Source organism: Acinonyx jubatus, chromosome A1, assembly GCF_027475565.1.
Source record: "Acinonyx jubatus isolate Ajub_Pintada_27869175 chromosome A1, VMU_Ajub_asm_v1.0, whole genome shotgun sequence".
NCBI classification, from domain to species: domain Eukaryota; kingdom Metazoa; phylum Chordata; class Mammalia; order Carnivora; family Felidae; genus Acinonyx; species Acinonyx jubatus.
Genome location: NC_069380.1, coordinates 81,363,310 through 81,651,667, shown reverse-complemented (window position 1 = coordinate 81,651,667; position 288,358 = coordinate 81,363,310). Strand labels below are relative to the sequence as shown.

Genomic DNA, 288,358 nt, shown 5'->3' with positions numbered 1-288,358 from the left:
CCCGACAGGGGCTCAAACCCATGAGCTGTGAGATCATGACCTGAGCCAGGGTCTAATGCGCAACTGAGCCACCCAGGTGCCCCGAATCAAGTGCTTTTTCTAAATCTATTGAGATGGTCTTATGATTTTCATCCTTCCTCTTATTGACGTGATGTATCATGTTTATGGATTTGTGAATATTGAACCATACTTGTAACTCAGGAATAAATCCCACTTGTTTGTGGTGAATGACTTTGTTTCCTTAAGTTTATTTATGTATTTTGAAAGAGAGAGAGAGTGAGTTGAGGAAAGGAAGAGGGAAAGGAGGAAAGAGAGAATCCTAAGCAGTCTCCATGCTGCCAGCATAGCGTGTCCTGTGAATGATTTTTTTATGTATTGTTGAATTTGGCTTGCTAATATTATGTTGATGTTTTATGGACCTATGTTCATCAGGTCTATTAATCTGTATTTCTCCTTTTTTGTGGTATATTTATCTGGCTTTGGTATCAGAGTGATATCTCATACAATGAATTTTTAAGATTTCTTTCTAATATTTTGTAGAATAGTTTAAGTAGAACAGCTACTAATTCTTCCTTAAATGTTTGGTGAAAATTCCCTGTGAAGATATCTGGTCGTAGGTTTTGTTTGTTGAGAATGTTTTGATTACTGATTCAATTTCAGTGCTGGTAATTTGTTCAAATTTTCTATTTATTTATACTTTCGTTGTGATAGGTTACATCCTTCTAAGAGTTTATGCATTTATTCTAATTTTTTGGCTTAGACATTTTCATAACCTCTTATCATACATTTCATTGTATTTTTGTGGTGTTGGTTATTTATGCTTTCACTGGTGATTTTTTTTCTTTAATTTCAGACTTCTCTCTATACATACATCCTTTTGATGAGTCTGGTTAGAGATTTATCAATTTTGTTCATCTTTTCAATGAACAAGATCCGGGTTTCCTTGATATGTTTTATTTTTTGTTTTATGGTTTTTGCTTTCGTTTCTATGTTATTTTCTTTTTCTGCTCTAAGCTTTAGTATTTCTGCCTTCTACTGATTTTGGACTTTGTTTATTGTTATTTTTATACCTCCTTTAGGTGTAAGTTTTGATTGCTTACTTGAGTTTTTTATTGCTTCTTGATATAGGCCTGACTTACTATAAACTTCCTTCTTAGAATGGCTTTTGCTGCATCCCAAAGCTTTTGGACCATAATGTTTTCATTTGTGTTTGTTGCTACGTACTTTTCGATTATTACAATTATTATTACAATTATTATTATTATTATTATTATTATTATTTCTTGGCTTATCTATTCATTTTTTAGTAATACATGTTATTTAACCTCCATGTTTTTGTGTTCTTTACAGATTTATCTGGTGGTTGATTTATGATTTCATACTGTTGTGTTCATAAAAATGCATGAAATTCTTCAATGTTTTTGAATTTGTTGAGACTTGTTTAGTGGCCTAATGTGCGATCTATTTTGGAGAATGTTTTATGTGCACTTGAAAGGAATGTGTATTCCAGTATTTTAGCATGGAATGTTATGAATATTTGTGTTCAATCCATTTGGTCCAGTGTGTCATTCAATCTACTGTTTCCTTCTTTTATTGTCTGTTTGGATGATCTCTCCATCAATGTAAGTAGAGTGTTAAAGTCCTCAACTATTATTGTGTTACTATCAATTAGTTCTTTTATGTTTGCTATTAACTGTTTTATGTATTTGGATGTTCCCATGTGGGTGTATATATATTTACAGTTGTTATATCATCTTGTCAAATTGTCCCTCCTATAATTATATGGTGTCCTTTGTCTTGCTGAGAACTCTGTTTTAAAGTGCATTGTTTTGTCTGATAGAGATATTATTATTTCAACTTCCTTTTGACATCCATTTATATGATAAATATTTTCTATCCCCTCACTCTCAATCTGTAGTTGTCTTTAGGTCTTAAATGAATCTCTTATAGGTAGTGTATAGATGAATATTCTATTTTTATCCACTTTATTACCTATTTCTTTTGACTATTTTGTTCATTTTCATTTAAAGCAGTTATTGATAGATATGTATTCACTGCAATGTTTTATTTGTTTTGTAAGGTTTTATTTATTTTGTTTTTCTCTGAACCTTTCTTCTTTTTCTCTCTTTCATGGTTTGCCTATTTTCTTCCATGATATACTTGGATTAATGCTCTTTATGTTTTCCATATCTATTACTATTTTTTTGGTTTATGATTACCATTCAGTTTATATATAACATCTTCTGCATAGAGTAGTCTATATGAAGCTGATGGTCCCTTATTTTTGAGCTCATTCTTTACTCTTCTCCCTTCCATGTTTCAGATATTTCGTGTCATCTTTTATATCTTTTTATTTTGTCTTTCCTATTTTTCTTATTCTTAGTTATTTTTTTCCACTCACAGATTCCTCATTAACATTTCTTATAGGGTTAGTTTAATGGTCATGAATTGTTTTAAATTGTTTGTCAGATAAATTCTTTATCTTTCCTTCTATTGTTAAATATAGCCTTGCTGTGTATATTATTTTTGATGGAGAGTTTTCCCTTTTATAACTTTGAATACACCATGCCACTCCCTTCTGACCTGAAAAGTTTCTGCTGAAAAATCAACTGATAGCCTTATGAGGTTTCCTTTGTATGTAATTTTCTTATTTTCTCTTTCAACCTTTAACATTTTTTATTACTTTTTTTGCCATTTTAATTGCTATGTGTCTTGGTGTGGACTTCATTGGATTAACTTTGTTAGAGAATCTCTGAACCTCTTGAATCTGGATATCTATTTCCTTCCCCACATTCAGGACGTTTTCATCCATTATTTCTTCAAATACATTTTGTCTTCCCCCTTTATCCCCCCCCCCAACACACACACATTTTGTCTCTCTCTTCCTTCTTGAATCCTTATAATGAAAATATTATTACACTTGATCAAATCACTGATTTCTCTGAGGTTAATCTCATTATGCAGTATTTGTTTTTCTCTCACGTATTCAGTTTGTTTTCCATTACTCTATTCTTCAGGCCCTTGATATATTCCTCTGCTTCCTATATCCTACTATTTATTCAATCTGTTGTACTTTAATATCATTTATTGAGCTCCTCATCTCAAATTTTTATTTTTTTAACTCTTTGTCAAGGTTCTCACTGCTACTTCCATCATTTTCTGAAGTCATATGAATATGTTTTATGATTATTACTTTAAATTCTGTATCAGTTATATTACTTATTTATTTTTTTCATTTCAGATCTCCTACTGTGATTTTGTTCTGTTCTTTTATTTGGGACATATTTCTCTGTCCCTTCCTTTTGTCTACCTCTGTGTGTGTGTTTCTGTGTACTAGGAAAATTAGCTGCATTATCTGCTTTTGAAAGTAATTTTTATGAAGAAGAGGTCCTGTAGTGTTCTGTAGTGCATTGTCCTGTGTTCATTAGAATCTGACACTTCAGGGGAGACTCCTATGTGTGTTTCTTATTTTTTGCTATTGTGTCTTTTATTCAGCGCAGACATCTGCAACAGAGTCTTTGCCTACTGTGGCTGTGCTTGCTCTCTGTGATCTTAATGAGATCCAGGCAGAGCAATTCTGAAGGAGTATGACTGCATAAGATGCTGTTAGTAAAATTTGCACTGTGATGTTAATCCTAAACTGGATCCCCCACAGCTGGGTGGCCAAAGGGGGCACCGAACAAAAGGGTAGTGGTGGTGGTAGGGGGTGTGAAATACTGTGGGCAGAGGCTGAACAGGGTATATGCACAGCATTACCAAACTTTGCCTTGAGCCGCTAGTCCTGGGCTGGCTCTCCTGAAATATGGTGGTGGCCTGGGGCTCTGCGTGCATCACAATCAAGGGCTAGGGGCTGTTGGCTTCTGTGCACTAGCCAGCTAGACAGGGCACACATGCACCATTAGTAATATTTGCAGAGCCACTAGTCCTAGGTTGATTCCCAGTAGTATGGTGGCCAGGGGCACATGGTGTCTGTGCATATAGTTATTGAGCAGTGCATCTGTGTGCCTGGTGGCTTGGCATGGTGACTTGTGTCTGTGTGTGCAGCAGCTGGGCAAAGAGAATGGCTGGTGGGACAGATGGCAGGTGAGTGATGTGCACACAGCATTAGCAAAATTGGCACCAACCCAGAAGTCCTAAGCAGGATCCCCAGAAACACAATGGTCATGGGGTTGCAATCCACAGAGGCAGCAGCTTGGTTCGACATGTACAAAAATAACAAAATTTTTGCTGAGTCCAGGGCGGAGGTCAGTAGTCTTGTTGTGGGTGGTCTTTAGGAGAACTCCTGGGTGGGGCACACTGCAAGAAAGCTATGTAGCAAGTGTCAGTGCAATCTTGCCTCTGAAAGTGGTTCTGTGTTTATGCTGGGGGACAAGGGAAGAAAATGGAACAGATCCTTTGTTCTCAGAGAATTACCCCAACATGCCCCAAATTCAGTATAAATATCTTTCCCTCCCATTGTAAAAAGTGTGGCTTCTGTGTTGCATCTACTCGTACTCTCTAAGGGTAGGGACCCTGTTATCACTTGCCCTGCCAGCTTTCCCAATGCTGAGTTGGTTGTTAAAGCTCCAGGCTGCAAGATCCACCAGTTATACAAACTCATGGAGCTCAGCCCTTCTGGTTTTCAAGGCCAGGCATTATGAGAATTCATTTTCCGTATGTGGGCTCCCTGGTACTTTCCCCTTTCGTCTATCCCTTCTGGGGGCCACTTCCAAGCAAGCACCTTTTCTGTCCTTCCTAACTTTTCCATACAACTTCTTCCCTATATTTAGTTGTGGACTGTTCTGCCAGTCTTCATATCACTCTCCAGTTTGTTGATTTGGATGTGAGTGATATCTAGTTGTAAACATGAGACAGGGTGAGTTTAGGGTACTCCTATGCCATCTTGCTGGCACCCCCCCCAAGATGCTAAAATTATTTAATTAAAATTTATTAACAGCCATTATAAAATTTTCACTAAAAATTATAAACACCCTTGAAACAAATGTATTAGCAACAATTTAACAAGTAAATAGAAATTATTAGCATAAGCAAGAAAATATATGAAAAAAACCCAACATGTAAATCTTATAGCCAAAAAATACACTAACCACATAAAATCTCATGGATGGACTGAACAGCAAAGTAGAAGGTACACAAAGTGTACTTTAAAAAATAGCAATGGAAATTTCCCAATTAAAAAATAAAGAAAATGAACTAAAAGTAAATGAATGTATCCTCATAAACCATGAGTTATATATTTATTTTATCAAAGTGTGGTGAGGAGAAGTACAGAGAGATGAAAAAGTAACAAAATTAATAGTGACTAAAAATTTCCCAACTTGGCAAATGACATAAGACTACAAATTAAAGCAGATTGATTAAATGTGAAACAGATTAAACTAAAATAGCTTCCAACCAACAAATATCATATACAAAATTGTGAAAACTTAAGACAAAAATTCATTTTTTAAGATTAATAATAACTTGGTCGCACTTATTGCTAAATAGTGAACTCTAAATCTGTAGATACCAAATAAGATTATAAAGTTGATTAATTCATGTGATCAATCTGAAAGTATTGAAGGATGAATGTACACTGTGTTATAAATACTGACTTGGTCTGTTGTCAGCATTCTTTTTTTTATGTTTTTATTAAAATTCCAGTTAGTTAGCATACAGTACAATATTAGTTTCAGGTGTATAATATAATGACTCATTTCCATACAATATCTGGTGCTTATCACAATTAAGACAAAAATTCATTGAAAATAGCAAGAAAGGAACAAAAATGTACCTTTTGGGTAAGATCATCTCAAATGCCTGAGTTTCTTCTCATAAATAACCTAGCTAGACAAAGAGAAAGGAAGCAAGGTATATCACTCCAAAAACAAAAATCACAAAATAAAACAGTGAGAAAAATAAAGGAAAAATGGAACTAAAAAACAGTAAAAAAATTGACAAAAAGATAATAATAATTACTTAAATATCATTAATTACTTTAAATGTAAAGACCCAGAGTAGCTGAATGGAAAAACAAAACAAAACAAAACACACAAATTCTGCATATAAGAGATTCAATGTAGCATTAAAGGTACACAGGAGTAGAAAGTTAAAGGACAGAATAAGATATTATAGGCAAATAGTAGTCAAAATAGAACAGGAGTGATTAAATTTAAATCAGATAAAATATTACAGCCCAAATCTATCATTTTGATAGACTGTCACTATATAATCACTTGACAATCATTTGACAGATTGTCACTATACAATAATAAATTTGTTAATTCATCAAGAAGATTTAACAATAATAAGTAATCTATACACTGAACATTGGTGTGCCTGAATACATGAAAAAATAGTAACAGATTTGAAGTGAGAAACATATAGCAATAATATAATTGTAAGTTACATCAATAGCCTACTTTCAATAATAAATACATTATGTAGACAAAAATATAATGATGGAACAACAGTCCAAATAGCATTATAGATCAAATGGAACTAAACAGACACATGCAAAAGACTTCATCTAATAGCAACAACATACATTTTCTTCTGAAGTGCACATAAAACATTGTCCAGGATAGATTATATGTTAAACCGCATAACAAGATTTAATTTTAAGACTTTCAAAATCATATCATGTATATTTTCTGAGCACAGTGGTATGAAACTAGAAAATAGTAACAGGAGTAAAATGGAAAATTTCACAAATATGTGTAAATAAAACCACAGTTTACTGAATAAATAAAAAAATCAAAAGGGAAATCAAAATGAATCTTAAGAGTGATGGCAGCATCATGGTATCCTAAGTCATAATACCTTTCTATCCACTTTTTTTAAAAAAAACAGCTAATTAGACATCCATATGTAAACAAGCGTACCTCAGCACCCTATTCCAAGGGATCATAAAGAACTCCTGCCCACCATTGCATCCAAAAATAAGATCTTAGTAAGGGCTGTGGACAAGATCTTAGTAACCACACACACACACACACACACACACACACACACACACACACACCTGTCACCATGGTACTGTCTCCTTCTCTGAAGGCCCATAATACTTCACCTCTTCTTCTCTTGGCAAACCTGCCCCACAGAGGTGAGTTTGGATGGAAAAGAGAGGGAAAAAATGTGCTAGAGCTACCCACTTTCCCAGGTCAAAAAATGCACAGGACTAAGTATTCCAGCACCAATAGTGATGACCTCGCTCACAGAGAAGGTTGAAAGTGGTAAGTGAATGCCTGGATACCTCAGTTGTGTAGGTTACAGCTAGAGAAACCCATTTTTATCCATCAGAACCGTTATTTCTAAGAAAGGAACTTCATAACTGTGGTGAGGGAGAAGAAAGAGATAAAAGGAGTTAAGAATATCAAAAGGCATTAAAGGAAAATATTTCCTACTGTTTGCCTCAGGACTTTAGTAGTAAGTCTGCCAATAACACTTTGAAAATACCCCACTTAAGGAGAATCTCCTTAGTAAGGGAATCTGGATGGCTCAGTCTGTTAAGCATATGACTCTTGATTTGGTTTAGGTCATGATCTTATGGTTGTGGGATCAAGACCCATTTTAAGCTTTGTTCTGATAGTGCAGAGCCTCCTTGGGATTCTCCCTTTACTTCTCCCTCTGCCCCTCCCCTGCTCATGCACATGGTTGCATGATGTATCAGACTCACTCAAATAGCCAAACACAAGAATAATTGGAATTCCAGAAGGAAAAAAGAAAGAAAAGGGGGTTGAAAATTTATTTTTAAAAAACAGCTGAAAACTTCTCTAGCATGTCTAAACACATTTATTCTAAGTCCAAGAAGCTAAAAGCTCACTTTATTATAGCAATGCCAAATCTTTCTCCAGATACATTATAGTGAAGCTATATAAAATAAAATATAAAGAATACTGAAGGCAACCAGGGAAAAACAATAGTTTAAGTTACAAGGGAAATCCATTGGGTTGTAAGTGGATTTCTCAGCAGAAACCTCACAGGCCATGATAGATGCTAAAGGTTAAAAACTTTTACCCAAGAAAGACTTCCACATATGAACAAAGGCTGATCAAGATCAGATTACTATATCTACCTTACAAAAAATGCTGAAAGGGGTTCTTCAAACCAAAGTAAAAAGATGCTAATCAGTGACATGAGAACATATGCAAATATACAACACACCAGTAAAGGTGAAAAATATAGCCAGATTTAGAAAATTAATTGTATAGGATGGTATATTAACCATTTCACAATAGTATAAAAGTTAACAAAATTTAAAAAATGTAATTTTTAACAAATAAACAGAATAAAAAATAAACAATAAATTGAGTTACTTTTTCATATCAAAAATATAAAGAGGGGAGTAAAATAATAGATCCTTAAGGATGAATTAAAATAAGTTGCTATCAGTAATAAATAAATAAATAAATAAATAAATAAATAAATAAATACAAAACAAAACACGAACTGTTATCTATGACACTTTTTAATGTAAACTGTATGGTAATCACAAAGAAAAATCTAGAGTAAATTTAAGAAAAATAAAGGGACCACAGAGAAGAACTCTATGGAAAATCACCAAGTTAAAAGGGTAAGCAGGAACAGAGAGAAAAAGAAACAGTGATATACAAAGCAATGAGTAAGTGGTCAATAAGATATTATAGTTACTCTTTACATAACTATAATCATTCCAAATGTAAATAAATTGAATTCAGTAATCAAAGGCTCTGCCAAATGCATATGTTATGACATAAAAGATCACAAAAATATAACCTAATATATACTTCAAGAAAATAGAAAATAAAGAACACTGTAAGTCCAAAGTTTTCAGAAGAAAGGAATAATAAACATTAGAGCAAAAATAAATGAAATGAGGCACATAAAACAATAGAAAGGACCAATAAAAATAAGAGCTCTTTTTTTCAAAAAAAATGAAATTGAAGAGAAAATAGATAGACTAAGAAAAAAATAAAGAAAACTGAAATAAAAAAACAAATGAAATTAGAAATGAAAGGAAAAATACAATTGATAACTAGGAAATCACTAAACTCTACACCTAAAACTAATATTACACTGTGCAGTAACTAACTGAAACTTAAAAAAAAGTATAAAAAAAGTGATAATTAGAGAAATACATAAGATCATGAGACTACTATGGACAAATATGTGCTAACAAAGTAAATAATCTAGGACAAATGAGTAAAAATCCTAGAAACAAACTCATACTAAGACCAAATCCCTAGGACACCTGATGACTTCTAAAGGATTTACTGGTGATTTCTACCAAATATTTAAGATATAATGAACACCAATTCGTTTCAAAATATTCTAAAGAGTTGAGGAAAGAGCACTTCTAAACTCTTTTTATAAGGCCAAAATTGACATAATACCAAAGCTACATGAAGACACACAAGAAAAATAAACTATAGATGAATATCCATGTTGATATTAGATGCAGAAATGCTCTATAAAACTACCTAATTAAATTCAACAGCACACAAAAATAATCATACATCATGATAAAGTAGATTTCTCTCTGAGTTGCAAGAATGATACAACATGGATAAAGCAAAAAAATGTGATATATTACAATAACGTAATAAATTACAACATTTATATAATCATCTGAATAAATTCAGAAATAACATAAGAAAACGTCAACATACTTCAATGATAAAACTCTAAAAAAGTTGGAAAAAAAGGAATATACTTCAATATAATAAAGATAATATATGGGGGTGGAGTCAACATGGCAGAGAAGTAGAGGGGACCAAAGTTCCCTCCTCCCTCAAACACAGTGGTATTGAGGCCAGAAGACTTCAAATTCCAGTAATCCAGGCTAAAATTTCACAGAAACATCTCCAGGGGCTCACAGGGACAAAATGGCAGACCATAGGTGCATGATTACAAACTAGGACACATAAAATGCGGAGTGTAGGAACAGAAGGGAGAGATCCCTTCTGTGGAAAGACAAAAGGAAGAGAAAGAAATACTGTGGAAATGTAGGATTGTATTTGGACAAGAGAAAAACCACAGGGAACAGAAAGAAAAAAAAACGAGAAAAAAACAATTTCTGACTGCAGGCCTTTCTCCACCCTGTTCCAGCTCCTGGAGAGGACAGGAGCCAGTCCTGGGCTTGGTAGCTAGCTCCCAGATGCAGTTGGAGAGAGCAATTCTCTTTCTTGAGTGCTGTAGGAAGAAATCAAATACCCATTCCAAGGACAAAAGACCCTGAAGGCTCCCCACCACCCAGAGTCCCTTTGCCAGCTGGCTGGCCAAGTGACAGAACCTTGGAACTGGGGCATATGGAGTGGGATCCTTTAAGACATCAGGGTTTGAATCCCAGCTTAGCACCAAAGAGGCATGGGAATGGTGGAGTGGGACATAGCAACCCACTAGTGCCCGCTTGGCACTGTAAGTTTCCAGAAGCCCTTTGTTGGTGGGCTGGGTGGAGTGGTGCTTCCCCCAGAATCAGGGCATGTGGAGCAGGATACTTTAAGACATAAGGGTTTGAATCCCAGTCAAGCACCTGGGAGGCATGGGAGACTGTGGAGCTTAACAGAACCAGCCTGCTCATGCCCTTGTGACACTGTAAGGATGGCCTGAATGGAGTGGTTTGGGACACCTGGTCTGGAGAGGAGAGACAGGGATATCACCATTTTTCTCCAATCGCCAACAAGATGGGGTTTCAGGGAACAGACAATGGGCACACAGTGGAAAGGGGACAGGCTTACATCAAACTACACCCATCCATACCTGGTAACTGCATACCTAACAGAACAAGACTGATGTGACAGAACCAGACAGTCCCTCCTCCAGACCAGCACAGGCACCAGTTTCAAGGCACTGTCAGATATCTGTCCAGTGGTTTTGTATTCTGACTTGATTCTTGATCAATTCTTAATGTGTGTGTGTGTGTGTGTGTGTGTGTGTGTGTGTGTGTGTGATTTTTCTTCCTCTTATTTCTTCCATTCTCTAGTCTGTTATTCTGATTGTTGGTCTGTTTAAGCAGACATTTTTAATATATTTTTTTTACACCTCTTTTGTATCTCATACTTTATTTTCCTCTCTTTCTCTGGACTAATTCATATACTTTCTCCGATTCTCTGCCTGGACAAATTAGTTTTTTTTTTTCCTTTTATCCACCCCTGTCATTTCTCTCTTTGCATGGGATAAGGTCTCTTCCACAGCCATCCCCCTCTTTTAAATTTGTTTTCCAGAAATACTTCAATGAAAAAAATCAAAGCACACCTTATGGAACATCCAAAGCAACCAGAGTCTCAACAACACAGAGCATGAAACACATTCCAAAAACACCTCCTGAAGGGCCAGGACCTGGACACCATTATAATATACTAGTGTATAGTAGTGATTGCAGGCGCAGAATTCATAAGAACCTATTAAAACACTAAAGGGGAATGCTTGGATGGCTCAGTTAGTTGAGCGTCCAACTCTTGGTTTTGGCTCAAGTTATGATGTCATTGTTTGTGAGTTTGAGTCTCACATCAGGCTCTGCACAGACATCACAGACCCTGCTTGGGATTCTCTCTCTCCCTTTCTCTATCTCTTCCACTCCCCCTCATGTGATCACTCTCTTCCTCTCTTTCTCTTGCTCTCTCTCAAAAAAAAAAAAAAAGGAAACTAGCCAATATGACTAAACTGAAGAATTATCCTCTAAGGAAATTCCAGCAAGAAATGACAGCTAGAGAATTGCTCAAAACAGATACAAACAATATAACTGAGCAAGAACGTAGAATAATTATCATAAGGTTAGTAGTTGGGCTTGAAAAAAAGCATAGATGACAGCAGAGAATCTATTGCTGCAGAGATCAAGGAACAAAGAAATAATTACAATGAATTAAGAAATGTTGTAAATGAGTTGCAAAATAAACTACATGCAGTGAAAGCAAGAATCCAGAAAGCAGAGGTGAGATTAAGTGAAATAGAAGATAAAATTATGGAAAACGATGAAGTCAAGAAAAAGAGACACGAAAATACTGGACCATGAAGGGAGAATTAGAGAACAAAGTGATTCAATGAAACATAATATCCATATAATAGGAGTTCCAGAAGAAAAAGAGAGAGAAAGGAGCAGAAGGTTTACTTGAACAAAGCACAGCTGAGAACTTCCCTAATCTGGAGAAGACAATGGATCTCCATGACATATCATAGTGAAACTGGAAAAATACAAAGATAAAGAGAGAATTCTGAAAGCAACTACGGACAAACAGGCCTTAACCTGCAAGGATAGACACATAGGGTAGTGGCAAACCTATCCACTGAAACTTGGCAGGCAAGAAGGTAGTGGCAAGAAATATTTAGTGTGCTGAATAGAAAAAAATATGCAGCCAAGAATCCTTTATCCAGCAAGGTTGTCATTCAGAATAGGAGAGATGAGGCTTTCCAAGACAAACAAAACTGAAGGAGTTCATCTCCACTAAACAATCCCTACAAGAGATCCTTGAGGGGGAATCTGAGCAGAACACTGAAAAGACTATAAAGGTCCAGTGACATTACCACAAGCATGAAACCTACAAATAACACAATGACATTAAATCCATATCTTTCAATCATAACTCGGAATGTAAATGGACTAAATACCCTAACCAAAAGACCTAAGGTATCAGAATGGATAAAACCACAAGATCCATCTATATGCTATCTAAAAGAGACTCATTTTAGACCTGAGAACACCTTAAGATTGAAAGGGAGAGGATGGAGAGCAATCTATCATGATACTGGAAGCCAAAAGAAAGCTGGAGTAGCCATACTTATATCAGACAAACTAGATTTTAAACTAAAGACTGTGTCAAGAGATGAATAAGGGGATTATATTATAATTGTTAGCTCTAGCCATCATTAAGAGCTAACAGTTGTAAATGTTTATGCTCCCAACTTGGTGGAACACAAATACATAAATAAATTAATCACAAACATAAGAAATCTTATTCATAGGAATACTGTAGTTGCAGGGGACTTTAAGACTACACTTACAACAATGGACAGAACATCTAGGCAAAAAATCAATAAAGAAAAAGTGACCTTGTATGATATACTGGACTTGACAAATATATTCAGAATTTTTCATCCAAAAGCAGCATAATACACATTCTTTTTGAGTGCAAATGGAACAGTATCCAAAATAGATCACATACTGGGTCACAAAACAGCCCTCAATAAATATAAAAGACTTCAGATCATACCATGCATATTTTCTGATCACAATGCTATGAAACATGAAATCAACCCAAATAAAAATTGGAAAGCCGCCAAATGCATGGAGGTTAGAGAGCATCCTACTAAAGAATGAATGGATCAACCAGGCAATTAGAGAAGAAATTTAAAAATATATGGACTCAAATGAATATGAACACACCAGACAGTCCAAGCCTTTTGGGATGCAGCAAAGGCAGGCCTAAGAGGAAAATACATTGCAATCCAGGCCATCTCAAGAAACAAGAAAAATGCCAAATTCAAAATCAAAAAGCACACCTAAAGCAAATAGAAGAGCAAAGAAACCCCAAACCCAGCAGAAGAAGATAAAAAATAAAGTTTAGAGTGGAAAAAATATATAGAACCCAGAAACATAGTGGAATGGATCAATGAATCTAAGAGCTGTTTTTTTTAAATAAACAAAATTGATAACCCCCTAGCCAGACATCTCAAAAAGAATAGAAGACCCATAAAATCATGAATGAAAGTGGACAGATCAGAACCAACACCACAGAAATACAAACAATTGCTAGAAAATACTATGAAAAATTACATGCCAACAAACGGGACAAGCTGGAGGAAATGGACAAATTCCTACACAATCACACACTACTAAAACTCAAACTAGAAGAAACAGAAAATTTTAACAGACCCATAACTAGCAAAGAAATTGAATCAGTTATCAAAAACCTCCCAACACATAAGAGTCCTGGACCAGATGGCTTTCCTGGGGAATTCTACCAGATATTTAAAGTAGAATTAATACATATATCCTTCTCAAGCTGTTCCAAAAAAATAGAAACGGAAGGACAAGTTCCAGACTCATTCTATAAAGCCAGCATTACCTTGATTCCCAAAGCAGAGAGATACCCCACAAAAAAGAATTACAGGCCAATAACCCAGATAAACATGAATGCCAAAATTCTCAACAGATACTAGGAAACCAAATTCAACAATATATCAAAAGAATTATTCTCCACCAAGAAGTGGGATTCATTCTTGGGTTGCAGAACTGGTTCAATATTTGCAAATAAATGTGATACATCATATTAAAAGAAAAAAAGTTAAGAACAATATGATTCTGTCAATAGATTCAGAAAAAGCATTTGACAAAAAACACCATCCTTTATTTTTTATTTACTTTTTTACATCTATTTATTTTAGAGAGACAGAGACAAAGTGTGAGTGTGGGAGAGGGCAGAGAGAGAGAAGGAGACACAGAATACCAAGCAGGCTCCAAGCTAGAAGAAAGCTTTCAGCACAGAGGCCAACATATGTCTAGAAACCACAAACTGTGTGATCATGACCTGCGCAAAACACAGATGCTCAACAAATTGAGCTGCTGTGGGTTCAGGACATACCTGAACATCATAAAAGTCATATATGTGTGAAACCCTCCACCGAAACCTAAGCCGGCCTCGAAATTTAACCCTCCACTTGAGCCGCCCCATCGCATGGACCCTCACTTCAGCCCTTGAGGGAGATCACGAGACTGGAGTCGTTTCTGCCATGGTGACGTCACTGAACCAAACCTTAACCCTAGCTAAGGCTCTCTCTCCATGGGGACCCAATCCCAACGTCTGACAACACCACGTGCCTGGGGTCCAGAAGCAGTGCAGGCTCACTCGCCATGGAACCTGGAAGGTCAGCAGTTGGTTTCCCAAACACGGCTGCAGCTGCCAAGGGGATTCCTGTGGCCTCCCTTACCAGGGACCCATCGACTCTTGTGGCATTGGCAGCCAAAGACTGATCCTGACCGGCACACTCCCTTGTTCCCTCAACTCAGCCCTTCAGGGAGACGACTGCCCTGTTGTGAGTTTGGCCCTGGAGCCTCCTGGGGCCTAACCCTAACCCTAACACTATCCCGAACCGGAACCCTCCACTGAAACCTAGGCCAGCATCGAAACCTAAACCTCCACTAGAGTCGCCCTGTCGCATGGGCCCTCACTTCAGCCCTCGAGGGAGATCACGAGACCAGAGTCACTTTGGCCCTGGTGACGTCCCTGTACTGAACCCTAACCCTCGCTAAGGCTCTCTCCCCATGGAGACCCAATCCCAAAGACTGACAACACCACGAGTCTGGGGTCCAGAAGCGGTGCAGGCGCACTCGGCACGGAACCTGGAAGCTCACCATATCGTTTACCAGTTCCGGCTGCAATTGCTCAAGAGGATTCCTGAGGTGTCCCCGACCAGGGGCCTATCGACTTGTGTGGCCTTGGCAGCCACAGACTGATCCTGACCGACACCCTCCCTTGTGCCCTCAACACAGCCCTTAAGGGATACGACTGCCCTGCTGTGGGTTCAGTGCCTGGTGCCTCCTGATACCTAACCCTAACCATAACACACCCAGAAACAGAACCCTCCACTGAAACCTAAGCCGGCCTCAAACCCTAACCCTAAGCATGAGCCGCCCCATCACATGGACCCTCACTTCAACCCTCGAGGGAGATCACGACACGGGAGTCGCATCGGCCCTGGCGACGTCCCTGAACTGAAAACTAATAGTAGCTAAGGCTCTCTACCCATGGTGACCCATCCCAAAGTCTGACGACACCACGTGCCTGTGGTCCAGAAGTGGTGCAGGGTCACTCGTCTGAACCTGGAAGCTCACCATGTCGTTTTGCCGGATCGGCTGCTGTTGCCCGAGAGGATTCCTGAGGCCTCCCCGACTAGGGGCCCATCGACTCTTGTGGCCTTGACATCCAGAGATTGATCCTGACCGGCACCCTCCCTAGTGCCCTCAACTCAGCCCTTCGTGGAGACCAAAGCCCTACAATGGGTTCGGCGCCTGGAGCCTCCTGGGACCTAACACTAACCCTAGCCCTACCATGAACTGGAACACTCCACCGAAACCTAAGCCCGCCTCAAATCCTAAACCTCCACTTGAGCTACCCCTTCGCATGGGCCCTCACTTCAGCCCTCGAGGGAGATCATGAGACCGGAGTGGATGCGACCCTGGCGACATCTCTGGACTGAACCCTAACCCTAGCTAAAGTTCTCTCCCCATGAGCACCCAATCCCAAAGTCTGACGACACCACATGCCTGGGGTCCAGAAGCACTGCAAGCTCATTCGGCATGGAACCTGGAAGCTCACCATGTCGTTTCCCAGGCCCGGTTGCAGTTGCTCGAGAGGATTCCTGAGGCCTCCATGACTAGGGGCCAATCTACTTGTGGCCTTAGCAACCAGAGACTGATCCTGACCGGCATCCTCCCTTGTGCCCACAACTCAGCCTTTCGGGGAGACCACTGCCCTGCTGTGGGTTCAGCGCCTAGAGCCTCCTGGGACCTACACTAACCCTAACCCTACCCCAAAAAGGAACCCTCCACTGAAACCTGAGCCAGCCTCCATCCCTAACCCTCCACCTGAAATGCCCCGTCACATGGGCCCTCACTTCAGCCCTTGAGGTAGATCACGAGACCAGAGTCGCTTCGGGCCTGGCGATGTCCCTGGACCGAACGCTAACCCTAGCTAAGGCTCTATCCCCATGGGGACCAATCCCAAAATCTGACAACACCACGCGCCTGCGGTCCAGAAGTGGTGCAAGTTCACTCGGCATGGAAACGGTAAGCTAACCATGTCGTTTTCCAGTCCCGGCAGCAGCTTCCCAAGAGGATTCCTGAGGCCTCCCCGAATATGGGCCTGACTCTTGTGGCCTTGGCAGCCAAAGACTGATCCTAACCGGCACCTTCCCTTGTGCCTGCAACTAAGCCCTTCGGGGAGAACACTGCCATGCTGTGGGTTTGGCGCCTGGACACTCCTGGACCTACCATAACACTAACGTTACCCCGAGCCAGAACCCTCCACCGAAAACTAAGCCGGCCTCGAAACCTAAAGCTCCACTTAAGCCGCCGTGTCACATGGGCCCTCACTTCAGCCCTTGAGGGAGATCACGAGACCGGAGTCGCTTCGGCCCTGACGACATCTCTGGACTGAACCATAACCCAACCTAAGGCTCTCTCCCCATAGGGACCCAATCGCAAAGTCTGACAACGCCACGGCCTGGGGTCCAGAAGTGGTGCAGGCTCCCTTGGCATGGAACGGGGAAGCTCAGCATGTCGTTTCCCAGGCCCAGCTGCAGCTGTCCGAGAGGATTCCTGAAGCCTCTCCGAACAGGGGCCCATCTACTTGTGTGTCCTTGGCAGAGAAAGACTGACCCTGAACAGCCCCCTCCCATGTGCCCTCAACTCAGCCCTTCAGGGAGACCACAGTGCTGCTGTGGGTTCGGGCCTGGAGCCTCCTGGGACCTAACACTAGCCCTAAACCTAAACCATGCTGAAAAACTCAACTGAAATCTAAGCCGGCCTCGAAACCTAAGCCTCCACTTGGGCCGCCCCGTTGTATGGGCCCTCACTTCAGCCCTAGAGGGAGATCACGAGACTGGAGTCGCTTCGGCCCTGGCCAAGTCCCTGGACCGAACCCTAACCCTAGCTAAGGCTCTCTCCCCATTGGGACCCAATCCCAAAGTCTGACAACACCACGCGCCTGGTGTACAGAAACAGTGCAGTCTCACTTGGCATGTAACCTGAAAGCTCACCATGTCGTTTCCCAGGCCTAACTGCAGCTGCTGAGGGGAATCCTGAGGCCTCCCTTTCCAGGGGCCCATCGAATTATGTGTCCTTGGCAGCCAAAGGCTGATCCTGACTGGCATGCTCCATTGTGCCTCAAATCAGCCCTTCGGGGAGACCACTACCATGCTGTGGGTTGGGCGCCTGGAGGCTCCTTGTACCTAACCCTAACCCTAAGCCTTCCTGAGGCAAAACCCTCCACAGAAACTTCAGCCGGTGTCGATCCCTAAACCTCCAGCTGAAATGCCCCGTCGTATGGGCCCTCACTTCATCCCTAGAGAGAGATCACGAGACCGGAGTCACGTCGGCCCTGGAGATCTCCCTGGACCTAACCCTAACCCTAGCTACAGTTCTCTCCCCATGGGGACCGAATCCCAAAGTCTAACGACACCACGCGCCTGGGGTCCAGAAACAGTGCAGGCTCACTCGCATTGAACCTGGAAGCTCACCATGTCATTTCCCAGGCCTGGCTGCAGCTTCCCGAGAGGATTCCTGAGGCCTCCCCAACCAGGGGCCCATCACTTGTGTAGCCTTGGCAGACAAAGACTGATCCTGACCAGCAATCTCCCTTCTTCCCTCAATTCAGCCCTTCGGGGAGACCACTGCGTTGCTGTCGGTTCAGCGCCTGGAACCTCTTGGTGCCTAACCCTAACCCTAACACTACCCGAAACCTGATCCCTCCGCTGAAATCTAAGGCGGCCTCGAACCCGAACCCTCGACTTGAGCTGCAAAGTCTCACGAGCTCTCACTTCAGCCCTCGAGGGAGATCACAAGACCGGAGTCGCTTCAGCCCTTGAAACGTCCCTGGAGGAACCCTAACCCTAGCTAAGGCTCTCTCCCGATTGGGACCCAATCCCAAAGTCTGACAACACCACATGCCTGGGGTCCAGAAGAAGTGCAAGCTCACTCGGCATGGAACCTGGAAGCTCACGATGTCATTTCCCCGACCCAGTTGCAGTTGCTCGAGAGGATTCCTGAGGCCTCCCCGACTAGGGGCCCATCGAGTGGTGTGGCCTTGGCAACCAGAGACTGATCCAGACCTGCAACCTCCCTTGTGACCTCAACTCAGCCCTTCGGGGAGACCACTGTCCTGCTGTGGGTTCAGCGCCTGGAGCCTCCTGGGACCTAACCCTAACCTAAACGTACCCCGAATCTGAACCCTCCACTGAAACCTAAGCCAGCCTCGAACGCTAACCCAACACTTGTGGCGCACCGTCGCATGGGCCCTCACTTCAGCTCTCGAGGGAGCTCATGAGACTGGAGTCGCATCGGCCCTGGCGATGGCCCTGGACCCAACCCTAACACTAGTTAAGGCTCTCTCCCCATGGGGACACAATTCAAAAGTCTGACACCACCACGCACCTAGGGTCCTGAAGCAGTGCAGGCTTACTCAGCATGGCACCTGGAAGGTCATTATGTCGTTTCCCAGGCCCGGCTGCAGCTGCACGAAAGGTTTCCTGAGGCCTCCCTTACAAGGGGCCCATCGAATTATATGGCCTTCGAAGCCCAAGACTGATCCTGACCGGCACCCTCCTTGTGCCCTCAACTGAGCCCTTCGTGGAGCCCACTGCCCTGCTCTGGTTTCGGCGCCTGGAGCCTCCTGGGACATAACCCTAAGGCTAACCCTGCCCCGAACTGCAACACTCCATTGAAACCTAGGCCGGCCTCGAACCCTAACCCTCCACTTGTTTCTCCTTTCGCATGGGCCCTCACTTTGGCCCCCAAGGGAGATCACGAGACCAGAGTTGCTTCGACCCAGGCGACGTCACTGGACCGAACCCTAACCCTAGTTAAGGCTCTCTCCCCATGGGGACCCAATCACAAAGTCTGACAACACCACATCTTTGGGGTCCAGAAACGGTGGAGGCTCATTCGCCATGGCACCTTGAAGCTCAGCATGTTGTTTCCCAGGGCCGGCTGCAGCTGCCGAGAGGATTCCTGAGGCCTCCCTTACCAGGGTCCCATCGAATTGTGTGGCCTTGGAAGCCAAAGACAGATCCTCACCGGCACACTCCCTTGTTCCATCAACTCAGCCCTTAGGGGAGACCACTGCCCTGCTGTGTTTTCAGCCCCAGGAGCCTCCTGGGAATTAACACTAACCCTAACCTTACCCAGAACTGGAACCCTCCACCGAAACCCAAGCCAGCCTGAAACCCGAACCCTCCAATTGAGCCGCCCCGTCGCATGGGACCTCACTTCACCTCTCGTGTGCAATCACGAAACCGGAGTCGCTTAGGCCCAGACGACGTACCTGGACCAAACACTAACCCTAGTTAAGGCTCGCTCCAAATGTAGACCCAATCCCAATGTCTGACAACACCACGCTCCTGGGGTCCAGAAGCAATACAGACTCACTAGGCATGGAACCTGGAATTTCAGCAGGTCATTTCCCAGACCCGCCTGCAGCTGCTGGAGGGGATTACTGTGGCCTCCCTTACCAGGGGCCTATCGACTCTTGTGGCCTTGGCAACCAATGACTGATCGTGATCGGCACACACCCTAGTTCCGTCAACTCAGCTCTTCGGGGAGATCACTGCCCTGCTGTGGGTTCGACGACAAGAGCCTCCTGGACCGAACCCTAACCCTAACCCTACCCTGAACCGGAACACTCCACCATAACCTAGGCTGGTAACGAACCCTAACCCTTCACTTGAGCTGCCCCGTCACATGGGCCATCACTTCAGCCCTCGAGGGAGATCACGAGACCGGAGTGGCTTCGGCACTGGTGACGTCCTTGGACCAAACCCGAACCCTAGTAAAGGCTCTCTCCCCATGGGGACCCATTCCCCACGTCTGACAGCACCACACGCCTGGGGTCCAGAAACGGTGCAGGCTCACTCGGCATGGAAATTGGAAGTTCACCATGTCATTTCCCAGACACGGCTGCAGCTGCCCGAGAGTTTGCTTGAGGCCTCCCTTACCAGGGGCCCATGGAATTATGTGACCTTGGTAGCCAAAGAATGATCCTGCCCGGCACCCTCCCTTATGTCCTCAACTCAGCCCTTCGGGGAGACCAGTGTCCTGCTGTGGGTTCAGTGCCTAGAACCTCCTTGGACCTAACCCTAACCCTAACCTTACCCCGAAAAGAAACCCTCCACTGAAACCTGAGCCAGTCTCGATCCCTAACCCTCCATCTGAAATGCCCGGTCACATGGGCCCTCACTTCAGCCCTCAAGGGAGATCACAAGACCAGAGTTGCTTCGTCCCTGGCGACGTCCTGGACCGAAACCTAACCCTAGCTAAGGCTCTCTCCCCATGGAGACCCAATCCCAAAGTCTCACAACATCACGCATCTGTGGTCCAGAAGCAGTTCAGGCTCAGTCGGCATGGAATCTGGAAGCTCAGCATGTCATTTCCCTGGCCTAGCTGCTGTTGCCCGAGAGGATTCCTGACGCCTCCCCGATTAAGTGACCAACTACCCTCATAGCCTTGGCAAACTGAGACTGATCCTGACCGGCAACCTCCCTTGTGCCCTCAACTCAACCCTTTCGTGGAGACCACAGCCCTTCTGTGTGTTTGGTGCCTGGAGCCTCCTGGCCTAACCCTAACCCTAACCCTAACACAACCCCGAACCAGAACCCACAACCAAAACCTAAGCAGGCTTTGAAGCCTAACCCTGCACTTGAGACGCCCTGTCACATGGGCGCTCACTTCAGCCCTTGAGGGAGGTCATGAGACAGCAATCTCTTTGGCCCTGGCTATGTCCCTGGATCGAACCCGAACCATAGCTAAGGCCCTCTCCCCATGGGACCCAATCCCAAAGTCTGACAACACCAGGCGCTAGGGGTACTGAAGCGGTGCAGGTTCACTCGGCATGGAAACTGGAAGCCCAGCTTGTCGTTTCACATGCCTGGCTTCTGCTACCCGAGGGGATTCCTGTGGCCCCCCTTTCAGGGGCCCATCGACTCCTGTGGAATTGGCCGCTAAAGTCTAACCCTCACCGGCACCCTCCATTGTGCGCTCAACTCAGCACATCAGGGAGAGCACTGCCCTACTGTGGGTTCGGCGACTGGTGCCTCCTGCGACCTAACACTAACCCTAACGCTACCCCAAACCGGGAACCGTCCTCTGAAACCTATGTCGGCCTCAAACCCTAACCCTCCACTTGAGCCGCCCCATCACACGGGCCGTAACTTCAGCCCTCGAGGGAGATCATGAGACCAGAGTCCTTCGACACTGGCGACGTCACTGGACTGAACCTTAACCCTAGCTAAGGCGCTCTCCCCATGGGGACCCAATTCCAAAGTCTGAAGATACCACACGCCTGGGGTCCAGAAGCGGTGCAGGCGCACTCGGCATGGAACCTGGAAACTCACCGTATGGTTTCCCAGTCCCAGCCGAAGATGCTCGAGAGGACTCCTGAGGCATCCCCGACCAGGGGCCCATCGACTTGTGTGGCCATGGCAGCCAAAGACAGATCCTGACCGACACCCTCCCATTTGCCCTCAACACAACCGTTCGGGGATACGACTACCCTGCTGTGGGTTCAGCACCTGGCACCTCCTGGGACCTAACCCTAAACATAACACACCCATAATGAGAACTCTCCACTGAAACCTAAGTCGGCCTCGAACCCTAACACTGCACTTGAGATGCACCATCACATGGGCCCTTACTTCAGCCCTCAAGGGAAATCACGAGACTGGAGTCGCTTCCGCCCTGGCGACATCCTTGGACTGAAACCTAATCATAGCTAAGGATCTCTACCCATGGGGATAAAATTCAAAGTCTGAGGACACCATGCTCCTGGGGTCCAGAAACGGTGCAGGCTCACTCTCCTGAACCTGGAAGCTCACCATGTCGTTTCCCAGGCCTGGCTGCTGTTGCCCGAGAGGATTCCTGAGGCCTACCTGACTAGGGGCCCATCGACTCTTGTAGCCTTGACAACCAGAGACTGATCCTGACCGGCACTCTCCCTAGTGCCCTCAACTCAGCCCTTCGTGGAGACCACTGCCCTATTGTGAGTTTGGCGCTTGGAGCCTCCTAGGACCTAACCCTAACCCTAACCCTACCATGAACCAGAACCCTCCACTGAAACCTCAGCCGGCCTCGAAACTTAAACCTCCACTTGAGCTACACAATCACATGGGCCCTCACTTCAGCCTTCGAAGGAGATCACGATACCGGAGTTGATTCGGCCCTGGCAACGTCCCTGGAACGAACCCTAACCCTAGTTAATGCTCTCTCCCCATGGGGACCCATCCCAAAGACTGACGACACCATGTGCCTGGGGTCCAAAAGCAGCGCAGGCTCATCGGCATGGAACCTGGAAGCTCACCGTGTCATTTCCCCGACTCAGCTGCACTTGCTCGAGAGGATTCCTGAGGCCTCCCGGACTAGGGGCCAATAGACTTGTGGCCCTGGCAACCAGAGACTGATCCTGACCTGCAACCTCCCTTGTGCCCTCAACTCAGCCTCTCGGGGAGACCACTGCCCTGCTGTGGGTTCAATGCCTGGAGCCTCTTGGGATCTAACCCTAACCCTAACCCTACCCTGAAAAGGAACCCTCCACTGAAACCTGAGCCGGCCTCGATCCCTAACCCTCCAAATGAAATGCCCCAACGCATGGGCCCTCACTTCAGCCCTCGAAGGAGATCATGAGACTGGAGTTGCTTCAGCCCTGGTGACATCCCTGGAGCGAAACCTAACCCTAGCTAAGGCTGTCTCCCCATGGAGACCCAATCCCAAAGGCTGACGACACCACGTGCCTGGGGTCCAGAAGCAGTGCAGGCTCATTCACATGGAACCTGGAAGCTCACCATGTCATTTCTCAGGCCTGGCTGCAGCTGCCCAAGAGGATTCCTGAGGCCTCCCCAGGCAGGGGCCCATCGACTTGTGTGGCCTTGGCAGACAAAGACTGATCCTGACCAGCAACCTCCCTTCTGCCCTCAACTGAGCCCTTCAGGGAGACCACTGCGTCCCTGTGGGTTGACGCCTGGAACCTCTTGGGACCCAATCCTAACCCTAACACTACCCCAAACCTGATCCCTCCACCGAAATCTAAGGCGGCCTCTAACCCTGACCCTCCACTTGAGCCGCCCCGTCTCATGGGCCCTCACTTCAGCCCTCGAGGGAGATCATGAGACCGGAGTCGCTTTGGCCCTGGTGACGTCCCTGGACGGAACCCTAAGCCAAGCTTAGGCTCTCTCCCCATGGGGACCCAATCCCAAAGTCTGACAACACCACGCACCTGGGGTCCAGAAGCAGTGCAGGCTCACTCGGCATGGAAACTGGAGGCTAACCATCTCGTTCTCCAGTCCCAGCTGCAGCTACCTGAGAGGATTCCTGAGGCCTCCCCGACTAGGGGCCCATCGAGTGGTGTGGCCTTGGCAAACAGAGAATGATCCACCTACAACCTCCGTTGTGCCCTCAACTCAGCCTTTCAGGGAGACCACTGCCCTACTGTGGTTTTGCCCCTGGAACCTCCTTGGACCTAACACTAAACATAAACCTACCCTGAACCGGAAACCTTCACCGAAACCTAAGCCAGCCTGAAACCCTAAACCTTCCCTTGAGCTGCCCTGTCGCATGTGCCCTCACTTCCGCCCACCAGAGACCACAAGACCAGAGTCGCTTCGGCCCTGGTGATGTCCCTGGACTGAACCCTAACCCTAGCTAAGGCTCTCTCCCCATGAGGACCCATTCACAAAGTCTCACAACACCATGGGCCTGGGGTCCAGAAACGGCGCAGGCTCACTCGGCATGGAACCTGGAAGCTCAATACGTCATTTTCCAGGCCCGGCTACAGATGCCCGAGAGGATTACTGAGCCCTCCCTTACCAGGGGCCCATCGAATTATGTGGCCTTGGCAACAAAAAGACTGATCAGGACCGGCACACTCCCTTGTGTCCTCAACTGATCCCTTCAGGGAGACCACTGCCCTACTGTGGTTTTGGCCACTGGAGCCTCTTGGGACCTAACCCTAAACATAAACCTACCCGAACCGGAACCCTCCACCGAAACCTAAGAGGGCATCGAAACCTAACCCTCCCCTTGAGCCACCCCGTCACATGGGACCTCACTTCAGCCCTCTAGGGAGATCACGAGACCAGAGTCTCTTCAGCCTTGGTGACATCCTTACACCAAACCGTAACCCTAGGTAAGGCTCTATCCCCATGGGGACCCAATCCCAAAATCTGACAACACCACGCGCCTGGGGTCCAGAAATGGTGCAGACTCACTGGGCATGGAACCTGGATGCTGAGCATGTCGTTTCCCAGGCCCGGCTGCAGCTGCCCCAGAGGATTCTTGAGGCTTCCCCGACCAGGGACCCATCGAGTTGTGTAGCCTAGGAGGCCAAAGAGTGATCCTAAGCGGTCCCTCCCTTGTACACTCAACTAAGCCCTTCGGGGAGACCACTGCCCTGCTCTGGGTGCATCGCCTGGAGCCTCCTGGTACCTAACCCTAACCCTAAACCTAATGCGTGCCAGAACCATCCACTGAAACCTAAGCCAGCCTTGAACCCTAGCCCTCCACTTGAACCACTTCGTCGCATGAGCCCTCATTTCACCCTCGAAGGAGATCGTGAGACGGGAGTCGCGTCGGCCCTGGCAATGTCCCTGGACCGAACCCTAACACTAGCTAAGGCTCTTTTCCCAAGGAAACCCATTCCGAAAGTCTGACAACACCATGTGCCTGGGGTCCAGAAACGGTGCAGGCTCACTCGGCATGGAACCTGGAAGCTCACCATGTCGTTTCCCAGGCCCCAATGCAGCTGGCCGAGAAGATTCCTGAAGCCTCCCTTACCAGGGGCCCATCGAATTATGTGGCCTTGGCAGCCAAAGACAGATCCTGACAGGCACCCTCCCTTGTGCCCTCAACTCACCCCCCAGGGAGACCACTGCCCTGCTCTGGGTTGCTCGCCTGGAGCCTCCTTGGACCTAACCTATCCTTAACCGTACCCGATCCAGAACCCTCCAATGAAACCTAAGCTGGCCTCAAACTGTAACCCTCCTTTTGAGCCGCCCCGTCACATGGGCACTCACTTCAGCCTTCGAAGGAGATCTCGAGAACGGAGTCACTTCAGCACTGGCATCGTCCCTGGACTGTACCTGAACCCTTCAGGAATCCTCTCGGGCAGCTGCAGCTGGGCCTGAAAACAATATGCTGAGCTTTCAGGTTACATGCCGAGTGAGCCTGCACCACTTCTGGACCCCAGGCGAGTGGTGTTGTCAGATTTTGGGATTGGGTCCCCATGGGGAGAGAGACTTAGCTAGGGTTAGGATTCAGTCCAGGGAGGTCGCCAGGGATGAAGTGACTCCGGTCAAGTGATCTCCCTACAGGGCTGAAGTGAGGACCCATGCAACAGGGCGGCCCAAGTGGAGGGTTAGGTTTTGAGGCCAGCCTAGGTTTTGGTGGAGGGTTCCAATTCCGGGTAGGTTTAGGGTTAGGGTTAGGTCCCAGGTGGCTCCAGTCCCCAAACCCACACAGTGCAGTGGTCTCCCCGAAGGGCTGAGTTGAGGGCAGAAGGGAGGTTGCTGGTCAGGATCAGTGTTTGCCTTTCAAGGTCACACAAGTCGATGGGCCTCTCGTTGGGGAGGTCTCAGTAATCCTCTCGGGCAGCTGCAGCCGCGCCTGGGAAACGACATGGTCAGCTTCCAGGTTCCATGCTGAGTGACCCTGCACCGCTTCTGGACCCCAGGCGCTTGGTGTTTTCAGACATTGGGATTGGGTCCCCATGGGGTTAGAGCCTTAGCTAGGGTTAGGGTTCAGTCTAGGTATGTTGCCAGGGCAGAAGCGACTCTGGTTTAATGTTCTCCCTTGAGAGCTGAAGTGAGTGCCCTTACGACGGAGCGGCTCAAGTGGAGGTTTAGTGTTTCAGGCAGGCTTAGGTTTTGGTGGAGGGTTCCTTTTCGTGGTAGGGTTAGGGTTAGAGTTATGTCCCAGGAGGCTCCAGGTGCCAAAACCACAGTAGGGCAGTGGTATTCCTAAAGCGCTGAATTGAGGGCACAATGGACTGTGTTGGTCAGGATCTGTCTTTGGCTGCCAAGGCCACATAATTCGATGGGCTCTCATAAGGGAGGGCTCAGGAATCCTCTCAGGCAGCTTCAGTGGGGCCTGAAAAACGATATGCTGAGCTTCCAGGTTCAATGCTGAGTGAGACTGCACCGTTTCTGGACCCCAGGCGCGTGGTGTTGTCAGATTTTTGGGAATGGGTCCCTATAGGGAAAAAGCCTTAGCTAGGGTTAGGGTTAGGTCCAGGGACGTCGCCAGGGATGAAGTGACTCCGGTTTCGTAATCTCCCTCGAGGGCTGAAGTAGCGCCCATGCGACTGGGCGGCCCAAGTGGAGGGTTGGGGATTGAGCCCAGCTTTGATTTCGGTGGAGTGATCCGGCACAGGTTAGGGTTAGGGTTAGGGTTAGGGTTTTGTCCCAGGAGACTCCAGGCGCCGAACCCACAGCAGGGCAGTGGTCTTCCCAAAGGGCTGAGTTAGGGCACATGGGAGGGGGCCAGTCAGGATCAGGCTTTGGCTGTCAAGACCACACATGTCAATGGGCCCCGGGTCGAGGACGCATCAAGAATCCTCTCAGGACACTGCAGCAGGGCCTGTTAAAGGACATGGTGAGTCCAGGTTAAATGCCGAGTGAGCCTGCACCATTTCTGGACACTAGGCATGTGGTATTTTTAGATTTCGGGAACGGGCATCCATGGGAAGAGAGCCTTAGCTAGCGTGAGGGTTCGTTCCAGGGAAATCGCCAGGGCCGAAGTGACTCAGGTCTTGTGATCTCCCTCAAGGGCTGAAGTGAGGGCCCATGCGACAGGGCGGCTCAAGTACAGGGTTACGGTTTCAGGCCGGCTTAGATTTTGGTGGAGTGTTCTGGCACAGGTTAGGGTTAGGGTTAGGGTTAGGGTTAGGGTTAGGGTTAGGACCCAGCAGGCTCCAGGGGCCGAATGCACAGCAGGGCAGTCGTCTCCCTTAAGGGCTGATTTGAGGGAACAAGGGAGTGTGCCAGTCAGGATCAGTCATTGGCTGCCAAGGCCACAAGAGTCAATGGGCTCCTCGTAAGGGAGGCCTCAGGAATCCCCTCAGGCAGCTGCAGAAGGGACTAGGAAACGACTGGCTGAGCTTCCAGGTTCCATGATGAGTGAGCCTGCACGGCTTCTGGATCCCAGGTGTGTGGTGTTGTCAGACGTTGGGATTGGGTCACCATGGGGAGAGAGCCTTAGCAAGGTTTAGGGTTTGGTTAGGGACTTCACCAGGGCTGAAGCAACTCCGCTCTCTTGATTTCCCTCGAGGGCTGAAGTAAGGGCCCATGCGACGTTTGGGTTCAAGTGGAGGTTTAGGTTTCGAGGCGGCTTAGGTTTTGGTGGAGGGTTCTGACTCGGGGTAGGGTTATGGTAAGGTTAGGTCCCAGGAGGCTCCAGGGGCCGAAACCCCAGCAGGACACTGGTCTCCCCGAAAGCCTGAGTTGAGGGCATAATGGAGAGTGCCGGTCAGGATCAGCCTATGGCTGCCAAGGACGCATAATTCGATGGTCCCCTGCTACGGAGGCCCCATGAATCCGCTTAGGCAGCTGCAGCCGGGCCTGGGAAACGACATGCTGAGCTTTCAGGTTCCATGCCGAGTGTGCCTGTACAGCTTCTGGACCCCAGGCACGTGGTGTTGTCAGACTTTGGGATTGGGTCCCAATGGGGAGAGTGCCTTAGCTAGGGATAGTGTTTGGTCAAGGGACGTTGCCACGTCCGAAGTGACTGGTCTCGCGATCTCCCTCGCGGGCTCAAGTGAGGGCTTATGCGACGGGGCGGCTCAAGTGGAGGGTTTGGGTTCTAGGCCGGCTTAGGTTTCGATGGACGTTTCCAGCCCCGGGTAAGGTTAGGGTTAAGGTTAGGTCTCAGGAGACTCCAAGGGCCGAACCCACAGCAGAGCAGTGATCTCCCCGAAGGGCTTAGTGGAGGGCACAAGGGAGGGCGCAGCTCAGGATCAGTCCTTGGCCGTAAAGAACCCACAAGTTGATGGGCCCCTGGTTGGGGAGGCGCCAGGAATCCTCTCAGGTAGATGCAGCCGGGTCTGGGAAACGACATGGTGAGATTCCAGGTTATATTCCCAGTGAGACTGCACCATGTCTGGACCCCAGGCGCGTGCTGTTGTCAGACTTTGGGATTGGGCCCCATGGGGAGAGAGGCTTAGCTACGGTTAGGGTTCGGTGAAGGGACATCAACAGGGCCGATGCAACTCAGGTCTCATGATCTACATCGAGGGCTCAAGTGAGGGCTTATGCGATGGTGCGGCTCAAGTGGAGGGTTTGGGTTCATGGCCGGCTTAGGTTTCGGTCCAGGTTTCTGGAATGGGGTAAGATTAGGGTTAGGGTTAGATCCCAGGGGACTCCAAAGGCCGAACCCACAGCACCGCAGTGGTCTCCCTGAAGGGCTTAGTTCAGGGCCCAAGGGAGGGGCATGCCCAAGATAAGACTTGGCCGCTAAGGACACAAAAGTCGATGGGTCCCTGGTTGGGGAGGCATCAGGAATCCTCTCGGGCAGCTGCAACTGGGCCTGGGAAACGACATGGTGAGCCTCCAGGTTACATGCTGAGTTAGCGTGCACCTTGTCTGGACCCCAGGCACGTGCTGTTGTCAGACTTTGGGAATGGGTCCCCATGGCAGAGAGCCATAGCTAGGTTAAGGGTTCGGTCCAAGGAAGTCGCCAGGACAGAAACGACTCTGGTTTCCTGATCTCCCTCGAGAGCTGAAGTGAGGGCCCATGCGATGGTGCACCACAATTGGAGGGTTGGGTGTCCGGTAGGCCTAGGTTTCGGAGGAGGGTTCCAGTTAGGGGTAGCTTTAGGGTTAGACTTAAGTCCCAGGAGGCTCCAGGTGCCAAACCCACAGCAGGGCAGAAGTCTCCGTGAAGGGCTGAGTTGAGGGCAAATGGGAGGGGGCCGGACAGGATCAGTCTTTGGCTGCCAAGGACAAACAAATCGATGGGTCCCTGGTCGCGGAGACCTCAGGAATCGTCCGGGCAGTTGCAGCCGGGCCTATGAAACGACATGATAACCGTCCAGGTTCCATGGTGAGTGAGCTTGCACCGCTTCTGGACCCCAGGCGCATGGTGTTGTCATACGTTGGGATTGGGTCCCCATGGAGAGAGAACCTTAGCTAGGATTGGGGTTCGGTCCAAGGACGTCGAGAGTTTGAAGCGACTCCGATCTAGTGATCTCCCTCAAGGGCTGAAGTGAGGGCTCATGCAACGGGGAGGCTCAAATGTAGGGTTGGGTTTCGAGACGGGCTTAGTTTCGGTGGAGGGTATGGTTCGGTGTAGGGTTAGGTTTAGCATGAGGTCCAAGAAGGCTACAGGCTATGAAGGCACAGCAGGAGAGCGGTCTCCCCGAAGGGCTGAGTTGAGCGCACAAGGGAGGGTACCGATCAGGATCAGTTTTGGCTGCCAAGGCCACACATGTTGATGCGCCCATGGCCAGGGTGGCATCAGGAATCTTCTCGGGCAGCTGCAGCCAGGTCTGGGAAACGACATGGTCAGCTCCATGTTCCATGCCGAGTGAGCCTGCACTACTTGTGGACCCCAAGCGCGTCGTGTAGTCCCATTTTCGTATATGGTCCCCATGGGGAGAGTGCCTTAGCTAGGGTTAGGGTTCGGTGAAGGGACGTTGCCAGGGCCGAAGCGACTCTGGGCTTGCGATCTACCTCCAGGCGTGAGGTGAGGGCTCATGCGACGGGGCGTCTCAAGTGTATATGGAGGGATCGAGGACGGCTTAGGTTTCGATGGAGGGACCTGGTTTGATATTGGGCAAGGGATAGGGTTAGGTCCCAGGAGGCTCCGGGTGCCGAACCCACAGCAGGGCAGTGGTCTGCCCGAAGGGCTGAGTTGGGGGCACAAGCGAGGTTGCCAGTCAGGAACAGTGTTTCGCTGCCAAGGCCACACACGTCGAAGGAACCCTGTCCGGGAGGCCACAATAATCCTCTCAGGCCCTTGCAGCTGCGCCTCAGAAACGACATGCTCAGCTTCCACGTTCCATGCCGCGTGAGCCTGCACCGCTTGTGAAGCCCATGCGCGTGGCGTTGTCATGTTTTGGGTATGGGTCACCATTTGAAGAGTGCCTTAGCTAGGGTTAGGGTTCGGTCCAGGAACGTCGCCAGGGTCAAAGTGACTCCGGCGTTGCTATCTACCTCGACGGATGAAATGAGGGCTCATGCGACGCGGCGGCTCAAGTGTAGGGTTAGGGTTCAAAGACCGGATTAGGTTTCGGTGGATGGTACGGTTCGCGGTAGGTTAGGGTTAGGGTTAGATCCCAGGAGGCTACAGGCTACCAACCCACAGCAGGCAGTGGTCTCCCCGAAGGGCTGAGTTGAGGGCACAAGGGAGCATGCCGATCAGGATCTGTATTTGGCTGCCACGGCCTCACACATCGATAGGCCCCTGGTCGGGTGGGCCTCAGGAATCCTCTCGGGTAGCTGCAGCCCGGCCTGGGAAACCACGTGTTGTGCTCCAGGTTGCATGCCGAAAGAGCCTACTCTGCTTGTGGACCCCAGGCTCGTTGTGTAGTCTGATTTTTGTATAGAGTCCCCATGGGGAGAGCGCCTGAGCTAGAGTTAGGGTTCGGTCCAAGGACGTCGCCAGGGACAAAGCGACTCCGGTCTCGTGATCTACCTCAAGGCGAGAAGTGAGGGCTCATGCAACGGGGCGTCTGAAGTGTACGTGGAGGGTTCGAGGCCGGCTTAGGTTTTGATGGAGGGTCCCGGTTTGACGTTGGTTAGGGTTCGGGTTAGGTCCCAGGAGGCTCCAGGCGCCGAACCCACAGCAGGGCAGAGGTCTGCCTGAAGGGCTGAGTTTAGGGCACAAGGGATGCTGCCGGTCAGGATCAGTCTTTTGCTGCCAAGGCCACACACGTCCAAGGAACCCTGTCCGGGAGGCCTCAAGAAACCTCTCGGGCACTTGCATCCGCGCCTCGGAAACAACATGCTCAGCTTCCTGGTTCCATGCCACATGAGCCTGCACCACATGGGAAAACCAGGCGCGTGGCGTTGTCATGTTTTGGGATTATGTCTCCATGTAGAGAGTGCCTTAGCTAGGGTAAGGGTTCGGTCCAGGGACGTCCCCATGGCCGAAGCGACTCCGGCCTTGCGATCTACCTCGATGGCTAAAAAGAGGGCTCATGCGACGGAGCGGCTCAAGTGTAGGATTACGTTTCGAGACTCGGTTAGGATTCGGTGGAGGGTAAGGTTGGGGTAGTGTTAGAGTTAGGGTTAAGTCACAGGAGGCTACAGGCTACGAATCCACAGCAGGGCAGTGGACCCCCCGAAGGGCTGAGTTGAGGGCACCAGGAAGCGGGCCGATCAGGATTATTCTTTGGCCACCCACGTCGATTGGCCCCTGGTCGGGGAGGCCTCAGGAATCCTCTCGGGTAGCTGCAGCCCGGCCTGGGAAACGACGTGTTGCGCTCGAGGTTCCATGCCGAGTGAGCCTGCTCAGCTTTTGGACCCCACTCCGTCCTGTAGTCGGATTTTCATATAGCGTCCCCATGGGGAGAGCGCCTTAGCTAGAGTTAGGGTTCCGTACAGAGTTGTCGCTAGGGAAGAAGCGACTCTGGTCTCGTGATGTACCTCAAGGGGTGAAGTGAGGGCTCATACGCGGGGGCGTCTCAAGTGTACGTGGAGGGATCGAGGACGGCTTAGGTTTGGATTGAGGGTCCCGGTTTGAGGTTAGGTTAGGGTTAGGGTTAGGTCCCAGGAGGTTCCAGGCGCCGAACCCACAGCAGGACAGTGGTCTGCCCGAAGGGCTGATTGAGGGCACAAGCAAGGATGCCGATCAGGATCAGTCTTTTGCAGCCAAGGCCACGCACGTCGAAGGAACCCTGTCTGGGAAGCCTCAAGAGTCCTCTCAGGCAGTTGCAGCTGCGCCTCGGAAACGACATGTTCATCTTCCACGTTCCATGCCGCGTGAGTCTGCACCGCTTGGGAAGCCCAGGCGCGTGGCGTTGTCATGTTTTGGGATTGGGTCCCCATGGGGAGAGTGCCTTAGCTAGGGTAAGGGTTTGTTCCAGGGACATCGCCAGAGCCGAGGCGACTCCGGCCTTGCGATCTACCTCGAGGCGTGAAGTGAGGGCTCATGCGATGGGGCGTCTCAAGTGTACATTGAGGGATAGAGGACGGCTTAGGTTTCGATGAAAGGTCCCGGTATGACGTTGGGTTAGGGTTAGGGTTAGGTCCCAGGAGGCTCCAGGAGCCGAACGCACAGCACGGCAATGGTCTCCCCGAAGGGCTGAGTTGACGGCCAAGGGAGGGTGCCCATCAGGATCATTCTTTGGCTTCCACGGTGACACATGTCGATTGGCCCCTGGTCGGGAGGCCTCAGGAATCCTCTCGAGTAGCTACAGCCCGGCCTGCGAAACGACGTGTTGAGCTCCAGGTTCCATGCCGAGTGAGACTGCGCTGCTTGTGGACACAAGGCGTGTCGTGTAGTCTGATTTTCGTATACGGTCCCCATGGGGAGAGCCCCTTAGCTAGGGTTAGGGTTCGGTCCAGAGACGTCGCCAGGGACGAAGCGACTCCGGTCTCGTGAACCACCTCAAGGGGTGAAGTGAGGGCTCATTCCACAAGGCGTCAAAAGTGCACGTGGAGGGATCGAGGCCCGCTTAGGTTTCGAATGAGGGTCCCGGTGTGACGTTGGGTTAGGGTTAGGGTTAGGTCCCAGGAGGCTCCAGGCGCCGAACCCACAGCAGGGTAGTGGTCTGCCCGAAGGGCTGAGTTGAGGGCACAAGCGAGGCTGCCGGTCAGGATCAGTCTTTTGCTGCCAAGGCCACACACGTCCAAGGAACCCTGTCCGGCGGGCCTCAAGAATCCTCTCGGGGAGTTTCAGCCGCGCCTCGGAAACGACATGCTCACCTTCCACGTTCCATGCAGCGTGAGTAGGCACCGCTTGGGAAGCCCAACCGCGTCGCGTTGTCATGTTTTATGATTGGGTCCCCATGGGGAGAGGGCCTTAGCTAGGGTTAGGGTTCGGTCCAGGGACGTCGCCGGGACCGAAGCGACTCCGGCCTTGCGATCTACCTCGACGGCTGACATGAGGGCTCATGCGACGGGGCGGCTCAAGTGGAGGGTAAGGGTTCGAGACCGGCTTAGGTTTCGGTGGAGGGTACGGTTGGGGTAGGGTTAGGGTTAGGGTTAGGTCCCAGGAGGCTCCAGGCTATGAACCCACAGCAGGGCAGTGGTCTCCCCGAAGGGCTGAGTTGAGGGCACAAGTGAGGGTGCCGCATGGGATCAGTCTGTGGCCGCCACGGCCACACACGTCGAATGGCCCCTGGTGGGGAGGCCTCAGGAATCCACTGGGGTAGCTGCAGCCCGGCCTGGGAAACGACGTGTTGCGCTCCACGTTCCATGCCGAGTGAGTCTGCTCTCATTGTGGACCCCAGGCGCGTCTTGTACGCCGATTGTCCTATAGGGTCCCCATGTGGAGAGCGCCTTAGCTAGGGTTAGGGTTCGGTCCAGAGACGAGGCCAGGGATGAAGCGACTCCTGTCTCGTGATCTACCTCAACGGGTGTGGTGAGGGCACATGGGACGGGGCGGGACAAGTGTACCTGGAGGGATCGAGTCCGGCCTAGTTTTCCATGGAAGGTCCCAGTTTGACGTTGGGTTACAGAGAGGGTTAGGTCCCAGGAGACTCGAGATGCCGAACCCACAGCAGGGCAGTCGTCTGCCCTAAGGACAGGGTTCAGGGCACAAGGGAGGCTGCCTGTCAGGATCTGTATTTTGCTCCCAAGGCCACCCAGGTCGAAAGAACCCTGTCCGGGAAGCCTCAAGAATTCTCTCGGGCAGTGGAAGCCGTGCCTCAGAAAACATGATCAGCTTCCAGGTTCCATGGCGAGTGACCCTGCACCCTTGGGCAGCCCACTCGCGTGGCATTGACAGGTTTTGGGATTGGGTCCCCATGGGGAGACTGCCTTAGCTAGGGTTAGGGTTCGGTCCAGGGACATCACCAGGGCCGAAGCGACTCCGGCCTTGCGATCGACCTCGACGGCTGAAATGATGGCTCATGCGAAGGGGCGGCTCAAGTGGAGGGTTACGCCTCGATACCGCCTTAGGTTTCGGTGGAGGGTTCGGTTCGGGGTCCGGGTTAGGGTTAGGGTTAGTTCCCAGGAGGCTACAGTCTACGAACCCACAAGAGGGCAGTTGTCTCCCCGAAGGGCTGAGTTGAGGGCACAAGGGAGGGTGCCGATCAGGATCAGGCTTTGGCTGCCACGGCCACACACGTCGATTGGCCCCTGGTCAGGGAGGCCTCAGGAATCCTCTCGGGTAGCTGCAGCCCGGCCAGGAAACGACGTGTTGCGCTCCAGGTTCCATGCCGAGTGAGCCTGCTCTCATTGTGGACCCCAGGCGCATCTTCTACGCCGATTGTCCTATAGGGTCCCCATGGGGAGAGCGCCTTAGCTAGGGTTAGGGTTCGGTCCAGGGACGTCGCCAGGGCCGAAGCGACTCCGGCCTTGCGATCTACCTCGACGGCTGACATGAGGGCTCATGCGACGGGGCGGCTCAAGTGGAGGGTTAGGGTTCGAGACCGGCTTAGGTTTCGGTGGAGGGTACGGTTGGGGTAGGGTTAGGGTTAGGGTTAGGTCCCAGGAGGCTCCAGGCTACGAACCCACAGCAGGGCAGTGGTCTCCCCGAAGGGCTGAGTTGAGGGCACAAGTGAGGGTGCCGCATGGGGTCAGTCTTTGGCCGCCACGGCCACACACGTCGAATGGCCCCTGGTGGGGAGGCCTCAGGAATCCACTCGGGTAGCTGCAGCCCGGCCTGGGAAACGACGTGTTGCGCTCCAGGTTCCATGCCGAGTGAGCCTGCTCTGCTTGTGGACCCCAGGCGCGTCGTGTTGTTTGATTTTCGTATAGGGTCCCCATGGGGAGAGCGCCTTAGCTAGGGTTAGGGTTCGGTCCAGAGACGTCGCCAGGGACGAAGCGACTCCGCTCTCTTGATCTGCCTCAAGGGGTGAAGTCAGGGCTCATGCGACGGGGCGTCTCAAGTGTACGTGGAGGGATCGAGGCCGGCTTAGGTTTCGATGGAGGGTCCCGGTGTGACGTTGAGTTAGGGTTAGGGTTAGGTCCCAGGAGGCTCCAGGCGCCGAACCCACAGCAGGGCAGTGGTCTGCCCGAAGGGCTGAGTTGAGGGCACAAGCGAGGCTGCCGGTCAGGATCAGTCTTTGGCTGCCAAGGCCACTCACATCGAAGGAACCCTGTCCGGGGGGCCTCAAGAATCGTCTCGGGCACTTGCAGCCGCGCCTCGGACACGGCATGCTCAGCTTCCAGGTTCCATGCCGCGTGAGCCTGCACCGCTTGGGAAGCCCAGGCGCGTGGCGTTGTCATGTTTTGGGATTGGGTCCCCATGGGGAGAGTGCCTTACCTAGGGTTAGGGTTCGGTCCAGGGACGTCGCCATGGCCGAAGCACTCCGGCCTTGCGATCTACCTCGACGGCTGACATGAGGGCTCATGCGACGGGGCGGCTCACGTGGAGGGTGACGGTTCGAGACCGGCTTAGGTTTCGGTGGAGGGTACGGTTGCGGTAGGGTTAGGGTTAGGGTTAGGTGCCAGGAGGCTCCAGGCGCCGAACCCACAGCAGGGCAGTGGTCTCCCCGAAGGGCTGAGTTGAGGGCACAAGGGAGGCTGCCGGTCAGGATCAGTCTTTGCTGCCAAGGCCACCCACGTCCAAGGGACCCTGTCCGGGAGGCCTCCAGAATCCTCTCGGGCAGTTGCAGCCGCGCCTCGGAAACGACATGCACAGCTTCCACGTTCCATGCCGCGTGAGCCTCCACTGCTTGGGAAGCCCAACCGCGTGGCGTTGTCATGTTTTGGGATTGGGTCCCCATGGGGTGAGTGCCTTAGCTAGGGTTAGATTTCGGTCGAGGGACGTCGCCAGGGCCGAAGCGACTCCGACCTTGCGATCTACCTTGACGGCTGAAACGAGGCCTCATGCGATGGGCCAGCTCAAGTGGAGGGTTAGGGTCCGAGACCGGCTTAGGTTTCGTTGGAGGGTACGGTTCGGGGTAGGGTTAGGGTTAGGGTTAGGTCCCAGGAGGCTACAGGCTACGAACCCACAACAGGGCAGTGGTCTCCCCGAAGGGCTGAGTTGAGGGCACAAGGGAGCGTGCCGATCAGGATCAGTCTTTGGCTTCCACGGCCCCACACGTCGATTGGCCCCTGGTCGGGGAGGTCTCAGGAATCCTCTCGGGTCGCGGCAGCCCGGCCTGGGAAACGACGGGTTGCGCTCTATGTTCCATGCCGAGTGAGTCTGCTCTCCTCGTGGACCCCAGGCGCGTCGTGTAGTCCGATTTTCGTAGAAGGTCCCCATGGGGAGAGCGCCTGAGCTAGGGTTAGGGTTCGTTCCAGAGACGTCGCCAGGGACGAAGAGACTCCGGTCTCGTGATCTACCTCAAGGGTTGAAGTGAGGGCTCATGGGACGGGGCGTCTCAAGTGTACGTGAGGGAACGAGGCCAGCTGAGGTTTCCATGGAGGGTCCCGGTGTGACGTTGGGTTAGGGTTAGGGTTAGGTCCCAGGAGGCTCCAGGCGCCGAACCCACAGCAGGGCAGTGGTCTGCCCGAAGGGCTGAGTTGAGGGCACAAGCGAGGCTGCCGGTCAGGATCAGTCTTTGGCTGCCAAGGCCACACACGTGCAAGGAACCCTGTCCGGCGGGCCTCAAGAATCCTCTCGGGCAGTTGCAGCCGCGCCTCGGAAACGACATGCTCACCTTCCACGTTCCATGCAGCGTGAGTATGCACCGCTTGGGAAGCCCAACCGCGTCGCGTTGTCATGTTTTGTGATTGGGTCCCCATGGGGAGAGGGCCTTAGCTAGGGTTAGGGTTCGGTCCAGGGACGTCGCCAGGGCCGAAGCGACTCCGACCTTGCGATCTACCTCGACGGCTGAAATGAGGGCTCATGCGACGGGGCGGCTCAAGTGGAGGGTTAGGGTTCGAGACCGGCTTAGGTTTCGGTGGAGGGTACGGTTGGGGTAGGGTTAGGGTTAGGGTTAGGTCCCAGGAGGCTCCAGGCGCCGAACCCACAGCAGGGCAGTGGTCTCCCCGAAGGGCTGAGTTGAGGGCACAAGGGAGGCTGCCGGTCAGGATCAGTCTTTGCTGCCAAGGCCACACACGTCCAAGGGACCCTGTCCGGGAGGCCTCCAGAATCCTCTCGGGCAGTTGCAGCCGCGCCTCGGAAACGACATGCACAGCTTCCACGTTCCATGCCGCGTGAGCCTCCACTGCTTGGGAAGCCCAACCGCGTGGCGTTGTCATGTTTTGGGATTGGGTCCCCATGGGGTGAGTGCCTTAGCTAGGGTTAGATTTCGGTCGAGGGACGTCGCCAGGGCCGAAGCGACTCCGACCTTGCGATCTACCTTGACGGCTGAAACGAGGCCTCATGCGATGGGCCAGCTCAAGTGGAGGGTTAGGGTCCGAGACCGGCTTAGGTTTCGTTGGAGGGTACGGTTCGGGGTAGGGTTAGGGTTAGGGTTAGGTCCCAGGAGGCTACAGGCTACGAACCCACAACAGGGCAGTGGTCTCCCCGAAGGGCTGAGTTGAGGGCACAAGGGAGCGTGCCGATCAGGATCAGTCTTTGGCTTCCACGGCCCCACACGTCGATTGGCCCCTGGTCGGGGAGGTCTCAGGAATCCTCTCGGGTCGCGGCAGCCCGGCCTGGGAAACGACGGGTTGCGCTCTATGTTCCATGCCGAGTGAGTCTGCTCTCCTCGTGGACCCCAGGCGCGTCGTGTAGTCCGATTTTCGTAGAAGGTCCCCATGGGGAGAGCGCCTGAGCTAGGGTTAGGGTTCGGTCCAGAGACGTCGCCAGGGACGAAGAGACTCCGGTCTCGTGATCTACCTCAAGGGTTGAAGTGAGGGCTCATGGGACGGGGCGTCTCAAGTGTACGTGAGGGAACGAGGCCAGCTGAGGTTTCCATGGAGGGTCCCGGTGTGACGTTGGGTTAGGGTTAGGGTTAGGTCCCAGGAGGCTCCAGGCGCCGAACCCACAGCAGGGCAGTGGTCTGCCCGAAGGGCTGAGTTGAGGGCACAAGCGAGGCTGCCGGTCAGGATCAGTCTTTGGCTGCCAAGGCCACACACGTGCAAGGAACCCTGTCCGGCGGGCCTCAAGAATCCTCTCGGGCAGTTGCAGCCGCGCCTCGGAAACGACATGCTCACCTTCCACGTTCCATGCAGCGTGAGTATGCACCGCTTGGGAAGCCCAACCGCGTCGCGTTGTCATGTTTTATGATTGGGTCCCCATGGGGAGAGGGCCTTAGCTAGGGTTAGGGTTCGGTCCAGGGACGTCGCCAGGGCCGAAGCGACTCCGGCCTTGCGATCTACCTCGACGGCTGAAATGAGGGCTCATGCGACGGGGCGGCTCAAGTGGAGGGTTAGGGTTCGAGACCGGCTTAGGTTTCGGTGGAGGGTACGGTTGGGGTAGGGTTAGGGTTAGGGTTAGGTCCCAGGAGGCTCCAGGCTACGAACCCACAGCAGGGCAGGGGTCTCCCCGAAGGGCTGAGTTGAGGGCACAAGTGAGGGTGCCGCATGGGATCAGTCTTTGGCCGCCACGGCCACACACGTCGAATGGCCCCTGGTGGGGAGGCCTCAGGAATCCACTCGGGTAGCTGCAGCCCGGCCTGGGAAACGACGTGTTGCGCTCCAGCGTTCCATGCCGAGTGAGCCTGCTCTGCTTTGGACCCCAGGCGCGTCGTGTTGTTTGATTTTCGTATAGGGTCCCCATGGGGAGAGCGCCTTAGCTAGGGTTAGGGTTCGGTCCAGAGACGTCGCCATGGCCGAAGCGACTCCAGTCTCGTGATCTGCCTCGAGGGCTGAAGTGAGGGCTCATGCCCGAAGGCGGCTCAAGTGCACGTGTAGGGATCGAGGCAGGCTTAGGTTTCGGTGGAGGTTCCCGGTTCGGGGTAGGGTTAGGGTTAGGGTTAGCTCCCAGGAGGCTGCAGGCGCCGAACCCACAGCAGGGCAGTGGTCTCCGCGAAGGTCTGAGTTGAGGGCACAGGCGACGGTGCCGGTCAGGATCCATCTTTGGCTGCCAAGGCCACACACGTCGATCCCCCTGGTCGAGGAGGCCTCATGAATCCTCACGGACAGCTGCAGGCTGGCCTCGGAAACGACATGGGCAGCTTCCAGCTTCCATGCCCAGTGCGCCGGCACCGCTTGGAACTCCAGGCGCGTGATGTTGTGAGACGTTGGCATTGGGTCCCCATGGGGAGAGAGCCTTAGCTAGGGTTAGGGTTCGGGCCAGGGACGTCGCCATGGCCAAAGCGACTCCGGTCTCGAGATCTCCCTCGAGGGCTGAAGTGAGGGCCCGTGCCAGAAGGCGGCCCAATTGCAGGGTTAGGGATCGAGGCAGGCTTAGGTTTCGGTGGAGGGTCCGGTTTGGGGTAGGGTTAGGGTTAGGGTTAGCACCCAGGAGGCTCCAGGCGCCGAACCCACAGCAGGGCAGTGGTCTCCGCGAAGGGCTGAGTTGAGGGCATAAGGGACGGTGCCGGTCAGGATCCGTCTTTGGCTGCCAAGGCCACACTCGTCGATCCGCCCTGGTCGAGGAGGCCTCCGGAATCCTCACGGGCAGCTGCAGCCGGGCCTGGGAAACGACATGGGGAGCTTCCAGCGTCCATGCCGTGTCCGTCTGCACCTCTTCTGGACCTCAGACGAGTGATGTTGTCAGACGTTGGAATTGAGTCCCTTGGGGAGAGAGCGTTAGCTAGGGTTAGGGTTCGGTCCAGGGACGTCGCCAGGGCCGAAGCGACTCCAGTCTCGTGATCTCCCTTGAGGGCTGAAGTGAGGGCCCGTGCCCGAAGGCGGCTCAATTGCAGGGCTAATGGTCGAGGCAGGCTTAGGTTTCGGTGGAGGGTCCCGGATCGGGTTTGGGTTAGGGACAGGGTTAGCTCCAGCAGGCTCCAGGCGCCGAAACCACAGCAGGGCAGTGGTCTCCGGGAAGGGCTGCATTGAGTGCCCAAGGAACGGTGCCGGTCGGGATCCGTATTTGGCTGCCAAGGCCGCACACGTGAATCGGCCCCTGGTCGAGGGGACCTCCGGAAACCTCTCGTGCTGCTGTAGCCGGGCCTGGGAAACGACATGGGGAGCTTCCAGCTTCCATGCCGGGTCAGTCTGCACCGCTTCTGGACCTCAGACGACTGATGTTGTGAGACGTTGGCATTGGGTCCCCATGGGGAGAGAGCCTTAGCTAGGGTTAGCGTTCGGGCCAGGGACGTCGCCAGGGCCGAAGCGACTCCAGTCTCGTGATCTCCCTTGAGGGCTGAAGTGAGGGCCCATGCCCGAAGGCGGCTCAACTGCAAGGTTAGGGATCGAGGCAGGCTTAGGTTTCGGTGGAGGTTCCCGGTTCGGGGTAGGGTTAGGGTTAGGGTTAGCTCCCAGGAGGCTGCAGGCGCCGAACCCACAGCAGGGCAGTAGTCTCCGCGAAGGTCTGAGTTGAGGGCACAGGGGACGGTGCCGGTCAGGATCCATCTTTGGCTGCCAAGGCCATACACGTCGATCCCCCTGGTCGAGGAGGCCTCTTGAATCCTCACGGACAGCTGCAGGCTGGCCTTGGAAACGACATGGGGAGATTCCAGCTTCCATGCCCAGTCCGCCGGCCCCGCATCTGGACTCCAGGCACGTGATGTGGTCAGACGTTGGCATTGGGTCCCATGGGGAGAGAGCCTTAGCTAGGGTTAGGGTTCGGGCCAGGGACGTCGCCATGGCCAAAGCGACTCCGGTCTCGAGATCTCCCTCGAGGGCTGAAGGGAGGGCCCGTGCCAGAAGGCGGCCCAATTGCAGGGTTAGGGATCGAGGCAGGCTTAGGTTTCGGTGGAGGGTCCCGGTTTGGGGTAGGGTTAGGGTTAGGGTTAGCACCCAGGAGGCTCCAGGCGCCGAACCCACAGCAGGGCAGTGGTCTCCGCGAAGGGCTGAGTTGAGGGCATAAGGGACGGTGCCGGTCAGGATCCGTCTTTGGCTGCCAAGGCCACACTCGTCGATCCGCCCTGGTCGAGGAGGCCTCCGGAATCCTCACGGGCAGCTGCAGCCGGGCCTGGGAAACGACATGGGGAGCTTCCAGCGTCCATGCCGTGTCCGTCTGCACCTCTTCTGGACCTCAGACGAGTGATGTTGTCAGACGTTGGAATTGAGTCCCTTGGGGAGAGAGCGTTAGCTAGGGTTAGGGTTCGGTCCAGGGACGTCGCCAGGGCCGAAGCGACTCCAGTCTCGTGATCTCCCTTGAGGGCTGAAGTGAGGGCCCGTGCCCGAAGGCGGCTCAATTGCAGGGCTAATGGTCGAGGCAGGCTTAGGTTTCGGTGGAGGGTCCCGGATCGGGTTTGGGTTAGGGACAGGGTTAGCTCCCAGCAGGCTCCAGGCGCCGAAACCACAGCAGGGCAGTGGTCTCCGGGAAGGGCTGCATTGAGTGCCCAAGGAACGGTGCCGGTCGGGATCCGTATTTGGCTGCCAAGGCCGCACACGTGAATCGGGCCCTGGTCGAGGGGACCTCCGGAAACCTCTCGTGCTGCTGTAGCCGGGCCTGGGAAACGACATGGGGAGCTTCCAGCTTCCATGCCGGGTCAGTCTGCACCGCTTCTGGACCTCAGACGACTGATGTTGTGAGACGTTGGCATTGGGTCCCCATGGGGAGAGAGCCTTAGCTAGGGTTAGCGTTCGGGCCAGGGACGTCGCCAGGGCCGAAGCGACTCCAGTCTCGTGATCTCCCTTGAGGGCTGAAGTGAGGGCCCATGCCCGAAGGCGGCTCAACTGCAAGGTTAGGGATCGAGGCAGGCTTAGGTTTCGGTGGAGGTTCCCGGTTCGGGGTAGGGTTAGGGTTAGGGTTAGCTCCCAGGAGGCTGCAGGCGCCGAACCCACAGCAGGGCAGTAGTCTCCGCGAAGGTCTGAGTTGAGGGCACAGGGGACGGTGCCGGTCAGGATCCATCTTTGGCTGCCAAGGCCATACACGTCGATCCCCCTGGTCGAGGAGGCCTCTTGAATCCTCACGGACAGCTGCAGGCTGGCCTTGGAAACGACATGGGGAGATTCCAGCTTCCATGCCCAGTCCGCCGGCCCCGCATCTGGACTCCAGGCACGTGATGTGGTCAGACGTTGGCATTGGGTCCCATGGGGAGAGAGCCTTAGCTAGGGTTAGGGTTCGGGCCAGGGACGTCGCCATGGCCAAAGCGACTCCGGTCTCGAGATCTCCCTCCGGCCCTCAAGGAATCTTCTCGGGCACTTCGCATAGCCGCGCGCCTCGGACCGGCAGGCTCAGCTGCCAGGTTCCATGCATGACGTGGGCCTGCCACTCGTGGGGAAGCCCCCCAGGAGCGTGGCTCTTGTCTTGTTTTGGGATTGGGGTCCACCATGGGGAGAGTGCATTACCTAGGGTTACGCGTTTCGTGTCAGAGGACGTAGCATGGGCCGAAGCACTAGGCCTTGCGATCTACCTCGACGGCTGACATGAGGGCTCATGCGACGGCGGCGGCTCAAGTGGTGGGTGTCGGTCAGAGAAAGGGCTTAGGTTTCGGTGGAGGGTACGTTGCACGGTTGGTTAGGGTTAGGGGTTAGGTGCACCAGGAAGGCTCCAGGGCGACCGCCGAACCCAACCTGCAGGGCAGTCGGTCTCCCCGAAGGGCATGAGTTGAGGGCACAAGGGAGGCATGCCGGGTCAGGATCAGTCTTTGCTGCAAAGGCCACACACGTCAAGGGACCCCTGTCCCGGAGGCCTCCAGAATCCTCTCGGGCAGTGAAGCCGCGCGTCGAAACGACATCGCAAGCTTCAGTTCCATGTCCGCGTGAGCCTCCGCTGGCTTGGGAAGCCCAACCGCGTGGCGTAGTATGTTTTGGGGTTTGGGTCCCCATGGGTGAGTGGCCTTAGCTAGGGTTAGATTTCGGTCGAGGGACGTCGCCAGGGCCGAAGCGACTCCGACCTTGCGATCTACCTTGACGGCTGAAACGAGGCCTCATGCGATGGGCCAGCTCAAGTGGAGGGTTAGGGTCCGAGACCGGCTTAGGTTTCGTTGGAGGGTACGGTTCGGGGTAGGGTTAGGGTTAGGGTTAGGTCCCAGGAGGCTACAGGCTACGAACCCACAACAGGGCAGTGGTCTCCCCGAAGGGCTGAGTTGAGGGCACACAAGTTGAGGGGTTTGCCGACACATGGGATCAGTCCTTGGCGCCACGGGCACCCGACACACGGTCTAATGCCCTGGTGGGGAGGCCTCAGGAATCCACTCGGGTAGCTGCAGCCCGGCCTGGGAAAGACGTGTTGCGCTCCCGTTCCTTGCCGAGTGAGCTGCTTGCATTGTGGACCCCAGGCGGTCGTGTTCTTTGGTTTTTCGTTATAGGGTCCCCATGGGGAGAGGCCTTAGCTAGAGGTAGGGTTCTGTCCAGAGAACGTCGCCAGGGCCGAACCGGACTCCGACTTTTTTGATCTGCCTCAAGGGGTGAAGTCAGGGCTCATGCGACGGGGCGTCTCAAGTGTACGTGGAGGGATCGAGGCCGGCTTAGGTTTCGATGGAGGGTCCCGGTGTGACGTTGAGTTAGGGTTAAGGTTAGGTCCCAGGAGGCTCCAGGCGCCGAACCCACAGCAGGGCAGTGGTCTGCCCGAAGGGCTGAGTTGAGGGCACAAGCGAGGCTGCCGGTCAGGATCTGTCGTTGGGCTGCCAAGGCCACTTCCACATCGAAGGAACCCGGTCGGGGTGCCTCACGAATCTTCTCGGGCACTTGCAGCCGCGCCTGGACACGCATGACTCGCTTCCAGGATCCTAGCTGCGGTTGGAGCCTCGCTGCTTGGAAGGCCCAACCGCGTGCATTGTCATGTTTTTGGATTGGGTCCCCATGGGGTGAGTGCCTTAGCTAGGGTTAGATTTCGGTCGAGGGACGTCGCCAGGGCCGAAGCGACTCCGACCTTGCGATCTACCTTGACGGCTGAAACGAGGGCTCATGCGATGGGCCAGCTCAAGTGGAGGGTTAGGGTCGAGACGCTTAGGTTTGTTGTGAGGGTACGGTTCGGGGTGGGGTTTAGGCTTAGGGGTTAGGTCCCAGGAGGCTACAGGCTACGAACCCACAACAGGGCAGTGGTCTCCCCGAAGGGCTGAGTTGAGGGCACAAGGGAGCGTGCCGATCAGGATCAGTCTTTGGCTTCCACGGCCCCACACGTCGATTGGCCCCTGGTCGGGGAGGTCTCAGGAATCCTCTCGGGTCGCGGCAGCCCGGCCTGGGAAACGACGGGTTGCGCTCTATGTTCCATGCCGAGTGAGCCTGCTCTCCTCGTGGACCCCAGGCGCGTCGTGTAGTCCGATTTTCGTAGAAGGTCCCCATGGGGAGAGCGCCTGAGCTAGGGTTAGGGTTCGTTCCAGAGACGTCGCCAGGGACGAAGAGACTCTGGTCTCGTGATCTACCTCAAGGGTTGAAGTGAGGGCTCATGGGACGGGGCGTCTCAAGTGTACGTGAGGGAACGAGGCCAGCTGAGGTTTCCATGGAGGGTCCCGGTGTGACGTTGGGTTAGGGTTAGGGTTAGGTCCCAGGAGGCTCCAGGCGCCGAACCCACAGCAGGGCAGTGGTCTGCCCGAAGGGCTGAGTTGAGGGCACAAGCGAGGCTGCCGGTCAGGATCAGTCTTTTGCTGCCAAGGCCACACACGTGCAAGGAACCCTGTCCGGCGGGCCTCAAGAATCCTCTCGGGCAGTTGCCGCCGCGCCTCGGAAACGACATGCTCACCTTCCACGTTCCATGCAGCGTGAGTATGCACCGCTTGGGAAGCCCAACCGCGTCGCGTTGTCATGTTTTATGATTGGGTCCCCATGGGGAGAGGGCCTTAGCTAGGGTTAGGGTTCGGTCCAGGGACGTCGCCAGGGCCGAAGCGACTCCGGCCTTGCGATCTACCTCGACGGCTGACATGAGGGCTCATGCGACGGGGCGGCTCAAGTGGAGGGTTAGGGTTCGAGACCGGCTTAGGTTTCGGTGGAGGGTACGGTTGGGGTAGGGTTAGGGTTAGGGTTAGGTCCCAGGAGGCTCCAGGCTACGAACCCACAGCAGGGCAGGGGTGTCCCCGAAGGGCTGAGTTGAGGGCACAAGTGGTGTGCCGCATGGGATCAGTCTTTGCGCCGCCACTGCCCACACACGTCGAATGGCCCTGGTGGGGAGGCCTCTCAGGATCACTCGGTAGCTGCAAGGCCCCCCACCGGCCTGGGAAAGACGTTTGTTGCGCTCCAGGTTCCATGCCGAGTGAGCTGTTGTTGTGGACCCCAGGCGCGTCGTGTTGTTTGATTTTCGTATAGGGTCCCCATGGGGAGAGCGCCTTAGCTAGGGTTAGGGTTCGGTCCAGAGACGTCGCCAGGGACGAAGCGACTCCGCTCTCTTGATCTGCCTCAAGGGGTGAAGTCAGGGCTCATGCGACGGGGCGTCTCAAGTGTACGTGGAGGGATCGAGGCCGGCTTAGGTTTCGATGGAGGGTCCCGGTGTGACGTTGAGTTAGGGTTAGGGTTAGGTCCCAGGAGGCTCCAGGCGCCGAACCCACAGCAGGGCAGTGGTCTGCCCGAAGGGCTGAGTTGAGGGCACAAGCGAGGCTGCCGGTCAGGATCAGTCTTTGTGCTGCCAAGGCCACTCAACATTCGAAGGAACCCTGTCCGGGGAGGGCTCAAGAATCGTCTCGGGCACTTGCAGCCGCGCCTCGGACAGGATGCTAGCTTCCAGGTTCATGGCCGCGTGAGCGCACCGCATTGGGATGCCCAGGCGCGTGGCGTTGTCATGTTTTGGGATTGGGTCCCCATGGGGAGAGTGCCTTACCTAGGGTTAGGGTTCGGTCCAGGGACGTCGCCATGGCCGAAGCACTCCGGCCTTGCGATCTACCTCGACGGCTGACATGAGGGCTCATGCGACGGGGCGGCTCACGTGGAGGGTGACGGTTCGAGACCGGCTTAGGTTTCGGTGGAGGGTACGGTTGCGGTAGGGTTAGGGTTAGGGTTAGGTGCCAGGAGGCTCCAGGCGCCGAACCCACAGCAGGGCAGATGGTTCTCACCCGACGGGTCTGAGTTCGAGGGCACAGGGAAGGCTGCACTGGTCAGGATCAGTCTTTGCTGCCAAGGCCACACACGTCCAAGGGACCCTGTCCGGGAGGCCTCCAGAATCCTCTCGGGCAGTTGCAGCCGCGCCTCGGAAACGACATGCACAGCTTCCACGTTCCATGCCGCGTGAGCCTCCGCTGCTTGGGAATACCAACCGTCGTTGGCTAGTTGTCATGGTTTTGGGATTGGGTTCCCCATGGGGTGAGTGCCTTAGCTAGGGTTAGATTTCGGTCGAGGGACGTCGCCAGGGCCGAAGCGACTCCGACCTTGCGATCTACCTTGACGGCTGAAACGAGGCCTCATGCGATGGGCCAGCTCAAGTGGAGGGTTAGGGTCCGAGACCGGCTTAGGTTTCGTTGGAGGGTACGGTTCGGGGTAGGGTTAGGGTTAGGGTTAGGTCCCAGGAGGCTACAGGCTACGATACCACAAACAGGGCAGTGGTTTTCCACCGACAGGGCTGAGTTGAGGGACAAGGGAGCGTGCCGATCAGGATCAGTCTTTGGCTTCCACGGTCCCACACGTCGAATTGGCCCCTTGTCTGGGATGTCTCAGGAATCTCTCGGGTCGCGGCAGCGGCTTGGGAAACGACGGGTTGCGCTCTATGATTCCATGCCGAGTGAGTCTGCTCTCAAGTGGACCCAGGCGCGTCGTGTAGTCCGATTTTCGTTTTTAGAAGGTCTCCCATGGAGAGAGCGCACTGAGCTAGGGTTAGGGTTCGTTCCTGAGACAGCGTTCGCAGGGAACAGTCGAAGAGACTCGGTCTCGTGATCTTTTTAACCTTTCAAGGGGGTTTTTGAAGTGGGGCTCTATGGGAGGGCGTCTCAAGTGTACGTGAGGGTACGAGGCCAGTGGGTTTCCATGGCAGGTCCCCGGCTTGTGACGTTGGGTTAGGGTTAAGGGTTAGGTCCCGGAGGCTAGGCGCCGAACCCACAGCAGGGCAGTGGTTGCCCGAAGGGCCCTGAGTTGAGGCTCAAGCGAGGCTGCCGGGTCAGGATCATTCTTTTGCTGCCAAGGCCACACCACGAGCAAGAGAACCCTGTCCGGCGGGCCTCAGCATCCTCACGGGCAGATGCTCGCCGCGCCTCTCGGAAACGACATTTGCTCACTTCCACGTTCCATGCAGCTGTGAGTATGAACCGGCTGGGAAGCCCATCCGCTTCGCGTTGTCATGTTTATGATTGGGTCCCATGGGGAGAGGGCCTTAGTAGGGTTAGGGTATCGGTCAGGACGTCGCCAGCCGAAGCGACCCCGGCCTTGCGATCTACCTCGGACGGCAGACATGAGGGTTCATGCGACGGGGCGGCTCATGTGGAGGGTTAGGCGGTCGAGACCGGCTTAGGTTGGTGGAGGGTACGGTTGGGTGGTTAGGGTTAGGGTTAGGGTCCGAGGCTCCAGGCTAAGAACCACAGCAGGGCAGGGGTGTCCCGAAGGGCTGAGTTGAGGGCACAAGTGCGGGTGCCGCCATGTGGATCAGTCTTTGGCCGCCAGGCCACACACGTCGATGGCCCCTGGATGGGGAGGCTCAGGGAATCCACTCGGGTAGCTGCAGCCCGGCCTGGGAAACGACGTGTTGCGCTCCAGGTTCCATGCCGAGTGAGCCTGCTCTGCTTGTGGACCCCAGGCGCGTCGTGTTGTTTGATTTTCGTTATAGGGTCCCCTGGGAGAGAGAGCCTGATCTAGGGTTAGGGTTCGGTCCCGAGACGTCGCCAGTGGTCGAAGCGACTCCGTCTCTTGGATGTAGCTCAAGGGTGTGAAGTCAGGGCTCATGCGACGGGGCGTCTCAAGTGTACGTGGAGGGATCGAGGCCGGCTTAGGTTTCGATGGAGGGTCCCGGTGTGACGTTGAGTTAGGGTTAGGGTTAGGTCCCAGGAGGCTCCAGGCGCCGAACCCACAGCAGGGCAGTGGTCTGCCCGAAGGGCTGAGTTGAGGGCACAAGCGAGGCTGCCGGTCAGGATCAGTCTTTGGCTGCCAAGGCCACTCACATCGAAGGAACCCTGTCCGGGGGGCCTCAAGAATCGTCTCGGGCACTTGCAGCCGCGCCTCGGACACGGCATGCTCAGCTTCCAGGTTCCATGCCGCGTGAGCCTGCACCGCTTGGGAAGCCCAGGCGCGTGGCGTTGTCATGTTTTGGGATTGGGTCCCCATGGGGAGAGTGCCTTACCTAGGGTTAGGGTTCGGTCCAGGGACGTCGCCATGGCCGAAGCACTCCGGCCTTGCGATCTACCTCGACGGCTGACATGAGGGCTCATGCGAAGGGACGGCTCCGTGGAGGGTGACGGGTTCGAGACACCTCAACTCAGCCCTTCGGGCAGACCACTGCCCCTGCTGTGGGTTCGGCGGCTGGGGCGTCCTGGGACATAACCCTAACCCTAAACAACGTCAAACCGGGACCCTCCATCGAAACCTAAACTGGCCTTGTTCCCTCACGTACACTTGAGACTCCCCGTCTCATGAGCCCTCACTTCACCCGTTGAGGAAGTTCACGAGACCGGAGTCTCTTCGTCCTTGGCGAAGTCTCTGGACCGAACCCTAACCCTAGCTAAGGCGCACTCACCATGGGGACCCTATACGAAAATCCGACTACACGATGCGCCTGGGGTACAAAAGCAGAGCAGGCTCACTAAACATGGAACCTGCAGCGCAACACATCGTTTCCCAGGCCGGGCTGCAGCTACCCGAGAGGATTCCTGAGGCCATCCCGACCAGGGGCTAATCGACGTGGGTGGTCGTGGAAGCCAAAGACTGATCCCATGCGGCACCCTCACTTGTGCCCTCAACTCAGCCCTTCGGGGAGACCGCTGCCCTGCTGTGGGTTCGTAGCCTGGAGCCTCCTGGGACCTAACCCTAACCCTAACCTTACCCCAACGGTACCATCCACCGAAACCTAAGCGGGTCTCGAACCCTAACCCTCCACTTGAGCCGCCCCGTCGCATGAGCCCTCATTTCAGCCGTCGAGGTAGTTCGCAAGGCCGGAGTCACTTCGGCCCTGGCGACCTCCCTGGACCGAACCCTAACCCTAGCTAAGGCCCTCTCCCCATGGGGACCCAATGATAACACATGACAACGCGATGCGGTTGGGCTTCCCAAGCGGTTTATACTCACGCTGCATGGACCGTGGAAGCTGAGCATGTCGTTTCCGAGGCGTGGCTGCAACTGCCCGAGAGGATTCTTGAGGCACGCCGGACAGGGTTCCTTGGACGTGTGTAGCCTTGGCAGCAAAAGTCTGATCCTGACCGGCAGCCTCGCTTGTGTCCTCAACTCAGCCCTTCGGGCAGACCATTGCCCTGCTGTGGGTTCGGCGCCTGGAGCCTCCTGGGACCTAACCCTATCCCTAACTCAACGTCACACCGGGACCCTCCATCGAAACCTAACCCGGCCTCGAACCCTCCACGTACACTTGAACGCCCCGTCGCATGAGCCCTGACTTCACCCCTCGAGGCAGATCAAGAGAGCGGAGTCGCTTCGTCCCTGGCGACGTCTCTGGAGCGAACCCTAACCCTAGGTCAGGTGCTCTCCCCATGGGGACCCTATACGAAAATCAAACAACACGACGCGCCTAGGGTCCACAAGCAGAGCAGGCTCATTCGGCATGGAACCTGGAGCGCAATACGTCGTTTACCAGGCCGGGCTGCCGCTACCCGAGAGGATTCCTGAGGCCTCCCTGACAAGGGGCCAATCGACGTGTGTGGCCGTGGCAGCCAATGCCTGATCCTGATCGGCACCCTCCCTTGTGCCCTCAACTCAGCCCTTCGGGGAGACCACTGCCCTCTTGTGGGTTCGTAGACTGTAGCCTCCTGGGACCTAACCCTAACACTAACGCTACCCCAAACCGAAGCCTCCATCCAAAACTAAGCCGATATCGAGCCGTAACCCTACACTTGAGCCGCCCTGTCGCATGAGCCATCATTTCAGCCATCGAGGTAGATCACAAGGCCGGAGTCGCTTCGGCCCTGGCGACGTCCCTGGACCGAACCCTAACCCTAGCTAAGGCAGTCTCCCCATGGGGATCCAATCCCAAAACCTGTCAACGCCACGCGACTGGGCTGCCCAAGGGTGCAGGGTCACTCGCCATGGAACCTGGAAGCTGATCATGTCGTTTCTGAGGCACGGCTTCCACTGCCCGAGAGAATTCTTGAGGCTTCCCGGACAGGGTCCTTCGATGTGGGTGGCCTTGTGAGCAAATCACAGATCCTGGCAGGCAGCCTCCCTTGTGCCCTGAACCCTGTCCTTAGGGCAGACGACTGCCCTGCTGTGGGTTCGGCGTCTCGACTCTTCTGGGACCTAACCCTCTCCGTAACCCAACGTCAAACTGGGACCATCCATGGAAAACTAGGCCGGACTCGATTCCTCCATGTACACTTGTCCCGCCCCGTCCCATGTGCCCTCACCACACGCGTTGAGGTAGATCACGAGACAGGAGTCGCTTCATCCCTGGCCTCGTCTCTGGACCAATCCCTAACCCTAGCTAAGGGGCTCTCCACATGGGGACCCTATAGGAAAATCGGCGTAAAAGACGCGCCTGGGGTCCAAAATGATAGCAGGCTCACTCGGCATGGAACGTGGAGCGCAACACATCGTTTCCCAGGCCGGGCTGCAGCTACCCGAGTGGATTCCTGAGGCCTCCCCACCAGGGGCCATTCGACGTGTGTGGCCGTGGCGGCCACAGACTGATCCCATGCGGCACCCTCCCTTGTGCCCTCAACTCAGGCCTTCGGGGAGACCACTGCCCTGCTGTGGGTTCGTAGCCTGGAGCCTCCTGGGACCTAACCCTAACCCTACCCCAACCGTACCCTCCACCGAAACCTAAGCCAGTCTCGAACCGAAACCCTCCACTTGAGCCGCCCCGTCGCATGACACCTCATGTCAGCCGTCGAGGTAGATCGCAAGGCCAGAGTGCTTCGGCCATGGCGACGTCCCTGGACCGAACCCTAACCCTAGGTAAGGCACTCTCCCCATGGGGACCCAATCCCAAAACATGACAACGCCACGCGCCTGGGCTTCCCCAGCGGTGCAGGCTCACGCGGCATGTAACCTGGAAGCTCAGCATGTCGTTTCCGAGGCGCGGCTGCAACTGCCGGAGAGGATTCTTGAGGCCCGCCGGACAGGGTTCCTTGCACGTGTGTGGCCTTGGCAGCAAAAGACTGATCCTGACCGGCAGCCTCGCTTGTGCCCTCAACTCAGCCCTTCGGGCAGACCACTGCCCTGCTCTGGGTTCGGCGCCTGGAGCCTCCTGGGACCTAACCCTAACCCTAACCCAACGTCACACCGGGACCCTCCATGGAAACCTCAGCTGGCCTCGTTCCCTCACGTACACTTGAGACGCCCCGTCCCATGAGCCCTCACTTCAACTCTTGAGGTAGATCACGAGACCGGAGTCTCTTCGTCCCTGGCGACGTCTCTGGAACGAACCCTAACCCTAGCTCAGGCGCTCTCCCCATGGGGACCTTCTACGAAAATCGGACTACACGACGCGCCTGGGGTCCACGAGGAGAGCAGACTCACTCGGCATGGAATATAGAGCGCAACCCGTCGTTTCCCAGGCCGGGCTGCCGCGACCCGAGAGGATTCCTGAGACCTCCCCGACCAGGGGCCAATCGACGTGTGGGGCCGTGGAAGCCAAAGACTGATCCTGATCGGCACGCTCCCTTGTGCCCTCAACTCAGCCCTTCGGGGAGACCACTGCCCTGTTGTGGGTTCGTAGCCTGTAGCCTCCTGGGACCTAACCCTAACCCTAACCCTACCTCGAACCGTACCATCCAACGAAACCTAAGCCGGTCTCGAACCCTAACCCTCCACTTGAGCTGGCCCATCGCATGAGGCCTCGTTTCAGCCGTCAAGGTAGATCGCAAGGTCGGAGTCGCTTCGGCCCTGGCGACGTCCCTCAACCGAAATCTAACCCTAGCTAAGGCACTCACCCCATGGGGACCCAATCCCAAAACATGACAACGCCACGCGGTTGGGCTTCCCAAGCAGCGGAGGCTCACGCGGCATGGAACGTGGAAGCTGTGCATGTCGTTTCCGAGGCGCGGCTGCAACTGCCCGAGAGGATTCTGGAGGCCTCCCGGACAGGGTCCCTTGGACGTGGGTGGCCTTGGCAGCAAAGACTGATCCTGACCGGCAGCCTCCCTTGTGCCCTCAACTCAGCCCTTCGGGGAGACCACTGCCCTGCTGTGGGTTCGGCGCCTGGAGCCTCCTGGCACCTAACCCTAACCCTAACCCTACCCCAACCGTACCCTCCACCGAAACCTAAGCCGGTCTCGAACCGTCACCCTCCACGTGAGCCGCCCCGTCGCATGAGCCCTCATGTCAGCCGTCGAGGTAGATCGCAAGGCCGGAGTGCTTCGGCCATGGCGACGTCCCTGGACCGAACCCTAACCCTAGGTAAGGCACTCTCCCCATGGGGACCCAATCCCAAAACATGACAACGCCACGCGCCTGGGCTTCCCAAGCGGTGCAGGCTCACGCGGCATGGAACCTGGAAGCTGAGCATGCCGTGTCCGAGGCGCGGCTGCAAGTGCCCGAGACGATTCTTGAGGCCCCCCGGACAGGGTTCCTTCGATGTGAGTGGCCTTGGCAGCAAAAGACTGATCCTGACCGGCAGCCTCGCTTGTGCCCTCAACTCAGCCCTTCGGGCAGACCACTGCCCTGCTGTGGGTTCGGCGCCTGGAGCCTCCTGGGACCTAACCCTAACCCTAACTCAACGTCACACCGGGACCCTCCATCGAAACCTAAGCCGGCCTCGATCCCTCCACGTACACTTGAGACGCCCCGTCCCATGAGCCCTCACTTCAACCCTTGAGGTAGATCAAGAGACCGGAGTCTCTTCGTCCCTGGCGACGTCTCTGGAACGAACCCTAACCCTAGCTCAGGCGCTCTCCCCATGGGGACCTTCTACGAAAATCGGACTACACGACGCGCCTGGGGTCCACGAGGAGAGCAGACTCACTCGGCATGGAACATAGAGCGCAACCCGTCGTTTCCCAGGCCGGGCTGCCGCGACCCGAGAGGATTCCTGAGACCTCCCCGACCAGGGGCCAATCGACGTGTGGGGCCGTGGAAGCCAAAGACTGATCCTGATCGGCACGCTCCCTTGTGCCCTCAACTCAGCCCTTCGGGGAGACCACTGCCCTGTTGTGGGTTCGTAGCCTGTAGCCTCCTGGGACCTAACCCTAACCCTAACCCTACCCCGAACCGTACCCTCCAACGAAACCTAAGCCGGTCTCGAACCCTAACCCTCCACTTGAGCCGGCCCATCGCATGAGCCCTCGTTTCAGCCGTCAAGGTAGATCGCAAGGTCGGAGTCGCTTCGGCCCTGGCGACGTCCCTCGACCGAAATCTAACCCTAGCTAAGGCACTCACCCCATGGGGACCCAATCCCAAAACATGACAACGCCACGCGGTTGGGCTTCCCAAGCAGTGGAGGCTCACGCGGCATGGAACGTGGAAGCTGTGCATGTCGTTTCCGAGGCGCGGCTGCAACTGCCCGAGAGGATTCTGGAGGCCTCCCGGACAGGGTCCCTTGGACGTGTGTGGCCTTGGCAGCAAAGACTGATCCTGACCGGCAGCCTCCCTTGTGCCCTCAACTCAGCCCTTCGGGGAGACCACTGCCCTGCTGTGGGTTCGGCGCCTGGAGCCTCCTGGCACCTAACCCTAACCCTAACCCTACCCCAACCGTACCCTCCACCGAAACCTAAGCCGGTCTCGAACCGTCACCCTCCACGTGAGCCGCCCCGTCGCATGAGCCCTCATGTCAGCCGTCGAGGTAGATCGCAAGGCCGGAGTGCTTCGGCCATGGCGACGTCCCTGGACCGAACCCTAACCCTAGGTAAGGCACTCTCCCCATGGGGACCCAATCCCAAAACATGACAACGCCACGCGCCTGGGCTTCCCAAGCGGTGCAGGCTCACGCGGCATGGAACCTGGAAGCTGAGCATGCCGTGTCCGAGGCGCGGCTGCAAGTGCCCGAGACGATTCTTGAGGCCCCCCGGACAGGGTTCCTTCGATGTGAGTGGCCTTGGCAGCAAAAGACTGATCCTGACCGGCAGCCTCGCTTGTGCCCTCAACTCAGCCCTTCGGGCAGACCACTGCCCTGCTGTGGGTTCGGCGCCTGGAGCCTCCTGGGACCTAACCCTAACCCTAACTCAACGTCACACCGGGACCCTCCATCGAAACCTAAGCCGGCCTCGATCCCTCCACGTACACTTGAGACGCCCCGTCGCATGAGCCCTGACTTCACCCCTTGAGGCAGATCAAGAGAGCGGAGTCGCTTCGTCCCTGGCGACGTCTCTGGACCGAACCCTAACCCTAGCTAAGGCGCTCTCCCCATGGGGACCCTATACGAAAATCAAACAACACGACGCGCCTGGGGTCCACAAGCAGAGCAGGCTCACTCGGCATGGAACCTGGAGCGCAACACGTCGTTTCCCAGGCCGGGCTGCAGCTACCCGAGTGGATTCCTGAGGCCTCCCCACCAGGGGCCATTCGACGTGTGTGGCCGTGGCGGCCAAAGACTGATCCCATGCGGCAGCCTCACTTGTGCCCTCAACTCAGCCCTTCGGGGAGACCCCTGCCCTGCTGTGGGTTCGTAGCCTGGAGCCTCCTGGGACCTAACCCTAACCCTAACCCTACCCCAACCGTACCCTCCACCGAAACCTAAGCCGGTCTCGAACCCTAACCCTCCACTTGAGCCGCCCCGTCGCATGAGCCCTCATATCAGCCGTCGAGGTAGATCGCAAGGCCGGAGTCGCTTCGGCCCTGGCGACGTCCCTGGGCCGAACCCTAACCCTAGCTAAGGCCCTCTCCCCATGGGGACCCAATCATAAAACATGACAACGCGACGCGGTTGGGCTTCCCAAGCGGTGCATACTCACGCTGCATGGAACGTGGAAGGCGAGCATGTCGTTTCCGAGGCGCGGCTGCAACTGCCCGAGAGGATTCTTGAGGCCCGCCGGACAGGGTTCCTTGCACGTGTGTGGCCTTGGCAGCAAAAGACTGATCCTGACCGGCAGCCTCGCTTGTGCCCTCAACTCAGCCCTTCGGGCAGACCACTGCCCTGCTGTGGGTTCGGCGCCTGGAGCCTCCTGGGACCTAACCCTAACCCTAACCCAACGTCACACCGGGACCCTCCATGGAAACCTCAGCTGGCCTCGTTCCCTCACGTACACTTGAGACGCCCCGTCCCATGAGCCCTCACTTCAACCCTTGAGGTAGATCACGAGACCGGAGTCTCTTCGTCCCTGGCGACGTCTCTGGAACGAACCCTAACCCTAGCTCAGGCGCTCTCCCCATGGGGACCTTCTACGAAAATCGGACTACACGGCGCGCCTGGGGTCCACGAGGAGAGCAGACTCACTCGGCGTGGAACATAGAGCGCAACCCGTCGTTTCCCAGGCCGGGCTGCCGCGACCCGAGAGGATTCCTGAGACCTCCCCGACCAGGGGCCAATCGACGTGTGGGGCCGTGGAAGCCAAAGACTGATCCTGATCGGCACGCTCCCTTGTGCCCTCAACTCAGCCCTTCGGGGAGACCACTGCCCTGTTGTGGGTTCGTAGCCTGTAGCCTCCTGGGACCTAACCCTAACCCTAACCCTACCCCGAACCGTACCCTCCAACGAAACCTAAGCCGGTCTCGAACCCTAACCCTCCACTTGAGCCGGCCCATCGCATGAGCCCTCGTTTCAGCCGTCAAGGTAGATCGCAAGGTCGGAGTCGCTTCGGCCCTGGCGACGTCCCTCGACCGAAATCTAACCCTAGCTAAGGCACTCACCCCATGGGGACCCAATCCCAAAACATGACAACGCCACGCGGTTGGGCTTCCCAAGCAGTGGAGGCTCACGCTGCATGGAACGTGGAAGGTGAGCATAGCGTTTCCGAGGTGCGGCTGCAACTGCCCGAGAGGATTCTTGAGGCCCGCCGGACAGGGTTCCTTGCACGTGTGTGGCCTTGGCAGCAAAAGACTGATCCTGACCAGCAGCCTCACTTGTGCCCTCAACTCAGCCCTTCGGGCAGACCACTGCCCTGCTGTGGGTTCGGCGCCTGGAGCCTCCTGGCACCTAACCCTAACCCTAACCCTACCCCAACCGTACCCTCCACCGAAACCTAAGCCGGTCTCGAACCGTCACCCTCCACGTGAGCCGCCCCGTCGCATGAGCCCTCATGTCAGCCGTCGAGGTAGATCGCAAGGCCGGAGTGCTTCGGCCATGGCGACGTCCCTGGACCGAACCCTAACCCGAGGTAAGGCACTCTCCCCATGGGGACCCAATCCCAAAACATGACAACGCCACGCGCCCGGGCTTCCCAAGCGGTGCAGGCTCACGCGGCATGGAACCTGGAAGCTGAGCATGCCGTGTCCGAGGCGCGGCTGCAAGTGCCCGAGACGATTCTTGAGGCCCCCCGGACAGGGTTCCTTCGATGTGAGTGGCCTTGGCAGCAAAAGACTGATCCTGACCGGCAGCCTCGCTTGTGCCCTCAACTCAGCCCTTCGGGCAGACCACTGCCCTGCTGTGGGTTCGGCGCCTGGAGCCTCCTGGGACCTAACCCTAACCCTAACTCAACGTCACACCGGGACCCTGCATCGAAACCTAAGCCGGCCTCGATCCCTCCACGTACACTTGAGACGCCCCGTCGCATGAGCCCTGACTTCACCCCTTGAGGCAGATCAAGAGAGCGGAGTCTCTTCGTCCCTGGCGACGTCTCTGGAACGAACCCTAACCCTAGCTCAGGCGCTCTCCCCATGGGGACCTTCTACGAAAATCGGACTACACGGCGCGCCTGGGGTCCACGAGGAGAGCAGACTCACTCGGCATGGAACATAGAGCGCAACCCGTCGTTTCCCAGGCCGGGCTGCCGCGACCCGAGAGGATTCCTGAGACCTCCCCGACCAGGGGCCAATCGACGTGTGGGGCCGTGGAAGCCAAAGACTGATCCTGATCGGCACGCTCCCTTGTGCCCTCAACTCAGCCCTTCGGGGAGACCACTGCCCTGTTGTGGGTTCGTAGCCTGTAGCCTCCTGGGACCTAACCCTAACCCTAACCCTACCCCGAACCGTACCCTCCAACGAAACCTAAGCCGGTCTCGAACCCTAACCCTCCACTTGAGCCGGCCCATCGCATGAGCCCTCGTTTCAGCCGTCAAGGTAGATCGCAAGGTCGGAGTCGCTTCGGCCCTGGCGACGTCCCTCGACCGAAATCTAACCCTAGCTAAGGCACTCACCCCATGGGGACCCAATCCCAAAACATGACAACGCCACGCGGTTGGGCTTCCCAAGCAGTGGAGGCTCACGCGGCATGGAACGTGGAAGCTGTGCATGTCGTTTCCGAGGCGCGGCTGCAACTGCCCGAGAGGATTCTGGAGGCCTCCCGGACAGGGTCCCTTGGACGTGTGTGGCCTTGGCAGCAAAGACTGATCCTGACCGGCAGCCTCCCTTGTGCCCTCAACTCAGCCCTTCGGGGAGACCACTGCCCTGCTGTGGGTTCGGCGCCTGGAGCCTCCTGGCACCTAACCCTAACCCTAACCCTACCCCAACCGTACCCTCCACCGAAACCTAAGCCGGTCTCGAACCGTCACCCTCCACGTGAGCCGCCCCGTCGCATGAGCCCTCATGTCAGCCGTCGAGGTAGATCGCAAGGCCGGAGTGCTTCGGCCATGGCGACGTCCCTGGACCGAACCCTAACCCTAGGTAAGGCACTCACCCCATGGGGACCCAATCCCAAAACATGACAACGCCACGCGCCTGGGCTTCCCAAGCGGTGCAGGCTCACGCGGCATGGAACCTGGAAGCTGAGCATGCCGTGTCGGAGGCGCGGCTGCAAGCGCCCGAGACGATTCTTGAGCCCCCCCGGACAGGGTTCCTTCGATGTGAGCGGCCTTGGCAGCAAAAGACTGATCCTGACCGGCAGCCTCGCTTGTGCCCTCAACTCAGCCCTTCGGGCAGACCACTGCCCTGCTGTGGGTTCGGCGCCTGGAGCCTCCTGGGACCTAACCCTAACCCTAACCCTACCCCAACTGTACCCTCCACCGAAACCTAAGCCGGTCTCGAACCCTAACCCTCCACTTGAGCCGCCCTGTCGCATGAGCCCTCATGTCAGCCGTCGAGGTAGATCGCAAGGCCGGAGTCGCTTCGGCCCTGGCGACGTCCCTGGACCGAACCCTAACCCTAGCTAAGGCCCTCTCCCCATGGGGACCCAATCATAAAACATGACAACGCGACACGGTTGGGCTTCCCAAGCGGTGCATACTCACGCTGCATGGAACGTGGAAGGTGAGCATAGCGTTTCCGAGGTGCGGCTGCAACTGCCCGAGAGGATTCTTGAGGCCCGCCGGACAGGGTTCCTTGCACGTGTGTGGCCTTGGCAGCAAAAGACTGATCCTGACCAGCAGCCTCACTTGTGCCCTCAACTCAGCCCTTCGGGCAGACCACTGCCCTGCTGTGGGTTCGGCGCCTGGAGCCTCCTGGCACCTAACCCTAACCCTAACCCTACCCCAACCGTACCCTCCACCGAAACCTAAGCCGGTCTCGAACCGTCACCCTCCACGTGAGCCGCCCCGTCGCATGAGCCCTCATGTCAGCCGTCGAGGTAGATCGCAAGGCCGGAGTGCTTCGGCCATGGCGACGTCCCTGGACCGAACCCTAACCCGAGGTAAGGCACTCTCCCCATGGGGACCCAATCCCAAAACATGACAACGCCACGCGCCCGGGCTTCCCAAGCGGTGCAGGCTCACGCGGCATGGAACCTGGAAGCTGAGCATGCCGTGTCCGAGGCGCGGCTGCAAGTGCCCGAGACGATTCTTGAGGCCCCCCGGACAGGGTTCCTTCGATGTGAGTGGCCTTGGCAGCAAAAGACTGATCCTGACCGGCAGCCTCGCTTGTGCCCTCAACTCAGCCCTTCGGGCAGACCACTGCCCTGCTGTGGGTTCGGCGCCTGGAGCCTCCTGGGACCTAACCCTAACCCTAACTCAACGTCACACCGGGACCCTCCATCGAAACCTAAGCCGGCCTCGATCCCTCCACGTACACTTGAGACGCCCCGTCGCATGAGCCCTGACTTCACCCCTTGAGGCAGATCAAGAGAGCGGAGTCGCTTCGTCCCTGGCGACGTCTCTGGACCGAACCCTAACCCTAGCTAAGGCGCTCTCCCCATGGGGACCCTATACGAAAATCAAACAACACGACGCGCCTGGGGTCCACAAGCAGAGCAGGCTCACTCGGCATGGAACCTGGAGCGCAACACGTCGTTTCCCAGGCCGGGCTGCAGCTACCCGAGTGGATTCCTGAGGCCTCCCCACCAGGGGCCATTCGACGTGTGTGCCCGTGGCGGCTAAAGACTGATCCCATGCGGCAGCCTAACTTGTGCCCTCAACTCAGCCCTTCGGGGAGACCCCTGCCCTGCTGTGGGTTCGTAGCCTGGAGCCTCCTGGGACCTAACCCTAACCCTAACCCTACCCCAACTGTACCCTCCACCGAAACCTAAGCCGGTCTCGAACCCTAACCCTCCACTTGAGCCGCCCTGTCGCATGAGCCCTCATGTCAGCCGTCGAGGTAGATCGCAAGGCCGGAGTCGCTTCGGCCCTGGCGACGTCCCTGGACCGAACCCTAACCCTAGCTAAGGCCCTCTCCCCATGGGGACCCAATCATAAAACATGACAACGCGACGCGGTTGGGCTTCCCAAGCGGTGCATACTCACGCTGCATGGAACGTGGAAGGTGAGCATGGCGTTTCCGAGGCGCGGCTGCAACTGCCCGAGAGGATTCTTGAGGCCCGCCGGACAGGGTTCCTTGCACGTGTGTGGCCTTGGCAGCAAAAGACTGATCCTGACCAGCAGCCTCACTTGTGCCCTCAACTCAGCCCTTCGGGCAGACCACTGCCCTGCTGTGGGTTCGGCGCCTGGAGCCTCCTGGGACCTAACCCTAACCCTAACCCAACGTCACACCGGGACCCTCCATGGAAACCTCAGCTGGCCTCGTTCCCTCACGTACACTTGAGACGCCCCGTCCCATGAGCCCTCACTTCAACCCTTGAGGTAGATCACGAGACCGGAGTCTCTTCGTCCCTGGCGACGTCTCTGGAACGAACCCTAACCCTAGCTCAGGCGCTCTCCCCATGGGGACCTTCTACGACAATCGGACTACACGACGCGCCTGGGGTCCACGAGGAGAGCAGACTCACTCGGCATGGAACATAGAGCGCAACCCGTCCTTTCCCAGGTCGGGCTGCCGCGACCCGAGAGGATTCCTGAGACCTCCCCGACCAGGGGCCAATCGACGTGTGGGGCCGTGGAAGCCAAAGACTGATCCTGATCGGCACGCTCCCTTGTGCCCTCAACTCAGCCCTTCGGGCAGACCACTGCCCTGCTGTGGGTTCGGCGCCTGGAGCCTCCTGGGACCTAACCCTAACCCTAACCCAACGTCACACCGGGACCCTCCATGTGAACCTCAGCTGGCCTCGTTCCCTCACGTACACTTGAGACGCCCCGTCCCATGAGCCCTCACTTCAACCCTTGAGGTAGATCACGAGACCGGAGTCTCTTCGTCCCTGGCGACGTCTCTGGAAAGAACCCTAACCCTAGCTCAGGCGCTCTCCCCATGGGGACCTTCTACGACAATCGGACTACACGACGCGCCTGGGGTCCACGAGGAGAGCAGCCTCACTCGGCATGGAACATAGAGCGCAACCCGTCGTTTCCCAGGCCGGGCTGCCGCGACCCGAGAGGATTCCTGAGACCTCCCCGACCAGGGGCCAATCGACGTGTGGGGCCGTGGAAGCCAAAGACTGATCCTGATCGGCACGCTCCCTTGTGCCCTCAACTCAGCCCTTCGGGGAGACCACTGCCCTGTTGTGGGTTCGTAGCCTGTAGCCTCCTGGGACCTAACCCTAATCCTAACCCTACCCCGAACCGTACCCTCCAACGAAACCTAAGCCGGTCTCGAACCCTAACCCTCCACTTGAGCTGGCCCATCGCATGAGGTCTCGTTTCAGCCGTCAAGGTAGATCGCAAGGTCGGAGTCGCTTCGGCCCTGGCGACGTCCCTCGACCGAAATCTAACCCTAGCTAAGGCACTCACCCCATGGGGACCCAATCCCAAAGCATGACAACGCCACGCGGTTGGGCTTCCCAAGCAGTGGAGGCTCACGCGGCATGGAACGTGGAAGCTGTGCATGTCGTTTCCGAGGCGCGGCTGCAACTGCCCGAGAGGATTCTGGAGGCCTCCCGGACAGGGTCCCTTGGACGTGTGTGGCCTTGGCAGCAAAGACTGATCCTGACCGGCAGCCTCCCTTGTGCCCTCAACTCAGCCCTTCGGGGAGACCAGTGCCCTGCTGTGGGTTCGGCGCCTGGAGCCTCCTGGCACCTAACCCTAACCCTAACCCTACCCCAACCGTACCCTCCACCGAAACCTAAGCCGGTCTCGAACCGTCACCCTCCACGTGAGCCGCCCCGTCGCATGAGCCCTCATGTCAGCCGTCGAGGTAGATCGCAAGGCCGGAGTGCTTCGGCCATGGCGACGTCCCTGGACCGAACCCTAACCCTAGGTAAGGCACTCTCCACTTGGGGACCAAATCCCAAAACATGACAACGCCACGCGCCTGGGCTTCCCAAGCGGTGCAGGCTCACGCGGCATGGAACCTGGAAGCTGAGCATGCCGTGTCGGAGGCGCGGCTGCAAGTGCCCGAGACGATTCTTGAGGCCCCCCGGACAGGGTTCCTTCCATGTGAGTGGCCTTGGCAGCCAAAGACTGATCCTGACCGGCAGCCTCGCTTGTGCCCTCAACTCAGCCCTTTAGGCAGACCACGGCCCTGCTGTGGGTTCGGCGCCTGGAGCCTCCTGGGACCTAAGCCTAACCCTAACTCAACGTCACACCGGGACCCTCCATCGAAACCTAAGCCGGCCTCGATCCCTCCACGTACACTTGAGACGCCCCGTCGCATGAGCCCTGACTTCACCCCTTGAGGCAGATCAAGAGAGCGGAGTCGCTTCGTCCCTGGCGACGTCTCTGGACCGAACCCTAACCCTAGCTAAGGCGCTCTCCCCATGGGGACCCTATACGAAAATCAAACAACACGACGCGCCTGGGGTCCACAAGCAGAGCAGGCTCACTCGGCATGGAACCTGGAGCACAACACGTCGTTTCCCAGGCCGGGCTGCAGCTACCCGAGTGGATTCCTGAGGCCTCCCCACCAGGGGCCATTCGACGTGTGTGGCCGTGGCGGCCAAAGACTGATCCCATGCGGCACCCTCACTTGTGCCCTCAACTCAGCCCTTCGGGGAGACCCCTGCCCTGCTGTGGGTTCGTAGCCTGGAGCCTCCTGGGACCTAACCCTAACCCTAACCCTACCCCAACTGTACCCTCCACCGAAACCTAAGCCGGTCTCGAACCCTAACCCTCCACTTGAGCCGCCCCGTCGCATGAGCCCTCATTTCAGCCGTCGAGGTAGATCGCAAGGCCGGAGTCGCTTCGGCCCTGGCGACGTCCCTGGACCGAACCCTAACCCTAGCTAAGGCCCTCTCCCCATGGGGACCCAATCATAAAACATGACAACGCGACGCGGTTGGGCTTCCCAAGCGGTGCATACTCACGCTGCATGGAACGTGGAAGGTGAGCATGGCGTTTCCGAGGCGCGGCTGCAACTGCCCGAGAGGATTCTTGAGGCCCGCCGGACAGGGTTCCTTGCACGTGTGTGGCCTTGGCAGCAAAAGACTGATCCTGACCGGCAGCCTCACTTGTGCCCTCAACTCAGCCCTTCGGGCAGACCACTGCCCTGCTGTGGGTTCGGCGCCTGGAGCCTCCTGGGACCTAACCCTAACCCTAACCCAACGTCACACCGGGACCCTCCATGGAAACCTCAGCTGGCCTCGTTCCCTCACGTACACTTGAGACGCCCCGTCCCATGAGCCCTCACTTCAACCCTTGAGGTAGATCACGAGACCGGAGTCTCTTCGTCCCTGGCGACGTCTCTGGAACGAACCCTAACCCTAGCTCAGGCGCTCTCCCCATGGGGACCTTCTACGAAAATCGGACTACACGACGCGCCTGGGGTCCACGAGGAGAGCAGACTCACTCGGCATGGAACATAGAGCGCAACCCATCGTTTCCCAGGCCGGGCTGCCACGACCCGAGAGGATTCCTGAGACCTCCCCGACCAGGGGCCAATCGACGTGTGGGGCCGTGGAAGCCAAAGACTGATCCTGATCGGCACGCTCCCTTGTGCCCTCAACTCAGCCCTTCGGGGAGACCACTGCCCTGTTGTGGGTTCGTAGCCTGTAGCCTCCTGGGACCTAACCCTAACCCTAACCCTACCCCGAACCGTACCCTCCAACGAAACCTAAGCCGGTCTCGAACCCTAACCCTCCACTTGAGCCGGCCCATCGCATGAGCCCTCGTTTCAGCCGCCAAGGTAGATCGCAAGGTCGGAGTCGCTTCGGCCCTGGCGACGTCCCTCGACCGAAATCTAACCCTAGCTAAGGCACTCACCCCATGGGGACCCAATCCCAAAACATGACAACGCCACGCGGTTGGGCTTCCCAAGCAGTGGAGGCTCACGCGGCATGGAACGTGGAAGCTGTGCATGTCGTTTCCGAGGCGCGGCTGCAACTGCCCGAGAGGATTCTGGAGGCCTCCCGGACAGGGTCCCTTGGACGTGTGTGGCCTTGGCAGCAAAGACTGATCCTGACCGGCAGCCTCCCTTGTGCCCTCAACTCAGCCCTTCGGGCAGACCACTGCCCTGCTGTGGGTTCGGCGCCTGGAGCCTCCTGGGACCTAAGCCTAACCCTAACACAACGTCACACCGGGACCCTCCATCGAAACCTAAGCCGGCCTCGATCCCTCCACGTACACTTGAGACGCCCCGTCGCATGAGCCCTGACCTCACCCCTTGAGGCATATCAAGAGAGCGCAGTCGCTTCGTCCCTGGCGACGTCTCTGGACCGAACCCTAACCCTAGCTAAGGCGCTCTCCCCATGGGGACCCTATACGAAAATCAAACAACACGACGCGCCTGGGGTCCACAAGCAGAGCAGGCTCACTCGGCATGGAACCTGGAGTGCAACACGTCGTTTCCTGGCCGGGCTGCAGCTACCCGAGAGGATTCCTGAGGCCTCCCTGACCAGGGGCCAATCGACGTGTGTGGCCGTGGCAGCCAATGCCTGATCCTGATCGGCACCCTCCCTTGTGCCCTCAACTCAGCCCTTCGGGGAGACCACTGCCGTCTTGTGGGTTCGTAGACTGTAGCCTCCTGGGACCTAACCCTAACCCTAACCCTACCCAGAACCGAACCCTCCACCGAAACCTAAGCCGGTCTCGAACCCTAACCCTCCACTTGAGCCGCCCCGTCGCATGCGGCCTCATTTCAGCCGTCGAGGTAGATCGCAAGGCCGGAGTCGCTTCGGCCCTGGCGACGTCCCTGGACCGAACCCTAACCCTAGCTAAGGCACTCTCCCCATGGGGACCCAATCCCAAAACATGACAACGCCACCCGCCTGGGCTTCCCAAGCGGTGCAGGCTCACGCAGAATGGAACCTGGAAGCTGAGCGTGTCGTTTCCGAAGCACTGCTGCACCTGCCCGAGAGGATTCTTGAGGCCTGCCGGACAGGGTTCCTTCGACGTGTGTGGCCTTGGCAGCAAAAGACTGATCCTGACCGCTAGCCTCCCTTGTGCCCTCAACACAGCCCTTTGGGCAGACGACTGCCCTGCTGTGCGTTCGGCGTCTGGAGCCTCGTGCAACGTAACAGTAACAGTAACCCAACGTCAAACCGGGACCCTCCACCGAAACCTAAGCCGGCCTCGATCCCTCCACATACACTTTAGACGCCCCGTCGCATGAGCCCTGACCTCACCCCTTGAGGTAGAGCACGAGACCGGAATCGATTCGTCCCTGGCGACGTCTGAACCGAACCCTGACCATAGCTAAGGCGATCTCCCCATGGGGACCCTATAGGAAAATCGGACTACACGAAGCGCCTGGGGTCCACAAGGAGAGCATGCTCTCTCGGCATGGAACCTGGAGCAAAACACGTCGTTTCCCAGGCCGGGCTGCAGCTACCCGAGAGGATTCCTGAGACCTCCCCGACCAGGGGCAATCGACGTGTGTGTCCGTGGCAGCCAAAGACTGATTCTGATCAGCACCCTCCCTTGTGCCCTCAACTCAGCCCTTCGGAGAGACCACTGCACTGCTCTGGGTTTGTAGCCTGTAGCCTCCTGGGACCTAACCCTATTCCTAACCCTACCCAGAACCATACCTTCCACCGAAACCTAAGCCGGTCTCCAACCCTAACCCTACACTTGAGCCGCCCCTTCGCATGAGACCTCATTTCCGCCATCGAGGTTGATCGCAAGGCAGGAGTCTCTTCGGCCCTGGCGACGTCCCTAGACGGAACCCTAACCCTAGCTACGGCAATCTCCCCATGGGGACCCAATCCCAAAACCTGACAACGCCACGCACCTGGGCTTCCCAAGCGGTGCAGGCTCACTCGGCATCGAACCTGCAAGCTGAGCATGTCGTTTCCGAGGCGCGGCTGCAAGTGCCCGAGTCTATTCTTGAGGCCTCCCAGACAGGGTTCCTTGGACGTGTGTGGCCTTGGTAGCAAAAACTGATGCTGACCGGCAGCCTCGCTTGTGTCCTCAACTCAGCCCTTCAGGCAGACCACTGCCCTGCTGTGTGTTCGGCGTCTGGAGACTCCTGGGACCTAACCCTAACCTTAACCCAACGTCAAACTGGGACCCTCCACCGAAACCTAACCCGCCTCGATCCCTCCACGTACACTTGAGACGCCCCGTCGCATGAGACCTCACTTCACCCCTTGAGGTGGATCACAAGAGCGGAGGCGCTTCATCCCTGGCGAAGTCTCTGGACCGAACCCTAACCCTAGCTAAGGCGCTCTCGCCATGGGGACCCTATACGAAAATCGGACTACACGACGCGCCTGGCGTCCTCAAGCAGAGCAAGCTCACTCGGCATGGAACCTGGAGCACAACACGTCGTTCCCCAGGCCGGGCTGCAGCTACCTGAGAGGATTCCTGAGGCCTCCCTGACCAGGGGCCAATCGACGTATGTGGTCGGGGCAGCCAAAGACTGATCCTGATCGGCACCCTCCCTTGTGGCCTCAACTCAGCCCTTCGGGGAGACCACTGCCCTGTTGTGGGTTCGTAGCCTGTAGCCTCCTGGGACCTAACCCTAACCCTAACCCTCCCCCGAACCATACACTCCACCGAAACCTACGCGGGTCTCGAACCATAACCCTACACATGAGCCGCCCCGTCGCATGAGCCCTCATTTCAGCCCTCGAGGTAGATGGCAAGGCCGGAGTCGCTTTGGCCCTGTCGACGTCCCTTGACAGTACCCTAACCCTAGCTAAGGCACTCTCCCAATGGGGACCCAATCCCAAAACCTGACAACGCCAAACGCCTGGGCTTCCCAAGCGGTACAGGCTCCTCGGCATGGAACCTGGAAGCTGAGCATGTGATTTCCGTGGTACGGCTGCAACTGCCCGAGAGGATTCTTGAGGCGTCCCGGAGAGGGTTCCTTCGACGTATGTGGCTTTGGTAGTATAAGAGTGATCCTCACCGGCAGCCTCCCTTGTGCCCTCAACTCAACCCTTCGGGCAGGCCACTGCCCTGCTGTGGGTTCGGCGCCTGGAGCCTCCTGGGGCCTAACCCTAACCCTAACCCTACCCCGTACCGTACCCTCCACCCAAACCTAAGCCGGTCTCGAACCCTAACCCTACACTTGAGCCACCCCTTCGCATGAGCCCTCATGTCAGCCCTCGAGGTAGATCGCAAGGTCGGAGTCGGTTCGGCCCTGGCGACTCCCCTGGATCGTACCCTAAGCCTAGCTAAGGCACTCAACCCAAGGGGACCCAATACGAAAATCTGACAACGCCACGAACCTGGGCTTCACAAGTGTTGCAGGCTCACTCAGCATGGAACCTGGAAGTGACCATGTCGTTTCCCAGGCGCGGCTGCAGCCGTCCGAGCGGTTTCCTGGGGCCTCCGCGACCAAGGTACCATCCACGTGTGTGGCCTTGGCAGCCAAAGGCTGATCCTGACCAACAACCTCCCTTGTGCCCTCAACTCAGCCCCTCAGGGAGACCAGTGTCCTGCTGTGGGTTCGGCGCCTGGGTCTTCCTGGGACCTAATCCTGACCCTAACCCAACGTCGAAAACAGGGCCCTCCACCGAACCCTAAGCTGGCCTCCATCCCTCAATGAACACTTGAGATGCCCCGTCAATGAGCCCTCACTTCTCCCCTTGAGGGAGAACACGAGACTGGAGTCGCTTTATCCCAGGTGACGTCCTGGACAGAACCGTAACCCTAGTTAAGGCACTCTCCCCTTGTGGACCCTATACCATAATCGGACAACACCACGCGCCTGGGGTCCACAAGCAGTGCAAGGTCACTTGGCATGGAACCTGGAGATCACCATCCCCCCCTAACCCTACCCCGAACCGTACCCTCCACCGAAACCTTAGTCGGTCTCTAACCCTAACCCTCCACTTGGGCCGCCCCGTCGCATCAGCCCTCACTTGAGCCCTCGAGGGAGATCACGAGACCGCAGTTGCTTCGGCCCTGGCAACGTCCCTGGACCGAACCCTAACCCTAGCTAAGTCTCTCTCCCCTTGGAGACCCAATCACAACGTCTGACAACACCACGCGCCTGGGGTCCAGAAGCGGTGCAGGCTTACTCGGCATTGAACCTGTAAGCTCAGCATGTCGTTGCCCAGACCCGGCTGTAGCTGCCGAGAGGATTCCTGAGGCCTCCCCTACCAGGGGCCCATCGAATTTTGTGTCCGTGGCAGCCATAGGCTGATCCTGACCGGCACCCTCCATTGTTCCCTCAACTCAGCCCTTCGGGGAGACCACTGCCCTGCTGTGGGTTCAGCCCATGGACCCTCCTGGGACCTAACCCTAACCCTAACCTTACCCCGAGCCAGAACCCTCCACCGAACACTAAGACAGCCTCGAAACCTAAAGCTCCACTTGAGCAGCCCCGTCGTATTGGCCCTCACTTCAGCCCTCGAGGGAGATCACGAGACTGGAGTCGCTTCTGCCCTGGCGACGTCCCTGGTCGGAACCGTAACCCTAGCTAAGGCTCTCTCCCTAGGGGGACTCAATCCCAACGTCTGACAACACCACGCGCCTGGGGTCGAGAAGTGGTGCAGGCTCACTCGCCATGGAACCTGGAAGGTCAACAGGTCGTTTCCCAAGCCCGACTGCAGCTGCCCGAAGGGATTCCTGTTGTCTCCCTTACCAGGGACCCATCGACTCTTGTGGCATTCCCAGCCAAAGACTGATCCTGACCGGCACATTCCCTTGTTCCCTCAGTCAGTGGTTTGGGGAGATCACTGCCCTGTTGTGAGTTTGGCCCCTGGAGCCTCCTGGGGCTTAACCCTATCCCTATCCCGAACCGGAACCCTCCACTGAAACCTAGGCCGGCCTCGAGCCCTAAACCTCCACTTGAACCAACCCGTCGCATGGGCCTCACTTCAGCCCTCGAGGGAGGTCACGAGACAGGAGTCGCTTCGGTCCTGGTGACTTCCCTGACCAAAACCTTACCCTAGCTAAGGGTCTCTCACCATGGGGACCCAATCCCATAGTCTGACAACACCACGCGCTAGGGTCCAGAAGCGGTTCAGGCTCACTCGGCATGGAACCTGGAAGCTCAGCATGTCATTTCCCATGCCCGGCTGCAACGAAAGGGAGGATTCCTGAGATCTCCCCGATCAAGGGCCCATTGATTTGTTTGTCCTTGGCAGTCAAAGACTGATCCTGACAGGCCCCATCCCATGTGCCCTCAACTCAGCCCTTCAGGGAGACTACTGCCCTGCTGTGGTTTCGGCACCTGGAGCCTCCTGGGACTTAACTCTGACCCTAAACCTACCCCTAACCAGAACCCTCCTCCGAAACCTAGGCCAACCTGAAACCCTAGCCCTCTACTTGTGGTGCACCTTCGCATGGGCCCTCACTTCAGCTCTCGAAGGAGATCACGATACCGGAGTTGCTTCGGCCCTGGCGACTTCCCTGTAATGACCCTAACCCTAGTTATGGCTCCCTCCCATGGGGACCCATTCCCAAAGTCTGACAACAGCACGTGCCTGGGGTCCAGACATGGTGCAGGCTCACTCGACATGTAACGTGGAAGCTCACCATGTCGTTTCCCAGGCCTGGCTGCAGCTGCCCGAGAGGATTCCTGAGGCGTCTCCGACCAGGGACCCATCGACTTGTGTGTCCTTGGCGGCCAAGGACTGATCCTGGGCGGTCCCCTCTCTTGTGCCCCCAATTAAGCCTTTTGGGGAGACCTTTGCCCTGCTGTGGGTTCGCCCTCGAGGGAGATCGTGAGACCGGAGTTGCTTCAGCCCTGGCGACGTTCCCGGACCGAACCCTAACCCTAGCTAAGGCTCTGTCCCCATGGGGACCCATCCCAATGTCTGACAACACCTCGTGCCTGCGGTCCAGAAGCGGTTCAGGCTCTCTCGGCATTGAACCTGGAAGCTCAGCATGTCGTTGCACAGGCCGGGCTGTAGCTCCCGAGAGGATGCCTGAGGCCTCCATTACCAGGGGCCCATCGAATTATGTGTCCGTGGCAGCCATAGGCTGATCCTGACCAGCACCCTCCGTTGTTCCCTCAACTAAGCCCTTCAGGGAGACCACTGCCCTGCTGTGGGTTCGGCCCATGGAGCCTCCTGGAACCTAACCGTAACCCTAACCATACCCCGAACTAGAACACTCCAACGAAAATTAAGCCGGCCTTGAAACCTAAAGCTCCACTTGAGCCACCCCATCACATGGGCCCTCACTTCAGCCCTCAAGGGAGATCACGAGACCAGAGTCGTTTCGTCCCTGGCGACGTCCCTCGACCGAACCCTAACCCTAGCTAAGGCACTCTCCCCATGGGGACCCAATACCAAAATGGGACAACACCACGCGCCTTGGGTCCAGAAGCGGTGCAGGCTCACTCGCCATGGAACCTGGAGGGTCAACAGGTCGTTTTCCAAGCCTGGCTGCAGCTTCCTGAGGGGATTCCTGTGGTCTCCCTTACCAGGGACCCATCAATTCTTGTGGCATTCGCAGCCAAAGACTGATCCTGACCGGCACATTCCCTTGTTCCCTCAGCTCAGTCCTTCAGGGAGACCACTGCCCTGTTGTGAGTTTGTCCCCTGGAGCCTCCTGGGACCTAACCCTAACCCTAACCCTACCCCGAACCAGAACCCTCCACTGAAACCCAGGCCGGCCTCGAACCCTAACCCTACACTTGAGCCGCCCCGTTGCATGGGCCCTCACTTCAGCCGTCAAGGGATCACGAGACCGGAGTCGCTTCGGCCCTGGCAACGTCCCTGGACCGAACCCTAACCCTAGCTAAGGCTCTCTCACCATGGGGACCCAATCCCAAGGTCTGACAACACCACGCGCCTGGGGTCCAGAAGTGGTGCAGGCTCACTCGGCATGGAACCTGGAAGCTCAGCATGTCGTTTTTCCGGCCCGGCTGCAGCTGCCGGGAGGTTTCCTGAGGTCTACCCGACCAGGGGCCCATGGAGTTGTTTGTTCTTGGCAGCCAAAGACTGATCCTGACTGGCCCCCTCCCATGTGCCCTCAACTCAGCCCTTTGGGGAGACCACTGCCCTGCTGTGGGTTCGGCGCCTGGAGCCTCCTGGGACCTAACCATAACCCTAACCTTACCCCATGCCGGAACCCTCCACTGAAACCTAAGCCGGCCTCGAACCCAAACCCTCAACTTGAGCCGCCCCGTCGCATAAGCCCTCACTTGAGTCCTCGAGGGAGATCACGAGACCGGAGTCGCTTCGGCCCTGGTGATGTCCCTGGACTGAACCCTAACCCTAGCTAAGCCTCCCTCCCCATGGAGACCCAATCTCAAAGCCTGACAACACCACGCACCTGGGGTCCAGAAGCAGTGTAAGCTCACTCGCCATGGAACCTGGAAGCTCAGCATGTCGTTGCACAGGCCGGGCTATAGCTGCCCGAGCGGATTCCTGAGGCCTCCTTACCAGGGGCCCATCGAATTATGTGTCCTTGGCAGCCATATTCTGATCGTGACTGGCACCCTCCATTGTGTCCTCAACTAAGCCCTTTGGGGAGACCACTGCCCTGCTGTGGGTTCGGCCCCTGGAGCCTCCTTGGACCTAACCCTAACCCTAACCTTACCCCGAACCAGATCCCTCCACCGAAAACTAAGCCGGCCTCGAAACCTAAAGCTCCACTTGAGCTGCCCTGTCGCATGGGCCCTCACTTCAGCCCTCAAGGGAGATCACGAGACTGGAGTATCTTTGGCCTTGTTCCCAGAGGATTGCTGTGGGCCGCCGACGGGGAAGAGGCCGAGGGGGCTGCTGTCTTGGGATACCAAAGAATCCCACTGTGCAAGGGCCTGGCATCTCGGCACTGAGATGCTGGAGTCACAAAGGGAACTCTTTCGGCTCTTAAGACTAATTTCCCTGGGGTGAACCCAATGGTAATCTTACATTCAACCGTGGGCTGAATTGTATCTGAGCACAGAGAGGCTCACTGTGCATAAGGGTTTATATACAGGATTTATAGCGTTTTTCAAACAGTGCTTCCACTCACTCCCAAGAGATGGGCTCCCTGGTTTTGAAAAATGCACAAGAAATCTGAGATAGGGGTCTCTTCCTTGGGACAGGCCACAGTGCTGGTTCCACTATCACATGGAATTATTCTTCTCCTAGCCAGATATGAATGATATTGAGGCACCTCATCTGATATTGCACCTTAGACTAACAGAGACCAAGTAAGTACCAAGCATGGGCAGAACAAGTCAAAATGTAGGAGACTGACTACCAGCTTCTGTATCAATCATCAGATTCATTCCCCATTGAAATATTGGTGAGAGAACTTATTTTAAGAGAGAAACTGACAAGGGGTCAAGAAAATGAGCTTATAAACAAGGAAAGAGAGGAAGGGGAAAAAGAAGAGTATAGTAAGAAAAGCTGTTCTTTGAAGCACTAAAGGGTGATTGTGCTCTAGATGTTCCCTTTCATTGCTGAGCAGGTTTTGGAAGCTTTGCCGGGATGAAGGGAGGAAGTTCATGCCTTTTCTATTATCCAAAGTAATCTGGTTTCTTCAATTCAATGTGTTTTTTCAATCCCTTCTTGCCCTCCCCCAGCACTCAGCACAGCAGCTCTCTCCCTGAATGCACGTCCCAGGCATCACGTGAACCATGATGCAGACCCAGGTGGGTGGGAGCCCCCAGCGGCAGGGCTCACGCACATAATAACCCTGCTGGTTTTTACTCCTTCATAGTGTACTTTCCAGCTCTACTCAAGGGTGCTACTGGTCTAGTTCTTCAAACCATGAAGATTTCATTCAGACTGCGTTGGTCAAAGATTACTCAAGATTTTAGAACTGGGGGGACTTTTGGAAGCATTCTCCTCCAAACCTTTGTTCTATGGTAAGGAGACAGAAGTCCTTAAAAACGAGGTGGGACCAAGGTTGGAGAGTAGCCCTTCCTTCCCTCTATGTCCAGCTCCATATTCCCATCTCCTATGCTTCCCCCGCAAACACCTGCCTCCCACATGACTCTCCTGCCATTCTCTCACCTTGTTGGTTCTTCTTACCTCCTTGTCCCATCAACATGCTGGTCCCTTTGAACAGAACACCCTCTCTGACACCCAGTCAGAAGCTTTGCAGCTTTTCCCAACTTTTCTGGGATCAGAGGCTCCATCCTGTGTTTCCAGAACACCAGTTTAAAACTCTCCCCATAGAATTACCTATTTAGACACCTGCTTCTTTTAGGAGCCTGACTACCCTAAGTGCCTCCCCATGGGGCTCTGGTGAGTACAAGACACTTCATGTTTACTGAGGGAAGGAATGCATAGGAGCTGGACCCAAGCATCCTTTGACTTTAGCTGGGGCACCTCAGACTCACATCTCCAGCTGTTCTCTGGAACCCCCACTTTAGAACCTGTTGTCAGAATCTCCTCTTCTGTCATCTGGCACTCCGTTTGATGGCACTCATAAGATGTCTCTGTGCAGGGATCCTGCTCATCCACTGCATACTGTCTTACCAATGTGTCCCAACTCTGATAAGTGACCCTGGCTGGCCTCTAAAAGGCACTTGGCTGCTGGCTCAGGTAAAGTTTCCTGGAAAAGCCAACAGAAGATGCTCTAGCTTCTAGGCCCTTATGTTTCTCCTGCACTCTCAATTTAAAAAAAAAATCACCTGATGGGGTGCCTGAGTGGCTCAGTTGGTTGAGTGTCTGACTTCGGCTCAGGTCATGATCTCACAGTTCATGGGTTCAAGCCCCACATTGGGCTCTGTGCTGACATCTCAGAGCTTCAGATCCTGTCTCCCTCTCTCTGCCCATCCCCCACTTGCATTCTGTCTCTCTTGGTCTCTCAAAAATGAATAAATGTAAAAAAAAGTTTTTTTAATCACCTGATACCTAAACCTTGACAAGTTTTTTTTTTCATTTTTAGGAACATTTCATTTTTAGGAACATCTGGTGCTTCAGGCTAACCTGGCATAACTTCCTAAGCATTTCAGGACTCTTGCCCCAGACAGTCCTGTCTCCTTCTACCACAAGGCCCCATGGAGGAAAGTTCTGAGGGAAAGCATGCATGAAACTAGGCAAAGCTCTGAAATACCAACTATCCTGGCCCTCCCAGTCTCTGCTTTGGTACTGGCCCACTTCACTTGAAGTGTACTCAGAGATGTTTACATTCAGAAGGTCTTAGGCTAAAAAAAATTTACCTTCTATTATAGAGTTTTAGGCACCAACATGGCACTTGGTTCAGAAGGGCTTGCCAGAGGTAGTGACATCAAGACAGGGGATGTCCAAGCCAACCCTAAGGGGGCCAGGCCAGGGCCTGATGTGACAGGTGAGTTGAGCCCCCAAATGGCCAATGCCCCATCAAGGAGGTGGTGATGGTGATATGGAAGCAGGCTATCTTATCAAAGACAACGTGACATGTGGAATCCCACTTACTGGCATTTTCCCTAATCAAACCTGGGAACAGTTGTCAGAAGGGAAAGACAAAACTTCACAAAAAATTTCAAGTGGCTGCTGCAACATGCTTTTTAGTAAAAGTCTTAAAGTCTTCGGAAGTCAGTGATTTCGGAATCTAAAAGTCATAGAGAAGCTTAAGTCTTAACTCTTTGTGGAGCTTGCCTGGATGACACTACCATTGCAGTGGAGCAGAGGAGAGGGTTTGTGGGTGCAGGAAATGCTCTTTTGGTTTTAGGCACATCCTCTCCCACTCACACCCTGCAGTCCCTGAGATCTGAAGCAGTGTCTCTCAACTATAGACCCAAATACATTTTTAGGCACACCCCCAAGCAGGCACCCTCTGAAGAGGGCAATCCCCTGGGGAATCCTGTTATTAATGGAAACTGCACCTCTCCCCTTCCAGGATGCTTCATCAGCGTCACTCCCTCATCCCCTCTCAAGGTAGAATTTTACAGACTTCCCTTAGGAGAGCTGGAAGAGGGAAAAGGATGCAGGCTGTCTGTCCTGAAAGTTATCTACTCAGCTGACACCATGAGTGGGAATGACTTCCAGGCAGCACAGACTTGATGACAAGTTGGCTAATTCTGAGTCTTTCGGACAGTCATCCTCAGCTCCATCTCAGAAACTGGCACAGCAGCTTCTGGAGAACAACAGTCTTCCAGCCTATCTCCCAAAGACAAACTCTTCTTTCCAGCCACCGCCTGTGAAAACGGGAACAAGCTTTCTGCAAACTTGGCGAGGTAACCTGAACATACCTGTGTGCTTGACTGAGACTGTCCCCGAGACCAAGACCTCAGGTGAAGGTGACATGACAATACTCAGGCTGGCAGAGCCTTTGTGGGGTGGGTGGTAGACCAAGGCATTTGAGACGAAGAGGGGTTGCAACCTACCAAAAATACCACAGCCTCTGTATGGAGAGGGCCCGCACACAGCACCTGGAGCCACAGCAGTCCTAGTAAGGGCGGCATCTGTAGGAGAGAGGGGGCAGAGGCCAGTCAGTGTCCTGGGTCGGAAGGAAGGCCAAACCAGTCATGAGGTCCAGGCCAATTCAGGGCAACAGGCAGAAACGCCACCACTGCACTTCACCAACCAGAACTGAGTGCTGTCTGGTGGCCCAAACAGAAGGTGCAGAGATGGATCTGGCCAGTGCAGATCAGTGTGATTCGAAGAGCCACTACCATCTCCAGATGCTGAATCACAATGGTTCCCTTCTGGCGGGGCCTGTGAACCAAGGCCAGCATGAGTCACGCCAGCGCTGCAACAGGAAGGAAGTTCAACAGACCCGTGTCTACATGCTGTAGACCCTGCTCAGCACTTGAGCCCTGATGATGGTCCAAAGCTGGGAGCACGCCACTGGCAAGTCCCCTGAGGTTCAAAGCAGAGCTTATGAAGTCAGACAGATTAGCAAGTTTAGTTCTGGTCTTGCCACTTAATGGCTATGGGACTCTGGCAAGTTACTGGACCTCTGCAAGCCTCAGTTTCCCCATAACTGAGTTTTTTTAGTTTCCCTGTGAAAGGGGTGGGAGGGCAGGACCTTTTCACAGTGCTGCATCCTTATATACTCCGCTGACGGGACTGTCCTTGTCTCACTGCCCCCCTCCCCTCCAGGGTGCCTGAGGCTTGGGGCCCTATGAGGTGTGGGTGGGGCTCAGGGGCTATTCCTCCCCTAGAAGAGCTGTCCAGTCAAGGCCCTTCAGACTCAGTTCAAGCTCCAAGGAGTCAAGCCAGCTTTCTTTAAGATGCCTGCCACCCCCTTTTTTTGGAAAAGAGAGATGACTATGAAAGCTGAAGCCCCTTGGTTCTGCACCTTGGTATGTACAGAGAAACTGTCACTGCAGTTACTTGAGTCCATGTGGCCATAGGTGGGGAAAAGGGAGAAGGTGGACTGTTTCTCAGTAATGTTGGATGATCATATAGTTGTCATCTAGGTTCCTGCCAACTTTCTTCTTTTAAAAAATGGCTGGGAGAAATACACAATTTGATCCAGGATCTTATACACTGAATCTGTAGATAATTCTGGTACAAATTGGCTTGCTTTATGAATAATTGTGTAGAAAATAGCTCCCTGGGAAGTATTAGTGAAGATTAGTTAAGACAGAGAGTTAGGAGTTATAGTGAAACTCAGCAGACCTGAGTTCCTATGCCGTTTCTCCTTGGTTGGCTCCCAGGGCTTGAGTATCTTTTTATTTTATTATTATTATTTTTGAAATGTTTATTTATTTCTGAGAGAGAGAGAGAGAGAGAGAGAGAGAGAGAGACTGTGAGCAGGGGAGGGGCAGAGAGAGAAGGCAACGGAGAATACCAAGTAGGCTCCATGCCATCAACACAGCACCCAATGCAGGGCTCAAACTCCCGAATGGACAGATCATGACCTGAGCCAAAACCCAGAGTCGGACACTTAACTGAGTGAGCCACCTAGGAGCCCTCTTGTGTTTATCTTTTTAAATACCCAGCACCCAACTGCTGCTAAATCTATCACTTCAAGGACAAAACTGATCTGAGAGACTCCTGCCCAGTCATCACCACCACCAGTACCTCATTCTCCATATGATACAGATCTTTTCACATCCAGTCCTCCCATAATCCACAAACACGGACTTCTATGTACTAGATAGAACTTGTTATGATTTCCATGAGATGCTTCCGTCAATCAGCAACATAAGGTGATCTGTTTAACTTGCCTTAATCAATCAACACATAGTAGAACACTGAAGTGTGTGCCTAAAAATGCTGCTGATTGAACGAAGGAAAAAAGAAGCAAACAAATCCACAGACTCTTAAATACAAACAATAAACTGGCGGTTCCCAGAGGGGAGGTAGGTGGGGAAGAGTGAAACAAGTGAAGGAGATTAAGAGTGCACTTACTCTCATGAGCACTGAGTAATGTATAGAATTGCTGAATCATCATATTGTACATCTGAAGCAAATGTGACACTGTATATAAATTATACTTAAATTAAAAAATAAATTTAGAGGTGCCTGGGTGGTTCCGTCAGTTAAGCATCCGACTTTGGCTCAGGTCATGGTCTGACACTTTGTGGGTTTGAGCCCCGTGTCGGGCTCTGCGCTGACGGCTCAGAGCCAGGAGTCTGCTTCTGATTCTGTGTCTCCCTCTCTCTTCCCCTCCCCCGCTCACACTCTGTCTCTCTCTCTCTCTCTCAAAAATAAATAAATATTTAAAAAATAAAAATAAAAAATAAATTTAAAAAATGCCATGGGTTCTCATAATCTATGCATCCATTAAAAAAACACACCAAAGTGCTACTAAGGAGCTTAGCTTTGCACTGGACCCTCAGATGGGGCGCAAGGGATGGAACAATGAAAAGCCAGACAGAAGTCCCTGCCAAGAAGGAGCTTTCTATCCAGAAAAGGGAGGCAAACAATAAATTAAAAAAATATATTAACTGTGTTGGATGGCATTAAGTCCCACTGTGGTGAAAAATAAAGAGCTGGCAGGCTGAGAGCAAGGGAGAGGGGGTAGTAGATAATAACACAAGTTTAAACAAGGAGTTCAGGGATGACTCACTGAGAAGGTGACATCTGAGCAGAGACCACACAGAAATGCAGCCTGGCAATGACCTGGGCCAGCACAAGGGCCTCAGTAGTGGAGGAGTGTGGCTCTGGGGTGGCTGGACCTGCTGCCCCTCCAGTCCCAGTCGCACAGAGACTGTGGTTGCATTGTGGAGAAGAGTGGTTAGGCATAGAGCATGAGAGGAGATGAACTGCCCTGTTCAGGGGGCTGGGAGTGGGGGTAGGGAATCTGGGACAGGGCTGGACCAGCAAGGACCCAGCACTGCCCAAACAGCACCCTCTGCTAATGTGATGCACAGCATCATCCACAGTCACTGTGGTGCCCTCCTCCTCAAGAATCTCCATGGTCCTGGGTAACCAATATGTGTGTGCTCATGTGCGTGTGTGTATGCGTGTGCACATCTCTGTGGAGAAAGAGGGGAGCATTCAAGGGAGAAAAAGGACTTCTTGCTTTTAGGGTAGGTGGAGTCCAAACAATTAATTGTAAATGAAAAGAGATGAAACTCTTTTCTATCATGCATCAGTAAAGAGAATCCTCAGCAATTACTCTGGATTCATGATAAATGTGATAATATGACAAGAAGGTTTCAAAGATGGCCCCAAGATTCTCACCTCTTTGTGTATGTGGTGTGCACGATCCCCTTCCCTAGCAAGGGGTCCTACGAATATGATGAAATGGCCACCCCCATGATTATAGAATACTATGTAAGGTTGTATGTTATTTAAGGCTCTCCTGCTGACTTCAAGAAGTAGCTACTGTGTTGTCAGAGGCACACATGTCTTGGACTGAGGGTGGTCTCCAGGAGCTGACTGCAGCCACCAACCAGCCAATGAGGAAACTGGCACCTCAGTCTGACAAGCACAAGGAACTGAACTCTGCCAACCTGCATGAACTTACAGAACCCCAAGCTACAGATGAGGACACAACCCAGCCAACTTCCTGATTTCAGCTTTGTGGGACCCAGAGCAGAGGACTCATAGATGCTATGCCCAGACTTGTCATCTATAAAAATTATAAGATAATAAATATACAGTAAAACCTTGGTTTGCGAGCATACTTCATTCCAGAAAACTTCTTGTAATCCAAAGCACTCGTATAATCAAAACAAATTTCAAGAACCACTGGCTCAGTTGTGATCACGTGACATTCAGCATCATGTACAACTTGTATTGCAAGACATCACTTGTTTATCAACTTAAGATTTATTAGGAATGTTTGCTTGTCTTGCAGAACACCTGCAGGATGAGTTGCTTGCAATCCAAGGTTTTACTGTAATAAGTTTGTAGTAATTTATTATGTAGCAACAGAATACTAAGACAAGTAAGGACAAAGGTCACAGGTTATGAGAACTTCGAGGTGTTTTACCACTGTCATAATACCCAAAGCTTCTATAAACAAGGTAAGTATTATTAGCTTCATGTTTGAAATAATCTCAGGAAACAAGGCATTAGGTATGTTTTGTCTCTTAACTGCAGGGCACTATCTGCTAAAGCCAAGAATTGACTTGACCAGCATTCCAGGAAAGTGTTTAGCACAGACACTGCCTCTTAGGTAATATGGAGTCTTCCATTACCGAAGGGTAACTTCTTTATCCCTACTTGGTTTGCCCATTCTTCCAGGGCCCTGCTTTTACAAGCTGCTATGGGCCGAGCCATCCCAGTGATGATGTGTGGTGACTGTACTAACAGTGAGTCCACAATCATTTAGCTCATGTGAACGAACCAACTGGAAGAGGCAGAGAGAACCAGAGCATTTGAAGAGATGCCTAAGAAAGCAAAAGAGGTTGAGAAAATATAGGAGGTGAAGGGGAAGTTTAAGGTGGCAGAAGCCATTCCCAAAGGGCAAATCAAGCCCCAAGGAAGTGACAGGGAAAAGAGAGAAACTCAGCCAGAGCACAGAAGCAGAGACCAGCAAAGAATCCCTGGGTAAATAGCAGGAAGTCCCTGGGACAGAGGCGACAGATGGAAATTCTGCGACCACAGTTTAGTAATGCTTTAACTAGGGACAGATTATTGATTCCCTCAAATGCCTATACCACTCTGTGTCAATAACTCTCCACAATTAGCAGATAATTTAATCATTACAGATAGAACTAATACAGTAAGATGTGATATTAGGTAAAAGTATGAAGTTCGTTTGGAAAGAACTCTCAATGCTGCCGTGATAAATTATACATCAGAACAGTGTTGTTTAGCTACTGTGACCGCCTAATTGATTGTGAAATCAGGTTATTAGGTTGTGATATCCATTTTATAGAGGCAAAGATCGATTTTAAAGAAATCCTAAGACATCACATGTAAGAAGTGTTTTGTGAAACTTCTCTTTTGGCTACATATATACCCATACAGACATGTGTGTACTAGGCTACAACACAAAGGCTGTTTCCTCAAAGCTCTTTTGTGTAAGCCCCAAAAGTGGACAAGCTCAAGTTGTGTTGAGTCTAGATCAGCTTCTTTACCCTCCTGGTAGGTTCTGGGCAGCATCAGGTCCAACCAGAAGGTCACTTCCTGCTGGCAGTGGTGCTGGGCTGAGTACTCTTTCACATTCCCCGCGCTTCTGCCTGGGTGATACTGGTCAAATGGCTATTGCATTTTTGTTCAAAACTCTACTAAAAGTTGCCCTGCAATGATCAAATTCTGGAAGATGCAACTCTCAGGAAGGCCCCCTCAAGTGGGAATGGCCCCTGCTCACCTGCCTGCTTATAAGCACCCCATGAAGGGAGGAGGCGGCTGAAGAGTGGTAGACAACAAAGATGGCAGATGTTTGTGGATTGGGAGAAATGAGACTGTTCTCTTCCCTGTTCAGAACACTTTCTCTCCAATGCTCTACCACCTTAGCCGCCATGAAATTTCCTGCGTATTTCTCTCCGGGTTTTACCCCTAACTATAACCAGAACAGCCTCAAGCACAATCAGAGCTGAGGGCAGACTCAGGGAGTCCATTCAACTCAGGTAAACATGAACTTGCTATAAAGAAGACTACTCCTGACCAGCACCCTCCCCTGTGCCCTCAACTCAGACCTTCGGGGAAACAAATACATTGCTGTGGATTCAACGCCTGGAGCCCCCTGGGACCTAACACTAATGCTCACCCTAACTTTAACCCTAACCAGAACCCTCAACCAAAACATAACCCTGTCTCGAACCCTAACACTACACTGGACCCGCACCGTCACATGGGCCCTCACTTCAGCCCTCAAGGGACATCAGGAGACTGGAGTCGTGTCAGCCCTGACAATGTCCCTGGACACAACCCTAACCATAGCTAAGGCTCTCTCCCCATGGGGACCCAACACCAAGGTCTGACACCACGCGCCTGGGGTCCATAAGTGGTGCAGGATCACCTGGCATATTACCTGGAACATCACCATGTCGTTTCCAAGGCCCGGCTGCAGCTGCCCGAGATGATTCCTGAGGCATACCCGTCCAGTGGCCCATAGAGCTTCTGGCCATGGAACCCAAAGACTAACCCTGACCGGCACCACCCTTGTGCCCCCAACTGAGCCCTTCGGGGAGACAACTGGACTGCTGTGGTTTCACTGCCTGAAGCATCCTGGTACCTAACCCTAACACTAAACAAAACCCTAACGAGAACCCTCAACCGAAACCTAACCCTATCTCGACCCCTAACGCTACACTGACCCTATGCCATCGCGTGGGCCCTCACTTCAGCCCTCAAGAGAGATCACAAGACTGGAGTCACTTCAGCCCTGGCAACATCCCTGGAGAGAAAGATAACCGTAGCTAAGGCTCTCTCACCTTGGGGACCCAAAACCAAAGTCTGACTACACCACGTGCCTGGGGTCCAGAAGTGGTGTAGAATCACTCAGCATAGAACCTGGTACATCACTGTTAGTTGCCAAGGCTGGGCAGAACCTGTCTGAGAGGATTCCTGAGACATATATGACCAGTGGCCCATAGAGTTGTCTGGTCATGGACCCAAAGACTAATCATGACCGACACCTGCCCTTGTGCCCTCAACTCAGCCCTTCGGGGAAACAACTGCATTGCAGTGGAATCAGTGCCTGGAGTCTCCTGGGACCTAATCCTGACCCTAACCCTAAACCTCAGCATAACCCTCAACCGAAACCTAACCCTATCTCGAACCAAAACCCTACACTTGAACCGAAACATGGCATGGCCCTAATTTCAGCCCTCTAGGGAGATCACGAGACAGGAGTCACTTCGGCCCTGGCAATGTCCCTGGACCGATCCCTATCCATAGCTAAGGCTCTCTCCCCATGGGGACCCAATACCAAAGTCTGACTACACCATGCGCCTGGGGTCCAGAAGCAGTGTAAGATCACTAGGCATAGAAGCTGGAACATCACCAGGTTGTTACCCAGGCCCAGCTGCAGCTGCCTGAGAGGATTCCTGAGGGATACCCTACCAGTGGCCCATAGAGTTGTCTGGCATTGGAACCCAAGACTAATCTGACCGGCACCCTCCCTTGTGCCCTCAGCTCAACCTTTTGGGGAGACAACTGCACTGCTGTGGGTTCAGTGCCTGGAGCTTCCTGGGACCTAACACTAACACTAAACCTAACCCTAACCAGAACCCTGAACCGAAACGTAACCCTAGCTTGATTCCTAACCCTACACTTGACCCACACCATCACTTGGGCCCTCACTTCACCCCTTGAGGGAGATCATGAGGCTGGAGTTGCTTTGGCCCTGGAGACGTCCCTGGACCTAACCTTAACCCTCCCTAAGGCTCTTTCCCCACAGGGACCCAATACCAGAGTCTGACACCACGCGCCTGGGGTCCAGAAGCGGTACAGGATCACTCGGCATAGAAGCTGGAACATAACCAGGTTGTTTCCCATGCCTGGCTGCAGCTGCCCGACAGGATTCCGGAGGCCTACCCGACCAGTGACCCATAGAATAGAATGACCTTGGAACACAAAGACTAATCCTGACCAGCACCCTCCCTTGTGCCCTAAACTCAGACCTTCAGGGACACAACTGCACTGCTGTGGGTTCAGAGCATCAAGCCTCCTGCACCTAACCCTAACACTAAACCTAACCTGAAACAGAACCCTCAACTGAAACCTAACCCTATCTCAAACCCTAACCATAAACATGACCAGCACTGCCTTCTGGGACCTTACTTCATGCCTTTAGGGAGATCCGAGCCTGGAGTGGCGTCGGCCCTGGCGATGTCCCTGGCCCAAACACTAAGCTGAGATAAGGCTCTCTCCCCAAGGGGACCCAATGTAAAAGTCTGACAACAACACGCACCTGAGTAACAGACGTGGTGAAGGATCACTTGGCATAGAACCTGGATCAACACCATGTCATTTCCAAGGCCCAGCTGCCGCTGCCCAAGAGAATGCCTGAGGTCTATGCGACCAGTGGCCCAAAGAGTTGTCTGGCCTTGTATCCCAAAGACTAATCCTGACCGGCATCCTCCCTTGTGCCCTCAACTCAGCCGTTTTGGGAGACAACGGCACTGCTATGGGTTCAGCGCTTGGAGACTCCTGGGACCTAACCTTAACCCTGACCTTAACCCGAAACCTCAACTGAAACCTAACCCTATCTCGAACCGAAACCCTACACTTGACCCACACCGTACCATGGGCCCTCACTTCAGGCTTTGAGAGAAATCATGAGACTGGAGTCGCTTTGGCCCTGGCGACGTCCCTGGACCAAACCATAATCCTAGCTAAGGCTCTCTCCCCTTGGGGACCAAATACTAAATTGTGAATACACCATGCGCCTGGGGTCCACAGCAGTACAGGATCACTAGGCAAAGAACCTGGAACACCACTATGTCGTTTCCAAGGCCCAGCTGCAGCTGCCCGTGAGGATTCCTGAGGCATACACGACCAGTGGCCCATAGAGTTGTCTGGCCTTGGAACCCAAAGACATATCCTGACTGGCATCTCCCATGTGTCCTGCACTCTGCCCTTCAGGGACACAACTGCACTGCTGTGGGATCAGTGCCTGGAGCATCCTGGGACCTAACAGTAACACTAAACCTAACCCTAACCAGAACCCTCAACCGAAACGTAACCCTATCTTGAACCCTAACCCTACACTTGACACGCAACGTCCCTTGGGTCCTCACTTCACCCCATGAGGAAGATCAGGAGGCTGGAGCTGCTTCGGCCCTGACGACGTCCCTGGACCTAACCTTAACCCTACATAAGGCTCTCTCCCCATGGGGACCCAATACCAGAGTCTGACAACACCACGCGCCTGTGGTCCAGAAGCGGTGCAGGTTCGCTCGGTATAGAACCTGGAACATCACCATGTCATTTAGAAGGCCCGACTGCAGCTGCCCGTGAGGATTCCTGAGGCCTACCCAACCAGTGACCGATAGAGTTGTCTGGCCTTGGAACCCTAGACTAATCCTGACCGGCATGCTCCCATGTGCCCACAACTCAGCCCTTCGGGGACACAACTGCACTGCTGTAGGTTCAGTGCCTGGAGCCTCCTGGGACCTAATCCTAACCCTAAACTTAACCCTAACAACAACCCTCAACCGAAACCTAACCCTATCTCTAACCCTAACCTACAGTTGACCCGCACCATCACATGGGCCCTCCCTTCAGCCCTCGAGGGAGATCATGAGACTGGAGTCACTTCTGCCCTGGTGACGTCCTGGAACTGAACCCTAAACATAGCTAAGTCTCTCACCACGGGAAACAATAACAAAGTCTGACAACAACACACCTGGGGTCCAGAAGAGGTGCAGGATCACCTGGCATACAACCTGAAACATCACCATGTCATTTCCAAGACCAGGCTACAGCTGCATGAGAGGATCCCTGAGGCCTACTGACCAGTGGCCCATAGAGTTGACTGGCCTTGGAACCCAAATACTAATCCTGACCGGCACCCCCACTTGTGCCCTCAACTCAGCACTTCGGGGACACAACTGCACTGCTGTGGGCTCAGCGCCTGGAGTATCCTGGGCCCTAACCCTAACCCTAACCCTACACTCATGAGAACCCTCAACCGGACCCTAACCCTATAGCGAGCCAAAAACTTACATGACATACACTGTCGCATAACCCTCACTTCAGCCCTCAAAGGAGATCATGAGACTGGCTCACGTTGGCCCTGGCGATGTCCCTGGACTGAACTGTAACCATATCTAAGTCTCTCTCCCCTTGGGGACCCAATACCAATGTCTGACATCACCAGGTGCCTGGGGTCGAGAAGCGGTGGATGATCACTCGGCATAACCTGGAACAGCACGCACCTGGAGTCCAAAAGAAGTACAGGATCAATCAGCATAGACCTGGAACATCACCACGTCATTTCCCAGGTCCGGCTGCAGCTGCCCGAGAGGATACATGAGGCCTACGCAAAGAGTGGCCCATAGGTTTGTGTGGCCTTGGAACGCAAAGACTAATCCAAAAAGGCAGACTCCCTTGTGCCCTCAACACAGGCCTTTGGGGAGACAACTGCAATGCTGTAGGTTCACAGCCTGGACTTCCTGGGTCCTAACCCTAATCCTAAACCTAACCCTAATGAGAACCCTCAACCAAAACCTAACCCTATCTCGAACACTAACCCTACACTTGACCTGCACCGTCGCATGGCCTTCACTTCAGCCATCGAGGGAGATCACAAGACTGGAGTCGCTTTGGCCCTGGCGACATCCCTGGACTGAACACTAACCCTAGCTAAGGCTCTCTCCCCATGGGGACCCAATACCAAAGTCTGACTACACCACGCGCCTGGGGTCCAGAAGCAGTGCAGGATTACCTGGCATAGAACCTAGAACATCAGCATGTCGTTTCCCAACCCAGCTGCAGCTGCCCAAAAGGATTCCTGAGGCCTACCTGACCAGTGGCCCAGAGAGTTGAGGGACTTTGAACCCAAAACTAATCCTGACTGGCACCCTTCCTTGTGCCCTCAACTCAAACCTTCAGGGACACAACTGCACAGCTGTGGGTTCACCACCTGGAACCTCCTGGGACCTAACCCTGTCTCTAACAATAACCTTCACCATAACCCTCAACTGAATCTTAACCCTATCTCCAACCAAAACCCTACACTGACCCGCACCGTCACATGACCCTCACGTCAGCCCTCGAGGGAGATCATGAGACTGGAGTCGCATTGGCCCTGGTGACGCCCTGGACCTAACCCTAACTTTAGCTAATGCTCTCTTCCAATGGGGACCCAATACCAAAGTCTGACAAAACCACACACCTTTGGTCCAGAAGCGGTGCAGGATCACCTGGCATATTACCTGGAACATCACCATGTCATTTCCAGGCCCAGCTACAGCTGCCCAAGATGATTCCTGCACCTACCTGAACAGTGGCCCATAGAGTTGTCTGGCCTTGGAACCCAAGACTAATCCTGACTGGTACCCTTGCTTGTGCCCTCAAATGAGCCCTTCCGGGAGATATCAAAACTGTTGTGGGGTCAGCGCATAGACCCTCCTGGGACCTAACCCTAACACTAACCCTAACCCTGACCCTAACTCTAAACCAAACCAGAAACCACAACTGAAACCTATCCCTAACTAAAACCCAAACCCCACACTTGACCTGCACTGTACCATGGGCCCTCACTTCAGCCCTCAATAGATATGAATAGACTGGAGTCGCTTCGGCCCTGGCATTGTCCTTGGCCCTGACCTTAACCACAGCTAAGGCTCTTTCCCCATGGAGACCCAATACCAAAGTCTGACAACACAACACTCCTGGGGTTAGAGGCAGTTCAGGATCACTCAGCATAGAACCTGGAACAATACCATGCCGTTTCGAAGGCCCCACTACAGCTGCCCAAGACGATTCCTGAGGCCTACCCGACCACTGGCCGATAGAGGTTTCTGGCCTTGGAACCCAAAGTCTAATCCTGCCCAGCACCATCCCTTGTGCCCTTATCTCAGCCCTTCAGGGACACAACTGCACCACTGTGGGTTCAGCACCTGGATCCTCCTCAGTCCTAACTCAAACCCTAACCTAACCAGAAACAGAACCCTAACCCTAACCAGAACCCTCAACCAAAACCTAACCCTATCTCAAACCCTAATCCTATACGTGACATGAACCATCGCATGGGCCCTCACTCCAGCCCTCAAGGGAGACCACAAAACTGGAATCTCTTTGGCCCTGGCAACATCCCTGGACCGAACCCTAACCGTAGCTAAGGCTCTCTCCCCATAGGGACCCAATACCAAAGTCTGACAACACCACACACCTGGGATCCAGAGGCAGTGCAGGATCACTCAGCATAGAACCTGGAACATCACCATGTCATTTCCCAGGCCCGGCTGCAGCTGCCCAAGAGGATTCCTGAGGCCTACCCGAATAGTGGCCCATAGAGTTGTCTGGCCTTGGAACAGAAACACTAATCCTGACGAGCACCGTCCCTTGTGACCGCAAGTCAGCCCATCAGGGAGACACCTGCACTGCTGTGGGTTCAGCACCTGGAGTCTCCTGGGACCTAACCCTAACCCTAACCCTAAGCAGAACCCTCAACCAAAACCCAACACTATCTCGACCCAAACCCTACACTTGTTTTGCACCATCGCATGGGCCTTCACTTCAGCTCTCGAGGAAGGTCACAAGACTGGAGTTGCCTAGGCCCTAGTGATGTCCCTGGACCGAACTCTAACCCTAGATAAGGCTCTCTACCCATGGGGACCCAATACCAGTATATGACAACACCACAAACTGGGGTCCAGAAGAGCTGCATGATCACTCGGCATAGAACGTGGAACATCACCATGTCATTTCCAAGGCCCAGCTGCAGCTGCCCAAGACGATTCCTGAGGCCTACCCAACCACTGGCCCATAGAGTTCTCTGGCCTTGGGACCCAAAGACTAATCGTGACCGGCACCGCCCCTTGTGCCCTCAACTCAGCCCTTCAGGGAGACCACTGCACTGCTGTGGGTTCAGTGCCTGGAGCCTCCTGGGACCTAACCCTAACCCTAAACAGAACCCTCAACCGAAACCTAACCCTATCTAGAACCCTAACACAACACTTGACCCGCACCGTCACATGGGCCTCACTTCAGCCCTCAAGGGAGGTCATGAGACTGGAGTCGCATCGTCCCTGGCGACGTCCTGGGACTGAACCCTAACCCTAGCTAAGGCCCTCTCCCCATGGGGACCCAATACCAAGGTCTGACAACACCACATGCCTCAGGATCCAGAAGCGGTGCAGGATCACTTGGAATAGAACCTGGAACATCACTATGTCGTTTCCAAGGCCCGGCTCCAGCTGCCCAAGAGAATTCCTGAGGCCTACCAGACCAGTAGCCCATAGACTTGTCTGGCCATAGGACACAAAGACTAATCCTGACCGGCACCCTCCCTTGTGCCCTCAAATGAGCCCTTCAGTAAAACAACTGCACTGCTGTGGGTTCAGCGCCTGGAGCATCCTGGGACCTCACCATAACCTTAATCCTAACCTTAAGCACAGCCCTCAATCGAAACCTTACCCTATCTCGGACCCTATCAATACATTTGACCAGCACCTTCGCATAGCCCCTCACTTCAGCCCTCAAGGGAGATCAGGAGAATAGAGTCGCTTCAGCCCTGGCAACGTCCCTCGACCGAACCCTAACCCAAGCTAGGGCTCTCTCCCCATGGGGACACAATACCAAGCTGTGAAAACACCACGTGCCTGGGGTCCAGAAGTAGTGCAGGTGCACTCAGCACAGATCATGGAATATCACTATTTCAATTCTATGGCACGGCTACAGCTGCCCGAGAGGATTCCTGAGGCTGACCAGACCAGTAGCCCATAGACTTGTCTGGCCTTGGAACACAAAGACTAATCCTAACCAGCACCCACCTTGTGCCCTCAACTCAGCCCTTAGGGGAGACAACTGCACTGCTGTGGGTTCAGTGCCTGGAGTCTCCTGGGATCACACCCTAACACTAAGCCTAAACCTAAGCAGAACTCTCAACTGAAAAATATCCCTATCTAAAACCCTAACCCTAAACTTGACCCATACCTTGGCATGGGCCCTCACTTCAGCCCTGGAGGGAAATCACTAGACTGGAGTCGATTTGGGCCTGGCGACGTCCCTGGACTCAATACTAACCCTAGCTAAAGAACTCTTCCAATGGGTACACAATACCCATGTGTACCAAAATCATGCACATGGGGTCCAGAAAAGGTACAGAATCACTCAGCAAACAAGCTGGAATATCCACGATGTCTTTTCCAAGGCCCGGGTGCAGCTTTCCAAGAGGATTGTGAGAACTACCCGACCAGTGGCCCAAAGAGATGTTTAGCCTTGGAACACAAACACTGATCCTGAAAGGCAACCTTCCCTGTGCCCTCAACTCAACCCTTTGGGGAGACAACTGCACTGCTGTGGGTTCAGCTCCTGGTGCCTCATGGAACCTAACCCTAACCCTAACCCTAACCCTAACCCTAACTCTGACCAGAACCCTCAACCGAAACCTAACCCTATCTCGAACCCTAACCCTACACTGGACTTGCACTTTCGCATGGGCCCTCACTTCGGCCCTCAAAAGAGATCAAGAGACTGGAGCCCCTTGAGCCCTCTCGATGTCCCTGAACCGGACTCTAACCCTAGCTATGGCTCTCACCCCATGGGGACCCAATACCCACATGTGACAACACCACACGCCTTGGGTCCAGAAGCAGTGCAGGATCACTCAGCATAGAACCTGGAACATCACCATGTCGTTTCCAAGGCCCGGCTACAGCTGCCCAAGACGATTCCTGAGGCCTACTCGACCAGTGGCCCAAAGAGTTGTCTGTCCTTGGATTCCAAAGACTAATCCTGACCGGCAACAACCCTTGTACACTCAACTTAGCCCTTTGGGGAGAAAGCTGCACTGCTGTGGATTCAGCACCTACAGCCTCCTGGGACCTAACCCTAACACTACTCTAACCCAAGCAGAACCCTCAACCAAAACCTAACCCTATCTCCAACCCTAAGTGTATACTGAACACGCACCGTGGCATAGGCCCTCACGTCAGCCCTCGAGGGAGATCATGAGACTGGAGTCACTTGGGCCCTGGTGACTTCCCTGGAACAAACCCTAACCCTAGCTAAGGCTCTCTACCTATGGGGACCCAATGCAAAAGTCTAATAACACCACGAAACTAGAGTCCAGAAGCAGTGCAGGATCACACGGCATAGAACCTAGAACAACACCATTTTATTTCCCAAAACCTGCCTACAGCTACCCGAGAGAATTCCTGAGTCCTACCCGACCAATGGGCCATAGAGTTGTCTGGCCTTGGAACCCAAAGACTAATCCTGACCGTCACACTCCATTGGGCCCTAAATGCAGCCCTTCGGGGAGACAATTGCACTGCTGCGGTTTCAGTGCCTTGAGCCCCCTGGGACCTAAACCAAAACCTAAACCTAACACTAAGCAGAACACTGAACCGAAACGTAACCCTATCTAGAACCCTAACCCTACACTTGTTTCACACCTTCACATGGGCCTTCACTTCAGCGCATGAGGAAAGTCACGACACTGGAGTTGCCTAGGCCGTGGCGACGTCCCTAGACCAAACAATAAACCTACATAAGGCTATCTACCCATGGGGACCCAAAACAAATATATGACAACACCACACGACTGGGGTCCAGAAGTGGTCAGGATCACTCGGCATTGAACCTAGAACATCAGCATGTTGTTTCCAAGTCACTGACAAGGCTGTCGGAGATGATTCCTGAGGCCTACCCGACCATTGGCCCATAGAGTTCTATGGCCTTGGAACCCAAATACTATCCTGAGGGGCACCCTCCCTTGGGCCCTCAACACAGCCCTTCGGGGAGACACCGGCACAGCTTTGGGTTCAGCGCCTAGACACGACTGGGACCGAACCCTAACCCTCACGCTAAACCCTAACCCTACCCTAAACCACTATCCCTAAAAATAAAAAACTTAAAACTAACCCTAAACCTAACCATAAAACTGTAACACTAACCCTAACGCTAACCCCTAATCCAAATACCGACCCATTCACCTAACCAATGTCCTAGACCTAGACCTCACCTTAACCCTAAATCTAATGAAAACCCTAACCTTAACCCTAAACCTAACCCTAACATAACCCTAACTCTCAAACCCAAGCCCTAACCCTAAACCTAAGCCTAACCCAAGACCAAACCTAACGCCTAAACCTAACTCCAAACCCTAACCCCTAACCATAACCCTAAACAGTAATCCAAACCCTAAACCCAACCCTAATGCATAAACCTAACTCTAACCCCTAACGCTAACCCCTAACAACAACCTTAACCGTAACCCTAACCCCTAACATCAAACCCAAACCCAAACCCTAACCCAATGCTCACGACACACAGGAATGGTGTCACATTGGCACTGGTGAAGTCCCTGGACAGAATATTAACCCTAGTTAAGGATCTCTCTGGTTGGGGACCCAATTCCTATCTCTGAGGACACCACGAACAAAGGGCCCAAAGTGGTGCAGGATTACTCATCATGGAACATGGAACATCATCATGATATTTCCAATGCCCACATGGAGCTGCACAAGGGGATTGATGAGGCCCAACTGAAGATGTCACACACACGAGGCTGGCCTTGGCAAAGACTAAGTCTAAACAGATCGCTCAAATGAGGCCTATACTCAATCCTCTGAGGAGACCACTAGCCTGCTGGAGTTTCAGCACTTGGAGCTTCCTGGGACCTAACCCTAACCTAAACCATGACACTCAGCACACCGCTCAAACTAAACCTCAACCCAACTCTAAACCTAACCCTACACATGACCCGCATAATCATGGACCTCATTCAGCCTTCCAGGGTGATCACGGCACTGGTGTCACTTCAGCCCTGGCAACATCGCTGGACCGAACCTTAACCTTGGCTAAAGTTTACCCCATGGGGACCCAATTCTTAAGTCTGAGGACACAATGGACATGAGGCCCATAAGCAGAGGACGATTACTCGCCATGGAACCTGGAACATCTCGGTGTCATTTCCAAACACCAGGAGGAGATCCACAGGAGATTTCTTGAGGTCTAACCGAGGAGTGACCCTGGCACCCAAAACTCAGCCTCACTGGGACGCTCCTTAGACCACCCACTCAGCCCTGCGGGGAAACAACTTCCCTACTGGGTGTATAGCACCAAAAGCCTCCTATGACCAAACCTATTCTTAACTGTTACCTTCGGTATACACGTTAAGCTAAATCTCACCTCATCGTTAACCCGCACCCTACACCTAACTCCCAACATGCGTGGGCCTTCAATTCATCGATCCAGAGAGATCACAGGACTGGTGCCACTTTGGCGCTACAGATTTCCCTGACCCAAAATCAGAGGGTAACTAAGGCTCTCTCTGGATAGGGAACCAATTCCACAGTCTGACACAACTCAAATGAGGCCGAGAAATGGAGGATAAATAGGCAACATGTAAACTGAATCACAATATCATTTCAAAACCAGGAATATAGCTAAAAAGAGAATTCCTGAGGACTACCAGACCATAGGCCCATAGAGGTCTCAAGACTGGCAAAACAAAGACTATTCCTAAATGGCATCGTCCCCTGACCACTACACTCAGACCTTCAGGGAGACAAGTGCCCTATGATGATTCCAGCACCTGGAGCCGCCTGGGACGTAACCCTAACCCTAAACTAACCCTAACCCAAACTCTAATGATAACCTAACTCCTAACCCTAACCCTAATCCTAACTGGAACACTAACCCTAACCCTAACCCTAACCCCCTAACCCTAACCCTACCATAACCATAACCACTAACCCTAACCCTCGGAAGGAGACCAGGAGTCACACCTGCCCCTGGCCACATTAATTACACAATGTCATAGAACAAATTGTCCCATCTTCGAGTCTCTTCTCTCTCCTTTACAAAGAGCAGAGACCACATGTGAGGAAGGTAAGGAAATTAGTGCTCAGTGAAGGAGTGGGAGACTCCAGGATTATTCCACAGCACAGAACCCACACTTGGCAGGCTTTCTGGAGGCCATGGAGTCATGCATGTGGCTCTCTGAGACCATGCAGCCTCAGTGAGAAACTGCCTGCTGGGAAACACAGTTGCTCCTATATTCTTGATCCTTAACAAGTATAAATGTCCAAGATTTACATTACAACAGAGAGGCCAAGGACTACAGGGCCAGTCTGCTGTGTGGCTCTTGTGGCCAAGGCCACATTCAACATTTGGAGGGTTATTATATCTCTTGGCAGGATAGGAGGCTAGGAGGGAAGAGTTATTTGTCTCAACCACACAGACGTTGGGAATGGAAACATCCTGTGGATTGGTCTACACTGCCCATAGACCTGTTAAATTGCCAAGAGCACAGTCAGCTCAGTAATTGGCTATGGGGGTTTTTAGGACCTGAGCTGGTGGACCACAGATGCCTGCCTGGATGGTCAGAGGCCAAGGGCTGTCCTGTCTGAGACCTGACTGTCTACTGCTGATGGCTCCAATGGGACCAGGGATACAGCCAGTGCCAGGAGGGCCCTCCCATTCCACAAGAAGGGCTGCACATGGGGTCTTATAGGATGCTGCACTCAGACCTATGTAAACCGACACATGTCCATTGAGTGCCCTGTGGGTCAGGGCTGTGCTGAAACCTAGGGCTGCCCAGGCAGAGTGTGGCCAGCAACACCCTCTCCAGGTGAGAGGGTGGAAGAATCCTGTGTAATCTCTGAGGCTCTCCACAATGCTGGACTGGGTCTGAGTTTGATCTGAAATAGTCAGGGACCAAGCGGACATTTGACTCTCCTTCTCTTAGTACCCAGGGATGAAGGGGCAGAAGACCGATGTTCAGATCAACCTCTGATGCATGTGTGATCCTGGGTGAGTCCTGTCCAATCTGGAGGGCCAGATGGAAAAAGGGGATGAAACACAGGCTCTGATCTAACCTTGCACTGACCCCAACGCATGGCCCTAACAATAAAATCTTAAGTCTAAACCTTAACGACATTTTGTTTATACACTCACCACTGATGGACATTTGCATAGTTTCTATATTTTGGCTATTGTTAACACTGCTAGGGGTTAGGGTTTCCAGGTTCAGGGCTTAGGTCCAGGTTTTGGGTTCAGGGTTCAGATTCAGGTTGGAGTTAGAGATCTGGGTTTGCAGTTCAAGGCTTAGGGCTAGGGTTTCAGATTGGGGTTTGGGCTCGAGGTTCAGGGTTCAGGTTAGGGGGTAGGCTAAAGGTTAGAGGTTACAAATTTTCTTCGGGTTGTCATCATAGATACAAAATTTCTCCCCAAAGGGTATAAACCTAGAATCTATTTACTCTGTGTGTCATGAACAGGTTCAGAGTTAGGGTCCCAGTAACTCCCTACTGACAGCATTCTGATGCTAGAGTTGGCCAGCTGCACAGAGGCTGCCCCTTGTCTCAAACATACCCTTTGCAGAGAACACACCCTGTGTGATTCATGGAGGTGTGAAACTAAGACCAGGACTCATGGAATATGAAACAAGATACAAACAATTCATGGACTCCTTATTCTTTCACAATAACAAATATCGAGTTTGGCTCCCAACAGAATGTTATAATGTACCCCAGGAGGGACTATGGTACTATCGACACAAAATGAAGAAACCCTTTTTTTTTTAATTTTTTTAATGTTTATTTATTTTTGAGAGAGAAAGAGAGACAGAATGAGAGTGGGTTAGGAGCAGAGAGAGGGGAGACACAGAAGCAGAAGTAGGCTCCAGGCTCTGAGCTGTCAGCACAGAGCCCGACACAGGGCTCGAATTCATGAGCTGTGAGATCATGACCTGAGCTGAAGTCTGACGCTCAACTGACTGAGCCACCCAGGCGCCCCAAGAAACCCTTTTAAAAAGAAAGGAAAAGAGTTTTATTTGAGCTCAAGTTAGGGCTGCTGCCAAGCATACACAATATTCCCAAAGAAGAGAATGCTCAGGAGAAGGAACATTTGGCACAGGGTTACATGGTTTTTCAATAGAGAGTTACAAATCTATGTGACGAAGGACATTCCAGAAAGTTACAGACTTTATCTTATCTTTTTGGTATGTGCAGGGCTATGTGACTTTAATCTTATGGGAACCAGGGATGTTTCTTTCTTTTTCTTATCTTCTGTTCAAAATGCTCCTTTGTGGTTTTTTGTCTGTTTGTTTTGTATGTTTGTTTAATGAAGCAGACATACAATGTGTGCTCAGGGAAGAAATAGAGTCCATGCTCTGAAGTTCGGCCAGGTCATTCTGACCTTGGTAAATGTTAAATTGTAGCTTCTCTGGGGAGCCCAGGAGCAAGGCTGACAAACATTAACAGCTGAAAGTTTCCCATATCATTACTCACTACTGGTACCAAACAGGGCTCCCTCCCCCTGGCTTAAGCTAAGAATCACAGGAGGACACTTATTTCATTGTCAAAAATAAAACTGTATTAATAACTAATTGGATGTTCCAGCGTACAATTTGTAGGGGAGTCATCAACATTTTCAATATGCAAATACATAAAACGCAGGCAATATTGTAACACACCGCTCATTGGAATACCAACTACAAGGAGATTGATAGAAGTAATAAAAATATATCTACTATTAAACTCAACAATCACACTTTATGAGGATACCTATCCATAAAATCTAACATCTCTCCATAAGGAATACATCCATTAAGATCATGAGTGGCTACAGCCTGCTGTCCCCTGTAACCACCCCGTCACTTACCAGATGCCTGTAATACCCACTCCAGCCGCTAGAGACATACTTCCCAGTAACAAAAGGGGACTTGTCCACTCCCCAGGCATCAACTCTTACAGGAACCTACATCTTAACAATCCTGCTCCTTGGAAATTCCAGCCCTTAGAACAAAGTCACAGAAACCACGCCCATACTTCATAAAAAAAGGCCGGTATCTCATCAGCCAGACGCTGCAAGTCCACCACCACTCTCGTGAAGTAACTCCACAGTGGACTCCAGATCCACCCTCTTCCCAAGATTACAAGGTGCATCATTCTTCCAATACCCCATCCTTAGAACAATTCTTTTTATTGTCTTAATCAGTCCTGCGTGCAGGCTCAAAGTGAGCCCTGTGAAAGCCAGGCACCTTCTTAAGAGCACTCAGGCTGTCACGTCTATTGAGATTTGCAGATCCTTTCAGACAGATGGGGTGCCCTCTCTCCGACTTCTCTACCAACTACAAAATACATCAACATCCAAAAGCCATTCTTCTGTGAAATTACTTATGGTGAAACACCACCAACCCCTCACACCTTCTGAACCTAGGTAAATTGGCCAGGGCTGTGACCCCTACCCCCTACTCTGCACAACCCCTTACCTATGTGTTCCAGACCGGTTTTCACTTTGTTCATTCTCAGCCATTGTCTCTGCAGAATAGTTCATACCAAGCCAGCACCTGGGACATACTCAATACTATAAGTTAATATTTATTTCATCAACCGCCACACATCCCCAAACCATTATCACCATGGCAACCAGAAACACCATCCACACCAGCAAAGGTTCCTCTTCTTTGAGTACTTGAGAACAGAACCTTGTGGAGGTAAGCTCTACATGGTGCAAAGAAAAAATACTGCTCCCAGATTCTCCTGCAAGCTCTCAAGAAAAGGGTTTTTAGTAATATTTCAACTCTAACTTACCTTATAATGGCACATCCACATGTCTACAACCCAATGGGAGTGGTATTAATAAAATGACCTGTAGCCCTCAGGTGATTTTATTTTATTTTTTAAAGAGAGAGAGAAGGGAGCACCTGGGTGGCTCAGTCACTTAAGCATCTAGCTCTTGGTTTCAGCTCAGGTCATGATCTCACAGTTCATGAGTTCGAGCACCTGCACTGACAGTGCAGACCCTGTTTGAGATTCCCTCTCTGTCTCTCTGCCTCTCTGTCTCTCTCCCTCTCTCTCTCTCCCTCCCCTGCTGTCTCTCTCTCTCTCTCAAAAATAAATAAACTTAAAAAAAATAAAAGAGAGAGTGAGTGCACACACAAGCGGGGGAGGGGCAGAGAGAGAGGAAGAGAGAGAATCCCAAACAGGCTCCACTCCCAGCATGGAGTCCAACATAGAACTCAACGTGAGGCTCTATCTCACGACCATGAGATCATGACCTCTGGGGCTTGATCTCACCATGATATGATGACCTGAGCAGAAATCAGGAGTCCAGATGCTTAACCAACTGAGCCACCTAGACGCCACATCCCTCAGGTGATTTTAAAAGTGCTTTCTGACTCATTAAATAACATGATCAGTTGCAGTTTGGGAATTCACTGCAGTTTATATGGCAGTGATGCTCAAAGATGGAGGTGTGAATGTGAGTGTGTGCGTTTGAGTACATGTTTAATTCTAGTCACAGTAATTCAGTAGAATAGACCTTCTTATTATTATAGAACTTTGATTTGAATGGCACCAAACAGTTCAAGATGGTTGAAAGCAGTAAATACTACAGCATTCATGCTTGGTGTTCACTCTTTGCTTTTCTTTTAAAATAAACTTAAAGCACATTAAAATGCATCATGATACCTCTTTTTCAACAAACCAAGATGCCCTGAAAAATGTGTCCAAGCTGATTTCCCCTCCTCTGCTGCCCTCTGGAAGCAAGGATAGATCCACTTCAAGCAAGAAAATATTTCCCAGAGCTTCAGCTGTGTCTTCACAGTTAGAGTTCAGCTAATTTCCAAGTTCCATGTTCCTTTCTTTCTCCATAGCATGTCAAACCTTCTGAATTATGTAAGATTCTTCAATGTAATGCTTTATTCCTGAGAAAACATCAATCATGTGGCCACCTGGGTGCATTGGACAAATCCTGTAACAGTGAGGATGGCCCTGGGGTCCTCCATCATCCATGACGTACTTCAAGGAACCCCCACAGTCAGGAAGGCTTGCTTCCTGAGGAGTAAGGAAAAAGCAGTGAGTCAACATGTCAGTCTAGGTAAAAGTTGTAAATCCAAACATTACACTACAAAGTTTTGGCCCTATAGTCTTTGGTTTTGTGGTATCTTCTGCATTTTAAATTTTGAAAAGAAGTTGGTAGCCTCAGAAAAGACAGCTATCATCTGGTTTCTGTGGCAGAACAAACATCTATCTCCCTTAGGCCTTTTTATGAACTTCTGAAATGTCTGTTTGCTTCCAACTACTCATGGGACAATAAGAACGCTACCTTTAATGTTGGCAAGGGCAGGGGCACCTGGGTGGCTCAGTGAATTAAGCAGCTGACCTCGGCTTAGGTCATGATCAGTTCGTGAGTTCTAGCCCCATGCTAGGCTCTGTGCTGACAGTGCAGAGCCTGCTTGGGATTCTCTCTTCCCCATCCCCATTCATGCTATCTCTCTCTCAAAATAAATAAATAAGTTTAAAATATATATATTGGTAAGGCCAGTGCTAACCATCACAGAGGTGGACAACAAACTGAAAACAAGGCAGGCAGTCCAAATAAATAGGCAAAGGCAAACAGGTCCACCCTTTCCACACAGAAAGCTCTCTGAAAGGCCCAGGGGCTGGCCTAAAGACAGAGAGTGGTGATCTTATAGCTACTCCAGCCACTTGTTCACCTAAAATCCACTCTCAGTGACTAGAGAGCTGCCCAGATAGTCAAAAAAGAAAGGAGCAGAAAGGCCAGAGCATCACAGTTTGCTCTATCCAAGCTGCAGGCCAGATCTTCGCAAAGTAGGAGACATAGCTTTCAATGGACCTCTATAGAAGCCCCTTCTTGTATCAAAGACAAATGTGAGAACTGTGGCTATTTGAACTTTTTGCTTTGAAATTGGACAATGTTTATCCCTAATAACTCCCAAAGAACAAGTTATCATTCTTTCATTATAATACTAACATCAGTAACTTATATATTCTATGGGAAAGACAGAAAACCAGAGACACCTAAATCTAGGCAGCCCTGTTGTTGAAATGAATTGAAGGACTAGATGTGACTTAAGAGGGCAAAACACACTAGCAGGTGAAGAGCAGCTCTTTACGATTATAAACTGAGAAACAGAATGCCACAGTTACCCCATGTAAATGTCTGTATTTATTTCTCTGTCATTTTTCTGATGTTCCTTGAGATGTACGTTAATGCTCTAGTTTGGATTGGAAATTTAAGTCTGCCTTTTTCTGACAAAAATTCTGTACGATTTTAGACCTTCAATTCACAAACTGCACTGTGTTTGCAATTATGATTCTGTGTCAGCTTTGAGTATACGCACAGGCACAGCTGTGTCCTCCTCCACCAAGGACACTGAGGTGATCACTTCTTGCTGCAACTTTAGTTCTCCTGCATCCACCTGCTCCCCACTTCAAGTTTAGACCCTAGAATCTAGCAGGAATTGAGAAAACACCCAAATAAGTTATGAAGTATGTGCTAAATAGGAGACTTAAAGTCTCCTAAGTAGGAGACTTAAAGTGGACTTTAAAAGTCTGTAAGGTCTAGTTTTAGTACAGGGTTTTATGAGGCTAATTTGTGCTTTCTTGGGTTACTTCAGGTTTAGGGCAATATACTGACAGACTCTAAAAGACTAAGGTTTCAATAATTGGGAGTTCATTTGAATTATCCATATACTCTATGATAGCTTTGCTTACATAATTTCAATTCAAAATAATGGCAGAGGGTATTTTGTTGCTATGTTACTTTGTCATTTATAGAGAAATTCTCACTAAAATGGACCGAATTACTGCCCCATCACAATCTACATTTGGCTTCCAAGAGTTGCCCTACGCTAGAGGCTTGTTTGTTCAGAGTTCTGTTAAAACAACTCATTCTAACACTTGAGGAAAAAACCAAGTACCACAGCCAAATTCTGGCCTGCAGCCACCATGAACCTTGTTTCTGAAATTGGATTTCAAAACAGAAGGTAAAAAGCTCCACAGAAGCTTCTTGGGGCACCCAGGTGGCTCAGTCAGTTGGGCGTCCAACTTTGGCTCAGGTCATGATCTTGAGGTTCATGAGTTCAAGCCCCACAGCATGCTTGCTGCTGTCAGCACAGAGCCTGCTTTGGAACCTCTGTCTCTGTCTCTGTCTGCCCCTCCTTCACACACATACACACACACTCTCTCTCAAAAATAAATAAATGTTTAAAAAAAAAAAAGCTTCTTAAATAACAGAAACTCAGAACTCCAGTGCTCCAGAGGCATCCACACACTTGGCAACCAGGTCCAGACCCTAGGGACTTCCATCTGCAGATAGCAGAGCTCAGAACAAGTCTGTGTCTGCAAACAGTTCACAAATTGACAAACCACCCCAGGAGGGCAGATCTTCAGCAACTGAAGAAATAATACACTGTTATCTTGCTATCAGTCTCTGGTCACTACCCAGTTCTTTAACTGGAAATTGTGTGATGTGAGTACAAATTACACTACCTTCCAGGGGGAGGCCTTAGGGGTAACAACAGTAATAAGAGTTGAAAGTTATTTTGGTAACACTGATACAGCAGCAACACTTGTAATTATTACAATACTTTTAAAATACAGGCCTAAAATGAGAAAAACAGCACTACATATATGCCTATACTGAATTTTACACCATAACTTCCTATTAAAGGTAACAATCTCAAAAGTTAATATGTAAAACTAAGTGGTCAGAGAAAAGATTCTCTCATTTCTACATTTAAAATTTATGGCTTAAAGAGTATGGATTGTATTTCTATTAAGGCTGAAGACTTTTTCACTATTTATTGGACATCTATGTTTCTTCTCTTGTAAATAAGCTGTTTGTCTTTTTTCTGTATATTTAATGCGGTGTTCAACTTTCCTTTTTCACAAAGAAAGTTTTGTTGTGTTAGTAGATAAAAGTTCATGTCACAGTTTGGACTTGGGAGAGTGGGAGGTGTTTTCCCAGGTAAAGAAAATTTTCAACTTTTAACATTTGGGGACCCTACTCCTGGGCTTCCGGAAACTACTTAACATTTACCAAGGTCTGTAGCACACACTATGTCTGCTTCATTAAATTAAATAACAAAAAGGAGCATTCTTAACACAAAAAGATAAGAAAAAGTAAGAAACTTCCCTGATTCCTTCAAGATTAAAGTCATACAGCGCTGCATATACTGGAAACTTAAAGTCTGCAACTCTTGGAAACGTTCTTTGCATAATAAAATGGGACTTTTAATGTAAAAAATGTATATAACTCTATACCGAAGATTGTGTATCGCAGGAAGTTGTCCTAATCTAGACCTGAATAAAACACTCTTTTTAAAAAATTTTTAATGTTTTTATTTATTTTCGAAGGAGAGAGACAGAGCATGAGTGGGGGGAGGAGCACAGAAAGAGAGCGAGACACAGAATTCAAAACAGGCTCCAGGCTCTAAGCTGTCAGCACAGAGCCCAATGCGGGGCTTGAACTCACCAACTGTGAGATTATGAAGTCGGGCGCTTAACCGACTGAGCCACCCAGGTGCCCCAAAATGCTCTTTTTTAAAGAGATTCTAAAATGTTTGTTTATTGTGCCTTACAAGATGAATGGTTCCTCCTCCCTCTCCCAGGAGTGTGTTTACAGTGTACCTTGGCAGGTACAGTCTTCAGGCCCAGGCAGTTGCCTCCCGCCCAGGCAACAATATATATGTGTGTATATATACATATACATATATATATATGTATATATATACATACACACACACACACACACACACATATATATTGTGTATACACATACATATGTGTATACACATCCATATATGTATGTGTATATATATGTATATATTGTGTGTATATATGTATATATACACACAATATGTACACAAACACACACACGTGTATTTATATATGTGTATATATATATATTTGTGTGTGTGTGTGTATATATATATATGTATATATATAGTTTTAGCCCTTTTAATTGTGCAGTTTTCTTTCGAGGCTATTAAATCTAAACACAACTAAAGGATCACTCTGCTACACAAGCAAAAACCTGCAAATGCCCTAAAATGCGCCTGTCACTATTTAAATATTAGAAGTCAGAATATTCTCAAAAATCAAAGAACGCAGGGCCCTCAGTTCCAAGTGAATGGGAGGTCAAAACAGCAGACTGGAGAAGCCTTGCACTAAGCATGAGTGGGTACCGACTGCACAACCCGGCGGGCTGCTGGTTCGACGGCGAGGTCCACAAGGCATTCGCGACAATGAATCTGCTGCGCAGCACCGTCTCGGCCGGCCACTCGAGGTCTGCGGGCGTGTTCACCTCAAGGAACCGGCAGAAGAGAGAAACAGAGCGGCCAGGCGACCTTAGGCCGGGGATCGGACCGTCGACCTGCCGGAGTCAACAAGGACTACAGCCGCTGAGACCGCTGCTCACTCGCTCAGGGTAACCAGCACTGTAGACCCAACCCCGGCCGGCGCCCGCGATCCTCCGGGGGCGGGACTGAGCGCGTAACTTCCGGAGGCAGGGCGGGCTGCTCCGCACGCCAACGTACTCCCAAAACGGCGCCCGGCGATCTGCGACCTGATTGGGCGGCGCTGGAGGGCGCGGGACGACAAACTAGCTTCCCATCAGCCCCCACTGACCCGTCCCGCGGCCGCGCGCACGCCCGCGCGCCCGCATCCCGCGCCTGCGCCGCGCAGCCGTTCGGGAGGCCGCCGCGCTGCAGGGCCTCGCGGAGCAGCCGGGTCCCGCGAGCGCGGCTTCCGAGGTCCTTCGAGTGTCTGGACGCCGCCGAGGCCCACCGGTGAGGAGCGGGGCGGGACTGTCGCCCGGGCCGGGGCCCACTCCGCCTCCGCCAAGGGCCGAGTCCGGGGAACCCCGTCCGGGGCGTGCACCGAGGAGCGGCCTGCGCCCCGTCCGCCGGCGGGGTGGGCCTCGGGGCGGGGGGCGAGCCCCGCGTTCTCTGCGGGAGGCGGGAAACGCTCTGCGCGATCCCGCGGGGAGGTCGGGAACCGGCTCGGGAAGGAAAGCGCTTCTTCCGCTACGGGCCAGTACGCAGTTTTCGCGGCACCTCGTCGGCGTGGGCTTTTGTCATTGTTGCTGCTTAAAAATGAGCTGGGCAACCCACAGTGGGAGACACGTAATCACGTAGCTGGGAAGGGGTTAGTGCCCAGAATATGTGAAGAACTTCTACGACTCAACAACAGAAACAACCTGGCTTTAAAAAACGGGCAAGGGCTGGCCAGTGAGCACGTCACAGGATGCTCCGCAGGATGCTTCCAGACATCAGAGTTAGGAAAATAAAAACCAGAATGAGGTACCACTTCACACCCACTCGGACGGCTGTCATCAAAAGAAAAATAACAGGTGTTGGGGAGGGTGTGGAGAAGGGGGCACACTCGTGCATTGCTGGCAGCCACGTAAAGGGGTGCAGCCAGGAGGTATGGAAAAAGGGTTAGTGGTTGCTCACATTTTAGCGTAGTTACTCTAACACCCAGCAATTCCGCTCCTAGGGCTAAACTCTAAAGAATTGAAAGCAGGGCCTCAAATATTTGTTCACTAGTGTTACTAGAAGCTTTATTCAAAATGAGCCAAAGGCGGAAATACTCCAGATGTCTATCAACAGATGAATGGAAAGCAAATTGTGTAATGTAATTCATCCATAAAAAGGAATAAAATTCTAATACATGCTGTAATATAGATGTGGAAAGTGAAATAAGCCAGACACAAAAGGACAAATGTATGATTCCACTCATAGGTACAGAAAATTGAGTAGAGATTACCAGGGGCTACGGAGGTGGAGGGGTGGGGGGAATGGGGAGTAACTGTTTAATGGGTACAGAGTTTCTCTTTGTCCTAATGAAGAGTCCTGGAAATGGACAATGGTGATGTTATACAACATTGCAATATACTTGATTCCACTGAATTGTGCTTTTGAAAATTGTTAAAATGGTAAATTTTGTTGTGTTTTGCCATAAGTTTTTAAAATGTACGGGAAAAGGCAAAACCAGGAAGACAGTAAAGAGATCAATGGTTAATGAGGAGCACAGGGAATTGTTATGGCTGTGACATTCTGTCCATTCTGTAATGCTCGGTATGTGACAGTGTGTGGAAAATTATAGGCTTGTACAACAGGTAGAATGACCCCTAACTACACTCTGCACTTCAGTAACAATAATATATCACTATTCATTCCTCAGTTATAACAAATACTAACAGAAGTTGTGTGCAGAGGAGGAAAGAAGGTATATGAAAGCTGAAACTTTGCATTCAATTTCTTCTTTAACCTAAAACTACAAATAAAGTTTACTACTTTTCAATTGACATTTAGGGGTGAAGAGAAATGCTAGTGGATGTATAATGGAACCCGATTGGTTTTAACCGTGCTGTACATAATTTTGTGCATTTATTTTTTAAACTATGCATCAGAATGTTTTTAAAGACAACCAGTGGTGTTAGAGTCTAATGAAGCTGTTGGATAGGAGATAAGTGTGATGTGGTGGACTGGCAAACCACTAATGACAGAACTTTTTTAGGGACTGCGTGTAGCCTGTAGAGGCAGAAAGTAGGATGAGGGAAACTTTTGTAGAGTTACCTTCATACTTAGGCTTAGGAGCTCTGAAATTTGGGTGGGAGGGCAGAGGGAATCTGTGTGTCTGGCCTGTACTCAGGAGTCCCCATGGGAAAGACCTCATGGTGTTACAGCAGAGATCCAGAATCAGGATCTTGTGTTACTTCCTCTGACCTAAGTGTTGTGATCTTGGGCGCTTGTCTCCGTCAGCATCACTTTTCTCATTTTAAAGTGAAGGGTTTAGACTCAAGTCCTCTGACGACCCTTTCAGTCCCATGCTGATCATTGACTTACGATTAGGGAGGGCTCTTAACCTGGCAGGGCCAGTCATTCTAGTCCATGACTGAGTACTTTGTAACCCTGCTGGCTTCCACTTGCTGCTTCTAGGACACCTTACCTATTAATCCATACTTCTTCCACTTTTGTAGTTAATCAGTTTCTGTAATCCCAAAATACATGTTTTTATTTATTTATTTATTTATTTGTTTGTTTGTTTATATTTTTAAATGTTTATTAAAAACATAGAAACAGAGTGTGAGCGGGGGAGGGGCAGAGAGAGAGAGAAAGACAGACCCAAAGAGGCTCCATGCTCTGAGCCGTCAGCACAGAGCCCGACGCAGGGCTCGAACTCACAAGCCATGAGATCATGACCTGAGCCGAAGTTGGACGCTCAACCGACTGAGCCACCCAGGCGCCCCCCAAAATACATGTTTTTAAAGACTGCCTGCCATCCTGGTTGCTTTCGTTTGCGTGTTCCCCTGTGTTATGAACTCAAAGTGTCCTTCCTGCTCAGAGCTAGAGACAGCGATCTACTGGGACTTTCTGTCCAGTGTAGAATATGGAATGCAGTTCTCTGTAGATTCGTCTTCCTGATTTTGTGTACTGTACTGGCTTGTCAAGATCTTACTAAATTCCAGGGTATTAGTCAAGGTGTGTTAGAAAGAACCTGAATAGATGGCAGAACTTTAATCTGGTCCTTTGTCAGATGCTCATTATTTGCTTCATCTTGAGCAAGTTACTTAATGTTTAGGATTGAATTTCCTCAGCTATAAATTGAGTTTTAAAGTAGATGCTCCCTGAGGTCTTTCTGCTCTAAATCCCAACGTTCAAAGGCTAGATGATAGCTTAGGTCTCTTCTGGTTTTAAAATCTTGTGAACCTAAGGTCAGGTCTCCAGTCTTCATGACCAGATGTTTTAGAGGTAACAAACACATACTTTCTTAGCATACACCGTGTGCCAGGGATGTGCAAGGGCTACAGGGTGAATGGGTAGACCCTGCCCTCAGAGAGCCAGACTCCTGCCAGAGGGTGAATGCTACACTGGAGGTGTGCTGACAAAGAGGATGGGGGGTGGGAGTGGCCATTATTAAGAAGTAATTCTGCGTGAGGGGTCTGATGGCTGGGTGGCAAGACAGGGAGTGTAAAGAAGGGGCGATGCCTGTGCAAAGGTCCAGACGCTTGGTTTGTGGGAGAGTTACAGATGGGTCAGTACTTAGACCTGTCGGCAGCCAGACAGATCATGAAGAGCTTTACATGCCTGGTTTTGTCTGCTGAGTGCTGTCACATCAGCTGAAGTGGGATGGTGGGCTGGAGAGTGCTGTGGTTAAACACATGAGCGTTAATTCTGTAGTGGATTTTAAAGTGGAATTAGGCATGGGTGGCATCATGGTACGGTCACCTTTGGTATTATTTCAGTAAAGCAAGTGTTCAGCTTATTGGATCGGACCCCTGTCACTGTTGCAGGGAGCAGGACAGCGAGAGAAATAGGCAGAATTCTATTACAGGGCCACAGATGACCACAGAAATGTAGTTTTGATTATACTTCCTTTATTTTTTTCAGGTCCAACTTCTCATCTCTGTATCTCTGTTCTTCATGTACTACAGGCTTTTTTCTGTAGTTAAGTCAGAAAGCCATGTAGACTTGCCTGCCCTTTGAAGACAGACTTTTAAGACTTCTAGGAAGATAGCTGGTAAGTCTACCAGGGGATAGCATGTTGGTCTCTATTTCTTCCCTGCTGTAAAAGCACTTGTCCTGGATTCATAGTGTCATTCTACCAGCTTTACTTAGCATATGTTTTTGTTTGCTTTTTAATGTTTAGGAGAATATTTTAAGATATGAACATTTTTGAAAAGTGTTTGGATTTCGTAAGGAAAAACCACTTATAAGAGCATATACACTCATGTAATGATGTGGGAATGTGTGCTAGATATGCATTTATATGACAGAGTTTGGGGTTTGAGAAGTGAATTTTTTTACCATTCTTTTTAATTTTTTAAAGAGGTTTCTAGAGTATGATAATGAGGTGTGGGAGTAGGCAGGTTTGGGTAGTAGGCACTTTGAGATTGGCCAGAAGAGTTGGTGACAGGAAGAGGAAATAGGGGCAGGTGGGAGAGCTGGGGACTTTTAAAGTGTGAGGAGCTTGAAAGAGAATGGGATGGGTGAGATACTGATTGGGTGGCACTAGATGAAGGGTGGGAGAGCTGATGATTTAGGCAACAATTAAAGACCAAAGGAGACCGTCCAGTCAGAGAAGCTGAGGTGGCTGAAGGCCGCCCGAGGCAGAAGCCAGCGGACTTAGGCCAAATGGTATTCTTCAAAGACGGACTCATTTACAGGAGCAGCTGTAAAATGTAGTGAGCGTACAATTTCCGGAGAGGCAAGAAACAGAGGTACAACTGATGGAAAATAGAAGTAAGGAGAAAGAGTGGTAGAGCTTTGCCCGTAGAAAAGATCCACAGGACTTAGGTAGTAGTTGAGACCGGGGGTGTGGCTGAAGAGGGGACCAGCTCTCTACTGTTGCACTGTGTCAGAGGTGTCTATTTATGCATTGTGCTTTTGTGTTATCCTCTTTTTCATTTGGTAAAACCTTCCTGGCAATAGAATATTGTGCTCAGTCACTTCTGTGGTAGTAGAAGGAAATGCTCTATACCCTTACAGTTCATAATCTGATCCCCGTATTGTCCACTTATTGGGTTCGTTGATAACTTCTGTTTTATGAGTTAGTATTGGTAAAAGTTGGTGAGTTAGCATATAGGAAATAAAATCATTTCATTGATGGGACTGTATTAGGGAAAGAAAGGAGAGGGGTCGCTAAGTAAGATACTTTTGCTGTATGCCAGTTTCTTGAGAAGATGGGAAAAGTCTCCATAGTTTTGTTTAATAAGCTTCTGAAGTCATGGAAGTAAAAAGCCTCTTCCTGTCACGAGTGGGACCTGAGTATATTTGGGATGAGATACTATGTGTTGGTCAGTCATAAAGTTACCAAGATCATTTGGGAATATTTATTTACCAGAAATGAAGTATTTGTTAGAGGGTACTCTTGTAGTTTCTAATATAACAAATCATAGCTGACACTGAGTGCTAACTCTGAACATGCTACGAAATATCACATCCATTTTAGGGGAACTGAAGCATAGAAAGGTTTAGCAACTTAACAGAAGCCGTATCGTGGAGCTAGGACTCCCTCGAACCCAGCAGGCCTGAGCTCTTAACCTCTGTGTCATAATACATACGACATAGGGAATATTATACTACAATGATGTGATATCCCCCATTATTTAATATGATCATCCCTTGACTGTTCATTAGGGCCGCTTATTGCCAGGTAGGATTATTAAGATAAATCTTCCCTATTCTTTTAACATTGTTCTAGTTTTATGAAACATTGGGTCTGAGGTTAGCCTGCATGTTCTTTCTACATGTTTTACTTGCTAACCACGAGATCATGACCTGAGCTGCTGACTGAGCCACCCAGGTGCCCCAGAAATGTTAAGTCTTTTATTAAAAAAATTTTTTTTTCTTACATTTATTTACTTTTGAGAGAGAGAGACAGAACACAAGTTGGGGAGGGGCAGAGAGAGTGAGACACAAAATCTGAAGCAGCTTCCAGGCTCTGAGCTGTCAGCACAAAGCCCAGTGCGGGGCTTGAACTCAACAAACTGAGATCATACCTGAGCCAAAGTCGGATGCTTAACCAGCTGAGCCACCCAGGCGTCCCTGTTAAGTCTTTTAAATGAATGTTTTTGAAATTATTAAAGGGCGATCCTGTGGACATAAGAAGTGTGTACTGTTTTCTGAGGAGCAGTAACATGGAAGGAATACATTTTGACGCTTCATTACTGTTAGCACAGAGCACATTGTGGGTCCTGGGGAGTGGCTGGTACTTTTGGTAAAGGATGGAACATAATGTAATGGGAAAAGACTTTGTGATCCATTTGGATAAACTGTATGTGTTACAGAATCTGTTTTAGCAGTTGTTGGGTTCCCATGCTGAGAAGAACACACCAGATGGAGCCGGTGGAGAATAGGATAGAGTCCAGTTGGAAGAACGTGGGACTCTTGATCTTGGGGTCATGAGTTTGAACCCCGCGTTGGGAGTAGAGATTACCTTACAAAATTAAAAAGAAAAAGGAAAAAAAGGAAAAGAGTTCAGAATGGATTCATAAACACAAAACTTAGTAAATGCTAAATGGAACATTACACATCAGTGAGGAAAAGGGTTGCAGAGACAACTGCACTGTCCGTTTGGGGTGAAAAAATAAGCTGAAAAAATAGACTATCCCACTCCTTATAAACGATGGAGTAAAAATACAAATGTTAAAAAAAAATAGAATGAAACCATCAAAATCACAAGAAAAATATGTAGACTGCTTTAAAAGTAATGGAGTGGGAAAGCATGATTTAAAACAGTCGTAAGGAAAACCTTTAAGTTTTTCATTTGTATGTGAACCAGTTGTGTGTGAAAACACGCACGCACACATACACACACACATACCGTAAGTCAAGAGATGATAAACTAGGAACATACCTTCAGTAGAAGGACTGATTTATTTTATGCAAAGACTACAGATAATTAAAAGGACAAGGCATACCCTACAAAAGAAATACACATGTGTAATAAAAAGGGAAAATGTTCACTCTTTCTCATTAAAGAACAGCTCATTAAAACGATGATGAGACTCCAGTTTTCACCCTAGAAGTAGCAAAGATTAGAAGTTAATAATAGTGTTCTTGAGGGATTGGGGAATTGCCCCTGAACTGTTGGTTGGTGTGCAATACTACTGTAACTTTCTGAGAGGTGGGTGAAATGTATCAGTTTTAAATGCAAAGAGCCTTTGAACTGGGTAATTCACTTGTAGGAATTTTCCCTTCAGCAGCACCCTCATATTCAAGATATGTACAAGGAAATATAGTGCTTCCTCTATGTAAAAATGTCCAAAAAATGATCGTCATAATTCAGCAGAACTCCTGAAACCTATGCCTTCCCTCTCCATAGAAACATGAAAACTTGGCCTAGTTCTGTTTCCAGAATCACCAAAACCTGCTCCTCTCTTCGCTTTACCTGAAGCCTCAGGAGCCTGGTCTTGGTTCTCTTGAGCCACCTGCTCTTACTTAAATGAAAGCAGGTTGTAGAATATTGTGTTTAGAATCCTATTTGTGTAGCATGTCTTTGTGAGAGATTGTGTAGTCTTAGAGCAAGTGATACTGTGTAAATATCTTGTTCTGCACGAATTAGTATATTTCTAACTCTGAGCTTCTGTTACTTTTCACCATCCTAGAAAACGTGCTTATTTAAACTTTTAAAAAGTCATAATTACTGGCAAGCCAGCTCCTGCTTCAAGGATGTCCTCTATCTGAATTGCCCTTTTGCTAAGCAAACTCCTTTACATCGTTCAGGATCTACGCTGGAGCTTCTTTCCTTGACAGCCTTTTCTGTGTTGCCCTTCACACTTACCTGTGCAACTAATGTTAGCACCATAGTACAAGACACATCTTTAAACCCAAGTGCCTAGAAAAGCAGGGGACAGAAAATAATTAATCTTAAATGAAAGAATAAAATATTAGGATGGGTAAAATATTATAGAATGTGTTGATATTTTTAAAAAGCCATCTTTTCATAATTTTAGATTAATGAGTGTTTTCTGAAATGGATCTAGTTTTCTTGCTCAGCCTTAAATTGCCTAGCTTTAATTGAGATGTTTGCTCAACTTTATGTGCTGGCAGCTTGTTGATGCAGAGTTTTAGAGTCAAGGTGTAAGGCACACGCTGGGTAATTCTGGGGTCAGGCTTGGGTCACTGGTAGTCTAGAACATGGGTAAGGTACCATTCCGAACCTGTTTCTTCATCTATAAATGAAAATACTAATACTGAGTCATAGTCTTAGGTGGATTAAATGAGATATATGTAAAAGCAGTTTTGAGGCTCAGCTAAAAACTAATTCCATCTCGGGGTTCCTGGGTGACTCAGTCATTTAAGCATCTGACTCTTGATCTCAGCTCAGGTATTGATCTCAGGGTCATGAGTTCAAGCCCTGTGTTAGGACTCCACTACTTTAAAAAAAAAAAAAATTAGTTCCATCTACCTTTTCTCTTCAAAATCTTTGTTGAGCTATTATCTGATAAATGCACATACCATTCTAGACTTAAAATTAAGCAATTATAGAATGAAAAGTTCTAGGACAGCATTTTATTTAAAATTATATTCCCTGAAAATAATTAATTTCTACTTTATTGCAGCACTATTGAAAGTTTTCAAAGAATATAATCGTGTGTGTTGTAACAGAAAGAGAAATGGAGGTATTCCAGGAACTCCGTAAGCCCTCAGCACGTTTGGAGTGTGACCACTGCAGTTTCCGAGGCACAGATTATGAAAATGTGCAAATCCACATGGGCACCATCCATCCAGAATTTTGTGATGAAATGGATGCTGGTGGGTTAGGTAAAATGATATTTTACCAGAAAAGTGCAAAGCTATTCCACTGCCATAAATGCTTCTTCACCAGCAAGATGTACTCTAATGTGTACTATCACATCACATCCAAACACGCAGGCCCAGAGAAGTGGAATGAGAAACCAAAAACTCAGCTAAGCAAAGAAGCAGATCCTGGGAAGAGCCCTCCTCTTCCTGAACACCAGAAAATACCCTCTAATTCAGCAGAACTCCCAAAACCCATACCTGCCCTTTCCATAGAAACACAGAAACTTGGCCCAGTTTTGTCTCCAGAATCCCCAAAACCTGCTCCTCTCACTTCCCTGGAGCCTCAGAAGCCTGGCCCTGTTGTTTCTCCTGAGCCACAGATACCTTCTCTTCCTTCTCCTGAGCCTGCAAAATCTGCCTCTCTTTCTTCTCCTGAACTTCCGAAGTCAGTCCCTGTTATTTCTGAATCTCAGAAACCAATCCCTATTCCTTCTCCAGAACCACAGAAACTTACTCCTTTATCTCCTGAGCCAGTAAAGGCCACTCTTCCTAATCCCAAACCCCAGAAACACTCCCATTTCCCAGAAACATTGGGGCCACCTTCAGCCTCTTCTCCAGAGTCACCAGTTTTAGCTGCTTCCCCTGAACCTTGGGGTCCTTCCCCAACTGCATCTCCGGAGTCTCGGAAGCCAGCCCGGACTGTCTCCCCTGAGCCAAGGAAGCCATCCCCATCGGAATCTCCTGAGCCTTGGAAGCCATTCCCTGCTGCCTCCCCAGAGCCCAGGAGACCAGCCCCAGCTGTGTCACCAGGTTCTTGGAAGCCAGGGCCACCTGGGTCCCCAAGGTCTTGGAAATCCAGTCCTTCAGCATCATCAGGACCTTGGAAACCAGCTAAACCTGCTCCAGCTGTGTCTCCTGGTCCTTGGAAGCCAATTCCTTCTGTTTCACCTGGACCATGGAAACCAGCTCCCTCTGTGTCCCCCGCATCTTGGAAGTCTTCATCAGTCTCACCTGGTTCCTGGAAGTCTCCCCCCGCATCTCCTGAGTCGTGGAAGTCTGGCCCACCAGAACTCCGAAAGACAACTCCCACCTTGTCACCTGAACATTGGAAGACCATTCCCTCAGTGTCCCCTGAGCTTCGTAAAGCAGGACCTCCCTTATCTCCTGAGCTTCGTAAACCAGGCCCACCATTGTCCCCAGAGATCCGCAGTCCAGCGGGATCTCCAGAGCTCAGAAAACCTTCAGGGTCTCCAGAGCTTTGGAAGCTATCTCCGGATCAGCGGAAAACTTCTCCTGCTTCACTTGATTTTCCTGAGTCCCAGAAAAGTTCCCGTGGTGGTTCCCCTGATCTCTGGAAGTCTTCCTTTTTTATTGAGCCTCAGAAACCTATCTTCCCTGAGACCCGGAAACCTGGACCATCTGAGTCCCCCAAAGCCACCTCTGACGTCTGGAAGCCTGTTCTCTCTCTTGATGCTGAACCTAGAAAACCTGCCCTGTTTTCTGAGCCCACCAAAACAGCCCCTCCTGCTTCTCCTGAACCAAGAAAACGTGCTCTTTTTCCAGAGCCCCGGAAACATGCCCTTTTCTCGGAACTTCCCAAGTCTGCTATCTTCTCAGAATCCCAGAAGGCAGTTGAGCTTGGTGATGACCTACAGACAGATGCCATAGATGATCAAAAGTGTGATATTTTGGTTCAGGAAGACCTACTAGCTACACCTAAGAAACTCTTAGAAGACACTTTATTTCCTTCCTCAAAGAAGCTCAAGAAAGACAACCAAGAGAACTCAGATGCCGAGCTTAGTAGCAGTGAGTATATAAAAGCAGATTTAGATGTGATAGACAGCAAGGGCCAAGAATCAAGCAGCGATCAAGAGCAGGTTGATGTGGAATCTATTGATTTTAGTAAAGAGAACAAAATGGACATGACCAGTCCAGAGCAGTCCAAAAACGTATTACAATTTACTGAAGAAAAAGAGGCTTTTATCTCTGAAGAAGAGATTGCAAAATATATGAAGCGTGGAAAAGGAAAGTATTATTGCAAAATTTGTTGCTGTCGAGCTATGAAAAAAGGTGCTGTTTTGCATCATTTGGTTAATAAGCATAATGTTCACAGCCCTTACAAATGTACAATCTGTGGAAAGGCTTTCCTTTTGGAATCTCTCCTTAAAAATCATGTAGCAGCCCATGGGCAAAGTTTACTTAAATGTCCACGTTGTAATTTTGAATCAAATTTCCCAAGAGGCTTTAAGAAACATTTAACTCATTGTCAAAGCCGGCATAATGAAGAGGCAAATAAAAAGCTAATGGAAGCTCTTGAACAGCCACTGGAGGAGCAGCAAATCTGATTTTTACACTTGGCGTGGATATACGATCTACAGAGTTGTTTGTTGAAACTGTAAAGCCTAGTTAAGTAGCATAGTTGGAATGGTAGATGTTGATGTGTATGATGTACCGTGTTTGTCTCGGTAGTGTTACAGAGGGTAAGCATTTGGTCCTTTTTTTCATGGCCTCTGTTTATGTGGCTGTCTTGTTAAGTTAATAAATTCGTAACTATATTCCAGGTGGATTAAGATTTCTCTAATTTCTTTAAATGTATTTGAATAATATGAAGATGTAGGCGGTCCACTTAATCCAGAGCAAGTTGTACTCGATTTAAAACATCTAATAAAGTGTATCTTTTTTTGTGAAACTGACTTCAGACAATGGAAATTATTAGTTGGAATGTTTAACAATTAGGCATGAAATTTTTTCTCTCCTTATTTTCAGATCATAAAAGTTATTTTGAAGTTCCTATTTGATCATATAAAGTTAGAATTTTGAGCAGTTCTAGATGTTTATTAGCTTTTACGTCATGGAAAATTGGAGTCTCAGGGTTGCTGATTTTCTGCTAAAAGAAGAGGGGTCAAGTAAGTTTGAAAATATTTGCAGCCTTCTCCTCTAGGAGACTGGGAAAGATGAGTGTGACTTAGACTTAGGTCTTGTCCTTAGATGTTCCCTTTGGGTTCTTCCACACTGCACTGACACCCCCCCCACCCCCCCCACCCCCACTCCATTCTGGCTCTTTTCTTACCTGTGAGTTCACACCAATAGATGATCCTTAACTGCCAAATGTGTCAGAACTACACTTCTGCCCCTGGGCCTCATGCGCCACCTATTGGGATTTCAGACCTGGTAATGAGTAGGAACTGAAGTCTTCCAGATTCACAGTAGAAAATTTTATAAGTAGACGTTTCTGTTTGAGAGTACGTCAATTGTCTGTTTTCCATGGTTGTTACTGTAAATACCTTGTACCTGTTCGTGGGTTATTTTGTTCCAAAATATTTTGTCAAATGTGTATTGACCAAATTAAAAGCAAAGGCTTTCATGTCAGCAGTATCTTCATGTGTGTGTCTTCTTTTGTGTAATTTTCATTGTATAATACCCAGATTCCATTATTCTTTCCCATACCCCCTTTTTTCAGCATGCTGATTTTCATGTCTGAATAAGCATTTTCTAAGCTGTGTTTTCTCAGCTCTGTGGTCAGGTAAGTGAGGGAGAAGCTACCCTAGGTGAGGCTCCTTGTAGAATATCCACATCCTGGCTGACTCGTGAAACATTTAGTGCCATGAGGATTGGGAGACTACTTTTAATTAAGCTGTTTCTAGACATTTTTGAACAGGGAACACTTTTTCTCATAGCATCATAGTTAGCATGCCAATCGAGAAGGTAGTGTTTACAGAATACTGGGAAGGTCTTACAGGCTCCAGGTATCTCCCCTCTTTGAGCACAGTCTGGAAGGTAAAGCACTGTGAGTAGTTGATGGTGTTTTCAGTTCACACTTGGCACCTTGAGAGCAAGCTTCTACTACTGGGTTTTCCTTCTAGGCCAACAGTAGGACAGATGGGATATCTTGGATATACAGTGGTCTTTTTCTCATCTATACTGACTTGATTAAAATTACAACTGGAAAAGAGGATGTGCAGCACCCAGAAACACTTTTGAAGCCTGCAGTCTCAGACCAATTGTGTAATGTATAACACATTTTCCTTAGGACCTTGCATACTTCTCACAGAACGCTTCCTAGACTTTTGCTCAAGGTGGAGCCAACTAGATCCCATGACTTGCCATCTTAGGTGAGTTTTTTTGTAACACAGGATGTTATGCTAAAGTAGGGGGTGACAAATAGTTTTGGCCTCTAAGCCACCATATTCTTGGCTCATCTCATTAGTGGCTTTCCACTTTTTTTTCCTTTTACCTCTTCCGGTCAAAGTAACCTAATACCCTTTTTTTCAACCTTGATAATTCTGGTTTCTATATGATAGCATCCCAACTCTAATCAATGCAGCCCTACATGTTCATTTTATTTTCCTATGTAATTACAACTATTTTAAATGAACTCGATCCAGTTATTTTATATAATACGAAAAATTGTACCATCTTTTGCTCAACATTCATGGACCTGACACCATTACATTTTAGGGTGGCCTATTTAGTTTTCATTAATTTGACCCTAAGTACATGAACTGTGATGTGTCTTTAGCAGATACTGCTTTTGTTTTAAATATTGGTGTGGATTATAGCTTTTGTCTTAGATGAAGGCCTAGAAGGGTGCTTACCATGTTGGATCTTCAGTTGGATCGTAAAGTGAAGAGGGGCATCTTTTAAGCTGAGTTACATCCCTAGATCTTAAAAACCCTGAAATTGTCCCCATTTCTCAATCTTGCAGTTTCTGTTGAGTAACTTTGAGTATGCAGTGTATTAGTTTCCCCTTCCTGTCATAACAAATGACATGAAATTTAGTTGCTTAAAACAACGCAAATTTTCCGACATTTCTGTAGTTCACAGGGCCAAAGTCAAGGTGTCAGCTGGGCTACCTTTCCTGGAGGCACCAGAAGAGCATCCGTTCCCTTCCCTTTACATTTTCTGTCGGTTCGTGGCCCGCTTGCTAGCACCTACATCTCCTGCTTCCTTCTTCCATGTAAGGGCCCTTACGTTTACATTAAGCCACCCGGATAATCTAGGATGATCTCCCTGTTTTGAAGGCAGCGGATTAGCGGCCCTAAATCTTTGCCATATAAACTTCCATAATCACAGGGTCTGGTGGTTTGGACTTGGATGTCTTTTGGGGCTACCGCCTGTTAGACCTGGGCTTGAATTTTGGGGTTTTGATTCCTCTGCTTGACCTATTGCAAGCTAGGTTTCTTCAGCAGTATATCTTCTGTGGCCACCTCACTGTGTACATGTATTAGTACAGTAGACTGCTTGTAGTCTGGGGACTCCAGTGTCAACCCCCATTCACCCTTTACACACAAATAAGGTCTCCACAAGACTGATTTTTATGTTGCACATTTAAGGTCCAGTTACTTAGGATCTTCCATTGGCAAACCATACCTTACTCAAGCAGCCTTCCAACCCTCCCCCTGCTCATTTTTTTCTTCCCCAAGAAAATGCTCCCTCTGTTTCCTGTTAAACTGCTATCCTCACCAAGCCTGGCACATTTCCCTCCACCTTCCAATGCTAGTCTTGGCCAAACTGCATTGTGTTTTAGGAATTGGAGAAAGAACAGAAAAACCCTATAAGGTTGAATTGGGCCTCATTTAGTATTGATTCAGTGCAGGAATGTAACATTTTTGTTACAAATTCTCCAGACTGGAGACGCTACACTAAATCTGAAAACTGAAAAAAGTCATTGGAATGAAATCAGATGTGTCAACACTTTTGATCCTCACCAATTAATGGCTTAGTTGGTTTGAGCATAATTTTAATTAACTTTTGCTTCCATCACCACCCAATCTATTGCGAATGCTTGTCGTGGGTCTGGTTTGTATAAATGGGAGAGTTTTAGTCATGTGAAATAAGAAGGTAGTAAAAGCCAATCAATTCCAGTGAGGATTCTGGGAAGATGGTGGATTGGGACACCCCAGGAATCTGTCCCCCCCATGTGGACAACAATTACACTCATAGAACCTGTCTGATGTAACTATTTGGAACTCCAGTCTCTTGTAAGCTCACAACTTCCAGGGGAAGACTTGGACAGTAAATTTTAGCTCTTCACACAGTGGCAGCTACCCATCCCCCACCCCTGGCCATGTGAGCACCTTGCCCACAACTTACAGGAACTAAGGTGGGTAAAAAGGACCCTGTCTTCCAAATGTTGGGCATCTGTGCTTTGCTGATTGCTAGTTTTGATCAAAGAGGTGCAGGCAGACAGGCATTCTCATTCTATCTCCCCCATTAATGCAATCCCCTTCCCCCACCCCACTCCCACCTCCCGGCTGAAGTGACTTTCAGGATATTTAAAGGGGCAGCACTCCACCCACCCACCTCCCACTGCCCTGACCTCAGTTTTGCTTTTCCCCTTTGGGGAGCCAGACTTTAAAGACTAGGACTTTGGAAAACAGCTGCATGTACAGGGAAAATTAGAAAGTGGCCATGAATGCCCAAGGAAAGGCTCAGAATAGACATAAGACACTTTACACCTCAGGCTGATCCTCAGCGTAGAGCATACAATAATAAGACAGTAAATCCTGGGAAAGGAGGAGAAACTGATTTACACAGTTACACATTTTAGATTCAAATGTCCAGTGTTTCACAAAATATCATAGACAAACAGGAAAGTGTGACCCATTCAAAGGAAAAAACTTCAACAGAAACTGTCCCTGAGAAAGACTTAACGGCAGATCTATTAGACAAAGACTCCAGAACGATGGACCTAAAGATGCTCAAAGGCCTAATGAGAAGTGGAGAAAGTCAACAAAATGATGTATGGACAAAATGGAAATACCAACAGGGTGATCAAAAACCTAAAAAGAAACCAAGAAGAAATTCTGGAGCTGAAAATACCACAACGGAGATGAAAAATTCACTAGAAGGATTCAAAGGCAGATTTGAGCAAACAGAAAAATCAGTGAACGTAAAGACAGGATGATGAAATTTATCCAGGCTGAGGAACAGAAAGAAAAGATTGAAGAAAAGCAAGCAGAACCTAAGAGACCTGTAGGACACCATCAAGTAGACGAACATACACTCTGTGGGTGTCCGAGGAGAAGAGGGAGAGAAAGGGGCAGAGCAAATATTCAAAGAAATAAATGCCTGAAAACTTCCCAAACATCCAGGAAGTTCTACAAACTCTGAAACACATTATAGTTGAAAGAAAAAGAATGAATCTTGTAAGCAGTAAGAGAGAAGAAAATCGTCACATACACAGGATCCTCAATGAGATTATGTGCAGATTTCATATCAAAATTTATAGGCCAGAAGACACTGGGTCAAAGTAAGAGTGCTAAAATAAAAAAACCTGTCAACCAAGAATCAAATATCTGGCAAACACAGTCCTCCAAAAGTGAGGAAGAAATCAAGACATTCCTAGAAAAAAAAAAAAAGCTCAGGGAGTTTGTGACCACTAGATATGTCCCACAGTAAATGTTCAGCAGAGTCCTGCAGGGACACTAGACACTACCTTGAAGCTGTATGGAGAAAGTAATATCTTCATAAAGGTAAATATATGGTCAATTATAGATGCTGGTATTATAACAATGGTTTGTAACTGTACTTTTTTCTTAGCTAAGTGATTTCAGAGACTAATACATATAAAGAAAAAAATTATTATAAAACTAGTATTATTGTAACTTGGCTTTGTGACTCCAAGTCTTGTTTTCTCCGTTACTCAGGAGACTACTGCATTTAGAAGAATTAGTTTTGGTTTGGGGACATACAGTGTATAAAGTTGTAATTTTGTGGCATCAACAACGTAAAGGGGGAGGGATAGAGTTGTAAGAGAGCAGAGTTTTTGTATGCTTATTCAACTTATGCTGCTACAAATTCAAATTAGAATGTTATACTTTAAGATGTTGATCCCCATGGTAACCACAAAGAAAATTGCTGTAGATTTCATGCAAAAGGAAATAAAGAATTCAAGCATTTTACTTTTAAAAATCAACTAAATGTAAAAGGGAAAAATACAGGAATGAGGGGAAGAAATCTGGACAAACTTTCAATATGCCCTATGAGCTATAGAGCATATGGGAAACAAATAGCACAATGTCTCATCTAGTGGATCAGACAGAGACTTTCCACCTCAGCAAGAAAGAATTGGATGATAAACTGAGGACAGTTCACGAGCCCCCTTATAGGTGGGAAAATGGGGGGGGGGGCAGGACCCCAGAGGGTTGTGCTGGTGCGAAGGGGCTCTTCTCTTCTGCCAAGCAGAGCTGGCTCTGCTAAATGACCATCTCAAATTCACAGCCAGCAGAGTGAGGCAGGCAGGAACTGACAGGGTCTGCTGACTCCACAGTGCCTGGCACATTGTAGGCACTCAATAAATGCTAGTTGAATACATGAGTGAATGGACTTTCCACACACATGCAAGTGAAAGGCTACCAGGAACCTGATGCTGGCCAGCTGAGTCCCTTTATGCGATGTATCATGACAACACAAAGCCAATCATCTTCCAGTCTTGTTTGCTCCTGCTAAGGAGGAGGCAGAGGGCACTTTGCTTGGAACAGGGTTCCTGAGTAAAGGTCACCTGCTCTTGCTGGTGAAGGAAAAAGCAGGAGTGGTGAGCATAGAAACCAGCCTGACCTTGGATACTCTGTGCTTGTGGAACTGCAAAAGGAACCCATGACTTCTCTCCTGCCCTATATTATGTATGAGACTGGAAGCCAGGCTCCCTCTCCATGCAAGGACTCCCACCATCTGACTGTTAACAAAACTGAGGTAAGGCACCAGCAAAGCTAAGGACCTACTTTGTTGGACATTATAGCTTTAATGCTTGATAAGCACACACTTACTCTCCTGCTGAGGATAATGAGCATAGTGGTTGAGAGCTTGGGCTGTGCATTCAGACAGACCTACATCTTCATCTTCAGACAGACCTGCCTTCATCACTTAATGTGTGTGTATATGTGTGTGCATGCCTGAATGTGAGCTTGAGTGAGTTATTATCCTCATAGGCAAAATGGGATAGATTGCAGGACCTACCACATAAGGTTATTATGGAATAAGACGCATAAAGTGCTCAGAGCACTTAGTAAATGTTAGATGCCACTGTTACTCATACGTTAATTGAATTGTGCAAATGAGAATTTTCACCACTGGTAGGGAAAGTAATATTGAAGGATGAAGATTTTATGGCTTACCTCCTCTTGGCAAGGTATTGCAGGCCTTTGGGGATTTCTTTCTATCAAACATCTGAATTACAAATAGCCAACACGTAACCACCATGAAAATATCCAATGGCGGACTCCCACCCTGGAGTCATAGCTGATGTTGGAGCTCTAGTGGGCAAGACATCTGATTCCCTACACACCATGTGAGTGTAAGTCACCATGTAAGTGAGGCATTGGGTCCTGCTTAAAACTCAACCCAGGCACTACTTCCTCACCGAGGAAGCCTTTCTTGCTTCCAGGCTGGGCAAGACACCTTTTCCAAGGCTCCTAGACACCTATTGTTGCTGACTTTTACTGGAGTGTTTCCCTCTTCTTGAGGGCAGAGACTTGCATGTCATATTCCTGGAAGTAGCATTTTCTCAAATATTTGTTGAGGAGTAGAGGATTGGGCATTCTTTGCTACCCAGCATTTTCCCATGGACACCGTGCTACCTATCAGTTATTTTTGAACCTGGCTGCACATTAGAATCACCTGGAAAGCTTTATGGGGCACCTGCGTGGCTCAGTCGGTTAAGCCTCTGACTTTGGCTCCAGTTATGATCTCGCAGTTCATGAGTTCGAGCCCCACATTGGGCTCTGTGCTGACAGCTCAGAGCCTGGAGCCTGCTTCAGATTCTGTGTCTTCCTCTCTCTCTCTGCCCCTCCCTTGCTCATGCTCTGTCTTTCTCAAAATGAGTAAATGTTAAATTTTTTTTTTAATAAGAAAAAAAAATCACCTGGAAAGCTTTAAAAACTACTGGTTCCTGGGCCCCATTCCAGGCCAGTGAAATCTGGGTATAGAACACAGGCTTGGGTGTTTTCCAGAGTCTCACATGTTTCCAAATACAGTCACAATTGAGACCCAGCATTATAAACCATGAATGCTAAGCCCTCAGGCTTACCCATAGCCCAGCCAGCCCACCCTCGTGGAGCTATTGGGGAACACAGGAGTAGGAGCAAGTGACTGTGCCCATTGTGAATCACATTTGTAGTAAAGCAGGAATGTCCTGTCATGTAATTTTAGTTTTAAAACAATATCTAAACAAGCAGAGAAAAAGCCAAAGGAGTTCAATTCTTTAAATTGTGGTCCACGAGGGGTGCCTGTTTGGCTCAGTCTGAAATCCGACTCGATGTCAGCTCAGGTCATGGCTTGTGAGTCTGAGCCCGAGTCAGTACTTGAAGTCTGTGGTTAAAAAATTACATTTGTTCCCAGTGGGGAACTCTACTGCCCATGTTTCACCTTTGGAGCTTCCTGTCATTAGTGAAGCCATGTTTGCCAGAGGAGAAGCACAGAGGGGAGGCTGGGCAGAAAGATGGCAGCCTCTGCTGGTCTCACCCAGCCTCTTCCACTCTAAACGGGTGGGATTTCCTCTGGACAGAATTCAAGGCAAGCAGAAAGTATCATGAGACTACACAACTTTCCAGACGTTTCTCATGTTTAAGGGATGTAGATTTTCCTGTATCATTTCTTAAGTAGTAAGCTGGAGGAGGGATGGCATTTAAGGGTTTGGGTGAGCGAACAAATGGCAGAAAGACCCAGTAATTTGGTATAGCAAAGGCCTGGTGTAAGATCTCTTTCCCTTACAGGTTGGCTGGTCTTTGGCACATCACATGGTCTGTCTGCAACACACCTGAATGATAATACTGCTTCTAAGATGAGTTCAAGGACACACAGGAGGAGGTTTGAGAGACAGTTTAGGAACACAGAGAAGGGTGTGAGCTTGAGGTCACAGAATGATTTCCAAAAGGCTAAAAAAGCAGAATGAATGTGTTTTAGACTTAATCAGATTGTGAGTACAGAATGAGCAAATGAGCCGGTTCCCAAAGGGGAATTTGGGGAACAACAGTGTATTTAGTGAAGGCTGAAATAGCAGCTGAAAATCTGTTTTTTATCAAGTTTATTTCCCAATTGCAGTCATTTTTCATACAATTAAATATTTCTACTTGCTATTGACTAAGAAATAAACATATAGATTAGTTGCCAGGCAGAATCGTTTTTAGCAATATATATTTGACTATTAAATATGTGTACAATGTTTGGTAGTAGTATAGAACAAAATTAAAGGGTTTATTGATTAGTTTTTAAATAAATTAACTTCCTAAAGTCCAATACTAGAGTTTCATATACTCATGTACTGCCATTTACTGAAGCAACATAGCTCCCATTATCATATTCTCTGCTTCACAAACTCCTCTAAGTTTAGCTACACATTATACTGCATTACCTTAGGTAGTAATAAACAGACTGTTAGCTCTACATAAGTTTAATCTTGACTTTACTGCATTTAGTAATCTCTTAACAAGATGTGTTCCTGATTCCTTTGTATAAATTGGTCCTCATTTTGAGACATAAAGTTCACATTTATTTGAATTGAAAACAAAGTTATGGGGCACCTGTCTGGCTCAGTCAGTGGAATATGTGACTCTTTATCCCTGGTTTGTGGTTTCAAACCCCATGTTGGGTGTAAAGTTTACTTAAAACTCTTGGGGGCACCTGGGTGTTTCAGTCAGTTAAGCATCTGACTCTTAGTTTCAGCTCAGATCATGATCTCACGGGTCCATGAGTTAGAGCCCTGTGTCTAGCTCCACGCTGAGAGCATGAAACCTGCTTGGGATTCTCCCTCTCTCCCTCTCTCTGCACCTCCCCGCTTGCTCTCTCTCACTCTCTCTCTCAAAATAAATAAACTTTAAAAAAAGCAAAGTTATACTTTTCTGAGAAAATAAGCCTGATTTTGACTCATTGGTCTAAAAACAAAGACTAATTGGCAGAGGTTACATGGTGACTATTTTCCATAAATTGCATTAATTAAATCTACAATCCAAGGCTTTCTTAAACTCTCTGTAAAAATATTGTACTGACAAACATGTACTGAAATTACTGCCTTGAACTCCACCCACCAAGTTTTCTTGAATAGATCAGATTAAACTGTTTACCTCTAAGAATGAAAGGGTAGCAGGTGTGATTAGTAGTTATTTGATAAGTCCTGGTAAAGTCTTCTTCTGTGCCTGCTTCCCAGGAACAGAAGATTAATGAGTCTACTGATTGAATAACAAATCCTTTTAAAAGTCAGGTCTTTGGGGCGCCTGGGTGGCTCAGTCGGTTGGGCGTCCGACTTCGGCTCAGGTCATGATCTCGCAGTTCGTGGGTTCAAGCCCCGCATCAGGCTCTGTGCTGATGGCTCAGAACCTGGAGCCTGCTTCGGATTCTGTGTCTCCCTCTCTCTCTGCCCCTCCCTTGTTCATGCTCTGTCGCTCTCTGTCTCAAAAATAAATAAATGCTAAAAAAAATTTTTTTTAAAAGTCAGGTCTTTGGGGTGCCTGGGTGGCTCAGTCAGTTGAGCACTTCGGCTCAGGTCATGATCTCACAGTTTGTGGGTTCAAGCCCCGCATCGGGCTCTGTGCTGACAGCTCAGAGCCTGGAGCCTGCTTTAGATTCTGTGTCTCCCTCTCTCTCTGCCCCTCCCTTGTTCATGCTCTGTCTCTCTCTCTCTCTCTCAAAAACAAACATTAAAAAAGTTAAATAAATAAATAAATAAATAAATAAGGCAGGTCTTTGCTTTCAGTAAGATTGAGAGGATTATCAGATGGTAAACCCTCAGAAGTAATTTGTGATTATAGATAACTGGAACATTTGGTGTATTAACTTGAAAGAAATTTAAAGAATTAGGTGGAATTTTTATAACAAGACCCCTCTGCTCCCTCATACATCAACACAGTCTCAGCAATTAGACCCATAAAAATGAAAAACGGAAGAGGACAAGGTATTCTTTCAATTCGTCTGTGAACATATGAACCAACTGGAAAAAAAATCCCCATCTGAGATGAATTTTCATTTTAACATTTTATTACTGGAAATTTTAAACTTTCACAGGAGAGAGAGTAATAACATGGACCCATACCAGCTTCAGCAGTTGCCAATATGCTGCTGTTGTCAATTCACAGAGGGACATTGTACCTTCTCTGCTTAGGTCTTCGTCAGGCTGCTATAGCAGACCACCACTGACTGGCTCCCATGGTGGGCAACACCTGTGCCAGAATGTGTGTGTCTGCTTCTTTGGGCAGGTTACCTGGAAGTCATGGATGGATTCTCTCTGCCTGGAATAAGAAATGACCCTCCCAAGAGAGGTGAGGAGCCCCCCACAGATTTCCTGCTGAACGAGCAGCAGCAGGGCAAGTACGGGCTGCGGTGGAGGGGACACAGTGTGCATGTGGCATTTTCAAGTCACCTTGGGCATCATGGCTGCCCCTTCCTCCCTCTTTAAAGAAAGCCCTTGTTCTTGGCACTAGAGGCCTGGCTCATGGATATGAGGGAAGCCAGGGCGTGTCCCACTTGGCTGAACTTGTACAGGCTGACTGTGGTTTGCAGCAGCCCCCAGGAGAGCTGCAGAGCATCCATGGGACCTCCTGTCTAGGAGCTGATAGGGGTCCTCCATGGGCCACATGGTCAGATGCTTTTCTTTCCTGAGAGTGTCCCAGAGTGGAACCAACAAAGGGTGAATTGACTTGTTCACTCATTGAAAAGTGCCTACTCTGTGTCAGAACCAGTGTTAGGCTCTGGAATATGAAATGAATAAAGCAGCTTGCTTCTGTGGTGTTCAAAGGCAGAGGGGAGTGGTAACAGAAAAACTAGTGCTATGAGGGGATGAATGGACACAGAGTTGATTCTTTTTTTTTTTTTTTAATGTTTATTTTTGAGAGACTGTGTGTGTGTGCACAAGCAGGGGAGGGGCAGAGAGAGAGAGAGAGACAGAGAGAGAGACAGAGAGAGGGAGAGAGAGAGGAAGATACAGAATCTGAAACAGGCTCCAGGTAAGCTGTCAGCACAGAGCCCGACACAGATCTGGAACTGGGGAATGGCAAGATCATGACCTGAGCCGAAGTCAGACGCTTAACCGACTGAACCACCCTGGTGCCCCAACACTGAATTGATTCTTAAATGAAGAGTGAGTTTCCCAGGGGAACCTGGGTACTTGGGACACTGGGGAGACTGGTCCATAGCAGGTGGCTCACACCCTTAGGTGCAGGTGGAGCCTGGGAGCCTTGTGGGATTAGAAGGTCTGCATGGGGCTCAAGCTGCTGTACTCTCCAACAAGTGAGGGTACAAGGGAGAGGCATCTCAGTAGCTAAGGGGACAGCCACCTCAGCAGGAAACAAGGACACAAAGAGGTGACTGTTGAGGCAGCATGTGTGTGTTGGACACAGCAAGGGGCAGGAAGGATGCTACCGAGGCACAGGTCATCTCAGATTACTCAGGTTCACAGCAGTGCCATCCCTAAAGTGACCCCAACTGGTGACACCCATGCTGGTCCCTTGTGTCCTCTACTTGAGACAGTCAACTCCACAGTTGCTCCCAAGATGTCAGTGAGCTGGGTTCCTGCAGCATACTGGCCCCTGAATCTTGCCAACGGAGACACAGCCTTTCCAACAGAGTCAAGCTTGTGGATCTTTGCCAATCTGCAGTAAATGCCTACAGAAAGAAAAGTCCCATAACAAACATGTAGGTTCTCACAAGGTCCTTCGAGTGTAGCTAACCTCCTGGCTGGTGGAGGATCTCTGATCTGTGGAATTATTCTAGTCTAGAAATTGGTTGAAGGGACATGTCTCTACCTGATTGTTACTCAAGTCAGGCCTATATTCACAAGATCTGACATAGGTTTTAACTACGCAAACCAAGCAGGAATCTAGTGGGCAGTTTATCCTTTTCAAACCTAGGCACTTGGTAATCAGTCACCCCCAGAATTATCTGGGGCAGGGCCATTCTGACCACTACACTGGCCCTGTTGCCTGCTATGTTCAGCTTCCTGGCTTGACACTAAACTCCTGAGTCTTCCTTTCCCATTTAAGCCAGGGTACCTGTATTAGTTGCCTCTGGCTGCCATGACAAATGGCCACAAAAGTGTAGTGGCTTAAAAGCACAGAAATTTATTCTGTTATAGTTCTAGAGGCTGAACCCACCATCAGTATAAGCAGGGCTTGTTCCCACTGGAGGCTCTGGAGGACAGTCTGATCTTGGCCTCCTCCAACTTGTGGGGGCTGGGCTTCCTTGGCTCGTAACAGCATCTGCACATCACCTTCTCTGCATACCTGGGTGTAAAATCTTTCCCTGCTTCCCCTTTTAAATCCTGGATTTAATCACGTGTACAAAGACCCTTTTTCTCCCCAGGCTCCAAAGACTAGGATGTGGACATCTCTTGCGGCCATCCTCCAGCCCACTCCAGAGTCCACCTTAAATGTGATGGGAATTTTTGGCCTCTCAACTTCACTTGGCCACCACTGAGTTTAGGCCCCTAGTAGCCAGTTGAGCAAACAACTAGAACTTCTCCTTTGTTTAAACCAACACACTATCCATGAATTCAATCCAACTTAGTATCATTTTCTTTCTTCTCTAGACTCCTGCACTCAGAATCTATACTTTCATTTGTTCCCCTCATTTTGGCTGACATGAATTCTTAAAGGGCTGTGTTCTTTTTGTGTGGAAGCCAAGTTGTTCCAGTATCAACTTTGTTATTGGCTACTTCCGGTCTGAAAACAGTGGTGGCGTGGGGAGAAACATAAGATCTGTTTCCTTGGGGACGGGACAGCATGGGAGTAACAGTGGGTCTGGGTGTTGGTGAGCCTATCAAAGACTCCTAAATACCTCCATTCTGGTTCAGAGGACACTCTTTCTGTGTTACTGAACCAACTGTCACATATGTGGCTATTTCAACCCTGTTTTACCCCTTGCATAGCAACTCTCAGGGCTTATGTTTTAAGAATTCAGGTTATTTTGTTTGCTGCTTACATTGCAATTCAGGACTGTTAGAAATCACCACCTGACACTACAATCTTGCATTGCTTTTGCCTTTCACATTGTTCCGTAGTGATCGCAGTGGAGCAAACCTGAACAAATCCACAACAGATAGTTGATACCAGGTCACCACAGATGATTAGCCACTTTCCACCACAGGGTATGGGCTGCCAGATTCTTTTTGCTGGATACTAATGGTATTTCTGCTCAGGCCAGTGTAACTTCTTCCTTCAGCTTTCCCTGTGTTACTTTTGCCTCTAACTCCCTCCCTGTTTGTCAGTTTTCCTTTAGAGTTCTTGGTTTTAAGCAACAGAAACCAATCCTAGTTGACTTAAGCAGAGAAGGGAAATTATTTGAAGGATCTCAAGTAGCCCAGAGAATGAACTTGAAGCCTGGAGAATGAGCTGAGGCTCAGAACCAACAGACCGGGTGCAGTGTAGTGAGCACGTACTGGGCCCCTGGGGAAGCACCACTGCCCTCCCACTGGGTGCCATTATCCCCACCACCGCAGGCTGCTGCCTTGGATGGCCTGATTGTGCCTGCCTCTGCATCACTCTTGAGTCAGGATCATGACGTCAAGCTCTGGCTTCCTGTTGCCAGGAGCAAGGGACCCCAAATAGATCAGTGTACTTGGGGAGAAGATGATTGATTAAAAGGTACATTTCCTTGTCCACACTTTATTTCAGTCCTTATGCCAGTGAACTGTAATGGTCTATTCATCCACTTGTGTGGATTTTCCTGGCAAACAGAGAGCTCATTATCAGCACAAGTCCTATGCTTTGTAACATGAGCATGTGGCATCTGTCCCCAGCACAGCATACACACCCAGACAAGTGGGTCGTCACTGAAGGAATAAAGTGTGTAGGCTGTAAAGCTGCCCTTGGCAGGTGAGGGTTTGTGTCTGTGGTATGGAAGGGGGAGATGCAGTCATGTCTCTTATTCCTAGAGGGTAGAACTTGTAATTCACATCTTAGAAGCAGCACAAGACGGTTACTGAAATGTGTATTAAGTGGAAATGCTAGGTTCTAGGAAAACCTGGATGACTTCACATTTTTCTAAATATTTCTTGATTAATTTGCAAAAGTTGCAAGAGGAACCACAGCTTTATCACATTACGACCTATCAATTGGTTGTCCATTAGAACCTCGAGCCTTTGGGGTTTCTCTTCATAGTCGTTTGTAAGTGGAAGTAATGGCTGTGTGCTGCTGGGGCCTCTGGGTCTGATAGGCAGTATGGTGGGGTTTCTCAAGGCTTCAGAACCACCTTGAGGATAAGAGCTGAGACCTAAATTATCAGTAGTTCTTAGGCAGCACTTGAGAATGTGCATTTCTGACAAGTCCTCTAGGAGCTGCTGGGGGTGGGGTATCACACTGTTGTACAAAGAGTGGATTTCCTTGGGGTGAATGAAAGCTTTCTCACACATTAAAACAAAACAAAACCTTTCGTCCAGGGTCAGATTTGTGTGCAAGTAATAGAAATAGTCACTCAAACTGTTTACACAAGGGACACCCCCCTCACCTAACAGAAGCCCACAGGAGGTGGGTAGTTCGACCACCGCAGTCAGGAGCCCGGGGTCTTCCCACCTCTGCATTTTGGCTCTGTGTGAAGGCTGACTACCCTTGGGCCTCTTTGGCCACATACGGGAGGATAGAGTTAGGTCTGCCCTGTTCCCTCCCTGCACTCACTGACATCATGTGCCCATCACCTGACCAGTGACAGCCAGCAGGCCCAGGCCCAGAGCAGACTGGCCGCGTCTGGGGTCTGCCCTGGTCAGAAGGAAGCAGGCTGCTGGGGGATCTGCTTGGAAGAAGGAAGGCGACAGGAATCACATGGCTACTTGGCAATGGAGAGAAAATACATATCATTATCTGTCACTTAAGGTGACAGTTTTTGCCTAGAGTATTGAATCACTCCATTTTATGTTTATGGCAAGATAATGGTGACAACAATTTAGTGCTGGGTTACAAAGAGCCTAATATATGACACTTACAGCTTTTTAAAAGTTGTTCCTTTGAGGATCTGACAAACATTTAATATAAATGTTTCTTTCATTCCATAGAAAGAAAGAGTATGATCTTGCTTATTCATAATATCAGGGAGACTAATTTAGGGGCCATGGATGGCCACTAGAGCAACAGTGTCATATCAACACTCAACATGGATTTCGGATGAAGGGTTTCTGATCTAGACAATCTGGTTCTGGCACTTATGACCTGGAAGATTCGAGGAAGACCCTACCTTTTAGGGTTTTAGCTCCTTGTATGTTTAAGGAAGGGTATGAGCCCTGAGGATGCAGGGACTAGTCTGCTGTGTTCACTGCTTATGCCCGACACCTATAAAAGTGCCTGCCCCACAGAGGCGCTTGGAGAGAATGTGACGAAAGAATGCAGGAACCTCCCAGAGTGGTTACACTGCCTCTTCAAAGGACTGTTGTCAGACTACAAGTAAAGAGCATCATAAATGTGAGATGCTGTTACTTCACTTGAGGGACACTGGAATTCCTTAATGATGCCCATCTTTTCAGTAGGAATATGGCTTTGTTACAAAGATAGGTATACCCTCTGTGAAGAAGCACAGGTGCTCCTCAAATCAAGTGATGTTTTTTGAGAGTGTGTGGGACTGAGTTGGCCTATTATAACCTGGTCTGTCTCTGCCTGTGTCTACCCGTCTCTGTCTCTCTCTCTCACTGATGTTTAGGGCAGATGCACAATGTGTTTGGGAAAGAAGTATCATTGGATTATTCTTTGAATCTGCGTCATGGAAAATTTGATTTGTTAATTCACATGCCTGACAACATAATGCTACAGATCTTCTCTTTTCTTGATTTGGATGACATTGGGCAGCTCTCAAAAACCTGCAAAAAATTCCAAAAGGTAAGGCCTTAAAATATTATATACACACACACACACACACACACACACGCACACACACGTGTGTGCATGTATTTTTTACTGGTAAATATTACACAGAATTTCAAAGAGAAAGGGCATGATTTAGAAAACCTTAACTTCATGTAATGACGCACTGGATTTTGGCAATGATAAAATATGTTTTACTTACAGCCTAAGAAACTGGTTAAGTTATGCTCAAGAGGAAAAAGTAGCACCAAGAAAGAAAGATAAAGTGGTCTTTTGTAAAATATAAGGTCAATGAGCACTGTAGGCAAAACTATTCTAACAAAAGGAAATGCATCATGCTGCATTTCAAGGTAAATGGTGTTAAAACACACATATTAAAGAGAATGTTAAAAACAGTACTAATACAGTTTCTAATTGAACTTAAGCAAATACTAAAAACAGAAAAAGAAATTGCATGGAAATTCCTAAGTGTGGTTTTCACCAGTGTCCTTCAATGAGAAACTTGGCAGCAGATTAACAAAGATCCCTGGGGAAAGAATTACTTTTCAAATTCCTAATTTTACACATATTGTTTCAGATATTTGGTAATAAATAAATTTTGAATTCCTTAGGAATGAGAAGCAATGAAAATCTATCTTTGTATATGATCATTATTTAAAAGTTAGAAAACAACTAAAAATCACTTAATCCTACCTCCAATTGCTATTAAATTGTGGAATAGTTCCTGTATTTTTCCTAAAAGCTTGAGTACGTTTTGTGTATGTACCTACTAACTCCCTTCACCCATTTTGCCCATCCTCCCCACCCCCCGCCCCCGGCCCCCAGCGACCACCAGTTTGTTCTCTGTATTTATGAGTCTGTTTCTGTTTGTGTTTTTAGATTCCACATAGGAGTGAAATCATTTGTATTACTTTTTTTCCGTCTTATTTCACTTACAATAACACCCTCTATGTCCAACCGGGTTGTCACAAATGACAAGATCTCATACTTTTTTTGTGACTAGAGTAATATTCCATGGTATATACAAACCACATCTTTATTCATCTATCCACGAACACCTGGGCTGCTTCCATATCTCGGCTATTGTAAATAATCCTGCAATAAACATAGTGGTGCATATACCTTTCCAAATTAGTGTTTTCATTTTCTTTGGGAAAATACCCAGCAGTGGAATTACTGAATCATATGGTATTCCCATTTTTCATTTTTTTAGGAAATTCTGTACCATTTTCCACAATACACTCCCACCAGCAGTGTACGAGGTTCCCTTTTCTCCACATCCTTACCCACGCTTGTTATATCTTGTCTTTGATCTTGGCCATTCTGAACAGGATGAGGTGATCTCTCATCGTGGTTTTAATTTGCAGTTCCCTGATGATTAGTGATGTTGTGCATCTTTTCATGTGTCTTTTGACCATCTGTGTCTTTGGGAAAATATCTATTCAGGTCTTCTGCCTGTTTATTAATCAGATTATTTTTTTCCAGTAATGATTTGTATAATCTTTATATATTTTGGATACTAACCCCTTATCAAATATGTCATTTACAAATATCTTCTCCCATTCTGTAGGTTGCCTTTTTGTTTTGTTGGTGGTTTCCTTTGCTGTGCAAAAGATTTTCTTTTTGGTGTAGTCCCAATGGTTTCTTTTTGCTTTTGTTTCCCTTGCCTGAGGAGAGGTAGCCACAAATATGTTGCTAAGGCTGAGTAATCCATGAGATTACGGCCTATGTTTTCTTTGAGGAGTTTTACGGTTTCGGGTCTCACTGTTAGGTGTTTACTCCATTTGGGGTTTATTTTTGTGTGTGGTGTAGAAAAGTGATCCGTCTTCATTCTTCTGCCCGTAGCTGTCCAGACCCAGCACCATTTACTGAGGAGACTATCCTGTCCCCATTGTGTGTTCTTGCTTCCTTTGTTGCAGATTGATTGTGTTCTTACATGTTGGTACACATCTTTCCAGACATTTTCTAGCACAGACATCCTGTATATCTATGAACTATTTAAAGCACATCCCGTACTTGTAATTTTGTGACACACTGTGGACATTTCAATGTCTGTATTCTGCCATGACTGCTGAGGAGCAGTGGGCAGAGCATAGGGACAGCTGGCATGCTTACTGTCTGTACATGTGCAGGTCTGTCTGTAGGGTGCAGTGTTAGGAGTTCAAATGCTGAGTGTGAGGATATTTCCATTTTATATTTTGATATGGCAATTTTGCCTGAGGAATTTCCTTCCTAACACAGGAATGACCAAATCTTGTTGGAATGATCCAGGAGAGGGGAGCCACCACTGGTTTCCTTCCTAATGTCCTGCACACTCTTAGCCCTTGGGTTTCCAGTGACAGGCCTTTCTCACAGCTCCAGACACCACAACAAAATACCATAGATGGGGGGCACCTGGGGTAGCTCAGTTGGTTAAGCGTCCAACTTTGGCTCAGGTCATGATCTGGCAGTTTGTGGGTTTGGGCCCCACGTCGGGCTCTGTGCTGACAGCTCAGAGCCTGGAGCCTGCTTCAGAATCTGTGTCTCCTTCTCTCTCTGCCCCTCCCCCACTTGCACTCTGTCTCTGTCTCAAAAATGAATAAACATTAAAATTAAAAAAAAAAAAATACTGCAGATGGGCCACTTTAGCCACAGACACTTCTCACAGTTCTAGAGGCTGGAAGTTCAAGATCAAGGTGCTAGCTGTTTTGGTTCTTAGTGAGGCATTCCTAACTTACACGTGGCACCTTTTGGTGTTTCCTCCTACAAGGACACTAATTCTATCAGATCAGAGCCCCATACTTATGACCTCATTTAACACTGATTACTTCTTTACTCCAGATATAGCCACACTGAGGAAGCAGTTAAGACTTCAACATGTGAACCCTGTGGAGACCAAGTTTAGTCCATAGTAAGGCTTGAATGTGAATATCATGGTTTCTATCACTGTTAAGACATCTAAGAAATGCCAGCAGTTTTGTACCCAAACAGCATCTCCTACATTGGCCCTCACACCCAAGTGACACAAGAATCCTTTGTCAAATAAATTGTTCCATTTTTTGGTTCAGGAAAGTATGGTCCTGGGGCACCTGGGTGGCTTAGTCAATTACACGTACAACTTTGGCTCAGGTCATGATCTCACGGTTCGTGAGTTCGAGCCCCGCGTCAGGCTCTGTGCTGACAGCTCAGAGCCTGGAGTCTGCTTCAGATTCTGTGTCTCCCTCTCTCTCTCTGCCCCTCCCCCACTCACGCTCTGTCTCTCAAAAATAAACGTTAAAAAAAAAAAAGCATGGTCCCAGTGATGCAGGAAGTGGCTACTTCGTGCATGTATAACTGGGCAAATTATATGTAGGCACACGGCTCTCAGTTTGGCACCTTGATTTTTCTATCATGACAATAATTTATTCTACTAAAAATGCTATTATCATTGAAAAATGCCATTCTTCTATGGGGTAGACTGCTTGTGTTTAAATTGGCCAAGATGCCTTACCTTTTATCCCTTTAGTCATACAAAGTTACTTATGTAATTATTTTTTTAGATGTGTAACAGTGATGAACTTGGGAAGAAATTTAACGTGTTACAAGACAAACATGCTTTTGACACAAAGAAGGATAGACACTTACAAGAAGTTGTAAGCTTTCCACCAAAATGCAGGCCAACAGAAACACACAGAGAAGACAGCATTTTTCTAAACTTGACTGAAGTGACAAACTTTTAAAAGTAAGGATTTAAACTGAATTTTCATATAATAATGACTATCATTAAACCTTACTAAAGCTGAGACTGGGTTGAAGAAATTACCTGGTGGATTTAAGCAGGCTAATTTGCTTGGGGAAAAACAAACCAACAAAAAAACAACCCTCTTGACTCTGAACACTGTTCTGAAAATAAACTTATTTTCACTCTTTTTTTTTCTTTTTTTGGTAGTAATTAACACAGATTGAATAGATCAAATATCCATTTAAATTCTCCATTTTAATCTCTGACATGTTCTTAATTTTAAAGCCAGGAAGAATAGAACAGAAAACAAATCTGTCTAAAGTATAATTACCTCTCTTTTCATCAGAGTTAAGAAAATAGACTTAAAAATGAGAATTCACTCATACAGATGAAAATAAAAAATCCTTTCTCATGGCGTAATGTGAAGAAATTCATGCCCTTCTCCACCCGAGGTCCTCTCCGTGTCACGACTGCGGCTGAGCCATAACCACTCCTCTCTAGTTCCTGGGGCCACATGATCCACTAGACTTCCTGAGACTTGTATTAAAGAACCTGTTGCTCCGTGAGCTACGTCACCCTCCCCAAGTGTTTCACTGTCATGTGATTCATTAAGTGGGAGACAATTACTTGGTAATACTATTATCAAGCAAGTGAAAACTTATTTCCAAAGATGCATGTGAGATTCTTCAAGGTACCTATTTCACGTCAGATTTGAGGAATTACTTCAGTCAGTTGGTGTTTCTAATTTACTAGCAAGACTGAGAGCCATTAAAATACTGATAGTTAATGCTCTGCTTTGCTATGTTCATGTTTAAATATAATTACTAAAATTATTAGGTAGCTGTGGGGCGCCTGGGGGGGCAGTGCTCAGTTGGTTGACCATCCAACTCTTGATTTTCGCTCAGGTCATCATCTCAGAGTTGTGGGAAAGAGCCCTGCATCAGGCTCTGTGCTTAGAATGGAGCCTGCTTGGGATTAACTGTCTCCCTCCCTCTGCCCTTCTCCCTTGCTCGTGCTCTCTCTGAAAAATAAAAATAAAAATAAAACACTTAGGTAGCTGAATAAAACCAAAAACAAATCCAAAATGAGAAACAGAAAAAAGAAAGTTTTGCAGAGGAATTACTAGAAAGTGAACCAACAGGTGGCCAACCCCACCCCACTCCTTGGTCATGGGAGCCCTCCCCACAATACGGGCTCCCATGGGCAATGCCCGTGTGAAGAATATTCTTTAACATTTCTATCATTTCTTAGACATGTGATAAACTCAAAAACTTATTTCTGGGTAATTAGTAATAAAAACTTTACGAATATGAAAACAGCTTTTGGCTTTGCCAGCAACAAGTGCTGGACATCTCTAAACCTGTTTCTTAGTTTGTAAAAGGGAGATTATGTGTGTTGTGTCCTGCCCAACCATCTTAAAAATGAGTCTAAGCCAAAACTAGGGAGTGTACATGGAAGTGTTTTATACCGAAGTAGTCCATTATACAAATGTATTATTGTTTTAAATCAGTAATCTCAAAGTGACTTCTGCGAAGCCCTGGGGACAGATCTCAAGAATCTTTCACAGGATGTAGCTACTTTTGATTTACTTATTTTCCAGCCTCATGGAGGTATAATTGACAAGTAAATTTATAATATATATTTAAAGCATACAACATACCGATTGGTAAAATGCATACATTATGAAAGGATTCACACTGAGTAATAAATAGCACCTCACATATTTACTTCTTTTTGGTGAGAAAATTCTGTCTTAGCAAATTCCAGTTATACAATACAGTATTAACTACTGTCACTATGTTATACATTAGACCCTTGACCTATTAATCTTATAACTGAATAACAGAACTTCACTAACCTCTCCCTATTTCCCTCATGCCCTAGTCCCTGGCAGCCACCATTTTACTCTGTTTCTATGAGTTTGACTTTTTTTTTTTTTAGGCTGTACATATATAAGGGATAGCAGGCAGTATTTGTCTTTTTCTGTCTGGCTTACTTCACTTAGTATAATGCTCTCCAAGTTCATCCATGTTGTTGAAAATGGCAGGGTTTCCTTTTTTAAGGCTGCATAATATTCATTTCATTTTTTTTATCCATTCACCCATAGTGGACACTAAGGCTGTTTCCACACCTTGGCTACTGTGAATAATCTGTGACAACCATGTGAACAGATATCTCTTCGAGGTAGTGCTTCCAATTCCCTTTGGATCTATGCCCACAGTGGCACTGATGGATCATATGGTAGTTATATTTTTAATTTCTTGAGGAACCTCCACGCTGGCAAACCATAGTGGCTCTAACATTTGGCATTCCGACCAACGCTGCATGAGGGTTCCCTTTCCTTCACATCCTTGCCAAGACTTGCTCTCGTCTTTTTTATTTTACCCACTCTGACAGGTGTGAGGTGGTATCTCATTGTGGTTTTGATTTGTATTTCCCTGGTGATGAGTGATGCTGAGCACCTTTTCACGCACCTGTTGGCTATCTGGATGTCTTCTTTGGAAAAATGTCTATTCAGGTCTTTTGCTCCTTTTTCTTTTTTAATTGGGTAATTTGGGTTTTTTTTGCTATTGAGTTGTTATGAATTCTTTCCATATTTTGGATATTAACCCCTTATTAGGTGTGTTGTTTGAAGATATCTTCTTCCTCTCCATAGGCTGCCTCTTCATTTTATAGATAGGTTCCTTTCCTGTGAAGAAGTTTTTCAGTTCAATGTGGTTCCATTGTTTATTTTTACTTTTGTTGCCTTTGCTTTTGGTGTCAAAATATAAAAAATTATCACCAAGACTGGTATCAAGGAGCTAACCCTCTGTGTTTCCTTCTAGAAATTTGATGGTTTCAGGTCTTGTGTTCAAGCCTTTATTCTTATTCTATTTTGAGCTGTACTTGTGTTTACAGATCAAAGCCCAAGTGAGCAGTGAGGACACAGTGTCTCACTGATCAGGAAATCCAGTGTGATCCAAAGTCTAAGTAGGAGTCAGCAAGTACGATCCACAGGCCAAATATGGCCTGCTATGTATCTTTATAAATAAAATCATATTGGAACACAGCCCTGCCCATTTGTTATGTATTGCATAATGGCAGAATTTGCAAGTTGTAACAGAGACCAGAGAGCCTGCAACATCTAAATAGTTACTACCCACCTACCCTTTTTCCATCAGGGCTGACCCCACCAGGTCACATAGACCTCTCTAAATCACAGCAAGTCCTTTGCCCCCTCCCCCCGCCAAATTCTTGGAGCTCCAGAGTCAAGAGCAAGGGCATAGCAATGCCATGGAATAGACTATATGTCTGACAGACATTTTTAATGATAAATGAGTATTCTAAGTTTTTTGATAAATGTTTCATATCTAGAAAGGAATAGATACAACCAGCAAAATCTCAGATAACTAAAGCTACATTTTATTTATTTAAAAAAATTTTTTTTAAATGTTTATTCATTTTTTGAGAGAGAGCACGAGAGTGGGGAGGGGCAGAGACAGAAGGAGACACAGAATCTGAAACAGGCTCCAGGCTCTGAGCTGTCGGCACAGAGCCCAACGTGGGACTGAAACCCACAAAGTGTGAGATCATGACCTGAGCTGAAGTCAGATGCTTAACCGACTGAGCCACGCAGGCGCCCCTAAAGCTACATTTTAAAAAGCAATGTTTTATTATGTAAAATTTGATGTAGGAAAAGTACAACTGGACTTCAAATTCATAGCAACTAAAATTTTTATTTAGTAAGTGGTTCAAAGCATAGTGCCAAAAATACATTAATGTTTAAAAATTTCACTAACATTAAAAAATACTGTAGAACACGTAACTGCAGAAAGTTCCAATGAGTCATTTCAAAATAAAACTGCCTCAGACTGCGAAAAGAAAAACCCTAGATGCCATAACTAAGTTATCCTTGTCCCAAAATAATGCCCTTACGTTGTCTCAGCAACCCTTAAATCACGGTGGTTATAAACCATGAGCACATCCATCAAAAGACTGTGAAAAAAGTCAGTGGCCACATTGCTAAAAGGGCGATTCTTAAAGCTGTCAGATTTTATACAGTGTTAAGTTCTATCACAGGGGCTATAACACAATACAGACTTCGGGGAATCTTCAGGACAGATGGCACAGGTGTCTGTATCACCGAGTTACAATGGAATGAGAGCCCTCCCTTCCCCCGAACAATAGCTCACATACTACATGATATGAATCCCAACAGATCACTTACAAATGTGCAGAACTCAAAGTACAGGCTATTTTGGCTAAATGATACATACTACTTTATACTAAAAATAATAAAGTCTATGACAACTTTTCAATTTTTTAAAAGATTGCTTCTTTCTTAAGAATGGTTTCTAGATGTTTCTATGCCACATTTATATTTCTAGTTTCTGATTTCTTTATAAGGAGTAAATTCACTTTGCAGGTTAGATTCAAGGCTGATTTGTACATTTCCAGAATGCCCTCTCTAACCCACAGAATGCCGAATGGGAGGTCCCAAACATGTGCGCTGACTCACCCCGCCTCTTCGCTCTTCTGGGAACCCCCCTGTGCTGAATCTTCAGCCTCATCCTTGTTCCTGCCAGGGCACTCCACAGAGGTTCCCCTACCACCTTCTCGTGCTCGGATGCGAACTCTTGGCTGGTACAGCTGCAAGGCCGGCCGATCCTGCCAGGACAGAGCAGTGGGTTACCCTTCCAAAGGCCAGCAACACAGGAGGGAGCAACTTCTCTACTTCCAGGGTCTGATAACTCTAATTACCTAAAAAAAATCAGCTAAAAATCTGCCTTTTTCATAGCACTATCTCATCTCAGAAACCAGGCACTTTGAAGCTAAAAAAAAAAAAAAAAAAAAAAAAAAAAAAAAAAAGCCATGAACAGAAAGACAGTTAGTATTTAAAATAACTTGAAAAAAGGTAAAAATTAGTATCTGGGAAAAGGTTACTGTGCAAACCCAGATCTCCCTGGAACCAGCAGAACCACGGCGTCTGCCCTCCCAGGCAGAGGTGAAGACTTACACATTTCAGCCCCTCTAAATTACCAGGCAGGGTGAACATGTGTCCTGAGACAAAGCAAGGCATGGCCCCTCACAGGCGGCTTTTTAGGGCCATGAACTAAATAATTACTGATGTCTGTAATGAGTGATTTCTATGTGGGTTATTCCTGAACTGCCCCTTCATAGGAAACACCAACCCATCATCTGATTCAAGTCTTAGAGGTGGAGAAACGCAATGATGGTTGAGCAACGTGAGTAAGACACTATGGAACTGCTTCCAGATATCAGCACAGTGAGGCCAGGGAAGGAGAGAACAGCAGAAGCCAGGTAGCTCTGCTCTGACGGAGAGGAGGAACAACCAAACCCCAGCTCAGGGGAGCTTCCAGCCCCTCAAGGAAGCCTCCTACACTCCTTCCGTGGCCACCTAGGGGCCCAAGGACAGGGCAGCTTAGGTGGGCATATCTGGGGAGGTGTTTCTGCAGGGCCCCACAGTCACTGCCAGGGCACTTAGCAGCCCTTTTCCCCGGTGGAAGCCTGGCCAGGGAGGAGAGTGGCAAAGGCCTCGGCAGGCCCCATGGGTGCAGAGAGAAGGGCAGGGTTCACATGCCACCTCCTGCCCGGGCCAACACACATGGTCCTGCTCTCACCAGGGCAGCACTGGTATGCACAGATGGGGGTCAACACTGATACTGAAAGAGCATCGTAACCTGCCAGGCCTCGTAAGGAGGAGCCATTATGCACAAGGCGCCTCATTTCCACCACAGCATCACAGAGTTCATGGAGAAGACTCCCAACGCCTAAAGCTGTGCTCACTGCTGCTACAAAAAAAGGGAGCTGAAAACAAGTGTTCGTATAAACACCTCCCACCAAAAAGACCCATGGCTGTTCTGGTGTACCTGAGATTAAGGAAACTAGAGAAACCCCTGGGTGACACAGATATGATTAGCCAGGGGTGAAGAAGGCTCTCCTCTTGCCTGTGGTTTTGCCTGCCCTGGAAACATTTTAAAAACCAACATCACTAATACCAGCAACACCCTGGGTGACTGGAAGGGAAGGCAGATCTGAGTGAGAAAAACAGTCTCAGGTCACACACTGTATGCTTCCACTTACATAGCACTTATATAGCAATGACAAAACCATGCAGACAGCAGATAGTGTCCCTGTCGAGGTTGGGAATGGGGTGGGATGAGGGTGTTCCCCTTGGACACTGGGCGGCCAGGCTGTGGGGGACTCACTGGCACCACGGGGCCTGGCCCTATAGGGAGGGGACCCCATTAATAGTGCTTCTCTACAACAATGTGATATGAGTAAAAGTTAACCTCAAACTTCTGGGGAAAAAAAAAAAGAAAAAAGAAAGAAAAGCCGTTTGTTGGTCTAAGTAGGCCACTCCAATCCTGTGTCGACTGTGCACACCTAACTGATGAGTATTTATGAGCCATTTGACTATCTACTAATAATCACTACATTGTTAATCACGTAAAAGAAAGCTCCCTGAAGCGTCATGAAATGCAAACTGTCAGGGCAGTGCACTCCCTAAGAGCACAGGACCCAGTGGGGGCAGACTTCCCACTGAGAGAGTGCGTGACCCTAAGTCCCCGACACCTACACAGATTCTCTCTTTGGGCTAACTAAAACAACTTCCGTCTGATAAAGCAGGCATAAAGCCGCAGATGTGCTGTTTGTGCTTTTACGGCTGATGAATGAAAGATGATCCCAAACAAGCAGAAGAACCTTGTTTCCTGGGCGCTCCATTTTGGCTGCTGGGCCACCTTCACTCCTCCGCTCTTTCCCGGGCCGCTCTGCTGCCTCCACAGTGTTGCCACTGTCCTGGCTCCCCTTCTTCCCTCTGTCGGGGGGGCCTCCTTTCCCCCATCTCAGCTCCTCCTCATTTCTCCGCGAAAACGTGTCAAACTCACAGTGAGCTCTCTGCTTTCTACTGTCATCCAAGTGGCATCTTTGTGTTTCAGGGTCTTTTTCTCTGAATCTTCGGTCCAACTCCCTTTGCTCTTCATTGCTCTCATTCTGTGACCTGTGATTCAATTCAAATTATCAGTCACCTCAGGCATACTGCTTGATGAGAACCTGTCTGCCCGTCCATACCGCAAGTTCCAGAAGAGGCAGGGAATACCTCAGTCTGCACATCACCACGCTGCCAAGTGGGCACGTAATAGGCATTCAATAAAAAACTGCTAAAAGATGAACTGACAATGGTAACGACAGTATCTACTGTTAAACTTGAATGACACGTAGGAATAGGCACTGTGGTAAGGAACTATGTATACTTACTTTTCTAACTCTTAGTAACCCCCCAAAGTAGACTAACAACCCCCTTTACAGATAGAGTACCGGAGACCAAAGTGGTCAAGTGACTTTCCTAGGGCCCCAGGTACACATTCATCATGACACAGAGCTGATACTGACAGCCTTGTTTCTGCTTCATGTAGCTACAATTAATTGAAATTTACTAATTTTATACATATATCAAACTCTTAAATGAATAGTAAATAAATAAGTGGCTCCTTAGCTCCTTTGCTTCTTAAAGTCCACAACCAACAGGCAAAGTCCTCACACACTATTTTTGACTTCCCACAAAACAGAAGCAGCAGGACTGCTGGGGAGAAAAAGATCTATAAGCAAAGTGAGAATTCATGCCAGAAACATGACGAAAGGCACTGCTGTATCATAAGCGATAATAATACAAACACATATAACAGAAACTACAGTCCTAACAGATCACAGGTTTAATAATCATGCATAAATTAATTTCATAAACTGAGCAATAAACTGGAATCCCCAAAAAGAGGGAAAAATTTTTTTTTATCACAACTCTTTGTATAAGAAAGACAGTAAGAATTCATTGTGACTGGTATGTTTCTGGGCAAATGGCAGCCTAACCCCACAACCCTGCCATCTCACATCCAAGTGCAAATTCACTTCTGGACCCCTTGGAAGCAGAGCAGCCCTGGGATCCAGGAAGCTCCATGGGTGTCCGGATGCAGTGCACGAGCAGGAGCCCTGGGCCAGGGGAACAAGAAGCCCAGACACACGTGGCCCCACTGACTGTGGGGAGGTGACCAAACCCTGAGGAGGCTCAGGGGCGAGAGGGAGGGGCTCCTACCTGACAAGGTTCTGGCGGGTCTCTCTGGCCCCCATGCAAAGACAGTGTCTGTCCCATTCCACACAAGCCCTGCTCAAGCTCCTTTCGTGAGCTGCATGTCACAAGCACGCAGAGAAGTACATGCCCCAAGGACCCCTAGCCTGAGACAGGCAGGGCTAGCGCAATACTGGGATCCACACAGCTGCTGGTCAGATTCCACGGGAGGGCCACAGGGATGGTAACACCAACACAGGAATCCTAGCACTTGGACAAGACTGGGAAGGAGATCCTGAAGACCTAAAGAGTGATAACAGGAATCCAAAGGGAGCAAGGACAGGAACGGCTAAGGAACTGGAAGCAGGACATGTTCCTGCTTTGAAGACAGACTTGAGGCTGCAGACGAAATGCATTTACCAAGCCCCTAGCGTGACCCAGAAGAAATAAGGATGTGGGCATTATCTTGGTAAAACCCGATTCCACAAACAGTTTGAAATACGATAAAGGACACATACGACTCTGACACAGTGACAGTCACAAGCTCACTTTTCCCTGGGCTCCTCCAGCGAGCTCCCCAAGGGCATGGGCTTCCGGACAGCACAGCCAGGACAGGACTCCTGTTCTCCATCTCTAGTATCCATTTCCTCTCCTCTTTCTTTTGGCTTCTCAGTGGTTGGTTCCTCTCCCTTTTCTGGTTTCTTAAGAAGCTAAGAAATTATAATGTCAGTAAAATATCACTTTTAGAATATGGTATAAACAAAGCTGTTTTAAAAAAAATTAAAAACATAAAGCAACATTGAGCACAAGTGTTTGAATAGCAAAAAATGTAAGCTAAAGGTGCAGCAACCAGGTTTTTGGTTAAATACGGGAACAGTCAGTCAATGAAATACCATCGTTATGAACAACGATTTAGGACGGCTGATGTGAGAAGACATGCATGCTGACACAACAAAAGAATGCTACAGAACTGAACGACCTGGTCTCTATGTTTACACACACACAACAACAGCTGTAAGGCTGGCAACGCTGTTAACAGTGGTGTCCAGGTGGTGGGACTGAAATGATCTTCTTTTCTTGTATCAACAAGTTCTGTTTTTTTCCAAAATTAACAAGTATTGCTTTTGTAACGAGGAAAAAAAAGCATTGTTTAAAATGCTGCACTATACTGATGACTTTTAGAATAGTTTAGACTTTTCAGAACACTTCTACTCTTTCTTGAATCAGCCTGAGCAGGCGGCTGTCGTGGAATTTGGGCCCTCCTCGCTCTTCTCTGTGTAGTTTACTCTTTGAAATTCAACTGCCACAGGCAAGTCAGTTTATAAACAAAAACAGAAGGTACACTTCTGAGAATTTTTTTCTAACTTGAAAAAGTGAACGTATTTTAAATTGCACTACAGCAAAATGACACACAGATAAGTTTCAACTACATGAGTTCATTTAAGAATAAAACAGGTAAAATGTGAGGCCAAGCACTGGAAGTTGCAGTACCTTACATAGTCTTCTCCTGTCTGTGGGCTCTATGAATTGACACATTTTCTTTCACATATCTATTGACACATTTTTAACTAAAAAAGCATTACATGCTGGTCCTAGAAGTAAACCACAGGGAAGTACAACAGTTTATGTTCCTGCCCATCCATCCAACGAATAATTTAGTGCACCTACAAATCGTTTTTACTTGCAATACTCCTGAAACCAAATGTGTGGTGTCTTTTCCAAAACCATTTCTCCAACTCTCAACACGGACTGGTATCCTACAATTCATTTCAGTTTTGACACCACCTAGTTGCAATTAATGTCACACCCCACAAAACTGTTCCCACTTCAGAGGCCAGTCAAAAGTCCCAAGTTGCCACTAGCACCTATGACTGACTGGCTATATATTCAGGGGTTCTTGAATGAGAACAACTTGTGGAACTCAGCAAAACTTCACAGGAACTAGGTCACTGGATTATTACAAAGGACACAGTGCAGGGACGGCTAGACTAGGTCACTGGATTATTACAAAGGACACAATGCAGGAACCAGGTCACTGGATTATTACAAAGGACACTGCAGGGACAGCTAGACTAGGTCACTGGATTATTACAAAGGACACAGTGCAGGGACGGCTAGACTAGGTCACTGAATTACTACAAAGGACACAGTGCAGGAACTAGGTCACTGGATTATTACAAAGGACACAGTGCAGGGACGGCTACACTATGTCACTGGATTATTACAAAGGACACAATGCAGGAACCAGGTCACTGGATTATTACAAAGGACACTGCAGGGACAGCTAGACTAGGTCACTGGATTATTACAAAGGACACAGTGCAGGGACGGCTAGACTAGGTCACTGAATTACTACAAAGGACACAGTGCAGGAACTAGGTCACTGGATTATTACAAAGGACACAGTGCAGGGACGGCTAGATCAAAGAGGTGTTCCGTGCAAGGTACGGGGGGAATGGCTCAGAGCCTCCAGGCCCTCTCCATCAGCAGAACCCTCCTGCACCTTGATGTGTTCACCAGCTTGGATGCTCTCTGGACCCCATACTTTAGGGAACTCTATGGAGGCTCCACTACATGTCCACAAATGATTAAATCATTGGTGGCTGGGGACTGAATTCAATCTCCAGCCCTCTCCCATCTCTTGAGGTCACAGGGCTGGCTGAGTGTTCCAACCCTCTAATCACACCCAGTCTTTCTGACAATCAGCTCTTATCCTGAAGCTACCAAGGCCTCAGCCACCTGTCACCTCACTGGCACAGAGAAGATGCTCTTATCACTCCGGGGGTTGCAAGGGTTTTAGGAGCTATGTGCCAGAACTAGGGAAAAAGTCCTTGTGTTAGGTGTTAGGAATACAGTTGTGAGTAAGAGACAAGTGCCCACGGTGAAGGAATCCACAGTACATTCTAGCTGAGGCAGTGGTGGCCATGGGGGGGAGGGGGAGAACGGTGTACGCGGTGACAAAATAGAAAAAGTGAACCAGATAATCTTAGATGGCGTGAAATGCTACAAACAACTAATAGAACAGAAAACACACACACACACACATCCCCAGAGAGATGTGGGGTGAGAGTAAGAGCAGGAATGGGTTCTCAAGGGGGTCATGGAGGGACTCTCTGTGGAGGTTAGACATGAATAGAGACCAGATAATGAGAACGAGACACTTAAGAGAAACTGTAAGTCTTGGGGGAAACTCCCAGTAGAAGGAAGCAAGCAGAGGCCTAAGGTGAAACCAGAGGGAGGAGGAGACAGAGAGGCAGGAGATTCAGGGAGGTGGGGGAGGGAAGAGGGAGGGAGGGGAGAGGAAGGAGGAAGATGGAGGGAGGAGGAAGGAGAGGGGAAGAGGGAGGCGGGGGAGGGGAGAGGGAGGGGGAGGAGGAACAGAGGCCAGGTCTTGCGTGCTTCCACGCAGTCCACCTTGGTTTTTAATAAGCTTTGTAGAAAAGATCACACAACTAATGTCATCTATTGTCCACAATTTGTGTTCTCAGGAATTGTATTTGTAACTTTGTATTGTATCTCTAACTTCCTACTTCAGTTTAAGCGCATCACCTAGTTTTAGAGTCCTCAGAGGAAAATAAAAACAGCTGGGTTGCTTTCCTTGTATCACAGTTTCCTTTATGTTAAAAATAGCCTGAGGATATCTCTCTGCATCTGTATTTTTGATATTAATAAACTCTTTTAGCATTTCTTCACTGATTTTATTTTTCAGGTTACAAAAGAATTTTAACTCTCCAAATGATTCTTAAGTCAGAAATCCTGAAAATGAGCACAGATGCTCATTAAAGGCAAACCTTGGGCGTGGCTGTGTGTAATCAGGTCTAGACACCAGACACTCCCCTAAGGACACAGGCTGTTGATAACCTATGCCATTGTGGTCTAACCTGCCACCAAGATTTTGTTTTACCAGATTTGAACAAGAATAACCCTTTCTCTTGCTTTCTTTATGTTTTGACTTATTTTTTTCTACAGGAAGGAACATATGTTTACTTTCAGTGGTATAATTTTGTTTTTTATTTCTTTGACTTATTTCGGACTCTAATTCCATAATTTATTTTTTTTTGTAAATTTTTTTTTGATGCTTATTTTTGAGAGAGAGAGAGAGTGTGAGCGGAGGAGGGGCAGATAGAGAGGGAGATACAGAATCCGAAGCAGGCTCCAGGCTCCGAGCTATTAGCACAGAGCCCGAGGCAGGGCTCAGACTCACGAACTGTGATACCATGACCTGTGCCAAAGTCGGATGCTCAACCGACTGAGCCACCCAGGCGCTCCTAATTCCATAATTTAAAATGTAAAAGTAAAATGAATGCTACATTCCAAATACTTTAAGCCTTACTTAAAATTAAAACTGAAATTATAAGCTACAAGTGTCATTATTCCTGAAAAACTCTCAGCGCTACTGACAAAAGTACTTTTGGAGTGTAAAGATTAGGCACTGGGTTAGCTATGATTCCGTGTTTAGAAAGATAAATGAGAAGGTTAGATAATATTTCCACATCGGTGGCCACAAAATTTCTATTAAATGTATATCTATTTGGTGCCTGGCCATGACAGAACTGAATTTCTGTCAGGATTAATGCTTAAGGTTTCTCTGTAATATTAAGGTTTCATTTTATTGATTACCTTTCCAGGGCTGTTGATTTATGCTGTTGGAGATGAAAAGTTTGTTACAGGAAGTCTATCTGCTACAATTTTGTTGGGAGACTTGTGTGTTCACTAAACTACAAGGACGAATGAAAAACATGACCTCAGAGTTGTTTCCTGAGGAATACCCTGGTTTTGCTATGTCCTTGCTGACGGAGGGGGTAATGAACCGTGTTTATTTGATAGTCTTGGCTGGGTTCCTCAATTTCATCAATGCTATCAGATTAGGAGATACTTTCTGTGGGACAATCAGTTCCCCACTCATCTTCCCCATCCAGGTGCTGTCTTTGCAGCAAATGTGCTCGAGGGACATGACCTGCCCCACACCTTTCATCTAGATAAGGTTTTCAACACTGCCTTTATTTAAAAAAAAATTTTTTTTTTAACGTTTATTTATTTTGGGGACAGAGAGAGACAGAGCATGAACGGGGGAGGGGCAGAGAGAGAAGGAGACACAGAATCGGAAGCAGGCTCCAGGCTCTGAGCCATCAGCCCAGAGCCTGACGCGGGGCTCGAACTCACGGACCGCGAGATCGTGACCTGAGCTGAAGTTGGATGCTTAACCGACTGAGCCACCCAGGCGCCCCGCACTGCCTTTAAGCTTCAAGAGAGACACCTGAATAAACAGTCTTTGGAAATTACTCCTTAGTGCTGTTCATCAGATACTTCTGGTTCTCCTCCTGGTGCTTCCTAAACATGCCCCCAACCTGAGGTTAGGTACCGCCGTGTGACTTGCTTTGGCCAGTGAAACGTGGGCAGAAGAGAAACATGGGCATACGACCTGCAGCATCACACGTTCCTGCCTGGTCATAAGGGCTGTGGAAGCAAATGCCAATGTGCAGCCTTGGTCGCCGGGTCCTGGGCAGTAACGGTAAGCAGTGACCGACAGCCACAGCCCGCCACCAACAGACTCCTTGCGTGAACTGGTGTGAGGCTACCTGTTCCTGCAGCAAACCTAGCCAGGCCTCAAGGATACACACGGTTGTGTGTTTTTGTACAAGTTTTGTGAAGAAATTGTTCCCTTCAGCCAGTGAGCCCCATGTGACCACCTACAGGAGAAACTGATTTAGAAGCAAAGGCCTAGAAAAAGCCTCGCCTTCCTTAAAGAACTGGCCTGTTTTTCCTTCATGGATAATGACACTGTTTCTGATCAAGCATACCAGAAACCAGTCTATTGCTCAATTATGATGACTATGATCTCTTCCCCAACCTTTCCCTTTCTAATCTATCTTCCCCCAAGTCCTGATCTTTTCTTTCTTTTTCTGATATAATTTTAATGAATCCCTATAAAGCATCTCAAACACTTTGTGCAATGAGGGGAGGTGCACATTAGGTTGAAGTCTAGGGTTAGTAAGGTCATCTGAGCAGAAGACTAAGAAGTAAGGGCTGGCTCAAACTGGGGCAACATATTTTACACTGGAAAGACCTCCTTCTGTGCATGAAGCCACCCTTCCAGATGAATGCATCAGTCAAAGGAGAAATTGGGCAAGAGAGTAGAAACACTGCTGCTCCTGCAAAGAAAATGGTAACACCCAACACCAGGAGTGAGTCCTCATCTAGAAAGGCCAGTGCACATGGGGCCAGTGGTTTCCAAACATGTACGTTTTAGTCAGGAATTCTTCTCTCTGATGGAAACGTAAGCAGAAGCCCCAACTCTGACATGTAAGTGTGGGGCTCCGCTGGGTGGTCCTTCTCCACCTCCCCCACAGCATGCCCAAGGAACCCCCAGGGCTCAGGGAACACAGTTTGAGAAGCACTGCTGTATCGCAGAGAAATGGAACTATAATGGTAAGAGACAAGGCTAACTGCAAGTTTCCTTACAAGTAGCAAGAGCTAAACACCTAAAAGGCGTGCCTGTAGCAGAACTACTTTTGGAAAAACGAAAGGAGAGGTCCCCTCAAGATTACCTTAATCCTTACTTCTCTCTCTGCTGTTCTCTTCTGTTTGTCTGCTTCTTTTCTCTTACACCTCTCCTCGTCTCTCTTTTTTCTCTTTTCTTCTTCCCGCAAGCGCTTCTTCTCCAGCTCCCTCCTCCTTCGCTCTTCTCGCTTCTCTTCTCGAATCCTCTGAAGACATGGAAAAGCATGTGTATAAATTGTCTGCACGAATGTGGCAGAGACAGGAAGGATATTTATCAGGAAAAAAGGTCAACCTACCTGCTTCTCTAATTTTCTATTTCTAATATATTCCAAAAGAGGTGTGGCTCTTCTAGCTAAAACACAAAAATTGTAATGTAGTATTTAACTCTAAAATATGATTTCTTTCCTTTATTTTAAATACTTGTTTTCAATTTAATCCTTAAGTAATCAGGCTGGCTCAGTAGGCATAGCGTGCAACTCTTGATTTGGGGGTTGGAAATTTGAGCCCCATGTTGAGTGCAGAGATTACTTAAAAATATTTATAATAAATAAACGAATACAATTTAGATGTGCACACATTGTACCTGGAGAAATTCCTATTCCATCACTATAAAATCACATCATCTGGAGGTACTGACAACTCTACACACAGTAGGCAACGAACTCCTGATTCTTAAGGGAGGCTTCATGTTACTCACAAAGACGCCATAAAAGCAAAAAAGAAAAATGAGTACAATGGATTAGACTTCCTGAATGCTATGAGTATCTTCACATTATTTTTTTTAAGTTTATTTATTGGGGGCGGGGGAGGAGGGTGGGCAGAGAGAGAGAGAGAGAGAGGGAGAGAGAGAATCCCAAGCAGGCTCCATGCTGTCAGCATAGAGCCCAACACAGGGCTCAAACTCACAAACCGTGAGATCATGACTTGAGCCAAAATCAAGAATCAGACGCTTAACTGACTGAGCCACCCAGGCACCCAAGTATCTTCGCATTTTTGCGGATATTTTAAAACATTACATAGCCCGCTTATAGATTCACTGATTCAACATATATTCTGGGAGTTTCTTCCTTTTCTGCTCTCTAGACAATGATTTTAAGCAATGTGGATTCTTGTGATTTCGCATGATATACACTCTACAAACCAGAATAACCAGGTGTAAAAGTTTAGACAGTGACACTGCCCCCGCCCCCACCCCATGGCACTTTATCTAAGCAGCACTAGCCACCCAGGGATGAACCTCTCCATAAACTCAAACCTGATCCTCAGTTTTCATGCCCTGGACCTGTCTGACCTAACCTGAAATTTGGTGCCCATTTGTGGCAGGCCCCATTGCTTCTGAGAAGCATGTGTTCCCTATGGCAGTGGCTGTGGATGCAGGTGGGAAGGCAGAAGATGGTTTGGGTCTATGCTACAGCTCTTTCAAGATCTAAGATTAAGTGAGGGAAGAAAGAATCCCTGGACGCACTTGAAGGCTGGCCAAGACATACATTTCCAGAATTCTAAGGATCAGGAATTAATCATAAATTCTACAAGAAAGCCCCTGGGCAGGGGTTCTTACCTTGGAATTAAGGACTCCTGAACACCGCAACATAATATACCAATGGCTTCTGCCAAGAAAGCTCTGCCCTGGATTCAGGGCTGTGCAAATGCCCACGTTTCATCATAAGTACAGGGGCCAAGAGGAGCCCATTTCCTCCCTGGGTGGCTCCTGTGTTAACCATGAACTCTGGCTCAGGATGAGCACAGCCAATGCCCTTTGTAATAGGCAATCACCTCAAATAGGGAGGATCTGCTCTTCACCATGGGAGTTCTGGACTTGTCAGCAAAGAGCAGGACCAAGATCTCCCTGGGTAGGTGGGGGAGCTAACACCGAGATCCCACCTGCCTTCCCCCTTCTACAAACACCTCCCTTGTTACCCCAAAGGATCGATATGAAGGGTACATGAGACCCTGGATAAGAAAGTGCTTTACAAACCACAGAAATGTATCATTTGTTAAACAAGGTGCATGGTCATGTAATATAACACTAACTTATCCAACAGCATGACTCTCACCACTCACAGAGAGCTGTTCCATCCTAGGCACTGTCACCATCACCTGGCAGCAGGGATGCTGAGGCTCAGGTGAGGCCACACAGCTGCTAAGTCTTAGGGCTGGAACCTGAGCCCAGGTCTGTCCGCTCCACAGACCCTGCCATGCCACCACACTAACCTGCAACTTCAGAGGGATTTAATATTTCCATTTAACCCTCATTGCTCAGACTAGATCATAAGAGTCCACTGAAGGCCAAAATCGAAGAAAAGAAAAAGGCAATCTGCCATGAATTGCCTGATTAAGATCCAAACTTCAATGGGCACAGATTCTGAATCACACTTACTCATTCAGCAAAACACTATGATCACCTGCTGTGCACCAGGAACAAGGTGAGGGGTTGGGAATGGGAAAGGATGTCCCCCTTGTGTGGGAGGGTAGCTGGAGCAGCTGGATGGTGTGTGTCTGGCCACCAAGGCCTGCCTCAAAACTATCCACCAGTGGAAGCTCCTGGTCCTTTTCTGTGGGTACCCTGTACAAGGGCTTTTATAGCAAAGTAGGAAAGAAATGATAGTGGGGGGGTGGGGGGCAGGGCAAGTCCTGTAAATTTTTAATTTGCTTCTTTTCTAAGCTCTTCCTAAATTTAACATGCTCTACAGTGAGATCTTGATTTGCCTCCAGTAAGTTTCCTTCCCCAGTTTGCCCCAGGTCAGTGATGGTGCCCCCATCCACTGATCTGTTTGGGTAAAACTCCTGGGGGCCTGGATTCTTTCTGTTTCCTTTCTTCCCACACCCAATCCGCCAGAGCTTATGTGGACTCTGCTGGCTAGCACAAGCAGCCCTCCCTGGACTGGAGCAAAGCCTCCCCACTGGAAGCCCAATGTCTCCTCAGGGCATCCACAATCCATCATGTATGGAGCGACAGGGAGAACTAATCAAGCCATGCCACTCCCTCAATGGTCTCCAACTGTCTCTCCAATAAACTCCGAACTTCTCACTCACCTGCCTCTCCAGCCACTCCGCCTGAGGCCCACCTGTGTACCAAGCACACAGGCACGTATCCCACTCCTATGGGCCCGCAGCTCAGCTCCCAGCTCTCATCTCTAGTCCCCTCTTCTCCCGCCTCTTAGCATGGCTGCTCTCAGCTCAAATGTGGACTCAGAGGGCCTTTCCCACTCAGAATTATTTCACCACACTGTGGCACATGAAGATGCCCTGGCTTGAAGCCTGGTTATTTTTCGGGTGTTTACTGCAGTCTTGCCCATGAGCAGGGCAGCTATGTGATGGCCGTGGCCATGCTCGCTCCCTACTCCCAGTCAACATGTGCTAACCAAAAATGAGCAAATGTACCCTAAGCGCATCTTTACAAATATTTGCTTTAGTGATTAAAAATCTTCTGAGCCACACATTAAATCAGCTGCTACAAAACATAAACCTTCATTACTTGACTAATGAAGACCATTTCAAATGTTAACCTCTCTTACTACTTTCCTCAACAAACATTTACTGAATACCTAACCTTGTCTAACCATGTACTACTGGGACCACCAATATGAAAATACGGTTCTACTGGGGGGGAGGGTGGGGAGAGATGGGTAAATAAAAATGTAAATTATTAACAGGGCAATCATCCTGTTCTAGACATCTTGATGGGCAAGTGGGACACAGCCACAGGGAGGGATAGGAGAGCAGGGGCGAGTGGGAGCAGACAGCAAGGGAGACACCAGGTAAGTTTACAACCTGCCACCAGGAGATAGCCATTTCTAAAATATGCTGCTTGCAAAAAAGGGCTGAAGCCTGATTCAAAGCAGACTCTGTGCTCCGGCTGGGTTTATCCACTTGTCTGCTTGCTCTCTCAGAGCGCTTGGTATTTTCTGAACAGCAACAACATGGCCTCACACTTGGGCAAAGCATCTCATCTCTAGGACTGCTCTTGAGAAAGATGACTGACTTCAATCTTGAGACACAGCACTCCCTCCCTGATGTAGCAGGCACAGAGCACTCCACGGTCTTCTTTACTGCTCGTCTGGAAGCATCATAACTGTCAACAAAACGCCTATGACTGGAAGTTCTGGTGCTCTCCATCAACAGACACGCAGAAATATTTTCACGGGTTGCCATCCTTTTGTTACAACTGGAAAACATTCTACATTCCTGCCAAGCCTGTCATGAGCATGTATTTTTAAATACTCATGAAGAAGAAATACAAGCTTTGTAAGTACACGTCTCAACAAAGAGAAGAAATGAGCAAACAGACCAATAAGCTCTCTTGTCTTTGCCTCCATGTCTCCCAGAAGAGTTTCAGGATTGGCATTCGTTTTCTCTTCCTCCACACAGTAAGTTTCCAAAAACTTCTTGTATTCCGGATCTGTAAATTTAAAAAGAAAAATGGAAAATAAACATGCTCCTCCCCATATCTGGTAGACGAATTATATCTGATCAGTGTATTTGGTTTGGCAGTTTCCTAATTCAGCCTTTGTAAAAGGACTCACCATCTTCAATGCTTCCGGTTTTGGCATCTTTTTTCTTTAGCTTCTTTTTGGCTATCTTCTGGAATGGGGCAAACTCTACCACTGCAGGATATTCTAGGCCTGTATTAGAAACAAATTGCAAAAGCCATTCTGAAATTCCACTACATTCATTTTAGTAAATAACGTTTGCTTTCTTAAAGACCGCGTATAACAATGACAATGTTAACTGTTTTAACTATATTTCGAGCAACCACAACCTTAGCATGTCAAACATGAACAAAGGACGAGCATTTATTTATCAAATAAAATGATTTTTCATGTGTTAGTAGAGGTTACAAAACTGAATGCATTCAAAATTCATCAAATGGTGAATTTTACATTAACTCAATGTTAATAAACCCTCTCTTTTCCACTGAAGAGTTTATCGTGGAGTACCTTTAAATACATTTCTTAGTCACATTTAAATTTCTTCTGATTTTAAAAGGTTAATTCCATTATCAATCTGTTATGTGAGTTCAAGGGAATTACTCTGCTTACAAGAGACACTTGACTAAAAGAGGGGCTTCGAAGGGTGTGCACAATAATCAGACAGGGTTTGCTTCAAACAGGAATGTTTACAATGAAAGCCATGAGAAACTGACTTGGTCATTATGTGCGGGGGGAGGGGGGGGGAACATACCAAGAAATGTTCACCAAGATAACGTGCTATACACTTAATCAACAGATGGAACACTTTCATGTTGGTACTAAATTCACTGAGTAATCACCTTCAGCCTCGTCAGGAATGGTCACGTGACTATGATATTGCAACTCTTATTATCTGAAAGATATTTCGATGCTAACCCTAACTATCCAGGAGAAAGTCAAGAACCAGGAGGAGAGCAGGGCTTTGGACAGAGAGGAACAATGTCTCATTCACTGCTCCATCAACAATGCCTGGGACATAGATAGTTATTAAATAGGAGTTGACACACTTTCTGATCTCAAAGCTTATTACAAACCTACAGTAATCAAAACAGTATGGTATTGGGGCACCTGAGTGGCTCAGTCAGTGAGCATCTGACTCTTGATTTTGGCTCAGGTCATGATTCCAGAGTTGTGGAATCAAGCCCCACCTTGGGCTCTGTTGAGCATGGAGCCTGCTCCAGATTCTCATTCTCTCATTCTCATTCTCTCTCTCTCTCTCTCTTTCTCTCTCTCTCTCTCTCCCTCTCTCCCCTCCCTGCCCCTCTTCCTCACTCACACATGCTCTCTCTCTAATGGGGAAATTGGGAAGATGACATTCAATGGGGAAATGACAATCTTCTTTAACAAATAGTGCTGGAAAAACTGGATAACCACATGCAAAAGAATGAAGTTGAACTCTTACCTAGTATCACAGACAAAAGTTAGCTGAAAATGGATCAAAGACCTAAACATGACACTTAAAACTATAAAACCCTTGGCAGAAAACATGGAGTAAAAGCTTGACATTAGATTTGGCAATGACTTCTTAGATATGACACCAAAAGTACAGGCAACTAAAATAAAAAAAGAAAAATTGGACATCACATTAGAAACATCAACAGAATATAGTATATGTGCTGCCAAAGCAAGCACTGAAACATCAACAGAATATAAAGACTACCTATGGAATGGGAAAAAAAATCATATATCCAATGAGGGGTTAAGATCTATAATATATTAACAAAAATTTCACAATTTAACAAGAAACAACTCAATTTAAAAATGGGCGAAGAAATTGAACATCCCTCCATTTCTCTTCCTCCAAAGAAGACATCAGCAAACACACAAAAAGATGCCGACATCACTAAGCATTAGGGAAATGCAAATCAAAATCACAATGAGATACTGCTTCATACCTGCTAGGATGCCTGTTACCAAAAAACCCCAGAAAACAACAATTGCTGGCAAGGATATGGAAAAACTGGAACCCTGTGCACTATCAGCAGGAAGAGAAAATGAAGCAGCCTCTACAGAAAACAGTAGGGCAGTTCCTCAAAAAATTAATACTATAATTATAATATGATCTAACAATCCCACAATGGTATCCACCCAAAAAAACTGAAAGCTGGGTGTCCAAGAGATACTTGCACACCATGTTCACAGCAGCACTGTTCACAACAAAGAGCTGGAAGCAACCCAAAGGTCCACTGAAAAATGGATAAACAAAATGTGGTACACACACAGCCGAATATTACTCAGCCTTAAAAAGGAAATTCTGACACCTGCTACAACATGGGTGAACACTGAGGACACCAGGCTACATGAAGTAAGCCAGGCACAAACAGAGAAATACTGTAAGATTCCACTTATAGGAGGTATCCAGAGTAGTAAATTCATAGAAACAAAACACAGAAAGGTGGATGCCAGGGGCTGGGGGTGGGGGAGGAGAGGGGAGTTATCTAACAGGTACAGAGTTTTTGTTTTACAAGGTGAAAAGAGTTCTGGAAGTGGGCCGCACAACAGTGTGAATGTACTTAACACTACTGAACTGTGCACTCAGGAAAGACTAAGATGGTAAATCTAGTTTTGTGTATCTTACCATAACTTTTTAAAAACTAAAGGAAAAAGGCACTTGAATAAACAAGCATTTAACACAAATGTCAAATAGTTCAAGCATTAAATTTGTTTTTGCTCAAAGAAAAGAATCTCTTGGCCTAGTCACTCTTTGAGGGTTTCTTGCTCCCTCACAGTGGAGAAGAAAACACTTATCAGTAGTGCGGTGGGTGAAGTGGGAGGAGGCTGGCTGGTGAAAGGTGTACAGAGAATATGCTGATACAGGTGTACAGACTTGATTGCAGTGGACACAACAGTTGACAGTCTGACAGGAAAGGAGGACAAAGGGAGGACCCAAAAGTACAGAGCTGTCTCAGCGGGCAGCTGTTCAACAGTGAGAAAGTGATGTTCGTTACTACAATCCCCTTCCCCCATGACATAATCCAGAAATGTAGGATTATAAAAAGCTCTCTGTTTAAGACATAGATATAAGTAAATAATATAATTTAAAAGACTTATATTTAATATGAACAAAGCAATTCAGTTTTGGTACATAAGAAAGTGAAGCTCACTTATCCAGGAAACTCATTTATATGAAAAACTTCACTCTCTGATAATACATAAATAGATTACAAAGACTTGCTGGAGTTCTTTGGTTTACACGTAATTTCAATTTTCAACACAAGCACATAACCACAGTAACACAATAAAAATTTATGAACTTATTTTAAGTCGGTATCTGAGAACTTAATTACAGTTCACAAACATTCCAGCAAAACATAATTAATGTAGTTAGAGATTATAATAGTTTAAAAAGCCAACAATCGAACCTTTACTGTCAATGAAGATATATCCATCAAAACGATCTCTAAAAAGAAGGATGTCATCAGGATTTCTAAAATTAATGTATGCTCTTGAGTAGAGATGAGGATAAAGACTGAAATAAAAGAGAACAGTGAAAACTGTTAGCAAAAAAATGCAAGGCTTCTTTAATTTTGATTTTCTTTTCCTTTTCTAGATGCAACAAACTATTTCAAATAAAACCTTTATGCCAAAGAATCACTTCTCTTTTAATTACAACAGTCTGGGTATTCTTTAGCAAAAAAACCAAAAAAACAAAAATAAACAAAACATTACCCGAGATCTTTTTAATAACTTGGGAAAGACACTTAAGGTAAGTTTCTCTATTACACAAAACCAGGGTTAAAATAATGGTCTTCTGAGGTTGAAAAATCACAGGCAAAGTTATTTAAAGGTTTTCCTTAGTACATACAATGATGTAATACAACCTAATCATGATTCATTCACAGTTGAAAACGTTATATTTACAAGATATTCTTCACTGATGACCACTTTTACGTATTTTAAAGGGATATTAATTGTAGCACATGGTATGGGGACTATAGAAGAACTAACTCTTTCTCCTTGATCTCACAACTACCAATTTCCTTCATAGGCAGGAACTTTCAACCCCATATCACAGACATGAACAGTGAGGCCCAGAGAAATTCAGTATGTGCAAAAGGTGCAGCTAGTTAAAGATAGGACTATGATTCAACCTGAGTCACTCTGAGTCCGGTGCCTGTCCTTTAATGGTACCAGTTTTCTTAAACGTTAGTCATTTGAAAATCATCTATTTTTTTAAAACCAAATCTATATTTACCTGTGATATTTTTCTTTGAATGGACTGGCATTTTTAACTTAAATGTATTTATTCAGAAGGAAAGTTTATATGGCTACCATAACAAACTCATGACACTCATGACACTGAAGATAAAAAGGATAATAATGATAATAAAGGTAGTAATAAAAACAGTGAAAAATCACAAAATTCTAGCTGAACTATCACCTGTTGAAGGTCTAACATGAGGTCTGCTCTTTCATTGTTAATAAAAAGAAGATCTGGGGGCGCCTGGGTGGCGCAGTCGGTTAAGCGTCCGACTTCAGCCAGGTCACGATCTCGCGGTCCGTGAGTTCGAGCCCCGCGTCAGGCTCTGGGCTGATGGCTCAGAGCCTGGAGCCTGTTTCCGATTCTGTGTCTCCCTCTCTCTCTGCCCCTCCCCCGTTCATGCTCTGTCTCTCTCTGTCCCAAAAATAAATAAACGTTGGAAAAAAAAAAAAAAAGATCTGGAAGTGTGAAAGTGTTGTCAGAGCCACCTTACTACCAAGATGTAAAAGAGAATCAAAAAAGATATAACCTGGCAGGTGTGAGGTGGGGACAGGGGTCTTAGTGATTTAAGGGAGCACAAGTCGGTTTCTGGGGGCTGGAATATTGTTTCTGTCGCTGGTGTTTGTTCTCTTTAGACTATGGTGGTGCTAGTAGAATGTAATGATCTGCCTACTTGGAAACAATTTGCAGAAATAAAGGTCTGCACTGATTTCTGAGTACATGTAAGAAAGAAGATGGAAATAAACATAGCTTTCATCATCTATAATAATCTTAATCTCTCATCAAGTGACAAGACCTCCCAGCTTCTTAATGTTGGTAAGCAGCTTCTCACCTGAAATCGGCAGTAAAGAACTCAAAGTAATCATGTGCCGGCAGTGGGTGTAGCTGCTCTTCCAGCTGCTCCTTGGTGAGGCTGGGAGGAAGCCGCCGGATGACCACCTGTAGAAAGGACTCTGGGTGGGTTTTGTTTCACTATCATTGCCTCAATAATTTGAATGTCACCTGTGTTTTGGTTCAGAAGGAGATCTCAACCAGGAGTCCAGCAGAAACACACATTTTAGGAAAAGCTAAGAAATACATGCATGGAGAACATGGCTGTCAAAAGGGTAATGAGGGCTGACTAATCTAAACGGAATCAGTAAGGTCAGAAAAAGGGGTGCATAAAGCAGCTCCTTTTCAGGAAACCAGACAACTCTTGGCATGACGCTTACTGTCCATGCCCGAGTTGAAAAATAAAACCTCCGACTACATTCTCCCTGCACACAGAGCAACAGCAATTCTAACAGCCCGGCGGTGCACCTTTTCTTCCCGCCAAGGGACCTCCACCTGCGATGCGCACTTGTTGCCCCTGCCCGCAGTATCCTCCCGCCGCCCTCCCTGGACAGGACCGGACCCTCGCCGAGCCGCCCCCTCGCATCGCCCGGGCCGAGGACAGAGCCTCCCGGTGGCCCAGCATCTCAGCGTGGCAGCCCCAATCGTAAACAACACAGGCTGAACGCACTCTTCTTCCTCCTTCCATACCAGAAAAGGCCGCGTTTGGCGGAACGGGAAACGGTTCCAGCTGCACGTCGTCCCCGCCTCCCCCAGCCGCTGTCCGCGGTGCTGAAGCGGCTGGCCCAGCCCCGACCCGCGCTCCCAGAACACGCCACGCGTGGCATCACCTCCTCCCACCAGTCCAAACCCTGAGCCCGCCCCGTCTTCGCTCAGACCATCCCTCTTCTCGCGAGGTTTGCCTGCCCAACCCCGTTCCCGCAGCCCCTCGCCTCCGCCCACCCACCTTTCTTAGCCCCACCCCTCGAGACCACCCCAACCATTGGCCCCACCCCCGCCAAGCGGAAGAACATCCCTCTTCTCCTCGCGAGGTTTGCAGGAAGACCTCGCCTCTCCTGTTGAAGACCCTCCTCCTCTCGCGAGGCTTATCTGTCCCGCCCCTTCCCCACCTTGCTCAGGACCGTTTTCTTCTCCTCGCGATGTTTGCAAATGCCGTCCCCGCAAACGAAGAACGAGGCTGGTGGCGCCTCGGGTTCTCGCCGCGGCGACTCCCGGCGGAACTGGACTTCCACGGCCGACGGCTTCTCCCTCCCGCTCGGGCCCCGCGCAGCAACGGCAGCCCCTGGGCCTCCGGCCCCCTCCTTCTCTGAGCGCATCTCGCACCCGCCGCGGAGCCGTCTCTGCCTCCCTCCCAGGGCGAAACCTCGCGAGAACTGGGACGACACCGCCCCTTCTCCCTCCCCCCGCTCCCCGGACCCATGGTGCTCCACGTCCAGCATGGCATCCTTCTCTCCCAGGGGGCTCAACCTGGTAGTGCCGCGGGACGTAAAGCCGAGGTGGGCCCTGGCAGCCCGGGTAGGTCTGGGACGGCAAGGGGTCGAAAGGCCTCTCCCAGTAGCCAGTCGGCGGGAAATTAGGGACCAGAGCACGTTTGGCTAAGTGTTCCTGACAATTACATACACGTGCTTCACAATGTATTTACAGCTATTTTATTTTCCAAGGAAATCTGAACCTTTCTTCAGAGAACAGCACTTAAGAAGAATGGAAGGGTTGGCAAACAGCACAAATGGCTTCCCCATACGGAGAATAAATGCGCCGCAGTTGGAAGCAGAAAGTGGCCGGCTCAGAAAGAGGGTTTATTCATCTCTGAGCCCCGCATTCTAGGGGCGAGTGCCTTGCTCAGACCCAGGGCACCCACAAAACGGGGCCTGAAGGATTTGCAGCAATTTTTACACAACTGTTCGAAGCTATTAATGGGACAGCAACCAAGCCAGGTTCTCGTTCATATATTTTTCTTTTATGAACTTAAGAGGCAGTAGCCCTTCAGATTAGAATGTATAGAAGGTCTTCAGTTTTGTTTTGATGTTTATTTTTGAGAGAGGGAGACAGAGCACGAGTGGAGGAGGGGCAGAGAGAGAGGCAGACACAGAATCCAAAGCAGGCTCCAGGTTCTGAGCTGTCAGCACAGAGCCCAACGCGGGGCTTGAACCCACAAACCTCGAGATCGTGACGTGAGCTGAAGTGGATGCTTAGTTGACTGAGCCACCTGGGTGCCCCATCAGGTCTTCATTTTTAAATGCCACGTTTTTTCATATTTTCTATTTTTTAATTACCTTGGCTGTATTTGTCATTCATAGCATCTTTCTCCCAAGAACTTACGAGCACAAACAGAGATGAAGGGAGTCACTGTCAGATACTGGAGGTAAGTCCAGGCCTAATTCTAGTGCTTTATCCTTAAACTACTCGCTACCAATGAACACACTGGGAATGTGACTTTTAAATGAGCCAAGACTCCAAAAGCAGTTCCAAAGCAGTTTTCTAAAACCCCATGAAGGGGGCAAGGAGCAGTTGTCAATATTTCATAAATCTAAAGGAATCCTATTAGAAACACACCTATGATAAGGTTGCCCACCCTGGCTCCACGGTTTTGGTTTTTTTTTTGTTTGGTTTTTTTTTTTTTTGGTCTCAAATCAACTCCGTACAGACAGTTTAGGTATGCTGATCAAAAGCTCTGATGGTATAACCTGTGATAAAAAGAAGGAAAATATGGTTGCCACCTAAAATCGTTTAATACAGGGGCACCTGGGTGGCTCAGTCGGTTAGGAGTCCGACTTTGGCTCAGGTCTTGATCTGCTGGTTTGTGAGTTCGAGCCCTGTGTTGGGCTCTGTGCTGACAGCTTGGAGCCTGGAGCCTGCTTTGGATTCTGTGCCTCCTCCTCTCTCTTCCCCTCCCCGACTTGTGCTCTGTCTCTATCAAAAGTAAATAAATGTCAAAAAAATTAAAAAATAAAATCTTTTAATACAAAAGACAGAAAGGAGGTAGATGCAGAAGGGGCTGATGTTGAAAAACGTGAAAACCATTCATTTGAAAAATTGGAATGTTTCAGCAGTCTTTACAGAGCACATATTTGGACTTTTAAAAAACTGCTCTCAATCTATTTGCAGGTCTTTACTTTTCTAATTTCTTGATATTATTCAGACTAACCAACTGAAAAACTGGCATTACTGGAGCCATTTTAAAATCGAGTCTGAGTGGCCAGTGGAGAGAAACTGCCATACTCACCTTTGAACTGGGTCAAAACCTTTGCACTGGGTAAAACGGCAGTTGTTTTAAGCAACTGTTTGAAAAGTCAGCAGAACAGACATCCGGATCACAAGTCTGGTGGTTGTGGACTTTCTGAAGACAGAATCAGCACTCAGTCAGTATATAACCCAGAGTAGCCTAGCCTGTTAAAACACCCATAGAAAAAAAATTTCTCCCTTAAATCATGTCATTGAACCTCCCTTTGTTTTCCTCATGAAAACCACCTTGCTTTCCTGAATCTGTGCTCCCGAAACTGCAACTCTTTGGTCCCAAATAAATACTCATTTGCCTCTCATTGTGGCTCTTTATTTTCAGGTTGACACAGTCATCTAAATATCTTTTGCTCTTTGGTGAGGTTTTTAAATTGAGATAAGGATTCTAAACCTCATACCACAAACCTACTCACATCTATACTAGGCCAAAAAGCAAAATTGTCAAATGGAGAAAAGAACTGCTGTCTTCAGAAAGGGAGTTCTCATTAGGCCCAAGTCATGTGCAACGCTTTGTGGTATTCCTGTGTCCATACTGTGCCCCCGTAGTGAAGCCACGGTTTATGCTATGGCTTCGGCCTGGAATGTCCTATCCTGAAGGACGTTCCTGAAGTCTTTCTCATCCCAACCTAACATCTTCCCAGCCAAAGTGATTCAAGATGCCCAGAAATTCAAGCATACCTCCATTTGCTAGTTACTACATTGTTTCAATGCTGAATATTCCCTAACAACCTAGAACTGTGCCTTCACTTAGGCAGGAACTATGTCTTTATCCAACTCTGTGCCCAGTCCAGGCCTGTAGGTGGCACCTACAGGCACTCACATGTTTGCTGTATGTATACTGCAATCTGGACAGCAAAATGCCCAAATGTTTTTTTTTTCCCCTAGCCAACAGCCACCATGGTCAATTTTTAAAGACTCCTCGGATTCTTTACTTCCTGTTATTAACAAATAAGGTTCTCAGAAATGGTTTCACAAAAATGACACAATTTTAGAATTCAGGTATGACTATGAAATTATTCTGTAAATTAAAAAATCATAGTACATATTTCAAGATACAGTGAATGAAATACATTTGCAAAATAGCTTAAGATTTTATATGAAAAAATAAGTACATCACAAAGAAAGTCTAGATTCCTACATACTGCCAAGCCTGTTATATACGTTTTCTTTTACATTGTTTTACATACACACACTACAGACAATAAAAGAAAAGAATCTCCAAATGTCAGAGTGAATAAAGTAGGTAACTTTGCTTTGCCACACATGAATGTGATCCTGGGGTGAATGCTTGTCACAGGAAAGGCTACATTTTACCTGGGAGCACATCTAATTGGTAAATGGCACTGGTTTAAAGCAGCAGGTGACCATAACACTCCCATATCCCTTTGAAAATGACAGCATGATCACTTTAAAGTTGGCAAGAAGGATGCCTTTTTAGTAAATCATGCATCATTATGAGAGTAAAATATTGGGTGGTATAGAAAACTACTTGACAGTACAATTACACATTACCTTTCTTTGATACTCTCTGAAGCCTAAACATTGGTACTAGACTGCTGACCTGAAAAACAGCTTGGATTTTGCCTTTCATTTCTTAAAGCTCATTTTATCAGGAGTTTGCTTTTTCGGAAACTTAAAAAAACATACCATGTGATCAATGAAGAAATTACAGGAAGAAATATTTTATCTGGAAGGCAAAATAAACTTGAAAAAAGTATTAATACCTACATTTTTATCTATTTTAAAAATTACTATTTTAAGTTCAGTCATTTGATTTTCCAGCCCCAGCTAAAGAGGGGAGGCATAACAATAGGCACATGTGATCCTGATAGAGAAGAAATAAAAAAAAGCCATTAAATAGAAAGATGAAAACTCAGAACCACACTATTTGAGTCTGAAGAGCAGCAGGTAACTCACGACCTAAGTGCATGACTGCACTAAACTGACATTCGCTGTCATAAGCTGAAACACACAATAGCTAGGATGCTGGGCCTTGGAAGCATCTATAGCTGCACTCAAATTCCTCAAATGTACAGTCTTATTTTTATTTTTTTCAATGTTAATTTTTGAGACAGAGCACGAGTGGGGGAGGGGCAGAGAGAGAGGGGGAGAGAGAGAACAGAATCCCAAGCAGGCTCCAGGCTCTGAGCTGTCAGCATAGCCTGATGCAGGGCTCAAACCCACAAACTGTGAGACCATGACCTGAGTGGAAGTTGGACGCTTACCCAACTGAGCCCCCCAGGCAACTTACTTTAAAGACCTGGAGTTAGACCTCAGGAAATGAGAGCCAGCCTTCCTTCCTCCCTTCCTCCCTTCCTCCCTTCCTCCCTCCCTCCCTCCCTCCCTTCCCTCCTTCCTTCCTTCCTTCCTTCCTTCCTTCCTTCCTTCCTTCCTTCCTTCCTTCCTTCCTCCCTCCCTCCCTCCCTCCCTCCCTCCCTCCCTTCCTTCCTTCCTCCCTTCCTCCCTTCCTCCCTTCCTCCCCTTTCTTGCCTTAGCTTAAGGTAGAACTATATGGAATACATGTTAGATTAAGAAAAAAAGTTGGTGTTTAAGGAACCATTTCAGGTACCAGGAAAATTCATTTCTGTACAATACTTTGTTAATAATGCTCTGAACAAATGTCTCAAACCACAAAAACATAGGATAATATACCTGGTGAAGTCAGGATGAAGGCTTGCAAGGGTTACAACAAATGAAGCATATAACCCTATCCCTTTATTATATGACATATTTAAAGCTTTAAAAGAGAAACACTGTCAACCAAAAATTTTTCTGGCTAAACCATTCCTCAAGAAGGAAGGAGAAATTAAGACATCCCCAACAAACAGAGGTTAAGGGAGTTTATCACTGGTAGACTAGTACAAGTGCCCTTTTAAGAAATCCCAAAGGGAGCCTTTCAAGCTGAAATGAAAGAAAGCTACACAATAATTTGGAATCTTATCAAGAAATAAAGAACAATAGTAATGATAACTACATAGGTAAATATAAAAGCCAGTATTAGTGTACTTTTGGTTTTTGGTTTCTAACTCCTTTTTTCTTATATGATTTAAAAAGCAAATGAATAAAATAGTATTTATAAATCAATGTTAATGGGAACAATGAAAAAAGATGTAATCTGTGATAATAAGAAGAAAGGGAAGGAGGCGTATAACAACAGTGTATGTATGCTACTAAAACTAAATTGGAATCATTCAAATTAGGTTGTTATAAATTTAAGTCAGATATTGTAATCCCCAGAGTAGCCATGAGGAAAAAAAACAAAAAGCCCCAGAATAGTAGAGTATCAAAATGGCACATCACACACACAAAATCAACTATAAGATTGATAGTATTGATATTTTTGTAATATGTAACACTTACAGAAACAAATGGCTGTATGGCAGCTCAAGACAAATTCCTTATCAGTAACTACTTTGAATGTAAAAGATCAAACCCTCCAATTAAAAACCAGAATGGATAAAAAAATATCCATTAGTATGCTGTCTATAGGAAACCTGCTTTAGACACAAAAGGGTGAAAGTAAAAGGATGGAAAAAATTACTCCATGTAAATAGTAATGGAGAGAGCTGGGCTGGCAAACTGTTATGAGACAAAAAGGACATTATATATTGATAAAAGGGTCAAAAGTTATAACAAGTATAAATATATATGCATCCAATAAGAGAGCCCCAAAATACATGAAGCAAGCATTGGCAGAACTAAGGGAGAAATAGACTTCTATAATAATAGTTTCAGACGTCAACACCTTATTTTCAATAATGGAATAAGTAGGCAGAAGATCAATGAGGAAATAGAAGACTTGAAAAACACCATAAACCAATTAGACCTAACAGACATACACAGACCACTCCACCCAACAAAAGCAGAAAATACAATCTTCTCCAGTGAACAGGGTATATTCTCTAGGAAGGACCATAAATTACACCACAAGAAAAGTCTTAAACACTTAGACTGAAATCACACAAAATATTCTTTCCAACTACAATGGAATAAAACTAGAAATCCTAAGACAGGAAAAACTGGAAAACCCACAAACATGGTAGTAAATTAAACAACACACTCTTAAACAACCAATGAGTCAAAGAAGAAATCACAAGGAAAATTAGCTAATACCTTAGCACAAATGAAAACAACACAGTGTAACACTTAGGGGCTGCAGCAAAAACAGTGCTCAGAGGGAAATTTATAGCTGTAAATGTGTTAAAAAATCTTATTTCAGTAATAAAACTCTACACCTTAAGGAAATAGAAAAAGAATAGCAAACTAAACCCAAAGCTAGCAGAAGGAAGGAATAATAAATATTTGAGTGGAAATGAAATATAAACTAGAAAAACAACAGAGGAAGTCAACAAGATCAAAAGTTGGTTTTTTGAAAAGAGCTACAAAGTTGTCAAACCTTTAACCAGATTGAGGGGGGAAAAAGACATTACTAAAATCATAAAATGGAAGAGGAGATATTATTACAGACTTTATAGAAATAAAAAAGATTGTAACAGGATACCGTGCACCATGGTTAACCAACAAAGTGAACAACCTGGATGGACAAATTCTTGGAAACATACCAACTACCAAAACTGACTCAAGAGGAAACAGCTATTAGCAAGTAAAGACATTGAATCAGTAATCAAAAACCTCCCAACATGGAAAGGCCCAGGACCAAAAGCCTTCACTGTTAAAGAATTAACATTAGTTCTTCTCAAAAACCTGAAGAGGAGAGAGAATACTACTTCACTCATTTTATGAGGCCAGCAGTACCCCAACACCAAAGCCAGACAAAGGCACTACAAGAGGACTACAGACTAATAAATATCTCTTATGAGCATATATGTAAACTCAACAAAAAATTAAATTCAACATTCTATTAAAAGGATCATACAATGTGACCAAGCAGGATTTATCTCAGGATTGCAAGGGTAGTCCAACATACAAAAATCAATCAACGTAGGAGGCACCTGTATGGCTTAGTCAGTCAAGCATGACTCTTGATTTGGGCTCAGATCATGATCTTATGGTTCATGGGTTCGAGTCCTGTATCGGGCTCAATGCTGATGGTGTGGAGCCTGCTTGGGATTCTGTCTCACTCACTGCCTCTCCCCTGCTCGCTTGCTTGCTCTCTCTCTCTCTCTCAAAATAAACACTTTTTTTTTTTTTTACAAATTAAAAAAAATCATTGTAAACTATCACATTAATATAATGAAGGAAAAAACCTTCAAGACATTATATAAGTGAACCAGAGATGTGGCCCTTGTATATTGAAGCCTATGTTGTTTACTTCTTCACAGCAGACGGGGTTGGTTAGCTCAAGCCCAACAATGCCAAGTCCAATTTTTACACATATCATTGTTTTAAATATAGCTTAAACAAGCGTATCTTTAGCCATCTAGAGCCTGCCTGTTTTGCATACTGGGTAAATCTACACGCAGCATCTGCAACCTGTACATAAGACACACCCTGGGACTATGAAGGACCACACAGCCACTGCGCTTCAGTCTTCTCTAACCTCCTCTTCCTGTCACACTGCTACCACATCGCCCCCAAAGAGCTGCTCAAATACACTTGCCCAAATAAAATAGGCTACTGCCACCTTATGGTCATGTTTTTCCCTCAACAGCCCTGAAATCCTAGAACTCATTACCCCTCATCATCACATTGATCCACCTAAAAAAAAAAAAGAAAAAAAAGCATTTGACAAAATTTGCAACCTTTCTTGATGAAACAACTAAGCACTCAATAGAGTAGGAATAGAAGAGAACTCCTCCAAAACTATGAAGGGCATCGATGAGAACCTACAATAGCATTACCCTTGATGGTGAAAGACTGAAGCCTTGGATCAAGCCTGTCCTACGATCAAGGACAGGACAAAGATGCCTGCTTCTCACATCTATTCAACGTAATACTGGAGTTCGAGTCAGAGAAGTTATGCAAGTGGGAAGAAATAAATACAATCCAAATTCAAAAAAAGAAGTAAAACTATCTCTATTTGCAGATGACATGATCCTATTATGTAGAAAGCTCTACATGTACACATACATACACGCATGCACAAACTGTTAAAGCTAATAAATACATTCAGGATACTAAGTCAACACACAAAAAACAGTTGTTTCTCTATACACTAGGAATGACCAATCAAAAGAAGGAAACTAAGAGAACAATTCCATTTATAATAGCATCCAAAAAAATAATAAAATACTTGGGAATAAATTTAACCAAAGAGGTAAAAGACTTGCACAATGAAAACTACAAGCACTGCTGGAAGAAATCAAAAATGACATAATTAAATGGAAAGACAGTTTTTGTTTATGGATTAGATGATATAATATTAAGAAGACACACAAATTCAATGAAACCTCTATAAAAATCCCAATGCCATCTTTTTTCAGAAATGGGGGGAAAAAAACATTCTAAATTCATATGGTAATTCGAGGAAGCCACAACAGCCAAAACAATCTTGAGAAAGAAAAAGTTGGAGGATTCACACACCCTAATTTCAAAGCCTACTTATAAAGCTATAGTAATCAAAACAGTGTGGAACTAGCCTAAGGATACACATATGGACCAGTGGAATAGAATCCAGAGCCCAGAAATAAACTCTCATATTTGTCATCAATTAAGTTTTTTTTTTTAAGTTTATTTATTTTGAGAGAGAGAGAGAGAGAGAGAGCCGAAAGGAGAGAGAATCGCATGCAGGCTCAATGCTGTCAGCACAGAGCCTGACATGGGGCTCGAACTCACAAACCGTGAGATCAAGACCTGAGTCAAAACCAAGAGTTGGACATTTATTTAACCAACTGAGCCACCCAGATATGCCTACCATCAACTGATTTTTGACATGAATGCCAACACTATTCAATGGGGAAAGGACAGTCTCTTTAAGAAATAGTGCTGGGAAAACTGAATATCCACACACCAAAGAATGAAGTTGAACACAGCTTACAACATTTAGACAAATTAATTCAAAATGGATCAAAGACGTAAATTTATGGAAATCTTAGAAGAAAACTTTAGTGAAAATCTGCATAACCTTGGATTTGGCAATGGTTTTGTAAATATGACACCAAAAACACCATAAACAAAAGAAACAATAAATTGGACTTCATTCAATTAAAAATTTGTATATCAAAGGACACTATCAAGAGAGTGAAAAGACAACTCACAGAATGGGAGAAGATATGTGCAAATCACATATCTGACACGGATTTAATATTCAAAACCAATACAGGACTCCTATAGCTCAACAACAAAAAGAAACAGCTCAATTTAAAAGTGGGCATAAGGGGGCACCTGGGTGGCTCAGTCAGTTAACCATCTGACTCTTGATTTTGCCTCAGATCATGATCCCACAGTTTGATTTCAAGCCCCACATTGGGCTCTGTGCTGAGTGTGGATTCTGCTTTGGATTCTGTGTCTCTCTCTCTGCCCCTCCCCTGCTTGTGTTCTCTCTTTCTCAAAAATAAACTTACACACACACACACACACACACACACACACACACACACACACACACACACACACAAAGTGGCCATAAGATCTGAATAGACAGTTTTGCAAAACAGACATACAAATGGCCAGGAAATTCAGGATAAGATGCTCAATATCACTAGTTATTAGGGAAACACAAACGAAACAGCTACTTCCCACTGGAGTGGACTGTAACAACAAAAAATAAAAGTCCCAGTGAGGGTGCAGAGGAATTGGAACCTCATGCTCTGGGGGCGGGAATGTAAAATGGGCAGTTGCTGTAGAAAGTTGCCCAGTTCCTCAAAAAGTTAAGCACTGAATGGGGCCCCTGGGTGGCTCAGTCAGTTAAGCATCTGACTTCGGCTCAGGTCATGATCTCACAGTTTGTGAGTTTGAGCCCCACATCAGGCTCTGTGCTGACAGCTCAGAGCCTGGAGCTGCTTTGGATTCTGTGTCTCCTTCTCTCTCTGCCCCTCCCCTGCTTGCACTCTGTCTCTCTCTCAAAAATAAATATTTAAAAACATGTAAAAATAAAAAGTTAAGCACTGGATTATCACATGAGCCAATTCCCCTCCTAGGCAAATACCCAAAGGAACAGAAAACAGGGACTCAGATGTTTACACACGCATGCTCACAGCATTATTCACAATAGCCAAGAGATGGAAATAACTCATATCCATCCATAAATCAATGTGATGTACATTATGGAATATTATTGAGCCATAAAAGGAATAAAGTTCTGGTAAAAGCTGCAACAGGAATGAACCTTAAAAATATGCTTGATAGGGGCATCTAGTAAGTATCCGACTTTGGCTCAGGTCATGATCTCAGGTTTTGTGAGTTCAAGCCCCACATCAGGTTCTCTGCTGTCAGCACACAGCCTGTTTTCAGATCCTCTGTCCCCTTTGCTCTCTGCCCCTCCCCAGCTTGTATGCTCTCTCTCAAAAATAAATACTTTTATTAAAAAATATGCTAGGTAAAGTCATACACGAAAGGACAAATATTGTGTGATTCCACTTATATGGTCTAGAATAAGCAAATTCAGACATAAAGTAGATTAGAGGTTACCAAAGGCTGGGGGGAGGGTGGAGTTCCTGCCCAAATGGGTACAAAACTTATTTGCAAGAATGAAAAAAACCTGGAAATAAGTACCACTGAAATGTACACTTGAAATTGGTTAAAATGGCTACCTACCCATATCTATACCCACACATGCACACAATTTCTTAGAGCACTAGGTTACAGAAAAATGGAAAAGCACAAGTTCCCACATGCTCCCCACCACACCTGTATCCGCACCTTGCACTGCGACATTTGCATCAATAGTGATGCATTATTAACTAAAGCCCATAGTTCATGTTATGTGTATTTTACCAGAACAAAGAATCACAACAAAAATGGATGGGGTTATATCACAGGGACACAGGAGCCAGGCTCAAGAGGTCCCAATGGCCAAAGTTGAAATAATGAAGCCCTGGGGCGCCTGGGTGGCTTGGTCGGTTGAGCGTCTGACTTCGGCTCAGGTCATGATCTCGCAGTCTGTGAGTTCGAGCCCCGCGTTGGGCTCTGTGCTGACAGCTCAGAGCCTGGAGCCTGTTTCAGATTCTGTGTCTCCCTCTCTCTCTGCCCCTCCCCTGTTCATGCTCTGTCTCTCTCTGTCTCAAAAATAAATGAACGTTAAAAAAAAAATTAAAAAAAAAAATGAAGCCCTAATATTGTGTAGGATAACTTATAATACAAAATATGTATACATATACATATGTATACATATTGATTTTTGATAATACTTAACTAATGGCTGAATAAATGGGAGAAGACACAAATTTTTGTTACAGAAGATTTCCAAATATGTGCAGATAGACCCCCCCCAGATGGTGGAGCCCTTGGTCCTAAAAACAAACAAACAAACAAACAAAAACAAAAACAACCTTGGTCCTATTGAGGATAGGCTGAACTTCATGATTTGCTTCTGAATCACACATTACAGGCAGGGAAAAACAGTAACTTTACAGTGGAAAAACTTGGTAGGCATCATTGTAACCACGTGGTCAAGATTAACACCATCCGTGATAAGTCATGTTATATTATACACCCTCTGACATGTGATGAGAAAGATACTTCATTCCCATCTGTGTACTTTTTCCCCAAAACAAATAACCCTAGTCCAGTATGAGAAATACATCAAACTCCAACTGAGGGACATTCTACAAGACATCTGACCAGTCTTCCTCAAATGTCACAGAAGTCTGACACATGGTCACAGCCAAGGGGAGCCCAAGGAGATGTGACAGCTAAGTGCAGTGTGGCCCCTGGATAAGATGCAGGGCAGGAAGAGGACATTAATGGGAAAATGGTGAAATCCCAATACAGCTCAGAGTTCCATTACTTGTAGCGTACCAATGTGCGCCTCTTTGTCATGACAAAGGTTTCAAAGTCACGTAAGATGAGAACAGGGAGAAACTGTCTAGGGGTCCTATGGGAGCTCTCTGTGCAGTCTCTGAAGCTTTTTCATAAGACTAAAATTATTCTGAAAATGAAAGTTTATTGAAAAAGGAAAAACAGACATAATACACAATTTACCTCTTTATTCCTCTACCTATAATTGTTTTGTAGGGTCAGAAAACACCTGTTGCAAAGGTGTGCAGTCCAGTCTCTTTTGGCAGGCCCCCATTCCTAAATGTAGAGGTGCAGTCTGGATTCGTGTTAAGAAATGGGAAATTCTGAAGACAGGACAAGGGTGTGAGGAAACCCCAACCTCCCCCAAGGCGAAATGGAACGGAGATCTGTCTGCAATCAACTACTGTGGTCTGACATAGATGTCTCTAACATCATGTCACTTTCGTTCATTTCAATTTCAAAGGTTTCTTCCAAGGAAGGTCTGGGATCTGGAGTTTTCCTTGAGGTTTCCAGTGGTGCAAGCCCCGTTTCTTCTGCAGTTTGTTTTTCTACTTCAAATTCCCTGAAATCCCACGGAGGTGAAATAATGTTTTTTAGTGTCTTCATTGTATGCACATCAAAGTCATAACATTTTAATTTGTCTTTAATGTCTGCTCCTAAAAGGGAATACCACAAGGAGAATAAAATAAGAAACCCCGTCATTATCTATCATTTCCATCACCATGTATGTAGCACCACCTCCAACGTTTAGGTCCAATGGTACTTTTTTTATTTCTTAATGTTTATTTTTATTTTTGAGAGAGAGAGAGAGAGAGAGAGAGAGAGAGAGAACGAACACAAGCAGGGGAGGGGCACACACAAGGAGACAGAACCCAAAGCAGGTTCCAGGCTCTGAGCTGTCAGCACAGAGCCCAATGAGGGGCTGGAACCCACAAACTGCAAGACCATGACCTGAGTGGAAGCCATCGGATGCTCAACGGACTGAGCCACCCAGGCACCCCTAAGTCCAATGGTACTTTTACGAGCACAAGTACAGCTCAGAAGGAGAAATTCCAATCACTCTCCTCCTCTTCTTTTTCTCGATTATCAAGGGCGGCTGCTGGGAGACTGACAAGCACATGTACTTCAAGCCCCATGTGGCAGCGGCACCATCCCTAAAGCCCCCACACACAAGGGAGCCACAGCAGGCACTTGCCCTTGCAGGTTACAAACAAGAACAGCCCACTGGCATTCTGGCATCGGTGCAGTTGCACCCTTATGCACACAGAAACACAGTGAGGGGAAATACACTTTCCACACATCAAAATCTTATGGATGATGGAGAAGAGATTTCCAACAGATGTATTAGGTTCAATCATTTCTGACACAAAATAATTTTACACAGTTCAAACTAATAGCTTTCAGCAACAGGTGTTTTGACAGATAATGACAAGCCTTCTAAAAAGAAAAACAGTACAGCACGGTGATTAAATACTGTATTGCACATTTGAAAGGTGCTAAGACAGAAGATTTTAAAAGTTCTCACTAAAAGAAAAATAATTTCTAACTATGTATGGTGATGAATGTTAACTAGACTTACCGTGGTGATCATTTCACAATATGTACAAATTCTGAATTACGGTATACACCTGAAACTAATGTTACATGACAATTATACCTGAATAAAAAATGTATATAAATAGTAAGTAATGACTAATACACTTGGAAATCTCTGTTAAGACCATTATCTTTGTGAGGACAGGCAAAATGTCTGTCTCACTCAGTACCCTACCTCCAGACCTTCCTTAGCTTTATAAGAATTTTGCATTTAAGCCTGTTGTAAGACCCTCCTCAAACAAAAGAGGAAACTGAGGCTCAGACTTACCCAAAGCCACAGGGCTTGGTGGCAGAGTTGAGATACCAACTCAGGGTCTTTAGGGTGCCAGAGCTCAAGCTTTCTGTTTTAGCTTTAAAAAAATGAGCCACAACATACACACCGTAAAAAGTGTGCAGAGCTGGGCAAGTTCTCACATACACATATACCCACATGACCACCACCAGACCACAAAGAGAACACCTCCAGTTCCCAGAAAACCACCTCACGCCCTTTCCAGTGAACACCTCCCCTTCCCAAACCAGAAGGAATCACCGCTCTAATCTTTCTATCACCACTGATCAATTTTGCTTATGATTAACTACTCTTCACATAAATGGAATTTATCAGTATATATTCTTTTTGTCAAAATCTGGGAGATTCACCTAGGTTACAGTGTGACTTCATCGTTGGTCCCTTTAACTGTGTAGTACTCTACCGCTTATGCTTGCCACAATTCACTTCCCCGTTCTCCTACTCATGAACATCCAGTTATTTCTAGTTAGGTGTGGTTACAAACAGCTGCTGGGAACAACTCTGCATGTAAGCACTGGCTTACGGAGACGTCGGTCCACTGGGCACACACCTGGGAGGAGAACTGCTATGGCTTAAGAGCAGCATGGTAGGTCAGCACCCTAACACCCCAGTGAATCACACCCCACCCCTGATGACAATGCACTCGATCACATGACTTGTGCTGAACAGAATGGGACGGAAGTGATTCTAGGAAACTTCCAGCTTTCAAGAGGTCTGGGGCATTAGTTCTTGTTGTTAGAACCCTGAGACCTCCATGCTATGGAGAAGTCTGAAAGACCCATGAGAGGCCCAGCTGGGTTGGCTGAGGTCCCCATCTGTGCATAAGGCCATCTTAGCCCGTCAGCCCATCAAGTGACTGCTGACCACAGCTGCATTAGCGACGAGACCAGTAAATGAGCCACCAATCAACCTACAGAGCTGAGACAGGTAATACATCCTTGTCGGTTGGTGTAGCTTATTAGGCAGCAACAGATAACTGCTTTAACAGGTCTGTTTAACTTTAGCAGATACGTTGAACAGTTTTCCAAAGTGGTTCTACCTGCTATGAGCACCAACCACCAATAATATACAAGCATACCAGGTGTATACGTCATTACCAACACTAGGCACTAGCGGTGTTTTCACTTGTAGCCATTTTGCAGGTGTGCAGTGACATCTTGTTATGGTTTTAATTTCATTTCCATAATATGCAAGGACAGTACGGACATTCATTTGCTTTGGCAGACAGCCTCTTTGGTGAGGCTCCTGTTCAGGTATTTTGCCCATTCTGGACCCATCTTTGACTGAACTTTTTCTCACCAATTTATAGGATTTTTTGTATTCTAGACACAAGCTCTGACCAGTCTATAAATTGTAAGTTCTCTCAGTCTATGACATGCCTTTTCACTCTGTTAACAGTGTTGTGATGAACAAAGTTCTTAATTTTACTGAAGCCTACTTGAACACTGCTTTCCTCTCATGGTTTTGTGTCCTGTGAAAGAAGTCTTTGCCTACCCCAAAGTCCAGACCTCGAGTTTAACTTCATTACACCCTCTTTACCTTACAATGTTTGTCACTAAATGAAGGCCCAAGGACAGCAATTCTACCCAGATTTATCTTAACACTTGCTTATCATTACCAAAAAAAATACTTAAAAAATTACACAGCACTGTAATGTGTGAACGTAAGCCAACTTAACAGTCCACTGAAATGCAAAAATTAATGTTATTAATATGCTACAAACCTCATTATAAAGTATTAAGGCCAGAGTGTTTTCATTTACTTATTAGAAATTAGAAACTATTGGAAATTAAAAAGTCTCTAGGGTTTTTTCCCATTACGCAATTTAGATTGTTTTAACAATTTTTCTTTTTAAGATTTTATTTTTAAGTAATTTCTACACCCAACGTGGGGCTTGAACTCACAACCCCGCAATCAAGAGTCACACACTCTACTAACCGAGCCAGCCAGGTGCCTTGCAATTAATTAGATTGATTCTTGTATATCACAGCACTTTACACATACTCCATAATAGTATTTTGCATATACCAAGTACTCAGTTATAAACTGAGCAAACACTTAATGAGCCATTAATTCCCACAGAATTTTCCAACAAATAAATGGAGTTTCTTAATAATATAGTTAAATGGTTAGAAAGTTAAACTTAAAACCTTACATGAGATTTGAGAAACCTAAACAGAGATATACAACAATCTAAAGAATGGGATGCAATGTCAGAGTAATTAATTATAATCTTACCAATGTAAGCTTCAGAATCACCAATGTACATCTCAATGCAATGACCAAGCATTGTAACAGAAAATGTATCATCCCGCCTAAGACCAAGGGCCTGCAGAAAAGATTCAGCATGGTTATTACAAGAAAATGTATTTCCTTCTCTTTCATTTAAAAATATTCCTGCAGGACTCCATTCAAAACACTACAGGGAATCAGAGGGGGTGGGGGGGGGGGGGCTACAAGAGTGGCCATGAGTTGATGTCTGTTGCAGTTGGGCGATGGGCACATGTAGGGTTATCACACCACTGTTTATGTTTGAAATCCCAGTCCTCTAAAAAGATTTTCAAAACTTTGTCTCCACATAGAGCCTTCTAAGTCTTCTGCATTAATTACATCACAGAAGAGAGGTAAATTATAGAATCTTCAAATACACGCATTCAAAATATCACACAAGCCAGAAAAGCTGCCAGTCCACACTTCTGCCTAGCTCAGTATCCTAGTTATCATAATGGCATCTTCAGGACCTGATCTCATCTGAAAATCTCTAACCAACCCTATGCATTTTCTCAGATTTTATCTTTCTCTCCAAATACCATTATTTCATCAATTCTAACACCCATTTTTTTTTTTTTTTTTTATTCTAACATTTCTGAACTTGGGACGCTTTAAACTACTGGTGGTTTCTTACTACTGCTGTCAGCTGGCCACAGCTGTGATGAGGGTGTTTTGCGTGGGTAGCCATGGTGATGTACAGACTAGATTTGAAACCACGTGAACACTCAAAAATACAGGAACTGAGACTGTTGCCTAAAATCCTTGCGTTGACACCTTCTGGCAGCGTAAGATTTGCATAGTCAACGCCTTTGGGAAAAACCTTCAAGAGCAGGGTATACGTGCCAGCCCCAGGAAAACAGGGACACTGACCGCCTGGTACGAAAGTGATTTAAAAGAACCAAACTCTGAATGTAAAGAATAGAGCATCTTAAGTATTTATTTCACTTATATTTTCTATGTAGATACTAGAGTCATCTCTGAAAAAAAACCTATGTCCTAATATGTCCAAAAAGAGTGCCCCAAAAGAGTGCTTTTTCTAAGTACCAAAAAACTGAGAGATTGGAAAGAATTGTGTAAAGTTTAAAGGTTTGTCTGTGTGTTGGGGGGCGGGGCACCCAACCTGCTTACTGATGGTGTCTTAGGTCTAGTGAAGTATGACGTGAGAGTCTTTCCTTGTGATGACACAGATGTTTTGTTCACCAACTAAAGTGATCCAAGGTGGGGCGCCTGGGTGGCTCAGTCGGTTAAGCAGCCGACTTCGGCTCAGGTCATGATCTCTCGGTCTGTGAGTTCGATCCCCACGCCGGGCTCTGTGCTGACAGCTCAGAGCCTGGAACCTGTTTCAGATTCTGTGTCTCCCTCTCTCTGACCCTCCCCTGTTCATGCTCTGTCTCTCCCTGTCTCAAAAATAAATAAAACGTTAAAAAAAAAAAATTTAAAAAAAAAAAAGTGATCCAAGGACTTTAGGACTTTAACTATACGTCCTAAACAGAGAGACCAGAATTTCTTTTCTCCTGCCCAGACGTGATGCCCAGCTCAGATGAGGCCCACAAACCTCATGCACACATGTATGTCTGACTGCACACTTAGGACCTAAGTCTCACATTTGTCTCTAATTTGATGAGTATCACACACACATGCTTTTCTCTGGAAAGGAAAGAAGAAACCACAAAGTCGTCTGAAGAATTTTAAAATGGTAAATACAATGTTGGCTAGAAAAGATCTTCTCAAAAAAAAAAAAGTGGTAAATGTTAACTAGACATACTGTGTGGAAATAGTCAACAGCATTTTCAAAGTTGCCCATCAGACTATGGATATACCCTATGGCAGAATAGGTAGACGCGTTCTGAGGAATTAACACCAGTGCCTGACGGTGATAATCCAAGGCCTCGGCATACTTTCTGTGAGAGAAGAAAAGACAGGGAGTTGAGAGCAGAAAGAACGGGAAGAAAGGGAAAACAATTAGTGGGTACAGTGAAAGTACTGACTTTCTAGATCTAAGATGAGTATTCATCTATGTGCCAACATCAAAAACAATCTGGTACATCACAGTAACCATCCAGAATGGTTATACCACCTTCGTGTACCTTGACACCTTCCTAAATGGATCTTCCTGCCCTTCTCACCCAGCCAGCTGAAGGTGCTCCCACAGGGACACAGGTGGGAGACATGAGCCAGAACATAACCTCTGGCCCTGGGCCCTGTGCCCCACCACACTGCAAGGTCTCTTTTGGGGCCAGACAAACCTCCCACACTGGGGGTGGTTAAAAGCAACCAAAGGTTTTTGCTTTAAGGTCCAAAGAAGTCACTTGAACAGTATTTTCCTAAGTTCTCTGGAATTCCTGCCCTGTAAAATCTTTCATGAGAAGAAGGTTCAATAAGGTTTGGGAAATGCTGCAGCTCATAATGAAAACTCAAGACACCAACATATCCTGAAATAGAAAAACCTATTAAATTTTGAGTAACCTAGAGTTTCCCAAACATATTGAGCCAAAGAATCTACTTTTGCAATGCTGTTTATCACATCATAAAACTGGAAACTAGAGAAAAACAGTAAGTTAGAATATGGATATGGTTTTAAATAAACCCTACTGTCCTAATTCTTCCAAATTAATTTTGAATACCCATTTTTTTATCTAAGAAAATGAAATTTATTAGAGAATTGTAATTCTCTATATTTCTAAAATAAAATTATACTACCAGGGATAATAAAAAAAGAGATAATAAAACTCACTAGAGATAATTATTTTGATGCTTGCTGTGTCTGAGAAGCAAAGTACAAAGCTGGAGGACCTCAAAATAAAAATATGGGAAAAGAAGGGTGCCTGGCTGGCTCAGTTGGTAGAGCATACAACTCCTAATCTAGGGGTTATGAGTTCATGCCCCATGTTAGGTGGAGATTACTTAAAAATAAAAACCTTAAAAAACAAAACAAAACATGGAGAAAGGCTACGCAAAATTAAGTAAACGTTTAATCGCAAAGAATGTTTCTGCAATGGTCCTAGTTCACTTACTTAAGCTTCCTGCAGACATGCCCCAAGTTGTTCAACAAAGGCTCCCATTTGTCAACCGTCACCTGAAACACAGCAACACCAAACCCATGACTCATGTGCCACTTTCTAGTCACGCCCATTCAACCACACCACTGCACACAGTGAAGCAGGCCGCCCTCTCTGGCGGTGACTGCACAGCACAAAGCAGAGTATTTGTGGATTCTCCATCTTTCTTTCCTATTAGAAGAGACTTCCTGAGGATGCTGTTATTTTATTAGCACAACACTGTTAATGAGCCCATCTGTGCTGACATCCAAATTCTGTATCTTGAGCCCAGAGCTTTCCATCTGCCTACTAAACATTCCCACTTGGAAACCTCATAAGCACTGCAAATCCAGCATGCCACCCGTTCATCTCTTACCCTCTCTCCTGCCCTCCCAGCTCCCCAACCTCACGCCCTTCTAAGTGCCTGCCTCTCATGCCCCGCACCCATGTCAACCCTAACCCCTGGCAACTACCGAAGGCTTATTCATCAGCTGCCCCAGCATAACGCCAACCTCCATGTAACAAGTCTTGTCTGGGCCCAACCACCTCAAGATAAGGTACAAGGCCCTTGACGATCCACACTCAGCCCTCCTGACCCATTTCTTGACATTCTCGATTAGCTCCAACTTGGCACATACCATTCTCTATACCTAATACACTCTTTTCCTCACTTCTGCTTGGCAAAACATATCTGCTCATGTTTTAGGACTGAAATGTCACAACTGTATCCACGAGGTTTTTTTGGCCCATCCTCAAATTCCGGTTAACTGCTCCCTTGCGTGAGTTTCTTTATTTCCTCAATCATGGCCTTTTTTGTGCACTGTATCATTACTGCCAATTTACTTATCTGCAATCCCCAACAGGTCTAAGGCCAGGAGCTATCACGTCAGTTTCCTACTTCCTCCCAACACCTAGCTCAGAGCTTAGGACACAGTCAACACACATCAGTCAGTCTGAGCTAACCAGGCAACAGATCTGAGCCATAGTCTCCAGCTCCCATGAGCCTGGCTCCAGGAGGTGTGGCCTATGAGAATGGAAACAAACCCTTCATGGTTCTTAGGCACATTGCTTCCCTTTGGCTGTTTGGACATTTGCTGTAGTTTACAACTGAAGGCAAACAGTATTTCCCCCTTTTCACATAACTTTCAGTAGCACTGGGCATTTGTACTTAAAGCCATTACTGTAAATTTCTGCAAGGCTCCACAGTGCTCTCCGATCATCAACGAATATAGTTTCAACTCTAAGTGTAGTTTGTGACAGTGCATCCTAAACTTCTCTGAGCATGAGAATCTTGGATCTTGCTAGAACTGCAGACGTGACACAGTAGACCTGGGACCCTACACTTCTAGTGAGCTTCCAGGTGATGCTGATGCAGCTGGTCCCATTAGAGCAGCAAGGCCCTAAGGTATCCTACTATGAAAACTAGCAAGGTGGTATGTGGCCATCCCATATAACAAAAACACATTTATTATCCAGACCACCCAAACTGAGCTGTTCAAGACCCTGTTTTATAGGGGTGCCTGGGTGGCTCAGTTGGTTAGGCATCCAACTTCGGCTCAGGTCATGGTTTGTAGGTTCGAGCCACACACCAGGTTCTCTGCTGTCAGCGCAGAGCCTGCTTTGGATCCTGTCTCCCTCTCTTTGCCCCTCCCCAGCTCGCTCTGTCTCTCAAAAATAAATAAACATTAAAAAAAAAAAAAGAACCTGTTTTATATAAAAGATGTGCCAACACACAGAAATACAGTGTTTTTAAGTTCATATGTATGACAAATAAGAGACTTGGCAGGGACCCCAAGGGAGCTGTGTCTGTGTCAGTGAAGGGAACCAGCACCAAGGAAGATGTGGGTTATAAGCAAGGCAGCCCAAATAGGAACAGAGTAAAAATGGGAAGTGACAATCAGAATGGCACAAAATAGATGTGAATAAAAAGAATCAAGAACTAGAAAAGTAGCAATATGCAAATCCCTTACCTACAGAAGTTGACAGTATCTAAAATTAATATTATTTTTAAAAAATACCCACATATACACATCCAAGCTAGCAGAAGGTTAATTCATGAGCACACGTCTTTCATATGGTAGAACCTAGCAAAATCTCTCAAACCTTGAGAGGTCTAAATATGTAGTAACTACAAGGTCAGGAAGAGCCATGATAGGTCTGAATAAAATGATACCTGGCCTTATTCCTACAGAGGTGGGTGCTGTATACTTACCCATTAATTCAAGAGGAGCCTCTTCAGTTCTAGAGGACATCTTATGTTAGATGCTACAGTGCCCACTAGTATCCACTAACTGTCACATATTCCCCATATCAAAAAATCATCAAATATATTCTGATTACTCCCACATATCAAAGCCTCCTAGGAAGCAAACAGTTGACATCTACCTTCTCAGTTAGAAACAAACTCATTTTACACCATGCAGCAAAATAAATGCCTGAAATTCAAACATTAACAAGACATTTGCCATGATAAATATTAGCCCTTTATCTCCCAGGCAAGACTTTGTCCATATTATTGTTCTCATTCAACAGCAAACACACACAAGAGTTACAGATGTTACATAAGATACCTCATTCCCAATTGCTTTAATTTTTTCCAATGCATCAAGAAACCACTTTTCAGCTGTTTTCCATCTAAAATAGAGGGGAAAAGGCTGCAGGTTATTCAAAATTAGCAAATATAAACATTTTAAGAAAAAACGAGATAACCTTCTGTAAATAGTTTATTAAAATTCAACTTTAAAGGTGAAATTAATGAATTTTATGGCATTAACATTATAGGAGTTCAAGATTTTAGGATATGGTTAATTATCATTATTCCTGGTAATTACATTCTATAAAGTCAATGTGAACACTGCCTTAGCAGTGAATGTGTACTTTGCTCCTGGCAAAAGTACAGGCTCAGGTTCCTATAAACCTCTGGTCAACCATTCAACATATAACCCGTTTTATATGTGTTTCTGTTGATCGATACCTTATTTAACATACAAACTGATTTACTGACACTGAACTCACAGCCAGCAACACAGCTCATCTAACACAGGGTCATCACAGCCTTCTTGTGTTTACGGTCACTAACAGCACATCAGCACGAGGCTTGGGGATCATTTCAAACAGTGAAATCATCAACAAAAAACACAAAAATGCGAAAAATGTGGCACTGAAAAAAACCCACAAACTCATTTACAGTATTGAGAGCAGAAACAGGAAGGCAGAATGTCACTTCTGACCTTGGCTGGGAACGTGCACGAAAGTATGAAAGTACTCCAGGAGCGGGCCCTGGGCTACAAACCAACAGGCTGTATATTACATCATTTTACAACAGCTCCAAACTTGCTTTTGTAAACACTAGATAATCCAATACTTAGAATACACACACATGCCATAAAAAACACAGTAGTACTAATTTGTTGTTTTTAAATTTATGTATAATTTAGTGCAAAGCACTACAGACATTTTTCTCTTTAGAGCATGATACTGAATTATTCTACAAATATCCAAGGTTACACTAATGCCTCAAATGACCAGGAATCTGGGCCATTCTAATTAGTTTAATTTTTGGATTAACTTCATTTCTGTTTCACAGCTGTGGGCAACTCCCTTCAATGTATGACTCCAACTCCTAACCAACAAGGAGATGACTGACTGAGGGTTCTGCAAGGCCTCCAGGCACCCTACAGGGTGTGGTTACTGGACAGTCAGCAATAACTGTCCAGTCTTGGAATGGAGTCTGCAGGAGCCCACCTCCCAGGGGACCAAAACCCCAGTACAGTATTTTTAAAGAATTCCACAATAACACTTTCTATTTTTTTTTCTAATGTCTGCCTCCTTCTCTTCAAATAATACACATTTAAAAACAAAAATCTATTGAAGAGTCCCTAATCACTTAAACTCTAGGGACTGGTTTTATTTCATTTACAGAAAGAAAACAGGGTTTTGGGCCTTTCAAGACTTACTCGCCATTCTGAAATGCAACCACGCCAACCTCGTGCATAACAAAAGGGTCTTCTGGTGCAATGCTTAGCGCTTGGCCAAAGAATCTTTCAGCCAACTTTGAGTTATTGGTCAATCCATATTCTAATCCGATGTAGAGCATTGGCAAATGACACCTAAAAATATTGGAGAATTTCAAATATGCAACACCTAAAACTTTATAATTCAGCAGAAATTAATTTACCAACTTCAAATCCTGTGTGCAAAATAACTTAAACATAGCCCAAAATAATGTGTTTACTTTTTTCCTAACACTTCATTTACTAATACGTAATAAATGTCTAATAGGTTTTCAGACCTGTTAGAATCTATCACTTTCAGACCACTTCTAGAATCTATCAGCAAGCTACTTACTTATCTTTATTTTTCATCATTCTACAGTAAAAACAAAAAAAACCAAAACTCTCCTAAGCAGAAGGGCAGGTCTGTGCTTCCTGTTTTCTTCTACGATGCTAATGTCATACCTTTGGCCTTGACTGTCTTCCCCCTCCTCTACTATTTATCTTTTGTGACATGTTCAAGTGACCCTTCCCTTTAGGAAATGCTTCTGACTTTCTAACGTAAATGGATCTCCCTTGTGTCCATTCCTATTGTCTCAATTACTATCAGTTCTATCCCCAAGGGTTTCAAAAGTATGTCATGTATACCCCATTTTCACATCCTCTGAAACAGTTGTAGGTACAGAGCAAGTACTAACCACTTCTTAACTGAATCTCTTGCCAGACCAGTAATTACATTAAAACAAACAGAATAAAATAATATTTTTTTGAAGATGAATCTAAGAAAGTCTATAAATACTAACCAACAGGTTGATAGGTGCTTTGGTTTTAATCAAGAATCAGCTCAGAGTCTATCACCTACAGATAGGTTCATGAAGGACGCTTTAAAAGGATTTACCTAGAGGAAGTACTTCCAAAATGGCCAAGTAAACACCTCCAAAACTCGACACCAGAAAAGCAGTATCAACACTGCCTAATTGTCAAAATAAATTTTTCAGAACTTCAGAAGCTAACTAAAGCCTTACAACAATCTGAGGGTTGTTTACTACACAAAGACAGGTGAAACATGCAAATACCCAGGAAACAATTGGCAATCCAGGGGAGTGGGTAGAAAGCAGGCAATAGAAACTGTCCTGACAAACACCAGATGTTGGATGTACTAGACAAACACTTTATTATTATTTTTAGACAAACACTTTAAATAAGCTATTTTAAATATGAAAATAGAGGGGTGCCTGAGTGGCTTAGTTACGCATCTGATTCCTGATTTTGGCTCAGGTCATATATCTCACGGTTTGTGAGACTGGGTCCCACATCGGGCTCTGTACTGACAGCCAGATCCTGCTTGCGGTTCTCTCTCCCTCTCTCTGCCTCTCTCTTGCTCACGTGTGTGAGTGCACACACTCTCTTTCTTCTTTCTCAAAATAAACAAACATTTAAAAAACTATATGAAAACAAAAATATAAAATCTCAAGTTGAAACGTAAAATAATGAAAAGGGTTGTTCAGTAGAAGGGTTCAACAGCAGTTTGGAAAGGCAGAAGAATCAGTGAACCTGGAGTTAGGTCAACTGACATTACCCAGTCTAAGGAACATAAAGATAAAAGAATAAGGAAAAATGAACAAAGTTTCAGAGACCTGTGGGATGCTATCAGGCAAACCGAAATATACACGATGAGAACACCAGAAGGCAAAGGGAGACAACAAGTGGCAGAAAGAATATTAGATACTAAAGAATATTTGGGCCCAAAACACCTCAAATTAAAAAAACAAACCAAAAACTCCAAGCAGGATACTCAGAGATCCACACTTAGACATATTATAGTCAGTCAGACTGCTGACTTTAATTTGTAACATTTATTTATTTTTTGAGAGAGAAAGACAGAGCATGAGTGGGGGAGGGGCAGAGAGAGAGAGGGAGACAGAGAATCCAAAGCAGCTCCAGGCTCCGAGCTGTTAGAACAGAGCCTGATGTGGGTCTTGAACTCACGAACCGCAAGATCATAACCTGAGACGAAGTTGGACGCTCAACCGAGTGAGCGCCCCAGGCACTCCCAGACTACTGACTATAAAGCAGTAAGAAACTAAAACCAGTGACGTACAAGAGATTCCCAATAAGATTAACACCTGACTTGTAATCAAATACCTGGACACCAGGAAAGGCGGAGGGAGGACATTCAAGGTGCTGAAAGAAACAGAGCACCAACCAAGAATTTCATACCCAATAAAACTACTCTTGAAAATGAGGGTGAAATTAAAACATTTCTCAGAGAAACAAAAAACTGAGAAATATTGTTGAAGACAAGAGACACTGAAGGGTGTCCCTCACGCTGAAATGAGACTATACAGTAACTCAAATCCCACATTTTTTTTTTTTAATTTTTTTCAACGTTTTTTATTTATTTTTGGGACAGAGAGAGACAGAGCATGAACGGGGGAGGGGCAGAGAGAGAGGGAGACACAGAATCGGAAACAGGCTCCAGGCTCCGAGCCATCAGCCTGACGCGGGGCTCGAACTCACGGACCACGAGATTGTGACCTGGCTGAAGTCGGACGCTTAACCGACTGTGCCACCCAGGCGCCCCTCAAATCCCACATTTAAAAAAAAGGAATTTAGAAGACTTCAGTCCGACTTTGGCTCAGGTCATGGTCTACCAGTTTGTGGGTTTGAGCCCCATGTCTGGCTCTGTGCTGACAGCTCAGAGCCTGGAGCTGCTTCGGATTCTGTGTCCCCCTCTCTCTCTGCCCCTCCGTGACTCACTCGCGCTCTCTCTCAAAAATAAATAAACATTAAAAGAAAAAATTTTTTAATCTTTCAATACTCACTCTAAACGTCAATGGACTCAATGCTCCAATCAAAAGACATAGGATAACAGAATGGATAAGAAAACAAGATCCATCTATATGCTGCTTACAAGAGACCCACTTTAGACGCAAAGACACCTTCAGATTGAAAGTAAGGGGGTGGAGAACCATCTATCATGCTAATTGTCAACAAAAGAAAGCCAGAGTAGCCATACTTATATCAGACAATCTAGACTTTAAAATAAAGACTGTAATAAGAGATGCAGAAGGGCATTATTATCATAATTAAGGGGTCTAAACATCAAAAAGACCTAACAATTGTAAACATTTATGCTCCAAATGTGAAACCCCCCAAAATATATAAGTCAATTAATCACAAACATAAACTCATCGATAGTAATACAGTAATAGTAGGGGACTTCAACACCCCACTTACAGCAATGGACAGATCATCTAATCAGAAAATCAACAAGGAAACAATGGCTTTGAATGACACACTGGACCAGATGGACTTAACAGATATATTCAGAACACTTCATCCTAAAGCAGCAGAATATACATTCTTCTCCAGTGCACATGGAACGTTCTCCAGGATAGACCATATACTGGGACACAAACCAGCCTTAAGTAAGTACAAAAAAGACTGAGATCATACCGTGCATATTTTCAGACCATAACGCTATGAAAGTTGAAATCAACCACAAGAAAAAAATTTGGAAAGGTAACAAATACTTGGAGACTGAAGAACATCCTACTAAAGAATGAATGGGCTAACCAAGCAGTTAAAGAGAAAATTAAAAAGTATATGGAAGTCAATGAAAATTATAACACCACAACCCAAAACCTCTGGGACGCAGCAAAGGCAGTCATAAAAGGAAAGCATACAGCAATCCAAGCCTTCCTAAAGAAGGAAGAAAGATCTCAGATACACAACCTAACCTTACGCCTTAAGGAGCTGGAAAAAGAACAGCAAATAAAACCCAAAACCAGCAGAAGACAGGAAATAATAAAGATTAGAGCAGAAATTAATGCTATCGAAACCAAAAAACAGTAGAACAGATCAATGAAACCAGAAGCTTGTTCTTTGAAAGACTTAACAAAATTGATAAACCACTAGCCACTTTGATCCAGAAGAAAAAGGAAAGGACCCAAATAAATAAAATCAAGAATGAAAGAGGAGAGATCACAACCAACAAGCAGAAATAAAAACAATAATAAGAGACTATTAGGAGCAACTATATGCCAATAAAATGGGTAATCTGGAAGAAATGGACAAATTCCTAGAAACATATACACTACCAAAACTGAAAAAGGAAGAAATAGAAAATTTGAACAGACCCACAACCAGTAAAGAAATCGAATTAGTAACCAAAAATCTCCTCCCAAAAACCCAAGAGTCCGGGGCCAGATGGCTTTCCAGGGGAATTCTACCAAACATTTAAGGAAGAGTTAACACCTATTCTCTTGAAGCTGTTCCAAAAAATAGAAATGGAAGGAAAACTTCCAAACTCTTTCTATGAAGCCAGCATTACCTTGATTCCAAAACCAGACAGAGACCTGACTGAAAAGGAGAACTATAGACCAATTTCCCTGACGAACATGGATGCAAAAATCCTCAACAAGATATTAGCCAACTGGCTCCAGCAATACATTAAAAAAATATTCACCATGACCAAGTGGGATTTATACCTGGGATGCAGGGCTGGTTCAATATCCACAAAACAATTAATGTGATTCATCCCATCAATAAAAGAAAGGACAAGAACCATATGATCCTCTCGACAGATGCAGAGAAAGCATTTGACAAAATATAGCATCCTTTCTTGATAAAAACCCTCAAGAAAGTAGGGATAGAAGGATCATACCTCGAGATCATAAAAGCCATATATGAACGACCCAACGCTAATATCATCCTCAATGGGGAAAAACTGAGAGCTTTCCCCCTAAGGTCAGGAACACAACAGGGATGTCCACTCTCTCCACTGTTATTCAACATAGTGTTAGAAGTCTTAGCCTCTGCAATCAGACAACACAAAGAAATAAAAGGCATCCAAATTGGCCAGGAGGAGGTCAAACTTTCACTCTTCGCAGATGACATGATACTCTACATGGAAAACCCAAATGATTCCACCAAAAAACTGCTAGAAATGAACCATGAATTCAGCAAAGTGGCAGGATCTAAAATCAACGCACAGAAATCGGTTGCATTCCTACACACCAACAACGAAGCAACAGAAAGAGAAATCAAGGAATCGATCCCATTTACAATTGCATCAAAAACCATAAAATACCTAGGAATAAATCCAACCAAAGAGGTGAAAAATCTATACACTGAAAACTATAGAAGCTTATGAAAGAAGTTGAAGAAGACACAAAAAAATGGAAAAAGACTCCTCCTGGATAGGAAGAACAAATATTGTTAAAAATGTCGATAATCCCCAAAGCAATCTACAAGTTCAGTGCAATCCCTATCAAAATAACACCAGCATTCTTCACAGAGCTAGAACAAACAATCCTAACATTTGTATGGAACCAAAAAAGACTCTGAATAGCCAAAGCAATCTTGAAAACCAAAGCAAGGGGCATCACAATCCCAGACCTCAAGCTGTACTACAAAGCTGTCATTATGAAGACAGTACAGTACTGACACAAAAACAGACACTCAGATCAATGGAACAGAACAGAGAACCCAGAAATGGACCCACAAACGTATGGCCAACTAATCTTTGACAAAGCAGGAGAAAATATCCAATGGAATAAAGACAGTCTCTTGAGCCAGTGTGCTGGGAAAACTGGACAGCAACATGCAGAAAAATGAGCCTGGACCACTTTCTTACACCAGACACAAAAATAAACTCAAAATGGATGAAAGTCCTAAATGTGAGACAGAAAACCATCAAAATCCTCGAGGAGAAAGCAGGCAAAAACCTCTCGACCTCAGCCATAGCAACTTCTTACTCAACACGTCTCCAGAGGCAAGGGCAAAGCAAAAATGAATTACTGGGACCTCATCAAAATAAAAAGCTTCTGCACAATGAAGGAAACAATCAGCAAAACTAAAAGGCAACCATCAGACTGGGAGAAGATATTTGCAAACGACGTATCAGATAATGGGTTAGTACCCAAAATCCATAAAGAAGTCATCAAACTCAACACCCAAATAACAAATAATCCAGTAAAGAAACGGGTAGAAGACATGAATAGACACTTCTCCAAAGAAGACATCCAGATGGCCAACCAACACATGAAAAAATGCTCAACATCACTCATCATCAAGGAAATACAAATCAAAACCACACCTGTCAGAATATTCGGCTTACATTAACAACTCAGGCAACAACAGATGTTGGCGAGGATGTGGAGACAGAGGATCTCTTTTGCAGTACTGGTGGGAATGCAAACTGATGCTGCCACTCTGGAAAACAGTATGCAGCTTCCTCAAAAAATTAAAAATAGAACTACCCTACGACCCAGCAATTGCAGTACTAGGTATTTATCCAAGGGATTCAGGTATGCTGTTTCGAAGGGACACATGCACCCCAATATCTGTAGCAGCACTATCAACAATAGCCAAAGTATGGAAAGAGCTCAAATGTCCATCGATGGATGAATGGATAAAGAAGTGGTTTCCATATACAGTGGAGTATTACTCAGCAATCAAAAAGAATGATATCTTGCCATTTGCAACTACGTGGATGGAACTAGAGGGTATTATGCTAAATGAAATTAGTCAGTCAGAGAAAGACAAATATCATATGACTTCACTCATATGAGACTTTAAGGCACAGAACAGATGAACACAAGGGAAAGGAAACAAAAATAATATAAAAACAGGGAGGGGGACAAAACAGAAGAGACTCTTAAATATGGAGAACAAACAGAGGGTACTGGAGGGGTTGTGGGAGGGGGGATGGGCTAAATGGGTAAGGGACATTAAGGAATCTACTCCTGAAACCACTGTTGCACTATATGCTAGCTAACTCGGATGTAAATTTAAAAAAAAATTTTTTTAAGTAATTTAATAAAAGTTACCACCTAGGTAAACACAAGACAGTACAAATATATTTTGTTTTCAATTCTTCTACCTGATTTAACAGATAACTGAGTAATAGAACAATCATAAATTTGTATTGGGGGCTTACAATGTGTAACATGTAATCTGTGTGATAAGAGCACAAAGGAGGCAGAAAGAAACAGAACTGCAGAAGAGTAAAATTTTATACAACTGGAATTAAGTTGCAGTGGTAAAGTAAGAAATGTATTTGGTCTTCCCCTTGGTTCTTGATACGGAGCACCTAAAAACCCTTGCAATTCCCTTAGTGACAGGAGTCTCTTTGGTATTCACAGTGACCCCTTTTGATCACACCTGAGTTTATACTAATGAAGGTGACTCAGGGTAGGGCCCCAAAACAGCCTTGTAAGGGGCTGGTCACCAGGAGGACCAAGTGATAAGAGGGTGGGAACAAAAGTTCCAACTGACTTCCCATGAAGGGAAGGGCCGGAAATTGAGCTCCATAAAAACTTGCGAACAAAGAGACTGAGTATCTGGGCTGCTGAACACAGTGCACTGCCAGGAGAGTGGCTTGCCTGCAGAGGGTGTGGATGCCTTCTGTCTGGCTATTCTGGAGTATACCCTTTATAACAAGCCAGAAGAATTAAGTAAAATGCCTTCCTGAATTCTGTGGGTCATTCTGCAAATCACTAAATCTCAGGAGAGGGTCATGGGAAGCCCCGATTTCTAGCCAGTCAGAAGTGAAAGTGGTCTGGGACTTACTACCACTGGCGTCTGAAGCGGGGAGCGGCAGTCTTATGGGACTGAGTGCTTAACCTGTGAAGGGTCTGTACTAAATCCGGGTAGTGTCAGAACTGAACTGACCAGTCAGAACTGGACCCAGCTAGTGTCCAGATAATCAGAGAATTGGTTGTTGGTGCTGGAAAGCACCCTACAAACTAGATTCTTTTAAGATGTTAACTGTAACCCCCAAGATAACCACTAAAAACCCAAACCAAAACAAAAGGCTCAAAAAATATAGTATAAGGAAAAACCAAGGAATTAAAATGGTATATTACAAAATATCTAACAAAAAAGGCAGTAACAAGGAAGAACAAAAAAGACATAAAAACAGAACAAATGGTAAACATAAATCCTACTTACCAGTAATTACATAACACAGTAACACATAAAATTCCATCAGAAAGAAATTGGCAGAATGAATAATAAAACAATGATCCAACTACATATTGTCTATAAGAGACCTACTTTAGATTTGAAGACACAAGTTAAAAGTAAAAGGATGGAAAAAGACCATGCAAACAGTAACAAGGGAGAACTGGTGTGATTATACTAGTATCAGACAAAATAGACTTAAGACAAAAGCTGTCACTAGAGACAATGAAAGACCTCCTATAATAGTGAAAGACTCACTGCACTCAAAACCTAACAATAGAGACCCAAAATACATGTAGCAAAATCTGCCAGAATTGGAGGGAAAAAGACAAAATTCAAAAATAATAGTTAGGAGGTTTCAACAGCTCACCTGCCACAATGGATAAAATAACTAGGCAAAAGATAAACAAGGAAACAGAAGACATGACCAACACTAGAACCCAATCAGACCCAAGGGACTGCAGTACAACAATCACCCCAAAAAAGCAGATTCTCAAGTGCACCTAGAACATTCTCCAATAGACCATGTGAGGTCATAAAACAAGCCTCAATAAATTTGAAAGGACTGAGATACATAAAATATGCTCTCTAACCACAATGGAATTCAATCAGAAATCCTAACAGAAGGAAATTTGGGAAATTCACAAATATGTGAGAATTAAACAACATACTCTTACATAACCAGTGGCTCAAAGAAGAAATCATAAAGGAACACTTAAAGTATTTACACAATTTCAAACATTTATCCAAACACAGGGAAGTTAAGAGAACGCAAAGTTGTTCTGATGGGGAAGAAATGAAAAGAATAATGCTTATCTTGGTGAGCGGATTTGAAAATTTACTTGAATGTAGTTTGTTACATTGGAAAATTTTGTAATTAGTTTTGATTCTTAGGTAGAAACTGACAAATAATAACTATTCTGGGTTTGTGAGCACCCAGAAAAAATAAATAAATAAAATAAATAAAATTAAAAAGCACACTCTAGCCTGTGTTCATAAGAAACAACCCAAGGGGGCACCTGGGTGGCTCAGTTGGTTGGGCATCCGACTTCGGCTCAGGTCACGATCTCACGGTTTGTGAGTTCGAGCCCTGCGTCAGGCTCTGGGCTGACAGCTCAGAGCCTGGAGCCCGCTTCAGATTCTGTGTCTCCCTCTGTATGCCCCTCCGCTGCTTGCACTGTGTCTTTCGCATTGTCTCAAAAATAAATAAACGTTAAAAAAAATAGTAAGAAACAACCCAAGGTAAATTGCAGAGACTTTTTTTTCTGCCAATTGACCAGATTGATAGATTAGAGGTCTTGGTAGACACGGGAGCCAAGTTTTAGCAAAACACTGGGAAAGAAAGGTCTCACACATCACGGTGGATAAGGTGGAGAATCATGGACTCTCCATGATTGGTACTGAGGACCATTCAGGTGGGTCAGTAACTGCTGAAACCATTTTAACCTGGAGAACTATTTCTAATAATACGTTGGTATTAGGCCTGAATTATATATCCTCACCCTGACCAAATTCATATATAAAGCCCTACTCCAGTGACTACACTTAGAATGCTTGTAAGGAAATAGAAAAGGTAAATCAAACCTAACGAGATGACGTTCAATGCAGATAAATATATGATCCCACTTCTGAATACTATTAGCAAAGAAATTAAGGCAGCTAACTTTTACTGACTGCTTTCTGCATGTCAGACATTGTTCCAAGTCTTTAACTGGTATTGTCTCAATTGTTCCCAGGAATAAGTACTGCAATTCTCCCTATTTTTCAAGAGGGTACATACTTGGCTGAGACCCCCAGGAGTCTGACTCCAGACCAGCCCTTGCAACTACTGCACTCCTACTACCTCTCCAGAAACGGACACAGCCCACACAAAAGAACACCACGTGGTAGGGCTAGGACAAGTGTTAGGCAAGTCCAAAGAGAGTTGACAGGAGAGTTGACTCCCCACCACAAAGTAAGATACTCTTAGGGTGCACTTATATCACTTAATATCAATACTCTTAATATTGATATAAATCTAGAACACTGGAGGGGTACCTGGGTGGCTCAGTTGGTTAAGTGTCTTGACTCTTGATTTAGGCTCAGGTCATGATCTCATAGTCATGAGATGGAACCCCGCATCAACTTCTGCAATGACAGCACAGAGCCTGCTTGGGATTCTCTCTCTGCCCGTCCCTCCCTGGTTCATGCGCACACGCGCGTGCTTTCTCTCATAAAAATAAATAAAGTAAGTAAATAAAATCAAGAACGCTGTCAAATACAGTCCACAAAACCTACATCAAATACCTTTTGGACATAAATAGGATACAGATAACATATTTGCTCACGAATACTTTCATTCCTGCATGAGAAGGAGCCTCTAACCCTCCTCTCTTCCCTCAGCTTAATTTCCTAGTGCCATTCTGTACTGGTGAAAGTGACCTGCTAAGTCAAAACCACTACACCAGCCTCTTTCCCTCCATGTTCAATCATAAGCTACTAACAAGATACAAATAAGATATTTTTGTTTAGTTCAGCAACCAAATGGCAATGACAGTAATAACAGAATCGTCATTCTGTTAGCAAGAGCAGCCCTTCATGGATTTCACCACGCACTCTGCCGTACCCTTTCATGAGCTGCGCGGCTGTGAAGTAAGCAGCCATGGCCTGGTCATGCTCGCTCTCAACTGCAAATGAGTGTCCGTACGCTACCCACGCAGGCCCATAAGTCTTCTCAAGTGTTGTCGCTTTGCTGAAACAAGAAACGTCATTCTAGTGAGAGATTCATTCTTGTTAATTTTATATAAGCTGATAGCTTCAAGGATATTGGAATTAAATAAATGAGCTCTTAACATATTAAATACTTACATAACAATTGTTAATCTCATTTGAAATAAAAGGATGTTTAATAGTACGAGCAAAATTTTAAGACATTTTAAGAGAGGTCCACAACTTTTTAGGTCCAATAGTTGAACCCACTGGCACTCTGTATTTACAAATACAAATACACTCTGAATTTACAAATATTACTTAATCCAGGAGCTTTGTTTCAGTAATTGTGGTAGCAACAACCATTTAACGCGGGCATATTTTACACCAGACTCCATGTGAAATGCTTCATGTGCATCACCTAGTAACTTACAAGATAAATCGTTATTTGTATTTTAAACATCAGTATACTGAGGCTGGGAAGATTAAGTGACACCCTGTGGACGGCAGCAGGAGAACACCCTGGTCCTGCAGACTGCACCACACAGTCTAAGCCGTCATAAGTAGTCTTCAATCAGCAGACACCCGGTGACCCAGGACACCCAGAATAAAGAGAACACACCACAAAACAAGGAAAATATAAACAATGAGATGCCCATTTCCCAGCATTTTATTTTCTAAGTTTTCTATCACTCAAATGTTCCTTGATTCACATGGAGTCCATCACTAAATCAGAGAAGCACAGTTCAGAGGAACTATCACATCTGAATCATCTGCCTACTCCAGGAAAAAGCACAAGCAAGTTCTTCTAAAATGCTTAACATTCAACTGACCAGAGAACTCCCTGTTTTTCCGAGTGCAGGATCCTTATGAGTCATCCTACCAATTTTCCTAACAATCCTGGGATACAAGTATTGTATCATTCCCATTTTTAAAGAAGAGAGGGTCAGAGGTTATTAACTTTCCCAAGGAATTACAGCTAGCAAGTGGTAGGGCTTGTATTAGAATTCAAATCTATGTCCAAAGTTTACACACTTTTTCTTAGATCCACTTTCCCAGTTTGTTCATGTGGCTGAAATCACACTTATAAAGTAGCTTGACTGGGCTGCACACAGCAGATTCTTATATAAACCAGTTCACTATGACAAGAATTCTGTTTTACAGTCACATTTAGTGACCCTAATCTCATGTAGTTTCATGTAATTTCACAAGTATTAACAAAAGAAGTCCTAAAGTTAAAAGGTGCCGAGTATCTCTGTAAATGAAAAACAGGACCTTCCAAACGTCTATTATTGTTTCATGTTTTTTCTCACTTATAATTTACACACATCGTAAATTCCTTGAGAATAAGGTCTACACCACTGACTTTTATATCCCCTCATGACATCTTATAAAAAGGTATGTAACTGGGGCACCTGGGTGGCTTAGTCAATTAAGCAGCTGACTCTTGATTTTGGCTCAGGTCATGATTTCACAGTTCGTGAATTTGAGCCGCACGTCAGGCTCTGTGCTGACAGGGCAGAGCCTACTTGGAATTCTCTCTCTCACTCTCTCTCTGTCGCTCCCCTGCTCTCATGTGTGCACTCTCTCTCACTCTAAGATAAATAAACATTAAAAAAAAAAGGTACATGATTGATGCAACTGAACTGAATCTGAAAAAAATTATTCTTTCATACTGCTTTTAAAGTACTTAATTATCATATTAAAAAGGATGAACAAGAAATCCCTTACTATGGGCTCATTACAGAGGGAGAAAGACAACAGATCCATACCTGAGGTATCTTCTGGCATGTTCATTTTTATGACCAACCATGAGATAATAGCATCCCACTGCAAACCAAGACACCTGAAAAGTTCAAAATTTACTGTGACCAAAGATGCTTGACTTGGAACTGGAAATATCTAACATACCAGGCCAGAGGGTGGACTACACATTCCATTATGTGTTCTAGCTCAAGTTATTCAAGTTAGAAACTTCTCTGAGACAGGCTGTCTACTAAGGGTCCTAGATGAAAAAAGAACAGATTCTTCCTCAAAGTGCCTTCAACGATGTCCCTGCAGCATTCGATACAAGATGAGGTTCCTTCACACTTGGTACAAACACCAGCCTGAGTCGTGTCCTCCCTGGCTCCACCCAGGTTCTCACCAGCACTATGCAGGCTCGACCTCATTAGCAGACTTCTCTTGCACTGATTCTGCCTCTTTCTAAATTATTTTCATACTGGCCAAGGGCAGAGATTCTTGGGTGAGGCTTAGGCTTTGATCCCTAACTTCTGTCTCTAAGGACACAGTTCCTGAATTAGTTTTAATCTCTGGGTCCCAGTTGTGTTCCAAGGTAGCCTAAGAGACCCAATGACCCAACTACTGCACAATTCGGTAAGTTATGCTGTACGTGCAAGGTGAGGAAGCCACCAAGTAATTATTAGCATCACTTACGAGAGGTGAGAGTATGACTTTCATTTTCAACATTTTATTTTTCTGTATATCAAGTATATTAAAATAAGCATATATTATTTCTGTAACCAGAATAAAAGGATTTTTGTTTTAAGCTATTGTTTCAAGATACTTAAAAAAAATACTTTCATGGATTGAAAAGCTAACGCCACTTCTAATTATCATAGCACTAGGAGGTCCTCCTCCAACATCTTAAAATAAACATTATTTGGGGGTGCCTGATGGCTCAATTGGCTGAACATCCGACTTCGGCTCAGGTTGTGATCTCATGGTTCGTGGGTTCGAGCCCCGTGTCAGGCTCTGTGCTGACAGCTCAGAGCCTGGAGCCTGCTTTGGATTCTGTCTCCTTCTCTCTCTGCCCCTCCCCTGCTTGCACCCTGTCTCACTCTGTCTCTCAAAAATAAATAAATGTAAAAAATAAATAAATAAATAAATAAATAAAAATAAATAAATAAACATTATTTATTTGAACTTAAATATAAGTTACTACCTAAAAGCCAGTTAAGTATTTTTTTAGAGTTCAGGTAAGAAAAAAACACCATAAGAAAAAAAGGTTTACATTTACTTACAGGATTACTAGGATACAGATCCACCAATTTATGAGAAAGGTAGAAAAGTTCTACATTAAAAAAAAGAAAAAAAAGAATTAGATCCAGTCAATTTTAAGATACGACTTTCCTCTAGTTACAACTCTTCACGATCAAACAAATTTATTCTCATAGTAACACTTTCATAGTTTTCTATTTACTTAATAAAATATACAACTACTACAGTTGTTTCATTCACAGCCCCCCACCAACCTCTTACCCTACAAGTGGACCAAGTGGACACTGAGTGCTTCTGGAGTGACTGGAAAACTGGACGAGTCTCTCATGATAAAGCACGTCATGGTGCTTGAGAAGTAATTTCAAAGCTCTTCGCTTATCTTCATAACTGGTATCACACACTCTGTGCCCTTATTATGGACCATCTTAACTACCCATAACCAATTTGAGTGATTAAACTTTCAAGTTTCAAATCAGCAAGATGATTTCTTCTTGAGTAACGTGTAAGTCCTAACACATCATGATGTGGTTTCCTATGTGCAGATTTGGATCCATTAGACCAGCACAGCCAGAGTGTCCGCATCTCCAACAAGCTTCTAGGAGATGTGATGCTGCTGGTCCATAGACCACACCCGGAGCAGCAGGGGTTTGGAATTGGAGTGTCAGGCTTTTTAAACTCCTGACACAGCTTAAAAGATTTAAGGGCAAATAACATCCAAACATAACTAAATTGTTTCTGAAATGTTAAAGTATAGGAAACACAAGCAAAAACTCTGCCCCCACCCAGTTTCTAAACTATTTTCTATCAGTTTTCTTAGGATTTTACAAAAAAAAGAAAAACTATCTGCCGATACTCTAAAGCTTATACAACTTAAACCATAAAGTACATTTGACAACAGGAAGCAAGGGAAAACAAACACTGTTCTGTAGGCGTAAGAGAATTGATCCTCAGTCACTCTGATAAGCTTTTCTTACACTAGCTGTTACTTTTGTCAGAGAACTCCATTATGTTGTTAACTGTAATCTCAATTATCCAGGACTTGTGAGACATAATGTTAAGTTACAGAAAATTTTTTTGTCTTAACAATTATTATTTTGATTTAAAAAAAATTACCATTTGCTTTATTCAGCTCCACAAGTGTCCCTATATGTACAGGTAAACAGTTTGCATGGAAAGGATCTTTCTCCATTACTCTGAAAGTCAAAGCAACATTTACCATGCCAGAAGCAATACATAACAGAACATACCTCATTAAAATAGCTATGTCTAAACAGTCATTACATCTTTATGTAAAATACTTTTTTTACTTTTTTAACTCCATTACCTTCAGGTTGGCTCAATTAAGGTAATGATTATCTTATAAATGAAAGGGAAAATTCTGGTTTATTTAGAAGGAATAAAAATAAACACTATCACATACATTTATTTTAAATCAACAGAATTACAAAATAAGCAGTCTAATTACTAAGAAGGATTAAAAACAATATGAAATATTAAACAGATCGTAAGTATTTGTCAATTAATATTTTTGTGAATTCAAGGATGTTAAGTAATCCCAAAGATCTGTTAAAAATAGCATATGTAATTTAGCTACAAGACAAGTTTGAATCATGAAAATTGGTATGGTGGGGGCGGCAGGGAGATGGCTTAGCTACTTAGTAAGCCTGACTGAGCACCCAGCATCTACAGGATTTGACTAGTTCCTACTTTAACAAAGAAGGGATTTTATGAGACTATGTGCCAGAATGGTATTTTCAAATTTGCAAATTATAAAACACTGAGACGAGGGAATTGTCTATTCCCAAGGCAATGGACTAAACCGATAAGTGCCCATAAACCTGTGTCTGTAAATTGCTCTTTTAAGATAACAATAACCCTTCTAGTAAACTCTGCAAATTGTAAAGGCAACTTCAATTATCACCAATTACTTCAAGCTTATTCACAAAGCAGCCCTACATACTTCTTAGGTAAAATGAGAATGGACTCTATGCTCCTACACAGAAATAAGTGGATATACTTACACAGAAGTAAGCTTGTAGCACATTTTAAAATCACAGTTATAATAATGTCTTTCAGCCAAAGACACTACCACATCCAGATTCTCCTGCAAACCATCTACAGACTCGGGGAGGACAGTTTCACTGGGTTTATTATACTGCAACAGAGAAAGGGAAACATGAACCCAATGTGCAGTACAAATCAAACGGCAGACTCGATCTGGCCCAATGGCTCAAGGGTTTACACAGGGCAGGTGTGAACCTCTGGGAGCCCTGACTTTATATCTTATCAGCCCTCCTCTCAATCAGCTGGACTCTCTTCTCAATTTTATCACGGAATTCCAGGGCAGGAAGTATTTTACAAATCAGAAGTTCAGGGGCGCCTGGGTGGTTCAGTCAGTTGAGCATCCAACTTCGGTTCAGGTCATGATCTCACAGTTTCTGAGTTCAAGCCCCACGTCAGGCTCTGTGCTGACAGCTCAGAGCCTGGAGCCTGTTTCAGATTCTGTGTCTCCCTCTTTCTTTGCCCCTCCCCTGCTCATGTTCTGTCTCTCTCTCTCTCTCTCTCTCTCTCTCAGAAATAAATTAAATTAAAAAAAAAAGTTCACTAAGCATAAGAAAAAAATCCTCATTTTCACACAACGTCCCACTTATGTTACAGTTCAATCTTTTAGCATAAGGAATCCCTAGAAAAAAGACATGTTTTTGGACGCTTTTTAAGGAATCATATCATCTATTCTTGCAAATGTGCTAATAAAAATTAAGTTTTAAAAATTTAACTAGTAAAAGAATAGATGCCAAATTTAGTAAAATAGTTACATAAAGCAAAACTAATTTTGTGTTTTTACTCACCTTTTTTAATTTGTTCTCAAATAGAAAGCGTAGCAATTCCTGTTCTTCAGTACAGAGCTTGCCAAGAGGTAGTGACTCAAGAAGTTCTTTCTCTTAAAAATGTTAAGAAAAAAGAATGTCCTCACAGTATTTATGGGGGTAAAAAGGCATCAATAAAAAATATTCTTCTATAGTTCTTGGTCTAAGTAAATCAAACTCAAAAGAGAGAATAACAAGATCAAAATATACTTGAAAATCTAAGACAGTGGTTCCAGACCCAGGTGATAAGAACCACCTGGAGGGTTGAGCCATGAAGCCTTTTAGGCGATTCTGGTCATCACCAGGTGCAAGAACCATCCGGCCAGTTTCCCAGCCTCAGCAGTGCTGACACTCTGTGTGGATAATTCTGTCGGTTGGTTGTCCCACACCACCACAGGATGGTTAGCAGGATCTCTGACCTCCACCCACTAGATGCCATTAGCAACCTCCCATCCCGTCCCCAATTTATAAAAATCAAAAGTGTCCCTAGGGCACAAAATCAACCTGAGAACTACTACACTAGATAGACTAAAATGTGCTTGAACCCCACTAACACAACATCCCTATTTTCTCTGTGTTTCTTGCACATATCCACCTCACATTACTGCTGACATACTAGGTCTGTGGTTCTCAGCCTAGCTGCACCTTAGGGTCATCTGAGAGCTTTGAAACATCTGACGCCAGGACCCCACTGCCAGAGATTCCATTCCACTTGTCTGGAGCTGGGACCTGCACCCTGATGTTGTTAAAGGCTTTGAGGTAAAGCCATGTTGGGCATCTCTGAATCAGATACTGAGATCTTGGTTTACACTACCTCAAGTTACTTCCCAAAAAGATGGCCTCACCACATCACAACCCTAAAGATTCTGACAGCAAAGGGCACTGCACAATCCACCACTGTCCTTTGCAATGTGCTTCAGGTCTGTTTAAACATGCATAGTCTGCTCTTGACTGTAAAGGTTTCAGAGAAAAAAAAATCCAAATGATATTAATTGTGCTAAACATGAAAACACCTGAGTTTCCAAACCTTCTTGAGCTGTCAACATGTGGTGTGATGTTAAAAGATCAAATGCTTCAAAACAGTAGGCATCCAGCTTCAAAGCTTCTTTGTAGCTATAGGTAGCTAGGGCTCGGTTATCCAGAGCATCATAGATTTTCCCTCGTAAAAGACAAATAGAACTCTTTATCTGTTGGAAAAATATGATGAGTCATGTACTAAATCAATACGTCAAAATTTAATTTTTGATCAGAATGGTCTATTATCTTAAGGCTGAGACTTCTCTTGACCTCTAAAATAATTTATTCAATCCCAACAAATTAACAGAAACAGGAAAGCGAAGTAAAACTTCTCTATCTTCCCTAGGCTCTCCTCACTTCAACAATTTTTAGAACTACAGCACGTCACTGCTACTTGGTTCCTTATCTGTTCTGTCTCAAAGAGGGTAATGATTTAGATAGTAAGCAGAATACAAATATTAAATTAAACTCAGACAGTTTGATAGGCGGGTCGCAATGAAAGGATCTTAGTAATAAACACTGAAAAACTGGTGGCAATAAGGTACCACGATTAGGGTCATGAACTTGTAGCATTGGACAGACCTGAGTTAAAACCCCAGCTCTGATGCTTCCTAGTGACCCTGGACAAGTTTCCTTCCCTCATCTAACTTACAGGGCCCTGTGACAAGCAGAGGTGCTAGTCTTCTGCAAAGCAAGTACATGTGAGGTGTTCACAGAGTAGCCACCTCACCACTACCACTAACAAGAGGATGTGGGCAGCAATCCAACCTAGATTCTAGACTCTGAACCTCAAGAAACATGCAACTAAACCTACAGATGATCCAGAGACGGGCAGCTAAAACTGGTAAAGGGACAAAGAAGATTCATCATAAAATCCAAACTTAAAAATAAGAGGATGTAACAAGAGAATCTTACACCAATGCAGTATCTTATGACTTGTAAATAATAATCATAATAATAATCATAATAATAATTTCATAAGATAAATAATGCATTACAAACAAACCATGTATTTCTTAGCAGGTAAATGGTAAGTAGTCCAAAAATAATAATGGTAATACCAGACTCCCTCATAAATACCTTTATTAGCAGAAAAATAAACGTGCTCCTTAGCACATAAATAGTCTCAAGAAGGCTGTTAAAAAAAAAAAAACAGAAAAAAAGAAAAAATAATAACAGTCGAGATTAGTAATCTGTGAATGTCATTTATTATGTTACATTATATAATCTCTGCCAACAAGGAATTTGCAATTTTAGGCAGATATGAAGTATACAAACTGAAGTAAACAAATTACATAAAGAGTAACACCAAACCACTCCCTGGAAAGAAGCAAACTATGGTTTCCTGGGGTAGGTATTGAAACACAGTAAGAAAGGGAAAGGTTATTCCATCTGTGGGAGTAATTTAAGGCATCAAATATGAGAAGAAAGTTCTCAAGTCAGCCTATTTCAGACTCAAGCATATGAGGACATAGCTATAGCTTCCATCTAATGACTCAGAAATGTCTCAGAGTCTTCTTGTGTTTCAGTGGCAAATTAAGTAAGTTGGCAACTGAACTGTTTTAACATGGTGATCCTGAAATAAAAGAAAGTGATTTATGTTTTGCATGTCGTGTAATTCTTACTGATGTTACTGAAGTATGTTTATTGCAGCATTACTTACGGAGGACTGTGACATTTCCCAGTCATTGGAGGGGTCTTTCAAGCCACTTTCATCCTTCAAGTACTTCTCAAATAACCTTTTGTTGATTGGCTCCTCCATGTCAAGAATATCAAGTGCCTGCTGATGCTCTTTCGCAGCATACTGTGTTGTGCAAAAGCCAGAACTACTGTTTATCACCTATCACTTCGAACACTAGACATACAAGCAAATACTGTCAATTTTAAAAGGGTCATAGAATATACCTACTCATTACTTATATTTAAAATGTAGAGCTTAAAATTTCAAATTCTAAGGCAGAGTTTTCTTCATGCATGTCAGATATTGGTAAATAGAGAATCAATATTTTATAGCACACAATACTAAAGAAAAGAACACTTCCTCATGAATACTTTACTAATCTGCCAGCTCCACCACCAGATTTCTGTATAACAGCAACATAATTAAACTTTTACCAAGAAAATTAAAACAGATGGCATACTTACATGGCATCTAGCTGCGAGGTAGCGGCATGCTTCATACAGCTAGGAGAGAAAACAATCTGTTAAGGAGGTTACGGCAGGAAGACGCAAACACAGTACTCGTGAGACATAAACCATATAAACTCTGGAAGAACGGCATGAAAGTACTAGCAGTTAAGAAAACATGTGCAAGGGACAGAGGTGGAGGGGCTGGCCAGCATTCCAGGCACTGAGCAGGGACACTCCTCTATGGGACTGCAGACAGTCAGTTTGCACATGTTACTTGTACTGGTGGTGGTGGTGGGTTCGACACCGACGGAGAGAAACCACAGGGACTCTGGTGCCTATGTAGGTGGTGGGAAATCACTGATTGATACTGTCAGTGCTATAATCAGGTCTGTGTTTCTGTGTTTTAGGAAGACCACTCTTGTGATAGTTTAAAAGACTGCTAAAAAGAGTCAGGGAAAATGGAAGTGGGAAAGATATTATCAAAGAAAAGAGACAAGAAGCTAAAACAAAACAGACAAATTAAAGGCCTGACATGTATGAGCAGTAATGAAATGGAAAAGAATATCCATAATTTCAGAGTTACTTAGAAAACAGAATTTTCAAAACTGAGTGATTAGACTGGGGGACAAAAGTGACTGAGATTAGGAATAAGAAAATTTTTCTTTACATTCAATAAGAAAAATTGAATCCTTTTAAATAACTTTGACATTTAATCTAATGATATTTTTTAATTAATACCTTTCATTTTTTTTTTAAGTTTATTTATTTTGAGAGAGACAGAGAAAGGGCTCAAGAGGGGTAGAGAGGGAGAGAGAGAGTTCCAAGCAGGCTCCATGTTGTCAGTGCAGAGTCCGATGCAGAGCTCGAACTCACAAACCATGGGATCATGACCTGAGCTGAAACCAAGAGTCGGACACTTAAACAACTGACCACCCAGGTGCCCCTCATCTAACAGCATTTTTGAAAAGTTTGGGAAGCTTTAAAGTTCACACAATCACTTACTTTGTCCAGTTTTCGTGACCGAAGTGCATGAGCTGCTCTGTGATATTGCGCTGTCAGGTAAAGACACTGAGCCAACCAATAAATGTCCTGGGGTTCCTCTGGAAGGAAAAAAATCACATAAATGGTCAGAGGCACAAGGAAAGATAGAAAAGTTTTTAAAATATAGAAATCAGAAAAAAAAATTACAAGTTGTCACTTACCATGAGAGAGTGAAGCTACTTTATCTGCCCAAAATAGAGCACTTTGATACTGTTGCTGTATCAAAACATAAAAAGTAACCACCTTGTTATTTCAATAGTTTTAAACAGATATCTAATATCGTTAGAATGCTATATAATAAATCAACATCTTAATACAATTTTTTACATGTAGCAAAGGTCTACCAATCTTATCTCCATTTTACATCTCAGCTAGGTGAGTTTTGGTTCAAAGGTACAAAAACATTATTGTAGGCTCTTTGATACATACAGCTCAAGAAGGTAGGATTTTTTTTAAACTTATACGTTGTAAAAATGTATAAGCAGGTATCTAAGACAGTAGATAATTTAAACAATTATTTTGCAGTTATCTCCTCATTAGCAACGTTCTGTCTTTGTACAGTTCTTGAACACCAGCTAGGTACTCTGTCACCAGTCAATCTGGGAAAAGGAATGCTTATGGAATGGTTACAAATCTGCTCAAGGTAGGTGCCCCCAGGGTGGAAACCGGACCTGTCTCATCTCTCACTACATCCCCAGAACCAAAAGGAAAGTGCTCAGAAGCACCTGTTCAGTTCAACTGACTCACCAACACAAGACCCTAACATACCGCAGGCATCTGGCAGTGTTATGTCACATCCATTAGAAACATTTCATATCAAATATGCTTTTCCCTCCCCTTCCTGGTTTTCAACTTACTTGGAGAGTATAAATTTTATAAAACTAAATGACCTTGGGGCGCCTAGGTGGCCCATGTCCTGATCTCAGGGTTCTGTTGGTGGTTTCAAGCCCCAGGCTGGGCTTTGCACCAACAACGCAGGGCCTGCTTGGGATTCTCTGTCTCCCTCTCTCTCTGCCCCTGCCCTGCTAGCGCTCTCAAAAACTAAACGTTAAAAGCAAACAAACAAACAAACAAACAACCTACCTGACCTTGTGGATAAAAGTTATGCTGCTGATTCTGGAGACACTTCCTAAACAAACTGCTGCTCATTCACGGGCAGTGCAGGGAATACAGACAGAGTTAACATTTATTTTTTATTAAAAAAAATTTTTTTTTAATGTTTATTTCCTCCTGAGAGAGACAGAGTGCGAGCCGAGGAGGGGCAGAGAGCAAGAGAGGCACAGAATCCGAAGCAGGCTCCAGGCTCTGAGCTGTCAGCACAGAGCCCTACACGGGACTCGAACTCACAAACCCTGAGATGATGACCTGGGCTGAAGTCCGTGTGGCTCAACCGACTGAGCCATCCAGGCGTCCCAACATGAATTTGTTAAAGTACTGATTTTACACAACAGGCTTGTTTGTATCTTTATTCACTTAAATTCTGCCAAATAAGAATTACAACTAAGCTTCTCGAAACTTTTCCATTAGCTAGCTAAATTCAAAGGCCATCCTGCAACTTTCCTCCTAAAATAACCCTTTAACTTCCACTGAGCAGTAAGTTTGTACTGAGCACCCACTGCGCGCAGCAGTTAGGACGGCTGCAGAGCGGGAGTCAACACGTGTAAAGCTCGCGCTGCGCTTTGGTGGCTTGCGCTCCCAAGGCTCCTCGTCCTCCCAGATGCAGAGAGGGCTGAGGGGCTGCCTCCCTCCCTTCCGGGGCTTCAGCCCAGGCCCCGCCGGACGAAGCGCCAGCAAGACCCTGACGACAGTTACCCTGCGTGCAAGGGCTCGGGCGCGCTGGCCTCAACGAGCCCCGGGGCCTGCGCTCCCCGGGCTGGGCCGCCCACCTGGTCCAGGTACTGCCGGACACGCTTCCGCAGCCGCTCCAGGTTCATGGCCGCGCGGCCGGAGAATCCGGCAGAGCGTGGTCCACCGCCCCCGCGCGCGCCCTCCTTCCCGCTGCCTGCCGGGCCCGCCCCGAGCCCGCACAGCTGTCGCCAGCTCCCAGTCCGGCGCCTCCGGGATCTTCCGCTCCCCCCAGGCCCCGCCCCGGAAGTCCTCCGCAAACGCGTTCCCTCCGGCTCCAGATACCGGGGGCGCGCTGATGGTTCCGGCGCGCTCCTGTGACCCTTGGGTTGCCGGGGTTTGGGGACCACGGACGCCTTTTCTCCCGACTGGAGGGCTCTGGTAGCACGGCCGGTTGTTGTGTCCGGGCGCCGTTCGCTCTTTAGCTCGTTCTGGGGGGCGGGGCGCTCAAGGCCGGCAGCCGGGTGGCAGCGGGGGCGTGAAGGGGGGTGGCCCGCCTCCCGGATCGCCGCGGGGGTTGCTACGCTTCCCGGTCATGTTGTCTTGCGGCCCTAGGGCCCGAAGCCCTAGGTAGAGGAAGCCGAGACCAAAAACAAGTAAGCTAAAAGGGCTGGCCAATTAAAACTTTGAATGGAGTGGGATTCGGCAATGAAAGGGAAGTGTTGACACCTGCTTAGTGAGGGACGCCAGCCCCCCAAGGACCACACACCCTGATTCCACTGGCGAGGGTTCGCCCACTGACTGAACCCTACTCAGGTGACCCTCAACCCCGGTGCAACCAGACCTCACTGTTGGACTTCCACGTGCCGTTCATCGACCCATTTTAACAGGAGTTCCCGTGTCAGTTCAGCCGGAATCCCCCACCCTCCATGTGTGCTCTCCCTTGACGTATGACCAAAGTCCTCATCGCCTGCATCCCCCGGTCGGGTCTGATCACCTCGGCTTGCCTTCAGCAAGAGTCCTGTTGGTTCGGTTTATCTTTTTAATTTTTATTTTTGTAAGTTTACTTATTTGAGAGAGGCAGAGAGAGTGAGTGGGGCAGGGGCAGAGAGAGAGCCCCTAGTGGCCTCTGCACTGTCAGCGCAGAGCCGACAGCGGGACTTGATCTCACCACGGTGACCCTAACAGTGAGATCATGATGAGCTGAAACCAAGAGTGGAGGCTTAACCCACCAAGCCACCCAGACGCCGCCGCATGGGTGGGTTTAGACCGAATCCCCCACCCTTAACTCTGATGTTTCCTCTTAATAATATTCTATTCAGAGACCCCCACCTTGCTCCTTGGCTATAGATTCCCGCTTGGCTTGTGCTGTATTCAAAGTTGAGCCGGATCTCTCTTCCTCACTGCGGATTTCCATCACAGTTGTCCATAACCCTATGGTGATAGTTCCCGGGCTTGAATAAAATCTTCCTTCCCATAAATCACCATGTCATTTCCAAACGTGAGAGGATTTTCCCTAGGTATCTTGTGCCTTTTGAATTTCAGACTATGTACATGTATTACCTTTTAAAGGTAGCTAAAACCTTTATAAATAAAAGGCCTAAAAAAGAAAGAAAATGCAGAATAACTAAAAGAATATAAAACTACCCATAAAGAATCCCACTCACTCAAAAATTCTCTTAACACTTCTGTGAGTAATCTGCCATGCCTTTTTCTATGCATGCACATACACTGGTAACATGTTGAAATTTCTTCTTCTGTATCTTGCCCTTTCCTTCACATCTTCCCAGAAAGAATCACTGTCAATTATTGTTATACACTTTATACTCTCCTTTCTGTGCTTTGAATGTACATATACACATTTACAAACATCTTTCTTTTCTAAAACATGATGATGTAATGTGTAATAACTCTGAGAATTGCCTTGTTCACTTGTATACATTAGAGATATTTCCCTGTCAGAACCTGCTTTGTTCTTTTTATGAACAAATATTTCACGAAAAATGTTTCATGTTATATTCATCGGACCAAGCTGGATTATGATGCTATACAAACTAATCCTTCACGTCATACCTGAGTGGCTGTGATGGTTAATTTTATGTGTCAATTTGGAGCACAGGATGCCCATATTTTTGGTCAAACATGATACTGGGTATGTTTGTGAGGTTTTTGGACAAAACTAATATTTGAATCAGTAGACTGAGTAAATAGATTGCCGTCCCCAATAAGGGTGGACCTCATCTAATCTATTAAAGGCCTGAATAGAACAAAAAGGCAGAGTAAAAGAGAATTTGGTCTCTGCCTAACTGCTTGAGCTGAGACATTGATCTTCTCCTGCCTTGGGACTCAGACTCAGAGAAACTCACACCATTGGTCCTCTCAGGTCCCCCCCAGCTTACTGACTTGAGACTTCTCAGCCTCCATAACTGCATTAGACAATTCCTTATAATAAATTATATATGTACACACACACACACACACACACACACACACACTCTCCTCTCTCCATGGCTCCATTTCTCTGGGAAACTCAGATTAATACAATGGCCATTTCGTTTAGGAAATCTTTGAGCTCCCCAAGTTGGGATTGTGTGTCCCTCCTATACTTTTTAGTAACACTCTGTATTTTCCTCATAGAAACACGATGGTAACTGCCTGTTCGTTTTTCCATATCACTCTGAAGTCTGTGTGTTCCTTGAAGGCAAATGCTAGGGATGAATGTGAGGAAAGGAAAATAAATAGAATTTCCTTTATTAGTCAAACCACACTTGGGCAAAGTTTTAATTTTGTTTCCTAATCTCTAGTCAGTACCTGAAATAAGTCTCACCTGACTAGCATCCAGGTGTTGGCAGTGCTGTTTTCCTTCTAGAGGGTCTAGGGAAGAATCCAATTCTTGGGCTTTTGCAGCTTCTAGAGGCCGCCTGCATGGCTTCATTATCCATCTTCAAATCTCTCTTTGACTTTGATCTTCTTACCTCTCTCTTTCATTTATGATGACCCTTGGGATTACATTGCACCCACCCAAATAACCCTGGACATTTGCCTTCTTTAAAATCCTTAACCACCTCTGCAAAGTCCTTTTTGCCATTTGAAACAACATTCACTAGGTCAGAAATTTGGTATCTTTGGGGCTGTTACTCTGCCCTCCACACTGCTTAACCAAGTCAGTCACCCAAAGGCATGCCTTTATTACACAGGGTAGGAAATATAGGTGGGTCAGAGAAAACCCACCCTTCCTACTTGAAACCAATTTAAAGTACATGGACCACCCTTCCCAGGACCATCTTGTCTGTTCTTTCCAGCACCATAGCCCGTGATGTACCCACTCCTTGCTGGAGGATAGCCTTGGGATGGGGAGGGCAGACCTTTCAGATGCAACCAGAGGCAGAGGAGTAATAAAAGTACAGACTAAGAAAGCCCTATAAAAAACTCAGACCACGGGGCACCTGGATGGCTCAGTCGATTAAGTATCCAGCTTTGGCTCAGGTCATGATCTCACGGTTCATGAGTTCGAGCCTCGTGTCAGGCTCTCTGCTGTCAGCACAGAGGCTGCTTTGGATCCTCTGTCCCCTTCTCTCTCTGTCCCTCCCCTTCTCATTCTCTCTCGGTCTCTTGCTCTCTCAAAACTAAATAAACATTAAAAAAAAACCCTCATGGGATAAGAATCTATTTCCTACAGCAGCTATTCCAAAGAAATGATATATTATTGTTTATAGGATTATATAGGATTTAAGTAGACTCCTGAGACCATCAAGGAAGCTCCTAAATATACTGATAGTCATTTTTGGTTATGAACCTTTTTAACTCTGAAAACCACGTCTTAGTTTAGGATTCAACACCTAGCCAGTAAGGTAAGATTCAATATTTGCATTCATCCATTCATTCTTTAAGTTGTTATTGGGTGATGCAGTATTTAGTATAATGTACTACTCCCTGTGTTTTAAACACATTATCTCATGTAATCTCACACCTAACACAATGGAGGAAGTGTTATCATGATGTAATAATATGAAATATATAAATACACAAATGTATACGAATAAACAGGTAATAGCATAAGAAAGTTATGAAAATTCACTTGCCCAAAGTGGAAAAGTCTTAAATATCATAATATCTGATACTAATCCCACAACTTTTTTTTTAATGTTAATTCATTTTTTTAATTTTATTTTTTATTTTTTAAAATTTACATCCAAATTAGTTAGCATATAGTGAAACAATGATTTCAGGAGTAGATTCCCAATGCCCCTTACTCATTTAGCCCATTCCCCCTCCTACAACCCCTCCAGCAACCCTCAGTTTGTTCTCCATATTTATAGTCTCTTCTGTTTTGTCCCCCTCCCTGTTTTTATATTATTTTTGTTTCCCTTCCTTTGTGTTCATCTGTTTTGTCTCTTAAAGTCCTCATACGAGTGAAGTCATATGATTTTTGTCTTTCTCTGACTGCCTAATTTCACTTAGCATAATATCCTCCAGCTCCATCCACATAGTTGCAAATGGCAAGATTTCATTCTTTTTGATTGCCAAGTAATACTCCATTGTATATATATACCACATCTTCTTTATCCATTCATCCATCGATGGGCATTTGGACTCTTTCCATACTTTGGCTATTGTTGACAGTGCTGCTATAAACATGGGGGTGCATGTGTCCCTTCAAAACAGCACACCTGTATCCCGTGGATAAATGCCTAGTAGTGCAATTGCTGGGTTGTAGGGTAGTTCTATTTTTAGTTTTTTGAGGAACCTCCACACTGTTTTCCAGAGTGGCTGCACCAGCTTGCATTGCCACCAACAATGCAAAAGAGATGCTCTTTCTCCACATCCTTGCCAACATCTGTTGTTGCCTGAGTTGTTAATGTTAGCCATTCTGACAGGTGTAAGATGGTATCTCATTGTGGTTTTGATTTGTATTTCCCTGTGATGAGTGATGTTGAGCATTTTTTCATGTGTCGGTTGGCCACCTGGATGTCTTCCTTGGAGAAGTGTGTATTCATGCCTTTGGCCCATTTCTTCACTGGATTATTGGTTTTTTGGGTGTTGAGTTTGATAAGTTCTTTATAGATTTTGGATACTAACCCTTTATCTGGTATGTCATTTGCAAATATCTTCTCCCATTCTGTTGGTTGCCTTATAGTTTTGCTGATTGTTTCCTTCACTGTGCAGAAGCTTTTTATTTTGATGAGGTCCCAGTAGTTCATTTTTGCTTTTGTTTCCCTTGCCTCCGGAGACATGTTGAGTAAGAAGTTGCTGTGGGCAAGATCAAAGAGGTTTTTGCCTGCTTTCTCCTCGAGGATTTTGATGGTTTCCTGTCTTACATTCAGGTCTTTCATCCATTTTGAGTTTATTTTTGTGTATGGTGTAAGAAAGTGGCCCAGGTTTGTTCTTCTGCATGTTGCTGTCCAGTTTTCCCAGCACCACTTGCTGAAGAGACTGTCTTTATTCCATTGGATATTCTTTCCTGCTTTGTCAAAGATTAGTTGGCCATACGTTTGTGGGTCCATTTCTGGGTTCTCTATTCTGTTCCACTTATCTGAGTGTCTGTTCTTGTGCCAGTACCATATGGTCTTGATGATTACAGTCTTGTAGTACAGCTTGAAGTCTGGGATTATGATGCCTCCTGCTTTGGTTTTCTTTTTCAAGATTGCTTTGGCTATTCAGGGTCTTTTCTGGTTCCATAAAAAATTTAGGATTGTTTGTTCTAGCTCTGTGAAGAATGCTGGCGTTATTTTGATGGGGATTGCATTGAATACGTAGATTGGTTTGGATAGTATTGACATTTTAACAATATTTGTTCTTTCTACCCAGGAGCATGGAATATTTTTCCATTTTTTTGTGTCTTCTTCAACTTCTTTCATAAGCTTTCTATAGTTTTCAGTGCATAGATTTTTCACATCTTTGCTTGTATTTATTCCTAGATATTTTATGGTTTTTTTGTGCAATTATAAATGGGATTGATTCCTTGATTTTCTTTCTGTCGCTTCATTGTTGGTGTATAGGAATGCAACCAATTTCTCTGCATTGATTTTAGATCCTGCCACTTTGCTGAATTCATGAATCAATTCTAGCAGTTTTTTGGTGGGATCTTTTGGGTTTTCCACATAGAGTATCATGTCATCTGCGAAGAGTGAAAGTTTGACCTCCTCCTGGCCAATTTGGATGCCTTTTATTTCTTTGTGTTGTCTGATTGCAGTGGCTAAGACTTCCAATACTATGTTGAATAACAGTGGAGAGAGCAGACATCCCTGTCTTGTTTCTGACCTTAGGGGGAAAGCTCTCAGTTTTTCCCCATTGAGGATGATATTAGCGTTGGGTCGTTCATATATGGCTTTTATGATCTCGAGGTATGATCCTTCTATCCCTACTTTCTTGAGGGTTTTTATCAAGAAAGGATGCTATATTTTGTCAAATGCTTTCTCTGCATCTGTCGAGAGGATCATATGGTTCTTGTCCTTTCTTTTATTGATGGGATGAATCACATTAATTGTTTTGTGGATATTGAACCAGCCCTGCATCCCAGGTATAAATCCCACTTGGTCATGGTGAATATTTTTTTAATGTATTGCTGGAGCCAGTTGGCTAATATCTTGTTGAGGATTTTTGCATCCATGTTCGTCAGGGAAATTGGTCTATAGTTCTCCTTTTCAGTCAGGTCTCTGTCTGGTTTTGGAATCAAGGTAATGCTGGCTTCATAGAAAGAGTTTGGAAGTTTTCCTTCCATTTCTATTTTTTGGAACAGCTTCAAGAGAATAGGTGTTAACTCTTCCTTAAATGTTTGGTAGAATTCCCCTGGAAAGCCATCTGGCCCCGGACTCTTGGGTTTTTGGGAGGAGATTTTTGGTTACTAATTCGATTTCTTTACTGGTTGTGGGTCTGTTCAAATTTTCTATTTCTTCCTTTTTCAGTTTTGGTAGTGTATATGTTTCTAGGAATTTGTCCATTTCTTCCAGATTACCCATTTTATTGGCATATAGTTGCTCCTAATAGTCTCTTATTATTGTTTTTATTTCTGCTTGTTGGTTGTGATCTCTCCTCTTTCATTCTTGATTTTATTTATTTGGGTCCTTTCCTTTTTCTTCTGGATCAAAGTGGCTAGTGGTTTATCAATTTTGTTAAGTCTTTCAAAGAACAAGCTTCTGGTTTCATTGATCTGTTCTACTGTTTTTTGGTTTCGATAGCATTAATTTCTGCTCTAATCTTTATTATTTCCTGTCTTCTGCTGGTTTTGGGTTTTATTTGCTGTTCTTTTTCCAGCTCCTTAAGGCGTAAGGTTAGGTTGTGTATCTGAGATCTTTCTTCCTTCTTTAGGAAGGCTTGGATTGCTGTATGCTTTCCTTTTATGACTGCCTTTGCTGCGTCCCAGAGGTTTTGGGTTGTGGTGTTATAATTTTCATTGACTTCCATATACTTTTTAATTTTCTCTTTAACTGCTTGGTTAGCCCATTCATTCTTTAGTAGGATGTTCTTCAGTCTCCAAGTATTTGTTACCTTTCCAAATTTTTTTCTTGTGGTTGATTTCAACTTTCATAGCGTTATGGTCTGAAAATATGCACGGTATGATCTCAGTCTTTTTTGTACTTACTTAAGGCTGGTTTGTGTCCCAGTATATGGTCTATCCTGGAGAACGTTCCATGTGCACTGGAGAAGAATGTATATTCTGCTGCTTTAGGATGAAGTGTTCTGAATATATCTGTTAAGTCCATCTGGTCCAGTGTGTCATTCAAAGCCATTGTTTCCTTGTTGATTTTCTGATTAGATGATCTGTCCATTGCTGTAAATGGGTGTTGAAGTCCCCTCCTATTATGGTATTACTATCGATGAGTTTATGTTTATGATTAGTTGATTTATATATTTGGGGGGTTTCACATTTGGAGCATAAATGTTTACAATTGTTAGGTCTTTTTGATGTTTAGACCCCTTGATTATGATATAATGCCCTTCTGCATCTCTTGATACAGTCTTTATTTTAAAGTCTAGATTGTCTGATATAAGTATGGCTACTCCGGCTTTCTTTTGTTGACTATTAGCATGATAGATGGTTCTCCATCCCCTTATTTTCAATGAAGGTGTCTTTGCGTCTAAAGTGGGTCTCTTGTAAGCAGCATATAGATGGATCTTGTTTTCTTATCCATTCTGTTACCCTATGTCTTTTGATTGGAGCATTGAGTCCACTGACATTTAGAGTGAGTACTGAAAGATGTGAATTTATTGTCATTATGATGCTTGTAGAGCTGGAGTTTCTGGTGGTGTTCTCTGGTCCTTTCTAATCTTTTGTTGCTTTTGGTATTTATTTATTTATATATATATTTTTTCATCTTTTCTCCCCTCAGAGAGTCCCCCTTAAAATTTCTTGCAGGGCTGGTTTAGTGGTCACAAACTCCTTTAATTTTTGTTCGTCTGGGAAACTTTTTATCTCTCCTTCTATTTTGAATGACAGCCTTGCTGGATAAAGAATAACATTTATTCATTTTTGAGAGACAGAGAGAACAGAGCGTGAGGGGGGAGGGGCAGAGAGAGAGGGAGACACAGAATCTGAAACAGGCTCCAGTCTCTGAGCTGTCAGCACAGAGCCCAATGTGGGGCTCAAACTCACTGACTGTGAGATCATGACTGAGCTGAAGCCGGGCACTCAACCGACCGAGCCCTCAGGCACCCCTAATCCCACAATTTCTAACTGCACTGTGCTGAGCACACAAGTTATAAGGTAACCACCATCCCAATTTGCCTGTGATGTGAGAATTTCAGTGCCAAAACTAAGAATTTACTATATTATATAAAGCGTGTAACTAGTGGTCATTTTTACTTTGTCATAGGACATAAAACAATTTTCATGTCCATACCAAACTACGATAAAATATGAAAATGAAAAAAAAACCCTCAGAACCATCTGGCAAGGCCACACCATGGGGAGGCAACAGTGTGCTGTTTGGAGAACAAGGGCCTTTGGAGTTAGACTCCCTTGGTTCATATCTTGGACAAGTTCCTCAAGCTCTCTGTGCATCAAGTTCCTCGTTTATAAAATGGGATGATAACAGTTCACACTTCGTATGATTGATGCATGTAAAGACTCAATGAAATACTTTATGTAAGGTGCTTAGAATCACGCTGAACATATTGTAATTAAAATACATATGTATATCAGTGTATATTGCATCACACTATGTTACATTATATTTTAATGCCATTTATTAGTAGCAGCCTTGCTAGCAAGTCTGAGGGATAGAAACTTGCAGCATGGAAATCTCTCTTAGCCATCTCTCAGGTCCATCCCCAAACTGGATGGTCTGATCCAGTGCCATTTGAAGTCTGTTCTCACTTACCTTTGTGCCTATTCAGCTCTATGTGACAGCTGAAAGGCAGTAACCAGGTCACCGAACACATTTTTTGGAACCTCAGATAGGCCTGGTAAGGCTGGCCAGGCAACTTGTCCTTCCTGACTTCATGTTTAGAGTCTTTATTGAATATTTTTATTAATATATATGTCCTGGTTAAAGTTATGTATTTGAGATGAATGATTAGCAAAATCACAAATATAGCCTAAAATTTTCTCTCTAAACTCATTTAAAAAAAGACAAAAAAAAACCAAAACACTGAATTCAGTTTGGATTACAGGCCCTTAGTAACTAAATCATGTTGATGTTTCCCAGATGTGTTGAAGTGCACACATGCTACCCCATTCTGCACAGCCAGGCTCTCCCACACACACATTTTGCTGCAAAGGGACTTCATTGAGTAAATACATACCTTGAAAGTACAGCTTATCACTTTTTCCATCTTGTTCTTTCCTGCTCTTGACAACAGCTATGGAATCCACTCCACTGCATTTTTTTTTTTAGGTTTATTTATTTTGAGAGAGAGACTCTCAAGCCGGCTCTGCACTTGAGCCTGACAGTGTGGCCCAATCCCACAAAGCATGAGACCATGGCCTGAGCAGAAACCAAGAGTCACTCAACCGACTGAGCTACGCAGGTGCCCCTCCACTTCACTGCATTTAAACCAAGAGGATTGGTGAGGCATTTGACTGTCTGAAGAATCTCAACCATGGACATTTCGTTTCAAAGTCCTGAGGATCTTTAAGTAATAACCAATATCTGTATGAGACATCTCCATTTTCCAAGTATCTTCCATGTAGCATGTTAATCATTTCACACGTTCCTGTGTCGTAGGTGCATCAGTGGAGGATGGGGTCTGAGCCTCAGGGATTGGGTGCACCTCACGTGGAGGGGGCTGGCTCACTCTGAATCCTGTGCTTGCACAGCAGTCCCCTGGAGGGGCAGGCAGTGTCCTCACTATGGTAAAATTTCTATTTTTTTAAATGCTTATTTATTTATTTAAAAAATATTTTTATTACATTTCTTCATTTTTGAGAGGCAGAGAGAGACAGAGCATGAGCGGGGGAGGGGCAGGGAGAGAGAGGGAGACACAGAATCCGAAGCAGGCTCCAGGCTCTGAGCTGTCAGCCCAGAGCCCGACGAGGGGGGGGCTTAATCAAACCCATGAACCGTGAGATCATGACCTGAGCCGAAGTCAGACGTTCAACCGACTGAACCACCCAGGCACCCCAATGTTTATTTATTTTTGAGAGAGAGAGACAGACAGACAGAACATGAGCAGGGCAGGAGCAGAGAGAGAGGGAGACACAGAATCTGAAGCAGGCTCCATGCTCTGAGCTGTCAGCACAGAGCTCGATGCAGTGTTTGAACTCACAAACCACGAGATCATGACCCGAGCTGAAGTTGGATGCTTAACCGACTGAGCCACCCAGGCGACTCGGTAACATTTCTATTAATGAGTCCCAAAATGTTCTAGTTAATATAATTTCTCATTTCAAACATTCTTGCTAGCAATATTTATAAGCCATATTAGTTTACCAAGTTAGTAAGCGTGGTAGGGGAAACATAATGGTGGAAGGTCTAACCTAAGAAGCATGATGATCAGATCAGTGATGATGATGTGGCAGTGGGCATAGGTGGAGAAAAAGCACAAGCATAAACTAGGTGTCTGCTACAGACTGGAGGGCTGTGTTCCTCCACCAAAATTCATATGTTAAAACCTAACATACTAACACCTGCTCCCTACCTGCCCTTGGGAGGGTGGCTTGTTATTTGCACAGCAACTCCAGGCCAGCCTCAGCCTGGCCAGTTGGCCCACTTGTCAGCTAGCCAGGATTACACACCTTCCTCCTCCTCCCCCTCCTCACCTCCCACTTCTCTCCTCCCCCTCCCCCTTCTTCTTCTTCTTCTTCTTCTTCTTCTTCTCCTCCTCCTCCTCCTTCTTCTTCCTCTTCTGCCGCAGTTACAGTAAGAAGGTGCAAGGCTTTCCCTCACCTCAGATGCTCCACTGCTTAGTCACCAGGCATGCAGTTGTGAGCCCTCATGGGCCCTGGGGTACCAAGGCCCAGCCAGCTGCTGCATGGCAGGTTGGCTACACTGGTATCCTACCACAGAAGGAGTGACACATTTTTATTTCCATAATAACAGCTTCATCAGAATTTGAATTTGCTTTCTCTGCCTTTCATGTTTCATCAGATGAACACCTGTGCACTTTGTAACCACCACATTCATCTTCACAGTTCTAAGCAAGCACATGAGGTTAAATGGTAGTCGGTGCCCATGGTGCTTATCGGACTCACCACGTGCAGGGAGAGGTGCATTATTTTAGGTGGCAGCAATTGAAAAAGATGTACGACCAGGATGGCATGTGTGTGTGTTAGGCACAATCTTTCTTCCACTTTCTCCCTTGCACCTATGCCCATGACCTAAATGCACCAATCACTGCTCAGTGTCTGAGGGGGTGGTAAAGGCCAAGGGACAGCTATAGACTGTTTGCAAAAGTTAGCAGAGTGACATGGGGCCGTGGGAAGGATGACTAACCCTCAAATTGCCTGCTCTTTTACAAGAATAATTCCCACTGCCTTCAAAATGGGACAATGAAGAATCATGTAAAGAAAGAGAACAGGACACTGAGATCACCAATCAAGTCACAAATTATATTAGATAACAAATTTTCAATCAAGGGGTTCTAAACCTAACCCAAGATTTTTTCTGATGTGTAACTAGTCTGAAGTCAGACAAATACTGGGGAACAACTGTACATTGTTATTTTTATGCAATACTGAATTTTATGAAATTGTATATACATTAATCTCTGTTTTACAATTCTTTCCTTAAACTGTCCATAAAATACAGACAGGGGGTGCCTGGGTGGCTCAGTCGGTTAAGCGTCCGACTTTGGCTCAGGACATGGCTCGTGAGTTCGAGCCCCACATAGGGCTCTGTGCTGACAGCTCAGAGCCTGGAGCCTGCTTCGGATTCCATGGTTTCCCTCTCTCTCCGCCCCTCCCCCACTCACTTCCTCTCTCTCTCTCTCTCTCTCTCTCTCTCTCTCTCTCTCTCATAAAGTAAACATTAAAAAAAAAGAAATACAGTCAGGACAGTAATTTGAGAATTGGTAGACTCTTGTTGGCTGACATTGGAGAAATATTGAGGCTTTGGAAGGGCATAAGTAATTATTCAAAAGTCAATGATTTCAAACATCTCTGTTGCCACTTTACATGACAATTGTGTAAATTTGGAATTAACCAAATATCAACTCTCCATTTACTGTGGGTTTTATAGAGCAGGCGGTTAGTTAGGTTAGTTAGATGTGAGCTGGAGGCAAGGACGGTGATAAGTAGGTGACACATTAGAAGCCTGAGGGCACAACATCCTGACTTCGTGGGTTTTAGCCTCCTGGCCTGACAGCTTCCAGAACCCAGGGCTGACAGACCAAGAATCACAGGTGCCCGAACAAACCATCTCCTCCTCAAACTGTGACCCAGCATCACCTATTGCTTCATTATAATACTGCTACATTGTGGGTTCCACCCAACCCCCTGGGGGAAGATGGTCCTGACAATCCACAAGAATCTAGTAGGGCCAAAAACTGCCTCCCAGCCAATAGGAGGAGTCCCTTAGAAGACTGGAAACCACCTCAGTAGGACACACCCAGCTGTGACCCACAACCTACACAAACAGGAGAAGAAAAGACAGCCTGACCCAGAGCAGTTGCCACCTCTGGGCTTGCCCCTCCCCACCTGCAGAGCTACATCCTTGATAAACTGCTTTGTGCTTGCTATCTTGCTCCTGGCTGTCTCTATTTGAATGCAGATCCTCATGTAAATCTTTCCTGGTGAATCCAAGAACAGAGTTCTCCATTCACACAACACAGACTCTCCTACTGATAACAGATTTTCCTTTGTCCTGCAGGCTTGCTAAGTGGCTGCACCAAACACCTACTTAGACACCGGTCAGTGACCCAGTCAGGCTCTCATGGTCTGTTAAGCATCTCCAGGAGAGCTGGGCAATGGTTGCCCAGACACCAGGGCCCTGGAAGGTTCTCTTTAATAACAGTTTACCAAGGCTCCTGAGGAGAAAACAAAATCTTGGTTAACAATTGTCTTTTGAATTAACCTCCGCATAGATAAGTAATGTTTGTTAATATAAATTGAGGTTTTATGATAGTTTGTAAATGTACAGCTTTGTAATACCTACTCTGATGGAAAATGGGACCCTGCCAGGATAACTTAACCTGAGCAAGGTCACAGAGCCGATCAGCACAAAGCCACCGCTAAAACTCAGATGTCAGGGCAACAATGACTTCTGCTGTTTCCTCCATTAGTGACTCTAAGTGTGGAGTTTTAGAGCAAATGCAAGTTCTAGGGGAAACAGTTTAGGGTAAATGATCACTTCGGAATCTTTAAAGTACTGGTGACTGTTTGCTTCTGTGACTGTGTGTGTTCACCTGAGCACAGGGAAATTGATTACTTCTTCATTTTGCCAGGCCTCTAACAGTCGAGTGTATGTGGTATGGTAGTTTGAACGTACTTCTGTTATGGAGTACTGTTGGTTTATTAATTACTTTATTCAGTCGATCAAAGTTAGGGACGTGATTGGGGGTCACATCACATACCTGTGTCAGTGGGAGTTAAGGTAACTCATGCCCACAGGACTTTACAGGAACTTTACTGGGTATTACTGTCTATTGCTCAGGGACAGTAATCCTGCTGGAAAGCAGGGTTTAAGGCTTGGGAAAATGAGCATCAGCATCACCACACTTGCAGAAAGAGAGAAGCTCTGAACCGGCAGACCCGTGGACAATTTGGAACTCCTCTGTGGTTGGAGCCTACCGCCCCTCCCGCGTTTCCACTCAGGAGCTGGAACCACAGTTCCAGGGAGCACCACTAGGGACCGCCACTTCTCCACATATCCACTGGTTTCCTCAAAGCATTGTAAGGGGCCATAGCTGGCCTGGGACTTCATATCTGTGCAAGTTACTGGCTGGACAGGAGATTGGTCAGGTTAAGGACATTTGTCATGAGGTCCAGATAATACAGCCTGAGAATCAATGGGGTGGGGGGGGGCAGGTTAATAACCACTATTATGCTTTCTGTTTCAGCCACTGTCTTGAGGGTCAGTACTATTTGTGGTTATCCCTAATCTACTTATGAGTTACATAAAAACTTTACTCTGGTCCCAAAATAGACTTCAGAGTTTCTGGCAGGCCCATGTGTCACTGTCTTTGAGAAAAGAGAATGGCCACTGCATTGTGCAGCTGTCCCTGGAGGCTTGGGTGTTACAGAGGAGGGGCCCAGGGATCAATCCTCCACCCTACACAAGGCCTCTCTTTGCCTCACCCAGAGCCCACCCTGCACAGAGGGCACCTCCTCTCCTCCTGCTGTCCTCCTGCTCCCCCTCATCTTCCCCAACCCATCATTATTCCCATTCTTTATATTTATGGTGATTTTAAAACATTTGAAAGTTCTACATATTTAAACTGATTTGACACAGTGTGATATGGGACAAACTCATCTTTTCACCTAAAAACACACCTGGTACCTTATTTTTTCAAGTTAATTTCAAAATCAGAGCTCCTGCATAGCCAGTTTTCACTCTGAGAGGTGTGTGTGAAGTAAGACCCATTCGCCCACTAAAGACTCTCTGAGCCTTCCTGGAATGAGAAGGTCCCTGCTGTTTTTGAAGAGAGCTGCTTCTTGCCCATGTGGAGTCACCTGGCAGTCTTCACAGACTGAGGTTCTCTGGGAGTGGCGGGCAGAGAAATAGACCAATGTTGTCATGTCCAAATAGCGACATTTGCAATTCTGTGGTAGATTGTTTAAATTTCACTGCATTGGGGTTTTTCAGGGCAGGGCTGCAGAGACACACTAAACACAACTCTGGGAATAATGTAGTCACTGGGAAGAGGACCGAGGCATGAAAACAATGACTGTACAGAAGATGCAAACAGGAAGGCTTGTAGATCAGGTATACCATCATTACCAAGAGACCATTTTCCTATCAAATTTAGCACTAGACACAACACAGCATTGTGCCCAGTTTGAGGTTTCATGATAGGAAAGGGAGGGATTCTGAAGCCCACACCTACCTCGCACACAAGGCCTAATGTGCAGCCGTGAGCTGGCTTCTAACACTACCTTGCTCCATGGATTCAGACGTTGAGTAATCTGCTCAAAGCCACGCAGCAAATGAAAAGAGTCGAAATTCACATCCAGGGCTGTCTGACTCCAGGTCGGTGATTTTAAACGCCACTGACTAAAGGCCCTGCCTGCCAGGAGCAGTGAAGGACCTGGGGTGATTCTGTTTAGACACAGAAACCTGAAACCAGACTCACTATTGATCTACAAGTATGCTTTAAAGGGTTTATGCATAAAGGAATGAAATTAGCTCCTTTCTCTCTCTCTCTCTCTCTTTTTTTAGTGGAGAATTCAACCTCAATTTATAGTATGAGTTGAATATGGTGAAGAGTGATTATGTCCTGTGACATCACCGAGGGGTCCGGCTCTGTGAGGCAGAGTCCACGTCTGTCTTCCTCATCTTGAACCCCAGGTCTACTCAGTGCCCGGCACATCCACTCAGTCTAAAATTAATCAGATTATCTTTTTAAACACAGCAGTTTCATTGGGACATAATTTCATACAATAAAAGCACCCTTTTAAAGTGTATATTGAGTGGTTGTGGTATTTTCAGAGTTGTGCGATCATCACCAAATTCAATTTTAGATTTAGTTTGTTGAATGAATGAATGAAAGTGTGTATGAGGCTTTCAATCATTTGTTTCAGGTGCTGATACAGGATAGACGTTCTCTGCTGCGGAACAGCGTGAGCATGGTCCTGCCTGGACGTGATGGATAAAGTGAGCCGTCTCCAAGGCACCTGCCACACTCCATCCATCTGACCAAGGCCCACTGATTCCTTTCACATCTCCACATTATGTGTTCTGGAATCAGGGCTAGTTTTTTCACGTCGAGGAGTTTTAAACTGATTTATTTAGATATTTGTTAAAGTAACAATCACAGGTTTTTTCAGGGGAATTACACAATCCACTTGAGAATTATAAACAAATACACAACGGCACAAATATGGTGACAGAGTAAGTGTTAGAGGCCAGAGCCCTTTAGCTCCCAGTATTACTTCTCTGCATAACTGGTTTCTAGTTATCAGCCCGGAAGCACAAAGAATAGTTCTGTTGCATCAGCCTGTCAGGCACACTGTGTAAACACACGCAGTTCTGGAGTGCTGTCTTATGCACACGTGCAGCTGTCCTCCATGTGATATCAGTGAGGAGGGCCTGGCCAACCTCCCGAGCCGGCACCCCGAGGACCAGCACTGTTGTGGCTTCAGGGAGCCCGTGGCTGCCTCGCAGTTTCTCTCACCACACCGCTCAGATTTGCCTTCTTTTCCCACTTTGCGTTTTGAGTCTTCCCCTCCTCCTTCGCTGTTGGGGCTTGGGCTTGGATGTGGCCTTGCTAAATCCCAGTTTCAGTTCCTGCTGGACCAGAATTACATATCAGAAACACTTTCCCTAGGGAAGGGCACTAAAATATCTATTCACTCGAATGCAAGGGAAATGGGGTATTTCAATTCACTGACAATTCTTTTCATTTATAATCAATCATATAATCCTTCTTTAACATAACAGCTTCATTGAGCTATAGTGTTGTACCATACAATTATTCCTTTTAAGCTATATATATGAGTGGTTTTGTTATGTTCAGAGTTGTGCAGTCATCACCAAACCCAGCTTAGAAGCTTTTACGACCCTTCCCCACCAAGAGAAAACCACCGTGCCCCTTAGCTCCTGCTCCCCACCTCCCCTCCCACAGACCCTGGCAGCCACTAACTCACTTTGCATCTCTCTGGGTTTTCATATTCTGGGCATTTCATCTAAATGAAATCATACAGTATATGCCCTTTGGATCTGCCCTCTTTCACAGAGTCTTATGTCTTATAGGGTTACCCACAAAGAAGCACATATCCAAACTCTATTCTTTTTATAGTTGCATAATATTCCATTGGCTGGTTCTACCACCTTGCTTACCTGTTCATCAGCTGATGGATGTTTGGGCTGTTTCTACTTTTTGGCTATTATAAATAGTGTTGCTATGAACATTCTTGGACAAGGAAGGGTATCTGGTCAAGAAGGGCTCCTGTGGATTCTTGGACCATTTTCTAGCCTTCTGGTCCTTTATATAAAACAGCTCTTTCCTCCCTAGCCCTACGGTTTTCAAATAGTTTGATTTTGGTTTTCTTTCTGAAGGGAGGAGCTCTCCTGTAAAAGTGTCCTGCTAACCCCACCCTCACCTCCATGCTGACTATGTTCCTGATGTTCCCAAGGCTGGGAGGCTGGGACTTGTTGGGGGAAAAGCAAGTGCACCCTTAGAGAAAGTCTTTCTACTTCAAAGCCAACAGACCCAACAGCAGGAAAGAAATTTTTGACTGAGGAATCCCATAGTGGGCGTCCTTCCCTCTGCCCCTGGGCCTGTCACCCTCTTCCTTCTGCACATACAGACATGGAAGCTGAAGGCCCTGGGAACTTAAAACAGGGCAGGAAGGATGCTTGTGACACAGCCATCTTTTGATTTGGGACGCTCAGATGGTAATTGTTTCTGATCTGGGATCCAGAGGCAATGAGTTGTTTCCTTAGGCTATCCCTGTTTGTCTTTTCTTGCAGAAGGGATAACCTCAGCAGGAGGCCCACATCCCTAGGGTCTGGTCTTTGTCAGAACTGTGAGTGCTTTTGTGCCCAGGCATGTTTCCCCGACTGCATCAAGCAGGTGCCTCGAGCTGACGCTTCAATAAAGTGCAGTCTCTGCGCTGCAGCTGCAGGAAACACTATTTCTAGGAGGCTGTTTTCCCTTCCTTTGTTTTACTTTATCTTAACATCTCCTTTTGCTCTTGGGCTTTATCTGTTTCCTGTTTTGTAAAAGAGGAATTTCAAGAGTCAACGTAAATAAGTGAAGGATGGATTTGAAGCGTAGGTTCCAAGCATTTTCCTGACATTTGCTAAAGAAAACAATATAAAGGAGGAAAAAGTAAGGAAACAAAACATAGGAAAAAAACCAGAAATGAGAGCAAGCACGATACTTACATCAATAAACAAATGGATAAAACTGAGGGGAAAAAGCCTCTGGGACTAGACTATAAAGCAAATTTACAGTGTTCTGCTTAAAGACACAAACCTGAAATAAAATGACACAGATATGAAGCATACCGCGATGTCAAAGAACAAATGAGCCTGAGAGGGACAGAAACCAACTGAAGGAGGCAGCAGAGACGAATAAAACACGAGGCCCAGTAGATTGGGCCCAGGACTCCAAGAACTGGGGCCAGAGACCAGCGTTCCTGCCCCAGGAAGAGGAGGTGGAGGAGGAGGAGGGGGAGGAGGAGGAGGTGGTCCCCCCTCCCTGCTGTGATGCAGGGAGTGGGGTGGGGGACACATGCTGTTCACCTGCTGGGAGTGGAAGCCTCTGGAAAGCAGCTGGTGTGAAATAGAAAGAGTATGAAAATTTTTGATATTGCAAACTGCTATTTTTAACTCACAATAAATTTGGAAAAAATGAACTCTGATCTCTAACACAATATAAAAAATTCCATATTTATTAAATTCTACATTAATTAAAGATTTAAAGCAAATCAAGAAAACCATAAAAGCATTAGGAGAAAATATAGGAGAATATAGGGGAGAAAGTGCTCTCACCTTTCTGTGGAAGGCACTAGAACTAGATGCCATAAAAGAAAACAGTGGCTGATTTGTCTCCCTAAAAATAAACTTAGGTGAAATGATAATAATGTAGCAAAAAATATTTGTGACATTGATAATAGAAAAAAGTAAATATTGATAATATATAAACAGCCATTACATATTAACAACTAGAAGAGAGACAGACCAGTAAAAAAGACCACACCAGACAATTAATACATAGAAATTGAATGGAGCGAGACTCTAAAACACTTATGATGCCAAGTGCTGGCAGGACTGTGAGGAAACAGGGACTTGAAGCCACTGCAAAGTGCAAGTTGTTAGACTGTATCGGAGGGCAGTGCGGTAGTATCAGAAAATTAAATGTGCATACCTTTTGATTAAACAATTTACTTTTAGGTATATAAGTTACAGAAATGACATGGAAAGAGACACATGCACCAGGACTACTGTCATAGTTTCCTCTGGAATAGTGAGAACCTGCAAACACCGTACATTTCTGTAGTTATGGAACTGATTAAATAACTTAAGGTGTATCTCTACAAAAATTACCTTGTAACTGCTAAGGAGGAATGGAGATCTTTATGTACTGACACGAGACTATTTCCATGATACATAATAGATGAAAATGAGCAATTTACAGAAAACTGAGTAGACTGTGATGCCGTTTTTGTTTAAATAAACAGATATATATAAATGATGAATAAAAGTCAACGTTCATCAGCAAGTTAACAGTGATTAGTTCTCAGGAGTTCAATCCAAAGGCAGCCCCACATTTTACTTACACGCTCTACTGTTTGACATTTTATTTTTCACAATAAATAAATATGAGTTTTGTAATTAAAAATAAAGACTTGAAATGAAATATTCAAGGTTTCGATGTAAATTGAAAAATAAATTAGATTTTCCAAATGCCTCAGCAATTAGTAATTATTTATTGGTTATGCATCTTTGGGAAAGGTGCTTTACTCTCTCCGTACCTCCAGATTCTGTAAGAAATGTCCAAGGCAAACAGGCAAGAAAGCTGGGGCCTCTCAAATCCTTCCCAGTGCCAACCCAGATGCCTGTGGGGCCAGTGGCTACCTAAAGGAGCAGGGCATCTTGGACAAGGGAACTGGGCTTGGGGGGCTACGGGGCCTGCTCAGGGATGGGGCGTTGGAGCTGGGGGGTGTTTATTTAAACTTTGGTGTCTATGCAATTTCTTACAATGGACTGGACTTCGAGGGAAAGCAATCTGCTGAAATGTCCCACAACATAGTGGCTGTATATTCAGGTAAGAGGAATAAGTGACGATATTACAAGTCTTTAAGTGATTCACTCAGGACATTAATAAGCAAAGTAATTTAATTTCTTAAATTTTTTTAATGTTTGTTTATTATCGAAAGTCAGAGAGAGTCAGAGTGTGAGCAGGAGAGGGGCAGAGGGAGAAGGAGCACAGAATCAGAAGCAGGCTCCAGGCTCTGAGCTGTCAGCACAGAGCCTGACACGGGGCTCAAACTCACAGACAATGAGATCACAACCTGAGCCGAAGTCGGACGCTTAACCGACTGAGCCACCCAGGCGCCCCAATAAGCAAATTAATTTAATTACAGATGACATTAATGACAAAATTAAATACTTATTTTTCTTCATTCAGGGTTAGGGCTTTGCCAGCAAGAAGGATAAGATAAAGAGGGAGAGTTTAGAATTTAAATTATTTGGCAAACTTTTTCAAATTATTAATTTTCTTTGCCTTTCTTGACATAGTGTGCCATAACCAATTTGGCACTGTCACATGATTTCCTGCATACCATCTTGCTAAGTTGTTATTTTTCACCATATCTCTCTCCCTCAACCTGTAATCAATCAGTTGAGTTCATTTTCGTCTCCTTATGACTTCTTTGTGTGAGGAAACAGTGCATTCATCAGCTGAGTCACTGTGCTGGGTCTTTTTTTTTTTTTTTTAATTTTTTTTTAACGTTTATTTATTTTTGAGACAGAGAGAGACAGAACATGAATGGGGGAGGGTCAGAGAGAAGGAGACACAGAATCTGAAACAGGCTCCAGGCTCTGAGCTGTCAGCACAGAGCCCGACGCGGGGCTCGAACTCACGGACTGCGAGATCATGACCTGAGCCGAAGTTGGCCGCTTAACCGACTGAGCCACCCAGGCGCCCCTGCTGGGTCTTAATGGTATTAGGAGAGGACCGTTTGGCAAATGCTTTCAGACAATAGAATAAAATGCCATAAAACAAGAAAGAATCAGTGAGTCCAAATGCATAACTCCAATGAAGCGAATGGAAATTTCAAATAGCTGTGGATGTGCAGCAAACAAGAAACCACAGGCACCTTGTCACGGTGCGTGTCTTCAATTTCCCAGGACACGTTGCTCCGGAACTTTGTGCCCGTCAGCCCTTCCTGGTCTTCTGCCACCTCTGGGCTCTGTGTAACAACAGCTCTCGGTTTGTGATCCTTTCCAGAGTGGTTTTCCTTTCTCTTTGCACTCCATGAAGTCCCTGTTCTCTTCTCCCCCTGCTTAGACTCCAAAAAACAGCATAGATAGTTCTTGAAGTACTGACGGAGTTAAAACCAGTGGAAGCCCTCCTACTGCATTGGAGAGAATGGGCTGGAGTGCTCAGAAGGCAGGAAGGGCTCCCAGAGACGGTATATTTCCTCTTTCTCACTTGTCTGACAAACATTTGGTAGTGCATCTTGCTGCAGGTGCCTGGTTGGGGAGAAGCTGGGCTTCAGAGGTGAGTGGTGACCTCACGGCCCAGGTGAGGGAGAGAGCACGCAGGCATGGTGAAGAGGAGGAAAAGCAGCTCAGTGGTGTCGATGTGCTGGGGACACAGAGGTGGGGATGCTCAGGGCTTCCTGAGGACAGAGGGAAGAAGTGGCAATCAGAAGTGATGCTGGGACAGAACCCTGAAACGACAGAGGTGTGAGCAGGAAGGCAAGGAGAGGAAGGACATGCCCGGTGGCAGGTGCATCTAGGAGCCTGCCAGAGGCTGGACCCTGGAGGGCCAGGTGCCGCTGGAGGAGTCCTGACTTACTGTGCAGGCAGCGCAGGACCACAGAAGGCTGTAAAGCACATTCTTGCATTTCGAAAAGATCATTGTAGAGAAAGGGTGGAGAGCAGGTGAGTGGGAATGTGCGTGGAGGGGCCACTGCAGGGGCCCAGGTGACGGATGAGAAGGCCAGAGGCAGGGCTGCATGCAAAACGCTGCCATGCTGTGCCCTGTAAGATGCATTCCCATTTCAGAGCCCTTTAGGGGTATGTGTGCATGGAAGTGGGGGGGGGGTGTATCTTAGAGTCTGTGGAGTATGTTTATCTCACTTAGTCCTTAGAGCTAGCTACTCTATCATTAGCCTTACTGAGGTTAAAACTTACCCAAAGTCACAGAGAACGGGTAGTGGCACTAGATTTGAGCGTGTGATCTAACTGGGTGGGACACTGAGGTAGACTCATCTGTTAGGCTGATGGCTGGTGGGGGGGGGGCAACGGGGTTAAAGACACGATGTGTGAAGGAATGTGCAGCAGAGGAGTGGTGTGGAGCAAAGGCGGAGGGGTAGGAAGGGCCCGGCACTGCTCCAAGAAGTCATTGCCAAATCCAATTATAGGAAGCTTTTTTTCTGTTTTCTTCTAAGAGTTTTATTGTTTTAGGTTGTGCATTTAGTTCTTTGATACATTTGTGAATTTTTGTTTATAGTTTGAGTCCAACTTCATTTTTTTTTGCATGTGGGTATCTAGGTTTCCCAGTGCTATTTGTCGAAAAGACTGTCCTTTCCCCATTGAATGGTCTTGGCATCCTTTCAAAAATTATTTGACCATATATGTAAGGGTTTATTTCTGGGAATTCTATTCTATTCCACTGGCCCATATGTCTGTCTTTATGCCAATACCACACCATTTTGATTACTGTAACTCTGTAACTCCCTGATTGTGAAGTCAAGGAGTGTGAGCCCTCCAGGCTTCTTCTTCTTTTTCGAGATTTTGTTTTGGCTGTTTCAGGTCCCTTGAGATCCCATATAATTTTAGGATGGGTTTTTTTCTATTTCTGCAAAACTGTCATTGGGGTTTTGATAGGCATGACACTGAATTTATAGATCACTTTGAGTAGTATTGACATTTTAACAATATTAACTCTTCCAATCTGTGAACATGCCATGTGTTTCCATTTATTTATGTCTTCTTTTATTTCTTTTGGCAATGTGTTATACTTTTTATTGTACAAGTCTTTCGCCTTCTTAGTTAATTCCTAAGTATTTATTCCTTTTGAGACTATTGCAAATGGAATTTTTTGTAATTTCATTTTCAGATTCTTCATTGTTCATGTCTAGAATGCAATTGATTTTTTGTGTTGACTTAGTGTCCTGCTACTTTGCTGAATTCATTTATTAGTTCTAACAGTTTGTGTGTGTGTGTGTGTGTGTGTGTGTGTGTAATTATTAAGATCTTCTACATGTAAGAGCATATCATCTGTGACCAGACATCATTTTACTTCTTTCTTTCCAATTTGGATGCCTTTTATTTCCCTTGACTATTTGTTCTAGCTAGAACTTTCAGTACTATGTTGAATAAAAGTGCTGAAAACAAAATTGTCCTGAACTTAGAGGAAAAGCTCTCAGTCTTTTACCATTATGATATTCACTGTGGGTTTTCCTATGTGGCTTTTATTATATGGAGGTATGTTCCATTCTATTCCTAGTTTATTGAGTGTTGTTATCATGAAAGGATGTTGAATTTTGTCAAATGCTCTTTCTCGTCAATTGAAATAATCATGTCTATTTTTCCCCTTCATTCTGTTAATGTGGTTTACTTTTTTTAAAAAAGATTTTTTAACATTTATTTATTTTTGAGAGACAGAGAGAGACAGGGCATGAGTTGGGGAGGGCAGAGAGAGAGAGGGAGACACAGAATCTAAAGCAGGCTCCAGGCCCTAAGCTGTCAGCACAGAGCCCAATGTGGGGCTCAAATTCACAAACCATGAGATCATTACCTCAGCCAAAGTTGGACACTTAACCAACTGAGCCACCCAGGTGCCCCGTGTTAATGTGGTTTATTATATTGATTGGCTTTGATATGTTGAACCATCCTTGTATTCCAGAAATAAATCTCACTTAGTCATGGTATATGATATTTTTAATATGCTGCTAATCGGTTTGCTAGTATTTAAAGAGACAATATTCATAAGGGATATTGGTATGTAGTCTTCTTGTGGAGTCTTTGTCCAACTTAAGTATTAGGGTAACATTGCCCTCATAGAATGAGTTAGGAAGTGTTTCCTCTTCATTTTTGGGGAAAAGTTTGACAAGCATTGGTATTACTTTTTCTTTAACTATTTCGTGTAATTCACCAGTTAAGCTGTAGGGTCCAGGGCTTTTTTTGTTAGGGGATTTTTGATTACTGATTCCATCTTCTTACTAATTATAGGTCTGTTCAAATTCTCTGTTTTCATGTTTTAGTCTTGGTAGGTTTTGTGGTTCTATGAATTTGTCCATTTCAGCTAGGCATCCAATTTGTTGGCATATGATCCTTCATAGCATTCTCCTATAATCCTTTTTATGTCTATAGCATTGGTAGTAATGGCCCTACTTTCATTTCTTATTTTCATAAGTTGAGTCTCTTCTCTACTTTCCTTAGTGTGTCTACCTAAAATTTTGTTAATTTTTTAAATCTTTTTGAAGAACCAACTTTTAGTTTCATTTATTTTCTCTATTGTTTTTCTACTCTTTATTTCATTTATCTCTGCTCTATACTTTATTATTTCCTTCCTTCTGTTAGCTTTAGATTTAGTTTGTTCTTCTTTTCCTAGTTCCTCAAGTAGTAAAATTGGGTTGTTCTTTGAGATCCTTTTTTTAAATGTGTGTGCAGCTATAATTTCCCTCACTGGCACCAATTTCCTGCACGTCACATAAGTTTTGGTATGTTGTGCTTTCATTTTCATTTGTCTCTAAGTATTTTCTGTTTTTTGTTTTCTTCTTTGACCTATTACTTATTTAGGAGTATATTGTTTAGGGGCACCTGGATGGCTCACTCAGTTAAGCGTCCAACTCTTGATTTTGGCTCAGGTCATGATCTCATGGTTCATGAGCTCAAGCCCTGCATCAGGCTCTTTGCTGACAGTGAAGATGCGGCATGGGATTCTCTCTCTCTCTCCCTCTCTCTCTGCCCCTCCCCATGTGCTGACACTTGTTCTCTCACACTCTCTCTCTCAAAATAAATAAATAAATAAACATTTTTAAAAAAGTGTTTATTGTCTAATTCCCAGAATTTTGTGAATTTTCCAGTTTTCCTTCTGTTACTGATACCTAATTTCATCCTGTTATGGTCAGAGAAGATACTTTGTATGATACCTATCTTTTTAGATCTATCAGTATTTGCTTTGTGGCCTAAAATATGATCTGTTCTAGAAAATGCCACATGTACACTTGAGAAGAATGTGTATGCTGTTGTTGGGTAGAGTGTTCTGTGTATGTCTGTAGGGTCTAGTTGGCTTGTTGTGTTAGGTCTTCTATTTATTTACTTATCTTCTGTCTGGTTGTTCTGTCCATTGTTGTAAACAGGATACTGAAGTCTCCAATTATTGTAGAACTGTCTATTTCTACCTTCAATCATGTCAACTTTTGCTTCATATATTTTGGTGGTCTGTCCTTAGGTGCACAAATGTTTATAATTTGATATCTTCTCATATTAAAACTTTTGTTAATATATAACGTCCTTCTTTGTCTCCTGTAAACTTTTTTGTATCTAAAGTATATTTTGTTTCATAGTAGAATAGCCACTTCTGCTCTATTTTGGTTGTTATTTGTGTGAGATATTTTTTACCATACTTTAACTTTCAATCTATTTGGCTCTGAAGTGAGTTTCTTGTAGGCAGTATATAGTTTGATCATGTGTTTTTATCCATTCTGCCAATCTGTGTCTTCTGATTGGAGAGTTTATCCATTTATATTTAAAGTAATTCCCGGGGCACCTGGGTGGCTCAGTCGGTTAAGCATCCAACTTTGGCTCAGGTCATGATCTCACAGTTCATGAGTTGGAGCCCTGCATCGGGCTCTATGCTGACAGCTCAGGGCCTGGAGCCTGCTTCAGATTCTGTGTCTCCCTCTCTCTCTGCTCCTCCCCTGCTCGCACTCTGTCTCTCTCTCTCAAAAATAAATAAAGATTAAAAAATTTTTTTTTAATAATTCCTGGGGCACTTGGGTGGCTCGGTTAGGTAAGTGTCTGACTTTGGTTCAGGTCCGTGATCTCACAGTTCATGAGTTGGAGCCCTGCAACAGGCTCTGCTGTCAGAACAGAGCCTGCTTAAGATCCACTTTCCCCTCTTTCTCTGCCCTTCCCCCTCTCAAAATAGGTAAACATTAAAATAAATTTAAAAAGTAATTACTAATAAGGAGGGACTTTTGCTATTTTGCTATTTGTTTTCCATATGCCTAATAGCTTTTTGTCTTTTATTTCCTGCATTACTGTCTTCTCTAGTTGATTTTTTGTAGTAAAACATTTAAATTCCTTTGTTTCTTTTTGTGTATATTCTATAGCTATTTTATTTGTGGTTACCTTGAGGATTGCATTTGACATCCTAAAGTTATAACACTTTACATTTAATCAATATCAGATTAACTTCAATAATAGATAAAAACTGTTCTTTCACTGCTGTCTTCCCATCCTTTTTAGTTATTGATTTCATAAACTTACTTTCTTAAAAAAAATTTTTTTTTTACATTTATTTATTTTTGAGAAACAGAGTGAGACAAAGCATGAGCAGGGGAGGGGCAGAGAGAGAAGGAGACACAGAATCCAAAGCAGGCTCCAGGCTCTGAGTAAGCGGTCAGCAGAGCCTGATGTGGGGCTCGAACCCACGAACTGTGAGATCATGACCTGAGCCGAAGTCGGATACTCAACCTACTGAGCCACCCAGGCACCCCAATCATAAAATTACATTCTAATACATCATGTGCCCCATAAAATAACAATTGTTTTAAATAAATTAGTCTCTTAAATTATGTATAAAATAAGATTTGGAACTCCAAATTTCCAGTAATAGTAGCTTTGATATTTGCTTATGTGTTTACTGTAATTGAGATCTTTATTTCTCCATATGGCTTTGATTTACTGCATAGTAACTAGTAATTTCACCCTGAAGGACTCAGGGTGGAGAAGGTCAAGTGGTAATGAACTCCCGCAGCCTTTATTTATTTGGGAATGTCTTGATTTCTCCTTCACTTTTGAAGGACAGATTTTCCGGATATGGGATTCTTGGTTGACATTTTTTTTTCTTTTGACACTCTGCTAATCTGCTAATTATCTCATTTATGATCCCTGTATGTAAGATTTGCTTCTTACTTGAAGCTTTTAATATTCTTTGTCTTTGTCTTTCCGAAGTATGATTATAATGTGCCTCAGCATGGATCTCTTTGAGTTCATCTTACTTGAAGTTCATTGAACTTCTTGGATGAAATCTGGGAAGTTCTTAGCCATTATTTCTTCAAATATCCTTTCTGCCCCTTTCCCGCGTCCTTCTGGAACTCTCACAATATATATGTTGATCCACTTAATGATATCCCAAAGGTCCTTCAGGTTCTGTGCTTTTCCTCAATCTTTTTTCTTTCTGTTCCTCAGCCTGGATACTTTCCTTTGTCTTACCTTCAAGTTCACTGATTCTTCCTTCTGCCTGCTTAAATCTTCCTTTGAATCCCTCTAGTAAATTTTTCTTTTCAGTGATGGTACTTTTAACTTCAGAATTTCTTTTTGGTTTCTTTTTAGGTTTTCTATCTCCTTGTTAATATTTCCATTTTGTTCATACATAATTCTCTTGACTTTCTCCACATCTTTCTTCAGTTCTTTGAGCATTTAAAACCATTGTTTTAAAATCTTTGTTTTATATATCTGACATCAGGTCATTTTCAGTGACAGTTTCCATTTATGCATTTTTTTTCTCCCTTTGAATAGGCCTTTCGTGTTTATTTGCATGCCTTATAATTTTTTATTGAAAACTAGACATTTGGATCCAGTACTGTGGTAACTCTGGAAGTAAGATTCTCCCCTTCCTCAGAGCTAGTTGGTTTTTATTATAATTAATTAATTTATTTATTTTGTTTGTTGCCATAGGCTAACTCTGTGCTGAGGATCAGCCTGAGGTGTAACCTTCTAATTTCTTTTCTGAGCCTTTTTCTGAGCATTCAAAGGACACTTTCTAATTTTCCATGTACATGCAGTTGTTTTTGTATGTCCGAGTCTTTAGTGTCTGACTCCCAAAGCGGGGAAAGGGAAAAATGAGAAGAGGTGGGTAGATAAAGGACACTGGTTCTTTAAATCCCCTGGAAGTCACTTCAGCAGTAGCAGGATGGTCTTGCAACAAGAGTGGTTGTCACCTCTTCATCTGCACATTTGTGATCAGAAGCAGCAATCAGAGATCACAGCATCGACCTGATATTTGGAGGTAAGGGTCTTTTGTTGCCTACTTTGGCTCTCACAGGCTGCTCTAGGACCACGTGTACAGCTGCCCATCATGAGTCTGTGGGCGGGCAATGTGTAGATGCTACTTTGCTAAGAGCTGATATTGACTGAAATTAACCACAATTTTATGCCCAAATCTTCCCCCTGGAAGTTATAAGTTTTCAATAGATTCCAAAGTAGTTTCAATAGAGCTCCAAAGTAGTTACTTCAGACAGATTTTAATTGCACAATTGTCTAGGTAGAAAGACAGATTCCTGGTGCTTCCTACTCTACCATCTTCCTAGCAATGAGCTTTATTTAGCCTCTTAAGGCCTGTCCTCTTAAGATGAAAAACTTCCTGATCTCATACAAATGTCTTGGATATGTGCAACCACCAGCATAGTCAATGGGAATAGTTTCATCATCCTCAAAAAGAAACCTTGTACTCTTTAACTATCGACTCACTATCCCTCCCTGCCCCCAACCCTAAGTGACCACTAATCTACTTTTTATTTCTATGGATTTCCCTATTCTGGACATTTCATATAAATTGAACCATATAACGTATTGGCTTCTTTCTCTCAGCATAAAGTTTTCTTTTCTTTTCTTTTTTTAAATATAATTTATTGTCAAATTGGTTTCCATACAACACCCAGTACTCATCCCAACAAGTGCTCTCCTCCCTGCCCATCACCCACTTTCCCCTCTTCCCCACCCCCCATCTATCCTTAGTTTGTTCTCAGTCTTTGAGAATCTCTTATGGTTTCCCTCCCTCCCTCTCTGTAACTCCCCCCCCCCCAATGGTCTTCTGTTAAGTTTCTCAAGATCCACATATGAGTGAAAACATATAGTATCTGTCTTTCTCTGCCTGGCTTATTTCACTTAGCATAATACCCTCCAGTTCCATCCACATTGCTGCAAATGGCCAGATTTCATTCTTTCTCATTGCCAAGTAGTATTCTATTGTATATATAAACCACATCTTTATCCATTTGTCAGTTGACAAATTTAGGCTCTTTCCATAGTTTGGCTCTTTCTATAGTTTGGCTATTGTTGAAAATGCTTCTATAAACATTGGGGTACAAGTGCCCCTATGCATCAGCATTCCTGTATCCCTTGGGTAGATTCCTAGCAGTGCTATTTCTGGGTCATAGGGTAGTTCTATTTTTAATTTTTTGAGGAACCTCCACACTATTTTCCAGAGCAGAAAATAGTTCATTTTTGCTTTTAATTCCTTTGCCTTTGGAGACATGTTGAGTAAGAAATTGCTGCGGTTGAGGTCAAAGAGGTTTTTTCCCGCCTTCTCCTCTAGGGTTTTGATGGTTTCCTGTCTCACATTCACGTCCTTCATCCATTTTGAGTTCATTTTTGTGTATGGTGTAAGAAAGTGGTCCAGGTTCATTCTTCTGCACGTCGCTGTCTAGTTTTCCCAGCACCACTTGCTGAAGAGACTGTCTTTATTCCACTGGATATTCTTTCCTGCTTTGTCAAAGATGAGTTGGCCATACATTTGTGGGTCCATTTCTGGGTTGTCTATTCTATCCCACTGTGTCTGTTTTTGTGCCAATACCATACTGTCCTGACGATTACAGCTTTGTAGTATAGGCTAAAGTCTGAGATTGTGATGCCTCCTGCTTTGGTTTTCTTCTTCAATATTACTTTGGCTATTCGGGGTCTTTTGTGGTTTCATACATATTTTAGGATTGTTTGTTCTAGCTTTGAGAGGAATTCTGGTGCAATTCTGATTAGTATTGCATTGAATGTGTAGATAGCTTTGGGTAGTATTGACATTTTAACAATATTTATTCTTCCAATCCATGAGCATGGAATGTTTTTCCATTTCTTTGTATTCAGCATAAAGTTTTCAAGGTTCATCCATGTTATACTGTTTTATTTAAAAAATTTTTTTAATGTTTATTTATTTTTGACAGAATGAGAGACAGAGCATGAGCGGGGGAGGGGCAGAGAGAGAGTGGGGCAGAGAGAGAGAGAATCCAAAGCAGGCTCCAGGCTCTGAGCTGTCAGCACAGAGCCCGACACGGGGCTCGAACTCACAAACCACGAGATCATGACCTGAGCCGAAGTCATGCCCCCATGTTACGCTATTTTAAATATTAATTCCTTTAAATTCCTGAATAATATTCCATTGTGCGTGGGTATACCAAATATTGTTTATTCATTCTTCAGTTGATGAATATTTGTATTGTTCCTACCCTTGGCTATTATGAATAACACTGATGTAGATATTCCTATACAAGTTTTACTGTGGGCATATTTTCATTTCTCTTGTGTATGTGTCTAGGAGTGGAATTACTGAATCATATGGTAACTCTATGTTTAAACATTTGAAAAACTGCCAGACTTTTTTCCAAAGTAGCTGCACCATTTTACATTTCTGCCAGCAGTGGATGAAGATTCCAATTTTTCCACATCCTCACCAACATTTGTTATTATCTGCCTTTGGTTCTAGCCAAACTTGTGGGTATAAAGTGATATCACATTGTGGTTTTGACTTGCATTTCCATGATGACTAATGATGTTGAACATTTTTTCATGTGTTTATTGTCCTTTTGCATATCTTCCTTGGAAAAATATTTATTCAGATCATTTGCGTATCTTTAAATTGGGCTATTTTTCTTTTTATCATTTGGCTGTAAGAGTTCTTCATATATTCTGAATATATGCAAGTCCCTTATCAGATATATAACTTGCAAATATTTTTGCCCATTCTGTGGACTCTTTTCACTTTCTTGATACTGTCCTTTGAAGCACAGAAGTCCTTAATTTTAACTAAGTCTAATTTATCCAGCTTAATGTTTTCTCTTTTTTCATGCTTTTGGTGTCATATCTAATACCATTGCCAAAGATGAGGTCAGGAAGATTCACTTCTATGTTTTCTTATATGAGTTTTTATATTTTGTTTCAGCTTTTTTTTAAAAAATATTTATTTTGAGGAAAGCACAAGCAGGGGAGGGGCAAAGAGAGGGGGCAGAGGATCTAAAGAGGGCTCTGCACTGACAGGCTGACAGCAGTGAGCCTGATGTGTGACTTGAACTCATGAACCACGAGGAGATCATGACGTGAGCAGAAACCAAGATTCAGTTGTTCAACTGACTAAGCCACACAAGTGCCCCTGTCTCAGCTTTTATATTTTGGTCTTTGATCCATTCTGAGTTAATTCTTGTATGTGGTGTGAAATAAGAGCCCAACTTTATTCTTCTGCATATGAATATAGAATTGTTCCACACCATTTGCTGAAAAGACTATTCTTTCCCTATTGAATGGTCCTGGCATCTTTATTGAAAATAAATTGATATAGACACATGGGTTTATTTCTGGACTCTCAATTCTATTTCATTGATCCATGTCTGCCCTTATGTTGGCACCACATTGTCTTGATTACCACTGCTTTGCAGAAAGTTTTGGAATCAGGATACATGACTCCTATTTTGTTCTTCTTTTTCAAGATTGTTTGACTACTTGGTGTCCCTTGTCAGTTCCATATGAATTTTCAAAACCACTTGCCAATTTCTACAAAGAAATCAGCTAGGATTCTGGTAGGGGTGGCACTGAATCAGATCAGTTTGTGGAGTATGCCATGCTAACAATACGAAGTCTTCTGACTTACGAACATAGGATGTTCCCCCATTTATTTATTCTTTAATTTCTTTCAACAATGTTTTATAGTTTTCAGAATGTAAGTTTTGTACTTTCTTTATTAAATTTGTTCCCAAGTATTTTATTATTTTTGATGTTTTTGCAAATGAAACAATTTTCTTAATTTCAGTTTCAGATTGTTAATAGCAAATATATAAAAATACAATGGACTTTTGTATATTAATCTTGTGTCCTGCTACCTTGGTGAACTTGTGTATTAGTTCTAATAGTTTTGGGTTTTTTTAACTGGTTTCCTTAGGATTTTCTGTATGCAAGATCATATCATCTGTGAATAGAGACAGTTTTTTGTTTTCCTCTCCAATTTGAATGTCTTTTATTTCATGTTCAGTGATGCTTGGAACTTGCCACACTTTGCTGAAAATGAAGTCAGCTGCTTTGAGGGAATATCAAGAACCATTTATTTCATGGTTTGCATCTCACCCTACACAAAATCTCAGAGTTCTGGAGCTCAGAATAGCAAGCTTCTCTCTGTGTGACATCCCATGCTCTTCCACTGTAGTGGGGGAGAACACATAGATATTTATGGCTTGACTGTCCCAACATCAAACTCCCGTTTTATGAACTAGGCCAAGGGGATCAGGCCCTAGTATTCTCAGCAATACCACTCAAGGTGGAGCCTCCATTTTCTGAGTGGGAGCTGGGCAGAAAGGAGTCTTCATCTCTGGGCCACTCTCACCTGAGATGTGGTCTCAGTAATAGGCAGCTGGAGACAGGATGATAAATGCTGAAGTCCTGCCTTTTCCAGAAAGAAAGCTTCTCCAGTGGGAAGTTGGAGAGAGAAGGAGCCCTTTGCTCTTGGCTGCATCAGCCTGGAAGGGTTGGGAGGGAGGGGGATGGAGTGTGTCTCAGTTCAAATACTATGGAATCTGTCCTTGCCGCATCACATTTCAGCAGATTTTCTTGGATAAATGTTTCTTCATATGGTGTATGTCCTTAGGACCATTTCCATAAACCTTAAATGATTGTTTTAAAAATAATTTTTATCAGTTTTACTGGGGAGTGGGTCCAGAGACCTCCTTATGCTGTCATGCTTGGAAGACTTTCTCTGTGTGTCTCATATTTAAGACTCTTCATTTATCATTGAGTTTTCAGTCTTGGGCAGATACTGGTTCTTGATTTTTAAAAAAAAATTTTTTTTGAAGTTTATTTATTTTTGAGAGACACAGAGAGGCAGAGCATGAGTGAGGGAGGGACAGAGAGAGGAGACACAGAATCCGAAGCAGGCTCGAGGCTCTGAGCTGTCAGCACAGAGCCTCACATGGGGCCTGAACCCACAAACTGCGAGATCATAGCCTGAGCCAAAGTCGGTCACTTAATCAACTGAGCCACACAGGCCCCCTGGTTTTTGACTTTTTAAAAACATGAATACTCATTTCACCCTTATTTGTTTAATAGTCAAAGATTAAAGACAATCCAAATGCTCACCAATAGGTGAATGGATAAACAAACTGTGATGGCTCCCTACAATGAGCACTACTCAGCCACAAAAAGGAATGGTCTATTGACTCACTCAACCATGCTATTACGTGGAGTAAATGGCAGAAAAAGGCAGACAATGCATGGATCTACTCAGAAAATGCAAACTTGTCCACAGGGACAAAAAGACTGTGGATGTATGCGGATGGGAGAGAGGAGGGGTGGGGTAATTATTAATGGGAACAGGAGACCTGGAGGAGTGATGGGTATAGTTATTATCTTGATTGTGGTGATATTCTCACAGGTGTAAAGCACGTCAAACTTATCAAACGGTACACTGAAAATATAGTGTACCATATGCCAATTAAATCTCAATAAAGCCATACAAAATAAAATGAAGAATTAAAGCCCAATTGTTGGTCATATAGTTTCTCCTATAGTGTTGACTTTTGCTACTGAGTAGTTAGGTAGCTAGGTACATCCATGCTATCTGAACCAACTAGTTTGCAATGTTCTGGGAATAGCCAAGTTCTCCCTGAAAATTGGCTGATTCTCTTCCACACCCTGTGTTAACTTGACAAGTGTCTTTTATTAAATAAAGGACAGAGAAATGAAATGGCCAGTTATCAGGCCCAAACTGATGTATTCTTGACAGAAATCATTGACTTTTATTTTTGCTGGGGCTCCATTAAACTAATCACAAGGAGACACACCATTTCTACCACTACTTTGTGATGAGTCATTAGCTGAATTAGCTAGGTGCCTCCTACTTCCACACTCCAAACGTCAAGAGTTGCGCGAAGCTGAATTCGCTTTGAGTTTGAACGTGCAAAGCAACCACCCTTTGTCCTCAGCATATGGCCCAGAGCTGAAATATGAGAAATATGTCGGAAGGGAAAAGAAGGTCTTCTGCTGCTTTAAATCCAAGCAAGACAAGGAGGGGGTATGTGGCTTGCAAAGCCGGCCAAAATAATTTCCTGGTGTGGGAGGAGCTGGGTCGGTTCACAGGCCACCTTTGGCCCCTCACATCCCTTTCATGTTTCCTGAAGTCTGGTTCTGTCTGGCTCCCTTGTTCAAGCCCAGGGACTTCCTGTGGGCTTCTGACTGGCTGGTACCTCCCGGGATCACTTCTGCTTCCTCTTTTCCCTCCTTCTTCCCTTATTTCCTGTGTGTGACAGATCAGGCAGGTTCTGAGGGGGGAGCCGTTTGATTGTGTGGATTCCCCTCCAGGCTGCTAGGGACTCGCTTATCAAAGAGAATCCAGGCATCTTGTGTGAGAAGCTCCCTGTAGGAGCCTATCCTGGCCTGAGTTGTATGGAGATTAACTATTAGCCTAGGCTCCCTGATAACAGCTTTAAGCTTTAAGCTTTTAAGCTGTAATCACTCAACAGTGATTTTTATACTCAGGTGAAATATCTGTATTTAATGCAGAAAGTGATTCCAAATGTAATGTAAACTATCCCAGGAGAATGGAGGTCTACCCATAGCTCCAGGTTTTTAATGACGGGCTGGACAGTGGCTGCAGCCATGAAGCATAGGGGCCATTCCTGACACGCAGGCCTGCTTCCCATCCTTCCAGGCCCCTCAGAGTGTAGCCCCAGGTGAACCACTGCTGAACTGGGAGACAAATTACTTTGATAAACCCAGTCCAGCAGGACTGTACGATCCACTCTTCCCATGGAGCTTTGGTCTGGGCCCACTATAGCCTTCCTATAAGACGCACTTCCTGTGCTTGAGGGTCAACTAAATTTTAATTTATTGCAGAATCTGGAAACCATTCTGAGCTTCTTGGAGACAGGTACAGGCTAAAGGTTTTAAGAGGACTGATCACTTCTGAAAACCCACCTGCATTACAATTATCCATCACTATCACTACTGAACTGTTGCATTTAAAAGGAAAGGACAATGAGAGGGGCTTTTAGGATTCATAATTGTCTCCAAACTTTTATAGGCAGATTTTAAAGACCATGGAGGCCTGCTATTCTCCATTTCTACAGAGAACTGCACTTTGGGTAAAAAACAATGTGGTTGGGAAAAAGCAGCACCAGCACGAGGCTGGGAGTGGCCACCTCGTCTGCAACAAGCAGGAGCAGTCACCACCCACATTGGAGACAGGAGTGCGTGGCCTTTGATGCCATTTCCAGGCAAATATTGGGCCCATGGTGTGCTGGCAGAAAACAACAGCCTTGGCTGCTTTTGCAGATGAAAACCTAGGAGAAATGCCTGGGCACAGGCCCTGGGGTGGAACCTGCTTCCACCAGTTTCTAGGTGCCGTCCTCACCAAGTTCTGTCACCGCTCGGTGCCTCAGTTTCCCCATCTGTACACCAAGAAGCACAATAGACCCTTCCTCACGGGCTAAGTATGAGAGTTAGGCAGTGAGATGATGTAGCACAGTGGGACAGCACAGGTGCGCAGTGAGCTCACAGCACTGAGAGCTACTGTTTGTGTCCCTGTTCTGCGGTGGGCACGGAATCAGCCTGAGTCCCAGGCAATACTCTGATTCGTGGACAACACAGCAGGAAGCACAGGGCTCTCTGGAGGGGAAGGAAAGGCCCCGTTCTGGCTCAGGGGCAGCTATCCTGTGCAGGCCCTGGAGCTGAGCACTCCGGGTCCTTCTGGGTTTGGTGCTGGCTGTGGGGTGCAGAAGCCCCAGTTACCTCTTACATGTGCAGTTGTTTCTTTCTCAGTCTGTCCCCTGGTCCTCATGATGCAGGACACCCTCTCCAGCAGCAAGCGGTTATCCCTGTCGATGACCGCGAGACGTTCCTCCTCGAGCTGCGGACAGACACACAGACACATGGGGGGCCTTCGGAAGCACCAGCTGCATCTAGGCCATTACCGTGCAGATTTACTTAGCGGATTCCTTCAACCCCACATTTCCTTTGACTTGGGCACACTGCAGGTTTACACTGCCTCTTCAAATATCAGCAAGAGCTGTTGTAGCAAGCTTCAACAACGAGTATGACACATGCAGGCTCCTTTGTCTATAAATCGGGATACATTAGGAAGGGGCCAAATTTCATATGCTCAGAATGGAAGTAACAGCAAGAACGCTATGATTCTTTGTGAAATTGGGTTACCGTCCAAAACTCAGTGAATGATGCTAATGAGGAAACCACTTCATGTTTTAAGAGAGGTGATTTTATACTGTGCAGAAGAAGAGATTGGAGCCCAGAGGAAATGAAAAATCTCTTGTTTTAGGTTTTAAAGTTCACTGATCTATTGATTTGCTTGAGGATGACGTTTAGCTTCTGCTCTGCCCACTTCAGATATCATCACTAACAGGCACATAAAGAGCACACAGCATTTTGTTCTGGAGGCACTACTGTCAGAATAGCCATGAGCACCAGACAGCTTAAACTTCAAGAAATAAAATATCTGTGGAGGTCAAGAAATGGTCTTGTTTGAAGGAAGGGTACCGATTGCTCCAGAACGGCCCTGCCACTGCGCCTTCCTGCCCCTTCCGCCCTCTCCTCTGCAGACAAATGTCCGCAGGAAGACTGGAGAAGGGTCCCCATGCCCCTACTACCCGTCTGTGCTGGCGGAGTGAGGTTAACGGGCTGCTGACATGGCCCGGCATTGTCAACAACGGGAACCTTTATCCCTTGCCGAGCCGGCTGTTTCCATTTCTGGGGTTTCTGAGGCCACGTTTCCTCAGTTACAAGGGCAACTGAGGAAGAACTGGCATTACCTTCAGCTTCTTGAGTTTCAGGCGGAGGTGGCTGAGGCTCAGTGGGGCGCGAGTGTCCACGAGGGGCTGGGCATCCTGGACCTGCGACACAGAGAGGCAACGTGACCCCAGGCACACTTTTAGCCAGCAATTAACATGAACTCAGATTGGACAGCTTCTGGGCTGTGGCACCGGGGATAAGTATAGATAATTGTTTGTGGCACTGAAGAGACCATGTCAGCCTTGGACACACACTCCTGAATGAGGCTCGGGCTTGATTCAGAATCCAAGTATCCCCCAGAGGCCAAGGGGCAGCCCTGGGAAATGAGTCGTTTTCAAGTAGAGAATTAAGTGGGTATGGAGTGAGGACTCATGAAATGTAACTGCCAGTGGACATTTCTATTCTGTTGTCAGGCCTTTAAGACTGTGAATTATGAAACCGTGTCCACCTCATTCTACTTTCTGAGCCTCCAGCAACATGCCCAGGATGGGCACCTGAAACATTGATTAACTGAAAAACGATCTCTGCAGTTTCCCATCAGAAAATGTGCAAAGAAGGGAAGAAATTTACAGTTTAAAATGTGTTGGACTGGGATGCCTTGGGTGGCTCAGTTGGAAAAGCGTCCAACTTCCGTTCAGGTCAACATCTCAAGGTTTGTGAGTCTGAGCCCCACATCAGGCTCTGCGCTCTCAGTGCGGATAGGATCCTCTGTCTCCCTCTCTCTCTGCCCCTGTCATGCATGTGCTCTTTCTCTCTCTCTTTCTAAAATAAGTACTTAAAAATAAAATAAAATGTGATGGAGTAAGTACGCGAGGGCTATCTGTATTACCATCTGCAATAAAAAGGAATCTCCCTCCTCCATATTCTAGATACTTGGTGTAGACCAAGGCCTAGATGGCAAGAATGTTGAAAAGCATGCGCAGGAATTGGCGCTTGGCCCCTAACATGAGGGAGGACTAAAGAACAGAAACAAGGGAGAAACACAAACACATACATGACCTGGAGTTTCTCTGTCACTGAGTGTGGAAGAAGACAAGACCAGAGGTGGGCTGGTGGGCCACACAGCTGGGGTATTCATCCGGTCATGCAGCTGTGGGGTGGTGAGCAGAGGTGTGCCTCTGTGCTGTGGGTAGGGTCTGCAGGAGTCAGGCCTCCCGGGAGGCGTGTGTCTGTTGGGGTGGGGATGAGGGAGAAAGGGGTGCTGAAGAATGGCCCAAGTCTTGCAGCTTTGATGCCTGGTGACTCCAGGACAGGAATAAAGATGGTGAGTAGTCTGGGGGGTGGCCAGTAAACCCTGTGTTGGGTGGGGCTACCTAGAAGCAAGTTAGTTGGGCTACAGGTAAAAATTTTAGGCTAACTATGGTTATTAAAAATATGACACTATGGTGGCTCAGCTGGTTAAGCATCTGACTTCGGTTCAAGTCAGGGTCTCACATTTTGGGAGTTTGAGCCCCTTGTCGTGCTCTGTGCTGAACAGCTTGGAGCCTGGAGCTTGCTTCGGATTCTGTGTTTCCCTCTCTCTCTGCATCTCCCTGCTTCGTGCTCTGTCTCTCTGTCTCTCAAAAATAAACATTAAAAAGTTAAAAAAAATTAAAGTATGACACTAGCTTGCTTTATTATAGCACTTGCTTTTGACCAAGTTCTTTGGAACACACTGTCTTCCTAGTTGCTCCTCTTGCCTATTATGCGCATTACATACAAATGAAAGGAAGCTCTTTCTCACAGAGGCATGCCAGTTGAAAGATGAAGAAAGAGTGGAGACACTGAAAAGTTGCCATTTTATAGTCACCATAGCACAGATTGGCTTGGCACAATCACCAACTGATGTTTAATCTTGGGGGAAAGTATGATGGAAAAGATGGAACTGGAGTGACTAACAGCTGGAGACAGCTGCCAAGGTGGACATGATGGCAAGTGACAGGGTTCACCTCCAAGAACCACTGACAGGCTTAGCACCAAGAGATATCAGGAACCACAAATGCCTGGAGAGGCCCAGCGTGGGGGCTTTTGTGAGTCTTTCCAAGAAACTGAGACCCTTGACATTGTCTTCACTGTCTCCTGAGGCAGGTGGCCGAGTTCTCCCCACAGAAGATACCAGAACTTCTTCTCTGGAGAAATGGGGTATGGGGGACTCTGGCTGAGGGCAAAGTGGGTGCAGCTGAGGTGGGGGTCAGTGCTTCTCCCAACCCTGTACCTAAAACTTCACAGGTTCCCCAGACAGATCTCCAAGGAGAGTAAACTGCTCCAAACACCACATGCCTTGACATGGGGCGTCCACACAACCGGATTGGCCGGAGTATGTAAAGCCTCCAGTCAATGTCCACGACCTCCTTCTCCAGACACTGGAGGGATGTCTCCAACATGAAAATGAGAGAGATAAGGACACTAAACAGGGGGTGGAATAAACAGGGAAGATGAAGGGATCAGAGAAAAACAGCAAGTAAACTGTAAGTAACATGTTTGGGGAGACAAAAGATGGTGCTGTGTCCATAAAACAAGAATGAGATCCTAGGAAAAAGAAATGACTACTGATATTAGCCCTTGAAAATTAAAACTGAAATAAAAATTGAACAAAGGAGCTGAGGATGAAACTAAGGAACCTCTCCAAAATGAGCCAAAAATAGAGAGATGGGCAGCAGAAGAGAAAATAAAAGCAAACCAGAGGCTTGATATTGGGTCTCTGACATGTAACTAGTAGGGTTCCTAGAAAAGGGAAAGGGAAGGAATTTTTAGATTCTCTCAAATGAAAGGATCCATCAGAATGAACTCAAAGAGACTCACATAAAAACATGTCATTACAGAATGTGAAAACATCAGTAATAAAGATGAGGTCCTTCCTAGAAGTTTCCGGAAAGAAGCACCCACAGTCACACAGGAGTCAGAATGGCACTGGATATTTAAAAGAAGGTGGTGGCTGCAGCAGAGGGCTGGCCATCTGTTAACATAGCTCATGCTCCCCCAGCCGCAGTCTGGAGCTGTCCCTGGGAAATGGATGTCCTGTCAGGGACAGCATTTCCCAGGACTCCTGGCACTTGGGAGTGGCCATGTGATGAATTCTTGCCAATGCAGCATCAGCAGAGTGAAGTTCCAGTTTTAGGCCAGGTTTTCTAGGAAGCAGGTGTGCTTTCTGTGTCCTCTCCCCTCACAGAGCCTGATGGTGGAGGAGCCACAGGTGAGTGGAGCTGGTCTGGAGTCGCCCACACACGGGCACAGGAGCAGGGATTACACGAGGATGATGTTAGGGCCTATTTGTTATAGCATGTCTCATTACCACAACTTAGGATGAGGGCCAGTGCCTTTAACATACTGAGGGAAGGTGATTTCGATCCTAGAATCTCATACCAAAGTTTCTATCAAGAGAGATGAGAGAATAAAAGCATTTTTAATGCAGAGACAAAAAAGAAAAGAAAAAACAAAACAAAACAAACCCAAGCAAACGAAAACCTCTGCTGCACTTGGGAAGCTCCCGCACGATGTGCTTCATCTCAGCGAGGGCGTAAACCAAGGTGCTGAAAACATGGTGTCCAGGAAAAGGGTTTTCAACATGGGAGACGGCACGGGGAGCTCCCGGCACATCATCAGCTCAGCGGGCCCGGAGCGTACACAACGTGCCATCCCACCAGAAGCAGTAAGGTGGAGGGAGGACTGCTGAAGAGGGGTGGGGGTGGGGGACTGAAAGACTATTTGATGCTCTTGAGTGTCTGAGAATTTATTCATCAGCATTTGATGACTGATGGAGTATTTGAGAAAAAATAACTACAAATATACAGAAAACTCAAGCAACGTGACAACAAAGCAACTATTAACCCTTATAAGAAATTGTAAGAAAGGAGATATAATTACAACTTGACTCAAAAATAAGTGGCTTTGCATAGTCATTATAACTGGTTATTGACTTAATAAAAACCGATTATATTTATGTTGAGAAGATACGGCAAATGAGCATATTCTTCTGAAAAATGGAGGTCAAAACCAGGAGAAACTGCCAGAAGCGTTGAGCACGGCTGCCTTGGAATGGGGCTTTGCCATGGGGTGAAGCCGCTGTTTTTCTTAAAGTGTTTTGGTACTTTTTAATTTTTTCAAAAGTACTTACATTACTCTGACAAAAATTAAAAGTAACTGAAGAATTATCGAATGAAAAGATCCAGTCCAGAGAGTACTAGAATGGAGAGAAGCATAATCCTCCGTGTAGGCTCTCGAGGGCCAACAGCACAGGAGAGGCGGCCAAGCCTGGCCGAGTGCAAGAGCCTGACACCCCGGTGACACAGAAAGGCTAGCCTCGGCCACCTCAGCTGCCGGTGTGGCTAGAAGACAGTGTAAACAGTCCTTTCCAGTTGGGTTTTGCCAGACGAGTGTGCACATGGAATAGAGGGTTCTGATGGTTCTGGAAGATCAGCAGCCTTGACCCTGCTCTGCCTCCTTTGTTGCACCATCTACGGGTCCCACCAATGTGTTTCAGAAGTGTGGGGGGGAGGGGGCAGAGACTGGAGCAACGATATTGAAGAGCCCCTCCCCCCATAGAGAATTAACAAGCGCAAACATCCTGTCCTATAGAGACGTCACATTGCACCTGACACTGTATCCTGCTTCAGCCCGCCCCCTGCACCTCCCCAGGCCACCCCATCCTGAAGTCAGCCCTATCCTTCCTACCTTGTGTCTACATTTTTACCACTATGAAGGCACCCATAACCAATATTTTCTATTATTATCTTTTTAAATTTATGGAAATCATGTTTACCTACCCACTCTGCTTCTTTTTCCACTCAAAATTATGAATTTAAAAAAATGTAGTATAAAATTTTAACCATAAATAAAAATGAGAAAAATAGTATAACAAACCTCCATGGAGTCTCACTCAGCTTCACCAAAGCCAACTAGGGGCCAATCTGGTTTCATCTCTGCCCCCACCCACAGCCCCTGCCCCACCTGAGATTGTAGCAAATCAAACCAAGCAAATCTTTTTCATCCTTAAACATCTTAATATATGTCTCCAAAACATAGGGAACCTTTTAAAAGTACATGCTTACAATACCATAATCACACCAAGTTGACAAGTTCTTTTTTTAAAAAAAAATTTAATGTTTATTTATTTTGGAGAGAGAGACACACAGAGTGTGAGCGGGGGAAGGGCAGAGAGAGAGGGAGACACAGAATCGGAAACAGGCTCCAGGCTCCAAGCTGTCAGCACAGAGCCCGACGCGGGGCTGGAACTCATAAACCCTGAGATCATAACCTGGGCTGGGGTCTGACGCTTAACTGTCTGAGCCACCGGGCGCCCCTACAACAGTTCTTTAATTAAGTATTCAGGCACCGCCCACATGTCTTCTATTATCCCCTCCCCTCTCCTCTCTCTTGTTTGCTTGTTGGACTTAGGACCTAGGTCAAAAGGTCCATAAATTATACTTACTTGATGTATCTCTTGCACCTCTTTAAATTATAGTTTTTGCCTCCATTTCCGCCCTTGCAATGTGTTGTAGGGAAATCAGATAATTTGTCCTGTAGACTTTCTCAGTCTGGATTTTGCTGACTGAATGCCTGGCACTACCTATAAACTGATAGTTAGAAATTCAGGTTCAATTTTTTTCCTTGGCAAGACTACCCTATGGTGATATTTTATCACAAGGTACACATTTCTGCTTATCTCTGTTTTTGTGAAAATTAGAAACATTCTGATTCTGTCATCCATGCCACATTTATTTGCTGGAATACGTCTACACTTCACTTTTGCAGGATAACTGCATTCTCTTTATTTACTAATTTTCAAAATAACAAGTTGTTCTTAGCACCTTCCAAAGGGGGTGGATAAGGTGTTTCTGTTTAACATCATTAGGAAGTAAAAAATTCAAACATATTTGATGTGTTCAGTACACTGCCATTGACATCCTTTTTGATAGTCAACATGTCCCTCTGGGGCCAGTGAGACAGTTGACTTTTATTTTTTATTGTTTAATTTACATCCAAGTTAGTTAGCACATAGTGCTATAGCGATTTCAGGAATAGATTCAGTGATTCATCCCCTGTGTATAATACCCAGGGCTCATCCCAACAAGTGTCCTCCCTAATGCCCTTTGCCCATTTAGCCCATCCCCTCTCCCACAACCCCTCCAGCAACCCTCAGTTTGTTCTCTGTATTTAAGAGTGTCTTCTGTTTTGTCCCCCTCCTCATTAAAAAAATTTTTTTCCCTAATGTTTATTGATTTTTGAGACAGAGAGACAGACAGACAGAGCATGAGCAGGGGAGGGGCAGAAAGAAAGGGAGACACAGAACTGGAAGCAGACTCCAGCCTCTGAGCTGTCAGCACAGAGCCCACTGAAGGGCTTGAACTCATGAACCATGAGATCATGACCTGAGCCGAAGTTGGATGCTTAACTGACTGAGCTACCCAGGCGCCCCTGTCCCCCTCCTTGTTTTTATATTATTTTTGTTTACCTTCCCTTATGTTCATCTGTTTTGTATCTTAAAGTCCTCATATGAGTTAAGTCATACGATATTTGTCTTTCTCTGACTGACTAATTTCGCTTACCATAATACCCTCCAGTTCCATCCACATAGCTGTAAATGGCAAGATTTCATTCTTTTTGATTGTCGAGTATCAGATACCACATCTTCTTTATTCATTTATCTGTTGATGGACATTTGAGTTCTTTCCATACTTTGGCTATTGTCAGTAGTGCTACTATAAACATGTGTCCCTTCAAAACAGCCCACCTGTATCCCTTGGATAAATACTTACCAGTGCAATTGCTGGGTCGTAGGATAGTTCCATTTTTAATTTTTTGAGGAACCTCCACACTGTTTTCCAGAGTGGCTGCACCATTTTGCATTCCCACCAGCAGTGCAAAAGAGTTCTCTTTCTCTACATCCTCGACAACATCTGTTGTTGCCTGTGTTGTTAACGTTAGCCATTGTGGTTTTGATTTGTATTTCCCTGATGATGAGTGATGTTGAGCATCTTTTCATGTGTCAGTTGGCCATCAGGATGTCTTCTTTGGAAAAGTGTCTGTTCATGTATTTGGCCCATTTTTTCACTGGATTATTTGTTTTTGGGTGTTGAGTTTGAGACGTTCTTGATAGATTTTGGATACTAACCCTTTATCTGATATGTCATTTGCAAATATCTTCTCCCATTCTGTCGGTTGCCTTTTAGTTTTGTTGATTGTTTCCTTTGCTGTGCAGAAGCTTTTTATCTTGATGAGCTCCCAGTAGTTCATTTTTGCTTTTGTTTCCCTTGTCTCTGGAGACATATTAAGAAGTTGCTGTGGTCGAGGTCAAGGAGGTTTTTGTCTGCTTTCTCCTCGAGGATTTTGATGGCTTTCTGTCTCACATTTAGGTCTTTCATCCATCTTGAGTTTATTTTTGTGTCTGGTGTAAGAAAGTGGTTCAGGTTCATTCTTCTGCGCATCGCTGTCCAGTTTTCCCAGCACCACTTGCTGAAGAGACTGTCTTTATTCCATTGGATATTTTTTCCTGCTTTGTCAAAGATTAGTTGGCCATACGTTTGTGGGTCCGTTTCTGGGTTCTCTATTCTGTTCCATTGATCTGAGTGTCTGTTTTTGTGCCAGTACCACACTGGGATTATGATGCCTCCTGCTTTGGTTTTCTTCTTCAAGATCGCTTTGGCCATTCGGGGTCTTTTGTGGTTTCATACAAATTTTAGGATTGTTTGTTCTAGCTCTGTGAAGAATGCTGGTGTTATTTTGATAGGTATTGCATTGAATATGTAGATTGCTTTGGGTAGTATCGACTTTTTAACGATATTTGTTCTTCCAATCTAAAAGCATGGAATATTTTTCCATTTCTTTGTGTCTTCTTCAATTTCTTTTATAAGCTTTCTATAGTTTTCAGTGTATAGATTTTTCACCTCTTTGGTTAAGTTTATTCCTAGCTATTGTATGGTTTTTGGTGCAATTGTGAATGGGAACGATTCCTTGATTTCTCTTTCCATTGCTTCATTATTGGTGTATAAGAATGTAACCTATTTCTGTGCATTAATTTTATATCCTGTGACTTTGCTGAATTCATGGATCAGTTCTAGCAGTTTTTTGGTGGAATCTTTTGGGTTTTCCATATAGAGTATCATGTCATCTGCAAAGACTGAAAGTTTGACTTCCTCCTTGCCTATTTGGATGCCTTTTATTTCTTTGTGGTGTCTGATTGCTGAGGCTAGGACTTCCAATACTATGTTGAATAGCAGTGGCAAGAGTGGACATCCCTCTCGTGTTCCTGACCTTATGGCAAAAGCTCTCAGCTTTTCCCCATTGAGGATGATGTTATCAGTGGGTTTTTCATATATGGCTTTTATCATCTTGAGGTACGACCCTTCTATCCCTACATTCTTGAGGGTTTTTATCAAACAGTTGGCTTTTTAAACAATGCTAATAGCCTTGACAGCTTCTTTGCTTTCTGGAGTGACAAGATGATACAGGGTTATCTTGTAAATATCCTATCTCAACTGGGAATCCACCATTTTTACAGCAAAGCCTGGTTCTTCCAGTGGGAAATGACATTTAGAGACCATGGTTTGGGTGCTAGTTTTGTTTATACTGGGTTTTTTCTTTGAAGGCCTTTGCCATAGACAAAGCCCATTTGATCCTTCCAGCTCCGGTTCAGAACCCCATTCCATTTAGCTGAGTCTTAGTTCTGTATTTCCCTTCTCTCGAGCTGTAATTCCCAGTTCTCAATGACACCATCAGAGCTACTCATTGGCTTTATCCCACCCTAAACACCCATGGTCCATAAGAATAATACTGACTTCTCGTGGACATTGGCAACATATTTATGTCCCTTGGGTAAGGGAAACAAAGACAAAAATAAACTACTGGGACTATACCAAAATGACAAACTTTTGTACAGCAAAGGAAATCATCAACAAAGAGAAAAAGGAACCTACAGAATGAGAGAGGATATTTGCAAATGACATATCTGATGAGGGGTTAGTATCCAGAATAAGATATTTGCAAATGACATATCCAGTAAGGTTTAATATCTAAAATGTATAAAGAACTTGTCTAACTCAATGCTGAAAAACGATCCAATTAAAAAATGGGCAGAGGCCCTGAAAAGACATTTTTTCAAGGAAGGCATCCAGATGGTCAACAGACACATGAAAAGATCCTCAACATCACTCATCATCAGGGAAATGCAAATTGCATCCAGTGAGAGATCACTTCAACCTAGTCAGCATGGCTAGTATCAAAAAGACAAGAAATGACAAGTGTTGGTGAGAATGTGGAGAAAAGGGAACCCTCATCCACTGTCGGTGGGAATGCAAGTGGTGCAGTGGAAAACAGTATGGAAGTGCTGCTGGTGTGTAGTACTCAAAAAAATAAAAATAGAAATACCATATGATCCAGTAATTCTACTACTGGGTATTTACCAAAAGAAAGTGAAAACACTAATTCAAAAGGATATATGCACCTCTATGTTATACATAATATATAGAGAGTATATGTATATATGTATACACTATATACATATACTATATGTATATACATATACTATATACATATAGTATATACATATAGTATATACAAACAGTATATACATATAGTATATACATATAGTATATACATATACTATATACATATACTATATACATATATACATATATGTACACTATATATAGCATATATATATACTATATGTATACTATATATATGCTATGTATATACACTATATACATATACTATATATATATATTACTCAACCATAAAAAAGAGTGAGGTCTTGCCATTTGTGACATCATGGATAGACCCAGAGAGATACAATGTTAAGTGAAATAAGTCAGAGGAAGACAATATGGACTCTTAATAACCAAACAAACAAACACCAGACTCATAAATACAGAAAACAAACCAGTGGTTGCCAGAGGGGGGAGAGGTGGGGGATGGGTGAAACGGATGAAGGGGGTGAGGGGTACAAACTTCCAGTTATCAAATAAGTAAGTCAGGGAGATGAATAGTACCACACAGAGAACTGTAACAACCCTGTATGGTGACAGATGGTGACCACACTCATGGTGACGAGCCCTGAGCAACGTGTAGGACTGTCGAGTCACTGTGGTGCACACCTGACGCTAATACAGCATTGTGTGTCAACTCTACCTCAACAATAAAAAAGAAACACATAAATGTAAAACATAAAGACAACTGAAATAGTTCCTCTCAATATGGTTATGAAACCAATTGCACCTGCACTCAGGTTCATTTTATTTTCGGTATTTGGAATGCTTTTTAAGTTTAATTTTGTTTTATAATATGTAACATATTTACCTAACTCCAAAGTCAAATCTGTCAAACAAGCGCCTTTTCTAAGAGGTCCCTGTCATCTTTGCCCTGCTCCCTGATGACAAGTCTAATTTTGCTGTCACGCCTTTCATTTCTGAAAATATGAGGATATATAATAGGTGTGTGTATGTCAATATATTTATATATAAGTATATATAGATATATTTTCAATCCCTCTTTTTTGGATAAATGTAGCACATTTTACACATCTTTCTCCATGTTGCTTTTTAAATCTCACAATATATTATAGACACAATTCTATAGTAGTCCATAGAGAGGTTTCTTATTCCTTTTTTGGACCTGCATAGTACTTCATCATGTAAAAGCATCATCCTAACTTACTGACCCAGCTTGTTTTTGATGGACATTTGGGTTAGCTCCAGTTTTGCTATTACAAATATTGCAGCAATTAGCATCTTTCGCAATTTCTTTTTGGATCTTTGCCAGTGTGCCTCTGGAATGGGTACTGCTGGGCTAGAGGCCAAGGGCATGTGCAGTTTCGTTAGGTATCACTAAATCCCCAGTGGGGCTGCTCTCTGCTGCGTGCCCACAAGCGCTGCTGACACTGCTTCTGTCCCCAGAGCACTGCCAACAATCTGGGGCATTTTTGCCAGCCTGATAGGTGAGAAATGGTATTACAGTGCAAATTTCATTTGCATGTCTCTGTTATAAGTGAAATTGACCAACTTTTTGTAGGTTAAGAGCTGTTTGCAATTGTTTTTCTGTGAACTTTTGTTCATATCACTTGCCCATCTTCATATGGAGTGGTTTGCATTTTTCTTCTTATTTTTAGAGGATCCTTGCATATAAGGGTATTAACCTTTTGTGATATAAGTTGCAATTACTTTTCCCAATTTAAATTTGATTTTCTATTGATTCTCCTGGGTTCTTCAGATATTTAGTCATTTCATCTACAAATAGAAAAAAAAGCCAGATACGTATTTCATTTCATTTTCATGCCTAATGGATTTGTCTTGTCTACTTGTTTTGGCTAATACCTCCAACACAATTTAAAAGGGTATATAAGAGTGTAGGCATTCTTGTTTTATTTCTTACTTCATAGGGAATACCTTGAGTGTTTCCCTATTTTTAAAAAATGTTTATTTATTTTTTAGAGAGACAGACAGAGTGATAACAGGGGAGGGGCAGAGAGAGAGGGAGTCATAGAATCCAAAGCAGGCTCCAGGCTCTGAGCTGTCAGCACAGAGCCTGATGTGGGGCCTGAACTCATGAACTGCGAGATCATGACTTGAGCCAAAGTCAGATGCTCAACTGACTGAACTGCCCAGGTCTCCCTAATGTTTCCCTATTAACTGAGATACTGTCTTAGGGCCGAGATATTCATATTTTATTATGTTAGGGAAATATCAGTAGCAATTTTTCTATATTAAGATTATTTTAGTTTTATTTTTAGCATGAATGGGTGTTCAGGCTCTAAGATAGAAGGTCCCGTTGAGATGCCAGACTGATGACAAGGCACTGGATTCTAGAGATGCTTTGGGCACAGCACTTTCCCATAAATCTTTTTTCCCCCTTCTAGTGCATCAAAGTCCTTTATGTTCCCAAGGAAGCCAAGCAGTAAGAAACTAAATAACTCTAAAGAGCTGGCTCCTCTTACTCTTAATAAGGAAGAAGGATTTGTTTAAGTTTTAGTGCCAAGTGGTGAGGTCTGGGGTGGTAAAAGGAGGCCTGCTGGCTCTCCCTGCTGCCTCCAGGGGGGGCCGTGTGGCCTCTGCTCCAACGCCCTTCTGCTCAGGCCCAGATTCCAGTCATTCACTGGGGCCTTCCCCATCTGGAGCATCTCGTCTTCCCACCATGAGGTCTGCACCACAGGATGGCCCTGTCAGCACTCTGCGCCCTCTGCCCTCTGATGTCCTCCTGTCCTGACCTCTCCTCTCCTTGCCAGAAAGCCTCTGCTGGGACTCTTGGCACCACCCCCACCTGGGCTGGTCCCTCTGGCCCTGGTTGCCCCCTTGTGTACCCACCGTGCCCTTCTTTTCAGCTTTCTTAGTTGACTGTACCTGAGACTGTCTCCCTGTCTTCACTTCATTCCCTTTCAGGTAAGACGCATGGCCCTCCCTTTAACACCTGATGCTGGGATCGTGAGTTCCTGGGTCCGCGCCCTCTGCTGCTGGCCACGCCATATCGGAGTGTTTCAGCGCTGCCTTCTTAGGCCCAGCAACCACGTTGTTTCTGGGACGTCTCGGAGCTGCACTCATCAGGGCCATGTGATTTCACACTCCACAGCCACACCTGGGTCCCACACCAAATGCCAGCTACTGGCTCTCCCTCTTCATAGCCCCCCACTTCGCACCCTGACCATTTCAAATCTTCTTTGTCTTACAGTCCCTTAGGCATAGAGCCTAGCTACTCACTTACATTGGGGGTGTTTATCAATCACCTACCTCTTGCCGGGGACAATTCTAGTCTCTGGGACACATCCATGAACAAAACTCTCATGGCATTTACATTCTTATCTGTTATTCAAGGAGGCGATGCTAACTGATTTTGTACTTATTGTCATACTCTCTCTTTCAATTTTTCCCTGGCAACCACTATTTGCTAACCGTGACTCACTATGTGCTCTAGGTGCTGAGGATATCATAGCAGCAGAATGCAGTCACCGCCCTCCCAGATGGGAGAACAAATAGGACAAAATAAACACATTACATCAATCATGTGGTGACATGAGATGGCAGACACAGGAACCAGAGAGGGAAGAGGGTGTGCTTCTTAAGAGAGGGCACAGAGAAGATGGTAGGAAGCCTGGAGGTCTGAGGAAGTGGAGGTGAGCCTGAGGAAAGCCAGGCTCCCAAGGAGGTTAGTGGGTGCAGGGCCAGGTGTGCGTGGGCACTGGAGCAGCCTTGAAGTAAGTATGACCTCCCTGAGAACACAGTGTCCCTACCACCCAGGCAGGCAGAATCCTGGGAGGAGTAGAAAGGCTAGCCTGGATCTTGTATCCTGCAGAAACCCTGGGTCCCTGCCCTGGGGAGATGCCTTCAGAACATCACAGAGAAACACTGCCTCCCCAGGATGCTCCCTTCTTAAGAGCATTTCTCAACTTTGAGAAACACAGACACGGAGAGACAGCACCGACTGAGCACCATGGAGTTGGATGGCCCCACTGACGTCTCAGTGGCCACTACGGCAGGCCATTTTGAAAGCACAAGGTGAGCTTCTCAAATGATACCCACATTTGCAATAAATAAATGGAAATAATAGCATATCTCCTAGTAGAGCTAAAAGTCAGTTTTTAGTTCTTCCTGGAACATGCTGTTTTGATAGGGGAGAGGGTCCCTGGATCTTTGTGTCTTAACACACTTCCAAATCATTTAGGAAAAATTAAGTACTTTATAAACACGCCATAATTCAGAGTCCTAAAATAACCATAATCCACTTAACAGAATTTTTATTGTGTGGCAACACACATGACCAACCTTTTAAGGAAATATCATTTCAACCGTTCCATCTCTGAAAATAAAATTAGCTTTTGGTTTCCAGACAAAGCGCTGGCATTTTACAGGTGGTGCCCTGACACCTGCCTTTCCTACCTTTCTCCGGTGATGCTGGTAGGCTTTCTCCCAGGTGCGCTGTCCCTGCATCTCAAACAGCAAAACCCACTGCTCCCTTCCACTGGCGGCCTTGGTGCAGGCTGCTGAGGGCTGTGTTTGCTGGGTCACCTGACAGTTGTCATGGTGCCCAAGCCAGGAAGGAAAGAAAGGGCAAGAGGAAGCTTAGCAAAGGAGAATTGAAGATCCTTCTGTTCCAAAAGGGTATTTTCTCAAGAGATCTTAAGTAGCTTAGTGATGCCATCTTGATGCCCACTGCTCACCTCCCCTGTGCTCATGGAAAAGGTCAGAGAGTTGGTCCTTCAGCAGACTTTCCCCTTCCCTTCCTTTCCCTCTCCTCTCCCTCTCCTCTCCCTCTCCTTTCCCATTCTTTTCCTCCCTTTCCTGCTTCCCATCCTGCCCCCTTTCCTGTCTATCTTTGAATAACCTATAATAATTTGGACAGATATTTTTACTCCAGATTTATTTATTTATTTATTTATTATTTATTTATTTATTTATTTTTACTTGCAATGGGTTTAATTGACTTGAGGGTTAGTTATAGAAAGTTTTAGCCATTTTAAGCCATTCCTCTCTCTCTGGTTTTTATCTGGTTGGGATAGGTTTTCCATGAGAAGGAAGAAGTGACAGTGGTATTAGAATATCTGTTGAGCTGTTCATCTTTGTTGAAATCACAGGCATAATATTGGAGATGGCATGATTAGAGGAATCGGCTAATGACAAAATAACAATATTGTTTTCGTTTCAGATTGTTGGGTGTCATCACATGCCCATGGTGGACACATTGTAGCACAGAACCACATTCAGGGGCTCATTGTTCAGCTGTGTGTCAACAGGCAGAACAGAAAAGGGTCATTATTAAGAACTGTGTTCTGCACATGAGCATGATCCAGTGGCTGTCAGTCTTAGAATTAGCTAGGCCTAAACTGAGTCAGACTTGGGAAGAATAAGATGGGAATAAAATCAGAATATGCCTTTTTCCTACCCAGCTTTTGGAGCTGCACTTAGCTGGTTCTAATGCTTTTCAAAAGTTTGGCAGAAGACTTTGCAGGCTGGTAAAATTGTTCATGTACTGAGAGTTAAAAAGTTGGGTTTTTCAAGAACCAATTTATTTTAGTTCACAGGTATTAATTAATTTTCTAAAGACAATTATGGATACACAGAAGATAGATGTAAGAATTACTGTCTAAAAAATACGGCTGGCACTTTAAGACATAGGTTTCATTAAGATTCCCTAGCCTATAAAATCTATACGTCATATTCGGAGGAATTCTATTAAAATAATTAATTTGTTGGGGTGCCTGGGAGGCTCAGTCAGTTGAGCATCCGACTTTGGCTCGGGTCATGATCTTGCGGTTCTGTGAGTTTGAGCCTCACATCGGGCTCTGTGCTGACAGCTCAGAGCCTGGAGCCTGCTTCAGATTCTGTGTCTCCCTCTCTCTCTGCCTTTCCCCGCTCACACTCTGTCTCTCTCTCTCTCTGTCTCAGATGTAAATAAACATTAAAAAAAATAAAATAATTTATTTGCTTTACCCAGTTATTGTCATTGGTCAAGCCCCATATTCAGTACTATATTCAGACGCTTAAGGAACACCTGCCATTAATGACATAATGGCATCAATGTTAATGAAGTCCCCAAATGTACTCCAAGATTTTTCTATTCACACTGTGGGGCTGGTTCTATATGATTCTAGTCTTTTTCTTTTCCAGAGCTTACCACACATGCTGAGAAATTCCTGGCCATGCTCAGCATCACTGCCAATGACCTGAGGGATGTGAGCAGTGTTCTGTCCACTCTGCTCATGGTTGTGTGAAAGACCACAGCTGGAGGGCGAAGTAGAAGATGGACAGAGTAAATGACGTTTAAAGGTTCTGTTTCTTTTGCTTTTGTTTTTTTTCTTAACACTGTGGGTGCTCAGAGTGGTTATGATACACACATTATTACTGATGCACTTTATCACATAAGTGACCTCAGGGAGGAGTCTTACTCCCACTCACCTATGTTTGCTCTTAACCGACTGGCCACTCAATTAACACTGGCTATTTGATTTGACGTGTTGGTGAGGCCCCACAGCAGAGGATTGGAGGAACTAGACGTACCCCACACTGAACCAGAAAGATCACTGTCAGCTGCACGGCACACCCATCCATTCAGGCTCAAACTAAGTGTTGGTTCATAACACATTCTTAACAAGATCAGACCAGAAAAAAATCAGTTAACTGGTAACTCCTTGCAATGTCTCCTGAGGAAATAATCTGAAACACTGACAAGGATTTATGCACATCAAAGAATTATTCATTGGGGCGCCTGGGTGGCTCAGTCAGTTAAGTGTCTGACTGTTGGTTTCGGCTCAGGTTATGATGTCATGGTTCATGAGATCGAATCTGTGTCAAGTTTATGCTCACATTGAGGAGCCTGCTTGGGATTCTCTGTCTCCCCTCTCTCTACTCCTCCCCTACTCTCTCTCTCTCAAGATAAATAAACTTAAAAACTAAATAAAATAATTAAAAAAAGAATTACTCATAAAAGTAGAAAATTGGAAAGTCTGGAGTTTAATTAAGAGTGTCAGTATCAGTTTCTAGTAATGTTCTTTTTCTATTCTGAGATCTAATCCATGATACCACTTTGTATTTCGTGAATTTTTAATTAAAGAAATTTTTTAACATCAATCTAGGTTTGAATGTTTCTATTTATACTTTGCACAAAATAATAGCAAAGCCTATTTTGATTTGTTTATTCAGATAATACCTGTATGTTTAGCCTCAGCCTTAATCAGTGTTTTCTGGCTCAGTATTGACTTGAATATTGAGTTTACTAGAAATACCTTGAAATGGTGATTCCCTGAATATGTGAAGGTCATTATTGTGCAATTAAAAAAAATTTTTTTAAATGTTTACTTATTTTTGAGAGAGACAGAGACAGAGCTTGAGCGGGGGAGGGGCAGAGAGCGAGGGAGACACAGAATTTATTTATTTTTGAAAGAGAGAGAGAATACAAACAGGGGAAAGGGAGAGAGAGAGGAGACACAGAATCCAAAACAGGCTCCAGGCTCTGAGCTGTCAGCACAGAGCCCAATGTGGGGCTTGAACCCATGAACTGTGAGATCATGACCTGAGCGAAAGTCAGATACCCAACCAACTGAGCCACCCAGGCGCCCCTGTACAATTGACTATAATATTGTGTACAATAAATGGTATAAAGCATTTGTGAAGTAATATATGGTAATTAAGTCCTTAATATTCATAATTCTTTGTATGTGTCTTGTGACTATAACCTTAAGTTCAGGCTTTGGTTTTTGTGTTCCTCTGCCTTCCCACAAGAGCAATGAGATCAAAACCAAGCAACAGACTTCATTTTTATTCCACAGGACAGAGTAGTTTAAAAACAATCTCAAATTACTTCAGATTGATTCAGTTTTTGGAGGCAAATACTGATTCACAGAAGAATGAATGTGTCTCCAGTGCCCTCTGTAGAGTATGGGTCACTGGAGAGGCCAAACCAAAGAACTAGGGTATCTACTTCAGGAAGGGTGGGTTGGGCTCTTCCCCCAGGGAAAAGAACTGAAAATACTGGATATTGTCTCAATAAGACTTCCCCCCCAAAGCAGCTGCCGAGTTACTACAGACAAGGGACCAAAATGGAGGAAAGTTGCAGCCGCAACTCACGTTGCTTGAGCAGCCCTCAAATAGTGAAATTGGCTAAAGTAGTCCTGGGCTGACCATGTCTCAAGGTGCTAAGAGAAAGTGATGCTCCCACCCTCCCAAGCTCCTCAAACTCTCTGGCATCTCCATGGCATGAGCGTCTGGCAAACTGAATGTCTCTAACTGAACCAGCAGAGAGCTCAGAGCAGACCCCAGAGAAACAGACACTGAGGTCATGAGACATGGATTACAGGGAAACTACACTTACTGTTTTAAGGGGTAAAAAAAAAAAAAAAAAAGAAATATCTGCAGGGTACAGAAACCACAAAAGTTCTCAGTACAGGAGGAACATCCACAAAATTTACAAAATTCGGCCTTGCGCAGAGCTGTAAAACATGTTGTCGGTAGGATCAAGCTAGGAATTAACAACAAAAGATAACTAGGAATCCCGTGTATTTGGAAATGAAGCAATGCAATTCTAAGGCAAGGAACAAGACAGGGATGTCCCTGTGACCTTCAAGAGGGGCTTTGAAGCTGAACTGGATACATGTGCTGGGTGTTGTGATGGATTCCAAACGCCAATCGTCGGTAATGGTGGTGCTGTCAGCCTTAGTGCAATAGCATCTCCACGGTGTTAGTCCTGAAAGGGTTCACTGAGATGCTCTCAGGGAGTTAGACTAGAGAGAGGAAAGGCTATGCCCACTAGTGATGAATTTCAGTGCACTCTATGTCCCTGCTGGCGGAGAGCTGCTCCCCCAGTGCCCACGAGGCAGAGGCCTTGCTCCTGTTAAGAAGACGGCATGTTGTTAATGTGCAGCAGAGACGATCATGACTGGGAAAATTATAAACCCGATAGAGCAGAAACAAATAATTCCTCTTGCAATATGTAAGAGTCAGGAAGGTTCAGGAAGATTCACAGAGCCTAGAAGACATCTTGGAAAAGCTGACTTCTTATAGGAGGGAATTAAGCGATTTTTAATTTTAATTTTTAAAATGGATTTTACCATATTTGTGTGGTTAATTTTAAACAAATGCATTTGAAGTGCGTATTAGGACTTGCTCACAGTGCTTACAGCCCAGCATCTCCTTCCCAACTCTGCTTCTCGCATCCACTGAATTCAGAGAATCAGACAAACCTAACTCTGTCCCTCACCCCAAGAGGGACAGATGGATCCCCTTGTGAGGCAAACAACCCTCTCCGGTCACACGGCCAGTGGATGGATCACAGCTTCACCAGCTGCAGCAATGACACTATCGTCACCGTCACCGTGTGTGGCTGAGCCAGCGTGTCTGCAGTGAGAGGCCGTAGATTAAGAAAACTCTAAGCACTGTGACCTTTGCAGGGTCACAGCGTGCTCCTGGCTAGGTCATCTGGACAGGATCTTAAGGACCCTTCTTTTGCCTCCTCCTTCTTCCACGCCAGGCTGAGTAGAGTCCTGATTTGGATTTTCAGCCAGCTTTTGCTCAGAAACCCAGCAAAGCCACCGAGTTGCCAGCCCCCAGCATGGAGAGGGGAGGGCACAGAGCGGCGGGGTCAGAAAGACGCAGAGCTGCGGGGCTGGGGGTGGCGCTCTTCCCTGTCCTGCAGAGACTGTCACGTGGGCAACAGCACCCTGTCCTCAGCCCCAACTTATTTTTTACCTGGCAGCCACTTTTTGTCACTTGCTGTTGGTCCCCAAGTCAGGCCTTTGGGCAAAGCTCTTGTCATCTGCAAGGGAGGGTCACTCCTTGAGGGTGAGGGTGCAGGGAAGAGGCAGTGTTGGCTGAAGAGGAGTCAGCAGGGCGGCCAGCCCTGGTGGGGGCGGGGGGAGAACCAACAAGCCAGGAGGCTGCTGGGGGGTGTCCACCCAGGCCTGGTGTGGCTGCCCTGGTCTCCAGGCCCTTGAAGCCGGGCTCACAGTGGCACGAGCTGAGCACGGGGGTGTGAGTGCGGGGGGGGGGGGGGGGGGGAGCCTGGAGACACTTCCCTGGGGACCCTCCAGAGCCCCGATGCGATGCGGGGGCAGGGCCCCAGGCTTTCTCCCCCAGGGTTCCTTGCTGCCATTTAAATGCAGATGCAGTTGTAAAATAATTAAAGCATTTTCTTCATCATAAAAACAAAGAAGCAGTTCATGAGTATTTTTGGCAACATATCCTTCCTTTCAAGAAAAAGGAGAAAATGCAACTGAAAAACTGCACCTTCTCCTCCAATTTAGAAGGAGGATGACCGAGAGAAGAGGCCAGTCCTCACCCGAGTGGGGGTGCCTGGACCTTCTGCTGGGGAGCTGCACCCTGGGGCGCTGCCCTCCTGGCATGTGAGGAGACCGAAGGGTGGCTGTGAATGGGGGCCTCATCTCTGTTCTGCTTGCTGACTGGAACCTCGTCTCTGGCAGGGCTAGTCGGGGACAATGCCCATGCCCGTCACTCCGTCCCCTTCCCTTCCTTCCCCCAGAGCCCTGTGAGTTTAGAGAGGGTTACCTCCACTAGGTAATCTGGGTGGAGAGATTGCTGGGTCTGTTCCCAGCAATGCTCCCCACCCCTTCCCCCGTTTTCACAAGATTGCTTATTGCCTATTTGGAAGACCTTCCAGCGAGGCAACTAGAAAAATGGGCTAATTCAGGGTTTGTTAACCTCAACACTGTTGACATTTAGGACTGCGCGAATGGTTCTCAGTCCTGTCGTTGTAGGAGGCTAGCCACTCCTCCCTCCCAGAGTGACAACCGGAAACGTCCCCTTGGGAGACATGGGGGCTAAGTCACCCCCAGCTGAGAACCACCGATGGGTGAAACTTCAGGCAGGGTAAATAACTAGGTTAGTTCTGAGGGAGATTTTCTCTCTGAAGGTCAGTCTCGTAAAATCAGAGCAGTTCAGTCCCTTTCCTGTGTGATGAAAGGGAGGTTGTTATAAATCGTTATTATGAGTTCCAGGCCTCCGGCGAGGGCAGACTGGCCCAAAGAGTCGAAGGGTCGTACCCAACAGCTGGGGCAGAAGGCAGGACTACCCTTGGGAAGGGTCTGTGCCTGTGAGGGGCCGGGGTGGGCTGGGGGCGGGGGTGAGGGAGGAAGATGGAGGGCTGGAGGAGCTGCGGGAGAAGCCAGTGACTGTCGTGTGGTACAGCTGTCCTCAGGAACTTGTAAGCTCTCAAAACCCAGATGCAAACGGGTTTCCTGGTGGGGAAGTGTGGTGAGTGCCTACTAGTTCAGGACCAAACGGAGGAGCATTTATGCACATGGCTCAGAAATGAGGGCCTCGGAGGTGGGAAGAGTGGGAATTGACAGAAGCCATGGAGAGGGTAACAAGCCGTTCAAACTACGTTTGGAAGTTTGAGCCAAGTTCACCAAAACTGATTAGAAAGATCAAATTTGACAAATCATTTTCTTATCGGCACTCAGCAGGCTATCCATCAGCCGGGATGTACAGGAACGAAGTGTGTGCTGAGAAATGCACCTCCCTGCCCCCCCCCCCACCCCCCCCCCCCCCCCCCCCCCCCCCCCCCCCCCCCCCCCCCCCGGCACAGTGATTAAGGACCTGGTTCCACCCGCACCACACCGCCAGGGGTGGGAATCCTGGGCCAGAAGTCTGAGGCATAGGCTCGAATCCCAGCTCTGTCTTGATGCTGTCACTCACCTCTGCACCTCGGCGCCCTTGTTGGTGAGACACAGGGATCTGACCTCCGAGGTTTGCTTTGAGAGGAAGAGAGGACCAGAGGGGAAGACTTTGAAACAACGGTGTCCCCAGGTCTCCAGACTGAACAGTGCTGTCTGCTCCGACCCTCCTCGATTCATAGATTTCTGATATGTGAATAACTACAGGGATGGGGCATCCAGGTTTCCAGTGGAAGCATTTTCAACTCAGGGCAACTCGAATTCACTTAGAAACTAACTGAAATGATCTGAAATTTACCTTTTTGTGATCTTTACTGTTTGATTCTAATTCTGGCAGTTGAAGTGACACTGAAGAAACATGCTTTTCTGCACAGGACAGCTGTGATCTGTCTCCCCTCCACCTTCACCCCTTCCTTAGGCTACGCTGCTTCACCTTCTTTCATTATTCCTTCCACCATAAATGAGCATCACTTGAAGCAACAACTCACAAGGGGGAGTGGGGGCAGGAAGGAGGGGGGCCCATGTCGGAATCTGGTGGGTGGGGTTCAGATGGGATGCCCCGCTCCTCCCCCCTCGAGGGTGCTGAGTCTTGGTGTCCCTGTCGTCCTGGAAGTTATTTTCACCTCCTTCTCGACACAGCCATTTGGAACTCAGACCTGCCAGCACCAGTGCGGAGGGAGCACTTCTGGCAGGGGGAGGGGTTGGTCATCAGAACAGATGGAAGGAAGAATGAGTAGTCAGGGAGAATGGACAGGGTTATAGCATTAGTCCGAGCCCAGTCTCGTATTTTCAGTAAGGTAGCTGTGTCTCAGGGGTCTTGGTGAGTCTGCTTGAGGGAACACAGCTCCCTAGCCCTGGGCTTGTCAGGGTTTGGGCATCTTAACTTCCATTCTTATGCTTTCTTCAAATCTGTGGGGAGATCTCATCATCTCTGCTCTCTTTCCATTACAATCTTATTGTAAGTGGGTGTTACAGACACCAGCTGGGTCTGTCCAGCTCCCCTCCCCCCCTCCCCAGACCTGCCCCTGGCTGCCATGGTCCTACCATGTAATGCTCATCACTGCTGCTGGCCTGGGCCTCAGTTGAGTGGATCAATAAAACGATCCTTTTAGAAACTGAAGTTGGTATTTGGGTTCAACTAGCCTGTCTCGGCATGTGCTGGCACCGGGACACCCACAAAACCTGGGGAGTCGAGGGAGCTGCCTTCCACCCTGTGGACGTGGAATCAGGGAGAAACAGCTTCCAGAGATGTGAAGAGCAGAGAAGGCCATCAGGATGTCAATGGCTCCTGATGGCATTCTGGGCACTGGTTTAGCACTGCAAGAAGCCCGGATCTTCTGATAAGTTCTCCTTTGGTCTTGAGGCATCCGCAATGAACACAGGCTAACCCAGAGAATCTAGACCATAAGGGGAAGTAATTCTTTTTCTCGTTGCTCACGTTTGTCCTCCCAGGAAATTGTGCAGGTGACTGTCTTCTTGAATAGAAAAACCTGCAGTTTCTAGTTGACTGGCTTTCTTTATTTCTCCCTTAGAAAACCAAAGAAATACTTGCAAGATCTTTAGGTTCACGTTGGCGTGAAGAATTTTTTTTTTTAGTTTTTTTTAATGTTTATTTATTTTTGAAACAGAGAGAGACACAGCCCGAATGGGGGAGGGGCAGAGAGAGAGGGAGACACAGAATCGGAAGCAGGCTCCAGGCTCTGAGCCATCAGCCCAGAGCCCGACGCGGGGCTCAAACTCGCAGACCGCGAGATCGTGACCTGAGCTGAAGTCGGACGCTTAACCGACTGAGCCACCCAGGGGCCCCTGGTGTGAAGAATTTTTAAAGTGCTTTGAACTTCCTAAAATGAAGGTGTTCTGCATGGCCTGGCTAACCGGACAGTCACTGAGTAGTTAGACTCTGGACATTATGTTGGGTCCCTCAGACAGAAACCCAGTTATATTGGCTTACAGTCATACGGTTATATTGGTTTAAATGGTTTGTTTAAAACTAGGACCCTAGTCTCCCCCCTTAGACCTGTTCCCTCTTCCTTACCAGCTGTCACTTCACCCGTAGCAAGTTGATGAGCTTTGACACTTCTCCCAGGACAAAACTGAGTTTTAAGTCAGAAGAGTGTTCTGTTGCCATCTTATCCTTGAGCCAGTGACACTCTTCGTTGCTTAATTTTAATTTTAATTTTTTAAAGATGTTTATTTATTTATTTTTGAAACACACACACACACACACACACACACACACACACAGAATCCGAAGCAGGCTCCAGGTTCTGAGCTGTCTGCACGGAGCCCAGTGTGGGGCTTGAATCCATGAACTGTGAGATCATGACCTGAGCCAAAGTCAGACACTTCACCGATGAGCCACTCAGGTGCCCGGGGTTGCTTAATTTTTAAAAATAGACGTGATCGTTGTGAAAATGGCACCCAGACCCAGTAACTAGTAATACCGATGGCTCCAGTCTCACACGGTAGGTCGAGCCGGTACGGAGACATACCTGACACCCAGGTGTTCTGATTCTTGGTCCAGGGACATTCTCCTCTGCTTTGACATTTGTGTTTGTAATGTGTTGGTGACATGCACCAAGGTGCTTCCATGGTAAGACATCACAGACATCAAATAGATGACTGGTTTCAAGGACGTAAAAGTCACAAGTCTTAAAAAACAAAAGTCAGCTAAATGAATTTGAAGATTTAATTGCCTTTATTCAGCACTCATGAATCAGGCAACTACTGTCCAGCAGATGGGAAAGAAATCCTGGGAGCTGTAGGATATGGAAGGCTGTTATTGGCAGAAACAAGTGGGACAAGGAAGTTACTAATTAGCAAAAGAAAAGAAAGGATTGTTTTAGGCAGGTCACCTTCCTTTGGGGAAAGACAGGAGTCTTCTGGTAGCTCCACTAGTGGAAATTCCAGCCGGACTTGCTCAAGGTCACACTCTGGGGAGGGATAAAACTGCACTGAAATCTTGGTTTGCTGTTGATGGGGCAAGTAACTCCATTTCGGACCTGCTGTTTTTAACAGCTCCACCCTTTTAAGCGCTCTCGGCCTGAGGATTTGTTCAGAATTCGTGGCAGTAGGTTCTCTCTCAGCTACTGCTCTGTGGTTCTCGTCCTCACGAACCCCTGTGACTCGCAGGTCAGGCCCACACTTCTAAGTTGGGCATTCTCTTCATTCTTTCTCTGACCACCCAGGCTTAGGGAGACCATTTGCTTGGCGGTCAGTGGCTGTGAACATGCATTTAAAGCTTTTGAGAGAATACAGCATGCCAGGGAGTGTATTATCTGGACAGGATAGTTCCCAATATCTGGAGTGCACCCCAGAGTCATGGCTCCCAAGACCCAAACCAATGAAAATTTTAAAAGTCAAAGAAAGACCTCATTAAAGGAGTCACCTTTTATTTTTTTAATTAAAAAAAATTTTTTTTAATGTTTATTTATTTTTGACAGAGAGAGAGAGAGAGAGAGAGAGAGAGAGACAGAGCATGAGCGGGGGAGGGGCAGAGAGAGAGGGAGACACAGAATCCAAAGCAGGCTCCAGGCTCTGAGCTGTCGGCACAGAGTCTGACCCGGGGGCTCAAACTCACAGACTGCGAGGTCATGACCTGAGCCAAAGTTGGACGCTCAACCGACTGAGCCACCCAGGCGCCCCAAGGAGTCACCTCTTAAAGCCAGTGCCTTGCTCGGTAGTTTTCTATAACTGAGTTTCAGCTTCCCCCCAGAGGTGTTAGCCCAGGTACAGTATATGGCGTTGAGCACAGCACGGACACCTCCTTGTTCAGCTGAAAGGTAACCAGGGGCTATTCTAGTATCAAGAATTACCTTGACCAGAGAGTCTAAGTCTTTTCAGGGGCAGCTATTGCCTTAGCAGCAGAGTCTGTAATAGTTTCAAGAGTGAAGAAGCTCCTGAGCATAGCCTTGTTTGCATTTACTCCCAACTAGGGAAGTAGGAACCTGCCAAAGGGGTGAATCCTGAATCATGAAAGTCTCCTGGAAGGTCCTTTCTAATCAAGGATGAAAATTCAGGGAATCTGATCAATGAGGTATCCCTGTTTGTGAACACTTAGGGGCACAGTCAGAGAGCGTCAGAGGCATTGGTGGGTTATGCGCCAGCCAAGTAGGCATGTATAGGCCCAAGAACAACGATAATCACTACAAAGATAAATCCTGTTGGGGCATAAACCACTCTTGCTAAGGTGGCATTGTTAGTGGACAGATCAGAGTTCCTAACAACAAATCCAGCAGTCTAAGAAGTCCTTAGCAATGGTCTGGGAGAGGAGGATGCCAGCATTACCTTTCTAGACCAGGGGTAGGTGGCGCCTTTCTCTCCATGAGGGTTGTACCCAAGGCTCACTGCTTCTGGTGTGACTGTGGTGTCAGTGGTCAGGAGCCAGTGAGAAGATGCGGTACAGCCCCTGTTGAGGGGAGTCAAGGGCAGTCTTCATTCTCAATAACTCCACATCAGAAGGGTAGGAGAAAAATGGAAATGTTAGCCTATAGAATTGGACTCAAGATCCAGCCCAGTTTACAGGTTATACAACAAAGACGGTCAACAAGACTAGAATCTAATATCTACAAAGGTGCAAACATAATTATTCTCTCTACAATTATGCCCACTTTTCACTAGACCTAATCACATTTAAAATAGTTTATTTGTATTAAACTTGCCCTGATTGTTTATATTAGTACGCTAAGAATAGCAATGGAGCATATAAGCTCTTTTTAGGACTGCTTTGCTGGATCTTTTCATAAGAAACCTCAGATTGAACTCTTACAAACTTCTGGAGGCCAGGAAGCCAAGCCAAAGATTTGCCGTCATATTTTACCTATAATAACCATAGTTTGGATGAATTCCGGTCAGTCAAAGCTTTGGTAATATAACCATTCTGTCATATTACAGGGAGGATGGGATCTCACTGAACTTATGCAAATAACTAATAGTACTGTCATAAAGGAATACTTAACAGTTTCCAAATTCTGGAGTAATCAGGTAGGGAGAGAAAGTAAATCTTCCATCTTTGACAAAGGTGGACTTTACCAAATTGCTGTAAGACACAAATACCTTATGAGAAAAGGGTTTCCTTAAATCTGGAGAAATAAAACATTAAGGAATCAGCAATATTTCAAACAAAAAGTCATAGAAAGTTGTAGCCATTCTTCTCGGTTCATTCAGTCCTGTGTTATTAATATCTGTTCTGCTTGAATTAAGTTTTTCCATCAGGTCAGGAAATTCTTACCCAGTTCAGTTTTATGATCTTACAGTTTTGTCAGAAGCCTGTGCTGGCCAGAGTCCTTTCCATGCAACCTCTTGCAGGTGACATACTTTTGCAAAGGATCAGGCTAAATCCATAAAGCTCTGTAAATGACAAAAGACCCCAAAATGCCCATTATTAAAGATCTGATGATAATTCATTATAACGGAATTACCAAAGAAATTTGGTTATTTCTCTGGCACAAAACATTTTAAGATAATAACCGGATAATGACTGATAACATAATATTGGTACATATCAGGTTTCTAGGAATGTCCCACAATTTCTGTAACACTTGTAAACATTCACAAATACAACATAAAAAGAACTATTACTACTTATATGACAATGTTTTCCATGTAATTTAACATTAAATAAGCCTAATTAGCTTAACATCTCCTTTTTCATAAGGGGAGAGCAAACTTTTTGAGATGTTTCAGGGAATCTTTGGAAAACCCAAAATTAGTTTAAGATCAAAAAGACTTTGTTTAGAATTTTATTTCAGAAAGCTTGTCAAAAATATCAGAAGGTTTTAAAACACTTGGTAAAGTAGGATCGCAGGGTATTGTGAAATAATACTTATTTATTTAACCAAAATGACAGTTAAATACTTCACAGGCAAATATAAAAAGTTAAATAGTTGTTTAAAAAAAATTTAGCTCTTTTAAGTAATAGCTGAACTTCATTTGGGCTAGTTTCTACTATATTTCTGAGAATTTAATTTATATTGTGCTTAATTTTTCTTAATCCAATTAAATAGAGCTCATTTATAGATTAATTTAGGCAATGCCACCCAGACATAGAAAAAACCACATGTCTACAATACATATACATCAACATGCATGAGCAGACAGACAGACACCAGCAGGGACCTCTCTGCTTTCATTTTCAGATTACTGCCATGATTCTAAGTTTCAAATGCACTTCCCACCACCCTTTTTTTTTCCTGGTGAAAATTACCTCCCTGAAGCTGGTATGTTAGAGCTGGCCTAGAGAAAAATGTATGAGCTCCCGGAGAAAACCAGGTAGAACACTGACATTTTAAAGACATGGGGAAAGAATGTAAGATATTTCTAGAAGGACTTCTGTGCTCTTATGACCAGAATTTTTACAATACTTACAAGCCCTTTGAGATAAACCGAAGAGGTCTGGAGACTGGTAGAAAGGATTGGTGGACTCTGTCTTGTTTCTGGGTCCACACCTTTGATCCTATAAAGACTACACTTGTAAAGCAAGAAGCATTGTTGTTTGGGCCACCTCCTACATGGTATTAAGGACTAACACACCCACCCACTTATGTTGGAATGTTTTTCTTTCTTTCTGGATATATTTAACTTAGGAGAGAAGTCCTAAAAAAAATTCCTACAAGGCTCTGAATATTGGCTTCCAGTTTGGCCAAGTTTCTGATCATAGAGTTATTAAATTCCTTCAAATATCTTGTCAGGTTTCAGTGGGAACAAACAGTATTTCTGGAAGTATTAAGTAACCCATGGGACCTCTTTCGGGAGGTGTCCTCAAAGAGGAAGCAAAGGTCACCACCTTCCTAAGACCCAGAGTCACTCCCAAAGGTGATCAAAAAAAGAACCAATAACCTGCACATCCCAGGCAGACAGAAAGCCAGCCAAGTCCGTAGTACACAAAACAAGACAAGCAGGAAGGCAGTAGTTGTCCCTGAGAGAAAAGGGATCAATAACCAATGAGTCTCAAGTTAGAATGGAAGGGATAATGTGAAATGTCATTACCTTCTCTCAGCTGGGCACTACAGACAGACATTTGGGAGAGATGACTCTGGTAAGGACTCTCATCATCACCCAGCTTCTGTTTTCCCAGGGCGCCCTCTCTAGGCTCCCATATCTACCAGACTTTGGCAAGGTTTTAATTATCAAAATTACATTTAATTAATTAAATCAAAATTAAAATCAATTTTAATTTTTTACTTTTCTTTAGCTGTTTAAGAGAATAACATAGCAGTTTACCAAACAATCCATGAGAGGCCTGTCAATGCTGGCAGGGAATGGGGGGCACCCCATGTGGGAGCCCTCCTTTGAAGGCAAATATGAAGGCATTTGAGTTCATGTTGAAGGATTTACACAAAACCTTTAAGGACAATCTCTTTTCTGGTGTTCCAGTTGATTGCAAATGAGATAACCATTTTTGGGCCAGTTGTGATGATGAACCTCTAGGAGGGTATAATGAAGGAAGCCAAGGTGTTGTTTAAATCCTTTTTGTGTCTTTAATTTTTCATTAGCTTTTTGCAATGATACTTTCAATAAAGCTATTTTGGAATCTTGAAGCCTTTTGGAAATTTCTAAAATAGATATCTCATTCTGTTTGTTTAATATGGGAATCCTTACTTTTTTTTATTTAAAGTTTGTTTTAAATTCTTCTTTTATTTATTTTGGGAGAGAGAGTGAGAGAAAGAGTGGAGAAAGGGGAGAGAGAGGGGGACAGAGGATTCAAAGCAGGCTCTGTGCTGACAGCAGAGAATCCACAGGGTTCGAACCCATGAATCATGAGATCATAGCCTGAGCTGAAGTTGGATGCTTAACCGACTGAGCCATCCAGGCAGCCATCCTTACTTTCAAGTGCACTTCCTACTTGATCTTATCTATTTGGAACACTCCTGATAATGACCATTGTAATTCTAGGTTGTTCTGAGTAAGATTTTGCATTTTGTAGATATTTATAGTTTCTGGGACCATAGTTTTTAGACATAAAATAAACAGATGTCCCAGAAGGTGGCATGCTTACCTCTTTTAGAGTTTCAAGATCCTATTTATTTTGGCTAAGCTCTTAAGTCTCTGGCAGCCAAACGATTAGATGAAAGGGATGTGCCACTCTGTTGGGGATTGTGTGGTGTTTTAGTGTACTTGCCGCACAGAAATTTTCTTGATGTTGCCCTGTGACCTAATGTCTATCTAGCCCATTCCATGACCAACTTATCCTAACAGGGAAGTCTTTGAGTTGGGTGGTAAATACCCTAACAGCTTAAAAAATTTTTTTTAAACTATTATTCATTTTTGAAACACAGAGAGAGACAGAGTACAAGCAGGGTAGGAGAAGAGAGAGAGGGAGACATAGGATCTGAAGCAGGCTCCAGGCTCTGAGATGTCAGCACAGAGCCTGATGTGGGGCTTAAACTTACAAACTGCAAGATTATGACCTGGGCTGAAGATGGATGCTTAACTGACTGAGCCACCCAGGTGCCCCTCTAACAGCTTTAAAATTTTTTTTTCAACGTTTATTCATTTTTGGGACAGAGAGAGACAGAGCATGAACGGGGGAGGGGCAGAGAGAGAGGGAGACACAGAATCGGAAACAGGCTCCAGGCTCCGAGCCATCAGCCCAGAGCCTGACGCGGGGCTCAAACTCACGGACTGCGAGATCGTGACCTGGCTGAAGTCGGACACTCAACCCACTGCGCCACTCAGGTGCCCCTCTAACAGCTTTTAAATGCTCAACCCATGCCCACCAATTTTTGTGGTTTTTTGGCCTCCAAGTTAGTGATAGCTAACTGTTAGGGATAGCTTTTATCTACACAAAACAAGAAAAGCAAACATGTGCACCTTAATGTAGCATCAGTAACCAAGAGATGTTATGGTGTCCTGGCCACAGGAAGGCCTTGTGTGTACCTCTATCAGTTCCTGTGGAGCCTTGGACTGGAGAAGGATTGAACCAGCAAACCTCTACCAATGGGACCTATGGATGGGGGAGCTCCACATAAATGAGAGTTGCAACCTGTCACTATCAGTTCTCATGTGGATTTTGGAAAAGAGTCAAGGGCTGGGAGTTTCCACAAATTGGGAATTGTGGACTGAAAAGCCAACTAGGTCAGAAGTTCTTGGCAAAGACAGTGGAGCTCAGAACTGAGAAGAACTTACCCACATCTCTTGGAAGTGGCAGGAGAGGCAGAGAACTTAAAAAGGGTTCGTGGGTAGGGACGCCTGGGTGGCTCAGTTGGTTGAGCATCCAGCTTTGGCTCAGGTCATGATCTCACAGTTTGTGGGTTCAAGCCCTACATTGGGCTCTGTGCTGACGGCTCAGAACCTGGAGCCTGCTTCAGATTCTGTGTCTCCCTCTCTCTCTGCTCCTCCCCTGCTCACACTCGGTCTCTCTCTCCTTCAAAAATAAATAAAAACATTTTTAAAAATTAAAATAAAAAGGGTTCACGGGTACCACACCCATGTTTCTTGCCCCTTAATGTTGTTAGAAGTTTGCTTCAGATCCCACTGCTGCCACCAAATCTATGAAAAAACAAAATCCAACTGAAAAAATGTGAAGATCTAATTGGCTCTTTAAGTCACGAATCAGGCAGGATGCCTTCTGACAAATGGAAAGAATTTCCAAGGAGCTGTACAAAATGAAAGGCTTTTATAGGCAGAAGGAAAGGACAAAGGAAATTTCCAGCAAAGAGTGGATTGTTTCAGGCAAGGTCACCTTCCTTTGGGGAATGGTGGGGGTCTACCAGGCAGCTTCGTTAGTGGAAATTCCAGATGGACTGACTCAAGGTCACCTTCCTGGGAAAGGTTGAAACTGCATTTAAATCTTTGTTTGCTGTCAGTGGGTCAAGTAAGTCCATTTTGGACCTGCTGTTTCTTTTTGGGCAGAAGACTCCACCAGACCTTTAGTTGAGACAAGCTGTTGCTTTCCTGGAGGTAATGAGATACAGGTGAAGGATTTTCATTCCTGTATGTTACTAACACAGTGCATCTGAGTAAAGGGACAGAGATAGTCGGGGGCGATAGTGCCCGCATTCCTTCCTCTGGTTCATGGGCTGCCACGATCTGCTTCCTCTGCTGTGGGAGCTTCCTGACAACTAATGCTCACTGGACCCTTTCCAATCAGGTTCCGGCCTCTAATCTTGAAGGAGACCACACTAATTAAGATTTCCGTAGTCTTACTTGCTCACTGCCAAACCCAAAGATTCCTGTTCCCATCCCACCCCCAACCTCTCTGCAGGCTGTTTGACTGGCTCCCATGCCACTGGACCCTCTGGGAGAAAAATGCAGATTTACCCTGGAGCTGAAGAAGATTAAGTCAGAGCCTCCCTGCAGAGACCCCCAAGGTCTTAGGAAGACTCTACTTATTTTGTCTCTGTAATTTTAATTTCTTTTCCTTTTGATTGATGCTACACCTCCATCCCAGCATGACCAAATTATATCAGCTTCAGGCTCCAGCAAACCCGGATTGGCCTCTATTTGTCTGGAAAATTGTTTCTACTCCCATGGATTCTGTTATTATCTATGAGTTATGTCTACTTACACACACACTTTTGAAATGAGCTCTTGGTTCATTCCTAGTGTGTTTTCTCTACCATTATGTACCCTGAGGGAGATCTTTGAGCCACCAGAATGTGCAGCTCAGAGGGCAGCACCCTAACCCTCCCGCACAACCAGAGAAGCTCTTCTTGAATATGTTTAATATGTTGGTGTTGTGCTTAATTTTGTTTGAAGAAAATGTCCTGGAATTCATAGAAATTATGAAAACCATAGTTTCAAGTAGTCCACAGCTGGTATCTTAAATACTAATGCTAATAACATGCTAATATATATGATTTTGTCATGAGCATGGAAAAATTTGCTACAATATCTAATTTTAAAAGATATCAGTGAACTGGACAATGAATCAGCACATTTTCCCCAATCTGATAGAGCCACCAGGTGAAACATGTAGCTAAGAGTATATGGTCAGAAAGACAGTTTTTTCTTTTCTTTACATTTTGAGCACAGGGGTTTGGAATATTAGTGAAACCATAGGGTTTTTACTCACATCACAAAGCATTCTTCTAACTAGAGATGAGATGGCACCCAGGAAGATAAAATACAAAGAGTGGTGGTCAGTGGGAACATGCTGCAGCAGTGTTGTGGGATTTAGTCAAAGAAGTTGGAAACACCAATTCCAAAGGATACATGCACCCTTATGTCTACTGCAGCATTATTTACAACAGCCAAATTGTGGAAGCAGCTCATGTGTCCACTGACTGATGAATGGAGATATATACATACATGTCATATTATTCAGCCGTAAAAAAGAAGGAAATCTTATCCTGACATTTGGAACCATGTAGATGGAGCTAGAGAGTGTAATACTAAGTGAAATAAGTCAGAGAAAAACAAATACCATATGATTTCAGTCATATGTGGAATTTTAAAAATAAAGGGAAAAAAGGACAAACCAACAGACAACAAACTGTTGGCATCAGAGGGGAGGTGGGTGGGGGGTGGGGGAAATAGGTAATGGGGATTAAGGGGCACATTTGTGATGAGCACCAGATGTTGTGTGGAACTGTTGAATCACTACATTGTACACCTGAAACTAATATTACATGTGTGTTAACCATGTTGGAATTAAAAAAGAAGTATCACCAAAAAAAAAAAAAAAAAAAAAAGGAAAGACAGAAAGACGGAAAGAAAGGGAGAATGGGAGAACAGGAAGATGGGAGGACGGGAGGATGGGAGAAAGAGAAAAGAGTGGCTGTCAATGGGAACACCCTGTGTTCTGCAGCGCATCTGGGAGCATGTAAGCAGGGAGCGATATCCTGCAAGCTCTACACAGACAGGGGCTCAGAATGAAACTATCCCAGAGGCCTTCAGTATACACTACTTGTGTGTTAGCCTTACCTTCCTGAGACTCACCTTTACCTAGAAAACCATTTCATCCACAGGGGCCACATTCAGTAGTGACAGAGGTGTACCAAGGGCCAACACTGTCAAAGCATCTCAGCACAAGCTGGAAACTAATTAACAAACAATAGGACAAGGAAAAATGATTGCGGGTCCTAAAAATCATGCATTGAAATGAGTCAACAGTAGAACAGTTGTGACTTTAAAAAGATCACCTGCTACAGAGTACCCTATAGAAGAGTGTGACTCAAGACAGTAGTTGCCCTCTACACTCAGCATTATTCAGGCTCTTAGAATAGTACTGTGTCTAATTTTCATATCCACGTTTTAAGAAGGACCCTAGAAATACTACATAGGGCATGTTTGAAGAGGCAGAATGCCCCCTAGGTTTGGCCACTGTGGCTCGGGGCTTCTGTCCCAAAGTCGAGCCTGGTGGAATGGAGTCTCTGCTGGGTGCATGAGCATGTGTGGTCTCCTTCCTCCTCAGGCCCCAAGGACTAGAAGAAAACAAGCGGAAGGAGGATAAGCCTGTCACAGCAAGGAGAATGGGAGATTAGGAGGACAGTTTCTAAAGGTGAAAGGGAGCGGAAGGTGTTGGTGGGTGGGGAGGGTGGAGGACAGTGGCGGTGGAGGGTGCCATCTTGCCGCGTGACCCGGAGGGACTCTGAGAGGCCGTAGTTGTGAGTCCACAGCTTTGTGAGTGAACTGCCATCTACTTCCCTGCCCTCCTCTCCCTTCACCCCTTAAGGCCTGTCTTCCAGCTTGCAGACACCAAAAAGCTCCTCTTCAAAGACCTTGAACAAACAGCCTTTGGGCTACAGCTTTCTTTGTGGGTCTGGGGTTGTTGGGTAAAAGCATCCTCATTCTGGCTCAGGTCAGGGGATGTCAGAGGGTGAGAAAGAGGGGAAATTGTTGCCTACTGCCCAGCTCCTCGCCCAACTATCCTGAACGAAGTACAGCCAACAAACGCGTCTGTGGGCGCAGAGCTCTTGGCTTGCCTCTCCATTCTGAGGAGTTTATGGAGAACCCACAGCAGCTCATCAGAGCAAGCCACTGATTCTTAACATATGTGAGCACCCAAGTACCACCAGGCTTTGAGAAGAAAATCAGCGACATGGCAGAGAGAAATGGAGATTCACAAAGACAACTTACCTTGGAGAAATTAAAGTAAAAGTCTCAGAAAGAGTCTAGAAAATATTGGATATCCAGAATGTAAGAACAGGATGCTATTTGCAAACAGGTAGAGAACGGGAAGGAGATTTAAAAAATGATTGCTGACTTTAATGTCACAGAAGAGAACAAGGCTAAACATATCACAAAACAGAGAGATGAGATAAGCAAGGAGAGACAGAGTCATACACACGCAGCTGAGGAGCAACGTATCTGAGCACTCAGGGCTCCAGAGAAAACAAAGAAGGATGACTAACCATGAGGACATGCCAGGAAAATTTCCCAGAGCTGCAAGAAGGTGTGAGTCATGAGACCGCCCCCACTCCAGGCTGAGAAAGCCAGGGGTGTAAGGAGCCACACCGAGCCCCGGCCAGTGGGTGTCTCAGGACATTTGGAAGAGGACCCCACCTGAAAGCCCCAGGAAGGAGAGACCAGATCACATATGAGGCTCTGGAAACACATTGGCTTCAGACCTGTGGCAACACTTTGGAAGGCGACTGAGATGCCATGCAGTGAAATGACAGACTGCACAGGGCATTTCCCCGCTCTTTTCTGAGAACAAAAATAAACAAAGAAAAGGAGAAAGAGAAACACATTTCACCTCCACCAAAGCTGGACACAGCTACGAGTCTACACTACCGCAGATGGTGGGGGGGGGAGGGGGGTGGGCAGAGAAAACAGGGTGAGGGAGCAGGGAGACCCTGAGAGGCTGTGGGTCACAATGGGTCAGAGTGTCATACCCTGAGCGAAAAGTGGGGGGGAGCATGGGCCTCACTTGACATGCAGAAGAAGTAGGGTTAAGGCCACTAGGGAAGGTGTTCTTACCAGAAGCAGCATGTTGGACAGGCAGGTGGAAGGGGGTGCGGCACTGTGAATACCCACACTTGCCCATCACTCACACCCAACCCCACTTTTGGGGATTGGACCTCCAGACTGATTTTCCTATAAAACATCGATCCAGGGAGGACTCAGCATACTTGAAGATGAGTCATAATCAGAAAGAAACCAGCACAGGATCCACACAGAAATAGAGTAAGAATGAAAACTATGAAATAAAGGGGAAGGATATGGTAAAACCAATTGCAAAAAAATGTGGCCACAAAGGGAGTGAAAACTGTGATCAAACACATCTCATGGAACAGAAACATTGTCCTCCCATCTCGGGACACACAGTCCAAACCTAACCCTGTAGTTCTTAAGAAGAAGCAATGACAGCAAGACTAGAACACGAAACAGGGCTAACTGTGCATTCCTGATACTCAGTAAATGCCCTGAGATAAGCTCGAATCTTGGTGTTGAATCACAAAGCAAAACGCAGCAATGTGCTGTGTGCAGGAACACACCTGAAACAGGAGATCGGAGGGTGTGCAATGAAAGAATGGACATAGTCATATCAGGCAAAAGATCCTGAAAAAAATATTAGCATGTAGTATGTATTTTTTTTTTTTAAATAGACAAGGTAAATAGCCAGAGAAAAGGAGCCATGGCAGTAGGGTTATGCTGATATATAAATGACAGATAGGTGAACCAATCAGGAAGTACAGAAATATACTCAAGTTTATATAGGAATTTACTGATAAAAATGACATTTCAAATCATGAACTAAAGGGTTAGTCAACAAGCAGTCTTGTGATAACTAAATAGCAATCTGAAAAATTAACTTCAATCCCACTTGACAACTCTCACCAAAATAAATTCTAGATAAATAAAAATTTAATTGGAGCAAATAAAAGCATGAAGGGAGTAAATGATAATATGAGCGATTTAAAAAATAACACAAGAGGAGAAGTTCTTTCTAAGTATGATACAAAACTCCAGAAAATAAAAGAATGAAGATGAGTAAATTTCATTACTTAAAAATAGAATATATCGTCACCCTACCACCACCCCCAAAAAAACCAGCATACACACAATCCAATGGCAAAATAACCAATCCGGGTAAGTATTTGCAACCAATAATCATAGACAAAAGGTTTGTTTCTTTAATCAACATTGAGTACCAGCAAATTAATCCAGAAGACCATAGGCCCAAAGTAAAATGGGCCATAAGATGAATAGACATTTCACAGCAAAAGAAACACACGGGCCTTAACGATGTAAGAGGGTTCATGACAGCAGCAAGTGCAAACTGACAAGGTCAGTGATGGGGTCTGCAAGTTGCACAGATCCCACTCTCTCTTCCTTCGTGGGCAAAGGGTCAAAGGTGTCCACAGGTCCCCTCAGGTGGGCAGGAAGTGCAAGAGCCACGTGTTGTTTCTAGGCTGGGGCCTTGGGGTCGCAGCTGTGCCTCCTCTGCCTTTCCTGGGGCCGGACCAGGAATGCGGCTGCCACCACACAGGCTCAGAGCATGCCGGGACAAAAGGAGCTGCGTGTCTGAGTGCATGGAGCAGAGCCACTAACCAACGTGAACACGTGTCCTGCGCTGAAAGACAAAGAGAAAAATGTGCGCAAGAAGGTGTTTGTAAGAGGAGAAAACTCCAGGCCACCTCACATTTGTACAAGGGAAAACTATGCAGAAGTGTTTTTTTTGTTTTTTTTTAGCGAGGTAGCTCTGTATTTGGTGACTTAGATGAACAAAAACACGGACGACGGGAAGCAAAGAGTGGGGACCCGTGCACAGGGCGTGTTTGCACATGTGCAGATACAAGTCTCTACTTGGACGCGCACAGACCACCCACTCTGCGCGGAAGTGCTCTCAGCCGCGGGCGGGTGAGCGGTGGCGGGTCTGCAGGTCACCACTACCCTCCCCAGGGTTTGAACTTTGTACCAGGGCCATGATCGACCTCTATGGAAAAAGCAAAACAAGGAACTCCTAGAAACAAACAACAACTGCCTTTTCTACCTTTTCGTTTGCTGAGACCCTCCTAAAATGCAGTAAGGGAACTAGAATATGCATAAAGCCAGGACCACGAATGGAATAGGAGACCAGAGGCTGTGGCTCTTGCCTGACAGTGGAGGCCCAAGGGGAGAGGTGGCTCAGGCAGAGAGGTCACAGGGTGAGGGGGGAGTTGGTGATCGCGCACGCCCCCAGGGAGGGGCAGGCCTCGTGAAGAAGACCCTGAAGAAAGATTATTCAGGAACACAAGAAAATGTTTTAAAAACTTTTTAAAATGTTTTTGTTTATTTATTTTTGAGAGAGCGAGTGGGGGAGGGGAAGAGAGAGAGGGAGACACAGAATCCGAAGCAGGTTCCACTTAACCGCCACGTCTCCACCAACAGGAGACCTGCTGGCAAGCAGTGGGTCACTTGATTTTCAACCAGCCAGTGACAACTTATTCAGCCAAACGAGGGTAGTTCTTCCAAGCAGAATGGTGGAAAGACCTTGTGCTTTGGGGCCCGGGACCACCTTTACACCTTTATGCTTAAGTAGAGGGGCTCCCGCGTTGGGGGACTGAGCGTGGGCTTGGGGGCAGGGACCGATGCAAACTGTGGTTCTGCCACTTACCGGCTCTGTCACCGTGGGCACGGTGCCGGCAGCAATGACGGCCTCGTGGTACGCAGAGCCAAGTGACCCTGGCACACCCAGGGTCCTGCACAGAGCCTGCACGCTGGGTGGGCAGTGGGCAGAGGGCAGAGCACACGTTCAGTGCTGCACATAGGCGATGCTGCTGCCCTTCAAAGCGTTTTTATGCTTCTTCAAAGCAGTGACATGTTCTTTGGAACGTCTTTAAATACAGGAAATTTTTGTCTTTGAAGGTAAATTTGAATTTTATTTTTTAAAACGACCAAATTAATTTGAATGATTATTTGTTTATTTATTTGTTATTATTTTTAATGTTTATTTATTTTTGAGAGAGAGGAAGAGAGAGTGCACAAGCCGGGGAAGGACAGAAAGAGAGGGAGACACAGAATCCGAAGCAGGCTCCAGGCTCTGAGCTGTCAGCACAGAGCCGAATGGGGGCTCAAACCCACGAACTATGAGATTGTGACCTGAGCCAAAGTTGGATGCTCAATTGACTGAGCCATCCAGGCACCCCAGAACCTATCTATCATCTATCTGTCTGCCTATCTATCAATCATCTATCTATCATTTATATATCATCTGTCATCTATCATCTGTCATCTATCAATCATCTAATATCTATCATCTACCATCTAATATCTATCATTTATCTATCATCTATCTATCATCTGTCACTTGATATCTATCTTTTATATATCATCTGTCATCTATCATCTATCTATCATCTATCTATCTATCATTTATATATCATCTATCTGTCATCTATCATCTATCATCTAATATCTATCTATCTATCATCTATCTATCTTTTTTTTAATGTTTATTTATTTTTGAGAGAGACAGAGACAGAATGCAAGTGGTTTTGGGCAGAGAGAGAGAGGGAGGCACAGAATCTGAAGCAGGCTGTCAGCACAGAGCCCGATGTGGGGCTTGAACGCACAAGCTGAGAGAAGATGACCTGAGCCGAAGTCAGACGCTCAACCGACTGAGCCACCCAGGCGCGCCTATCTATCTTTTATATATCATCTGTCATCTATCTATCTATCATCTAATATCTATCAATCATCTAATATCTATCATCTATCATGTAATATCTATCATCTATCTATCTACCTATATATCATCTATCATCTAATATCTATCATCTATCTATCTATCTATCTATCTATCATCTAATATCTATCAATCACCTAATATCTATCATCTATCATCTAATATCTATCATCTATCTATCTATCTATGTATCTATCTATCTATCTATCTATCTGTCTATCTATCTATCATCTGTCTCAACTGATGCGGTGTGTATAAGGAAGTGAGAACTCACCCTGCTGGCCCTGAAGCAGGCAGTGGACTGACCCTGGCGGGACCCCCAGGGAGAAGGAAATTTAGAAGCTGGAGTCACATTCGGAGGGGCTCAGAGGCTGGCTCTGCAGGTTGCTTGGGGTCCCTGACAGCTCGAGGGCCTTCAGAATGGGGTGCTGAAGGAGTTTGACTCTGTGCCCTGGGCCTCTAGGCCACCAATTTCTTTTCCTGCACTAAGAAGAGTGCTGACTTTCTGCGTGTATATTCTCCACCTCAGGCCCCTGCCGCTTGGACTGTGACTTGCACCTGACATGCACAACATGCTCCCCCAACTCAGGGGTGCTCCGTTCCTGTGCTTGTGTCCAGCATCGGTTCCCACTGCTGCCTGCTTCATCATCTGAGTGTCCCCTGCCCATAGTCCAGGGGAAGAACTAATGATGGGTCCACTCATTGTTTTACAGCAGGCCCCGTCATGTGCCAGCCTAGGGCTGGATTGATTTTCCATGATCCAAGAAACCGTAACTTACTTAGCAGGAGAGGGTGGAAGTTCTCACATGGTACTTTTAAAGACAATTCACAGGCGCCCGAGTAGCTCTGTGGGTTAAGCGTTCAACTATTAATCTTGGCTCAGGTCGTGATCTCACGGTTGGTGGGATCAAGCTCCACGTTGGGTTCTGCACTGACGACACAGAGCCTTCTTGGGATTCTCTCTCTCTCTTTCTCTCTCTGCCCCTCCTTGCCCCCTTTTTCTCTCAGACATTAAAAGAAAATAAAGACAATTCAGAGAAAATGAAGTTTTTGTTAAAAGAAAGGAGATTGTGGTAGACCACACGACTTACTCTGCTGTCTTCCTTATGCATTTACGTCTCAGAGGAGGAAGTCTGCAATAAAAATACACAGTTTTGAACAGTAAATGTTAGAAGCATGACTCCATTACTGGGGTACATACTTCAGATGGCTATTCTCAAAATGGGGTCCCCAGGAGGCCAACTTGCCCTGGTTTGCCCCAGGAATGCTCCAGTTTTAAAGCTGAAGTGCCACGTCCTGAGAGCCCTCCTTAGTTCCTGGCAGACTGGACATGTTGGTCGCCAGCTCCTGGAAGGACAGTGAAGCATCATTTGGGAACTGGATAGAAATGCAGGCTCTGGGCCTCCTTGGACCTGCTGAATCAGGACCTCAGGGGGGTTGCCCAGCTGCTTTCATCTGGCCCTTTGGGACATGATGGCAGCTAAGGGTTGAGAATCTGTTCCAGGGGTGCTGGGGTCCAGGCTGGTCTGGGGAGGGGCCAGGGAAGGCTCTGTGCTCTGTAGCCCAGAGGCTGGGGAAGATGTGGAACAGCTCCACTCAGCTGCCAGACGGTGGCCTGACCACCAGCTCCCTGGGCCGAAAGGAGTGGTCTCAACTCAGCTGAGATCTGCAGAGACTTGAGAGGCCCCGGTGCCCGGGTTGCTCTGGGGCCCCCTTCCAGGCTTCTCTGTTCACATGAGGACGTTGTCATTATTTCCAGCAGGTGGCACATGCTAATCACCCTTCTTCGAAATTGGAGGAAACCCAACAGTTGACTTAGTTGCTGAGACACCAGGCGTATATATTTGCAAACCACTTACAGTCAGATTCTGCCATCAGCAGTGATGGAGACACTTGCGACTGGCATAATTAGTACTTGCGTGCAGGGTGTATAATTAAAAAGAAAATTCTCTTTTGCTCCAGTAAACAGTGACACTGGTAATCACAGATTTTTTTGAAGGAAGAAGATACAGAAGGATATTCTGGACTTTGGTGCCTGTTTACTCAACCACATTTTTGAATTTGCTGTGTTTTGTGGGTGACGTGTGGGTGTGCCCAGTTTGGTAAAAAAAATCTGTGAAATGTCTTCACTGGGACAGAGAAGAAAATAAGGTGCTTTTGTGACATGTGTGACCAGAAATGTAACCTCTCTTTTTTTAATTGAAGTACAGTTGATATAAAATGTTATATTAATTTCAGGTGCACAATGTATCGATGCAACAATTATACATTACCATGTGATGTTCACCATGGTACGTTTTTTCACCATACAGAGTTACTACAGTGTGGTCGAATACATTCCTCATGATGTATTTTCCATGTCCCTGAATTACTTATTTGATAGCTGGAAGTTTGTACCCCTCACGCCCTTCATCTGTTTCACCCATCCCCCACCCCTCCCCTCCGGCAACCTCCAGTTTGTTCTTTGTGTTTATGAATGTGTTTCTGCTTTGTTTGTTTCTTAGATTCCGCATACAGGTGAGATCACAGGATATTTGTCTCCGTCTCCCTTATTTCACTTTGCCGACACTTGTTATCTCTTGTCTTTTTGATAGTAGCCATTCTAACAAGGGTAAGGTGATATCTCATTGTGGTTTTGATTTGTACTTCCCTTAGGATTTTTTTTATTTCTTAAGGAAAAAAATGGAGACAAAGCAAAGACAGAGGCCCTATAAAATTTTGTCATCACCCCATTATTTCACAGTTGTCTTAATATAAAATGCACATAGTATTGGTTATTTTCTGCTACCTGCAAAATTACCCCATGTGATACCAACTTCCTGTGACTTCTGTGTGTGATTGTGGTCTTGGGGCTTGCTGTCTTTTGCAAAGGGGTAGAGAGCCACGAATATGGGGCCTCTGGGCATGACCTGAGCTGCAGGCAGTGGAGTGGGGGACGTGGGCCCTGAGCCCCCAGCTCTGCCTCTGCCCGTGAAGAAAACTTGGTCAGTCGCAGCAGCCTGTCGAGGCCACAGTGGAAACCGTGTGTCCTACCTCATGACAGTATGTGACTGAGAAATGCAGTTGAGTGGGTGTGCTCAACACTCTTACTACAGTGTCTGCGGCCCACTGAGCTCAGATACCTTGGCTCCCATGACTCCTGGATTCGGGGAGAAAATCAGCAGTGACATGAGCTGCTCAGAGTTTTTAACAGAGGGCATATAGCTCTGCCCAGGACCGAGCCAGGGATGAAGCGTTTCGCCATCGTTTCAGGAAACTAACAGAGCTGGCCATCCCTGCTAGGGCTCTGGGTTGACCTGGGCCTTTCCAGTTACCTCTAAAGTCCAGGGAAAAGTCAAACTTTCAAGGGCATTGTGGACGTGGTTGGGAGTCGTAGAGAATTCTGTTGGTGCAAAGCCTGTGGACACCTGTCTTGAGAGTCCTGTGCTGATGATCACACAATAGTTTAAATGTTGGCATTTAGTTTAGGGAACAAAACATGTGAAAACAAAGATGAAACAAGAGAACAAGTCCTCTCAAAAAGGAGGAACAACCAGGTACCATCCCTTTGACTAAGAATTTCAAAACACTGTACAACCATTTGTTTTGTATTTCTGATTATTTCATGGGAAAATGGAGACATGCACCGGGAAACACCCACGAGGGAGACAAGAACCTGAAGAAACTGTCAGGACCCGACTCCCGCGCTGAGCTGGAGGCCTGCCCCTGTTTACTCCTCTCAGCTCTGCCTTAACTGACTTGGGAGCCGGAGGAGATGGACCTGTGCACTGTCCTCCCCATGCGCTGTCAGTTGCCTTTTTCAAGGGCGGAGAGGGAATGCGGGGACATCCACATGCAAGGTGTCTCCATCCCGTTACTGGCTCAGAAGTTGTGCTGGCGGTTTCCCACCCCCTCAACACCTGACAAAACCCACCAACCTTTAGCTTCTGGGACCCTCAATCCACTATTGAGGGGAGGCTGTGGTTGTCAGGTTCAGAACAGCTGTGAGACTGGAAAACATCCTCAATCACAACAACAGTGGTTACGAGGCCACAGACCTTAGTTCTCATCTTAATCCACCTTTTAATTCCCATTTGGGTCTAGTCACTCTTCTTTTTTTCACTTTTTTTAAAGTTGCTTATTTCAATGGATGTGAAAGGAGCCTATGTGTGTGAGTGAAGGGAGGTGAGAGCAGGGAAAACAGGCCACACACGCGGACACACACACACACACACACACACACTCGGAGGACTTGCTTGGGGGCCACTGTAGCTGCACCACAGAGTGGGGACAGTCCTCGTCCCCTTGCAGGGAGCCCTGCTCTGGAAAGGAGGAAGGAAGTGAGCATCTGGGTGGCAGGTGACTCATCCAACTCAGGCTGAGGCGCCCCACCCAGGGACGGCCTGTGAAATGTTCAGATGTTGGGACCCACATGCAAGGTCTTCAGATTTGTTTCACGATGGTTTAAAAACCACAATGTGTGAAGTTCAAAAAGCCTGACGTTTGGTTCTCAAAGCAAGAGGAGAGGGTGTCCAATGGACACTGGACTTTTTTCTTCTTGCAAAGGACTGCAAGAAGAATTTCATAAAATTAAAGTTCTGCATGACTTTGGGAAAGTCACTAGACTTTCTGCACTTACATGGAGCGGGGACCACAGGGACTTGTCACCTTGCTGTGAGGGTCCGGTGACGTGGAGGGTGTGATGCCTAGCACGGCACGGTTTCACTACCATCTGCGTTGTCACTCTTATTAGGGCTTGGATAGGCCAATTCATTCATGGAGTAGATTCTCAAGGATTTTCTTAAAAAGATGAAACTACAGAGTATCATCAGTCTCGATGCAGATTAATGTTCTGTTTATTGTTGCAAACTGAACTTAGATGTTTTCACCCACCAGGTCTGGGAGAGCTGGGTGCTGAGTCCCCACAACTGCCCCCCGGGCCCAGAACCCCACCCTGGGCTGAGCGCCAGCTGCCTAAGCAAGAAGACCAGTGTCTGGCTGCCCACGGGTCCTGGGACCTACTCCCCACCCTCCACGCCCTCAGCTCCAGGGGGCGATCAGCCCTGGATGGGAGAAGTTTCCGCTTCCAGCCCCAGAGCCTCACAGTCCAGCTGCATGCCGGCACCCTCACCTGCAATGTGGGGGGACAGAGGAGAGGCAGGACTTTCGGGTACAGCACTGGACCTAGAGTGAACAGAGAGGGCACCCCTCCTGCTCGGACACTCGTTGGTCCCGGCCCAGCCACTCCTGCAACCTTCCTTAAGTCTCTTCACCATCAAGCACAAGGTGGAATGGGAGGGGAGGAAGCCAGCTAGCGGTGGGGGGAGGGAGGGCTTTCAGACTGAGCTTCACAGCACCCGTGTGCTGGTAAGTGCCTGACATCTCGCTGGAAATGAAAGGGGGGGGGGGGAGTGTGTAGCGTTTGCCAATTTCCACCGCGCAAACGTTCCACGGTGGGAAGACGTGCAAACAGCTGCCATCCGGCAGTATTTCCACCACGTAACAGGCATTCGCAGCCTCCAGAGCACGGTGCGTGTAATTTTATAACCTAATTTAACTTTTTCAAAGTGTTTATCTATTTTTGAGAGAGAGAGCACAAGTGAGAGGGAGAGAACCCCAGGCAGGCTCTGCGCTGTCAGTGCCCGGCCTGTTGTGGGGCTCGACCCCCTAAGCAAACCGCGAAATCACGACCTGAGCCAAAATCAAGAGTCATTTCACTGACTGAGCCACCATGTGCCCTACATAATTTCATTTCTTAAAAATGTTGATTTATCTTTGAGAGAGAGAGAGAACGTGAGTAGGGGAGGAGCAGAGAGAGAGGGAGACAGAGGATCTGAAGTGGGCTCTGAGCTGTCAGCACAGAGCCTGATGAGGGGCTTGAACTCATGAACTGGGAGATCATGACCCGAGCTGAAGTCAGATGCTTAAACGTCTGGGCCCCCCAGATGCCCCATAATTTCATTTTTAATAATGATTCTGTTCAACAACCAGCTGGCAAAACTCTTGAAAATTTAACGGTTGGATCTTGTGAACTGGTATCTGTAGCACACCAGTAGCTACAGGATCCTGAAATCAATTAAAAATCAAATAAACAAGATTAGTTTCACTGAATCTGGAATAGAATGTAAAATTGTAGAAGACATTATGTCTGGTCACAATAGGTATTGTCACATAAAGTTTGTGTGAGTACATCAGGTCTTGACCTAATATGTATTTACTTACTTTTAATAAGAAGTTTGGCATTTCTGGAATTGGGACCTCTGGCTGCCTTGCCATCAATGTTGGTCTGAGAGTGACTCCCAGGAGGGCCACCCCATCCATCAGTGTAAGAGAGGGACTGGGGCGGTTGAGCTTCTGAATGTCGGCCTGTCCCTCCACGGCAGGCGGGGCAAACGAGCCTCTGAGAGATGAAGGAAATTCTGGAAAAGGAAGGGATCCAGCAGGAACCATGTTTGTCTTCAGATGGGCATCGGGTCTCCTGAGGTCACGCCAGAAGGCAGCGTCTGCAAGCGAGGATTGTCCCCTCTTGACAAGGAGGGCACAGTTTCCTCAGGTGCAGGTGGTAAACATGAGGTCACACCCTTCCTGTGGGTAGCCCGAGATCAGCCTCCCCGCAGGAGAGGATGTAAGCCCAGGTGGGGCTGTAGCAGGAGCCTTAGGGGACGGTCGACACGTTGGTATCTACTGCCATATTGTCTTTCCTCAGTTTTTTTTTTTTTTTTTTAATTTTGAGATACCTGTAGATTCACATGCATTGTAGACAACAAGGCAAAGATCCTCTGTACTCTTCACCACCAGTCCAGCGGTGACACCTTCCAGGATGGCAGTGACTGCATATAAGGCCCCAGCCAGAAGACTGCATGGTCCCATGCACCTGCTGTGCACAGAGGGCACGCTGTACATGCACTCGTGTGCGTGCAGATCTGTGCGATTCCAGCACATGTGCAGATTCCCGTGGCCACCAAGGCTGACAAGACACAGACCCTTTCTGTCCCACAGGGTCCCTCCTCCCGTTGTCTGTTCTCCATCTCTGCAGCTTGTCCCTGAACAGTGCTGTAAGTGGAATTGTAGGGTGTGTGTGACAGGCTCTCCTCGCAGCCTTGAGGTCCACCCAGGTTGTCATTTGTATCAGCAGTTTGTCCCTTTTTGTTGCTGAGTTGAGCTTGTTCAGCATCCTCCCTGTCGGGGGACAGGTTGGGAGGTTGTTTCTGGGTTCTGCCTATCACACATAGGCTTTGTGTGCATGCCTTTGGAAGGAGGTTTTCTTTCTGCAGAGGAACGTGAGCTCACCATCACCTCTGGTCGCCAGAAGCCACCCTCTACACTGGCCTCAAGCACACCCCAGAGGAGGGCAGAGGGCTCTTGCTCTGTGCTCAGAAGGGGGTGGGGGCCTAGAGGGGCAGCTGACATCCTGCTGAGGAAACCCGCAGGGACCCATATCCTGAGACCCCAGAACGAAAGCTGAGTTGTGCTTCTCACCGGCTCCTGCCGTGGTTGGGGGGCAGCTGGCGTCTACCAGGTGCTCAGGGGGTTTGCAGCATCAGCAGGGCAGGGAGGAAAGAGCCCCACCCTTGCCCGCAGGGAGGGACGATGAAAAAGCCACCAGGAACTGGCGGTGTCTGGCTTGACTGTGGTCCCATCCCCCCCATGCCACTGGTGGTCCCAGAGCCCTGTGCACTGGTGCTGTTATGCCCACTTTACAAACACACTTGGAGATCATCGTGGGGAATGGTTATGTTCACATCGCATTATCTGGCAGGAATAGAAACTCAGTGGCCTGTCACAGTCCATAGATGTGGAGAAGCAGTGTTAGTCCCTCACATTGTGCCCAAAGGTAAACGAAATGTCCCCATGCCCACAGAGACCGCGTCTGTTCCCGAGCCCCCGGCTTCGTCTTTCTTCCTCTCTGTGGTCGCTGGCCTCCCATGACATGCGCTCTCGCAGATCTCCTTCTCAGCAGT

At 46.3% G+C, this 288,358-nt stretch overlaps 4 protein-coding genes and 1 long non-coding RNA gene across 26 annotated transcripts; 1 reads left to right on the top strand and 4 right to left on the bottom strand.

Annotated features, from left to right (window-relative positions):
* Nucleotides 1-95,291: 95,291 nt before the first annotated feature.
* On the bottom strand, nucleotides 95,292-102,488 carry LOC128314775 (uncharacterized). The gene is made up of 3 exons (XR_008296813.1): nucleotides 102,181-102,488; nucleotides 99,330-99,439; nucleotides 95,292-98,019 (listed from the first exon to the last, which is right to left on the bottom strand). It is a non-coding gene; the product is annotated as an uncharacterized LOC128314775 (long non-coding RNA).
* Nucleotides 102,489-102,638: 150 nt separating this feature from the next.
* On the top strand, nucleotides 102,639-130,069 carry CHAMP1 (chromosome alignment maintaining phosphoprotein 1). Of its 3 annotated transcripts, none has more exons than XR_008296773.1 (3): nucleotides 102,639-102,779; nucleotides 106,386-106,515; nucleotides 129,852-130,069. XR_008296773.1 is itself a non-coding variant. In XM_027065294.2 (3 exons), the coding sequence occupies exon 3, from the start codon at nucleotides 111,116-111,118 to the stop codon at nucleotides 113,585-113,587; it is 2,472 nt and encodes an 823-aa protein (XP_026921095.1). In that variant the 5' UTR covers nucleotides 102,639-102,779; nucleotides 106,386-106,515; nucleotides 111,062-111,115; the 3' UTR covers nucleotides 113,588-114,617. The 3 variants fall into 3 exon arrangements, 2 of the variants coding, with proteins under 2 accessions (XP_026921095.1, XP_026921096.1); XM_027065294.2 differs by lacking the exon at nucleotides 129,852-130,069 and adding an exon at nucleotides 111,062-114,617; XM_027065295.2 differs by lacking the exons at nucleotides 106,386-106,515; nucleotides 129,852-130,069 and adding an exon at nucleotides 111,062-114,617.
* Nucleotides 125,307-159,163, bottom strand: UPF3A (UPF3A regulator of nonsense mediated mRNA decay). Of its 17 annotated transcripts, none has more exons than XM_053218288.1 (12): nucleotides 158,889-159,158; nucleotides 157,781-157,887; nucleotides 156,110-156,216; nucleotides 152,802-152,900; nucleotides 152,567-152,677; nucleotides 148,575-148,630; nucleotides 148,338-148,484; nucleotides 142,327-142,487; nucleotides 140,418-140,715; nucleotides 139,583-139,677; nucleotides 138,211-138,359; nucleotides 125,307-125,834 (listed from the first exon to the last, which is right to left on the bottom strand). In XM_053218288.1, exons 1-12 carry the CDS (start codon nucleotides 159,093-159,095, stop codon nucleotides 125,623-125,625), a joined length of 1,749 nt encoding a protein of 582 aa, XP_053074263.1. In that variant the 5' UTR covers nucleotides 159,096-159,158; the 3' UTR covers nucleotides 125,307-125,622. The 17 variants fall into 17 exon arrangements, with proteins under 17 accessions (XP_053074263.1, XP_053074260.1, XP_053074272.1 ...); XM_053218285.1 differs by having other exon boundaries at nucleotides 125,336-125,834; nucleotides 148,326-148,484; nucleotides 158,889-159,157; XM_027065301.2 differs by lacking the exon at nucleotides 125,307-125,834 and adding an exon at nucleotides 129,986-130,008 and having other exon boundaries at nucleotides 148,326-148,484; nucleotides 158,889-159,156.
* A 1,839-nt stretch (nucleotides 159,164-161,002) lies between these two features.
* Nucleotides 161,003-204,865, bottom strand: CDC16 (cell division cycle 16). 4 transcript variants are annotated; one of them, XM_053218339.1, is made up of 19 exons: nucleotides 204,664-204,865; nucleotides 202,939-202,993; nucleotides 202,739-202,836; nucleotides 201,752-201,790; nucleotides 201,270-201,410; nucleotides 199,617-199,776; nucleotides 198,572-198,663; nucleotides 197,744-197,877; nucleotides 196,836-196,915; nucleotides 195,746-195,795; nucleotides 194,495-194,568; nucleotides 192,640-192,765; nucleotides 182,028-182,180; nucleotides 180,642-180,705; nucleotides 178,048-178,109; nucleotides 176,799-176,934; nucleotides 175,001-175,091; nucleotides 172,739-172,820; nucleotides 171,367-171,530 (listed from the first exon to the last, which is right to left on the bottom strand). In XM_053218339.1, exons 1-19 carry the CDS (start codon nucleotides 204,709-204,711, stop codon nucleotides 171,518-171,520), a joined length of 1,698 nt encoding a protein of 565 aa, XP_053074314.1. In that variant the 5' UTR covers nucleotides 204,712-204,865; the 3' UTR covers nucleotides 171,367-171,517. The 4 variants fall into 4 exon arrangements, with proteins under 4 accessions (XP_053074325.1, XP_026921097.1, XP_026921099.1 ...); XM_053218350.1 differs by lacking the exons at nucleotides 171,367-171,530; nucleotides 172,739-172,820 and adding an exon at nucleotides 161,003-161,116; XM_027065296.2 differs by lacking the exon at nucleotides 172,739-172,820 and having other exon boundaries at nucleotides 171,048-171,530; nucleotides 204,664-204,864.
* A 35,236-nt stretch (nucleotides 204,866-240,101) lies between these two features.
* CFAP97D2 (CFAP97 domain containing 2) lies at nucleotides 240,102-255,720 on the bottom strand. The gene is made up of 4 exons (XM_053216711.1): nucleotides 255,621-255,720; nucleotides 241,803-241,883; nucleotides 240,769-240,886; nucleotides 240,102-240,184 (listed from the first exon to the last, which is right to left on the bottom strand). Exons 1-4 carry the CDS (start codon nucleotides 255,669-255,671, stop codon nucleotides 240,102-240,104), a joined length of 333 nt encoding a protein of 110 aa, XP_053072686.1. The 5' UTR covers nucleotides 255,672-255,720.
* Between the last annotated feature and the right edge of the window lie 32,638 nt (nucleotides 255,721-288,358).

Coding starts and splice junctions, on each gene's coding strand:
- CDC16 (XM_027065296.2), bottom strand. CDS start 204,711: ATGAACCTGGAGCGGCTGCGGAAGCGTGTCCGGCAGTACCTGGACCAG. Junction 202,837..202,938: donor AGTAGCTTCACTCTCTCATG/GTAAGTGACAAC, acceptor TTTTCCTTCCAG/AGGAACCCCAGGACATTTAT. Junction 201,791..202,738: donor GGTCACGAAAACTGGACAAA/GTAAGTGATTGT, acceptor TTTCTCTCCTAG/CTGTATGAAGCATGCCGCTA.
- CHAMP1 (XM_027065295.2), top strand. CDS start 111,116: ATGGAGGTATTCCAGGAACTCCGTAAGCCCTCAGCACGTTTGGAGTGT.
- UPF3A (XM_053218285.1), bottom strand. CDS start 159,095: ATGCGCTCAGAGAAGGAGGGGGCCGGAGGCCCAGGGGCTGCCGTTGCT. Junction 152,678..152,801: donor AACCGGAAGCATTGAAGATG/GTGAGTCCTTTT, acceptor TTAAATTTACAG/ATCCGGAATACAAGAAGTTT. Junction 125,835..138,210: donor CAGAAGAGCGAAGAGGCGGG/GTGAGTCAGCGC, acceptor TTCTTTCTGTAG/GCATTTACTGCAGATTGGCA.
- CFAP97D2 (XM_053216711.1), bottom strand. CDS start 255,671: ATGCAGGGACAGCGCACCTGGGAGAAAGCCTACCAGCATCACCGGAGA. Junction 240,887..241,802: donor TGAAACTCAAGAAGCTGAAG/GTAATGCCAGTT, acceptor GTCTGTCCGCAG/CTCGAGGAGGAACGTCTCGC. Junction 240,185..240,768: donor AACAACTGCACATGTAAGAG/GTAACTGGGGCT, acceptor TGCTTGTTGCAG/ACGAGGTGGCCACTCCCAGC.